Source organism: Aythya ferina, assembly GCF_964211825.1.
Source record: "Aythya ferina genome assembly, chromosome: 3".
Taxonomy (NCBI): domain Eukaryota; kingdom Metazoa; phylum Chordata; class Aves; order Anseriformes; family Anatidae; genus Aythya; species Aythya ferina.
Genome location: NC_140298.1, coordinates 31,346,884 through 31,635,241, shown reverse-complemented (window position 1 = coordinate 31,635,241; position 288,358 = coordinate 31,346,884). Strand labels below are relative to the sequence as shown.

The window sequence follows — 288,358 nt, the reverse complement described above, 5'->3', positions numbered from 1 at the left end:
ATGCAGAAGCTTTGCTCTAAATGCCTTGTCAAGCAGGAGCCTAGGTTGCTTTGAGTTAAATGCTGAAGTGTCAACAACTGGGCTAGCTGCAAGAGAGCTGAAGAGAAGCAGAGCCTGCAGCTGTGCTTTCCAACATGAGTGTGAGCTATGACATGAAGCTAAGGAAAAACAAACAAACAAACAAAAAAAAACCAGTAAGAACTATTGTGAAGAGATAGAGCTAGATTCTCTGATGGCTCACATGGAGGGGAAGAAAAGCTTGTTACCTACAAAGAGCAAAGTACTCTCTGGTGGATACCAGAGAAGGAAAGAAGGGGAGAAGGAAAGCAATGTGCAAGGCTGCCTCCAAAAAATCAAATCCCTATCAACTCAGTCTTGTTTTCTTCGTTTAGATTAAATGTCTAAAATACCTTGCAAAACACAAGTCCAAGTCCCATAATACTCTGCAGATGCACTTCTGATTCAAGTAAGAAAAGAAAAAAGGATATAAAGCAGATAATAAGAGGTAAATATAGATAAGAAAAAATGCTATAAGCATCCTTTTATCACTATGGAAAAAAAAATCAACCAAAACAAGAAACCACTTTGTTATTGTTTTCCTGTAAAACCAAGATTAAATGACTCTGGAAAGTGCAATTTTAGACTAACTCACTAGTAAATCTTCTCTATGGTATATGTGGATTGAACTGATCAGTGCTGGTCTCCTCAAGTGACCACAAGAACATAGAATAAAACTGTAAACACACTATAGCAAAGGACATCTTTTGTGCAATAATTGTGAAACTTTCATTATACAAACCTTCTCTAAGGTTTCTAGACCCTCTTCTACAAAGCAAATTATGAATTTCAAGCATACAGAATCCTCCTGTAGGAAGGACAGCATTTAAATGTAGCATCAGTCAGCGTGTTGGATATGTTTATTTTTTGTGGTAGGAAAAATCACTGAAAATATGTCAAAAGCTGATCAATCACATGGATTTATGGATGTAGCAAAAGAGACAACTGTCCTTTTGGAAGGTTAGTCAGTACTTCTTTTCACCTTTTTGGTCCTGCTTTGTTATTTATACACAGTATGTACACAAATAGCTACACTTATTTTGTCTAATTGAGTATAATCCAGTCTTACCTGGCAAGTCCATATTGATGTGATAATGAATCCATCATCTCTGAAAACATTGAAGATTTCAATGATCCCCCGTGAATAACCAAACACAGAGATGCCAGCATCTGATATTGCCAAGTTAAATGTGAGGTAGTCAGTGGGCTGCAGAAGATGTCTTTGTTTATACAGGACAAAAATCACAATGCTATTTCCAAACCAAGACAGCCAACCTGAAAAAAAAAATAAATTAATGAAATCTAAAACCAAACAAAGCAAGCAGCAGTTCAATCTGTAAATGTGTGATGTCACTTCTAATGCTACCCTTTTGTTCCATTAGAAATTAATTGAAACTGTATTTTAGCCACTGGACAGCTTATGCATGAAACCTTTATAAGTAACTAGGTGTATTTCAGAATTAGGAACAAGTGAATAACTGGCAATAAAACAGAATGAACACAAAGAGTTGCTGCTGTGTTTCCCGAAGATCCACCATTTGAAGGCCTAGAGTAAATTTATTTATTTTTTCCTAAATAGATGGATGAAACTCATGAAACAACTCCTGGGGAAAAAATAGAAAGAGTGGTAGAGTGGAGCAGAGACTACATAAAATCTGCCAGAAGCTGCAGCTGTTTAGATATGTTGTATACAGTAATGGATCCTGAATGATCACGCAAATAGTCACAGAGATGCTTCAGCAGTCTTTTCTGGAGTACTGCCCTTTTCAGCTAATACAATTAAGTTTATTCTCTTAGAACAGTCGAGGATCTCCTTTCAGCAAAGTCTGTTCCAGCTGGAAATGGCTTAATCTGTATAAAAAGAACATTTAGAAAAGGACATTCACAGAAGCACTAAAGGAAAAAAAAAAAAAAAAAGAAAAAGTTGTGTCTTCTCTTACAGTCTTGTATGTCTAGCTACACAAAGAAAACATGAGGAAGGGAGATGATTCTGAATCTGGTAATAATCAGTCACCTACTCATTTAGAGAGATCCAGAGTATCACACAAATATGTGTGGCTATTGCTCTACCTGTCCATGCAAGACCTGGGTTGTTTGCATCCCACTTTCTGAAGTGATACAGACATGTAGAAAGGAATTAGGTTTAACAAGACGCTTGCTTGTAAGTATCAGGCTCATTGTTGAGAATGGGACTTAGCTGGTAAAGGGGACAGCTCCAGGACAGCTTCAGGAGTGATGAGCACTCCTGATGAGCACCAGGTTAGGTAGCACCCAGCTCCCATCAACTCACACCTCCACCCCAAAACCTGCTTCATGACTGCACACACCTCACCTTGTTAATGCAGAGCAAAACACCACCTCTTCTGGGTGTCTGCTGCTTAGAACAACTTTGTAGGAGCCTAGGAGCTGGTGGATTTGTTTCCCACAGCTGGTGCCAAGGTGCAACCTTAACTAACAACCAGGTCAGAGAAAAACATTAATCTTCCATCGGGACACAAGAAGTAGTTATCCCGGAGTATGGATGCTGAATATGGACACAACAAGATGCAAATACATGTACTAAAGAAGGATGTGATGTGACGGCATTGCACAGCACCTCTAGATATTCAGAGAAGTTCACAAGATGAAGAACAGCTGACAGGTTTATTATCACAGCAATGGGGCAGCTGCCTTCCTTTGGGAAACATAATAACCCCAAATGATGGGAACCCGGTGTTTCTCGGTCAGACTGTGGCTCACAAGGCAGGGACTTAGCAGGAAATTTCCTCTATATGTCCAAGCCAGCTGGGAATATCACTAGCTGAAACACCAGTGAGCAATGTGCTTGTTCTCCAAGTAGCGAGGTTACATATTTACAGCCCAGCAGGGTGCAGTGGCTAGTCTGGAGCGGGAGGTGCTTGGTAGTACAGTCTCGGTACTGCAATGCAAACAGCTTTTTCTGCAGACTAATTTCCTTTCTAATAACTTCTTTGTAAAACTGCCAAGAAGCTGCCGTTCTGGCTCGCATAGCAAACACACATGAGTTGCTGAAGTGCTTTCAAACTGGGAAGAGCTGATGTGTCAACATATGGCGTTAACCAGAAATAGACATGGGTGTAATGATATGTTGAGATCCATACGTGTAGATATATATATATATACACACACATACATATTTATACAGATATATGTCCTTATAAGATCAACAACAATAAGTGTATCTTATTCTGGCCACTAGGTGACAATGTTTCTTAACGGAGTCTTATTACCAGACTGTGCGTTCTTCTAGACAGAAATTGTTTTCAACTTTTCTCTGGGTCTCGGCATTATAAATAGGTACAGCAGGGCATGGGAGGACTGACTGCTTTGGGAGTACATTAGGACAGTTTGCAGTGCAATCATGAGAGCTGTAGTGTTTACATGCGTCAACTCTACCTCCTCTAAGGTAAGATAACTTTCAAGGCAGTAGGTGTGGAAGTATTTTCCCTATCAATATTAAGAGACTGTGCTAAAATGGCAAACATAATAAAATTTCACTTCTATAAACAGTAACCTTTTGTCAATGCAATGCAGTGTAATACATAGGAGGATTACAATGTCATACATGTGCACTTGCTTGGAATACACAGAACAAATTCCCTTGAGCCTGGAGAGTAAGGGAGTTTTCAGTCAAAGTGTCTTAGGGGAAAAGAAAAAAAAAAAAAAACTGAGGAAAAAGGTCATGCAAAAGAACAATACAGCTATTTTAGATGAAGATGACAGACACCCCGTATTTGTGATCACTTTCAAAACTACTTTCAGACACCGAGGAATGGGAGTGGGGGAAGCAATGAGATAAAATCAGAGAGAGAGTGCATGCATAACACTTCTGAAGACAGGGGCAATGCTCTCAACCACTGCAGGTGGGTAACCTTCACTGGCATATGCAGTCCCTAAAACACCTGATGTGTCTTGGAGGTATGCCTGATTAGTACTCTGATCAAAAGTAAAATAAAAAAGAAAGAACTTGGTTCTAAGAAAACAAGTGAGTTTTGTTTTGAGTAACAAAAACAATGGTGACATAAAAGTACTATCAACCAGAGCAGTGACTGTGGGACACTGGATCTCTGCACCCTCAGATAGGCATGCTGCTTTGGGGTTGCTGACTTTGGACTTTGCCAAACCCAACCAAACAAAAACACCTCTTCCCCAGCCCTGAGAATACAATGAGGGAAAAAAGGTTTAAAAATGTAATGCCAAGCAAATGCAGCAATAGTTCTGACACTTGGTGAGGGCAGGAATTTCCTCAATTGCTTTGCAGGCATGCGTGCCTCAGGGCAGATCACAGGCCAATCCAGAGGCCAGAAAGAAACCTCTGAACTTTGAAGTGCTATAAGGCATTGGTGTCACCAGGTGACCTCTCAATGAAACAAGGGGTAGAAGAGATGGAGCTGAGGAAACCAGTTCTGCTTTCTGCAGTCTGTCTGCAATGTTCTACAGGAAGATATGGAAAAACAAAACAAAAACAAACCCCCCTAACCCAATCTCGGGATCCTCAGGAAATTCTGGTGAGAAAGGACAGACAGGTTCCAATTGAGATCTCTAAGTGGCTGAGAGAGAAAAATAACAGACAGGGTGAAACTGAGAACTTCCACTCAACATAAGGTTCAGAGTAGAGCCATCGCAGCTCCCCTACAAGCTGTAATGCTGTCTGATATGGTCTCATTGACGAGGGATGCTGGCAGTTAAATGGCAGGTGACAAAATTGCTGATGTTCATTAACAGAGGACAGGACTGAGAGCAGCTGTTGTGAGACTGCCAGTATCAGAGCAGAATAGGCTAAATGAGCGTTGATAATCGCTACATACTGAAAAACTAAAGAGTCACCCATACTCCTCAGGAACCTGCTTTTATCTGTGGACAGTGCTGTGAAGACCTTTTCTACTTACAGAAACATAGTTGGTACCACATTTGCAAACACTGGGAGGTAGGAGGAACAGGATGGAAAGCAATATTAAAAACCATTGTATTGCCCTTATATAACTCAGTAGTAATCCTTCCCCTGAAGTAATACCTCCTAATGGAGCATTTTAATCCTCGGATTTCAAAAATGCTCCACAAAGTAGGTTGGTGCAGTTATCCATGACTTGCAGGGGAGGAACGGGAAGGCTGCCAAGCAAGCTGGTAGAAGTCAGGAACCGAAATGCAAAGTCCTGTATCAGCATGCTGTCCACCAGCCAGTGCAAAACAAGCATCCAAAAAGTAGACAACAAGAATGAATAAAGACAGTGAAAACGTCTCTGCTGAAAGCATCTGAGAAGAGTGAATTGCCAGGAACAGGGAACAGCTAATGTGGAATGCAACAATTTTACAAAGATTTCTGCCAGATCACCCAAGCCTGAGCATGTAGGCATATCCTCTTTTCTCTCATCTGTTTGAGAAGGGCTATGAACAAGGGATGAACACCAGAGCCTGTGTGCAATTTCATTGTTTGCATTAGATTTTTTTTTTTTTTCCCCAGAGTTTAGTTTGGTATAGGGAAACTAATAGCTTATTTTCAATATTCCCATATTTTCAATAGATGCGAGCATCCATGCTCAGCTAGGACAGGTAATTGTCCTTTTTACATACTTAGGCTTCTTCATACTACACATACACTGTTGTGTGTGCCTTACTTTTAAAAACTTATAAGAATTAATTAAAAAAAGGGGTGGGTTATACCTCACCCATCTACAGTTTAAAACATACAGTCTTAAGTGGAAGGATTCAAGTAATGAAGTAATGAAGAACAAAAGGTGAAGGCTCAGTGTCATAGGGCAAACTATGTTTTTCCCTTGGCTTCACCTCTAGGAATGAAATTGGATTGAGTATCTAGATATAGAGCAGGCATGAATGGAGTTGAACACTGACTCCACCGCCTGTACTACGTAAGCGTAAATCCCTATCTGAAGGAGTCTGCTGTCAAGTTTTATCATCTGAAAATCTTTTATCTAAAACAGTGAGAAAATATAAAGGTTGCAAATCTGTCATTAACTACTGCAGCTGTGAAGTGACCCTGTTCTGTTTTCAGTCTTCACCGCTAATTATACATACACAATATCCTATCTAGGCCATATTGCCAATTTTGGCAGAAAGAAAAGTCATCATGTTTTAGACTTCACAAAGCGTGGAGAGATTATTTGTTCGGTAAATACAATCATTTTGTGGATGGATACTTTGTGAATAGTTTGTTTTCTTTCCCACCTTCTCAGGTTTAGTTGTCAAATAACTGTCCAAAATAACACTCATTCTGTCACTTGTCAAGTATCTTACTGACACCATTCAGAAATGAGTGCCATTTAAAGGCAAGTTTGGGTCTTGTGGTCCGTTCCCATTTTCAGATCAGGCTGGTAATGCTCTCAGCATGCCTTTCTGATGTGAGCACTCACAGAGAGTCAGAATTTGTTTTCTATCAAATATTCTGTCATGCTCAAAATTTTCTTTTATGCCAAACTTTCATTCTAACAGTCCCAGTTAAATATGAATCTAGGGAACTAGGAAAATGAGCACAGAGCAAACTGTGTCTAAACACAGAAAATAACAATTACTTCAGGATTACAATTAATATTTATGGGGGGAAAAATGTCATCCCACCCCACCAGTCTGGATTTGACTTAGGTAGCAGTTTTGAATCTGGTGGTAAGTTTCAATAGCAGCTGTGACATTCCAAGCATTTACAAGCTTGTCAGAAGGATCTGGAGCACTTAAAAACCAATGAACGTGCAACCTTTAGCAGCTGTATGACGTTATCACAGTAGGACTTCAGCTTTACAGATACATGGGGCAGATGAAGTTGATTACAAATAGACTTCAGAAAGTAAACTCAGATGAAGCTTAGACTAGTTACAAAGTTTGAAACATTTTGGTAATAACTTGTTGGTTCATGTGTTTGTCCATTTTCAAAAACAGGTAATGTTTGGCTGAATGCATTGGCCCCTTGATATATAAAACTTCAATTATAATGAAGTGTATAGATGTGTTTTTTATGTAGCTGCTAACAGTGGAATTGTATTGCTGTCTCTATATTTAAAATAATTAAATAAATAAAAAGCATATCCAAATATTTCTTAAAAGAGATCCGGAAGAAATACATATTGAATTCTAACATCATAAGCTGGAAGAAAAAAAAAAAAAAAAAAAGCAACCCACCAAACACAACATTCCTGCTGAAAATTGTTATTTTCTTGTTGTCTACATTTTAGCTGTCAAACTCTGAAAAACATTCTTTTAGAAAGATCATAAAGGAAATTCTCCCCCCTAATATTTTTATACTTACAGCTTATTTTCACCAGTCCCCTCAAAGAAAGATTCTCCTTGACAGCAGTACTAAAGAGTGCTTTGGAAGATATTGTGGCGACTCATAAAACACACACAATTGGAAAGTTCCAATTTTTTCTCACTGATTTTGAGACCTTATTTACAGTCTTTCAGTCATCCTGCAGCAGCAGGTCCTTAAGCCAAATTTTAAAGGGAGGATAAAGAGATGGTTATAAAATGAAAAATAGATTCTTTGGTAATAAGGGCTTCTGAAAACTAGCTTATGCCCTACTAGTATTTTTCCAAAGAAATTGGTGTAGAAGTACTAAACTATCTTTAATAAATACATGTATTCTGTTAGCATATAGGAAATTGTTTATTCACACAGGTGAGGAATAGAAACAATTGCAGTGATGTGGACCTGAGCGTGAATGTTATGTGCAGGGAGATTAGTAATGAGTTTCCTCCATGATCGGCTTCAGAACAGGTTTTAGGTTCATGAGAGGTTTGGCATAACCAGAAGGAGCTACAGCAGCTATGAAATTGCTGGTGAAAGCTGACAATCAGTGATAGAAGATGACTGGATAGCATATAAAAATTACTTGGTGACTTTGAAGACTGCAGTAATTAGGAATGAATGAAATTTAACAGAACAGTGTAAAAGCTTGGGTGCTTAAGTACTTGAAGGTGTATTTGCTAATAAGAGGTGAGGTCAGCATTAGGAAGCAGTAAAGGAAAACACCTTCAGTGGAAGAAGCACATGCTACCTGTCTGTGATGCACAGGCACCACTAGGAGGGATTAGCAGAGCTACAGAAGTGTAAATATGAATGAATGGTGATGGTGAGATCTTGTTTGGATTCTGTATGTAGTTCTGGTTCAAAAAATGAGTCAAAGTTGGAACTGCAAAAAGCTGCTATGATGACGGGCTAAAATGACAGAGGAAACACCTATGACAGGAGATAAAGAAAACCCTCATTTGCTTAATATAGGAATACAAAGTTTGACAACAGGATATTAATGTTACTCTAGGGATACAGAGAGGCTGTGGGAGATTAATTGCAGGCAACAAAAATTATTTAAATTAAAAGGAGTGACAAAAAGGACAAAGTTCATATGATCAATTTAGCTAAGAATTTAGGAAAACGGTCCTACCCAACACAGAAATGAAGTCAGGAACAGGCTGTCAATTGGAAGAAGGGCAGCAACAACAAAAATCCCTAACCATTTGTAAAAGGAAGCATGATAGCTTTGTAAAAGGGATTATATATTGTCGCAGCAGGGGACTGGCCTTGCTGACCCACAAGGTTTTTCTAGTCCTAAATGCAACTGATTAATTCATTAGCCGATGGTGCAGCCTGTTCCCAGCCATTTGTGCTGGGGTGTGCACATGCGAACAGATTGGGAATGAATTTGAGATAACTCCACTTTATCTTGCAGGCACTCTTCTAATTAAGTTTCTTAATAAGATAAAAGTCATGCTTTTTTATTTACTTTTTTTTTTTTTCTTTTGGCTAGAATCTCTCTTTTTATTCCAAACCAACTTCTTTTTCCCCTACTTTTTACAGATAAAACAGAAAATCTCATATAAACAAAGTACTTATTGTTTTACATTATAATTTTCACAGTGTTTTTTTCAAGCATTAGCTGATGGTGAGTGAGCTACTTGCAATATATGGCAAGCTTAGAAAAAGAAAAAAAATGCTTAGGTCAAACATTTAAAAATAAACATTTTTGTATGGGCTGCTTAGAATAACTGATGTAGAAGTTATCTTTTCTTGAACTTTAATGTGAAACTATACAGATGGAAATTTTGATTACTTACCAAACCTGCATTCTTTAATATGAAGTTTAATATGAGGTTTGCTCATATCCTTCAGTGAGCCTGCCTCAAGTAGACAATATTTAAACAAATGACACCAACAAAGTTGCACTGTGATCCAGCTGAGTTCATATTAGGTTCCATTTTCAGCTACTATACACTTATAATAGCTGTCACACAGGAGAACGTAAATGAACGTGAAGTATTGGAACTGCTAACACAGGATAATGCTCTAGTCCTTAGATCTCTCATAGGCCCTGTTTAAAGAAGTTTTTTTTGTTTGTTTGTTTGTTTTTCAGTGAACAATTAAAGCAAAAGTAGTACAAATAGTTTAATTTAGGGAAAAAAACAAATGATAGAACTGTATTTTCTGTCTCTGCAGGAGGTAATTGTAAGATGCCAACTGACCAGCAGTAGTCAAAACTCTGGAAATCACAGAACATTAATTCAGTGCTACTGAGACATAAGAAGATAGAGAAGTATTATATGTACTTCTGATAAGGTGTTTCTTAATATGTGCTCTTTCCACATATTAAATTCAGTGAACAGTAATTAAGAGTTTGCAGGATTGAGTGTTTTTTTTCTTTCTTTTCAAAATTTTTGCATTGATTATTAATCACCTCTTAGCAAAAGAAAGCTTAATCCTGTAATAGCTGAAGAAAAAAGTTGCATTTTATAACATCTTATTCTGTTATGGGTAAAAACCAAGTGCAGTCACTCTGAGCTTTATACCAAACTCTACTAGGAGCTTCATTTTACAAGCCAAGTCAAAACAAAGTACATACCTAAAGCCAGTAGGTAGAAGCCTATAATAGTCTCTCCTTGTTCCGTGACAGCAGCCTCTCTGCTCAGGAAACTGATGTTGTTGTTCCTCCAGGGTGCCTGTGGAGACTGGAGAGACATTTTCAACAAAGCCTATGACCCAGAACTTGCCTTTACCCCAGTATATCTCAAATGCCAGGCAAAATAAAATAAATCCAGCCTTTTCTTCTGCTTCTGCTCCCGCTATTCGGAGAAGCTCTTCAATGAGACTAATAACCTAAAGAAGGAAGTCTCAAGGGACAGGAGCTTTACAGCCTTCAGACCTGTGCTTATTCACTAATCCTATCTATTAATACAGCCTGTGAACCTGTGACAGCCAAACGTAGCAGATTTCCTCACATCCTTGTAACTGCTACATGAAGAAATCTTGAATGAAGAATGTGTATCTGACAAAAAGACAACCTCCTCTAAAATGGAGTGATACTACATAGCCTACAGGTTCACAAGCACACCCACAAGCATAGTGCATGTTGATATATTGATGAAATACTATTAATTCCATGTTTTTGTCATCACTAAAGTGTGTTAGGGTTTTAGTTTTAAATACATTTTGAGGAAAAATATCTCAGAGAGATTAAAGAAGAAGGTGCATCTGAGAATGTGACTTTAATACAGCACAAGTAGTAAACTATGAAGTTACTTTACTAGCAGCACAAGTTGTTAATTTTAAATAAAGGGAAAATTTGTTTTCCACCTGTACTGAAAATTGTCTTAAGAACTGTGAATATTATTTTAACACTGCTAAGCACCTGCCAATCTTACACGTTCCAATTAAGTTGGATTATCCCACACTGTTGAAAAATGAGATCTTGTAGAAACATTACATGTGCTTTCAGTGAGTCAGTTTGGAGTAGTTTCAGTCTTTACTGAGGTATCAATGATTGCATTTCAAATATAGTCTGTCTTACCAACCTGCCTGTAGTCATAATTCAAAACTGGAGTCTGAATTAGTTCCTCTGAAGCAGCAAACATTATAACCGCCTCACCTCGAGAGGGGAGGCTAAAGGAAGTGTGATGAATAATAATGGAGGGCAACCCTTTGCAGCAAGAAGAAATAGCCACATCGTGCTCAAAGGCAAATCGTTGGCTGTGAAAGTAGACTGGGATGAACCCTGAACACTCCCCATGACCAGCTGAAATCCAACAAGCTTACTGAGGCAACTGAAAGCAGAATTTGGACTTTAAGACCATCAGCAAGCCATGGTTTCAAGACTAGCAGAAGCTGACTGCTTCTACGCTATGTATAAAACAACTGACCGTCAGGACTCTTACCTTCTGTTTTAAGCACTTTTGTTGCTTCATGGCTGGAGCATATATGACCTTAGGGGAAATTTTGCCATTTCTACACTTCTAGAAATGCTGTCCCTCAGCTGTCTTTGTGCAAGGCTCTCTGAGATCCTTACAGGATAAAATACACTACTGGGGGAAGTAAAACCTACCTAATATAATCAGTACCTATTGTTTCATTTTCCAGGTGAATACAAGGAAATTCTTTACTCCAAGGGTGGTGATGCACTGGCACAGGTTGCCCAGAGAAGCTGTGGATGCCCCATCCCTGGAGGTGTTCAAGGCCAGGTTGGACGAGGCCCTGGACAACCTGGACTAGTGAGTGGCATCATTACCCACAGCAGGGGGGTTGGAGCCAAATGATCTTTTTAAGGTCCCTTCCAGCCCAAGCCATTCCGTGATTCCATGAATATAAGAAATGAATATTGATGTCTGTACTTGAAGGTTTAATGAAGCCATTCCTGGAACATTAAGGAAGGAAAAAACCTTCTCAAACCACAGATGCCTGAGGACACCTGATTAAAATGACTGGGTGAAGACATGACAGGTTAACAAAGCCCATGGTACAGACACACTGAACCAACCAATAATCTCTGAGGTGGAACACAAAGCCAATTTAGAATGGATATAAGCCAGCAGGTAGCTCTTATTTGGGCTGCTAAAATGTGTGACAGCCTTTTAATCCCTAGTCCCTAACCTCTTTAAGTGGGACATATATACCACCACAGCAAGGCACGTAACACAGCAATACTGACTGGCTTGAGAGAGACAGTCTAGTTACATGACAGTTCAGTTTACCAAGAATTCCCAGTACATCATAAAAAAAAGTAAGATTTTAAATGTGTGTGTGACAGGAAATTTATGATGTCATATGTTTCTAACAAGCATCTGTTTTCCCTGGGGGGCACCAAAAAGTTAGGATGTTGCCAAAGGAATGATTTTGTCAAAAAGCTAGCATGAGATCTGACAGCACTGCTTTTGCATGATACCTGTTACACGGGGATTAAAGAGTTTGGACTAGGGGCAAAAGAGGAGAAAGTGAGACATGAAAAATATGCAAAAGGTTTAACACCATATACCAATAAGCAGATAAAAATAGATGCTGGAGGGCATTTTGAAGGCATAATATTTTGTGAAATTTTTGAAAAGTATGAATCAAGGGGATTTCAAACTAATCCAATGGTATATTACTAGGCAAATCTCTACATTGATTTTTTTTCATAAATTACTTTGGTTTCAACTTCACATTTTTCATTATAATCAATATCAAATAAAAAATCCAATCAATTTCCAACAAGATAGTACTTAGTCTTGGAAAGAATAATCTTGTGATGATGAGTTATGCCTATGAACTTCACTGAGGTAGCCAGAAAATGCAATTCATATCAGTAAGAGATTATTTTCCAAAATAAGACTATATATTTGTTCACCACTTCCAATAAAATACACTTGTTGAAATAATTTGTGCATGTTCCCAATGACAAATGAACTCAAAACTCCTATAAACATTAGATCAGGGTATTAATGTTTAAAACATACCAATTGTAGAATGGAAATGACTGTGCTTGCTGCATGCTACATGGAACATCTACCTGTAAGAAAGCAGACCTGAATCTGTTCTTTAATTGCTGAGATTCAGCTGGTGGCATTGTGGTGACCTCTGATCATATAGCAGAAAAAACACATCATTTTTTTTTTTTTTAATAGAAGAATGATCATAATATGAAATATGCTGCGCCATTTATGATATGTATGTCCATCTAATCTTAGACTATTCCCTTCCCCTGTGACACTTACCATAAGTACAATGCACTTCATGCACTCTGTAGATGTATGCTGGAACCACATTTCAGTTCTGTGTTATGTTACTTGGCAAATTCAGTTAAGAATATGATTATATCATGTAATTAATATATTGTAAAATACATGCTTCTTCCATGATGTTAATTGGGTTTAGCCAGCTCTACTTCACACTTTACTCTTATTCTCTATCTTGAAAGCTGTCAGAAAAAAATGCTTCATTAGAGCTCATTACTGCAATATACAATTTGAAATTAACAATTTCTCAGGGAACACAGTGTTTCAATTGATGCTAGTATGAAAACAGACCTTCTCCCAGCTTCAAACATATGTTGCTTTTATATTGGATGAAGATGATTTAGCAGAAGCAAATATGTGTTGTGCAGATCAGGTGGCTGAGGCTTTTGTACTATTTTATTGCCCTGCTCTGAGCTGAACTTACACTGAGCAGGTTAGGTGATGCTAAAGAAAACTAAACCCTGTAGGCAGCTGAATGAGTTCACAAGACATCACATTTAGGAGCAGGAAGTCAGGCTTCTGAGATGACAAAAAGAGTATCCTAGGGAAGTGAGATCACTAAGAAAAAGTGGAAATTCAGATGGAAGGCAGGAGCCTCTCTGTGGGACACAGGCCAGTGGAATACAAGATTTAAGCTTTTATATTTCCAACCTGCTATCATAAATTGCACAGATTTTTCTGTATTAAAAGTAATTTGTAGTGCCTGTTCTAATAACACTGGTCTTTTTGGCCTTAAAAGCCGTCCAGTCATCCTTAGTGAGCTTGTTATAATGGCAGCTTTAGACAAACCTGCTTCAAAATGGTGGCTGCCTTGGTGTCCTGTCACTGGGGCATGTCTCATTGTGGCAGTTCAGTGCTGCATGTCAGAGAGGAGAGCACCTAGAATATTGCTTTTCTTCAAATACAAGTTTGTGTCATAACATATGACTGCAGAGTTTATGGACACTGCAAATATCGTGAACCATGAAAAATGAAGATACTACCACTTACAAACAGGATCAAAACAGAAACTATTCTTCACAATTAATGATCAATACAAAGCTTGCTTGCTGTCTGCTAAAAGTAAATGACATTTTCACATACAAATTTTTGTACACAAACATTTTTTTCTTGAGGTGAAATCAATTCCTTACTTGTTGGTTCAAATGTCCTGGTTCATTTCTGCTTACCAAACTCTGAAGTATGCTGTGAGAGGGAGGTGCATCAAATGAACTGTCACTGACTCGTGAAGAAATCACTCTCTGTAGGAAAGGCAAAAATTTAGAATCAATAAGAAAACAACACATAGCAAAAGGACTTTAATGCCAGGAGAACCTTAAAGTTATATTCTATGGACTAAGTAAGTCCTGCCAGGAGGAACATGATGTTGAAGCTGCTGTTTTCCTCCTTCTCATTCTAACGTCCTCTTTGGAGCATTTGTACACATTTTCCTTCATGCTTTACACCTTGCTCTTTATCTTTGGTCTGTAACTCCACATTGCAACTGAGTTTACTATATAGAATATATCTTACATACATTGCATACTTCTTTTCTATTTTCTTTTCTATGTCTATGCCAGTTTTGCCTTCCTTCCAGGTTCGCACTTAACTGTTGGCTGTGGAGCTGCTCAAAGCCCTGAAGCCTCCCCTGATGTCCTGTGCCAACTTCTCCTACCACCCTACATCGTCATGCCTCTCCACTGCCTCCTGTATCACCACCAGTGGGACCCCTGCTGCCAGGCTTGGCCTGTGCTCTCCTACACTGTAACGCTGTGCCAGGGCCACAAGCATATCATTCTACACAGAATGACCACCCGCTACTCCTATCTCTGCAAAACTTCTGGTTATATCATGTCTGTAAAAACAAGTAAAACTAATCAGGAAATAGTCACCTGATCATTGAAAAAAAACCCTGCTGTCACACTGAAACCGGCTAAAAATCATTCCAGGCAGGCACAGGAGATTTGAAAAGCAAGCCTGACATGCTATACTACCGCAGTGTTAGTGCATAACTATCAATGGTGATAACTGTACTTATAAGGCTACAGGTTACATAGAGCAGGCAGCAGCATGATAGAGCTGCATTGGCTTCAGTGAAGTTTTGTTCCTTCATATCAAAGATTTATTACCAAAATTGCAGAAAAAACAAACCTCCTGCTTAACTGCATCTACGTTTTTTTGCCCTGTGTGAAACTATGCAGATTTATTTTGACTGCTTTGAGGAAAGTGTGAGTTTCGTTTTAGACAATGCTTTTTCTTTTCACGCTCAGCTCCAACATCCACACTATGAAAGAAGAAACACAGACTTTTATCTTAATATGTTCATATGAGATTACATAAGGCAGCACAAATGAGTGTAAAACCCAAGGCACTGTACTTTCATTCATTGTCTATCATCACATTCAAGAAATGGATTCTCTCTTTGTTCCATTTATTTAATTTTTGCTTGCTTTGCACAAAACCTCCAGAAGTTACAAGCTAGTAAGAATCATACCCCATAACTTCCCATTCAAGCCTCAGAAATGTTGGCTTCCTAAAACTTCCATTCAAATTGATGAGCTTCCTGAGTACTTAGCCACAATTAGAATTTAATCCTGGATTAAAAGAATACAAAACAGCAGGAGGAAATCACTGAAAACATAAATAATCTTAACCTAGCTTTGTGCTTCCTTCAGCTGATACTGCATAGTTGTTTACTGGTGTAAGTTGCTATTATAAAATATATACTATTAGATATTATGAAGTCTTTAATACTACATTCCAACAGATGCATCAGCAGATGTGTGAGCAGATAACAGAAGCCTCTTATAACAATCAGTCTGGGAGACTCGCAAAGAAGCCCTGGACAAGCTGGTTTCTTCTGCTCTCACTTTTTCTGAAGTAAACCAGAAAGAATGCATCCCCTCAGGATGCTGAAAAGGAAAGACATTTTTTGCAGCTGATGCTTGGGTACCTGCCACCGGGGGATGCGCAGACCCCAGACCAGGCTGCCCACTGGCTCTCACCTGGGCACTAACAAGGGGATGCAGAAGAAAGTCATGAATGGATGCTGTGAGGGGGAAAGACAACATGGTGGAAAAGAGTGCAGAAACAGGTTTCTGTGCCTGGAAGCTGATTTTATTACATCTAGTAAATAACACCCATGGACCAAAACCAGAAATAGTGGTAGAGGAAATTGTACAAAAACAATTTCTCCTATTTGCAGTAGCATCTCTGGTCATCCTTCCCCCTGTGAGGAAACAAGGGAAAAGTGATCAGCACACAGAGATCTGTGAGGCAGCGAGTCCCAAGGCCAGCTGTAGGAACTTCTGTAGCTTGCCACTAAAGAAAAGACGCAGATAACACACAGCTCCTGGGACTCTGCTGTGCATGGGAGAAACTTGCAGGCTGCTCCTCCCCCTTTCTAGCCAGCATGGCTACCCCAGTGTCAAGATTTGTGGCTTTTTTGCCTCTCCTTATACCATTAAGGTCAAAATTTGCCCTTCCTGGCAATTCAGGTGGATAAACATGTTGATTAAATTCATCTTGAATAAACTCAGGCTAAGCACACCCGTCTCTCTGACCACAATAATAAACATTGTTCAGCACCTCAGGTCACTGCTGTTGATTACAAACATGATTTCAGCAAACACATTTATGAGTTGCTTCAAAGGAGCTACTTTTGGCCTGGTGGGATAACTGTGACTTGTGTAGGGATGCAAGATCACAAAATGTTATTTGAGAGAGAGAAAAAAAAAACAAACACACAATAAACAAACAGAAAAGCTTAGCCACATCTCTGGCTGCAGATAGCCGGCAGTGTTCAATTAGCAAGGTCTCAAAAACAAACAAACAAACAAACAAACAAAAAACCACCAACAAACACAGAGGGCACCTAGAGCCACATGCATTAGAACATATGGTAACCTTTAACTTCTGTAGCCCACCACAGCTAGGCCATTTCTAGTTTTGGCTGCTGGACGCTGTGCTACATGGGACAGTCACAGTGCAGAGTAAGACATAGTGGGTGGAGAGGTTATTGCAAGTGAACACGAAGGCCCTGCTTCCAGCTGTCAGCAATACACTGCCACTGACTGCGAGAAATGGGCATGCAGATGGGCTTGCAAAGTGCTGGTGCCTGAGAAGATTAAAAAAGACACCTGCCCTGACCACCACACCACTGCAGAAATTTAGACACAAGCAATTACCCATTCATTTAAGACTATTTGAAGCAAAGCAGGACTGGCAACAGCCTCTACCTTTTTTCTTCATGAGAAAGGGGGAATATAGGCAGAGTGCATCCAGAGTCATTCTAGCAGGAAGATGTGCTTTGGAGAAATCACTGTGGTGGCAACTCTGACTGCAATGCTCTTTCACAACTTTGTTTATCTTTCCCCAGACAGCGCATCTCATAAGAGATGAAGAGAAACTTTGTTTAAATATGACTAAGATACTTTAAGATTTGAGATGTTTAATGAAGTACCACAGCCAAGTATATATATATTTTTTCTTAAAATAGACTTTTTTTGATACATAAGAAGACATTGAACTGAAAAGCTACTTTTTTTCTCCACATAAGAACGTCATTGGGAATCTTCTAATAACTCCTGTCATAACTCATCACATTGTAACTGATAAAAAAGTAAGCTACTATTCAGCAAGTCCAAGGTCAGCATTAAAAACAAGCCAATTTTTCCCCAGCTCTGTAGAAAAAGCTTTCTCAGCATCTAATAATGCCAAGTGAGAGTTAGTAACATGTTTTCCTAACCTCTTTGTTAACAGTACACAAAGGCAGGGCTATAATTGTATCTGGCTGTGTCCTTCACCACAAGGTTGGGTCAACAGCTTTTACAGAAGACAGATGCCATCATCTCAGCGATCTTCAAGATGTCATCACTGTATGAAAAAAGTGTAGATGCCAGCCTTTCTCAAGGTAAATACTGACGCAAGGCATATCTAAAACCAAAAATATTCATAAGATATATATATGTATATTTAACTTTCAAGTATTTTCCATTTATGTTGATCTACTTAACAAAAGGATATTTTCACTGCAGCTTTGAATGAAAAGACCAACAACAATACCACCTGAGAATTACTCACAGTACTTTGCCAGGGTCTTATTTAGGGTAGGTCATAGGTATCAGTAGCTTGTGCTGAAGAGCCATATAGGGCTATAAACAGCTCTTGAATGCATCTGTCTGCCAAAATAAAGTTAGCATTGCTAAAAGAGAGAAATACTCAGCACAAGACAAGCCCTACAGAAGAGAAAACATTGTCTCTTCTTACTCTGGATGGTTCTAAAACACCAGTACTGTTTGCAGGCACTCTGCTTGGACAGCACTTTAGGGAAAAAGAAGGAAGCAACTGACTTCTCAGAGAAGAAGCAAGATGAAACAGCTCCAACAGAAATTTCAGAGTGGCTCTCCTGAAAAATACAGCCTGATCTTGCAAATGAATGGCAAAGTTCTTCAGTACTTCAAAAGAAGCAGCATCAGCTTCTCAGAGATGTTTGCTTGGCGTATAAGTAAACAGGCCGCTTATTTGGGTGAGGGCACATGCTGCCAAGCAAGGTCAGAGGAGGTGAGGAGTTTACTCACATCGCAAATGCACAGCCTGACACAAAGCCGAGAGGTCGGGCGCTGCACTGCATTGCCCACTTGTGTTCATAATCCTCCAAGGAGGTCAGCCAGGGCTGTGTCTGCTGAGAGGGAAAACAGAGCCCGTCCCTGTTTGCAGATGCACAGAAAGTGAGCTTTCAAAATGCTGTCAGCCGATCCTCAGGTCACTTTACTGATGTAAACTGGAAAAATAAAGCCTAAGATTTGAACAGCACTTTTCACCATTAGAGTGCCAAGGCATTCCACAAAGGGTATTTTATTTGCCCAGGAAAACCTAGCAGATCCCTGCCAAGTTCAGGGCTTGGTCACACATCACCCGAATGTCCTGAGCCTCCTTGGCACATATGGTGAGTTTGAGAGAGATCTTTCTGGATACTAGTCCAGAGATCAAATGTATTTGCTTCCTCATAATGTTTTCAATCATATTCTGTCATTGGAAAAGGAGAGAGGCTCAGGGATGCTGAGGATTTTCTCTAAAAGCCTACCAATTAATGACCCTTTAACAGCCTGGCTGGAAGGAGAACCTAGTAAAACTGTGTTAATGATACTCCTTTTCTTCTCCCAAACATCAACTGAAAGCTTTTATTCCTCAAGTAAAAGATATGCACCCCACCCCATCTTTCCATGTGCACTGAAAGGGTGAGCAGCTGCCTCTGTGCATGTTACAGGCACTGATCTGCAAAGGGGGTGCAGGGCTCTGAGGGCATTCTGAGACACCAAATTCCTCCTATTTGGATTGGAAGAGACTGCACTGTGAAGCTGGGGCATGCACCTGCAGTGGTGGAGATGGAGATCCCTGGCTGGAGGCAGCAGAAAAGGCTGTCTCTGCTGGGGTGGAGAGCTTGCTGCTTGGAAATCCTGTCACACCGCTGCACTTTGTTTTCATTTTTAAAATTGTATTTTCTAACAAAAAGGCTCATCCTTTTTGTACATCAAAATCCTACATATAGTAGGACTATATATCCTACATACAGTAGGACTTTCAAAAACCTGTTTCATTTCACTAAAGTCCTCAAGAGGTGCAAGGCTATAAATCCCCTTCAGCTTTCACGTAGTCTTACTGAACACAGAGCTATCAGTGTGCAGTGCTGGGGCAGGTCATTGTGATCACAGCTGATCAATTACATTGACCACACAATCAACCAGGGACCAGTAGAAGCAACTTAAGAATCCTTGATGTAAAAATTTACAGCATTGTTACAGGTGAGATGACACCAAACTAGCTATAAGCAAATGTATGTAAATTTTAATATGCTGACTGGCTACAGGCACTGAATTCTAGGGAAATCCAAGGTATATCATGGCAGGGCATTGCACTGTAGTGACGAGATCATTTAAATGATCCTAAGGCACTGGAAATCCAAGTCTAAAGGTAGTAAGAATGAAATAGGTATTTACTGGGGAGCATTAAAATGAGATTACATACTTCACTCTTAGTATTTAATCCCCCTTCTCCCCAAAATGAACTCCTATACAAAGAACTATATATATTTCTCAGAACTCACTCCCTGGGCAAGCTTTTGTGGCTCAGTGGTTTTAAGTAGCAAATTATCATATTGTAATACATTATGTAAAGCACTATTTTCATTAATAATGGATAAAAATACACAAAGGCTTTCCTGTATTTGTCGTATCGTCAGAGTGATCTAGCTTGGCCTTTCTTTCATCATGGAATGTAATCCTAGAACCGAGAGAGGATGCTTCAAACGTGTCCCCTTGCTGCCATCCTGTGGCAGGCACATGCATTTCAGCTCGACACCAGAGAAAATGCTCTTCTAAGGGTGTTATTTTACAAAGATCTGTTATCAACTCCTACTACTAAATGCCACAGAAGGAACGATAGTCACCTGCAAACGGTAGTTTTCAAATCTTAGAAAGCCACGGGCCATTGCAGCAATTCAAGCAGAGGTGACTCTCCTTAGCAGAAAATAAGGATTAGATGTCAGGGGGCTCATGTTTCTTAAACTGAGAGGCACTTCAGCATTCAGTGGTCTAATCCAGAAAGGTTGCTAATGCTATCTCATCTCTAACCTTAACCATGCCAGAAAGACAATTCCAGAATAAACAGGAGGATACCCCCTGTTCCTCACAGAAACTCTTGTAGTGCCTTCAATTGGAAAAGCCAACAGATGGCTACATCAAATACTAACACGGTAGTACTGGTCCCAAGTCTGCATACAGAATCCTGCCTAAGCCACACAACACTCACCATAGAGAAGATTTGAGAGGCACATAGGTGGGATCACACAGGGCCATCTTTCCCCCAGAAGGATCAGGGTGGGTGAGAACTTCCTTCGGTGCCCTCTGGTGCCCCATTATGCCCTCTGGGGAGGGAGCAGGCATCCCTCAGAGACTGCCAGAGCACCACCTGTGGCTGCTCTAGCACAGCACACGCAAGCATGGTCTGCGTTGCCTAGAATCTCACTGCCAGGCCCTTACCAGCGATCAAGCCTTCGGCTTCAGGCCAACAGGAGAGCTGTCAGCAGGATTTTGGTGGAGCTTGCAATACCACTGCCCAGTTTATCTACTCACAAACTGTTCACTTTGGCAGCATTGAAGAAGCCATGAAGCAATGCACAATTTAGCAACCTTCGCAGGACTCCTGCTCTCGTAACACAGCCCTCAGATACCACCAGGAACAACTCACAGGCACCAAGGTCTGTACCAGTCCTGCCTTTGATGCCAGTCTGAATGCCCCAACTTCCAAGAGCAAGGCCAGAGTCTCTTCCATTCTGAAGATAACAGGTTCTGAGGGAGTCCAAGTGCCAATTCACAGCAGAGTAAATACCACTTTACCATGCTGCCCAAATCCTCAGTGGAAAAGGTATTCAGCCAGATCATTAAACATAAGGCAGAGGTAGGCACTAGGAAGGCTGATATGGCATGTGTCATCTCTGTACTGTGAAGTCTGCACAAAGATGATGAGAAGCCATTCTAGACCACGGCAGTACCATGCCCACATATACATGTGCAGCCCAGACTTATTTTCCTCTTAGCATGTGACGACAGAGAAGGCAGAAAAACACCCAAGTCCCTCTGTACTCAGCTGAGAACTAGATAACAGCCTCCACAAACCAACCAACTTACTCCAACACAAATCAAGAATTTCAGTCCCCCAGCACCCGCAATCCTACTCTCTGAATCATGCATGACCGCCTCTTTAATGCTGCTCTCTTCAATAGACCCTTCCCCTCTTCTGTGCTTTGTACTCAACAGCCTGAGCAGCTGCGCAGACCACATGTCCTCCCTTCAGCCTCCCACCTGCTCTGCCAGCTCTCCTCAGAGCTAGCAGCTCACCTCAGCCTTGCTTGCCCTCAGGGCCAGCAACCCCAACACGCGCTCGCTGAGTCTGAGCCTTCCTTGCTTATTCATCAAGTTTACCTAACATCCAGCTCCCTCATGCTTTTCCCTTCTTCAAAGACATGAGTCTTAGCTACTTATGTTCTATAGGATATTTAAAAGACAAGGGGCTTACAGCTTGTTAATAACTGAAAAGCCACCTGGGCAGGTTTGGAAGAGCAATGGAAGCTGAGTGGACCTGCCATGTTGTCCTTACTGAGGCACTGAGCAAGCATGAGCCACTGAGGTAGCCTCAGGCACAGGGGCACGAGCAGGCATAGGAAGGAGCATAGGCAAGGAAAGGGGCATGAAGGGCCACGCAGAAAGAAACATGGGTGAGGGAGGGAAAGCAGGCTACTGTGGGACTTAGTCCTGCCCAGGAAATACAGGCTGAAAAGAGGTATAGGCCCAAACAAACAAAAATGCCTTTTTGTCTGTCCTGCCACTTCATCTTCTGAATACTGCTGTGTGTAGCACTGGGGATTTAATCTTACCTTCTATCCATCCACAGCTGATCTCCACAAGGTCCTGGCTGGGCACATTCATAGTGGCAAAGAACATGTCTATCTTCTGACATGCTGTGATGCCCAGGCTCTCAGCTGTGAGAAGGGGACTGCTTCTCATTTCCAGAGAATGAAGTTTTTACAAGAGAACAAGTGCCTATCCCAGAGTGGCGTGCTCTTATCTCAAGTTCCTGAGTTCCTGATACTGCTCTGACTACCACATTGTATAAGGAGAATATGGGTGCTAAAGGCAACTGTAGTGCCACAGGGACTTCTGGTGCTGGATCTTCTTTAATCTCAGATATGTAATTAGAGGGAGCAATTGCACAATTTTAAGTGGTTCTGGTGACAACGAGGTTTAGATCAGGCTGATAGAACTGTTCCCTTCACACATCAACTGTAGCAGTCAGATGTACGTAGAAGGAAGCAGCTCTATACTCAATGGTTTTCATGCTGTCAGTGGCAGACAACAATAACTTCTTCTAGAACTGAAAGTGACAGAGGTTCTGCATTTGTTTTTCTCAAATTTATCTCAAAGACAATTCTTATTCCTCAGGTTATAAGGAAGTGAATGTAGGTAATACTGTGGAGATGTTTTCTGATGACGAAATAGCTGTAAGGTGTTTTAAAGGACTTCCATGCTAATTTAGGTATCTTCCAGCCCCAGTTTCCGAAACACACACATAAGCAGCATGATCTACACGGGGTCTACTTCACACAGTTTTTCTTATGAATGTAATACAAACAGAAGGAGAAACATCCCTGAGAGCAGTCAATGATTTGTCTATGGAGAAAAATATGAACTGACATTTTAACAGCACTAACACCATTCCACCCTACAGACTTGCTGTACTCCAGCCTACTTGAGCTGTGCAATGGAATATTCTTGAATGTCAAAAAGGCAGTCACTGGGAAAATCTGGATTGTTTTCTTTGACTTGGTTAGTGCCCAGATTACTGTCAAGCCCTAGAATTGTGCATGTCTGCCTATCAGGGGAAATGTATACAGGATCAGAATTTGTTTTCCCTATTTTTGAAAAAATGTGGGCATTCTCCAGACATACTCCCAATTAAGAAAACCTAAATGTTTTACCTCCTTTGCAGAGTTTTTCACCCTGTTGTGTTAAATTATAACATACTGTTTCCAAGAAATACATACTTGAATTTAGAAATTTGCATGCAAGACTAGGGAAAATTAGAATTCATGTTTTATTCCATAACGTTAACATAAAACCCAAATACTGGTTTAAAATAAACAACAAAATAACTATGAGGTCTGTTTCAATTAGCATCTAGTGCAATGAGAGGATTCTATTCAACATCTGAAGAGTATAAGGGGAAGAAAAACAAACAGACAAAATTCAGTAGCTAAATCTCCCAATTCATAAAGTTTCTTCACCAACTATTGTTAGGACTGCATGCTGATCAGCTGATAGAATTGTCACTGATCAATACATAAAACCAAAAGGAAGTCCTGAATTAGATCTTGGTTAAAGGAATGCAAGCAAAGGAACAATATACTTCATTTCACCATCAAGGACAAAGCACTTAAAAAAAACACAAACCCCATCCCCGACCCCACCTCCCTCAAACAAAACAAAAACATAACAACAAAAAAACAAAGCATTCCTTCTAATTCTTCAGTGATAAGAAACTCTCCACAAGGAACATTACTAATGCTTCTCCATCATTAGACATGCCCTACGTAACCTTCCTAAAAGTCACTGCTACCTGCAAAATTGTAGACACCTTGAAAATAAATTGCATTATCTTAGTATTACAACAGGTAGATTTCCTTTATAACAATTGGAACTTAACTTTAGGCTTAAAGTAAACAACACTGTGCCCCCAAGAGATGCAGGAAGCAAAATTCATCTGACGTGATTCCAGATCCACATTATCCATGTTGTACTGAGATTTCATTTTCTACGTGATCAATTTCTGGTTTCTTCATATGTTATGGTGACTTCATATCAAGGTATAACTTGGAGTTAAGTGTGAAAACATCAAGGATTAATATTGCTATCAAAATGAGAAAATGGTACCAACCAGGCCCACAAAGATTGTTTTTATTACAATACAGCCCCATCACCCAAAATAAAGGACACACTTTATAGAATGACAGGACAAGTCAATAAATTGAGGTTGTGGTGCATCAGAGCTAAGAGTACTTCACTAGAAAGCTTTGTTTACAGGTCCTTCCTGACTGAACTGGGTAGATGCTGTTTTAAGTGAAGCTGCTGACCTCCACCGCCCATTACTGCCACAGCTGGAGAACCAGGCTGTATAGCGCAAAGACTCTGTACCCCTAAGAATTTCAGGAATTAAACCCCACATCTTAAAACGTCCCTTTGGAAATGAGGGGGCTGTGCAGAAGTATCAACACACTTACCAACACTGTTGGAAGCACGCACAGTGCCATTTTCTGCGCTAGCTGTAGTTTCTAAGCAACACGCATGCAGAAAAAATATCCAAGATAATCTGGTCTGAAAGCAAGAAAGATGTGTGCTACTGCTATAAAATGACCAATCCAAAATTAAGGATACAATTACCTGGCATGGTCAACAGCAGATATTCTTTACCACCAGTTTCCTATACCAGCTAGGTCCTTATCTTCTACTATAAAGGAATCAGTATTGTCAAGTTCCTTTCCTTAGTCAAGAAAACATACTTAAGGATTCTTCACTACCTTTGACATGCTTTCCAGGTAGCCCTTCACTCAAAATTTCATTCTATCAGTAAGCAAATGATCTTATCAAATGCAATAGCTGAATTGCTAAAAGAAAAATGAAAAAGGTTGGATTTAAAAAAGGCTATTAAATTATACAAATACCTATCTTTAAGTAACTTATAATTCACTGATGTTGAGCAAACATTGCTTCTAGGACTCTTCATATTAAAAATTGAACACACTTCGGTACAAATGCATTTTTTCCAAATCTCAGGTATTTGCCAGCAAATACTCTTGTGTGACCATCTTCCAGCTATCACACACAAACTAAAAGGAATGAAGTCATCCAGCTCACTGAAAGAATGCAAGATTCAACAGAGGATCTCAAAAAAGTATGCATTACAGAGAATCTGAAGTACATAGCACTCAGCAGAAAAGCAGGCTTGCTCGGTTCTTTTTACTCTTATGTGTTGAGATTTAATTTTATATAGATATATATATATATGTATATATAAAATATTTGCCATGTAAAACATGGCTTTGGCAACTGTTGTTTAATGCCAAGATTTTATACACAAGGAAAATGGGTCTTTTTCATAAAAAGTACCTGTTCAGATTATAAGTCTGATGAACGGCGTAATATACCCAAGCAGATGTTTGGCGCACTGAAGCTGGTGTTGGTTTTTAGCATTTAGTTTTCTTTCAAGTTTTATTATGTATTTTGTGACTAAATCACAAAATGTGTCTCGCTGCAACTAACACCACAAAATTTGTCCATACTTTTTCCAATTATTTTTTTCTCCCTCATTCCATTTAAAGATGCTTCAGGCCTCAGAAGCACATTAAAAAAAATCTCTGACGATATCTCATTTGGAGACAAAATGTGTTTCATAACATACACACCATTTTAAAAAAAGGTGAAAAAAAATAGGGTCATCTCCCTTAGTCAATTTTCAGGTATTGATAGTAAAAAGCAAGCATTTCTGTATAAAAACATGCCATAATGAGCTTCTAACACATGAGCTACAGAAAAAAATGGCTTCTTTCTTGCTACAGAAACCACTAAGGAAAGAGAATGAAGGAACGATACAACGTTCCTCATGTATGACACACTTACGTAGAAGACCCATTATTGCCGATTAGGCTGGCAAGATGGCCATCAAGGAAGAGGAGATGGAGGGAGGATGAAAATTTTAATTTGGTAACAGAAAGAGGGACAAAAGAAAAATGCCAAGATTTTTAGGAAAAAACCCAAAGCATTATGAAACTATTTACAAACGGACTGTGCTTTACTGACCAAAATGAATCAGCTTAAAGAAAGACAAACGATGATTTTAAACAACTGTTTGAAGAAAAGACATTTATCTCTTTATAATCTTACCTGCCAGTGTTTTCACATATACAGTACTAAAATCTGGTATAGAATTAATAGGAATTCAGACTAGAAAATAGCTCTTTTTTTTTTTTTTTTTTTCCAGTAGTAGTCCTTATATTTCAATCTAATCTTTAAGACTGGCAAAATGGATTTGTGACAAATATTTAATATTGAGATTCCGGGGTATGTTTCTTTTACAGGATTTGCAAAATACATTCCCATCTGTTTGAACGCAGATACATCATCATAGAGGAGACAGTGCATACAATTTGTAGTAAAGTTTGAAGATACACAATGACCAAGTCTCAAGATAATACTAACTTGGAATCCAGGTGCAAGTTTTTTTTTTTTTTTTTTCCAAACTGTACATGTATTTTTAAAAAGATACAGCCTTTCAAAATGTTTATATATTGAAGCATATTCATTAAGATCAAACACCTATTAAAAACAGTAAAATAATAGCAGCAATATGGGAGAATATCTGAGCCACATGAACATTAATAAAATAAAAACAATTAAATATGACATATTACATTACACTGATGTTTTTGTTAGGTAACAATGATACAATTACTTATGCCAAATCATTAAAGAATGCTGTTCATAAGTTCAGTATGAGAGCAATAATGGTGCATACTTCAATTTAAGTTACTGTTTAAAAAGAAGTGTCAAAAATGAACTTCCACCAACACTGTTCTGGAGTGCTTCCTGAAGAACACATCTGAATCTTTTTTTCAGGTTTGGACTGCGATCATTTTTGCCATAGGAACTGAGGATGGTTTTAAATATTAATTCCTTAAAACTAGTCTTATATTTTATTTACATTATTCAAAGTTTTCTTTTCCTTCCAACAACAAAATGTGCAGGAGGATTTACTACATGCTATACAATGTAAAAATAGACTTTAAAAAGCCAGAACAATGTGAGTAAAACTGTACAGTGTTTGTTCCCTGCTCCAGTTCATTGCACTATTAAGTTAAAATGGATGAGTTGTCATGCCCAGAGGATGTACTGCAGGATCAGAAAATCCACACACACACAGAGGAGGTAAATGCCTACTGGTTTAGGTATAGTACCAAATGGAAAAACAAAACAAAACAAAAACTATGAGTTATATCCATGGAAAGCTTCTCATCATAGAAAGGAGCACGGTTAATTCTGAAAGGCAGCCCTCTTCATGTAGGACACAGAACTGCAAAAGACCACAAATACATTTGGGTAAATATCAGTGAAGTTACTCTGTAAAAGAAGTATATTGCTTATACTAAAAACAATTAAGTGTTGAATCCTACCCTACCAGTAACACAATAAAATCTAGAAATTAGTTGAAATTCACAATTAAGATACCATCTTCTTCTTAGAAGGGAATTAAATGACACAACCCACTATTTTTAACTAATATTATCCAGAAATGAGTTAACTAAAGGTCATGTCTTAAACAGTGCTTTTTGTGGCATCCTATTAGAGAATGGAACATTAAATACAAGGTGACACATGCATTTATGTTTTAAAATATGCACTGACAATTTGGGATTCTAACTCTAGTTTCTAAATCTGGTGCATGTACTTGAATCACACACAGTGGGAAGACAAGACATGTCCTTCACGTGCTTCTCATTCCTGTTTCACATACATGACAAACCTCAGAGCAATCCAGCTTTCAAACCAATGCTAGCACAACACAAAAGCAAATAAAGAAGTCAGGTGTAACAAACAGAAACTTCAAAAACAAGAAAATAAATATTCCTGTTATATGACATACTTGAGTACTTTATGAATAGAGCAAGGGTTAAGTTCTTGTTTTATTAATTTAAAACAATAAACCTCTATGTTTGTTTGCTTGTTTGTTTTGCCCTTACTAGAAGCCTAAAAGATCAGACAAGTAATAGGAAAACAAGCTGCAAGATGAAAACTGATTCTACTTTCAAGACATCTACATTCAGAAGAAAAACCTAACAGAAAATAATATTAAACATTTCATTTATGTTATTCACTGGCAACATATAGCATATTTTTTTTTAGCACTATATTTTTACATTGCAATTAAGGACAACTGGACAAGAACACAGAGCTTAGTAATAGATCTATCTTAAAGCAGTTTACTGTCAAGATACATCTGATTTCAAAAGCATTTATTTTAGTTATCGGTATGTGCATACATATACATATACACACACACTAATTATGCTTTAAGACTGTTACAGTTATTTACACTTCACATTTCCACTTGAATCGAGGAAAAACAACTTTGCAGGGATACAGTGAATGATTTACTCACAGTTTGTGTACTGTACTGGTAACAAGTTCTATCCCCACATAATCCCACTTTATTAAGTTAAAGCTGCAAATGTTGAAAAATGAAGTGAAAACTAATAATCCTGAAATAATATGTCTAGACGTGATACCAGACAACTTATCCCTAAAATTTTGATCATGTATATGATATGTACTGATCTGCTTCTTTAGTTCAATTTAGGTACCGTGGCTTTCTGCAGATTTCCTCAGATATCCCTCCTTACCTCTGTAAAAATAAAATTAGCTAATTCCCATTCCCACTATGCCTTCTTCAGCTTCTATTTTAAATCTGTTGTGAACCCCAGCAGGTTATCCCCATATTGTTCGTTCTTCTCATCATGCCCCCCATATCGATAGGAGCTACTGTGTGTATACTTACTGGTATGCAAATACTTAAAAGCTAAGTGGCCAGCTGGATGTTGGATTTGAAATGCCAGTAGCCTTTAGCCCAGTAGAAACAGTGATTTCGGTCTTTCTTTTACATATATGCAATTCCATAAAGTATACTTGTGAAATGAATTTTTTATTTATTCCTGCATCCCTTCTCCTTGTCACATGAGGATGAAATTGGCAAATATTAATCATGAAGCCAAAGAGACATACAACACAACTGCATTAAGGAATTTTCTTCAGAAAACAACCTGAACTTGGATACTCCGAGGAGTATAATAATAGTGGCCCGAGGAGTATAATAATAGTGGCAATAATGTTACTATTTGTTGCATTATTGTTCTTGACAGATAAATCTTAACAAACAAAGGGATTACACTATATAGGTAAGAAGACCAAAAGCTTCTGGAAAAAAAAGAAAATCAATGGATATAGTCAATAAAAACATTCTTTCATGTAAGGAGCTAGCACATTCTTGTTGCGACTCCTAAAAAAACAACAATGCAACTACAAGATATGACAAGAATATCTCCATCTGTGCTCCCCATTCTACAGTTAATTTGTGCACAAGTAAGTTTGCTTGCACAGGCCTTTTAATAGAAACAGATGCAATGTTTTCAAAGCACATTGCATTTGCTAAACTATCAAAAAAGATCAGTCGAAAGACGAGGATAATCAACATTTAAATGCAGTCAGCTATCTAAGCTGCCAGCTTCAATCTGAAAGCAAGCTTTCTAAGATCAAGAATTGAACAGTGCTGGTTTGACTTCATTGTCAGCAAATGCACCCCCACCCTCTTTCAAATCTCAGTTTCTACTTCACAATCCCTAGTGATAAAATATAGTAATAATATTAATGTATTAAAGGAATCATATTCAGAAAAATGCAAGGACAATTACAATTGCTGATCAATTCCACATTAACATCTATTTCCATTCTAAATCTGTAAAATGTAGTATGAACAACACACTGTTGGGAGAACTACTACATACTTGCAAAGCAAAGCAAATCACTATTCTACACTGAATGTGTACATTGGCCAGCTTTCAGAAACGTACCTCTGAAGAGGTACTCCGTATGGAATAGATCCAGGGGAGAGCTAATTGATCACTGGAAAAAAGGGACTTACATATAAGGACAAAATTAAGTGGAATACATACATATAAATATATTTATTTTTAACATTTTGGGGGACACAAGGGGGCAGCAGAAATTGGGAAAATATGCTTAAAAATTAAAAAAAAAATAAAAAAGCAGACACCTGAAATCATTTGAGAACTAGTTAACCTGTTCAGAAATGCATATGAAGTTTTCTTCCTTCCTAACATAAAAAGGGTAATGCCTCAGCATAAAGAGATCTGAGTTGCGTTGGCTTTTTTCTTTTCTTTGTTATACCTCATTTGCACAGCCAATGTTCTGCGTATTTCTCCTTTCAGTGTTTCAGATGCATTAGGTGCCACTTCTGCATATCTCAAGTTATGAAAAAGAAAAAAATCCACGGTAACACGGAAAGTCAAGAGCAGATCTAGTTGCAGATCTCTCTTTCAGTTTGCAAGCCCATGCCCCAGCTCTTGACCAAAATGCCTTGCCAAAACAAAGTTACTCAATCATCATTAAATGAAGATAAAAAGCATTAGATGACACATATGGTGGGGTTGGTGTGTCCTCCTACATGATGCAAATTTAGTCTTTCACAAACGTTATAATTATTTTTACATTTAGTTCAAAATATTCAAGATAACACTTCTATAGAACGCTTAAGAAATTATGAAAAAAGAAGCAAAAAGAAATTGAAGCAAATTTATATCAGAACAGCAGCACAAAGATTCCTTGTAAAATTAACACTTACAGCTCGATCTTATGATTCCATTCACCTTCCAGGTTCACAGCATTCTTCTTTTATTAGTCCCATTATATTATGCCAACAATACTACAGAAATTGTTAGAATCACTTTTTCACTGATACTTGTTCTTCAGCTCGTGATTCTAAACAATCAAAGTAACTTTTCAGGGGTAATTGACAATATCTGGGTGTTTATTATTATTTCTGCAGACAGATACAACACCCACATAAGACTAGCATGTTCTAATTTTTTTTTTAAGAAACATAAAATAAATTAAGAGTGCCACTTTAGGAAAATCATTAAGGGTCTTTAAAATATTTATTTGCTGTGTAAAATGTAATATAGAGCTGGAAAGCTCATAACTATGCAGACAAATTCCACTCTAAATTTCCCATAAAGCTACACAATTCCTATTGTCACATATAATTTACTGCCTGCTTTTTGTTAGAAGATTGGGGAAAATAATACTCAAATTAAAAAAAAAAAAGTTAACAGATTTTAACTACACATCTTTGGTGATATAACTCACAAGCTTCAAAAATTCATTTCTTGATTAAAACTTAATAAAAAGAGATGAAATCCATTCAGTGTAAGACAATAGCTGGCTCACAGAGTAAACAAAGGCAAAATGGATATAATTATCACTACACCATACAGGCGATTACTGGGTCCAGAACTTGTTATCCTCCAATTTCTTTTGGAAAACAAGTTTAAACCCCTAAATCCTTATAATCATTTTCACCTTGCCTAATACATTTTTAATCCTTCCAGTGAAGGAAACAGACTCTTGAAAAAGCAGAGATCCTTTTAAAGATAAAATCCTTTTATCTTTAAATTCCGGGGATAGGCTGGAATTTCAGATACAAAAGCTGAGCTGAAAGTTCTTTCAAATGATTATTTAGAATATCTGATCTCCTTTTAATAAGCTCTAAACATAACTTTTGGACAAAAGGCAGGTATCTGGAAGTACTCTTCCATGTATGAAGTCTCAGTGAGGCTTCAGGCCAGAAGCATTAGCAGCAGAAAAAGAAGAGAAACAGATCCCAATTATTTCTGAAGTTATAAGATTTTGCCAGTTCTACAGGATACATCTACATCATAATACAATGCTGCCAGGTGAACTAGAAATATTTAACAATCTAAACATAGCAATACAAAGCTCAGTTAAGGCTACAGTCACAGAAAGAAAGATTCTGTGCTGAGTAGCTCTGCTGGCCACTCTGCAACCAGACCCCCAGAAGAGTGAGAAAGCCTTAGCTCCTGATTACTTATAATTCAGTAATCATGGTAGCCAAGGGGAAATCATCTCCTCCTTTCAGTATGAGTAATGTGAGCATGAGATTACTCTTCAAACTCCCGTCGTTTGTGTTCTACAATTTAGAGATAACAATGTTTCCTTGAAAGTATACAAAGACCTGTTTGATCCAACACATTTAATGTGAGCATGATATTTTTTGTTTTTGGTGCAACTAGCTGGTACGACACTCCTGATGACTTTGAAGTCACAAGCATGCAGAAGTAGGAATGAACCTCAACATCAAGCTTCTTAGATCATCCTGCCCTATGTCCAGCTAATCTGTTTTTACAAGTCTTCTATGCAGAAGATTCCTGTTTCCCAAGGCATCCATTTCCTTCTCAGTATCCAAGTAGTTAAAAAGCTTTTCTAGACAGCTATTCTTTAAAAAGAGGAGATGCTGTAATGAACACTATCCATTCAGTTTCTACCAGATGTATTATGATGAAAAGCAAACAGCTTTAATTACTGCCAATGGGTCATCATCTTGGGTCAAAAATTCTGCCTCACAGAACTAAAGCTTAGTGCCATCACTGTTAAAAAAAAATCTTCAGCCTAAGTGGCGCTCAGCTCATAAGCAAATACGTGTCTAACACAAGAAAGATTTTTAGAAAGGCTAAGTAAACAACGGAGAAATCAAAGGAATCAACTGAAAGGACCTCAGCGTTCTTTCCATATGTGGTAGTTCTGCAATGCTACACAGAAATTAGTAATGAGCCTTTTTCAACACAAAGTCTGTGGAAGCTTCTAGAATACTGTGTGGCTCTCCTTTCAGTTTTTCTGAAGCAACAGCACACTAAATTTCATCCATAACTTTAACCTGAAAGTATTTTCAAATCTCTTTGAGATGTGTGGTTACCATCTTTGTAAGAAATAGAAAAACCTTTTAAAAGACACATGGGAGAAATCAAGTCAAATTTTTATATTTGAAAAAAATAGCAAGACTTGGAAAGCATGACACCAAAAGAGAAGAAAAACTTTGCAATGTATGAACTTGAAGTAAAACATTATATATGCTTGGGTGGCAAATAAAATGGCATCCATCATTCCTTCAGTACAGCTGTTTGTTTAGATCTTGGGAGTTTGATGCATATTTAAACACTAAAGAAGATGGGACCACGTACATGCCAATGATTAAATAATAACGTAAACATTTTTAAGATCTTGGCAAAAAATCTCAGAAGAAAAGCGTTTAACGACCTGGAAACTACCTGGAACAACTCCTTAGAGCTAAAGCAAGCAATGATTTTCAATGTCTGGTATTCCGTTAATAAAAACAATGCACTGGAGGCTGTAAAATAATCCATTACTACACAAACTTTAAATAAACGTTAAATAAAAGGTGAAGAAGTATAAACACATAACTGTAAGAAATAAAATAATATTGATCAGAAGGTAACACTTTTTTAAACAAAGCTATAAGCACTTAATTTAGCAAATGCATTATGATACATAGTTTGAGTTCACATTCTGTATCACACAGGTTTTTAACTACACCCATTTAAGTTTCTAAGCCATACTACTCTGCTCTTGCTGACGTCATTCAGCTATTGAACATACATCACATGCTTTGCTATACTGTATTATCATGAACAAAAGAAACACTTTTTATTTATGAACTCACCAGCCCCTGACATAATGAGAGCCTTGTGTGATAAAGGAGCAACATAATTCACGATTGCTGCACAACTGTTCTTTTCAACTGCACCTTGTATGTTGAGTAAGTTCATTTAAAAAAAAAAAAAAACAAACTTTGCTAGGAAGCGTACTCACCCTTTAAAATATAGTCTGTTAACAAGCCTGGCACTTTCTCACTATCCTCTTTCATGGCATGAAGGACTGAAGAATGAAAATAAAACAAACAAAGAACATTTCAGATATTTAGTCATAAATTAAAGACAACACTCCTCAAAAAAACAGTGAAGATGTTTCTACTACTCTAACAGGTATTACATATTACACTAGGAAGAAAACCCTCCACCTTTCACTTGTGTAATTCTCACTGAACTCCACAATAAATGAATACTAGAGACCCATTTTACATGGTTAATTAATTACAATGTCATCAGTCATAACAACAAAAAAGCACACCCCCATGAAAAATGTTGCCTAAATAAAATCACCATATTCAAAACCGAAATATACTAACAATACTGGAGGGCTGGAGATCTTAGGTTAAAAAAGCATGCTTCATTACTTAATTTCTCCTTTTATTCTTCACCCGGAATCATGCAGTAATGCCATTATTCTGGAGAAACACTGCTGTAAATGACTGGCTGAAAATGCTCCCCCTCCAAAACAGTGAACATTAACAGCTGAAACCTTGAAAAATCATAAATAAGACTGAATTTGAAGATTTTTGAGATTGATAACAAATTTAAATTATACATCCTTGCGTATTTCTGAAGAAATAAAAGTGTTTGTAGTAAATCACAGGGAAGGGCACAGTCTCTAATCAAAATGTTCCACAAAGAATCAAATCTCAAAGAACCTGTTGGAATGATAATCTAAAGGATGAAAAGAAGGAACAAGTTTTATGACAGGTGTATATTTGTGCTAAGTCATATAATACTCACATGTAGTTAGGTATCTAATATGTTTAGCCTAAGCTGCCTTCTTAAAACCCTCATCTCCTCCAAAATAGCAAGAAGGAAACTGTTTTCTAAGCTTTCACTCTGAATTGCAGCTGAGTTAGATATCTGAAGCAGATTACACAAATATTCTCCTAGATGACGAGGAGTTCGTTCCACAGACCTTTCCTGATCTTTTCAAAGACTTAAAAGAATCTAATTCTGAATGTGAGCTTCCTGCCCAAGGTTGTATCTGCGTAACATGAGGAAAATCAGAATATTTAGGGCTATGTGTGTTAGAGTGACTCATGGCTTTGCCTACTTTTTAGAGCTGTTCTTTTTTTCCAGGAATTTAGTAGATGTGCACTGCAAACAAACACTGTCTTAGTTAAGTAATAAAAATGTTTAGAAGACATTGAGTTCTTTTTTACCAAAAAGGATGCTGCATTTACCTCAGAGAATTCCCAATACCCTCAAAGTATTCTTATTCTGAAGCTTTTAAAGCTCTTGCCCACTCAAAGTTTACAAATACTTTCTCCAATAGCTGCTTATTAGCTACAAACAGTAACTTTCAGAAAATTACTGCAAAGACTACGCTGAAGACTTAAGTAGCCCTCAGATATTTAGGCATCAAGAGACTCTTAAAGACTACACTAAACATCTTCCTGGTAGACAACAGAAATTTAGCTGCCTGTTACAGGTTTGAAGGCTCAGGGAAGGATCTCATCAGTGTATTTAAAACCCTGAAGGGAGCATGCAAATTGGATGCAGCTGGGCTCTTTTCAGTGGTGCCCACGGACAGGACAAGAGGCAATGGGCACACAATGGAGCACAGGAAGTGCCACCTAAATGTCAGGAAATGCTTCTCTACTGTGCCAGTAACAGAGCAATGGCATGGGTTGCCCAGGGAGGTTGCAGGGTCTCCCTCTTTGGGGATCTTCAAAAGCCACCTGGATGTGGTTCTAGGCAACCTGCTGTAGGTGGCCCTGCTTGAGCAGGGGGTCCCGAGCTCTCCTCCAACCTCAGCCATTCAGTAATTTCTCTCATTTAAGTTTAATACCAATCACTGTATTCAATTAGAAGATTCAATTTTTATGTACTACATCTCTATGTAGTATGTAAGTATGTAAGAATGTCAGGAATTTTTTTTACTGCTGGCTTATGGTACAAAATTTAAAAATTAAAACGGCACAAAATTAAGCAACTTGACACTTCTAAGCTTATCTGCTACTCCATAATCAAAAGCAATGACAATTCTTTAAGTGCTCTTCACACGATTGAAAGAACCAGAGCACAGAATTATCCTGAATAGCAGAATTTCATAAGCTCCAAATTCTTCGTGTGAGACTGAACTCCAAATATAACGAGTGTTTTATTCCAACTTTTATGATGAAGCAAAACATGATTGTTTATAACTACAGAATAAGACAAAGCTTTGGTCAACGCTTTCCAATATTTATTCTCTCTTTCCAGGAAATGAACAACCAGTTTCTCACTATTCTTCATCCACCTATGCAGCTGAAAAGTAGCTTGAGAAGTCATTAGATTCAAAGCCCTGCAGTGTGATATGCTCAACCTTTGGGCAACCTGACTTTGTGAAATAAGTCCCTGCCTACAGACAGGTGGTTGGACTAGCTGATCCTAGTCCTTTCCAACCCAAACCATCCTGTGCTTCTATCAAATATATCAGGACATTTTACCATCTGTTTTTAAACTGTTCCTATAAACTTTAAATGAAGTAGATGCCATTGATTCCCAGAGAAGGTCTGCTGCATTTCATCATTTTAATAATACATATATATATTTAAAGAAACAAACTTAATTTTCATTTAAATTAGAGTAAAACACAGATGATTTAGAACTGATAATTAAATTTGAGAATATGGCCTAAAAAAGATGGGAAGAGAGGTCTACTTAGAACACTGTTAACTCAGGCTTGGTTTACACTTCCTAATTACTAATGTTTATTAACCAATCTTCACTCCCCCCTCAAATCACCAACAGAGAGTAGCAGGCTATCTTGAAGGCAATCAATTACAATTAAACTATTAATCGTAAGTGTTCCAGCATTCAAATTTTTCTTTAAAATTCACTACAGTAACCTCAGCAAGTTGAAACAAAAAGGGGTATTTCAGATTCTATATGGTAGCAGAAAGACATCACTGTTAATTCCATGACATATGGTGAAGTATTTCCATAAGGCTCCATCTGTGGAAATAATATGCAAACCTTTCCTTTCTGATACATGCAAGTTTTTAAGCCTTCAGGGTTTCAGAAAATTGCTAGAAAAGCAATATTCTATGAAGGCTCAGAAGACCTCAGAAGATGAGGAAAAACTGGCCAAAATGCATGGTTAAAAATCATGCAAATTTACATAAACGCCATAGGGAGAGAGGGAAAGAAATAACTGATTCACTGGTTGAAGTAACCACGGTTCGAAATAAAAGGAAGATAACATCAGTGAGGGGAATTTCATATGCTCACTTTTGGTTAATGTTTGAAGATCTTCAACAGATGGGGGTCCATTCTTCTTCTCATATGGAATGACGGTCGTTAAATACTGTCAAATGAAAAACAGAGTTACTTGAAAGTCCTTTAATGCTATTTCTGTTACTTGACTTTTGTGAATGCTGTAGCTATTAAAATTGCTAGCCGCAAATAAAAGCTTTTCAAAAGATCATATTTCACAAATGATTCTACCTCTCATACCCCAAAGCTATTATCACAGAAGCCAAACTTTTTTTTCCAAATTACATAAACATCGCTTTAAAACCCCTGCAGCTAAACACTAAACAAGCAAAAAAAAAAAAAAATCCAACAAACAAAAAAGCTGTATATAATATCCACTGGGTTTCTTCCTCTGAACCTAGAGCACAGCAATAGTGAAACATAATAGCAAACATCTCTCCTCTCTGCTTTCAAGAAGTCAACCCCATGTCCTTCATATATTTAAAGCACTTCTTACATTGAAACAAAAGCTGGAAGAACAACTACCTCAGCCCTTCCCCTCAAACAACACTACAAAATGCAGATGGATAATTTTCACAAACCATTGTATAATATAAGCAAGTAACACCAGTCATATCAAAAATCAGAAAGTAGTTCTTCCCAGTAACTACATTTAAAAACAATTAAAACAAAAATAAATATTTCCAGGTAAATATTTATGTTGCCTTCAAATCACTTGCAAAACTGATAGCCATCAGCTTTCCATCAGCTTTTTAAAGGATTCCAGAGCACAACTGATGGAGGCTGCAGGGGATACATGAAATAAGGTGTTCAGGTTTGTTCAAGCGTGTTAACAAGTATTTGAAAAACTCTTCAAACTCAGCATATGCTGTGTTTGAATAGTCTCAGAAGAGCCAAGGGATTTTCCCAGTGACCGTTTAAATCTAAGTACATGAAACACTCCCCGGATCTTGAACGTTCCCAGCTCTGAGGTTGATCTGTCCTCTGCACAAAGTAAAATAGTCTACACTACAGTTAGGTGAAAATGAACAGACACTTTTCACCTTCAGACCTTATATACTTCCAACCAAAAGGAATAGAGCAAGCCTAATTAAACACGAGAGCCTGTAATTTGGATTTTTATTTCAACTCTCAGTTTTACTAGTAAAGTATGTTAGCAGATAATATTAACCCAACTCCACATTTCTTCTGTTTACTCTTTATTGAAATCTTTCATTCTCATCAGCTTTTCAACAAATATAATTCATATTTTTTTCAGGAATTTTGTATCTGGAGTACAATCAAGACTTCCTTTGAAATCCTTGAAGTAACCCTGTTGCTCTAAGACTTTTATTAACTGAATTTAGAATACATCCTACTATGTAGCCTATATGAATGTATATTCTTGAAGAGGTCTGCATTTTAAGAGTAGTGAAAGCACTGGAATTTTTCCTAATGAAAAAGCTTCCTGAAATCTCCCTCAGATCAATTTTTAAGAATTTAATTGGAAGCTTTTTCTGGGTTAACAGATACATCATAGTGGATATAACAAGCTTTAATTTCATTCAGTTTGAGAGATGTGATTCTCCATGTAACAGTAACAAAATACATTGTATACCAGGTCTCCTGTAGCAGCAGCAGCACTTCAGCAAGAGTTGAATGTAACTCGGACTTTGGAGAAGAGGTTTACTTTGCAGAAGGACCGTTTATGTTGCCAAACCCAGCTACAACCATTGCTATTTTTACAGTGAGATCAGGCACCTCATGTCCAAGCATATCCTTTGCCTAAAAGCTGGACAGACTCACTCCTGTGTAACACTGTATGGGCTGTGCTGACACCTCACCAAAAACTTCATGCAAACACAGAGCACTTTACTCCTTCCCTACTACTTTAGCATTTTCTCACATCCACCTTGCACAACAGAGGAAAGTATGCAATGTTTCCAAAGTAACCATCCAAGAGACAATTTTCAGTTTTTATTCCATCAGATGTAAACAGGTATCATTAGAGACCTGCATTATTCCTAAAAGTAAGAAAATCAATAGCTAAATATCAGGCTGTTAAATCTGCATACGACAGAGATGAAAGTAGATACATCAACTCAGAAATCAGATCTCAGGCTGTCATTTCCAGCCTTCAGAATAAAGCAGTGTTCTACCCTTTACCTACACAGCAAATTACTGCAACATGTTTCACTGGACCAAATACACAGCCCGTTCTCCTTCCCCTGTAAACTCTACCTACCAATTTTCCTTTACAATGAAGAAATCAATGATTACATAATTTGTTTCCTATTTTCCCCAAATCACCTTGTTTTTCTCACCAGTACTTTCCTGCTGTCTTTATGACAGCACTATTAAAATCCATTCATTGAATTGCTGTGTGAAGGATGACATGTTTTGAAAAGGAAAAAACAATGTCTCAAGTATAGCTTACTGACATGCCCAAGTGTTAAATCTACTGTGACCTGTACATTTTTGACACAGATTTGACAATATGATAAGCAGCAATCCCCACTGTAATCCGTAACCACACATAAAAAAATGTTCAAAATGCCTAAAAAATGAAATGAAGATGACTAGCCTGAAATTCCTCCTGGAGATATGATCACAGAAAGAACTGCCAACATTTTGATGCTTTTTATGCAGTATTTTTTTCCTTCTCCAACTGCACTATCAGATGGGAACTGGTGGTTCTCACTGGAAGTTTCTCTTTAAACTCTACCATCGGTAAAGACGCTGAAAAATTCTAAGTCATTTTTTCTCAGGTCTCAAAAACAAAAAGAAGAAAATATTAAAGTTTTTAAAAAGGAAAGTACCTGCCTTACCTGCCTACCTGTCAGAGTAGTACTACCCAGAAAATACTAAAGGTGGCAAAATGACTGAAGAGAGCTCTGAAATAACTGAACATGTCAGGAGCTTTACGCTGTGATTGAATGGGTAGGAACTTCTACCTTGTAAGGTGTACAAGAAATTTTCTGTCCTTATGTTTTTCATTCAACACAACTCCAGATAACTCCTCCCAGCTGGCAGAAAACACCTGAACTTGAGTTTATAATGAAAACCATGAAAAACCACTCAAATGTTCTGAGATCTGCACTAAACAGAATTAGATTAAACTCAGCCATTATTGGGCATATGATAATACTTTTTCTTCTTTCTAATTTGCTGCAGTAAGAAAAAGACACCAGCATTTTAAAAGCAGGGCTGCAGTTTGGTAAAATGACAAAGGAAAAACAAACAAGTGAAAAAACGGTAGGTATTACAAGCACAGGAGCTGCAGGCAAAGTTTCATAGCATTACCTAGAAAGCATTTACAGAAAAAGCTCTCTCAATTAACAGACTTTAAACAAATGCCATAATAAAAATGGGCTTCCAGGACTAAATCAGGGAAGAGCTAGTATCACACTTTCCTACCATTCTCCACTGTTTTTCATTTTAAGCTCTTGTTATTTCCATGATTGGCTTTAGGATGAGGGAAATGAAAACAAAATATATCCCAGCTAACAAGGCTATAGTATAAGATAAATCAGGGGAAAAGCACAATCATTGTGATGAACATTATTAGTAAGTTAACTGGAAGTGTTAACCCATTAGTGACATTGTAAATAAATGAGTAAGATACTTATGCTTAGAAAGTTAGGAGGCAGTCAAAGAGAAAAAGGTGAAGAAGTCTGAGAATCAAGAGAGGGACTAGCACAGCTGCATATGTTCACTTTAGGAAAATATATTATATTTAAATAGCTAAAATTCTGCTCTTCACCTGTATCTTTATTAGTAATGGTAAAGACAGCAATAATAGCAAAAAATAAAAATAAAACCAGCACAGCTATAATGTGACCAGAATTGAGATAATGTAAAGTGACAAAAATTCTATTGGGTTAGTCCTATGCATGTGTTCAAGATACTCAAAGCAGATGATAAATAGCTCCATCTATGTATGCATTCATGATCTCTTATATATATACACCTTGCTAGAGAAAGAGGTTAAATCCATGATTTAATCTCATGATTCAGGAATGACTTTAGAGCTGTCTAACCTCCTGAACCTATCTGCAAGATACGCCAGCCTTCCAGACAAAGGCTTAATCAGCCACAACTCCTAAGCTACTGGTCAGTTTGTTGCCTGAATGGACTTTGGACTTCTCATGAAGAAGAAAAAAAAAAAAAAAAAAAAATCTCACTTACCCCTCTTACACAATTACACAAACTGTAACAAGTAGGGTATGCATTAAATAACGCAAAATATCAGCATTTCATAACTTGTGCTAAATACAAAAATGTTATGGTTTTGTAATATAGTTAAGTATTATTACGGAATAAATAATAAAAATCTTAGTATTTAGGTGTATGTAACATCTACAGTGATGCCCACTGAAGCTGGGTTGCTGTGCTGTACACTTCAACATTGAAATAGTCATTGAAAATTTGCCTTTGGCTTATGTGCTTTTATATCAGTAATCTGCATTGCATACATTTAACATCATGCAGTGAAAAGCATGCTGCTTTTAACATCATGCAGTTTGCAATGGCAAAAGGACATACAATATAGTTTGTGCATTTTGCAGATGTTACTCTGTTTTTAAACATACCAACTCTGAACATTAGAAGAAAAAACCAATTTTTATTCCATTGTAGACGTTACCAAAGTCCTTAATGCTTAAGGCTGAAATGGTGTTTCTAACTTGGTATATATTCTTTTACTGGATATTAGAATTTTACAGACATGCAATAAATCTGAAATACGTGTTATGCCAAAACAGACTTTTTGTCTGGTGTAACAAATATGGGTTAATATTTCAGTGCATCAGGACTGAACTGTCTCAAACTGTTGAGGAAAGGAGAGACTGTTGGCTGATCAGAGTCCTTAGGCAGGGAAAGACTACGATGCCAACGTTTTTACCCTATTTCCTCTGTCTTGGCTTTCATCTTCAACTACTGGCAATTTTCAAGATCTCTGCTCCTACCAAAAGTGCAGGCAAAGAATAAGGAAATAGAGGATAGCCCAGCACCTGTTTCTCTCCACCCGAGTTTCCAAACGTGTGGCGGAAGCCATTCTGTATGACATTTGAGATCCCTTCCATGCTGAAGCGCTAAAGGTAGTGAAAACATGGCAGAGAGAAAAAAAAAAAAAAAAAAAAAAAAAAAGGGACAGAGAAAAGTTCAGAAGACTATTAATCAGCATTTATCAAGACTGTAACAGTAAGACAAATGACAAAGACAAGCTCTAAGGTGTATTTCAGCACATTTTTGATTTTTCATTCATCCACTAAGTTTTTATTAATAAAAAGCAAACCTTACAGTATCAGCTATAATGTACATCCACATAAAAACATTAATTACATTTAAACAAATCCTCACACTGCAGACTTTTTCTTTAGATTTGAGACTTGTGTTTTAAGGTTCGTTGTTTCGTTTTTAAATGTACAAAGCAATATTTTTTCAACTTCAGTTCATGGCACAATCTCCTTTATTTTTGTGTTTGAGCGATATACTTCTAAAACTACTGATACCATGATACCTTTTTTTTTTTTTTTTTTTTTGAGATTTTAAGCACCTATCAGAAATATTGTTCAGAGGCAATCATTTCAGTTTCTACCTCTTTAAAACATTTTATGCCTTCATGCTTCCTTTTCCACAACTGAAGCAACAATTATTTGTCAATTGTATTCCCCATTTTTTGTCATATGATAAAATGTACACAATTGGTTCAGAAAAAATATTAATTTCGAGCTCCATTACATAGAATCCAATTGAAGGAAAATTGATATTCAATCCAACCACATTTTTCCTCTTGCACTTTGTGATTCTTTTTCCTTGAAGAAGAAAAGCAAAAAAAGAACAACTTTAATGTTTGAAGTTAAATATAACATTCAGCAACTGGCAAGAATATAAAAAGAAGAAACTGCCAAGCTGTTGACAGAGAGCAGTATGATGTGCACACTTCAGCACACTGAATGTGTATCTTTATAAAGAGGGGGAATAAAATGTGCTGGAATACCATATTCATTTGCTTTCTAAAGCACAATGAGGTCAGTAAATAAAGACACAGATGTTACCAAACCTATCTTAACTCTTCCAAGATATCCTGCTTAAAGTAATTGGTATCTTCAAGACCTGAGTATTTTTAATTACTCCCAAGCTTGCCCTTGTGAAATAAGCCAAAGTTTTGGAAGTAGAGATTGGAAATTGAGAAAGCAATTTACCCAAATCCTGTATCAAAAATAACAAACTTTAACCTGTATTTATTAAAATCTAACTAGAGTATCTACAGAAGAACTGATTTTCTCAGAAAATAGTAATTTAATCCTATTCCCAAGTACTGTATTTAAATGAGACTTTATTATAGTTTTAGTGAATATATTATTTTATTCACCAAAACTCTTCTTCGCAAGGTCATCTGAACATACAATTACTTGTACGTGTATTCTTTGCACTTTAAAAAAATGTTGAAGGAAAGAACCTTGCACCTTTGCTTCTGGATGAAGGTTCCCAAATCTACTTAATAATAGTGGAAGCTGCTTTCAAAAGAACCACACATGCTAAGCCTTATTACAGTCTTATTTGGCAGCTAGTTTGTTCAACCCATCTCAGGAAGCAATTGGACACGTACATCTTGAAGCAGCTAAACTTGAGAGTGTCTTGTATTGGGACCACAGGCATTTATATTTGAAAGCATCATTCAAGACTCTAAACTTGAAACTAAGGTAATAAATCACTTGACTCAAGTTTCAAAACCAAGTACTTTTCTTTCTAGTTAGAATAACTTCGCTGTATACACAAAGGATATGAGTTTGGATTAGAGTCGGTAGATTTTTCAAATTTACATAAAATGCTCCTAATAGAAGTGATAAAGATTAGCAGAATTCCACCTGCAGATACGAGTGTATCAACTAAATATTTTAATTTAGTAAACATTGCCTAGATCTTAATATATTGTTTAATAAAGTCTGTCCACATTATCTTTCCCTTTCCACAATTTAAAAAAAATAAATACAAAGAGATCTTCCAGCTCAAGACCAGAATGAACATCAGGACTGTTTTCTGTCAGGACCCGTCTTTCAGACAAGATCAGAATTATCTTTGGGTTACATTGCAGTTATCTTATTCTCATAAGTTTAGAAATGAATTCTGAAGAAGAATGTTTCATTACAGATGTTTATCACTTAAGTTTGGAAAAGAAAATTCTGAAGCAAAACTGAAGCATTCTTTCTGGGATTAAGCCAAGATCCCCAAAACATTAAGCATGCTTTCCATATCCTATAGGAGATGCTTAGAAATTCTAACAACATCATCCCATGTAAAATTACACTGGACAGATAAGACAGACAAAATTGCATTGACAAGATAATGACCTAATTTCTCATTCTCTACCTCCTATTACTCAAACTCAGTTTGAAAGACGTTTTTGCTTTTGTTGCTATGTTCTGCAAAGAACAAACCAAATTACTTCCTCCATGTACATCTGCATTAAATGTTGGCCTCACGCTGTCTCTCATTGGAGACAACTTTACCACGGGGTTCAGAGGTACAGGGTAAGACTTATTTTTCTAGCCCCAAATTAACATGATTAATAAATATCTGAGCAGCTACAATAACAATACTGATTGTCCTACAAGCCTAATAGTGGTACACGTCTTAAAATTTACCCTAAACCCAAACAGATTAATAAATTTACTTAGTCTGATAATAGAACACAAAGCAGAACATCAAAAGACAATATTTTTTACAAGAAGTGCATTTTGATTCCAGGTGAATTTGCAAACATCAAAATTCCTTTTCTGAGTATGAGAAGAGTATAGTATATTAATGCCTCATACAAACTTGAGGAAAAAAATATCTGTCTGTGAATGAATGAAAGGAAGGTATACCAGCTACCTTGTTCTAATCTAGGACTATTACTTTTCCATAAGGAAAAACAAAAGTTATTTTGAATGTACAAGCAGTTATAAAAATATTCTTACTGTTCCAGGCATATGACCTCTTTCTTGTTTCCCATTCTGGGGGCTACCATTTTTCAGCTTCTTTTTCTTCTTTGCCGTCTCTTTGTGCTCTCTCTGTTTATTTTGTACTTCGATGAGGACAGAAATGAAGCTGTTTTTCACTTCTTTCTCAAACTCCAGCTCATCTCGTAGTGCCAACTGCTGTACCAGTTCCTCAGAATAATCCTTAATAGCAGTCTCAATTTCTTCTAGCAGTTCGTTTAACTCAGCAACAGACAATCTTTTTACTCCTATAAATAGTTCGTATAAAAAGCAATCTGTCAAGATTTTAAGCATATGAATATATTCAGGAATTGCATGAAAAAAGCACTCTGAAATTTTTCTAAACAAAAAATTCAGTTCTAAAGCTACATAGAATAAAACAATATTCCTAAGGGAATAAACTTATCACACAGGAAACTGGATTAGCAATAAGGTTTTTTTAAACTTTCTGTGTATTTCTGAGAAATTAGAGACAATCTGCAAATAGAAAGGGAATGCCATAGTTAAGGAAGCTGAAGTAAGCACTAAACTTACAATACTAATATCTTTGTTATTATTTTCCATTGGCACTCACTGTTCAAAATAAAAGATCTCCATATTTTCCTACAAAACAATCAACAGTTTGACACTGCTGGAATCCTTGGATACAATAATACAGAAACTGTGAACACTCCGTGAGGGAATCTTCTTAGAAATATTGGTAAGGTGTGCAAGCATATTAATATAAGATCAAACTTTTACAGTAAGCTCTTTAAATGCCTTTAGCATTAAAAAACAAAACAAGAAACCTCCAAGTTTCCTTTGTCTGGGGATTGTAATCAAAAGCATGGCCTCTTATCACCTGAAACAGGGGGCCTAGAGGCTGATAAGCTCATTTCAAGCAAAAATAAGTACTCGTAGTTCTGAGAAAGCATGGGTCTGCATTGATCAAAGATATACCAGAAGCCTGTAAAATGATGGTTTAGAAACAAAACAAACCCTCCGGATTTGCATTTTAAAGATACCATTTAGTAACACACTATAGACAGTGAATTAGGACCATGAAGAATCTTCTGAGGCTTGCTTGGGTACTCGCTCCTTCAATTACATATGGTGTACATAGGGAACTGTTAAGTTCCAGATGCTATGTCAAAGGACATCATTGGCATTTGAACAACAGATAGTCCTGGTTACACTGGAGAGTACAATCTAAAGATACTGCGTAAGTGTTTGTGATTATTTTGGTTATGTTCAAATTTTATGTTCAAAAAAACTGTTGTAAGGAAAAGTGCTCATGGGCAAGTATTAAAAAATACAGATAAGCCCAGGGAACTACAATAAAATAGAGCTCTCAGAGAAAAAACAAAACAAAACAAAAAAACACACATTAAAAAAGGTAGTAGGTGAAGTGTTTCTCTCTTAAATTACAGTGGGGAAAACTAATTGGAGAAAGACCTCCTTTTCCCTTACCAGAGAAGCGACGAAACCTGTTAGGGCAATTCTCCGGCAATGAGACATTTTTTGGGGGGGGTAGCTTAAGGCCTTAAACTCTATAAACTAGAATACTGTGACAGTACAGTATGCTAAAGGCTCTAAGTTTCAAGTAGTTTGAACTGTCCACCACCTACACTGTTGCTTAAACCATTCTAAGCATGCAGTGTGCGGGTGATAAGTCTCTGTGCCAAACAGCATCTCAGCTGTGTTCACAGTCATTGCATACCACAGTAGGTCTTAGCACAGCGCTAACTTTTTGCAAAGTCAACTATGCTTGTCAGGACTTGCAAATAACATCAACTCAAACGTAAGGAGGAGAAAAGGTAAATACAGGATTATCTGGTGTATGGGGGTGCAAGGGACATAATAGGCCCTACAGCATGCGAAACAGAAAAAAAAAAAACATAACTAAATGTAATATGCATTCCAGACAGAGGACAGACTTAAAAAAATATTGGTTGCACCACTGTTTTATTTTATGAAAAAAGAACAGTGAGAGCACCAGTGAGTCCCAACACTTAAGAACCAGCTTCACAGCCAGAAAACAATTGTTCAAAACCCAAAAGAGAGGGACATTTTACTCAACCGCAATCTTGACTTAAATTGATCAGTTGTCATGATCAAAGGCTACAGAGGTGCTACACAGAAACTAGTCACCTGATACGGGTGAGTGAAAACAGAGTAATTCAAATTCAGTAGACCACCTGGATTAAATCTTAGATTTGTAAACTAGGGGACTAATCTGTGTAACCAGAATCATTACATTCTATTTTTGGACTATCTTAATACAAGTATTTCCCCAAAAAAAGAGCAAATACAAACTTTGATTTCTTTCTTTTTGTCCTAAAGAATAACACCTCTGACTTGTCCTACAAAGGACATACTCAGTTTCCAGGAAAAACCTGCAAGAAATTTGGAGATATGCAGACTAATTCTAAAGTGGCTTTGCACATAAAAAAAGGTAGCAAGAGCTTTCCATAAAACAATGATCTGAGAGATGTGTAAGCAGATTCTGAGAAATTGGTGAAGCAAAGTTAAATTATCTGCCAAAGTAACTCAAGGAATTATTTGGTCAAGGCTGACCTTTAATCCATAAAGATGCAACAGAGAAGATGAGCTCCTGAGGCAAAGCAAAATAAATACAATATGGAATACAAAGCAAGCTTGATTAACTCCAAACCTAAGGACATATGGAACTGTCAGAAGAGCAGGAAGCCCTGCTGAGCAAGATACACTTTGCTTTCACATTCGTGAAATTTATGTGTTAAGACAGCTAAGAGACCAACCATGAAAATGGAATCTCCTCCATAAATCTGAAATGTAGCAGAAACTGTAAGTCATGTCACAGAAGGTCAGCCAGTTTTCTGAATCATCTGTAGAATTTATACTGCTGACCCAGACTACAGGAAAGAAAGCAGCAAACTTGTAAAAGGTCACAAAGTAGTAGGACGTGCTAGCAGATGCGTTCCTATCACCTTCTAAAATAGATTTTGACAAATAAGCAGATGAAACAAATTTCCATCATGAAATTGATTAATCACAGGTTTCTTTTGCAAACAAATACAAATTTTACACTTAAGCTACATATGTAATTACTTCTTTTATAAAAGGAAGAGCAGATTATTTCCTCTGTGTAGAAGATGACACAAAGTTTTTTAATTCTTAAGTTTTCTGAAGGGGAATGGAAAGGGTGGAGAGAGAAATGGTCATGGCTTTAGGTAGGAAGAAAACTAGGGTTTCTTCATTTCAGTGTTACTGTGTATCAAGGTAAGTTGCAGTGACTGAAACAGTACCAAAGAAATACCATTTTCTTTTACCTACCACATAGCTTTCAGGAGCTTTAGCTTATCTCCTTAAACACCAATAGCACAGTGGCTTCAAGAAAGCATTTCGCTTTAGAATATAATTTATTAAAGTTTAATAAAAATAATAGGCTTCTCACATTATCTATGAAAGGCCCTCACCACAGTGAATCAAGCTTCAGTCCATTATAGATGTTAAAGTTTTATTTTTATTCTAAATTATGAGAAGTCTTCTGTTTACGTTCTAATTCTAGTTTCTCCTTTTAGAAGAATTTAAACATTTTGAAAACATTGTTGGATGCAGAAATTTCATAAGAATGAGTCACTATAGATCAAGTACATAGCAATCTTACCCATTAAAGTATTTTCAATAGACAAAATACTAAATAAATATCACTTACTCTCTTCATAGCTGTTGTTTGTACTGGATCTTTTGAGTGTCTGAATTTCCTGGGAAAGTAAGGAGAGACGATCAGATTGAGTGGGCGTTTCATCATCTTCTGGATCTGGTGATTCCTGCATCATTTCCTCTATTTCTTCAATGACCTTCAAAAAAGAAAATTCTTATGAAAATCTTCACTGCAAGAAGAGAAACAGCCTGCAATTTGAAGCAAATCTATTAAGAGCTTAAGTGTTTTTTTACTTTCAATTAGTATAGATGTTGCTGGACGAAACTCATACTGAGACTGGATTCAGAAGAACAAACAAAATTATACTGATATTTCCTCCTCATTCTCCAAGGATATCTTTTCCCGGTGTGTTGGTGATCTCACTACAAGCAGTGTGTTGAAACCATACAACTATTTCCATATGAAGGTATACAGAGTTCTGCTTAAGAGAACTGAACTGGAATATGCAAGCTGGACTATCTCTCCAGAGCATTCAGTTGAAGGGAAAACAAAACAAAGTCAACTACATTTTTTTTCTCATACCCCCAAATTTCACTATACTTCTCTAAGCAAAAAACGGTTGTGTACTTCTATAGATACCTCTGTTACAGAAAATTCAGTACAAATGGAACAAAGATGACATTAAAAAACATCAAACAAAGCCATCTATTGCAAATGGAATTCTCTGTTCTCAGTTCTTTAAAGTCCGAATATTTTTCTCTCTATTTTTTCCAACATGACAAAATCTTCCTGTTAATCTGGTACTTAGATCAGAATGGAAGAGTTCCAAGATATGGCTATCAGAAGAAATAGTACTAATATTTCCTCAGGGCCATAAAAACTACATCCTCTTTATTATTTTTTTTCTTTATACTATATGGCATATTATTTGTTCATTCAGATCTGTATTAGTTTATTGTTCTCATAATTGTTTTACCATTAATACGAAATTGCTTCCAGACAAAAAGAAAATGTCAGCCAGAACAAGTTCTGAATAACCTGATAATCTGCTGTGCTTATGTGAAGTTTTATGAACTGATCCATCATAACCTGAAGCTGATTCCCTTCCCTAGGGATAAGATCTGAGCCAGATAGAAAGTACAAGAACAGAAATCCTGCACATAAAGAACCTATGTTCATTTTTATACTGAAAAGTATGTCTACAGGCTAAATTATTAGCTGAGAATAACAGATCAAATTCTGCAAGTTTAATGGCTGTAGACATTGTTCAGATGCACTCTGCAGTAAAAGGGCAAAGACAGCTCAAGCAATCCCAGCTCTTGTACTCTGAGTATCCATGCTCACGAGAATTCAAAGATAACCACTAACAAGAACATACACTCTTGCATTTGCTTACTTAAGCAGGATCTTAGTGGACAGACATTAACCTCACTCAAAAGAGCAATTCTCTAGAGGGCTTAAATCTGTGGATTTGTAACAGAAGCCTTCAGTCACCAAATGCTTAGTAGGAAAAGTGTTGATCTGCTCTCACATTAGCCAAAAGCTTCAGAGAATTCTCAGTAACCGCAAAGCCATACGAGGATATGAATGTCCATGCTGTCAGGCTGGAAAACTACAAGCATTGCAACAATGCCACCATTCTGAAAATATTTTGTCTTCTTAATCCATAAATTTAATTTAGTAGTATTTCTGACTAATTAGTGATAAGAAGGGTATAAACACTTCAAAGACTCTGACTATCAACCTCACCTGAAGAACCAGAAGTTTTTCAAATCTGAATGATGTTAATGCTATCTCACACATTAGTACAACTCTAATAAAAGAACAATTAAGAAACTTAGCTATTGTAAACAGCAAGGAAGAAGAAAAAAAGATAACTACAGATGAAAAGAAAGTACTACACGAACAACAGTGTCTTGCTGAACACTTTACCTGTTCTGCTGTGAATAGTGGTTCATCATTGATGCAGGAAACAATGATGGAATGCATATCCAACTGTTCCCTCAGCTCTTCGTCATCTGACAGATCAAGGTTTAAGTTATCATTTACCTAGAAAGCATGAAAATTTGTATTGTTATATAACCTAACACACACGTTTATATACGTTTATATGTATAAATATGTGTATACAAATTAAAAAAAGGGAATCTAATACTGAGTTTCACACAAACGGTACATATTCCCTGCCCATAGTAATGAAATCAACAATTCTTGCTGTCAAGTACCTGGAAACTGAAGTGCCTTAATAACTGAAATCAAAACTGTAAATGTAGAAAGTTAAAATAGCTGTCACTTTTGAAAGATTTAAAAAAAAAAAAAAAAAAAAAAAAACACTCTCAGCATTTAAAGATCTTGTACATGGTGACACACTTATATTTCCAGGGAAAGCTGTCAATCCAATGTAGGTATTTAAATCAGGCAGTTGTCTTAAATGAAGACACAGGTTTCAGTGTGGGGGAGGAAAGCTACATATAATATCTAATATTATACAAATCTGTTATTTTATGTGCTTTTATAGTTCTACTTTTCCACATAACGAAATACACTTTGTTGTTGTTTTAAAAATAGAACATGTTTATTTAAGTCTGTGCCTTAATCAGTCAGGTATATTTTACTCTCCCACTGACATATTACAGCTTATTTACTAAGTGGTTTGCTTTTTCTGCACTTTATCTGTTACTGGATTCCAGCCAAACCAGCCTAGAAAAGCTAAAGTCATCTGAAAACACAAACTTTGTATTCCTTCAGATATCAGAAGGAAGTCAGATGTCCCAGATTCTGGACAAAATTGAAGAACAATGCAGTAACAGGGCTCCTCTAAGAATCTTTGTTCACCTAGCACGTGGATACATTTAAGTTTTGTCATTCTTTAACGTCTGCAGTGCTGACATGGTTAACAACTATGAGATAGTCAGCAAGGATAACAGCATAGCTAGAAGGAGGTCAGTTCCTCCTTCCTGCCTTCTCCAAAACAATACGGTGAGAGACTACCAGAATATATTCTGATAATATAGGCTAATAAACCTAAACCAGCCCAAGCTACAGCTGATACCCAAAGGACCATCCAGCCACTCTCTGTGCCTGTTTCTGCCCTCACGCTCCTACTCATTGTGCTGGCAGTAACATTTTTTGCAATCCAGGGGAAGATCTGCCTAAAAGTAATCTAACAGAAATATACCAAACAAGCAATTGCGCAATCCTGTTCCTTGTACTGCTGTACAAGACTTCCACCCAGCTGCTCCTTTCACTGTCAGAGCCATACAAAAATATTCACAGGTCTGTGATGTGAACCAACAAAGATCTGATGAATCAGCCTCATTCACCTGACATTTTTCTTCCTAGAACAGGAAGAGAAATACCTCAAGCACAAGTCCAATGGCATATTATTAGTTTCAAATGCATCAAGGAAACGTTGCTTAGCTGTTAGCATTCATTGTAAGGAAGTTAAAACAAGCTACTAGCTGGTCCATATGTGCTGTCATATATCCAGAAATACTGCTGAAGCAGACAAGTAGAAAAAAAAAAAGTGTGCTGAATGCTTCCAAACAGATGGGCTTTACACATCAAAAGACATGCCAGGTGGAGTGAAAGCTGAAAGAACTTGAGCTATATTTAATTCATAAACTAAAATTTCCTCTACTGGCAGCATACCTAAGATTCTTTCTAATTCATCAAACCAACTTTACATTCATGTAGTTCCATCATAATTTCCCACAAAACTTACAAGAAATATATTAAATATTTTATATTGTAACTAGTTTCTTATCAAGAAAGCCATGCAGTCTTTCAGTCACATAATACAATTACAGCACATGGGACTGCAGTTGTTTTTACTTCAAATGTAAGGATCTAATTATTCCGAAACCATTTAGACAATCTGAGCACTCTATTAATAAAAATTAGAACCACGAGTCGAAATCAAGGGATGATCATCAGACTCAGAGAAAGACAAAATGAGTTCCACATTGCCATCTTCCCCTGAAAAACCCCTAAGAGTCAGTTTTCTTCTGATATCCTTTTCACCAAAACAGCAACTACTGTGGATTTCTAACGGATTTCATAACTGTGGATTTCTAACGGATGGCAGAAATCAAAGCATTAATCTATTCTCACGTTAGACACCAAGGTATTTTTACAACATAATTCAGCTTCACCACTTTTAAAGATAAACAACTAATTTCCTCAGAAGACCTGAGATGAGAACTTTTCCTAGCTTTTCTTACCGAAGTGTTTTAATCCACTTTTAAGAAGATCAGAGGACAAACCCTTCTGTAAACATTGCTCTAGCTCTTCCTTCTCTAGAAAACTATTTCACTTGTTAAATTAAAAAATACAAAACAAAGCATTACACTTCAGTGACCCCTGGGTTATCTTTTCTGTTAAAGAATCTACTTCAGTCTCCACCTGACTGCAGAATGAGATCAGCTTTGAAAAAGTCCACAATGGATTTACTAAATCAGAATACTCCCTTTTTCTCCTCTCTTACACAGAACATTGTTCAAGATAAAACAGATAGGAAAAAGATTTGTACAATGAGAAAGCATTTCACATAAATGTTACCTCTAATGCTCTAATCTAATTAACATTGGCCTCTAATAAACGTCCATCTAACCCTGTATTACTACAAGCCAAACAGAAGCAAACATATACCAATGACTATCTTTTTATTATTTTTTAAAATCTCATGTCTAATGTCAAGCAAAATATTTTAAGCTATTTAATAGCAACACTCCCTAATACAAACGCTAATTGCTTTATTTTCCTGCTGAGTATAAAAGATCCAAGAAGTGGTATTTTTTACTGGTATCAGAACTTACCCCTTTTTCTGAAAGATTCAGTGTTGGCAAGTGCAAAGCTCTGGTGTGGGAAGATTTCCAGTCAACTGGCATTACGTTACCATAATTATCAGTCAAGGCATTCCAGATCCTGGAAAGAAGAATAAAAATGAAGATGCAGAACTTAAACAATAACTGATCAGCAGTAAGTGCATCTGTAATGATAATATATTTCAAGTAATGACTACTAAACATTAATCTGCAAGTTACTATTTTTTATCAAGCTCTGAAGTCAAGTGACAATGGTTTTCAATAAACCTCATTTATTTCTCATTTTAAATGCAAAATTTAAGCACAGGAGTAATATAAAGCAAGGTAACAAAGAGACGACCTCACTGCTAATTATATAACTATACTCAAAATCTTCCTAGGGAGTGGGCAAGCCCTCCCCTAATGAAATTTGATCTCAGCTATAAATTCTTTTTCTAGTATTGCTCTTGTTTTCCTCGCATTTTGCAATTTAAAATTAGGAACTAGCAGAGTAGCAACTAGCTGAATAGCAACATCTGAGCCAAACTTCTATTTTTATGGCCTGCTTTAGCTACTTTTATCATACTTTTTTTCCTCTCTCTGTTTATCACTGAATAATAAATATGCACAACTTATGCTAAAATTTTACAGTAATTTTATTTTATCTAGAAGTACTCTTGCTGTTCCCAGTCCATCACTCTTGTTCACAGTTGATCTTAATAATGTCTACAGTATACAATGGACTCTAGGCTTGCAAATGCAGTCCTGTTCTGGTACACCAGTTCAGATTCTGAAACTGAGCAGCCCCGTCAGGTCGTCTCAAGTCAACTAACAAGCCCAGCCTCTAACCCTGGCAACAGCAACTTGCTGTTGATGCTTGTTTGGTGTGGTTGCCTAGCTAGGATCACAGGAGGTCAGAGGAATGCCTGAGCCAGAGACAGAAGGGCAGACAGAGCCTCCCGCTGTACCACATCTCTGATTCACAGCTCTGTGTACTTACCTCACTGTTTATACCAGACACCCAGTCATTTGCTGAGTGGCTTTTCCTTTTCTTGGAATGAGACATATAATTTAGTTACCTCAAAGTAACAGAAAAGCTGCAGTGTGACTGTATAATGAAGGCAAACAGCGTTCCTAATGATTCTATGATTGTATAATGAAGACAAGCTAACAGTGAAGTTTACTGTACGAGAGAATACAAATACTAGTAAAATAAAAACAGGAAGGCAGCAGAGGTCAGAAGTGGTCTATTGCTGAGGGGACACAGTAGTTATCACCGCCGCAACTCGGCGATCCCCTTCTCCATCAGCTTTCCATCCCTCCCCGGTTCATCCCCCAGTGGTGAAGCAGCGCAGCAGGCAGCCGAAGGCACAGCACCGCCAGCCACCCCGCCAGCAGGAGCGGTCCCCTCTGGGTCGAGGGGCACCCACCCAGGCGGCTGCAGGCCCCAAGGCCGGGCCCCGAGGCCAGGACGAGCCGCAGAGCGCCCTGCCCCGCCCCGCCCTGCCCCGCCGGCCCCACGTCCCCGCTGTCCCCTCAGGCCTCCCCGGGCACCGCGGCTCCCCTCTGTCCGTCCCCCCGCCCGCACTCACTCGTCGTCCTGCAGGGCGCTCTGCTCCGTGAGGGGCCGCAGCGGAACGCGGCTCTCGCCGCCGCCTCCGCCGCCTCCGCGGGCCTGCGGGGGCTGGAAGCAGAGGGACAGCCTCGCCCCCAGGTCCCCCCCGGCCCAGCCGCCTTTGTCGCGGCCGGCCTCGGCGGCGCCGCCAGCCTGCGGGGGCTGGAAGCCGGAGAAGTCCTGCCAGTCGCCCGGGTCCCGCTGCGAGGCCGCCGCCGCCGCCATCGCGGCACCTGGAAGCGTCCCCCTCGCCGGCTGCGCGCTCCCGGCGCCTCCCGCAGCTCCGGGGGCGGGAGGGGGAAGGAGGAGGAGGAGGCGCGTGACGGGACGGGGCTGCCCAACGGCCGCTCCCAGCGGCCGCGGGGGGCGGAGCGCGGCGCGCGCGAGGCGTTGGCGGCGGGAGGCGGTGTCGCGGGGCGGCGCTGGGGCCGCCCGTCAGCTCCGGCGCGGTGTCCGGGCTGCAGGCGAGGACCTTCGCCCCTGGCAGCCCGCCCTGAGGCGGTGTGGGGAGAGGGATCCGCCTCCAGGGCAGGTGGCGGCTCCTGCCGGTGCCAGTCTACGGGAGCGGAGGTGTTTTAAGGGACGCTGCCCTAATTTTGTGATAAAATAAAAATGGCCAGTCGCTGCGTAATTTCATCCTTGGGCTTTGGCTGTGTAGAATCACAGAGTCATTAAGGTTGGAAAAGAGCTCTAAGATCATCTGGTCCAACCATTGCCCTACTGCCACTATCACCCACTAAACTATGTCCCTAAGCACCAGGTCCAGCCTTTCCTTGAACACCCCCACCGCCAGGGACGGTGACACCACCACCTCCCTGGGCAACCCATTCCAATGCTTAACCATTCTTTCTGAGAAGAAATGTCTCCTCATTTCCAATCTGAACCTCCCCTGGTGCAGCTTGAGGCCATTGCCTCTAGTTCTATCGCTGGTTATCTTCAAGAGGCCAACCCCCTGTTCTCCACAACTAAGTGAGCATCTTTGACTTGCGCAAGCAAAGAGACAGCCACAGGAAAGCCCTGAGGCTGCAATAGGTCCTCATGAGGCAGCAAGTAGTGGCTGAGCACTGGGAACAGTGGGACCTAGTAACTGAGGCACAGGGTTGGTTTTTTTGTTTGTTTGTTTGTTTTTGTTTAAGCCTACTACTTTTATTTATTTATTTATTTATTTATTTATTTATTTATTTATTTATTTATTTATTTAAGTCTACTACTTTTATATTCCTCTGTAAGCTTTTGGTATCCCAAAATGTATTGTATTCAGTTCCAGGTTCCAGATCCCTCCCTACCAGATGGGTATTGAGTGGCTCAAACATATGCAGAGAAGACCAGTGAAGCTGGTGAAGGGAGAAGAAAGCAAGACTTGTGAGGAAGGAGCAGCTGAGGGAACTGGGGCTGTTTAGTCTGGAGAGGAGAAGGCTGAGAGGAGACCTCATCACACTCTGGAACTGCCTGAAAGGAGCTTGCACAGAGGAGGGTGTTGGTGTCTTCTCCTAGGTGACAAGGGATGGGATGCGAGGAAGCAGCCTCCAGTCATGCCAGGGGAGGTTTAGATTGGATTTTGTGAAGAATTTATTCACAGAAAGGGTAGGATAGGCATCTGAACAGGCTCTCCAGTGACATGGTGATGTCCCAGCCCTGGAGGTATTCAAGAGCCATGGGGACATGACAGGATTTGGTGATAGGACATGGTAGGTCCTATGGTTGGGCTAGATCTTGAAGGTCTTTTCCAACCTGGATGATTCAATGATTCTAAGTTTCTCTGCTAACCTTCCTTTGTTTTGAGCCTTAAGTTTTTCATTCTTCCCACCTGATGTTTGAAAAGAGACACAGCAGACAAAAAAAAATAATTCCCTGTTAAGCATTTTTGTGTCATTCAGGTAAAGACCTTTGTCTTATCCTGCTCATTTACAGCTTTTTCAACCTGTCAAGCCCTAGTCTGTATGGGCATTCCAAACAGAATCCTTTCTGATGCTGGTAGTAGGGCAAAGGAGGTCAGGACTACTTAGAGTGTTCAAATGTGGCTGCACCATCATTTTACACATTAGCATACAGTTGTTTCCTGTTCTGTTCACATGAAAAACCCAAATGTTTGTCAGTGACAGTCTTCCATAGACATAGCAGGAAGGAACAAAAATGCTGGAACAGTTAACTAGAAAGGGAAATTACTGGAAATTTAGCAGATAGAAATGTAAAGCAATGCCCCAAAATAACAATCTGTCCTAGTCAAAATCATTTTGCAATAACTACTATTGCTTGGGCATTTGAGATTATTAAAGCTAGCTTTCTAAGAACATGGACTCATTTTCAAGTAGCAATCAAAACAGTAAATATGATGCTAGTTCTAGGGTGTACCACATTTAAACAATGAGGATTTTTTTCTGTTCTTTTGGCCTTGACATCAAAAAGGTAGAGTAAGAACTACAAACAATGGCAAGATTGGCCAAAAAGTCTGGAACAGCTCTTGGGCTTTTTAGAAAAAAAATGAAGATGCAGGTCGCTAAATTAATGGGTGGTATGTAAATGATGATCCACTGCTTCTTTGAATGCAGAAAGTAAAGGGTATGAAATAAAACCCTCAAGGGGGTAGGATCAAAGAAAGAAAAGGAGGCCATTCTTTCCACACAGGAAGTAGTTAAGCTGAAAAACTCCTTCTCTCAGAAAGATACATACCAGAACTTTACATCAGTTCTATTAACTTACAAATTAATTGAAGAAAAATAGAACAGAACAAAAAAACACAACATTATAGGCTAATAAGTAAATGAATAATATGTGAACCAGGAAGTCCTTGAAGTGCCAATTATGATTCCTGAGACCTTTTAATGACAGGACAAGGGGGAAATGGTTTTAAACTAAAAGAGGGAAGATTTAGATTGTGGGGTTAGGAGGAAATTCTTCACTCAGAGTGTGGTGAGGCTTTGGAACAAGTTGCCCAGAGCGGTTGTGGATCCCCCACCCCTGGAGCTTTCCACCAATCATAGAATCATTCAGGTTGGAAAAGAGCTCCAAGATCATCTGTCCAACCATCCCCCTACCACCACTATCACCCACTAACCCATGCCCCTAAGCACCAGGTCCAACCTTTCCTTAAACACCCTCAGGGACAGTCACTCTACCACCTCCCTGAGCAACCCGACCCAATGCCTGACTGCTCTTTCTGAGAAGACATGTCTCCTCATTTCCAACCTGAACCTTCCCTGGCGCAACTTGAGGCCATTCCCTCTAGTCCTACGAGAGTTATCTACGAGAAGAGGCCGACCCCCAGCTCCCCACACCTTCCTTTCAGGTAGTTGTAGAGAGCAATAAGGTCTCCCCTGAGCTCCTCTCTTCTCCAGACTAAACAACCCCAGTTCCCTCAGCTGCTCCTCATAGCACTTGTGTTTAAGACCCTTCACCAGCTTCGTAGCCCTTCTCTGGACACTCTCCAGAAGGCCTTGATGTCCTTCTCATGCTGAGGAGCCCAAAACTGAACACAGTACTTGAGGTGCAGCCTCACCAGAGCAGAGTACAAGGGGACAATCACCTCCCTAGTCCTGCAGACTACACTATTATTCAAGGCCGGGTTAGATGAGGCCTTGGGCAACCTGATCTAGTGGGAGGTGTCCCTGCCCATGGCAGGGAGGTTAGAACCAGAGGATGTTTAAGGTCCCTTCCAAGCACAGTCATTCTATGATTCTATAGGACAAGAATTAGGATTCTTGTCACAGCACTGTAGGATTGCCTGTGGCTGTCTGTTACAGGTATGACTAGAACAGATGGATTCAATGTTAGGGCAGAGGCCTAACTGTGTGCTTGATGGATTGTGCTTTATGGAATGCTGAAACTATTTGGAATTCCACGAACCCCTCCAATGCAAAAATTCTTCAGTGCAAACCCCAGAACATTCGGTAACCGCAAACTGCCCTTTACCCACAGTATTTTCTGAACTGTTCTGATATAAGTTCAGCATGACAAGCGTATGACTTTGTACTCAAAGGGGAAAAAAACACCTCACCATAATATAAAGATATAAACTGTCTCAAATAAATATGAAGATTTAAAAACACTCACATCAATAGGTTTAAAATTTTTTATTGTGCTGCCAAGAGCCAAATTACAAGAAACCGCCTTACAGTTAAAAAAGTAAACAAGCAATCTGCTGAACCGCAGTGCACTCCGAGTGCCACATATGCATCTATTTTTTCAGAAAATTATATCTGCATTTCTCTTACAAGAGCACAACAGGAACCAAAGTAAAAGAGTGTAATGGATACAGCACATAGGATAAATCATATCTTTAAAATAATAATAATAAAATAATAATAATAAAAAACATTTTACACCATGTCCTATATCCTGCTAATATTTTCAGAATATGGCCTTGATTGTAAAACAAAAGCAAGCATTTACAATTTCTGGATAAAGACTGCTTACTCTTATGCAAGGAATGGATGTCTTGTCTTGACAAAATCTTTGTAGTAACTGGACAGAAACATCTCTGTTTCAATATCAGATTGAGTATAAAACACTGGGGAGACTACATTTTTTCTTATTGGTGGTTGGAAACTGAAGTTATATAAGCAGAAAAAATGTTGACCCTTAATGATACACCTATTTTTTTCTTTGATGCAAACAGCTAGAACACCTTTTTGATATTCTAAAACAAAAAATTGTTAATCTTCAGATTAATAAATTAGGTCATTATAATAATAAATTAGTTTTTTTTTTTTTTCAGTTTTAAAGTTCAGCAACCTCTGACCAAGTATTTACAACAATACTTGAGAGTTCCTTTACAAAAAATACATTTTCTTTTCACATTAAGCATACTGGGTATCTGTGTCTCTTATGACAAGCATTTGTAAAAGAAAAAAGGCAATGCACAAATGGGTAATTAGTATAAAAGTGCCAAGACCTGTTTGGAAAGTTAACATTGTATTATACAGTCAGAGCTATAAATGAGGCAAGCTACAACAAAATTCCAGCTTAATGTGGACAATATTCCAGTAGTTGTTTCAAACAATTGTTTGAAAAAAAAAAAGAAAAGAGAAAAAAAAAAAGAAAGAAAGAAAAAAAAAGAAAATCCAGGAGCTGATGGTGTTATTCTATGGAGCTGATTAGTGCTGCATGTATATTGTCATCAGTGTCTCTAGCCAATGCATTCATTAAAAAGCCTTTTTAAGGCTAAGCAGGAAAAGAAAAATAAGAAACACCCTGAAATGTAGCAAGTAGCAAGAGCAACGCTTACTGCTATAATCGTGCACGTACTGTACACACGCAAACACAAGAGTGCACACACACACACGCGCACACAAACACTTTCAAATCAAATCAAACTGTAGGTAGAATGAGATGCTCTTTTCTTGTCTTTTCTAAACTCACAAGCGATTAAGCACTGATATGGAATGCCTGTTTATCTGTTTCTGCTCTGGGTAAAATCTCTCTCAGATAAAAATACATTCAACAAGAAAAAAAATAGAAAAAATATATACTGTATACATAGTATTTTATATATACAGTATATATATGTATAGTGCATATACACATGCATGTATATATACGTATGTATACCTACATGCATTTGTATATACATATATATACACAAACATACAAATACTTTTTGTTGTTTTTAGCATAATTATATTTACATAAATATTCCTATAATGCTAAAGTTTAAAGAAGCATGATCTCCTTTTTTTTTCTGAGCTTCAAAAAAGGTGCTTGAGTAATATACAATTAAAATTAAGCAGCTTCCTAGCATGGAAGTAGTTTCTAAATCTGCATACCAGTAAATAAGAACATCAACAGGAAAAAAAAAAAAAAACAACCTTAAAACAGTCTCTTTTTTTACTCTCTTTTAAGCAAGAGCTTTGTCCAACAAAAAATATTTTTCCTTCTCCTGTATGAACAACCAGAGATTGATATAAAATAACAAAACAAAACCACAACAGACAAAACAAACAAACAAAAGCCCCTGGAACTGCATGGTGTTCTTGACTTTTCCTTCCTTCAATACTGCTGTCAAAAGATCCAGTGCTCATATCAGGAATTACTTAGGCCTCAGTCATTTGCTAACTCTGCCAAAGTCTGGCTAATCTAGCCAATCAGCTTTGAAGAAAACAAAACTAAAACAAAAACAAAAAGCAGCACAAGGTATAATTTTATACATCCTTAATAAACCCACCCTTTATTTTCTGCTATAACCTTTTCCTTGCTATTTCATTAACTACTGCAGCTTCTCATCATATAGAAAAATATTTGCAGCTACACCACACCTGTGATGTGACAAATTCTGTTCTATGAGTATATTATTGTAGCAACAGCTGGAAAAAAAAAGACCTTTTCATATTTTTTCACCTGGGGTTAGGATTTGCTGCAACAGATGCAATTTCAGAGCAACAAGAAAAGCCACTATCCTGCTGCTCGGCAGTATTCTTTATTCATTTTCTCCACCAGCCAAGCATGACCAGCTTTTCTTCTCTGAAGCTTCCTTTTACTTTATTGCCTACCCCTAGCCCCTGATTCCCCCTCCCAAAAAACCTCTATAGCTATGTTACAAGCAAATACACCTTAACAAGTTTTAAAACTTTGGTTCTAAGAAAACACTTGGTCAGTTATCTCAAGGAAAAGTGGGAATGCTTTTTCTGGCACATTGCAGGAGTCAGAGCTCATCCCAGTAAGGTCTTAGAGCTGTACATGTAGTCACAAATCCAATACAATCCACTAAGCAAGTGCACAATTCTAGTTTTATTTTAATAGCAGACTTAGTCTCTCTCTTTCTTAAATCCTCGGTAAGGGTGCAATTCTTCAAACTGTTTGATAGAAATTATCTGCCTGTAGGTTGTTCTGTTTTTGCATGCTGTAAAATCCACTGTATCTTGAATCTGGGTCTGCAATTCTTAGCATCCTCTGCGAACTGTCCACCTGGACCATGGTACCTTTCTTGCAGTCCACATATACCAGTTGATTGTTTAGACAGGAAGGCTGTTAAAACAGAAAGAGAACACTGAATCAGTCAAAAAAATGTTTGTATTCAACCCATAACTAACAAATGTTTGTTGTCCATAAACACAAAGGGAAATCGAATTGGGAATGAAAGCCTGGACTCTTGCTAAGCTTGGTAAAGGTTTATGTCTGGCACAATAATATACCAACATGCTCTTACAAACCACCATTTTTCTTCTTCTCAGTGAAGTTCTGGTATTCTCTTATCCCACATGGACTGGTTAAACCATTATCTATCAGTCTACCAACACACAAGGGCTTCAATTTGTTGCCTTGGATGCGCAAGAGGTTGTTTCCAAGACTTTAACAGCGTCTTTATTGCTGATCATATTCAAGAATGTTTTGTTCCAGTTTACAAATCCACTAAGATAATGGGAGAGATTTTTTTTATTTTTATTTTTTATTCATGCAACTGAAATCAGGTAGTCTCCCATGTTAAATGTGAGATTGTGATAGGAGCAATTGTATGGAAACCAGTTGACTCAGAGGCGAGAAAACAGTTTACAACAAAACCAGGAATAAGAACACAAAATGAGGCCTCCTTTTTACAATATGAAAGGGATATTTTATGTGAAATGAAGGAGCAATAGACAAGATCTCCCATTGCTAGGCTAAATTTGAGAATGTATAGCAGAAATGCAAAATCTCTCAGATAAATGTGGAAAAAACTGTCATTCTTGGTAGAAAAGACTGGGCTTCAGCAGTATGTTCTCTTCAACAATGTACCTGTCTTCGAGTGTATCTTATGCATCATCCTTTAAAGACCACTTCTTCTAAAGCTCTTCAATACAAATTACCCAATCCTGTAGACTAGCTATTACGTATTTTAGTATCTATATGTTTACTTTTAGATTAACATTAAATGTCTTTCTTTCCTTCCTTCTTTCTTTCCTTATTTCCTTCTTTCTTTCCTTCTCTCTTTCTTTCTTTCTGAGAAAGCAGAAAGAAACTCTGATGACAAGAGTCAGCTATGGAAGAGAACATGCAGCTATAAGGGCACAATGCAGCATGCTCCCTTCTGAAGAAATGTAGCTCCAATCCGAAAAGTCCTAGGAACCACTGAATGTGGGAATATATTTGCTCAAAAAACTAACTTATTTAATTCCATTAGCATCAGGGAGGATGAGAGAAATGAAAAGCTACATAATAGTGGTTGATGATTTCTCTGTTATTTCTGGAAAAAGTGAAAGGTATCATCTGAAATACTATGTCTGGCAAAAAAGGGACAGCTTTGTGGGACTGTGTTATTATTGGATAGGCTGAACAACAGTGTTCAGTCTGTGGTATTTCTAGTATAAATAAATAACTGTAATAAAAACCTTTATTGGTTTGAAATTTATTGAACTTTTTGTAAATGGTGAACATTACATTAAAATTATCCTTCCTTGAGGACTGAGGACTTGGGTATTTCTGCCCAGTGTAAGGAATTGAAGTTTTCATCTTTTTTTTCCTTTTTTTTTTTTTTTCTTCATTTTCCTATAGGAAGTACGTATAAAAGTTTCTCTCAGTGTCATTCCAGTCAAGCGAATCACTTCTTTTATTCACATGCTGATGTAACAAGTGGAAACATCGGCCAAATGTAGAATTACTGATTATAGTTCCTCAGTTAATAAGTTGTGATTTTCACTTCAGCTTCAGACACTTTGTCACATAACACACTTGGGTGGAGAGCAGCCTTTCTGAGAGTAAATCCATTAGAGTTAGAAATGAATTTTAAATGGATTCCTTAAACTCAGAAACTAGCATCATTTACTTGGCTTGAAAGACTGGAAATGGAATAAAGTTGATTTTTCATGCTTTCTGTTTAACTAAAATTGAATTCAACTATATGGTCTGACTGTATTTGCCATCTTTTCAAAAATGATTTTTTTTTAAGAATGTTCCTCAGCAGTGAAAGAAGAATATGGACAATCCGTTTTTAAAACTACTGTATTATTCTTCTACCTGAAACCGAAGAAAAGATGCTTTCAAGAAAGACACTTCTCTCAAATGTGTTCTAAATTAGAAATATTAATATATTAGATGTATGGACAAAGCCTGTCTGATTAAAACTATGAAGTGTGAGAGAGATAAACTGGGGAACAGATATAAAGGGAATTTGAATATAGAGTGAGGCCTTTGTCTGCTGATGGAACTATTACTCAAAACAATACAATGCTTTTTTCAGTGTTCATTTCCAAGCTTCCTGCTTCTTCCCTTTTTTAAATTATAATTTTAGAACACTTAGTAGCTAGTTTTTTCCCCCAAATCTCTTCAAATATCAATCCCAGAACCTTATGATGCAATTATTAGAAAATGTGATAAACACTACTAGTACATACAATATCTGATGTTGGGTAGTTGCACAATATCTGATGTTGGACAATTGCTTTCTGAACTTTTATCCACTTTAAAAGTAAAATGTTCTCTCAAGAGATTGACTGCAGATGGGAGTTGCATGCATTTATGTATGCACACACACACAGGGTTTTTTTTTTTTTGAGTAGTTTTTTGGGGGGTGAACTTTATTTCTATGTAGTGACCACTCATTACTGTGTAGTGCAACAAATTACTGCTTTTCATTTGACAGTGAAAATAATCCTTCAGGAGACTAAATAAATACTAACAGCCTGATGGGTATGACATGGTTTCAGGCATAAGGAAAAAATAATTTAAGAGAGTGATGTGAATTAAATTGCATCTCACAGAATATAGGAGTTAATCTTGTTTTTCAGAAAGGTGAGAACCTGGAAATAGGCATGAACACGACACCTTTGTTGGAGCTTTGTAGCAGGACACTGGAATCCACTGCTTTTTCTGATTGACGAGCAGAAGGACAATGATCAGTAACAGTGCTATCGTGATTGGAATTGTCACCAAGGCAACAGAGCTGACTGATGCATCTTCACTGGGGTGCGGTCCACTTCCACTTCTGTACTCTCCCTGGAGATGATTCATGTCTGCAAGGCAAACGTGAGCATTTGTTAGTAATGATAAATAGGCCATGACCATAAAGAGGAATCTAATTATAAAAGTTCCAGTCACAAATCCTGTCATTCACATGAATTTGGACTTTTTCTCCTTTAATGTGATCTTATTTGGAACAACTGAAATTGGAACAACTGAAAGCTAGTACTTAGTATAATATATTAGCCTGGAAAAAGTAATCAAAAAGAGAGGAAACTGGATGAAATCTAAAGAAGGAATAAAAAGCAACTCCGACTTAGTTGCATTCACTTCATTTTATCTGATCACAACTGAATTCCCATTCATACAAAAATCAGGCTGTGTTTCTATGCTGTGGAAAAGCTGGAAGTCTTACAATGATTTATTTTTTTTTTAAAGCTGATAAGACAGTGCAGACATGTATTCTCATTTGCTGAGAACATATCACAATACTTGCACCACTCAGCCTGTGAAAACAGACTACTGGCAGTCTACTAGACTCTGTTTTTTCATGTAATTATAGAGCATTCCCACATAGTTTTCAGTGTGCGTTTACAAGTTCTCAGCCAGGATAGATGCAAACCAGCTACCAATGCCTATGAGAAATGGAAATGTTGCTGTTGAAAAGTGTAGCCTTCCTCCTAGCCATCAAACAGCAGTATGCTATGAGATGATCCTTGGTTATAGCAAAATAAATACAAGTTTTGGTATTGCTTCAATTAGAAAGAGTTAACAAAGACTGTGACATAGAGTGTTTTCCCCTATCCCAGAATAATGATTCCAGTATAGTTGTAAACAAGAGATGGTTTTACATTATTAGTTGTGCCATTATACCTAAAAGTTTTTTTTTTTTTTTTTTTTTTTTTTTTTTTTTGTCCCCATTCATTTTTCTGTGATATATATTAACTTGTGGTACATTTTCCTGTTTTTATTTTTCAATACAAGAATGGCATATGGACCAAATCAAGGCTTATCAACTCAAATGGCATGGTAACAGCCTGCTTCCTACTTTTTGTATAAAAAAGACACTGCAGAATCACTCCTCTTTCATCGTTTTATCATATCCTTAATTTTATAGAACTCCATCACACCAACACAGATGTCTCTTCCAAGCTGAAGATGTAATGATAATGAGATCAAATTGCATAAATACAGTTCAGTAGACTGACTCATTCTAACTCAAAACAAACTCATGTAACAGTTACTGCACTAAGGAGTATTCTGTATTTTTCAAAGCATTACACAGATGGTACCAGAATTGAAAAAGTGCGTTAAAACATGGGGAATAAACACAGACCTGAGTTAGCCCTGTTTATCTTAGATCTTACCTCTGTGAATGTGGATGATGTCATTTTCACTTGGTGTTGGCCAGTTTGGTACTTCTTCAGTGTCTCCTCGATGATTTGTCTTCTCAATAGGGATGTTAGTAGGTTCAGGTACATACATCTCTGTGAAATCAGATAAATATCTTTCACAGGCTTCATAACTTTCTAGTGCTGCTCTTAATTCAGAAGATATGCCTGGCCATCTGCTTTGTCCTATGAACCTTTTCATTTGTTTTATAATTTTCACAACTATGGGATTTTGTTTTGTTTTGATTTGACATAACATCGTTATTTTGTGTTACAAATTTTCCTCTGTTTCATCCTGTATACAGAATACATGCCTGCTGCCATAATCATTATCCTAATGTTCAGCTACTGCTGAATCTCCCTGGGTGTTCTGCCAGTAGTAGTTACCTGCAGATTTAAGGGCAAAGACCTGTAGAAATATGTCAGGGCTAGCATTAAAAAGCAGTTGCAATTCTTATGTCCCCTGTGTCAACAGCTAAGAAAATTACATATATACCAAGGTAAGATGATAAATTAGGAATGTAATATTTGAAAGGTAGTGAGAGACTTAGAATGGACAGAAATGTTAATCACTGACAGAAATTGCAGAGGTGTAAAAATATTAATTTCCCTACATCACTGTTGTATTTTCATAAACGTGTAAACCAACAGAAAGCAGGGTCAAACAACTACTTTTTCAGTCTGTATTTCTTAGAATAAGTAAAATTCAAACTCAACATTTGCATAATATGTATATCTGTCATTTGCTTTCCCTGAAGTCTAAATGTTTGTAGTCTCCTGTACACCATTCAGTATGGACTGATGTTCAAAGACCAATTAAAAAAAACCTGATTATCAGTGCTGGAAAGCAGCACTACAATAATCTGGGTGGTCACATCACATTACCTGGACACATGGGACAGCAGCTTCCCTCCACATTGATGGGTTCAGCACAAGGGAGGGGTGGGCAGCTGACAGTGGAGCAGAGCGTCTGACCCTGCAGGCAGTAGCAGTGTGTGCAGCTGTCGATGTCCCAGCGTTCCTCATCTGCATATGTTTTTCCATTGAAGTGGCAGACCACTTTCTTTGGTACTGTATCTTCTGTTGAAAGAGAAGAGTAGTGTGATGGTGTGGTGATGGCCAATTGCACACAGATCTGATCTTTTCCCCAAATACAAAAGTGAAGCAATAGCTATGAAGAAATCCCAGCTAAAATTAAAAGATGCTCTCCACATCTTTCAACAAAGATTTTTCAGAAGCAGTATAATTTCTGCTTCTTTATGAAGTACTGGAGAACAAGTCCTACGAGGAGCGGCTGAGGGAGCTGGGCTTGTTCAGCCTGGAGAAGAGGAGGCTCAGGGGTGACCTTATTGCTCTTTTTAGGTACCTCAAGGGAGGCTGTAGCGAGGTGGGGGTTGGCCTGTTCTCCCACGTGCCTGGTGACAGGACGAGGGGGAATGGGCTTAGGTTGAGCCAGGGGACTTTTAGGTTAGATGTTAGGAAGAACTTCTTTACTGAAAGGGTTGTGAGGCACTGGAACAGGCTGCCCAGGGAAGTGGTGGAGTCACCATCCCTGGAAGTCTTCAAAAGACGTTTAGATGTAGAGCTTAGGGATATGGTTTAGTGGGGACTGCTAGCGTTAGGTCAGAGGTTGGACTTGATGATCTTGAGGTCTCTTCCAACCTAGAAATTCTGTGATTCTGTGATTCTGTGATACTTAATTTGCCCAAGCTGCTGCTTCTCATTTTCCTCATGCAAAAGGCTAGAAGATGGATGACTGGGATATGATGATATCAAAAGCACTGTGAAAATTAAGAGAAACTTTTTTGTTGATGTTGTCTGATTAAGACTCCCAACTCCTACACTTCCTTCTCTTTTCCTAGTAAATCCTATCTAAATAACAACAACCACCAAACAAACAAACCGCTACCTACAGTTCTAATTACCAAGGTTCAAGACAGACAAACTCTGGAATACTTGAAGAAAAGACTTGGCAGGATGCTGAAGAGGTTGAAGCAACTCTCAGGTGACATAACTAGAAGAGCTCAGACTATTTATTATGATAAAACAGTTAACAAGTGTATTTGATTATTCTCTGTAACCACATCAATGGAAACCCCCAAGAAATTGCACTCAGTATATTTTCTCATGGTTTGTATTATATAAATTGGAAATTGGTGAGATTTTAATCCTAAAAAGCAAGGTTCCAGGACACCATTTCCAATGACTTTTTAGATAGATTTTGACATGTTGTGTAATAGAGACCCAGACATGATGAAGCAAGCAGGTCTTTGAGGTGGTCTCAAAGATGCAAGTCTTTCAGGTGGTCTACAGTGTATCTTCTGTTTCACCGAGAAGACAGTCATGAACTGTGTAGCCTCAGACATTTTTTTTTGCTGCTACAGCATTTTATACATTATCAGAAAACCCCAAAAGACAACAGCAAAGCAAACGAAAAACAAAAGCCTCACAATGCACAGCAGAACCCCCAAAAGACAAACAGCACCTCATTTTCATCTTAGCTTCTGTCTTTTTCTGCTAGAGGCAGAAATTATGAAGAAGAGATATGGTGATGATATTGAATTTGCAGATTAAGCAGATGCATGAGATAGCAGAACCAAATCACACAATAACTTATTAAGCTCTCAGAGAAGTGCTGATATAAGTTTAATGTTCATACAGATTGTCTATATAAATAGGTCAGCCAGAATTACCTCCCAAATATAAATATAAAGCCTTATTAAACATTTTGGCCATCGTTACATATTTTAATTAGTGACAACATAAGACACTGACATCCAGAATAACAAGGTTAGCAGTCAGCAGACCAGTGTCACAGATCTTAACACAGTAAATTCAAATGCAAAAGTAGATCAGTAAGAAGAGTAGTACTGAGAAAATACTAATGAAAGTATCCAAACATCTTAAATGTTCCAGAGGGCCTTGGTACAGGCATCCAGTGGCTTCCATGGGTTTAAGCATGGGTCTCAACCAGTGGAGACCTGTGTAGGTTAGAATGTAGGCTGGGATGAGGGTGAGGAGCACAGCCTGAGCAGTCCTCTACTTCCTACTATGTATGCAGAACTAAAGCTGAGCGTTTCCTGTGTGACTTCTTCAAGTCAGCAGCCTCGATGGCTGGAAAAGTCCTCTGAGTTGGTCAGGTTTTGGTGAGTTTAAAAAGAATGCATGACAATTTAATACATACAGTCAGTGGTTTTTTTTAGAAAAATGAACAAAGATAAACTCAGAGCAACAGTATTGCACCTGTGAACCTTGAAAGGAGAGTCCTTTAATTCCTAAGAAAGCATTATCTTGTGCATCTCTCCTGACTGGTGTCCACCTCTATGAGGATTTATCACTACACAGGATTTATCTCTAACACAGGCTAGACCACCAGCAAGGTGCTCAAGGACAATGAAAACAAAGGAGAAAAACTGTAAGAAACCCACATACAAAAATGCAGTTCAAAAGACAGCAAAGCTCTACCTGTCTTCTCAAATTTCCTCTAACTTCACTAGGAAATCAAACACATCTGGTAAGCACACAGTCAGTGCTGTTTTCTGCATAAGACTAATCTTCTCTTTAATCAAACGGATATCCCTTTATCCTTTCTAAAGTAGAAGGTTATCTTTCCAAATTAATCTTCCTTTGCACAAGAAAGAAGAATGTTGAACATACAGGAGGAATTTGAGGATTCAGAAAAGCAACAAAGCATCCAAGGCCTGCATGATTTTGAATTTAAATCTATACTAACTAGTTTGACATAAACAAGATCTGGACCCCAAAAGAAGAAAAACAAAACACAGTGCTAAAGCCAACATCAATCTGAAATTCCAAAAAATGAAGGCCTGTTACTATAGTTTGCCTACTTAATACTTGATCAGCTACTAATGAAAAGAGAAAGGAAGAATATCTACCAAGAAGTGCTTCAAGAAATGATGAGCAGAACAGTGAGAAACAGTACTAAGGCTCACGTTCTGACTACTGGTTTCATTGCCACACACTTGTATACACTCTATACCTTTCTATATTAAAACATATTCTGGATTAAAATGAGCTTTATGGTTGCAAAGTCTATATCTGGAAGGAAAGCCTGCAGAGAGTCAGTTGTCAAAGGAATTTTAAATCCTCCCACTTTTGTATGCAAGCCATAATGAAAAGAGTAGTAATAGGGTAAAATAATGCTTTCTCCTCAAAATGCCTTCATCAGGAATCCAAGCAGGGTTGCATGGGCAACTGAAATGTTGATACTTCCCATCTTTTCCAAGCATTTCTCTGATGGAAGTCCTTACATATGCTATAGAATTGTATTACCTATTGTTAAAGATATATATATATATATATATTATATATATATATATATATATATTTTGCTGCAGCAAATTAAAGATTTTGAGAGCTGTATCAATGGTACATATCTGAAAGAACTTCACCACCTTTCTGACACCTTTCTAATGAAGAATTGTATTGTTAATAGACGGCCAAGTTGGGTCACATGTTCCATTAACAAAACTCACAGCCCATTAATTTTAAGATATACTTCTTTACTGAATTATTATCCGCTTTTCCACCCCCATTACTATTGGAAATGTAGGCTATGGTAAATTCTGAATGCATTCCAGCAATGCTACAGAAATTTAACTTCAGAAAGTTCATTATAGAATTCTTCTCTATTGGCACCTTTCATCCTTCCATTCTACAGCCACTGTACTTACTGCAATAACACTTAAAAGTCATCTGTAAATAAATACTCTTATTCAAAATACAACGAAAAAGTAATCAGTAATTTCAAACTATGCTAGCTTAAAAAATGCCTGGCTATTTTCACCATCTACAGCATCTACCATTTACTTCAACTTCTAATTCAAAACCAGTGTGTGGCCCCTATATTTTTTTACACATTTTTAGTATTTCAAAATCTTATTTCCCTTATTTTTTCTTAAATATTTGTTTTTGCCTCTTATATAACTCTCATTAATAAGATAGAGAAAAAAACAAGACATTCAATTTCAATGCCTTAACACTTCTGCATTCTGTGACATTTCATAATGCTTCAGCTTATCATTTTATGCAGTTACAATTAATCTTTTAATAATGGTATTGAATATCTTGTATAATATATATGTTATCTGGTAGATATTCCTTTAAATTAAATAATTTTTGTGTAATGTTGTCATGCAGTAAGATAAAATTACCAACTAATTTTTCAGGAGGATTTTCTCTCATTTGTATGTGAATTATGTTTTTATCTTCCTGCATGTGCACCTCAAAACTGCAAGTAATGATCCTCAAAGCTCCCTATGTAGATTTTATACTTTTCAGTTCAAAAGAAGGCACAAACTGCCAAAATAGGTGGAATTTCAATTCAGAAATAAATCTTCTTTCTTATTCCCAAGAAGGGTATAGCAAGTGATCAACTATTTTTATTTGCTCACCAATACAGTAAGGACAACACTGTCCCTTTCTCAAAACAGGTCTCTCACAGGATACTGGTGGGCAAGACTCAGAGTAGCATCTAATCACACCATCCATGCAAATGCAGCTAGTGCAGACGTTGGGCTTCCAGGACTCAGCTGTCAAAAAGATATCTCCTTCATCATTTTTGCAGTAACTGGGCATGCTCTCATTGCTTGATGAAGAGGGTTGAAGAGGCTCATCTATAAATATAAACAGATTAAGTTATTTAACTTGCAGTAACTAACTTCTCTGATATTTCTTCTACATAGGGTTCAATCTTCACATGCATGCCTATTCATTCTCTGCACTTCTCATGCTAAGGTCTAGAATAAAGTTGATGTAGACCTTTATTGAGTTTACTAAAAAAAAAGGGGGGGGAGGGCAAAGTTATCATCATATCGGGAGCAACCTCTCAGAAAGGGACTTTAAATGTTCTAAACTGAATGGCATACAGGAATTCACCCTTAAATTAGAGAGTAATTTAAAATTACTTAATTGTAATTTAAAATTACATTTCAAATCTAAAACTTGAATCCCAGATGTGCCATGTCAGTTCAAGGCCTTGAATGATGCAAAGTCAAAAGCTGTTATGCTGATGTCATCTTCAGCAGACATATAGGAGCTGATTATAAGCTGTGGAGAAACAGATGGAGCTTGACCAGGCTTCATCTTAATGCCAATGGGTGTGCTTTAATTCTCATGCACTCAGATGGGGGGCTATTTCTCCAATTAATCTGTATTTAACAGACATTATAAATCAAGAAATATGACTGTAGGTGCAGAGAACATGCAAGAAAGAAGAAAAAAAGATTCATAAGGATTCTCAATCTAACTATGCAAGATAGGGGACTAAGCTTCTCATGTAGCCAACGAAGAAAGATCTACTTCTCCAAACTGTATTTTGAAGGTAAGCAAAATGAATGTTCACCATTAATAATAAGAAAACAATAGAAGTCACGAGAACTTTTTCACTGAAAACACATAACCAGGAAAAGATTATCTCCCAAACTAACAAAAACCCCGAGGAAGAAATAGCAAAACCTAACTTTTTAATTTAAAATTAGATGCTTAGATTTGTTTTATATAAAGACAAATATTTTCTGAGCAAGTTCACATACAGATCCTGGTTTTGCACTGCATTTCCACTGCAATAAACTCCCTCATTTGCTATGTAAAATAGGAACTCACATTTACTTATAATTGTATCTCTTTCCTCAGGGAAAAGCAAATCCTGTTACCTTCTAGACACTATGAGGCAGTCTACTGCTGGGCTGGAATGCTTTGATGTTAGTCAGTTGCCTTCAAGTCACTCTCAAATCACATCAGGTTAAGATAAAAGCAAACACAAGTACTTTTGTAACCAAATCCCACATGTCTAACCCTTAAATTATTGGATTGTGCCCTCAGAGATGATGTCCAAACTTCAGGAACATGAATAAAATATTAGGTAACTCTTGCATATAGTCAAATTTTGCAGCTGAAATGGTGACTGCGGACTTGCACTCCAAAATTCTAAAGACATGACAACACAACTGCGTACAACAACCATGTATGCACTGATACATTTAATATTCGTATCATAAATTCTAAGATCAAGAAATGACTCTGATGAAAGCTGGTTGGTAATACATACCCGGACACTGAGGACAGCAGGAGTCCTGTGTGCGGGTGGGGTTTTGACACAGAAGAGGAGGACAGACTTCAGTCTCACACAGGACTCGTCCACTGTGGCATGTACATTGTGTGCAAGAATCAATATTCCACGTCTCTCCTTCTACAAAGTATTCCCCACCAGGAGCATGACAGATTGAAGGACTGGTGAGCTCTGGCTTCTGCACAATTATTTCATCTGGAAAAAACAGAATTGGAAGATAAGCAAAAACAATCAAGACTCAAATGATTAAAAAATATAACCAACCTTTATTTGATTCTGTTATTATTGAAAATATTAGGATTAACAAAACTGGCTATTAATACATTCTTAATGAAGCTCTTTTGACTTTGTGTTACTTACCTGTATCTTACAGAAAATGTAAAAAAAGAACAAGAAACAATTTGGGAATCAATCTGAATAAATGCAAGTTAATATAAATCAGAGATAAGCAAGTATTCTTGACATTTCAAAAATAAATCAAACTAATCTGTAACATAGGAATGCCAAGAAACAATTGTCATTTTCTGAAAATGTATACCAACTGGACAATTTCTAAACTGCTATATATTGCATAACTGCAATCCCTGAAAGGATGGATAAGTATGCAATCAGTCTGGGATCTGGGAAGATTCAACTGTGTGCCTTAAAAATCCTAATTGATTTGTGTCTGTAACATTTGGTGCCAGATTAAAAGCAAGAATAAAGAAATCCTGGCCCTTAAAAACTTAAAAGCACTTAACACTGGTAGAAATGCATCATGAAAGAGGATTGTTCCATAAAAACAAACAAACAAACCAAAACAATGACAAAAAAAAAAAGTCTGCAGTGATAACTTCATAAAAATTGAGCCCAAGGTGAGCGAAGTGTATAGACTTTTATCTTCAATGACTATGTCACCAAATTAATCTTAATTCCTTTCCACACAATTAATTACATTAAGTCTACAACCCTAGCTAAAGACTCATCCAGCATCTAATGCAGGCAGTTAGAGGCCATAAATTTTGGCCATGGACAACATCTGCACAGCCTGATTAAGAAGTTTCTCTTCCACATAAGGTATGAGCTTCAAAACAACAACACAACTTTGCAATCTACTTTTTTAATAAAAGAGTCCCATATCCTTTTGAGGACTATGCTCTTACCACAGGGTGAAAATTGGATTAGAGATTGACATTTGTTGATGCAATCTAAGAACATACATCATCTTACAGCCTAAGGAGGATATACTCTTGTGTCATATTCAGAAAGAGTATTTGGGTACTTATTTTGTCTCAAGGATTTCCTGTTCTTTCCAAAAAAATTAAAACTGTTCATAATTGCTTGAATCCTGATAGTGCTTTTTTACTATTGTTCATATCAGCATCACAAGCCTCGCTGGTCCTACCTGTAACATAACTTCCAATGAAGCCAGAGACAATATCATTATATTACAAACAAATCTATTCAGCACATAAAATATTGTAGGAATCAATCTGAAGTCAGGCGATATTACTCTTTTACTCTTTCCACACTGTAATAAAGGAAAGTTCTTTCATAGATGTTTTCCATATTATCACTTCGTATTACAATTATACTGGAATGCAACATTTATTGTACTTGGCTGTCCCACCTAAAGAATAAAAATAATTTCCTCCTGCTGGTGGCATAGGAACATTCCCTCAGAACACACAATCATGATATTTAAGTGCTTAAGACGTCTCTTTAAATGTATACTTCATTTATACTTAAACTGAATGAATTTTAATGTATCATAAAACACCACACACACATGAAATGAAGCCCAATTACAAAGAATACAGAAGAGGTCACATTACCTGGACATGATGGGCAACACTGCCCTGGATGTATGGTGGGGTTGCCACAATTAGGAACAGGGCAGGTGATCAAGGCACACATTTCCCTTCCGTTGTGACAGTAACATTCCCTGCAGCCATCATGCCAGCTCTCCTCATTTTCATGTCGGCGCCCATCCATTGACAGGCAAGAGCCTGTTTTAACTGGAGGCATAAGAGAAGCGGTTGCCTCTGCAGGACAAAAGGAAAATGTTATTTCCTAAAAAGCTTAGAAAAACATATACTGTATACCTGGTTTGCATTTATTTTTAAAGCACATATAAGATCAAGTGATTAATAATTCTATCATTTACACTTAGAAATAAAGTAAACTTTAGACAATGCAAAGGTATACTGAAGGGGATGGTAAGCCATAGTAGAACTTATTTCCTTGAAAAATTTGGTACTGGCTAAATAATGTAAGGGGAAAAAATGAAAGGTAGCAGAAGGAAATGGTTGAAAGCACAGTGCATATTTAAAATGAAACAGAATATTTTTGTATCTTACAGTGTATTATATTATCTATAATGTGAATACCTGATAGGTGGTAGAATATGGAAGTATTTAGAAGAGCTAAGAATGGTCCCATACATACACACATAGTGAATGTAAAAAGAAAATTACAATCAGGTTCTAATGGGATCAAGCCAAATACTAGAAATATTTCATAAAACACTACCCGCAAGAAATTATGTGTTTTAGTTACTTATAAGTGATGTTTGGAAGATGACTGCTCTGACAATTTTATCCCTCATTCCTGGGTTTTACTGCAATGAGAATGCAGCAGTTGGAATGCTGTGGTACTTGCACGCAGCAAGAACAGGCAAGCTTTCGGTCTAGGGAGGATAAAGTCTCATTTGTATCCTAAGGGGGTATTTAAGTGCTGAAAGACTCAGCCTCAGTATATTCTTTGTTAATCAGCAGAGTGAATTTAGAGCCTAATAATCCCTCACCCACATCATTATTATGATGAAGGATTTTGGATCACTTTGTCAGTGAGCTCTTTTTCAGTGGTACATCAACACTTATATATGTAAGGTTATTTGTAATAAAGATGCTTATGCATCTTTCTGTTTAAAAAAATGATGCAATATGAAAAGTAGTAGTGTTAAAGTGCATTTTTTATTAGTTTTCTTTTCTCTCTTTTTATTTATTAACATATAGGTGAGCACTTTATCTGTGATGGATCTATCAATGGTGGCCTAAGAACAACAAGCCGATGTTATGAAATGGTTTGATACACATTATCAGAATAAAAACCCGATAAACAGAAATTACATCAATACACTATTTTGTGAATTAAAAAAACAAAACAAAAACAAAAACCAAACAAAAAAAAAAACAGAAAAAAATTAAAAAATCAAAATGGTATTGAGTAAAATACTTCTAAAAACAATTTTAATCTTATTTAGTGAACAGAAACACTATGAAAAAGTTACATATAGTTACTACACATTTATACGGTATAATACTGAATTGTATCACTGGAATACTGTCTTACATTAAAATCATTATTGATACATGTAGATCATGGATGAGAATACTCTTCCTTAATAAATATTTTAAATTTTCTGATGAACCCATCTCTTGGTTTTAATATATTCTTATGTATACTCCTAAATTTGGAAAAGCAAACCATGCATATAGGCAGATACTCAAGATTAACTCAATAAATTGAGATTTACTTAAAAATTGAAAAGTTAAAACAAAGTTGCACAAAGGAACACTTAAAGTGGAAACCAGATGTCCAAATACAGAATAGGAATAACTGCGTGGTGAGCTATGGCTGGAAATAATCTTGGAATTGTAGTAGTTTACAATTAAAATTCAGGTCAGGAATGTGACACTACTGAAAGAAAGGGAAGTTCAGCTTTAGATATCATACAGGGGTGTCATACATTTAAATGTAGCACTACTATCTCTACTATTTGGGAGGTTATGCTGATGCGAAAGTGAAATATCTAGCTCTAGAACTGCAATGAAAGATCACAAGAACTGGACTTATTTAACTGAAAATAATATATTTAGGAGGCTCTAATTGCAAAAGCATTAAGTAATTAAGTATTGCAAAAATTCTAAAGGGAATGGTGATAATCCCTGAATCTGCTGATTTTAGCACAAGAAGTAACCAGTTTAATTCTTTAAAAGGGAGACAGAAATATTTTTAAAAATCATTTAAAAATGCCACATATTTGTAGCCACTGAAAAGCACAATTTAGAGTTTGGTGTAGATTTTTTTTTTTTCTTTTGAGATTGGAAGTTCTTAAGATATGAAACTTTAGATAAACATCTGTCAAGGATTATCCAGATGCACTTGACATTATGCAAGGGCAGAGAAATGGACTCTTGGTTTTCCAGGAGACTATCTCAGCACTGTGTTTCTATGCTTCTACTTTTTTTTAACCTTAGCATAAGTTATTTCCAGGAGCAATTACCTAAAAAGTGAAGCTATTTCACAGGCAGATAATTTACCCATCTGTACCTCCATTCAGCAGTTATCCTTTCTTACTTTTTTTTTTTTTAATTTCCAATTAAAAATTAATAATTGGAAATTAAAAAAGAAGTCATATTTCAGCTTATAACAGTGAAATCTCTGCTCTGCATTGATGCAAGGCATACTTCATTTTTTTTCATTATTTATTTGTTGATGGAGGTCCTAAGATATACCTTCTTAAAAAGTTAAGAATGGAGTCATTACACAAAGCAGTAGGAGGATATTCAAACTTACTTGTCTATAGCCAGAAATCAAAACACACAAGCAAGAATCAAAGAAAGCAAGCATGAAAGAGCAGTTAGGATGAGAGAGAGCCTGAGTACAAACAAGAAGTTATTAAATGCGACACATGGAGCTGAGTAATGAAGGAAGTCTAAAACTAACACAAATCAAGTCAAAAATGATTGAATGTTAGATCACTGAAATGAAAAAGACATAAAACAAAAAAGAGTAGTTGTTACTTTAATAGCTAGCAATGGCAAATATTTCACAGAAAAATTAATTGATTTGTTGCATGAAAAACAAAATGTTCCTATGGCTATTTGAGACAAAGGGGAAAAACAGATGCTTTCTTCTACTTATAAAAAGAACATTAAACAGAAGTTGCTATTACTTTGATTACAAGCTATTTAATAATAGTAACTTTAAAAAAAATGATCTCCATTATATTTAAAATCAACCACATAGATTTTTAATGGCAACTATTTTGATTTATGCATGTAGAATTCCTCTAGTAAAAAATTAAAACAAATAATAATGCTTTATGACAGCTATCATGACACTTTTTTTTGCTAGTATGAAATCAAGGAAAATATGAGAGCAACACAGATTAACTTTATGTGCAAAAGACACATAAAGAGACACATAAGAGACACTAATTTGAGTTTTAGGATACTGAGTACATAAGCTAGAAGAATTGCTACCTCATACCTTAGTCTACCTCATTTGAGTCCTCTGTAATTTGATACAGAGCAGGTAGGAACCTTAATAATCAATGAAATATAAAATCTATTAGGATTTAAAAATGAAAATATTTTAGGACATACTGTTTTGCAGTACTTTATCCTTCTAAAAGATTCAATGCTGTAAGATGATACACAGAAAATACAGCATTTGCTGCCTGTAATGAACTATTTTGCCATTACATATGAGTAAGTTAAAAAAGAATATTAATAACTTCACTGAAAATGGCTTGAGACAGTAAAAGACGTATTGACTACATCGATATTGGTGCCTGCTTCACTGCTTATACAGAGGTGGAAAGAGCTAATGGCCATGGCAAAAAACAAGAAAAGCTAATCTGCTCACTTTTATGACTTCACCATTAACAAAAAAAAAACAACTTTAAGATAAGTTAAAATATCCAAATTTCATTAAAAAAAAACATATCAGTGTATATATAGTGCATTTCCATATATTATATATTAATATATTACTATTTATATATATATATAATGTACCTTTATACAGAGCTTATATGTTCTTTAAGTAGTCAAACCACTCACAATTAATGACAGAAGCATTCTGAGACACCTTCCCAGCAGTAAAGTACTCTGGGGTGATCCAGAAGATAACTCCTTTAAAGCTCAGGGGTCAAAACAGTTTCAGAGAACATCTGTGTAAACTGATGATTCTGATGCCCCTCATAATCTAGGTGAATCTATATTGATATCCTTCCAGCCTGGCCACTGCAGACACCTGACTCTCTGTTTTACAGAGGGTAAAGAAGAAATCACACATAATCTGAAGAATATCTCCAACTTGTTGGTCTTACAGTAGAATGGACCTATCTCTGTGACTGGAATATGCAACAGTGTATTTTGTGCAGACAAACACAAACTATTTCACTGGTAAACTTCTCCCAGTAGCTGTTCAAACCACTTTTGGCACTGCATTTCACAGAGAATGTGTTACTGAACTGCTTTGCTTTATGCTATAGACCCTGGAGTTCCCCCTAGCACACTTTCTATTATTTTTATAGTAAACCTATTAGATCTATTTTATTGTTAAGAGAACAAGGCATGCATACATTTTTGTTTTTACACATAAACAGAATACCTCCTAGGGACACCATGATTATTATTTTTTTTAAACAAAGGAGCAGCACATGCAATTATCTCCACTAAAGACAGAAACTGCAAGAACAGAAACCAGAGGAAAAGCACTTTTGGGAAAATTTCAGAATTTTCAGAAGTTCTTAAATTAGACTGTTAGAATTTTACATGGATTTATGGTACATATCTTTTATTAGGATAACCTCCCAGACAATGAGCAAAGCAACTTTCAGACTTGCTTATCCTTGAGCAGACTGACCAACACATACTACTTTGAGCAGTGGCTCCTTTGAAGAAAGTTGAATAATCTCCTCCACCAGTTACCATATTTCAATTCTTACAAATTCTGTGGAGTATTCCTTTTCTTTTGCTCTGGCTTCCAACAGCTTTGAAAACAAGTTGTAATTATAGATGGCAATGCATTCACACCTACCTCTGCACTTGCAGATAACACACCCATGGTTGTTCTGCTGGAAGCCCATTGGGCAGATTTTACCACAAGGCATTTCTGGGCATTTCTTACACCGACAGATTTCACAGCCATGCTTGTTCTTCCTAGACGGTGGAATTAATTTGTAAAAGGTCAGCAGGACATTTTACATGTCTAAATGTCATGATTAAAATAAAAGCAAACTCTAAAGAATTGTCTGAACAAGAAAAGAAAATTGTCTTTAACATTCACATTTATGTTCAGTGAGGTATGCAGGTCTCCATTCCCTGCATGTTCCCCATTCCCCATGCAGGTGGCAAAAGATCTGCATTTTGTATTTTCAAGCCATGGCAGATAATGAAGATGTATGTGCTTATGACTGCTACTGATGATCTTTTTTTTTTTTTTCTTCCCCATGGGAAAAGTAGAAATAATTTCTAAAAATGTGAAGAAGTTGGAGAGGCAAGTGGGATTACGTTAAATCACTATGTTTTTATAAAACAAATTATTGGTAACTTTTTCTCCATCAGTAGGTAACATATAGTAGATTTCCACTCCTGCATCTTAAAACTGAAGATAATTCTGAAAAGGTTAACATTTAATGCTAGAAAAATAAACATGACTACTTCTGATTTTCCACCCCCAGTACAGTTTAAAAAAGAAAAAAAAATCAACACACTTTTTTATTTAGTCTTGAATTAGAGACCAAAGATTTAAATTCAATTAGAGACTTGTCTTCTATTAAGACCCATGCTTTCGATGGTTAGAACAAGCCTGGAAGTTAAATAAGGCTTGCTATTTTAGAAAAGAAATTGGCATGGTAGCAATAAAGAACAGAATGAATGTATTATATAACTGCAAGTCTAAATCATTTTAGCACTGAAGTGAGATTTGAAGTGAAATGATCTTAAAATACAATTTTTACACAATTTTAGCTCTTTATGCTACAAAATATTACATACATGGTTTTCTTTAAATATTACTCATTTCATTAACATCAGTGCCATTATTCATATATTTTGTAGACAATGACAAGTTTAGGGTGGCCGTATCCTTTCTTTTTTTTTTTCCTTTTCTTTTTAATAAAAAAGTACAATAGTATTACTAAAAACTTAACGTTTAAACATAGCAACCAAGCATTGTGTATAATTAAATTGCATTTTCTATCTAAAACCAGAATTTCAATTGAAGAGGATTTTCAAATTAACTTCAGAAAACTTTGAGTTCAGTTTCTTTCATGCGTACAAAAATGCAGGTGAAAAACCATCCTCAAAACAGGATTTTGAAATCACTAGCATCAGCTTGAAAACAGTTTACTTTTAAGGCCTCTTTGTCTTACTCCTAGCTTCCATTCTGTGCCTATTAATATTTGCAGTGCCCTCTAAAATTATTTTGCCAGATAGTTCAGAGAGATTTACTAATATAACCATTTTATGTATATTTTAGTTAAAAAACGAGGAAAGAAGTATGCATTTCAGATTACTGAAGTACAGAAAGCACACAGAAATTTTCCTCTGCAGGTCAATATATTAAGTCAGTAATAAAAACACAGTAAAAATTACTGCTCTTTATTGCAAGTAGCATAATTCTGTGAGACACATAACATTATTTTTATGATGCCTTTTATTTGAAGCTGAACCATGTAGTGCCAGTCCCTGGAGCAGTCATGAAGGGCATGACATTTGTTTCTGATCTCAAACAAAGCTTGCAGTTGCAGACACCTTCTCTAACCAGCCAAATAATATCATATATAGCACAGTATCAATATCTTAAAATTGAGGGCCTTGTGCAGTATCAGGATCATATATCATTCTCTGCTTGCTAGTATAGATCACAGTTCAACACAGATCATTAAGGTTTCCAGTATGTTCCATTTAAAGTTATAAAAATACTGTCCAGTTTGCTTTAAACAAAAAATACAGTTTATATAACGAAACCAGACAAACTTACTCAGTATGTAAAAGTATTTCTTCTCAAATTAATTTTACTGGGAAAAGTATTCTACAATAAAATTGAAGAATACAACAGTAAACTTAATACCTTCACGTAAACACAATACATTAATCGTAAATAACTCTGATAAGTATAGTTCAGAACAATACTTATCAGCAGTAGAAAATCATTTTTAACACTTCAATGTGACTTCTGGGTTGAGGCTTCCAGTGAGGAACATAGTTGGAAGGAAAGAACATTTAGACCTTGGTTCATGAATATATTCAAACTGTTTGTGTATGAGCCTAAAAAGCAAATGGCAATAGACACTAAAGAGACCTTATCTAATGGTTGTCTCATATTATATTTTTTGAATAGACTAAAGTAAATGGCCTTGAAAATAATAATTTATTCATACACTTGCACTACTAAAATTAAAAAAAAAGCTTTTCCTGTTCCAAGCTGAATGTTATTCAATTGCAGTGAGTAAAAAGTTTTAAAATACAAATATAAAAGAGAAATAAATGTTAAGATATCCATTCTTTTCAAAATAAAGGCATTATCAAATCAATCAGACTATCAATATTAGCCTCATCACTCTTAAGACGGTTTGCAAAAAAAAAAAAGTTCTATTACTGAAGCAGGGGCAAGCCTGATTCTGTATCTCAGGTAACAGATATAGGATTCTGCTAAATGGTATTTATTTTCTTTGTTTTACTACACTGCTATTCTGAAGATATTTTCAAATTATGCTAGGGATGCCTCAAGGATACATTTGAGCATCCTTTCTAATGTAGTTTCCTCTGAACTTCATTAAAGCTGTGTACTAAGAGGAGGACACAGCACATTATAGATTACCATTACAAATAAAAAATCTATAGCTTTTATGAATGAATGTCAAACATAACTCTGAAGTGAATTATAAATTCATAAAAATGCATAAATTCACATAGTAGTATGTGAATAACACTTTGAGTTACTATGTTAGGAAACTTCAATACAAAGCTTAAGACAACAAATTATATATGAATATACTTTGAAGCTCAGCTATTATGAGTTAGAAATTAAACTTATGAAAAAGCATGCAGTAACATGGAACTGATCCGTCAAAAATAAAGTATTTTGGTAAAATATATATAGAAGCCACCAAGCTGATTTCAAATATATTTCTGTGACAAAAAATTTGCCCCATTTTTGTCACCTGTTCCAGAAGTAAAGAAATACAGGAAACACTCCCTTTTCTGGATAAAGAACTCTAGCAGCCATATGGGTTTTGAGTTCATTTACAAAAACTTAGATAAGAGATACACTACTGTTCTTCACAAATCCTGTGAAGTAACTATCAGAAAAGAAACAACAATAAAACTAGTCCACCGTTAACATTAAAAAAACACCTTGAAACATTGTAAAATCAAGTGAAGAAAATCAATGTGATATAAAATGAAAGGCTGTCACAACAAAACATACCAACAGAATTTCAAAAAGCTGCATGCAGGAGACGTCTCTTTTAAGTAGCTTTTTCATCTTGTTCAACAAACATTCTTCAAACAAATTTAAGCACTGTTTTGCTTCCATAATCTGATCCTGTTTGTAATCTAGTTGCTATTAATTTGTTGATCAAAATCTATTTCCATAAATTCAGTGCTAACATTTCACATCAAGTACTGACATTTCTACTTTCACACATTTTCCTCAATTTTGGATGAAGTAAACACAACTCCATATTCCTAGATTTTGCATACTTTCAATATGCATGGAGATTATTAAATATGCATTCAAAATAAGAATACGTACAAGTATCCAAAGGGACAGTACTTGTCACATACAATGGGTTTGCATTTCTTAGGCCGTGGGCGGCACTGACAGATCTCACAGTTGTGGGCATCAGTCTGGAACCCAAAGGAACAGTCCAGGGAGCAGCCTGATATGAGGCCAGTACACAGCTCCTCTCCTGTGGAGAACACAGAGATGATCACAAAATGAATGCCGTTTATACCAGACAAATGCATCTTTGGCAGGCTAAACCTTCTGTTCCTCTTTTCTCATAACTTTTTATTACTGCTAATCATTACCTTCTGACTGACCTAAAATATTTGACTGAGTTCTACAGTACCAACCCAAAGCATGTGAGCAGATATATTGAGATGTCTTCAGTCCCAGTCAAGAACTTGGAAAGTATAATCTGATGCCTTATTCTAATTTGATTTTGTGAATTTATGCACATCCAACCAATACCTGTGACCATAAGCTTTTAATAAAGCATTTAAAATAACATATACTTTTGACACATTATATGAATTTAATAGGTTTCTTTTCAATATAGAACATCTTTTATTTCTACTCTCCTTATTTTAACTAGAATTGAAAGCCTGGAATATCTTAACCATTATTCCGTACTTAGAATGTTTGCTGTCACCTGTTTTGTGACTAATACTTTTTTTATTTTTTTTGAAAATATAACTTCAATACCAGTTATAAAAGAGGTGATCTAAGCTTAGAGATGTTAGTCTGAAAGACCTGCTTCCTGAAATCCACCACCATGTTTTGTTAGCTTGTATGGCAGGGAGGGAGATGCTGGATTTTCATTTTATCCATTACAGAGATACATAATGGTCATTATGTTCACTTTCACTGGTGTTTAGTTTAGTCTTACTGAGAATTGTTAGTTTCTTTTTGTTCTTTGTGAAAGAAAAAGTTCTGGAAAAATCACTCAACACACTTAGTTGTCAGACTTAACCAAATGTAGCCAAGTGTTTCATAATTTGTTCTACCAGGTTAATGTTCATTTGGTAAAGAAGGCATGGAATATATCAAAAAATAAAAAAATAAACTCGGTTATAACATCTGATCTGGTATAAATTATCACATCATCTACTAATGCTCAGAACTGACCAGTGAATAATTCTGGAACTGCACAGGTTGCATTGATTCATTTTCTTAAGTGTACTTTGCCACAGATGAAGTGTTTAGGTGGCTGTGTATATCATCAGGCTCATGGAATATAGGTCAAGGAACAATAAGGTACAAATGCAAAGGGATTGGAGAAATGGGTAGGCTTCTCAAAAAGAAAAAAAAAAAAAAAAAGGAAGAGCTAGAAATAGAAAAATAAATTCAAAGAAGTAGAAACAACAAGAACATTTTTTTTTTTAATATTCCTTTATTTTGTGTCCAGATTTGTGTTAAGTGCGGTTCACTATCAAAGTGTGGTTCCCAGGTTTGAGTATGAAGTAAAGATAGCAAAATTATGAATGTTGTGAAAATCATAAATGTTGTGAAAATCATAAAGTAGATTCTGGTCTGCTTTCTGACTTCACATCTAACCATTTACATTTCTTTTACTGACACATTTTTAAAAACATGAAAATTACATGCAGTCTCAAACTGAAGTACCATCTGGTACACATACACACTATGTCTGATGCATAGGTCTCCTGAAAACCCTAGTCCACAGCTTTAAACATGTTATTTTTCCAGAAAACAGAGCAAACCTGTCAATTTTACAGAAGTAAAGTTTAGCTGTAAAGGAAAGAAAGAAAAAAAAAAAAAAAAGAGGAAAAAAAGATGCCAGGCATAAAAATCCAAATGTAAATAAAATTCAGTGCATGTAACTGTCACCCTGACAATATCTCTATAGCCTTAGCTATATATTTAAATTCATTGTTAATAAAATAATCACACGTTCATTAAGAAGACAAGTAAAAACAGATTTCCTACCAAGATTTTGCATTTCAAACAAGAAATACTAAAGAATAAAAAGAACTGTTTCATGAATGTCAATTGCAATCATCTAAGGACACTTATTATTGAAATATATTAGGAGGTTATTTGTTAGGGAAGCTTTTTCCAACTTTGCTTAAATAAATTTCATCTGGAATCTGAATCCCAAATTATGGAACATATTTGCAGAAAAAAGATCTAGCCCTAAATGGGCTAATAACTGCTTCAAGAGCATATCCGAAGCAAGCAGTCTGAAGGAGAGGAAACACTTCAAAGAAGCTAATGCAGAAGGAAGACTGCCTTGCAGAGTTCCGGAAAGCTGCATTATGTGCTTACATGTTACTGTAACTCCACCAGCATAGACAAGCTTCTTGATTACAGAATAAGCCATCCTTCTTTCTCTGAATGATTAGTTATGAAAACATCACCTAGGAAACTAAACTAATGGTTAGACTGGGGGTGGAAGACTAGAACAGAAATGAAATGATGAGTAGGAAACTGATTAAAGAGAAGGCACCTCTCATTATGCTGCTTAGAGAAATATGTGACTGCAGAGTAGAGCTCTGCTTTAGAAGTAGAAACACAGTCATTGATTTTTCTTAGGAAATGTGAAATGCCAGTGGGGTAATATCTCTACAGAAAACAATCCTACACAACGCAATAGGGGGGCTAAGGGTGATAAAATAATAATAGCAGGATGAAAGGTAATACTGAAAACGTATACAGTTACTCTCCCCACTGAACAAGAACTAAAGCACTAAACAAGAATTTGTGCTGTAAGCTGAGAGTTCAGACACTGGAGATTGGTTGATCTCAGAAGGATGCTGACATGATGTGACCTTAGAGAGAGATGAATGTATTCCTGAACATCTCAGACTAAATATGACTGTAATGTAACTAATATATAACTATATATAACTATAACATAATGGTACTTTTAACATAAATATACACACACACATATAATGTGAGGACTGGCTTTAGCTGAAATATAAAAAAAAATATGAAAAAAAAATTCAAAAATTCTGAGAAAATGTCAACTGAATCACTTACAGCAAAGGCTAGCACAATAGAAAAGGTATCCTCATCAAACAATATCAAAATAACCTGCTGCTAGGAATGAACATGCACTTGAGGACACACATGCACTGAATGCTTATAGTAGTGAATCCAGCCAATAAAAGTCCATGCAATGATTGCAAAAACAGCAGCAAAGTCAATTGCCTATGTTCTATGTTTCTAGTCAGTTTTAACTAGACCTCACAGTATATTGTCAAAAGGTATTGCTTATAGACTTTGACCCTTTCAAACACTGCAATTCTAACAAAAACTCTCATTTGTAAATAATGTAATATTTGTAGATAGTTAAATGTATTATATGCTGACATGGATATGGGAATTTCAAATTACTAGATTCATTTGGATCAATTTAAGATGCTGCTAGAAAAAAATAGGAAGGGAAAGAATAGCTGAAGATGAACCAATCTTCCAGAAAGATCTGAGGATTATTAATGAAGAAACAGAAATACTAGCACCAGTTTCTAGGTCCAGTCACTACTGCCAATAAACTCCTTTTAATGTATTAGTTTCTTCCCCTTTTCTTCACCCACTACCAAACATGGTTTCATACACACAGACAGTAATAAAACAAATATTAGAGTTTCAGAAGAGCATGATGCTGTTTAAGGAGAATCTGATTGGGATCTGTGGGATGGGACAAGACTGTCAGAAGAAGAAAATCTTGTCTTAGAAACAGGTGATGAGACTCTTCACAGTGTACTGCATGCAAAAGAAATGGTCTTTTCTTCTAAGTATCTTATTCTCAATACTAAAAACAACTCGTCTAAAATGTTTGTCCAACACTGTAAGACCTAGTCACATGCTGCCAAAGGAAAGACAGGTAGGTATGAAAATCAAAGCGTAAGAGAGGTTGATATACCGTTGTCACATACAGCTAACACTCTGCAAACAAGATAACAAAAATTCTGTACCAGGATATGTAATGCTATCAATCTTTGTATTTGTGAAGATTCACTCAGAACCCAGATATTTCAGATACACCGCAATCTCTCCTTCTCGGATATGAGACCTCAGAAGCAGCATATCTCAAAATGAATCACAATTCTTTGGCCTAATTTCAAACCATCTGATGCATGATGTATTCCTGAGTTCATAGTACTCACATCCCCACTTTGCATGAGCCTAAGAATATTTGGAATATTATAAAAAACTTCTCAAAAATCAAACTGTTATGTAGACCAAATTTAATTTCATGAATTACATGTTTGGGTCTAAAAATGGTCTTTCATTTGAACGTCTAACAGCTTGACTGTAATTCCAGCTAATTCTTATCTCAAAACAGACTTCTCAGTTTCTTTCTTCTAACATATAAGTGGCACATAAAAAAATCTAAGCTCTAAAACTAAGATATTAATTTTTCTCCAATTTATTATTTCACATATGGACACTGAAAATCTTACTCTGAAGACTGAAAGTCACCTTAGTCTAAAACTTTTGAAAATGCATTCCAGAGATGCATAGCCTTTTGAAATACTTTTAGTTTTTAACCCCCTAGTTCACAGAGAAGAGAAAATAACTGCTGGGAAATATTAATAGATATTTGACAGAAATTATGTCAGTATTTCAACTTGCCTTAGGTCAGTGTCCTTTTTTTTTTTTTTTTTTTGTAGCATGGCTACAGAAAGCTATCTACATACCTTTACCATCATTATTTTCTTGACGCTGAGGCTAGATCATACCAGGAGAACTGTTTCACAGTACCTTTATAATTAAGCACTCCTCAGCCGTCCTCTTGGTGTGGATTGCTACTGCTGGTTAATCTTCAGGGGTGGGGATCTGGGGAGGCAAATTTATGAAGGAGAAAACTAGGTTACTTATCAGTAACTGGAATTCTCTGAATATATTGCCTCCACAGATCCACACTAACCCTCCCTCCTTTCTTTAGAATTAAATCATGATTCACAATAGCTGGATAAAAATGAAGGGACTGGGCACTGTGATGCTAGAAAAAAAATACCTCATGAGTCCACTGAGGCAAATTACCCACTTGGATACCTACTCTAAACAAGTCTAGGATTCACACACAACACATGAATTCATGAAAATGGATTTGTAGCAGTGACATCTCAAAGGTGGAATTACTGGAAAATGATTAAGCTTCCACAACCCTTTGAGCAGCATGTTTTTTTTCCTTCCACAAGTCAAGAGAATTTCTTATCTGCTTTTATTGCATTAAATATATTGTACACATTACTAAAACCAATACATTGTTGTAATCTCTAGAGATCCCCAGCAAAGTCTTTTATACTAGCGAGAAGACAGTAATATTTATTTGGCATAAGTTGTTCATCATAATTGCACCTTCTTCAGGGAGTACTTCCACTATCTTTCACATGTGCACTCACAGTTAGGATTTCAATACTAACTATTTCAATACTAACTAAAGGACTATGTGCCTTTTTTCTGATTTAAGTGGTAATTATTATTATTATTTTTTTTTTTAAGAAACATGCTCTGTCCCTGATTTTCTTTGGCTGTATTTCACTAACTGATGTCTAATAGATATTCGCTTTCATGTCATTACAGGAGGGTAATCGAACAACCTTTTTCTGCCAGGTCAACTCTATTATTCAAAAATCCAACATACTCTCTCCTTGCACTAAGGAAGTCTAATGGACTTCCCCCCCCACCCCACCCCCCCCCCCCAGAATTTGTTGTTAAATGTGACAATGGGAGAACATTCTTACTAAAATAGAAGAATGTTACTTCATTTATATTTTACTTTTCTATTTTCAAGAACTTTACATTGTCTGAAGCTTTCATTTGTGTGACTGATGTGTGACTACTTGTCTCACCTTATGTCAATATCCAAATAAATATAAATTATATATCCATTATTTAAATGGACAAAATTAACACTGAGAGAGCTTCAAAGTGCTCAGAATGCGTCTCTGAATAAGGTGAATAAGGTGTTTTGTTGTTGTTTTTATTTTTATTTTTATTTTTATTTTTATTTTTTTACATAAACAGATTAAAGGAAGCAAATATTCAAATTTTGGCTAGGAAGAGTGGGTTAAGAAAAATTATCCAAAATTCTGTAACTACTGAATGGTGAACACAGAAGAGACAAATTGAGATATATTCTCCCATTGTAGCCCCTGCAAAAATTTCCTATTTTTTTCCCTCATCAGCACACCATACATTTTTTAAAAGCTTTAACACTGCTGTTTAGAGACAGGTAGGTGCACCCACCTAACTTTTCTCAAACCTTCTAATTGTGTGCTCCAGTTTTCCACAATTGCTTCTAAAAGTCTCACACCAATTCCCAATTCGCTGTTAAACCCAAATTCTGCACTAAAATTCCACTCCTCTCCATCAGCTATGAAAGGAAATGTTATGACCCAACAAAATACTGATGTTCATGCTGCAGATGCCTGCTAGTAACAACTTTTTCACTCCATGATAGGATATGTTCTACACATTTAAGGTATCAGAAATTCTTCAAAGATATTTCTGTATTTATACGGAATGTATTTGGATGGGATGGCTTGTTTTATGTCTATAGAACTGTGCAACCATATAACTTAAAAAGAATTCTAATTTTTGAATACTGATTTCACCGATTGTGTTGACAGACAAAACAGACCACAACACAATGTGGATGATGATGATACACTATAATGTGCATGGAAAACAACTTATCTCTACAGCCTTCTAATTGCATTTGTCCAAAAGCAATTTGCAATTAATGAAATTACATGACTACTGCATCCTGTAACTGCAAAGGTAAGCCCTTCTGTATGAAGCCAACTAATTTTAAAATTTACAAAAATACTCTAATTTTAGTAAGACCTGAAGGGTTTAAACATACTAAAGCCAAGCATGTTTTCATTTATACCCTGAATAGTACTTCACATTTGACTCATTTGGGGGTAAAAGATTGTAGTCTATCACAGAAATCACAGGAAAGACTTTAGAGGGCTTTTTTACTTTCCATGAATACATTATAGGGAATAGACAAGAGAAGATAAACTACCAGCCCTCACTGCAGGCTCTCAGTGACAAATGACAACAACTCAGTGACAAATGCTCAACAACAACTTCCAGGTTTTAAATCTTAAATTACTGCAATTAGCACATATTATTCAATGTGCTGGTTAGTACTCCTTGGAGCAACAGGAGTCATGCCTTGAAAACATCTGATTACTGGCTTTGTTTTATTCTCCTAAATTATTCTCCTAGCCTCCTTCCAAAGACATTGCAATCCACTCCAGTCCTCTCTATGAAAGCACAGGCCTAGACACTCCAAACACAATGGCAACTGCTGCACCTATGATGCACTATGATTATTTTTTCTTGCTTACTTACTTTTTTTCTACTTATTTCTTATTCTCATATCATTTTTTTCCCTAATGCTGGAATACTCTTTTGGTTTCAGTGATGGTGTTCTGCAGCAGTGTTTCCTATTAACAGGATTATTTTTTTCCCCTTTTATATCATGTAGTGCTTCTGTACATTCCCACTTAGTGTTATCATTCCTTTTCCTCAATCATTTTTGGTTTCATCTCTACTCACTACAAGTTTTTTTTTCCTTATTAATCTGTGCTCACTCTTGGCTCAGTGGTCGTTTTTGTTCCCCCTCCCTTCTCTAACAACCGTGGTCTGCCTCTGCTTTTTGTATTTTACCTTGAATGTTTTCATTGCATGCTTTCACAGCATGTTTTTGCATTCACTGCAAAAACAAGAAAGAAGGGTAAATTACAAAGTAAACTTGTATTAAAATCATTGTGTTCTAGAAATGTTACCATTTTCTTCTTTCTTCCTTCTCTCATTCTATAATTACGGTATGAGAGAAGGAAGAAAGAAGAATGGTAACGTTTCTAGTTCACTTGAGTCAAGCTAGATAAACTTGAATCTAAATTGCAATAAAGCACCAAAAAAGTTTTGTGATATCATACTTACATAATTATTTCAAATAAATCTGCTGTACTGATTTCTGGCTCTAGGAACATAAATGAAGGTAACAGTGAGGAACAATTTATAGATTTGCTGCATGTTCTTCCTTTTTTCTTTGTCATTTTGGTTTTATTTTGACTGAAATAGCTTGAAGCATGTATATTGCAGAGGAAATAACTAAAGAGAAATTGGCAAGAACAGAAACTTAATTGGAAGGAGATTAGTGGAACTAGGAGAAGGTGACTTCAAACGGTAATGAGAGGTACCTTCTTTACTCAGACACTTTAAATCTGACTCATTTGAACAGCTCAGACCAGCAAGGAAGATGTGGGTGCAGTGTTAAGATACTGATGTTCCCAATTTAAAAGTAAGTCCACATGCATCTACATGAACTTCCACATAATTCTTACATTTTTAGAGAGCCAAGATGCAACTAAACTAGTTTGGACTTGAAAGTACAGAGAACTACCGCAGTACGTTTTCAGCATATTTGACCTAATACTGTTTTCCTCTCACTCCTCACTCACATTTGTCCAGAGCCTTGCAAGCGAGAAACATTACTTGACAGAAAAATTCTATTCCTGTCATTTTGACTGATATCCCCCAAGTGATGAAGATTTCCAAGCTGTTATTTTTCTTCATTTCTTTAGAAAATAAAGGTTTCCCTTCTCTGAATAACTTGGGAGAATTTTAAGCAATCTATAATTCAAGTTTTTTAACCGAGAAAAAGGATGACAGACAAATGATACTATTAGGTTTGCTCCTGACAGTTTGCTATTGCAAAATGAAAATAATTGCAAGCAAATCCAGCACAAGAAAAATTCCCTTGAATAGGTTCTTAGGCAGTATTTAATCAGAAACACTTCAAGCAAGAATAGAGGTGTCCTGGGATGTGGTAAGCGTACACGTGTGATCTGGTAATCTAGGACAAAAGAAACAATCCTTTGGAGCGACGGTCCTCCTGTGCAACAAACTGGAAGGTAGGACTGCATGCATAGGTGTACATGTTGACATTTACTGAGTATGTCCATATTCTTTTTTTGTGTCAAACTCCTGTTAGCAAATGTTCCCTGTGACCCCGGTTAATATATCAGCAATGAAAAAATAAAGGAAATTCAAATTACCATGGTAAAAGTAGAACTTTCTAAATTCTGACTAAATTCTGATTTTGTAAGTAAAGGCATTTATGTGATAGTCTGGATGCAATAAAGTATGTGCCTTATCTTATCTTGCAGAAGATATTTTCTTTTCTCTTAACCTCTGGTATTTTTGATGGATCAACTTACGATTTCGTTTCAAGGCACCATTTTTGTGTTGTATGAACATTTTTAGTTCCTGTGCCTGAGACTGATCATTGATCCCAATGATCCTTAGACAAATTTTTTTACCCTTCTCTAGGGAGGATGTGCAAGGTGTAGCATAACTGCTATTCCATTTAGTCAAGATGCAACACACTGGCAAGAAGCTGGCTAAATGGCATAGTGGAGAAATCAGAGTAAAAAGGATGTGTGACAGCTATTTTCCAAAGGCTTCAAGTATCACAAATCCACCTGATCTAAAAGCTGTTTTATTCATTTTTAAGACCATAGCTTGTTAGCAATGAAAACCAAGGAGAAATGAAGTGAAGAAAAAGTTGTTCTGTAAAAATCCAAATCTCAGCTGGGCTGGACTGATGTCTCTTAAAAACAGGCAATTTATTCACCAATCTCTTTATCAGCCTTCCTTTCCACATCTACTGATGAGGGATTTGCATATCCTTTTTCTTAATTATAGGATGTACATTCAGCTTTTTTTTTTTTCTTTTTCTGTTCTGATTTGTTTAAAACACATTCACTTCTTTAGATCAAAAGCTAAAAACACATTTATCAAAATCATTATTCTCAATAATTTTTGTTAATTTACTTAATAAAATAAGACATAACTAATAAATCTGAAACTAATGGCATAAACAGCACTGCGTGTTTTATAAACAGGGGAAACTCCTATCCATATTTCAAAAGGTAGGAAGTAGTTCCTCTGGAAAACTATGAAAAGTCACCCTTACCACAAATACAACTCATCATTATGGTAATATGGAAATAATATCTTTGATTACTTTATTGCTTACCATCTGTTTATTTGTTATTGAGATGTCCTGTCCTTTACCTTATTGAAATGGAAAAAAAACGCACATCTTCCCAGAAACAAGTTAAAAGTGCCAGGACAAAACCTTTTATTGCTCCTTAAGCAAAACACCAAGCCAATCTTAAAACTCACTCGCTCAGATCAACTAATAGTGTTACTTTGATTGTTTCTTCTGTGGATTCCTAGAATGGTCACACAGGTTTAGAAAGTGACTGAGAACAAATGGACTGAAATAAGAAGAAGTGAAATGGTGTAACACTTGAACTGTGGAATCCTCAGAGGTTACAAGGAAGCTGCAGAGCTACAATAAAATTACACAGGAAGTTTGAACCAACACCTAGGCTGGGCTGGTGAGCACAGCAATATGTCCTCCAGCTGAGATGTCCTCCAGTTCTCTGTTTGGCAATTTCAAGAACAAACCTGACCTTGCGTTATAGTTCCTGTATAAACATTGAATTCCTAAAGAAACACATTGAGAAAATAGTTTTTTGCTACTTTACTATGAAGATGCATCATTGATACATGCAAAGTTCTCACAATCTCCAATGATTTTCATTGGGGAAAAAATAGATGTTGAATTAAAATTTGCATAAATCTTAATTCAAGCATACTTAAATAAGTTCCAGAAATAAAATTATATATGTATATGTTTGTATATATACAAACACCCCCTAAAAGTATCATTTTCAAATACTTTTGATCCTCAAAACCAATAAGCTTAATATAAGTTAAAACAATAAGTTAAAAAAAGGCTGTTTGGCAATAAGGAGTTTTTGAAGTGCACAGGCTTGGGACAGAGTGGCTGGAAATCTGTGCAGAGGGAAAGGATCTTGGGGTATTGGTCAATGCTTGCCTGAACATGAGCCAGCAGTGGGCGCAGGTGGCCAAGAAAGCCAACGGCATCCTGGCTTGTATCAGGAATAGTGCAGCCAGCAGGAGCAGGGAGGTGATCGTCCCTCTGTACTCAGCCCTGGTGAGGCCACATCTCGAGTACTGCGTTCAGTTTTGGGCCCTTCAGTACAAGAAGGGTATCAAGGCCCTGGAGCATGGAGTCCAGAAAAGGGGTATAAAGCTGGTGAAGGGCCTGGAATGCAAGTCCTATGGGGGAACTGTTTTGTTTTTTTTTTTTTTGTCTGAAGAGAAGGAAGCACAGGAGAGACCTTATTGCTCTCTACAACTACCTGAAAGGAAGTTGTGGGGAACTGGGGCTCATCCTCTTCTCACAGGTAACTAGCGACAGGACAAGAAGGAATGGTTTCAAGTTGCGCTTGGGGAGGTTCAGGTTGGAAATTAGGAGACATTTCTTCTCAGAAAGAGTAGTCAGGCATTGGGACAGGTTGTCAAGGGAGGTGGTGGTGTAACTGTTCCTGGGGTGTTCAGGAAAAGGTAGGATGTGGTACTTAGGGACATGGTTTATTGGTTTATATTTGGTGGTAGGGGGATGGTTGGACCAGATGATCTTGGAGGGCTTTTCCAACCTTAATAATTCTATGGTTCTATGATACCTAGATGCTCTTGAACTCTTTACAAACACAGAGGAAAATGGAACATAGAAGTCTAATAAGACTTCACAAAGGGACACTATCATGAATGTTAAGTCCCAAATTATTACTTTTTTTTTTTTTAGTTTAGCTGTTATTTTTGCCTGATTTCAGACATTTGCATTTTTCCTCCAAACACATTCCTAGCAAGCAAACAAGTAGTGTCAGAAATCAGCAACCTGTCTTCGCAAGATGAACAACTAGAAAGCACATGTATACTACTATTACAACACTCTAAAATTATGAATGAAGAAAACACCAGAATATTAACATTTTCACATACAGCTGGATATAAAATGTATAAGTCATTTTATTTTTGCATACTCACTAGTTTTGCACTGACAAATGCGGCAACCATTTTGATCCAGTTTGAAATTATAGATACAGTCTTTTTCAGTCAAAGTGCAGTTCACCAAAATCTCACAGGTGGGTGGACCTATTGTGATGTACGTTGGTTCTAAATGTAAGAAAAATAAAACAAATTTGAGATCACTTCAGCATTTTTTTTAGTTCATAAAAAGCAGACATGGTGCAACAGAAAGACAATCACTTTTAACCAATTTTGCTTCTGAATCATGAGTATTCTTGGCACTTAAAAAATTCAAGAAACAGGCTTTGTTTTGAAGTGATATATGCATTACAAACTATAAATCTGCATAAAATAGAAAATAGGAGACAACCAACACAATGTTTCTGTTCACTATGAAATCAGCATTCTTGCATGTGCAGTTTAAAACTGAATGCAAAATACCTATTCTGCCCATTATTTTGCCAGAAGTATTTCACCAAAACTCCATGTAAATTCTTAGGAACTAAGTAACTGGAGCTTTCCACAGTGCTCAGTTGATTGATACTACCAAGATGCAAATCAAAGCATTTGACTCAATAGCTCATAGCTTTCCTTATGTGAATAAGATCACTTTTACTTAAATTTAAAGCACAAGAGACTGAATACCAAATGGGAATGAAAGATACACAGTGTATGAAAGGTATCTTGAAGCCATATACCATGACCATTCATTGAAAACATCACTTCTTACACAGCATAATTTGCAGTACCAAATTGCATTTTTTTTAAATTGGGGATACTATTGTCAATTATTAGATATTTATGTACAGTCTAATGCTTTATTTTGTACACCATTTAAACATTTTGGCGTATGAAATTGTTTTTGGTACATACAGTAGCCAGAAATATTTGTGCATTTTATTATACAATGTTACTATAATAAAACAAAACCCAAATATATGAAAATAGCAAGCAAGCTCAATACTACCATTAGAAAACAGGATACAGAAAGAATGAAAAATCTGGTTTCTGAAATTTCTTCTTGCTGTATGAGACTGATTTTGTCTATCTTTTGCTTTTTATAAAACTCATGTGTTAAAGAAGCAAAGAATTTAGTTATGAACATTATTAATATTGTACTAAGCATTAGGAAACACAAAATACACAACTTTTAAATAAACAAATGTGAGCTTTCAATTCACTGTTTCAATTGTTTGGGTTTTTCTTGTTCTTCCATCTCAAGAGAAAAAGTCTTTAAAGCAATTAAGTTTTAAATAAATTCAAATAGATAAAGTGATCAATTGTGAAAATATGGAGAAGTAGTATACAAATTATCAGGACAATAAAATACTGTTTTATATAGATTTTCATGGACTGAAGATTGCCATATCTTACCACCTGCCATCCCCAAATCAAATACATTGAAAGGCAAATTTTGCTATCCTTAGAGGCTGATAGTCCTTACTCTCAGATTGAGAGTGAAACAATACTCAACGTTTATGAAGTTGCTAGAGTTGCTACACAACCAAAATACAAAATTCCCTGCTTATTGGTTCAGCATCCAGCAGGCAGCTTTTGCACCCGTGCTTTCCAGTGAAGTGAAAATTACCCCATTACAAGAATGTGCCTTTCTCTTTTCATTGTCTTATACAATTTTCTGCTTTCATAGCTTTCCCCCATCCCTTCTCTTCCCTTCACAACAGTTTATGCAGTGGCTGAACATTTTTAATCCTTTTAAAATTAGGTCAGCTAAGTACAGAGTTTGGAAGAAAAAACTGCATGATAGGCACTAGGGGGAAGTTGGAAGACTTCAGTCTTCTCTCTCAGAGATCATAGTTCAGGTTCCTCACTTTTCTGAAAGTTTTGAAATACCATTCAAATTCTGATCCTTGGGCAATTTTTGCAGGAGAATAAACATACACGACACATATCACGTGTATAAACACCAACAGCTCTGTTTAAATACAGGCTGGGAATTTGCATAAGGGCTTCTATGTGCTTTTTGACTCTATTCACTTCTAATTTAAATTATTTTTTTCAGATTTTTTTTTTTTTAATTTTTATTTTTTCCATTGTATGGCTCTTTGCATGTACTGCATGGAAGAGAAACCATAATGAGCATTTTATTTTAGAATAAGTGAATTCCCAAACTAAACTTCTTTTAATCTCAGTGGACTCTGTTTTAAAGCTCATTCAATAATCTAAAGCACATTCATGCCTAATATCTAATATTCACAACTTCAAAAAAACATTAGTTTAGGAATGAAGAACATACCAATATACAGCAATAGCATGATATACTGCAGAAATTCCATTAATTAATCCAGTCTGTTTAGAGCAGAATATATAAACTACCTTTGCAAATAAACTAATTCTTAGCATCTGGTGCCTATTTTGAAAATCTTCTTTCCTACCTCACTGTTTTCTTTAACTAAAATATCCTAAACAAGCAAAAGACCAGAACAGATTCCCTGAAGCTACACTGGTTAATGGCCAGACGGCCCAAACCCTATACTTAAATGACAAAAATGCCACAGCACTGCTTATAATCAATGGTAGTTAAAAACACTACCAATCATTGGAGCACTAATGCTATCCAAAGCAAAATTTGTGGATGTAAGCTGGAAAAGTGAAGCAAACAGTAGCCTTACTATTTGAGTTTTTTTTTTTTTTGGTAATTTTTTGAAGTTCTGTTTTGTGTTTTGATGCTCTTATGTCTTGGTTACCAGTACACCAATTTTGAAATTTTGCTACAAGCAGCAATATAGTATTTCTTAGCATGGACAAAAATAAACTGTTGCTATTAATTTTAAAGATTTTTGTTAGTCTTGTATTTGTTGGAGTTTATTTTGCTGTTACCTCTCACTTTTGTTTCTGCTTTCAGCATCCTGAGAGCTTCCAGGCAAGCTTACAAATCTGTTTTTGCCTTCTGCCCCTAAAGGTAAGCCCTGAGATACAGTAATTTTATATGCATGCCTGCTTCTCAATGAGCTGCAAGTACAGGACAAAAGAAATAATTTAATTCCCTACCCCCACATGTGCAAAAATGCAGTCAGAAAAAAAACTATCAAACCTTTTCACTTCGCTAGACAAGACTCAACAAATAAAGCCAGCTCTGCTGCTGCCAGGCTGCTGGCTATTTGAATAAGCAAGCAGTAGTTAGGCTTGAAAAAGCATGTATGGCCACATGATCCGATTTAGGCTTTCACTGCTGCTCTCAGTAGAAAGTGCAGAAAAAAAAGATCTAGTGCACAAATGAACAGACAATGGTGGGAAAAATGTGTGCTGTTTCTGTCTGTGTGTTTTTACAACAATAAAGCTATATTGTAGAAAGAGTGAAGAAGAAAATAAAGAGAAAGGGATTGAAGAGAGTCTGGATGATTCTTTTTTTTTTTAATAAAACAGATTTTGCTGATGTGAAGTATCAGATTAAATGCAGATTTCTATTAGAACATCTTGTTGCCATATATACTATCTCTGAGCATGAAACTTTCTATGCTGAATTTAAGTGCAGGGGATTATTAATTTGCTTGCTATAAACTTGATCAACATTTTGAACATTTATTTTTTTTTATACTTTTCACTTTGCTATAAATACTTTTCAGCTAATAACTGAAATTATAAAATTGTAAATCAAGGAGGAAAAACAAAATCATGGTCTGCATGTCCCATCCCAGAGAAAATTTTCATTACATTAGGTTTGAGAGGAGTAAATAGACAAGACAATTTTATTGTCACACAATCTGTTAACATTTAATCATACAATAGTTGAGTTTGCTATGTGACATCACTGCACATTCTCTTCCTCCTCATTTCAAGATGAGAAGTGATGCTGCTCTCAGGCTGAAGGCAGATTTAAAACATTATTTGAAATCCAGACTTATCTGAGGCACCAAACAGAGCAAAAACAAGGATACAAGGATCTGCCATTTTATTTACAAGTCACTTCAAAATTTTTGAAATCCATAGTAGATATTTCAGCTGCTGTTTGTCTATCAGTCTGCCCCACTGAACCAACTCTACAGTATGTGATCAAACCCCTGAAGGGGTTGAAATCAAAGTGCATATTTACAGGGAGAGAAGGGAAGACAGTGACATTCAAACAATACCTGGAACTGGCTTTATCAGTGCCTACATTAGCAATACTGTCACAAAACCTGGCCATCAGAAAAAAAGGGAAGTTGTCAAGGTGGAATAAGACCACTTTCATTGACATTTTTCTACCCAGGATATTTTGCAAGAGAAAGAAAAACAGTCCTCAAACCTCTCTTTTCTGCTATTTTCTGATGTTTGAGACCATCCACTTCTCCCATGAGTGATGTGACATACCTTTTGTCACAAAGAGCAGTTTCTTCTGTTGAAAACGTGAAATAATATGTATATACAGACACACAGAAGAGCATGGGATGGTGCATCTAGTCTAGAACTGTGGCTCTGACAGTGGCAACAGCCACTGTCATATGTATATGTTGTTACACTTGGATGAGTACTGGTATGCTAGGATAATGCTCTGCTGAAGTATTCAGAAATTGAGAAAAACTGATGTATCCATGTTTCAATGACACGGGGGGGGAGGAGGGGGGAGAAGTTTCTAAAGATTAGAATTTTATTATACACACAGTTTGAGCATTTAAAATTATCAGAAAATAAAGAAGTATACTAAAATACACTGTTGATTGTTGAAGTCTTGGAAAAAAAAAATCCAAGACCATTTACTGCAATCTTCTTGAATTCTATTTTTTATCTGAATGGCAAAGTGAACAATTCATTAAAGATTTCAATTTTCCCTCTAATTTTGGAGATTCTCTTTACAAAATTGTTTAGTTAGTTTTAGGAGAATTAAAACAAAAACAAACAAACAAGCAAAAAAACCAACAACCTCTACAGCTGATATTGGATTGAAAATTATACAAATTTTCCTATCATCCCCTTAAATTATATAAAATTTGAACTTAGGACATTGAATTCATATCAGCGAAAGGATTCCACTGATATGCCATGTGTATTACAAGAGAGCACCAACTGTTCAGTTTTGGTTTGTGTGAAGGACAAGACGTACCTGCAGAGCTTGGCAAGTACATTCGGAGAAGTAATGCTTCCCTTCTATTTAGGACTTGTTCCACATCTGGAACAAAAGAGAGGCTGACATACCAGAGCGAGTCCACCACAGGGCCACCAAACTGGTCAGAGGCTGGAACAGGTGGCATAAGAGGACAGGATAGGAGACTGTGGTTGTTTGGCACGGAGGAGGAGGAGGACAAATGGGGGATTCTTCTGCTGTCTTGTAACTTCCTGATAGGCCAAGCTCATCTTGAGAGTGGTCAAAGGTATGATGAGAGGCAAAAAATACAAGTGTGAACATGAGAAATTACAACTTGAAACAAATTTGTTTGATCCTCTTCGACACCCATGTGGGTGGTCAAAGTCTAGCGTACTGAGGTTGTGGGATCTTCATCCTTGAAATTCCTTGGAACAAGGCCCAGAACAGCCTGCTATAAGTGGACCTGCTTTGAGCAGGAGGTAGATAATCCCTGGTCCTTCCAACCCGCATAATTCTAAGAATTTCAATTTCACACAAATTCAGGACATCTCCAGTGAAAGCAGAAATATCCTTGATGGATCGTAATCAGGGAAATACATACAATCCATGGATTAACAATTCAGTTTCTGATTGTTTTTGTATTGCTTTTACCAAATACTGATTACCTTTCTAACTCCATAAAAATATATGCTTGTCTAGTATCATCTCTCTGAAATTTACACAATGACTTAAGGAGTAGCTCTCTATTCAAGAAGCAAGATTTCTTCCAGGCAGTTAAAACAGAGCAATTCTCTCTGAAATGTTATTTGCTGACAGCAGCAACCGGCTTTAATTGGTGCCTTTTTTTTTTTTTTTTGTTCTCTTTTATGTTAATACCTTAAAAACATCTTATTTAGCCTATTATTATTATTATTATGACACAAAGAATACTTAGAACAAGCTTTTTTGCTTTGTTTAATTTGGAATGTAGCATTTAAAATCAAAACATGCTTTGTTTCAGACTTTGAGTCAGGGAAATTTCCCTGTGTCAAGGAAATATCTACTCCTGGCTTTTTCAAAATCGGTTTAAAGTACAGAAGTAATTGCTGTGTTCTTTTTTTTTTTTTTTTTTTTTTTTTTTTCCCTTCTGCATGTTGTGAAATTTTCAAATTCGCCAATTCAATTGCTAGATTTACATTATTAAATATGAATGAATTTAAAAGCAAATACAGAACTTTTACTGCTGCTTCTAATTGACCATTAGACTGGACTGCTGTGTATCTTAACCTCAAGAAACTAGACATGTTAGGACAGGTGTTTGACACTACTGAATCAGTCCAGATTTTAATTCCACTTGCAACAGTTCTCCTCTCAAAAGAGAAGGGAAAAAAGCTGCTATTATGATAAAACTATATTTCCTTCACAAAGAAGTACAACAAAAATATAAATCAAACATGTTCATTCAATTACTTTGTTTGATTCAAGCACAATGGTTATCCCAATTAAACAGACACAGAGGGGTCTGATTTCTTCTCTTAATCATCTTCATCCATGCTCCCTGTGCAGCTCAACTCAGTATTGCTCTAAGCACACATACGCTTGAAAGCTACCAAAGTTTGGTGTAAACAGTCCCAAACATATCAGAGTATTATTTACATATGCCTATATGTAAATATTATGTTGTTTATATAATAAACTACAACACAGAGTATGGTTTGATATCAGTCAATAAATATATATCAAATAAAATATGGCAAAGAGAGGATACTTTAGACCCTGAAACTGCAAACATTTTATTTATATATGTATCTATATGTATCTTTTTTTTTTTTTTTTCTGGTTACATTTTATACGTACATTTATCTATACAAAACCAGCATTTTCTGCTAACTTCACATTAACAAAGACATTTAAATCTGCATCATAGAAACATGCTCCATCAAAACATAAAATTATAAGCTCTATAGATACATTATTACAGAGCTTTAAAATTATCTCCTTTGAATACCCCAAACACAAAAATTTAAATGCGATAATTGTAGCATGAGAAGTGGGATTGTATGCTTCAACACTCTACGCTAGAACTCCACAGCCCCATTTTTCATATTCCCATCTTGTTAATGTGAACCGGTTTATAGTATAGCTAAAGGCAATCAGATAAAATAGATTAACTTATTGTGTGTATTATTAAAAAGGCTAGAACATGGAAACACATTTTCAGGGTATTGCACAGAGAAACTTTGTATCTACTGGTGAGCTCTACAGTATATTCCCCCCCTCTCCCCCCTTTTGGACCACAAAAATATTTATCGATCACAAAAAATAAAAAAAAAGATCACAAAATCCTTTGAGTATAAATGGGAAAACAAATTAATTAATTCCATAAATGAATACTGCCCACTGATTCTTCCAGTACTTCTAGCAATAATTAACTATTAAGATATATATATATTTTTTTTCTTCATTACGAAGGATAACAAGAAACTTTGCATAAAGGCCTTATTGTGATCAGCCACAAACTCAGAACATAACTCTGAAGTGTATGCATTTAATTTACAATGACTTTTAACCCCAGAGAGACGACTCATAAAATAGCAGTGCGTTCAGATTTGGCAGTGACCAGCCCTGCAACACTTGGAGAAAGTGTTAGCTATACATGAAGAGCAGTCAGCTCAGCATCTTATAGTGAGTATGAAATGAAAGCATTTTCTGGGGAAGGAAGGGAGGGAGGAAAAAATGAGTCAAAATCACATTCTATACGTGAAGAAAGACCTCTAACACCAATAATAAAGGGCATGCTTGTATTTGGGGAAAGTGAAATAGCTCCCTCTTCTGTAGTATTTTATAACACAAACTGTCTCTAGAAGGATTAATCCTGGAAAACCAGCATCAACTGATTTACAGAAATATAGTGCATTCAAATATTTACTACAAAAATTAAGAAAAAAAATTGCAAGTGAACAGCAGTCTAACTCATTACTGAACGTTTTTACCTGTTAACTGGCTAAAAACTGTTCCTGAAGGGTGTGCTGCTCAACAGCCTTTCATTGGAGTGTATATACTTGTTTAAATTTTGTCTGCTGTCCAAAAAAGTTAACTGCAGCCTACTAAGCAGCAGCATGTGTGTTTACTTAAGCTTCCTGTAAAAACATTCATATCATTCCAAGAGTGACTAAATGTTTTCCATCCTCATAGTTAGAATTCCAGGCTTCCCCGCCCCTTCAGTCCATTACATGAAAAGTATCAGTCCCAAGTCCAGAGCAAGAGAATTTCCTTCCTGGGTTTGAAATCCTTAATGCCTTGAAGGATTTTTTTTTTTTTTTTTTCCCCTCCCAATGTTTAGTTGTATTCAGTGCTCAACAACTCAGCGTTGAACATTACATTACATAACATAAAAAGTATTCAAGGACTTAATAAGATATGAAAATTTTCTAATGTCACAAAGAAGTAGTAACTTTTAAAATATATTCATTGATGCTTCCAAACATGGTTTGATTCATCAGAAAGACTACTAATTTCAAATTTTATTAATACAGTTAACCTGTGTGTAAAACAATTTTTTCCCCTCAAAAGTAACTATTATAGTCCTAGATTATTTTTATTGTTGCAACTTGAAGAGGCCTCCCATGAATCTATGCTGCATGTGTGTGAAAGGGTCTTTTTTTGCAGGAATGTAACCAAAATATTCACAAGCCTTCTATTCCCAAGATGATAACTTAAAAACTTTTGACTGTTGTAATCAGTTTTTCCAGTTTTCAGTTTAGTAGACAAGTATTACCTTCAGATATATTTTGATAACAGTTTTTTGGACAACTTTAGGTGGATTGAAACTGAGAAATAACCACAGTGATCAAAGCAGAATAAATTAAGCTTATTTGCTAAGAAACAATCATGAAGGTAAAAAAGCCATTCAATTATCATTACTAGGTGGGCTTACAAACACTAAATTAGTGTGCATCTGGGCCAAGTCTATGAATGCTACAGGCACTGAAAAGAATTAGATGATCCGCAAGGTTCTTTAAAAGTAAGACATCCTTAGCTGCATTGATACATACATATATATATATTCACTAGCATTCCTTGATTGTTCGTCCTTTCAACTGTCTTCAGAAACAGTTCTTTCAACGGTGATGATATATCACTGAAAACTAGAAGATTTTTGTATACCAGTCTAGTGCTCTTGACTTTCTTAAACTCAGAAAGACTTTTATTGGCAGTAGGTTTCATTGCACCCCGGGCTGTGTGATTTGACAGTCTCAGCTGTCTTGCCTAAAAAAGCTACGCTAAAACATGATCTGGCAAACGTAAGCTCAATTCTCTTTAGCACTGTGTTTGTGTCTCTTAATTGATTTTGATTACAAGATGGGTCCAGACCTACAGTGCTGATTCTGAACAATAACTTACACTTCACGTTCTAAGTAGATGCCTGGGCCCAAATCTTACACCGGTGAACACTGTTCTTTACCGCTGACTTCATCATGAATGAATCAAATTTCTTTTCACGGGACTGTGCTGCCTGTTTTTACTTAATGAAGTGTTGGACACGCTAAAGGAACTGAACTGAATTACGTCTCAGCTAGAGTTTGAAGCCCTTTATTGATGAAAATGTTAATTTCTTTTTGTGAAGATAAAGTGTCAGCCATAATGACAGCGAAGTAATGCAGGCCTTATTCATGAAAATCCTCTGAGAGGACCTTGTCTAACACTTAATTTCTCATTCACAGTTTATGCTGGAACACTTCCACCTGTACCTGAGGGCTCTCATGCAGAACAACTCACTGGGAGATGGCCAGCTACTGTACATCAACCAACTTTGCTGCAACTTTCCATATCTATAGCGTTAGTCTGGGGGAGAAGCAAGGAAATGTAATTGACCTTAGTCTTTCCTAGGGGACGTTTTTGGCATCAATGGCAGTACTGAGCACTTGGATTTATTATTTTTGTTTCAAAGAACCAAGCATTTTCCTACTACCCTACCCACTATTTATTTCCTGTGAACAGGACTGCTACTCCTATTTGCAGATGACTGCAGATGCAGATGCAGATGGCCTGAGGGAGACGTTTTTTTCTATCTTTGTAGCTTGTTTGGTGTTATTCATATGCTATTACACATTGACACTTAATATCTATTTGAAGTTCCAGTATCCAATTTTTCTTTTTTTAATTCATTAAAAATGGAATTGCTACTAGCATCCACATCCATTTTATTTAGGAAATGAAGCAATTTTTAACCCAACAGAGAAGCAAACGGTTCTGTGATCATTAGCACTAACTAAAAACTGATTTTCTATGGATCCATTTCATATAGTAGCACAGATAACCAGACTGGCTACTGTGAAGAACCTGAAGAGAAATGAAGTACAAATGCATACTAAAGCTTGGCAGTCCCTTGTGGCACTGAAGAATCACTTTGTCCCCTCTACCTATCTGCCTGTTTTCATTAAATCTTAGAAATGGGTTATCTTTGAGACTACTGTGTGTTGCAAGAAGCTATTGGCTGTACTGTGGGGAGAACACAAAGGGCCAGTATGATTACCTAAGGCTTGGTTTTTATGAAGACAGTCTAGAAAACAAAGAAAGAAAAAACAGACTAAGTATGTAATAGATTAAGTAAACAAGGGCAAATCCCAAAGGACCAATATCATTACAGCAGCTATAGAAGCTCTATAGAAGCATCCATCAGAAGCTTAAAACTAATTCTTTGTGCTTTTCCCATCCCTCACCAGTGAAGGGAGGTGCCTGCCTTGAAAAACAATATAAGACTGAAGGGCTCAAGAATGGGGGTTGGCTGACGAAAGGAAGAAATGGCACAGAAAACCTCTGGGGTTTGTCTAGAACTACCACTTTTCTGCAAGGGAAGAGAGTTCCCTTTGCCAGAAGGAGAAGAATGCTGTTCAAAGCATTTTAGCAAGCTTATGGGCTTTTTCTTTAAGAGCATTCTGATTAAACCAGCTTTGCAGCTTCTTATCCTCTGGTCTCAGTGTCTGACATTGCCTTATCTTGCACCCCATCCTTTCCCCCCCCATCCACATGCCTTATTCCACGGCCCTCACTTTCTGCCTCTCCCCCTGCCCAGACATGCTCTCCTCTAGCCACCCTCTGCTCCCATCCTGGGCTTTTATCTGTACACATCTTGCACAATCACAACCCATGTGCATTGCTGTGTCAGAAAACTGGCAAGAAGTGACACACGTGGACCTACTCTAACCAGAGGTCTTGCCAAAAGCCCTTTGATCACTTTGATGTTTACTTCAAGAAAAGACAACAACTGCATATTGTTGAGCAACAGTCGTCACCTGCATAAACACTGAAAACTGCACACAAATTATTATTACTCTGTTCAGTTATGTATGCAATTTCCTGAGAGCATCTTCTCTCACTGAGGCTGAAAATACAAGCTGTGATTCCCTGAATGAATCAAAATGACAATCTCAGTCAAAACATTCCACAGAAGGAATTTTGTTTTCCTCAACTTTCTGCCTTCCTCTAATACACATCTTCCCTTTTGCAACAAAAATTATTTTTTTCTTGTCTTATCTTCAGAGGATACTGCAAAATATACTGCTTCATTTCTTTTTGCACCAACCTTTTAGGTACTTTGAAGACTGCTGTCTTCTCATTCCAACTTCATCATTTCCTCTTTATGCTAAACCAACACAACTCAATCTGTCATCCTAGGACATGTTTTTCAGAGCTTGTACTGTCCTTATAGCTCCCCTTCAGAGTTGTCACCTTGCTTGAATGCTTTTCAGAGGAACAATATCCAGAAAAGGACCAAGGGCTAGAATATCACACTTACCCATAGCAAAGAGAGCAATACAATTACTTCATGTCTTGCAAACTGTACTTGTGACCATAATTTCAGCTTGTCATTTGCCCTCTCAAGGCTCTAGTTCAACTTCTGCCCCTTTTATCACCAAACGTCTCAGGGAAAATGTTAAATGGGGTTTTCAGGAGTCAGGACTCATGAAGAACTTCCTCCAAACACAGCCCAGCTGATTTTTCCCTGGTTGAATTCATTCAATATTTTTCCACCTAGTTTCTGCTTTAAAACAAACAAATTCATACTCCGCTCTCCAAGATACTGGCTGCCATTTCTAGCTTTGTTGTCTGGAGATTACATAAATTCAGCTTCTATTCAATTCCTGAGTTTGTAGGTTTGCTAGTGAAAACATCAAGCAGACCTGGTCCCAGCACAGGTGCTAGCAGATGCTAACCACAGTGCAACTCAAGAAAGGCTGTCCAGGGACTTGAAGACTAAAGCCATGCATGCACAGCCGGAGCACTGAACTCCTCCCCTACAGAACCCTACGTTCCTGCCATTCCTCCCAGCTGGTCTCTGCTGGCAGCTCCAGTGTAAAGGATTTGCAGCCCCTCACTCAGCCACCCGCTCCTGCATCAGCATAGAAGATGCAAATACAGGAGGGGCTGGGGGCAGCCGAGTGATTACCACCTTTTGCAAGCCCAGCGAAGCCCAGACAAGCTTTTGGAAAGTTACACATTTCTAACTGCTTGGAATGCTATGTCCAAGCAACACTGAAAAATGTATCATGTGCATAGATAGCCCATGCTATGGAAATGTATGCAGTCTATGAAGACTAATTAAAAAGGGTTTATTGCAGAAAACTGAAAAAAACCTGGAAAAGAGACTCTCCATTCTAATAATTTGTATTAAAATTGCCATTCCCTTAGATCTTTAAATTGGAAACCTGTATATATATCTGTATGTCTTCAGTGTCTCCCATCATTGAACTCCAGTTTTCTCAGTTCTCATAATTCACCATAATTTTCTTCATGAAGTAGTGTGAATGTTCTAACAGTCTGGATTTATTGCGTTCAAAGGACTGAATACATTCATGTGCTGACATTTCTCGGGATACTTATGAAAGCAGGTATCTAACATTTTGTGATTAAACATTTTCAAAATATGAACTTATCTCCAGCCAAACCAGGACACACTCTGATAAAACACTTCAAGAACCTACGTTCACAGAACTTCTATGACATTGTACTTGATCTCAACTACAAATTTTATATGAAAGTATAATTCAGGAACTTCATCCTTATGCAGTTGCAGGAACGTAAACTTCTCTATAGGAACAGATATCTCTTTTCATTTAAACCGATTATAGAGCAGCCAGCAAGTAACTGAACTGGCAAAATTGTTGGTGCAGCAGTATTTGCATGAAAGACAGGGGAAAAGTCACGAGTGGCTGATACTAATAAAGATTTGCTCTAGATGACCTGTAACCAGGCCAGATCCACAGGCAGCTTTGATTTGAATTTGTCAGTCAGTTCTATGGCCAACAAGCCATTCTATCCCTCAACACTCAAAATAAAATAAATGATAGAAACATCTTTGACTAAATATTTTGGTTCACATGCTAAAGAGCTAATATCTGGCATACTTAAAGTAAGCTCACACAATTGAAGTCAGCTGCTGGCATGCTCGATTTGTTTCACTTGTAAACAAAAGCCTGATGAGAAATAAACGCATACTTAAAAAACAGTGGTAAGCATATTAAGTCTCTGACTTATTATTCTTGATACGATGGCTATTTAAAAAAAATGGAAATATGGGCTTTAATCAGTCCATCATCAACTAAACTGACAAAAATAATAGAAAGTTTTCAATAGGCATCATTCTTTCTTCCTGCTTTAGAGATGAAGCATAATTAAGATTCTAGCAGAAAAATATTTGTTTCCTACAACCTGTACAAGTCCTCAGAAAGTGAACTAGTTCATGTAAAATGAGCTGTAAATATAAGAGAAGAAAAATAAAGTAAATTTATGATGAATTTGCAAAATACAACTTAACAATTATTACATATGGTCATTTTAAATCGACACATAAAAAGAACATTATTTCACTATGGTGTACTTTTGTTGACCAAACATTTTACACTGTGTGTGGAATGTGAGTGAGAACTTGGAGGCAATAAAAGGGAGGTCTAAAAGGAGGTATGTTTACCCTTACAATGACTGGTAAACTGCTGTCTCAAAATCACTTGCTAACTTTACATTCATTTTATCCATTTATTGAATATAAGTTATGCTGCATTATGCCTTGCACCCCTATCTCAAATAACTTGCAAATATGATACTGAATAGCATCAGTGATCCCAGAAATTAGCCCGTATGAGATATGGATTTTGGTTTTCTACACTGAACAGTAGGAGATAAGAGATGTAAATGGATGGAAAAACAAAATAAAACAATAAACAACAGAATGGGGAACACAGGACAATGGGTTTAAGCTATTAGTGCAACATTTGATGCTTGAGTTTCTATTCAGTAAACATTTCTGCTCATATACTACACTGCAAAACTAAGGTTAAGCTATAGTTATGCAGATTTAATGGGGTATTATGCAGAGAAGCATCATGGCTGACACATAGGGGATTTAATTCGGAATATGCTTTCAGAGAAAAAATTTAACAAATTAAGACAGATATTCAATCTTACCCCTTGACTGTTTATGTGGGACTATGTGCTATCAAAGTAACAAGTAAAATGTGGTGCCTTTAAGCTAAAAATTGCTGAAAATACCATTCAGTATTACTCGCCTCCAGATGATGCACTCAAAACCAGATGACTGCAATTAGGCATACAGCACAGAACAACTAGCATGACATTATAAATAGTGAAACTCAGATTTTCTGAGACAAAAAAAATAATTGACACAATAATCTAATTTAAATATTGATTCCATTACACTGTTGTAATATGTCAGTTAGATTAGTTCAGCTGGAAGGGACCTTCAAAGATCACCTGACCATTCCAGAGCTATCCAAAAGTTAAAGCATATTACTGAGGGCATTATCCAAACGTCTTTTGAACACAGACAGGCACGGTGCATCAACCACATCTCAAGGAAGCCTGTTCCAGTGTTTGACCACATTTGTGGCAACAAAATGTTTACTAAAGCCTAGTCTGAACCTCCCCCGGCTGAGCTCTGTGCTGATCCCACACATCCTGCCATCAGTGACCAGGGGGCAGAGCCCAGCACCTCCATCTGCACCTCCCCTCCTCAGGGAGCTGCAGGGAGCAGTGAGGCCACCCCTTGGCCTCCTTCTGTCCAGACTGGACAACTGGTAGAGTGAACCTGTTTACCTCACAGTTGGACAGTTAGGCCAAAGGATGCCGTGAAGGACAGCATCAAAGGCCTTACTGAAACCCAGAAAGATTATGTCCATAGTCATCCCTTCATCTACCAAGTGGGTGACCTTATCACAGAAGGGCATCAAATTACTAAGGTAGGACTTTCCCTTGATGAACCCATATTGACTAGGTGTGATAATAGCTTTGTTCTTTAAATGCCTTTCAGTATCCCCCAGGATAATTTTCTCCATAAATTTTCCAGGGACTGATGTTAGACTAATAGGGCTGCAGCTTCCTGGGTCTTCTCTCATGCCCTTTCTGTAGATGGATGTAACGTTGGCTAGCTTCCAGGCAGCGGGGACCTCCCTGGGCTCCCATGAACTCGCACAGATGCCACTTCTTCCCTGTTTTCACAACCTTCATTGGCCACACCCAGAGCCTCATACCTATTCTGCAGTGGAAACTGAGCAGGCAGACATGGTCTCCTCTTGCAGCTCTATGCAGTAACTTGCATCCACTCCTCCATGTCCCTCAAGTTGCTGCCTTTATCCTGACAGAGAGCAGGTACTGGGCCTGTCTCAGTAGTAGCCACACCAGGTTGGTATGTGCATATTTAAGGCATAGCACAGCTCCATTGATTTATCAAGTTTTTGGGCTCCCAGATGCTTCTCAGTCTCCCCACCTCTTCCTGAAGCTTGGCCACCAGACAGAGCAGTTCAACTGCCTCACGCTGGTGTGCTTCCTCTTGCCCTCCATCTCAAGGAGCAGTACCAGGCACAGCCCAAGAGCTGGGTGGTTGCATGAGCTGCTTGGAGCTCCATCTGGTTGGTGGCATTAGTTCTAATGGGTGATGGAGGAACAGAACTAGAAGACATGGCTTCTGCCGAGTGGTCACCATGTGTTTAATGTGTTGCTGTCAGCCAAGAAGGCTGTCAGGGCTGCAGCCCACACCTGCTGTGCACAGCACACACAGCCCAAGATTGTCAGGACTCAGAAACTCCCTCAGATACCCCCTGGGACCTCATGAACCTTATGTTCTTCTCAGAGTCCTGAGAAACCTGCCGTTATAAATGATGGCAAACAAACTTTTACAGACTAAAGTAGACACTACATTTGCTTCTAGGAGGAAAAACTTGTCATAGTACAGAATTACCTAACCAAGTCCAGACGAGCTACCTTGCATACTCTAAAAGCACTAGTGGCACTAGTGTGGTACATTAATGAAGTGTCCGCTTGGCTGCATTGGGACATCATAATTATCTCAGTCTGCTGTAGATATGCTTTTAATCCAATTGTCCCTCATCCATTTTCTCCAATCTGGAACGGGAAAAAAGATATTTGTCCATTCTCACTGGAGAAAAAAACTCAACGTATTGAAAATACTTCCAAAAATCTACCTCTCCATGCTACCTTCCTAAGCTTGCACTACTCATAAACACTAAATAAGGAGTGGTGACAGCACGTAGTCTTTGATACCCATCTGGAGAGGATCACTGGGGATTAAAATCTGTTAAACCGCTTCCTCATCATAAAATTAATTCAGTGTGAAAGTAGTAACTCTTTACACTTCACATGCAGATTTTATACATTATCAGACACCTTCTTCATATCCTGTGATGTGAATTTTGGCATGAAAAAGCACCAATAAGAAAGCTTTAAGTTCCTCAGATTTCTCCTAAAGAGCAACTACTCAATGAACTTGGATGGATACTGCAAACCAAGAAAGGCCACAAGAAGTTATACAAAATTAATTTCATTCTATCAGAGATGGAACAGGAAAAATAAGTGGCAGCTTACTAAGCCTGCACACCTGAAAGTATTTGTACACTACGAATACAGCTATGAAGACAGATCTAGAATTCTGATTTAGAAACTGAATGATCTGGTATTTTTCACAATGAGCAACTACCACAGAAAATGCAACTCTGAACATATATGTATTTTAAATATATAAGTTTGAAACCTCTCACATTTTCATGGCCAGGCTGGGCAAGTGTTTGCAATATAGTTAAAATCTCAGTCTGTTATATCAGGCGCATCTATTTCCGCAAAATGTAATTACGTTTTAAACTCTAAAAATTAAAATCTATCTCCCAGTTAACAATCATCCTTTGTAAGCTTCAATGAAATAACGATGCTTTAATTTGTACTATAATTATGCCCAATGTCCAACTATATTGTGCAAAGATCTTGAATCGTCACTACATGATACTGATGAATACGAAATGAGGAATAACTCAATTATCAGTAATACCATTTGATGAACATTTTGATCCACTAATTCCTCCTATATTTATTATTAAGCTGTAAGCATAACTAAGTAAAATTAGTTAACAATGCTGAACTTAAATGACCTCTTACTATGCCTTATTGCACCCAAGGCGTATTGAGCATGGGCACATGCCATTGTGGTTAAACCACACTGTAGTCACAATTTAAAAATTAGCTACCTTCCCTCTAGCCCCTGTATCATTAGTTTATTAGGTCACGGGAAATGCTGTACCAAAACTATAAAGTAAATTAGGAACTAGTAGGTAAAAAGTAGCCATGGCAGAATAAAGCATAATAGGGAAATACAGATCTCACCTTCACATACTGGGCAGCACTCTCCAGGGACTTTGACGGGATTCAAGCAGCTCTGTCCACAGGCTGTTGCAACACAGTGAGCATCTCCATTGATACACTGGCAGAAAGTACAGTCATCCTCTCTCCAGCGGTCTCCATGAGCTTGGATCTGACCATTGGCATAACAGCCAGCAGGGTTATTTACAGGGTAAACTGGGTCTGAAATGAGAAGTTGCAATAGAACAAGAAGTTTTCACACATTTTTATGCCTAAATTTTACATGCGAATAACTGCAATGACAGGATATTAGTTAAAGAAGATATGTGAAGCCACTATCAAACACTAAGAACCACACTGTGGCACACAGAGATTAAATAATATAGGTAACAATTTAGATATTTTAATATTGATATTTACTGTTGAAAATGTTAAGTTAGCTTATACTGAGCATTCATAAATTCAGTGTTCTATTTTTAAACATTTCAACTCAAATTTTGAATTTAACAAGAAGATCTGGAAATGAAAATGCATGTACAGATGGCTGGGTTTTATTTTTTAAAAGGCTCAGTTTTTGATTTTTCTGCTTTTGTTTTTCAAAACTTTTTTTTTTTTTTTTTTAAACTGACTCCACAGATTCAAAATGAAAACTGGAAGCATCTCAATGAACTACTGCAATGACTCATGTCAACATGTCACTGAATGTTAACATTGCATTTTTCCTACATGAAAAAAAAAATTCAACGAAACCTGGGATAATACTCTGAAGTTTAGTCAACCATCTCTGAAACAAAGGCAAAATGAACAGCAGTTGCTAATAGCTTTTGTCTTATTATAAACCATTGTTTCAGTTTATGACACTAACAAACTCTGAAAATTCAGAGTGAATCTGCACACAATTTCTATCTGGCACTCACTCTTACACTGAATTTTAGTGACAATCCCCATTTTATCAAAAAGGGTTAAGTTATTTCAAAAGCAGGTAGCTTGGGTAACATAAGACTTTAAAAACTAAGATGTTTCTTAATCACGTAACTTCCCAACTTACATGTTTTGAGATTTCCTTGAATCTATAATTAATTATTTTGACCTAACCAGAAATGAAATCATATGCAATCAAATGAAGTGAACTTTGTCATACAATTCATGTGTGGGATTCTGATTAAGATGTCACTTATTAAGATGTCTTAATAACATGAGGTATTAAGAAAGAGATCAGAGCGTTTTTTTTTTGTTTGTTTGTTTTTTTCCCCCTTTTTAATTGCTTAAAGGAACCAGGAAAATTACAATACATTAAAAGGGAGCCAGTTGACTAGACTTACTTAAGAGAACGCATGTAAATCAAATAGGATTTATAGTAGAATACAACAAATTTTACCATTCAATCATTCAGAAGTGAGAAATCAGACTCCTTGATTTAGTGCTACAAGCCCTAGCACAAAATCATGCACCAGAAATGTCATGATTTGACAAAAAACCCTGCAATTTGGCCTTTTAATCACCTCAGCAGAAATTACATCACAGCTATTACCTGAAAAAGGAAGTTGTACTAAATAACTGTAAATTATCATCATTATTTTATCTACCTGTCTTAAAAAAAAAAAAAAAAAAAAAGCTTTAATTGCAGGTACAATACACAGTAACTCATCAAACCCAAATGAAGTGAAAGCAGGTTTTCTTGATAGTCTTATTCAAAGGTCAAAAGATATGGAAAAGTTGACTTTAAATACTGTATGATACAGCAGAACAATGTAATGACAAATAGTAAGATTGTTGACTATTTAAATCACGAAACTAAGAGGATGAAGGATATACCTAGAACCAAAGTCCAAATCTAGACAAAAATTTGAGTATATCAGAGTGCCCAGATACAGCACATATATAGATATATTGTTTATTCATTTTACTGTCATGACGCCCAATCTCAGAAGATTTACATAAGTGAATTACAGGAAATAAAAACAGATTTTATATATATTATAAGCTCGGCACCTTATAGAGCAATTCAGCAGTGAATCTGCACTTACTCAGAAAAGGTTTTACTACATCAGACATGCCATTGCTAGACTTTTAAAATCTTTCATTAAATAATGGTATAGCACTGAATCTTCATCATCCTGGTATTTCATTATCCAGATGTTTTTTGATCTCTGGAGTGTTCTGTTAGGCAGTAACAATCTAAGCTGCCAAAACTTCCAATAGCATCTTTCAAAAGTATCCTTTCAAGAGCCCCCAAAAGTATCATTTACTATATGCTGTGCTTGTTGAAAAGATCTAGCTCCTGTAGCTGCCTCTTTTAGACTTTATTTATTTTTATTTTAACACAAAGTTCTTAATTTTTATCGTTATCTATGTGGAATTAAGCACAACTACAATGGATATTTTGGCTTATTTGCTCCACAAGGAACTACAGAAACACTGAAATTAAATTCATAGAAAAGTGTTTGAAAGTGACATTAGCAGCTAGATTCTTCTATTAGATTTCAGATTTCCAACTTTTTTTTTTTTTTTCACTTTTTTTTTTTTTTTTTCTCTCGCAACTTATTTTTGGGACACCATTCCTAAGTTTACATTTAACCACACAGACCAGGCGTGCTTCACAGGCCATTGTCTACATTGTGGCCATACCCAAACCCACGATGGGGCAAGATCCAAGTGCACAGCAACAGCCCTTCATCTTCCTACCGTGGATTCCTGTTTGAATTCTGGCAGAAGATGTGTCAAATACTTTCTAGTGTAAGCAAGAGGGTCAATGTGAAATTTCCCACATGATCTTTTTTTAGGAGGACTGCAGTCCTAACATGCAGAAGAGCTGGCTGTCAACAAGGTGAAGGAGGAAGAGAAAAACACTGAAGCCAGATTACTGCCTTGGTTCTTTGCTATAATTGTATACATTTCTGTAGCTAAACAGAAGAACAATGACTGGAAGAAGCAGGCTGCAAAATGATAGATACAGTCTTAGACACACTGCTGCTGTTTTGGAGGGGTCTAAATATCTCGTGCAGAAATTAGCAACAGCTTCTGATGGCCTTTGGGAAAAAGGCCCCCAAAAAGTACAGCACATGTGGCCATGTCTAAGAATGTTTTAATCCAGAAGGGAAAAGAAACAGCTCTATAGGAAAAGGACAGAGTGTCAACATCAGAGAAACCGCAAAAATATAAGATATTGTACTTAGACACAACAATCAAGAAAAGTAAAAATAAATTGAATTAAGAAACAATTGGAAAATTTTACAACAACAACATGAAGCACTTGCTGGCTTATTTTCCTTGAAAGGACAAAATAAAAAAAAGCAGCAGAATTAATAAATAAAAAGTATTGAAAAGATAGTGTACCTTCACACACTGGACAGCACTCTCCTTCTGGCACATAATACCTGTCACAGTGTAGCTCGCCACACTGGGCAGAGAAGCAAATAGAGACTCCACCTTGACACCGACAGAAACGACAAGCATCCATTCGAAACATGTCTCCATCGTAATATTCCATGCTGTTAAATATGCAAGTTGGCTTCACTTCTGAAAGAAGAAGAGAAAATAAGCAATGTCTTTTATGGATATTGATAAAGAAGAAAGTTAAATTCAGTTTGCTACCAACAAAACCAGAGAAGGAGAGAGATGATTTTTTCCTTAAAAAAAAAAAAAAAAAAAAAAAAAAAGGCACACAGTATATTTTATTGTCTGTTTAAACAATGGAAAATATAAAATGACGGAGCATTAATGGAGCATTGGAACAGGCTGCCTAGGGAGGTTGAGGAGTCTTCTTCTCTGGAGATATTCAAGGCCTGTCTGTACGCCTACCTGGGCAGCCTGATCTGAGGAACCTGCTTTGGCAGGGGGGTTGGACCCGATGATCTTTTGAGGTCCCTTCCAACCCCTACAGTTCTGTGATTCTGTGAAAATGCTTTTCAAAATTATTTTCAAAGTTATTAGTTGTTTACAGTTAAAATTCTGAATTTTTAAAATTAAAATAATGAGGGAAAGTTAAGGCACTTGTTTTCTACATCGGTGCTAATTTTTTTTCATTCTGGATGAGCCAAAAGTTATTTCAGCACAGCTTTTTTCATATTTTAAAAAGCAAGTTTCTGATGTTTCTTAAGTGTAACTACCCTGTCTACAGGACTTTGGTACACACATGGATTAATTGAATTAGAACTGTCCAATACATAGTTATTATTATTATTTTTCTTTTATGATTATGTTCCAGATTTTGAAACTGATCATGGACACCTCACAAAGCCTCCTTAGTGCTCTTGGACTTTGCAGCTATCTGCACACATACAAACATTCCTACACCTTCATCACCCATTGCCATCAGAGCATGTTCGGTTCAACCAGCTATGGATGCACACACAATGTTGTACAGCTCCACAGCCTATCACTAAGTCACTGAATTGTGGTGACTCAAGACACTGTAGAACAACTATTCCACGTTAGTCATTAAGAAATCATTGTGTTACAGTTTCATCATTATATTATTCATTGAAGCCTCCTCGCTCTTTCCTACTATGGAATAACTACTAATTTTTTGGCCTACTCTGAAACTAGCCCAAGACACTTGAAAAACAGTACCTGAAGTAAATTAGTACCTATTAAACAGATGTATTTGTACAGAAGCTATAAATCTATCAGCTTCAAAAGCCAAAAGTTCCTAGAACAGGCAGTTACTTTTTTCAGCAACAAAATAAAAATTAAAAACAAACAAACAAACAAACAAACAATCAAACTGTTGATAAAAACATTAAATTTCATTACATCTGAACTAAACATAGCAAGGGAAAGAAAGGAAGAAAGATGTATAGTATATAAAGAATGATGAAGAGGAAAGATGGAAGTGATGAAAATAAGTCACACAGGAAGGTGAAAGTAGATACCTATGATTTTTATTATTTCCTGAGAAGTGCCAAATTTCTGTAGAGAACAAACCATCACTAAAAGCCTGAACAACAAATGTCAAAACCGTACTGAAAAATCCCTCTTCAATATGTTAATTTATAGTTTTACATACGAATATCCAAACCAGAGCATACTTAAAGCCATTCCACATTTCAAAAAAAAAAAAAAAAAAAAGCAGGCAATTAGGCAATTGCATATTATTAGGCAATTGTTGATTCCCATAGAATACACAGAAACCTTACATGTGTAATATCTAGCCACATAGGGCTCAAAATTATGCCCACTTTGAGTTCAGGTGTTTGTTTTTTTGTTTTTTTTTTTTTTTTTATTAGTACTCAAATCTCACATGGGATATGAAAAAATATTCCAAATTCTAAATTTGCAGAATCCCTTTGAATCCTCTTAATTCTGAGGGCTGCAGACTCTTCAGCTAAGTTGCTCTTGACATTACTATAGATTTTCTTTATAATTCTAAAGCGGTTCAGTTACTCTAGCATTTTTTCCTCACACACCTATGTTGAGCTCAAGTCTCAAGTCGTTTAATGATTGTAAAATGTTAGGGTTGAAATTTAAAAGTACCCTGAGCAATGTTTGATTTTATATGCCTGTTCTGCCTTTAAGGCATAATGTAGAAAGCAGTGTTAAAAAAAAAAAAAAAAAAAAAAAAAAGAGTAAAAAGAGGAAATACCACTGTGTCCAGGAAAACAGCTATGACCTCATTAGAAAGCTATTCACATAAACAAACACTTGAGAAATATTTCAAGTTTATGTAGCTCAAGCTGCTAGTCTAAAAACCTTCTCAAAAAAGGAAAAAGTGCCAAGAACTCAAAAGGCATTTAATCCATTTACTCCTGACTTAACTCTTTTGATTGCAGCTTTCCAGATTTTTACTTCTCCCCTCCTCCAAAGAGTAGATCTGAATTCCTGCATAGTTAGGAAAGTAGAATTATCATTTTCCATTAATTAACATTAATTTTTAAAATGACCAAACAAGACCAAACAAGTAATCGTAAATCCTGAAAAGATACAATATATTTACTCCTATGACAAAAAATGCCATAGAATGTCACTACGTGTGTATTTTTACAAATGATACTTATGCTAGTATATACGCACACTTATTAAATGACTGAGCTACCCATATGCATCCAGCTATGAGACAAGGATTACCGTTGTTAGATCTGCACGGTCTAAGGACTCAGTCAAGCCAAAACAAGCACAGTAAGAACTCTAGCTTTAAATATTCATAAAGTAAAAGCTTAATAAAAGAGCTAGCATCTTGCTGTGTAATTTGTACCAACACATTTCTTTTAGCAAGATATACTGAATGATACTCTCAGTTCTCTCTTGCTTGTTTTTGCTCTAAACGGCACTACTTTTATTGCTTTACTGACCTACATATGGCAGCCACGAAGGAGAGAAAGAATATAAAGCCATCATTAAACAAATGCATCTTTTCCTGAAAGGCTAGCAACCACGAATTCATTATTCTATTAATAAAGAAAATGCTGCAGGTAGAATTCTTCAAGTACCAAAGTTTCCCCACGTGACAAAGTGATTGCAATCATATTGCACAACACCAAGACCAAGCAGTTAAAGCTGCCTGAAAAGCCAAGTCCCTCTTCTGATGCCAGCTAATACAATGACAGAGTAGGCATGAGACAGCCAGCCAGGCCATGGATTCGTGAACACAACCTCAGTGTTTGCCAGCTATCACATAACCCATGGCAGAAGACTGACCCTGAACAAGCATGGGTCAACCTGTGACAGGAGCTAGAGCAGAGCGGATGTGACCCAGCATGATGAAGAGTTCATGCTGCCTTTTTGCTGGTTGTGATAGGACAGATGATACCAGATCTCTGCTCTGATGTAAAGTTAAACATGACTAAGAGAGCATACTTGATTTGGCATTGAAATTCCTGTCCCAGAGTTAAATCAGGAAGAATTCTGGCACAAATTTAGCTCTAGAGATTGCCTCAGTTAGCCACAGCTGTTTTGTTCAGGAGCAAGAGCCCTGAAATCAGACTTGCACTGAGCCATGCAGCCTCACGCTACACAGACACAAACAGTGCTCATTTCTGAAGACTTTTATCTCCAAACTGAACTGCAGACAGAAAGAAGTTGTTTGATCAGATCAGTGTTCTATGGCATTTTACCTTTTACTTTTAAATTTAATAACGTTCCATAGGCTGAACTAATCCAAAATAAAACTTCTGTTATTGAGACTTGTGTAGCTTTCTGGTACTGGTAATTTTGACTACAATCAGAGGGCAGCTCAGAATCATGTGCGAATTTTGCAACCCACTCTTTGCTAGACAGTAGCTCTGCACACAGTGAGTGCATGAGATTCTCAGGCATCAGCTGTCTCTAGGCAAGTTCAGGCATTTTCTTCTGTAGGGGCAGAAATTCCAGCCTGTCCGAAGCGGAAGAGAGATTCAAAACAATCTTCTGTTGTTTGAAGGATGAGAAGGTTTGTGATTCCAGCACTTTGGAGATTTCTTTAGTACACAGAAGGATTTGTACCAGACTCCTGAAGGGAACTGGTGCAAGTGCTGTGAACTTTCCATTAAATGAAAGGGAAGGAAACTGACAAACTTTATTCCTGTCAGTATAAACAAAATACAGAGAAGCTTTCAGTTTTTCAAAAGCTGTGCTGATAAGGAGCTTAGAAAAGAAAAGGATACAGTTCATTTGAATTTGCCCATAACAATGTTAAAGGACAACACATTGTACGCTTTTGTTTGCCTGCAAATATATTTAAACAAGTTAGGTGGAAAAAATATTTGGCTTCTTACTCTTCGGACTGTATTACTTTGTTAAACTTCCCATTAAACACAACTGCAGGACCACTCTGGAAGTCCTTTGGTCCTGCATATAGGAACAGTGATTAGGACTAAAACAAATCTGTAACTATTATTATAAGTCAGTGCAATTATTTATACATGATTTTATGTGGTTATATATATACAATTGCACAGTTTGAAGGAAAGAAACACTATTTTGTGGCACCTGTGGTCTGTAAAAGATATTAAAAACCATAGGAAACTGATGTATAGTAATCACAGAAAAACAGATTTACATAGTGAGGTATCTAGTAGAGAAAGTCCATAGCATCACATTAGAAACCACTTCTGTGTTCAGATTCCACAAGTTACACACAGTGGCTATATTCAGCAAGATTTGTTTTCTCTGTCTACCTCACCAGCCTATCCCAACCCATTAATCTTTAGACAACTTCAGAGGAAAGACAGTTATGCAGGTTGATACCGCTGTCTTTTTATCATTATTTAAAACACAGTAGACAAGACCTTAAGGTATAACCCTGAGAGACAGAAGGCTTATTTCCAAGTCACCACATAGGGTGGAGGTGAAATCATGGAAAATAGCATGGAAAGATATCCCAACAGAAGCAGCTCTACCTAAAACATGCCCAGCTTAATATTTTCTTTAAAAACATCAGTAATGGAGGAACTGCAACCAACTAAACAATTCTACAGTTCAAATACTGTAACTAAACTCAAATTACATCATGGGTAATTCAGGTTAGACAGAAACAGGAAACAAAAGGGAGCGTCCTAGGTTTTATTACTTTTCCCATCTGTAGGGTATATGTGGGTATATGTAATACAGTTTATTACCTTCCTCTAACCTGCAAATTTGTTGCTAAGAGGACCAATTCTGGGTGTCCCTGCCACCATCTTCTCCTGCAGACTAAATACACTCATTCCTGTCAGATTTTATTTTTCTTGATAAGTTCATGCCATTAAATGTCTCATTGTTTCTGTGACTTTCCTCTATGCTATCCCCCTTTTGCCCATACAACCTTCTAGAAAAGGAACTTTTTAACACTCAGCATTAAGTTACAGCCCTAGCACAGAAAACCACCTGGATGGCCAAAGGAGGAGCTGGGGCCACCAAACACTGTGTCTGTGCTCTAAACACCCTGCTACGGTGCGAGATTTTCTAGATAAAATGCCAAGAAATTCCTGGAAGCAAGCCATGTTCTTTGTAAGGGAGGAATACATTTAAATCCCAGTAGTCTCCGTCAATCTATCACAGAGAAAATACATGCTGTGATCAGTTTAGCCCTAGGCATGTTAATAGGACACAAACATCTGCAAAAATCTCAGCACCATTAAAAGTACTGGCATAGCTCATCATTCATCACAAGTCCATCTGTGTGATATGCCTCCAGTGTATGAGAAAAGCTTAATATTTCAGGAAAAAAGACCTAAATATGTTAGCACAAGGCCCTGATTTGGCATTATTGCTAAATGATGATGCTCAGCAGTAGGATTCTAGCACAGGTCTAACCATCTCCTCCTGTCTTAAAAAAAAAAAAAATTAAAAAATTAATTCTAACCTTGTCCTCTAAAGTGTTGGTGACTTTGTTGAGGTTTAAGTGTGTACTGAGAGTCAGAACATAACTGGAGACATTAGCTTACCAATAGAATTCCCTTTGGCAAAAACAAACAAACAAAAAAAATGACTTCACCAAAATAAATACTAGAAGTTACTTTACTGTAGTTTTAAAACCATACCAAACTGCACCATCTAGCATTTAATATTCTTTGTACATGACATACCATCAGTTCCACAGAATATAAGTAGTATCTTGGTTTTCATTAATAAATGAAGTAAGTTAGACTTGGTATTTGACTGGCCTCCAGTTTTCTTCACCTTCTTTTTTCCTTCAATTTTAAATGTAACTGGTAACGGCACATATTGTTTCAGACACTTTTCCCAATTTGGCTACAGCGAGTATAATCCAGGTTCAGAGGATCTAAAACATTTGACATAGCTTGGTAGACTAGCCTGCTTTTTCAGTATACTAGACCAAATTCTCACATGACCGTGGCTGGTGATTAACCTTGATTTGCAAACACTGCTAAAATGTTCTGAGTCAAAACAAGCAAACGTGAAAAAACAATAACCCGCCCCACAAACACTAATTCTTCATTTCTTTTTGGAATGATGTTATCTTCTTTTTATATTAATCTTCCATTTATTATTTACTTCTCCATTTGTTTTCTTTTGCTCCTTGAAAGCGATGTTTTGTGTCTTGATTTTTCTTACAGATTATCAATTCTGTGCTACCTGTACTCCCATTTTAGCAAGGTTTGTATTCAACTACTGTTTTTGAAGAAAAGCACAATTCTCATTAATACCATTTTTTCATTCTTTGCTTTACATACAAACCTTCCAACTCTTTGACAGCTTAACCAAATAAAAACCTGAACTTCAAGAGAGCAACTTGATTATCTCTCCTGCTCTACAAAAACAAACAAACAAACAAACAAACTGCACCATTTCACAGTTATGTTCTATCTTTGCATTCTCACGTAATCCCCTCTAGTCCCACTGGTATCGAGTCTAGAACAGTCCTTCTCGATTTGATGTCAAAAATATCCTGAACATATCCCAGTAACTAGCTGGACAATCTCCATGGTTTTTATTTTAAAGTAGGTCTCTATTTAAAATAAAAAAACAAAAACAAAAAACAAAAAACCAGCTCCTATGTTTTTAGATGCCTAGAAAGAAATATGCAGCAATGTTTAATTAGGCTCAGGATTATATTTAGTTCTTTGCTCTAGGACAGACTCTTGCCCTGGTCGAATCCTTATTTCTTAAGAGTAAAAGGCAAATAATATTTTTCTTTGTCACGTAAGTTTTGTAAAGATTAGTGCAATGAATAATGAATGGGATCCTGACAACTGATGCCTGTGGGGTGTTCCACTTGGACTCGAGTCCTTCCTCTATAGTGGAGATTTTCCTTGCTGACACAGTATTCCCCATGTAAGATTCCTTTTAGTATTCATAGATGCTCCCTTTAGAAATAGGTGATTCATATTTCCCTTTAGAAATGACGGCATCACCTTTAACCTTTTCCACACTGTGAGCTTAATAACAGAATAACAACTGCTGTGAGGAGTAATTGCATCAACAGGTGACAAGAAGTGCAATTAGAGAGGGATTTAATTTCTCCTGCAACACAGTATCAGTACCATACAGACTCAAGAAAGCCAAGAGGTTAAGAGAAAAGAAAAATGGCTTATGTCACTGGTATTTTCTCAAATGTGAAAAAAAAATAAAGAAGTGGCTATGGAACAGAGGTTGTGTGTCACATCAGGTGAGCGAGCATGATGATTTAGGAGCTCACTTCCATAACACCATATGATCAAGGGTATAGCCTGAAACAGCAGTATACATGTAGAAATGGTCACAGTTTCAAGTCCCAGTGGAAGTTGTCATCCTTTTTTCCCCATATCAATGCCTGTTACTGTTGGGCATGCACAAGGTACTCCCACTCTCAATGTACAGGGCAATGGAAGTCCGGAGCTCACATCCTGAGGCAATGGAGCAGCAGTGGCTCCACAGCCACTCCTGGCAAGGTCAGATGCTGAAATCATTGCTCCTACATGGCTGTGGCAGAAAGCAGTCACCTTGGACCAGTTGGATGCAGTGACTACCAGGACCACTCTCACACATGCAATTTGTTGTCTTTCATAAGATCAACCGAGACCCTTTTAAACTAGCTGCTGCATTCAAGGAAACTTACACAAAAGTGGAAGCCCTGACTGACAGAAGCAAGCAGCTGCAGGATGCTCTAGCAATATGCTCTCAAATTTCTAAGGCACAGCTCAGTCACTATGTGCTTTAGCACAACCTACATTCAAGAGGCCCATGCGTCAATAGCTAATTAGAGAACAGGCAGTTTGGATGCTCTCTTGTTTCCAAACATTTCCACTCTCGCTGCACATGCAGCTTTCAATCTCTTTAGACTCATTTGTTGATGCTTGTAATTGAATGCCGAATCATTTTTTTTTCCTTACAACCTCTCCCATGAGAAAAAGCAGCACACCACGATTAGCAGACAAAAATAAATGAGTAATAAATGTTGAGTGGATCAGGAGAAACCTTGAATTCATTTCAATATAATGCAGGCTTTGAGGAAAGGCTGCATCTTGGGAATCTCTTCCTCAGTTTTCCCCCATATTTGTAAAATATCCTATCCAGGATCCTCTAGAAGGAAAGCAGATTCCAATACCCATGCATTAATTGTAATGGTGCATTACTGTAACCCACAGCAGTGTTTTAAAAAGCATAAAATTATGTCTCCAGCTAGTATATCAGCTTAATGTAAAATATTCTGTTTTCTGCATATATTCATAATGCTTAGAATCTAACACAGAATTACTAAGAAGCATCCTCTTTCTGTAGTGTATTTTTTGCTTATCACCAATGAGAAAGTTTTCTAAGCATTTTCTAAATGCTGAACAGCCAGTAGGTAAAACTTATCTCAATAACAAACTCCAGTTCCAATAAATTGAAACATTAGAACTGTTTCCAAGCAGGAGTAAGCATTATTTTGGTGATAAATAATATATACACAATTTTGTGACAAACTACAAGAAACAGAAGATTACACAGGATGGGGAGCACAAGGACATACACAATATAAACTGGAAGCAAGAAAACAATGATGAGCGTATTGATTGACTGCTGTTCTTATAATGAGGAATAGGGTCATAGGCCAACACTTCCAGGTTGCCCAAAGCCCCATCCAACTTGACCTTGAACACTTCCAGGGATGAGGCATCCACAGCTTCTCTGGGCAACCTGTGCCAGTGCCTCACCACCCTCATAGTGAAGGATTTCTTCCTAATATCCAATCTAAACCTACCTTCTTTTAGTTTTAAGTTAAAGTAAAGATGTCCTATTAACAACACTCCCTGACAAAGAGTCTCTCCCCAACTTTCCTGTAGGCCCCGTTTAGGTACTGGATGGCCTAAGGTCTCCCCAGAGCCTTCTCTTTTTCCAGGCTGAATAACCTCTGGTTTTGTCTGTATTTGTGTTTGGGATTGCCTCAGTGCAGGTGCAGGGCCTTGCTGAACCTCATGAGGTTTGCACAGGCCCAACCTCTCAAGACTGTCCAGGTCCCTCTGGGTGGCATCCCTTCCCTCCATTGTGTTGCCCATGACACACACACAGCTCTGTGTCATCAGTAAATAACAGCTCCAAGATCTACAAAGAATGACTGCTGCTGAGGTTTCTGTCACCACCAAACAACATGCTTTTCTAAGACAAACTGACCTACCGTTAGTTTGAGACAGACTGGTTACAAGGAGAACCACGCAGAACCTACAAATCTTTCACGGAGCTTCCAAAGAAGTTTTATATTAAATTCAGGAAAAAAATGTTTGTGAAACAAAGACTGATCTATCCACCAAATGCTAACAACAAAGTCAACCTACTGCTAATGGGGTCTCTATGCTATATGTGTTTTGCTGCCCTTACACAAGATCTACCCCCTCAATACCAGCCAGCTGCTCTGCAACAGCAGGCTCTTCTCTACCCTTTCCAGGCTGCCTTCCCAACCTCTCTCTGCCATACCACCCCATTCACACACACTTGTAGTAAGTGGTACAGAAGGCTGGCCTGCTTCAACGCAGCACATCATTAGGCTTACTTAAAAACACAATGTAGTTACCCTACAATACACAAACTGGATTATTTTTTTTTATTATATATATATATTTTTTATTCCCCCCACCTCCCTAATTCTATCATTAAATAGATACTATAACAGCAGGAAAACTATATGAATGTCACTGCACATGTCCTATTTTATTAAACCCTCTTGCCTGTTTACAGAGGTCTTCAAACCCAAGAATTAATTGAATTAGTTGGTAACACTGATTATTTAATGTATACCTATAAATCTATAAATCCATTAACTTGGATTTGATTAAAATGCGCTCTTTAAAAAGGCAGCAAAACTTAATTGGAAAGGATGAAGATAAGGAATTCAGTATCTCCCTGAGTTTGTGCCAACAGCTAGCCACCCTCACCGCTGAGAACAGTCTGTCCTAGATCTTACTGATTTGGCTCTCATTACATTGTTTAAAAAAAAAAAAAAAAAAAAAAAAAAAAGCCATCAAAGTGAAGAAATTGATTTAAGCCTATCATTGTAAAGCATTTTCTCCATGTTGTATTAACAGTACACCTCTTCTGCACTTGTTTGCATTTCAAGACCCTTCTGAAAGCCATGAATCAGATTTTAACATTTAAATGTCAGTCTCATGAACAAAATTCCTGCCTCCTTTTCTTTTTAAACTAAGAAAAGTAAGGGTAGGGATATACATATAAAAATATATTTATCTTTATATAGAAATACATTAATAATGTTATTATTATGTATTATTTAATATTATATTATATATTTATAACATATAAAAATGAACCTGACCACTCTAAAATGCACTTGCAAATCCCCAAACTATAAAGCAGTGCAAATTAAGTTTTATGACCATTTTGTCTTTTTCACCAAGCATCTGCCACACAGCTCAAATGTGGCACAGAGAACTCTCCTAAGTAGGAGTTTTAGAGTTATTCTCATCTTGTTGACATATATATATGTCAACAATATATATATATATGAACATATATATATATATATAAAGGTGAAAAAAAAATGAAGGTTTAATATATATATATATATATATTTAAACCTTCAGGCCTACAACTATCCTCTTTCCATAAAAAAGCATCATTGATAACTGCACATTGAAGATTCTCAGATCTAAATATACTTAAAGCACTCTCAGGTCACATCATACAGCGTTATTTTTAAAGATCTGATTGTAACACTAGGAACCATAAAGAAAAATACCCCTTAAAAACAAACAAACATATTTAACTGACCAGGTTTCTCAGAAAAAAAAACAAAAAAAACAAAAAAAACACAAACAAACATACAAAAAAAGAGGATTTTTTTTTTTTAATAGTTTTCATACTTTCCCATAATATTTTAACACTGATGATTTAAGGACATAAACAAGACAAAAGATTATCCTTTTCTACAAACTCTGGTTTCCTTCTGTTTCACCTTTCTGCTTCCTTCTCCTCTTTGGCATCAGCTTTTTTTTTTTTTTTTTTTTTTTCTCCTTTCAATTTACACTGTCCTCATAGGCTAATCAAGCCTATGAGTCCTTGGAGTGAGCTACAGGAAGGAGAAAGGCAGTGATACACAGGGCAAGTGTGCCAGGACAGTATAAATGAGTTTAATCAATTTCTCCTCAGAAATAGGGTATGGTAATGATCAAGGACAAAGAAAAGCGGGCAACCGAAACAGCTCCATCTAACACCTGATAACGAGGTATCCTGCAAGAACTGTGACAGCTGTACCCCAAATAACTTGCTACCTGAAGAGAAACAGCAATGCTAGCAAGGCAGTTGGTACCTCAGAGACTGTTTAATGCCGGTAAAGACATCAGAAACTGGCTTAGCATTGCTCAGAATACCAAGTGCTACCTTGCAGTGTGCCACACAGTAAATCAAGTGCTAAAAACCTCAGAAATTAAAATGTTTTTAATAGAATGCCAAGAAAATGGAACAAAGGAAAATTAGTATTATTTTAGTATGACAGACAATATATAAACAAGCAAATTAGGTAAATTGCATTTATTTCTATAGTATCTACAGTCCTAACCCAAGCTGATTAAAAATTAGTCTGGGAGCTAAAGAATTTGTGATTCTTTCTGATGTAAATTATTTTATTCGTATGGAAAACATTTATTTTTATATATATAATGTTGCTTACAACTACACGAACAAGGTAGGTATTGTATGTGCTAAGTATTATTTTAAAACTAGTACTTAAGTGTTTATAATAAAACTACATGCAAATATTACTTTCTCCTGGAGAACTAATACGAATGTTTTTGTGCATATGCAGCGAAGAATGCAAAAATAAAAGTTTCAAGCATATGATACATGCATTACTCAACAATATTAAATATTACTTAATAAATATTAATTAGTAAATACTGAACCAGCATGTAATTTCTTATGCTCAGAAATTATCTGAGCATGCAACATTTCAGAATGGTTTTTCTCCTTCCACTGATCAATAGCAAAATACCTAAGTCTTTACCCAACTCATCACATACACCACGGAGCCATCCTGAGATACAGTCATTAGCATGACAAATTAACTAAAAAAAATATATTTTTCTAAAAATTTACATCTGTAAGCAAAAAAAAAGAATCTGTCTATTCCTACACTTATTTACAATTTCAAAAAGTTTTACATCTAAAAATTATTTTGCAAGTGCCTTTTTTTTTTTCTTTTAGGCAAGCCCAACTGTCTAAATAGTATGCACACGTTTACAGTTCTGCAAAAAGCACTTCCAGTGTTTAGCAAATAAATAAATAAATAAATAAAAATGTCACTTCTAAAAGAACTCCAGTGTTTGCTACTGGCAAAAGAGCACTTGGAAAACAAGCAGAAAGGGAGACTTTCACTAAATTTCAAATTCCCTGAGGTTATAGGGAAAAATGCTTTAGAAATTAAAGGAACATGACGACTTACAAATGATACATTTTCCCACTTAAATATCTTCAATAAAACTTCAAATTCCTTCTTACTGAATGAACTTCAAGGAAATTATCTCTCTCTTATATCTTGACAACATAATAAAAATAACCAAATACCCAGCATCTCCCACAGACATAAAATCCTCCTCTCCAGGTACAAGAGAAAACTTCACGTACCATTGACACATTCAAAGACATCACAGCACTTGCCAGGTGTTCCATCTCCACGTGAGACTATTTGGGGAACGGAGCCTGCCTCGCACATGGGGAAACCACATAAACCAGAGAGACACTCGCATCTGAAACCAAAGAAAAGTAAGGAAAAACCCATAAGTAAATGAAGCCACACATAAAGGAAAAGAATAAGCAAATGGAAAACGGAAAGCTATAGCATAAGTTCCAATATTTATATTTTAGAATCATCTCTTTTCAATCTAATGACCAAGATCATTTATCAACCTAATTTTTTATTTTTATTTTTTAAATAATTATTTTAATCATTGGAACTCTGCTGGGTCAAGCAAAAAAAGGTTGTATTATACTACTTCAATACTCCAGTAGCACAGGTAAAAATTCAGGAAAATATTGTTTCAAGATTGTTTGAAAATAATGATATTCTTCAGATTTGTAAAAGCAGGCTTCTCCTCCTTCATTTATTCCATGAATAATCAAACCTGATGAAATACTAATAGCAGTAACTACACCTATTCAGAAGAAATAGCATCCTCACATTAGGAAACTGTATTATGCCCAGTTTTACATACGGAATAATTAAAGACATCCTGCAGAATCATTACATTTAAGCCAAATGAAAATAACTGCAGGTGTCTTCTCCGTGCAAGTAAAATTTAGTTATTTAAGAAAATAGCCTAAAGAATTAGAAGACAAAATGTAGATAAACAGCAGTTGCATTTATTTCCAGATTCTTTGCTTTATGATTACCATAATTGTTTAGAAGTCAAACACTTTAAATTTTCAATGAGTTTACATTTAACACAGTCCTTGCCCCAAACATTGGGCATACTAATGGAATAAAACAGCAATGTTTCCATAAAAATGAACACAGTGAACAAAAAGAAATATTCAAATATCATAGCCAAGAATATCATGGTATAGCACTTAAATTTTCAATTGAAGTTGACAGGATTTTTATTTTAAAAAAAAAGTAGGTTAATTTAGCTTCCTACAAATACATACAAACTTCAAAAGGAAACAAAAAAACTGAGCAGATCTTTTAATTACAAGTTAAAGAAATGAAAATAAGAACTCTAGCTGTTAATAACTACTGCAAATATATTTACACGTTCCAAGACAACCCCCAAATTAAACCATCCATAAGAAACACCATCAGTAATTATTGGGCTGTCTTATTCTTTTTTTTAAAAAAAGTAAGAAGATTGATTCTCCTCTACTTTGACTGTCTTGCAAATTGCCCAACAGCCATTGAATCTTAGACCACGGCTCAATGAATGACAAAGGTTCTCTCAACGAAGGCTCTCCCTTTAAGTCTCATCAGCATTGGAAAAATGTAAAATTCTACATTGAAAAGTATTACTTAAAAGGAAATTTGCATGGAGTACAAGTAATCTCAGAGGACCTTTAACATACTATCATAAAAGTATTTTTTAAATATTTTATTAGAGCACTATGTTTTAGAAAGGCAAAAATAGCTTTATACCTTTATATACCTATAGCTTTTATACCTATATACCTATATCTCTTATACCTATCATACCTTTACTTTTGACATTTTTCCCCAGAACTTATTTGTAAATTTAAAAAAAAAAGTGGGAAACTTTTATTTTCTGTATGTCTTTGTCTTTGTCTTCGGAGATGTAGAGGGAAAAAAAAAAAAAAAAAAAAAGAAGCAACATTGCTTCTGCTGTATGGGATCAAAAAAAAACCAAAGGATTTGTGACAGTGGCTTCCCTTTAAGATAACTCAGTCCCTCCTCTCCTCCAGCATGACAATGAAGGTTTAGGGTTGGGATGGTACAAAGCACAAATGAAGAAAAAGATGTGGGATGCACACCTGTCAGAAATGTTTCTTCAAATAAAATTACAAGAAAACATTTATCCCTCCTTTGTTTTCCCTTTTCCTTATCCTACAAAACCCAGCAGATATTAGTGGAAAATATTTTCAAGAGTACCAGCAGAGGAAGGCTGGCACCCTTCCTCTTGGTGCCCTTCCTCTATGGCACCCTTTGGCCAAAAGAAAGGAAAAAGCCAAGAGTACGCTAAGACATGCAAGTAATCTTACAGAAATCCATACTATCTAACCTTTTTCTGCCCCAGTAAGAAGAATATAGTTATTGAGGAAAAACAAAACAAAACAACAACAACAACAACAAAAACACCCCTCTGCACCAACAAAACAAAACAAACAAACAACAACAACAACAACAAACAACAAACAAAGCAAAAGAAGCAAAAAACTCAGAAATCAGCCAATTAGCACTGTCAGGCTCAAGAAATTGGTATCTTGACCCATCCAACAGTCATTGCTTTGGAAGCTGCTTTTCACTTCCAACAATAAAACCCTGAAATAAGTGCCTACATATTCCTGATGAAGAAAAAAGTGTTTTAAAATACATATAACAAAACATGTACAGACAAAATCAAAGTAATTTTATAAACCTTGATAAAAAAAATAGGTTGCACTTCAACCACCCTATGTTGAATACACAAATAACCACTGGGAAAATACACAGATCAAACTTCATATAAGTCCACGCTTTTTTTTTTTTTTTTTTTTTTTTCCCACAGAGAAAATGGCATACATCTTGTGAGCTGAAAGTACCGCTCAGTCATATCACCTTCACAATAACCTTTTCCAGACATGACTGTGTCCTCTCTATTGCTTGCCTCACAAACTATCATGAATGACTTTTGTTCCAGGATAATAGAAATGGTTAGATTATTAACTTATATCATTTTTGTTCTCAGTCAACTGCTTTTAAAAATTATCAGCCAAAAGTAAACCCATAAAACTAACTTATGATTGACAATCTTCTAAAACATGTGCTGAAAAAGAAGTTTAGAAGATTGTTGGGAGCCAATGTTTCTTTTTTGCAGAAACAAATCCCTTCCAATCAGAATAATCAAAACTTAGCATACTAATTCAGAAACAGCAAAACAAAACAAAAAGTGTAAGCAAAATGAAACCCCACCCTCCAAAGTTTTAATAAATTGACTTCCCATTTGGATTAAAAAAAAAAAAAAAAGTCCCTGCATGGGAGAATGTCAAAGCAGATGGACTTAAATAGTTTGCATTCTTTTCAGCCAGTTCTGCTAGGAAAATCTTTGACCATCTTCCAGGCTATTAGCACGGAAAACATTGTTTTGGAGACAGAAGTCTTTCAGTAAGAAACCCAAGGAATTCTGGTAGCTGAGCACAGCTGTAGCACTGCCAGAACAACAGCATCTGGAAATTCTGAATAAGTGATCCAGTTCTTAATAAGAGAGCAAAATCAGCTTTATAGTACTAGATTATTTCTGAAGTGCTTTTTGGAGAAGAGGGACGGAAGAGAAGTTGTATTCCAGCTTTGTGCATCATCACAGGCAGCTATCCATGTGCAGGGTGTATCTTAGCCTTGCTACTGAGCATTATGTTTGGAGAAAGGTTAGTAGGCTGGATTTGTTGTAAGTCTGTTGATAGTAACCATGCCCCCTCCCTAAATAATTTCTGTAAGATTCAGCAGTTCACAATGTTGCCTCTGAGCTGCTCTTTCTGTAACCATAACTTGTCTAGGGAAAGCATGCACAGCTTAAGTTACTATAAGAAAAGCTTCCAGGAGAGAAGGCAAATTTACATGTTGCCTAGTTTCTTTACAAAGGCTACATCTACACTACTGTAACATGAAATAGCACAGGTACATAGACAAACTGCAAGATTAAAGAGAGGTCAGTATTTGAGGTACTAAGAATCACTCAGTATCTCCCCCTCACATACCTTATTAGCAAAGACTGTAAAGCAAACTCATACATCAGAATACCAGCAAATACCCTAAAAGAAGTAAAGTCAGGACAGAGGAACATGTCCTTTTAGCAAGTAAGGAGGACAGTCCTGTAAGAGAATACAAAGCATCTTTATAAGGGCCCAGAAAGAAAAAGAAAGAGAATCAAAAAGTCATCCAAGAGATGCCACAGAGCACAACCTGAAAAGGTGGCAGGAGAGCCAGGAAGAAAGCAAGATGCCTAGCTAAGAAGTCAACTTTACCAAAGTTTGACAGAATTTTTGAAAAAACGGACTGAAACTGTCAGGCAAAAAGAAACTGTGTCCAGTTCTTCAGGTTAAAAAAACAAAAATAAATAAATCCTAGAAATTTCAAAAACAGCAAGAAGAGCTTCAGTATATAAAGGACCAGATGCAAAACTACTCTCAAAATCCAGCTGTGTCCATTAACCAATGCTTTACAGACTGAGAAACATAACAGCTTCAATAATACAAATGACCAAATGTTCCATTTGAATTTCCTGCAGTTTTTAAATTCTTCAAAGCAGAAATAATTTTATCACTTGTTTTTTGTTTTCATTTCTGACATAATTTTTCATTTTTTTCATTTATATCACCAAAAATGTAAAAATTAAAAGGATGAAGAAAAAAATAATCAAACAGAGCACTTCTAAATGACAATTTTTATTTAAAATCTAATTAATCTTGGTTCATTTACTTCTGTTATTGAATAGATGAAAAGAGAGAAGGGCTTAGTAGCCTCAGAAAAGCTGTTTTGATGGTTAAATCAAAATGGTTCTCCAGGCCCAAGGCATAATGGCTATGAAAATAAGAACAGGCACTCTAGAAAAAAAAACTTAGTACCAGTGTATGGGAAGGTTGGAGTGGGGGTTAGGTGGGGAGAGGGATATTTATTTTAAGGATCAAAACAAAATCAAGTCTGAAGCACTGAGACTGGAGAAATGCATTCCTGAAACATACGTCACATTCCTTTGCAGGTCTTATCACAGTCCTCTGTTTTTGGTCCTCGCAGGAATCTAATACAAGTTACATTACTTTTAGTAGCACTTGTGTTAGCTAAATGTAAGAGAGAAAACTCCCACGGATCTGTCAATAATACTAACAACTGAAAGATACTCTAAGAGAGGGAATATTCAGAAGAGAACATTCAGCATTATCAAAGGTTGGTGAAATGGTGGCAAGGAAAAAGATTAAATGCAAGAAAGATCCTCCCTACCATCAAGCATATGGTATAAGAAATGATGTTATAGCAAAATGAAATATTAACATGACAATCTCATGAAATCAACAAAGGATTCTGTCCATATTATCTGCACCTGAAGCCACAATGCCATTTAAGTAAGCAGTATGTTGAGTTTTAAGCTGGAGAAGTTACAGCTTAAGGAATCAACCAAATGCTAGCTTTAGAAAATGTTAACTCTAGTCCTAGACAAATGCATCACTGCAGACAAAGCCATTTGGACACCTCCATCCAATGTGTTCAGATAGATTTTTTTTTTTTTTTTAAATCTTCAGACATACAATTGGAGAGTTTTAGCCCACAAGTTCAGGGTCACTGCTTTATACATTTTGCATTTTCAGTTTTGAATATATGACTAAGTAATTAAAATATTCCTTCTTCTTGGATAGCTTTTAGTATTTTATTTTGGAGATCAATAATTAACCCGCAGAAGGAGATGACAGATGAACTGTGGAAGGTGAATATAAGAAGTATTATTTGACCATTTCCAAATGCTCAAAAATATTTCATTGCTTGTATATCAACTAAATGTCTCATATGGAAGTGCTTCCTATTCTAAGTCTCCAGGGGGGCTACTTACCTAGAAATCATACCTAGTATGCTCCCAAGTAAGAATTCTCTTCCAAAATTCTAGATATATGCATAGATACGAGTGTTATTACAAACATATACCCAATAAAATAGTGCATTTTTCCATTAGTATAGTGTATAGATATATATAGAAGTATATTTATTTATAGGAAACATTTAGATATTACAAAAGCTGATTATCTAGCTTTTAATTAAATATACTGCAAAAAAAAAAAAAAAAAAAAGGAACAGATTTCACGCATATTTTCTGTATTATTACTGTTAGGAACTAGGAAATGTGCTAAGGAGGGGAAGAGTTGTAAAATCATCATTCACATCAAGTAGATTATAATCTTTCCAGGGTTTACTAGAATGCAAACAGTTCATTTGACCAGATGACTTTATTTCATCATTTGACTAACATTAAATTGTCTGTTTTCCAGACAAATGAGAAGGGAAAAGAGAACGGTCACAAAAACGTCGTATCGTGAAACAAACAGACACACAACCACTGGCCAAGTACACTGATATATGTATAGACCTTTTAGAATTCATCAGTACATGAATAAAACAACATAAGCCAGTCCAACCCTGCATTTTTCTCGTATTTTACCATAACAGATTATATTTTTATCTTAGATTTTTTTTTTTTTAACCACAAGATTACTGTTTCAGTCACCGTTTTCTTAGGTTTATCAGCCTCACCTTTCATAATATCATAACATTTCAAACCCAACGATTGAGTATACCTAAAAATTGTTTCCATCTTCCACTTAAAAAAGATACAAATTATGAGGGTCTGGAACTGGATCAATTCACAGAAAGGACATTTGTATCAACTCCAAGCATTTATTGCTTTACCAAATTAATAATGTTTTGTTATGGTACAGTGCTCTTTCTGTAACATATTAGGAAATATAATTATATAATTCCAAACCCTCCTGGCCACTTCTTTTTCTCATTTAAATAGAGTTAAATAAATAAATAAATAAATAATATTCCTTGGTATGTTGCTGTCCTGAGATGATTTCTCCTCTTTGCTCTATGCTGCTTAGCAGAATAACTTTGAAAAATCATTCTCATATTTACGTCAAAAAGGAACAAAAATCACTCAAATATCTCTCAATTCTTTGTCAAGCTGAAATACAAATGAACACCTGTAACAAGGCAGGCTGAAGAGTCATCTAGCACAAATTCCTGCCTCAAAATATTTGAGCTCACTGGCTTGTACTAAGTAAAGAAAAAAGGTTTGGAAAAAGGAGTGGCAAGTACCACTACAACCATTTTTCCAGGACATCAATAAACTGCTTCATCAACATAGCATGAAACATAGCTCTGGGTTCCTTCTGAGAAGATCCGTGAGGGGCTGAAACAGTTCCAGCAGAACACATCCCAGAATACACTAGAATGACAGTTGTGATCTTTACAGACATGGTCTATGCTCTCAAATATCAGGATCTTGGTAAGTAAGTTAGTAATTTATTTCCTTCTCCCATAGACAGTGGTCTATTCAAGATACCCAGGAAAGAATATGTCTCCCTAAAACCAAGTAATATCTTGCTGACTCAAGATAAGCAAACAACCTCCACACCCTCAAAACAGGCAAACAAACAAAAAACAGAAACCAAAACACATATTATTTTTGAATTTATCTGATGATAATTTGAGGTCCCCCCTTTCTTCTTTGAAATAAAAAAATAAATAAATTATTCCACATTTAGCTTCTCCATGTCCTTTACAGTAACTTTTTCATATCCCTGAATGCAGCTCTGTACAAGTTTAGGAAGGATACATCAACTAAGACTCTATTTGGCAACTGTTCCATGCAGTGATCATGCCTACTGCCATTCTCTCCACTAACTTCACTGTAAGTTTTCATGTAAGATGGGCCAGAAAGCTAACTGTTCAGAAGGGGCAAAAGTAACCTTGGTAAACGTGGTAGTTTATCTTCCAAATGTATTCCATTAGGAACTTCATTTAAAATCTAGTCCAGAATATTGCTCCAGAATCCCAGCATTTCTGAAACCAAACTTCTCCATTCAATTAATCAGATCTTATTCATGTAGCAGGAGCCACGCATGCAAGAAACGTAACATTGTTCTAGTAATAAGTTTCTCGAAATTCCACAATTAAAATTTCAAGAAAGAGTAGTTATTTTAAAATGGTTCAGAAATCTTCAGTTTTGCTTCTCAAAAATTAAACAATTTAAGAAGGGAAAAAAGAAACAGTATTTTGGGGCTGCTGAAAATTGTCACAGTTCCCTGCTGTTTTCTAGAGAAAACAGAACTTCAAACTTTTTTGACACAATCTCAGTAACGTTAACATTATTTCCGGCTCTGAGTATTGTCAGAAAACTGCTGGGAAATTCTCATATCTATATCCCTTCTAAACTGCAAACATACAAGTGATAATTTTATTGCTTTTTTATGTATATGGGTCTCCCTGGGCATACAGTTGTGAGTTTGAGAACAACTGTCAAATACATTATTGATCTTTGTGTTACAAATACAAATTTGCCTGTTCGTGTCAGCAACTATTCTGAACTAAATCACATATTCAATTACCAAACAAATTAATCAGCTGAGTAAGTGGAGCCAACAGAGAAAAATGGTGTGGGAAGTGAGCAGAGGAGGGAGCAACATTTAGAGTGTTCAAGGTATACACTAATCCTTAGACTGACCAGTGAAAACTAAGATTTGTAACAGAAAAATGTCCACCACCTTGCTTATTGTAAGCTGTCTGAGTTCAATGACCAGCTTGCTTTGCCACAAAAGAACAAAACAACAGATTTTATAGACATCAAAATCTCATTCTGCTTCCAAGCATAAAAGCAAATTAAAGTAACTCTTAATTTTATCTACCTGGATTAAAATTTCTTTTTAAATTGAAATGTGAAGGAATAAATGTAACATTAACAGGAAATGGTCAGAAAAATTATTAGCTATACTTTTTCATAAAAACTGTTATATAGAAAAAAGCAAGATGCTTGTATATCTATTATCAACAATTCCTTCCCCTGTGCAAAAGCTGTCCCTCTCCACTCCCACCCACTTTAGGAGTAACAGGCACCTTCCTTTAGGCACCATTTTCTTGCAATTCAGTACTTTCTTGGAGTTGATAGAAAGAGTGTGGATGTATATTTATAACCTATAAAATACAGGTGCAAAATGCTGATCTTATAAAAGATGCATGCAGTGATCCTTATATTTACAATTTACAGCTTCTCCTGCAGATTTGCATATTTCTTCTGACAATATTCTCAAGTTTTACAGTTTTTGACACTCAGAAGTCAGCCATACTCATAAACACTCAGCCTCCATAAACATAATTTCATTGTCTCAAGAGCTTCTGTTCAAGTTTTACTGATGAGGCTTTAAATTTTATTTTATTTTATTTTATTTTATTTTATTTTATTTTATTTTATTTTATTTTATTTTATTTTATTTTATTTTATTTTATTTTATTTTATTTTATTTTATTTTATCATCTTTGTCTCATTTGTGGACTTTAGGAAAACATGGTTCCTTGCCAAAACAGCCCATATTGTGAAACTGGATGCCAGAGGTACAGTAACTACCATCACTCTGAGAACATCTAGGAACTGCTGAGACAGCTGTGATAAGTGAGGAAGAAGGGGATTGCTCCATCGTTGAATCCAGCAATTCACTACATCTTCTGAGAGGCCAAAATGGAGAAGATGGACCTTGACAATGGGCCTATATAGGTCACGCGTGCCCTGCTTTTATTTGCTCATTGTTTGTGGATATTCTGTATAGTGCACTTAGCAAATGGCACTGAATAACACTTTTTCACTTAACATTTGATTGAAGAAAAATGGTTTTCCTGGAAAAAGTATTTTCTGTCTCCTAACTTTTGAGGATTTCTCTTTAAAAAATAAAGTACATTAAATTGCCTAAACTCCTAATTCTGGATATTATGAAGCTTCACAAAACTGTAGTGCTACGTTAAGACTTTTCATCAACTCTGTTAAAATCCAATTGCAAGCCTGAGCTTGATGTAGGATGGCTTCCACTAGCATCAATGGAAGCCTTTCCTTTGACAAAAACTACCTCTTCAGTAAGGAATAATCTCCAAGTCAACACCACATATTACAACACCATAGTACTTCTATTAGTACTTCAGATGGAAAAACGGTCTGATAAATTTAAAGTACAGTAGGAACAACCTGAGCAAGATGGCCATGATAGCTAGGAAAACGAAGTTCCAACACACTGATGAAAGAACTGAAGGCATGGCAAAGCTTCTGCAGCACCTTAACATGCTTTTGTTAGACCTCAGGTCCAGCTACAAAGGTTATTCAGAAGTCAAATCCTGAACAGAAATCTCAGGAAGATACAGGTGCTTGGATTTTGTCTTACCAGTTCCAGCAGAACTTTCCTGTAACAAAAACTGGGATCCACAACCACTTTCTCTTGGATACCATTTCTTGATGGGTGGAGGAGAAGGATCTAAAAATTCTAAAACAAATACAAGGGAGACCTCTGTATCAGCAAAAAAATGCTTAAGAGAGGTGACTGGTACTTGGGGAAGAGAGAAAAATTACATCTCCTGAAAAATCATGACTGCTCTATAAAGAAGGTTGGTGAATCCTGTACTGAACACTCAAACAAATGATATTTCATAAAATTAAGGTCTTCCAACAGTAGGAAGACCAAAAAAAAAGAATACAGGCAAATATGAAAGAATCATGTTACAAACAGGAGCAAGGCTGAAAAATCTGGTCCAGACAAACAGTTGAGAAGAACTAACCACAACATCTCCTACAGAATGGGACAGATGCACAGATGATCGGGGACTCAGAGGCCACCTCTACAGTTGCTTTCAGAAGAATAACACTATCCAACCAGCCATGTCTCATACCCTCAAATATAATGCAAATAATAGCTCAAAAGAAAACTTACAACTATAGAACGCCCAGGTATGGCTCAGGTGGCCACCATAAAATAAGAAGAAAAGGACCATGCTGGTTTATGTCTAGCAGCTACTAGGATTCCCTAGACACTGGTATAACAAGAAACACAGAATACATACCAGTGGCTGGTAGATCTAATACAGTGACAGGTTGTGGACACAACAGATGTTACAAAACAGGATAAAGTACCTTAACAAGCAATTGCTTACTGGTTAAAGCAATCTAGAAAGATAACAAAATAATAAATTTATATCTAAATGGGTTCTGAAGAAATATTTTTTTTGTAGAAACAGTTGCCATAAGATCTGCTTCATTTCACTACAATGAAAGGACAGTCAAGTTGGCTTGACTGCTATCTACAAGTTTTCTAAAAAATAAAATCAAAAATGCTAATTATAAATTTCTCCAGTGGCATCCATGTTGTGCCCAAGACAGCTAAGTTCAATTAGAAACAAAAGGCTACAAATAATAAATCAGGTAATTTCTTCCTTTAGAATCAAAGTCAATCTAGTAAGGGTATACAAAACTTAGAGACTGATATACATGTAAATTACTACTATTCTTTAATGTTGCCTTCAGAATTGCTAAATAAAGCATATGATTATTTTTTTTTAAAATATATAGTACAATACAGATACAAAAGACTGTTTCTTTAATATTTTATTATTATTATACATATATTTTACTTTAGGTATGATAATAAATTCTGGTTTTGTACTGTTTTAAGTAGCATTCAATTTCCACGTAAAACATAGCTTAAAATAAACCTTGAGTAAATAAATGATTGGCTACCACATGCAAGTATCACTCATTTTCTTTAGCTGTAAAAACTGTAATTATCTGAGAATCTAAATGAACTGTTGTTTACTTCTCTTTACCAAGATATATCTTGATAAATTAAGTACATTACCTGGTACCAGCAGTAAAATTTACATTTATTTCCAAATCAACATTTTTTAATGTTTAAGCTTATAAATGAAATCAAAATTCTTCTGAAAAATTTATATGTGCAATTCAAAAAATGCAAATAAGAATGCTAAAAGTTTGCTTTAAGTTTTATCATTTGTTCAAGAAAAGGATCGAAGTAAATTTTTGAAAATCCTTGTGTTAATAACAAAAATGTAAAACATAGCAGCTTTCCTACTCATCAAGTATCTACAGGTTACTTTATTTTTTTCCTAGAACCATATATTTTAAATGGAAAAATCTCTCTTTATATTGGGAAATAAAACCCAACAAACAAATATTTACTGTTTGGGATATTAGATTCAACTTTAAATGCAGACATATTAACTGGTATCCCTTCTTATGCTATTTAACTTAATTACTCTCTAATATTTTTCTTCAATATGCAACTTGAGTGCAACTCAGATAATTTTATTGCTTTTAAAGAAATGTAAAAGTTTAAAGCACAGAGTTAAATACTTTGCAACGTAAGTAGACTGACTGAATTCATTTGTGGCTATAATTTACAAATTCTACACTACTGCATACAAAATAAAAGTGAAAATCTGTTTTCTTACACATTAACAGCTGAATCATTGACAAGTACTATATAAGAAAATGTATCTTGTTAAATTTTAGTGGGAGAGATCAAATTAATTGATCTCTTCATAAATACTGTAGAATATCATCATATTTTTATTAAATTGAGTATATTCGTGTTTTAAACACATACATTTTAGAATTGTGCTATGAAACAAAGTAGTATTTTCTTGGAAAATTAAACAGCTGTCCTCATACTATGCTTTTTATTTATTTATTTATTTTTAATGTGGCAGGGTGGGCTTTCCAGTTAAAGCTTTAGGAATGGGGAAAACAAAATACGCATGTGAATTGCCCCCCCAAAAGTAGTGAGTAACTTCTACATTGTAATCACTGGTATTTTATACTACCATCCAGAGAACTAACACTTTTGCTAGTTTTTTTGTTTTGTTTTGTTTTGTTTTTTTCTTCTGTTTTTGACACTGAAAACCAAACTCTGGCATTGCCATTCATAGCAGCCACAGATTGAGACATTTTAATTGCATATGAAGTAAAACTAACAGGGCAAAGACTATTCAAACATAGAAAAAAATCTATGACTAATTCATTGAAGAAACTTTTTCAGAGGTTTTCTTCTAAACAATAAGCCTATAGTCCTACTCCTCCACGCTACTCTATCCAATTGAAAGTTCTGCATTTGCTATGCTATCCAACCATCTGTAACTAAGCGATGGTGAATTGGTCTGAATCAAAAAAATCTTGATTCGCTCATCCCTCAAGCCTTGGAGTCTTTTGGACTCCAATTTTGCAAGAAAATAATGGAATCTGTCAAGAGGCCTTCTTCAGTTTTATCTGAAATATGAAGTGATTAATCATCATGACTTATATTCCTGTTTCATTTAGATAAATTTAACAGCTCACTCCTCTTAAAGTTTGTTTGCAATTTGTTATTTGTTTCTGCTGAGGTTCATTTGCATGTTCTTTCTCTTGTCCTTCCACTGCAACCTTGCAGCTTCTTTTCTGAAGCTAAGACTGAGACACATGACACATGACTTGAGATTTTGATAGACAAACACATACCAATTATTTCTGAGCCTTTTCTAATCTAGAACGTATTTGGGCTTTTGGTGTGATTTTTTAAATAAGTAGGTCAAGTGAACATCTTGCTGGGATTTAGTGAACATACTCCTAAATGTTTCTTTCTTCTCAGGAAAACATGTTATATTATCAGCAAGATGTTGACTCATTGTGACTGATTCCCTTCCAAAATCTGGGGAAGATGGGTGTGGGAAATATTTTTCTTCAATGTTAAGGAGTTTGGGAAAGTGGAAACATTTCTATTTTGTAAAAGTAAAGCTTGTAATACAATATTAATTAGACCCCTCTAACTCCCCCATCCCGCTTTTTTCTTTTTTAGCCAATACAAGGAAGAGGACTAGTGAGTACAGAGCACAGAAATTGAGGGGAATGAGCTCATATGGCCAGATTTTTAAAGCAAGTTTAATATCTTAAAGACAGCATCAAGTTTCACAAAACTGTAAGAGCAACACTGGCTGTATTTATCTATAATTGCATCCTTTAATCCTTATCAATTCAATTTTTTATAATTTTTTCCACCAGTTTTCTCAGAATTGATATCAAGATAACCAGGCTTTAACTAATTGTTTTTTCTTCTTTCAAACATTGGCACAGTACTAACACCTCTCTTGTTCTCTAGAATTTTCTTGGTTTACCTGTTTTTTATTCAAAGCTTGACCAAGAAGTGACAGGAAAAAAAAAAGATCTTAACATGGAGACAGAACGCAGTAGCAGGAATATAAAGCTAGAACAGGGAGAAAGGAAACCCACAAAAGAATCAGTTTACTAATGACTGTAATAAAGAGAGCAGTCAAAAGCATAATGAGGATGTAAAAATATTTAGTGTGATGTTACTTGATCGTACTATTTACTCTTCTGCATATAATTCCATGAAGAATGTATAAAAACACGGGAGCAATAGAGACAAAAGCCAGTAGCAATCAGAAGACAGGCCCTGTTACAGGCCATTCTTCCTAGATATAAAAAAAGAAATTTTGATAAAGAATTTTGCACTTACAAAAAATTCTCAGTGATCTGAAAGATTTGAAGAAAATTCATTCATGTCATAAAAAATGGATACATTAATAGGATATGAATTGTTTTCCAAGCATATTGCAAATAAGAAGTTAGACAGGAACAAGAAGCAGGACATACATTGATCTGCTCCTGTTGTATGTGAAGTTGTCAACTGTTAACTGAGTCAGTGACAGGCACTCATTCATCATTTACCACGATACTCACTGCTCTCCACTTCTGTTGTTAAGCTGTATTTTAGTAGTAGTAAACGAAAACTGTAACTTTTGAAAAAGTCCTAATAAAAAGTTTGATGAAGACTAAAAACTATGATTTTATGAATCACTCTTTCCTTTAAATTAATTACTCTTATATGTTTGCAAAAACATACAATGTCACTCCTTTTGAATTTAATTCTAATGATTAGAAAGAGCTATGATACGGATTTACGTGGTTCTGAACTGAATTACAGTCAATGCATTGCTAATATTCACTATGTTTATTAAGAAATTCCCAAATCAAGGAAAAATGCCTTCTTTTCTATGGGTAGAGTCATTTATCCATGAACATCCACTTCCACTTTTTCTATAGATTTGAAATGAAAGGTTCATTGGATATTAAGATCTTCACTTCAGATATAAAGGTCCAATGTTTCCTCAGATCCTATCAGTTTCTAACCGGAATTCAAAGAATTTGATTTTCATGTTCAAAAGTAACTGAACTTAGTTTCCCTTTCTGCTCTCTTTTCATACATATGCCTCTCTTTCTCTAATCTTCATCTGCTCTTTCTTTTTGGCTGTTCCTGTGTCCCCTGTGTTCCTTTATTCACCCACACTTCAACTACTGTTCTTACCACCAGCACATGAATGATCACTGCTGTGCTTCTGAAGGAAGACAGCTTCTTATAGAAGCTCATAGAGCTTCTAAATAATTAAATAAATTGCCAGCAGGTACACAACATGTAAAACATCTACATGGTCTTAATGCTGCTAGATTTGTCTGTCCTTCTTCCCTTCCCGCTATCTACTAACAAGTGTGTTATTGGTTATGCTGAATTAATACACTCCAAAAATCTAGAAACCTGCGTAACAGCTCTATCAAGTAACATAGGCTGAGACATAAAATTAAAAATAAGAGTACAAGACTCATGTAATTGTTTCAACCTGCCTGCAGACTAAGCTATGCTAATTATGTTTTTTTGCAGTTTTACACATCAAGGAGGACGAAAATTTTCACTCACACACACAACAAACAAACAAAAAGCACACACACAAAACACTCAGAAATTCTGACTTGATCATAAGATTTCAGGAGCTCAGAACTCATCTATCCCAGTCCTGATCCCCTGTTACGCTCTGATCCCAGTAATACACAACAATCAGATTTCCAAGTGGTTTCAGGGCAATTCAGAGTTATTTGATAATTCACACACTCTGAGCCTGCTTGTACAATTGCAGTTTTGGTGTTCAAGAGACTGTTTTTGTCACTTACATAACATACAAGCAAATGTTAGTCATCACATTTAACACATAGCAAAACAACTGGCTATATTTTTAAATATTATCAAAGAAAGAAAAAATGACTCTTTCAAGGACTTGTTTGCTCTAAGTGTTTTATGTAAGATCAGTTCTCAAGTGTGCCCTAGAAATTGAAAATATTTTCAAATGATCATTTTTCTGAAGTAAATGAAGTTTGATTTTCTTGGTATTGTGTTCATTAATAGAAGGAATGCTGATATTATTATCTACAAAGATGAAAGTGGATATTGTCCATTTCTCCCACCCAAGCAATAAAAAAGTAAACCACAACTTTTACCAATATATTACACTGCGGAAATATAAAACCCAATTTTATTTTTTGAAACAAAAACAATTTGACCTATCTACCAGCTTTTAACCCAGCAAGTTAAAAGAAAGTTGAAAGTACTAATTTAACATTAATGTAAATTTTAGATTGTGCAAAATCTGTGATTGTTAATCTAAACTAGAAACATAGGAAGTTTTGTTTCTTTGACTTTACAATCTACCTTTCTGAATACAGTCCTTACAAGCATTTAAGTCCAGTTTTAAACATGCTTAGTTGTATTGGTGTCAATACTGGCAAAAAATACCGGCTAGTTAAGATCTACATTCTCCTGTGCAATCTTGACTAGCCAGGTCAGCTCTGAACTAATACTGTAATTACAAATTACATGTAATGTACAAAACTACTGTAATTCCTAAGAAGTTTAATGAGAATATCTTAAACAATAAAGGGAGAATACTGAGAACTCATACCATGTTCTGGTCTAAAGTTAAGAAAACAAAGGAAAGAAAGTAACTCTGAATGAAAGAACATTAATAGTATTCAGTGAATAAAAATAATAATTATTTTGTAAATAACAAACTACTACGTATCTTATACAATTACAAATACAATTTATCAAATTTAGAAAAATATTTTCAAATATTTATAGACAGGATTACTGCATTACACAAAGTTCTTCAGATTTCTTCTCATGTCTTTTTTTTTTAAAATAAATGCGTTTTTAACTCTGCACATAGTATGAGACCCTCATAAAACAGTTGCCAAGAAATCACCATATTAAACATATACACAAAGGGTACCGAGTGGGGAAGATCTCTCATCCATTATACAACTTCTGCTGTTTTCTTCTTTCTGAATTCTTTACAAGTTTATCAGTTCTTTAAAATCTCACAGGTAGATAGGGATATGACAGATTATTATGGTGTGATTCTCATAAAAACAAACAAACAAACAAAAAACACTAGTTACACATCTACAATAAATATTTTCTGTTTTGTGCAAAAATATTTTCAGTAATGGTACTTTTTGCTTGAATTAATATTTATTGGGCATATTGCTGAATTAGATTTTGGGAAGTGTGTTCTAAACTCATAAACTGAAATTATGGTTCAGAAGTTTGCAACAAAACCAGTTCAAAATTGTCCAACTTTCCTGAATTTGTAGTAAATTACTCCTACTTAAACAACAGACTGAAGTATGATGGAAATGATTATTTGAGATTTATGTTTCGCTGTGGTTCCACTCAGCCATTGACTGTCAGCTTATTATAACAGTTTTCTACACACAAAAAATGTTTTATTTTCTTTAACTGAGAAATATTTTCTTTGGCAAATCTTCTTCCTTTTCCTTCATTTAATTCTTTAATGTCAAAGTCCTTCAGAAATTTCTCAGTACAATTTACTTCTGTAAAATGAATTGAATACACTGGAAATCCACTTAATCTAGAGGCACAAGCCCTTCAAAGTAATTTAGTAAAACTGTATGCATTTGCACCGAGAAGAATCTTCTGCTTCAGAAAGATGGATTTACTATTTCTATGAGCCCGATAAACCTTTAACCTACCTCATAGATCTTCTATTCTGTAGTGCCTCAGAGGTATGCCTTCTAGTGCCTCAGAGGTATGAAATGTTGTCCTATTTTTATAGTACTTACAAATTTTAAAAAATATACTCAGCCATCCAGACACAAACCTTGTGGGCAGGGTACAGCAGCCATCAGCCGTCAGCCTGACTTGGGTTTCATAGCTATCCAGTGGGCAAACCACTTGCTGAACAGGAGGGCATTCCACTGTGCTGCAATCCACACTGAACACTAAAGAGGAAGGGGAGAAGAAAGTTCCTTTTACTCATGCTTTCGAAGTTTTTGACAAATTAATTCACCTTAAGCAATGAGTTATGCATCAGACTTCTACCTCAAGTCAGAAAAAGCATCTGCTGAATGCATGTTTGGTAGGTGACATTACAAAATGACTTCCATTCTCTTTAAGACTCAGGAAGCAACTGAAGTATATTTCTTAATAATAATAATAAAAAAGTTATACAGGCAACCTTAAGCAATAATTAATGTAATGAATCATATTAGTTACTAGAAATATACTATGTTACCAAGAATGTATTCCTTCCCCCCCCCCCCCCAGTTTTTAAAGAAATCAATAATAATATTCTTTCATTTTTTTTTACTGATTAAAACCTGTTTAAAGAGTAAAATACCTAGGTTATAGAAAATGAGAGAGCAAGAGAATACACCGTGGATTTGTCTGTACATGTACACTACATTTTTACAGATTATTCTATTATGTTGTGTTGTTCAGGTATTTTTATATGATAAAACAGAGATGCCGACTACCAAATCTATCTTCATTGACAAGTTGAAGAATTCCACAGAACTAGTAAGACTAACCGACTATTTTTAGAAAGAAAGAAATGCTTAGAAATGCAAAAAAAAAAAAAAAAAAAAAAAATCACGTTGAATATACATTTAATCATGCTCAGGGAAGTTGTAACATGGCTTTATCCTATTTAGTCTTAAATCTCCCATGTTAAAGCAAACAATACTAGCTCAGGCACTATTTGATAGTCCTTATCATTATTATACTAAGAAAGTACAGAATAAAACAGGTTTTCATTTTTATAGAAATAAGCTACCTACAGACTGAGTAAGCAGGATGAGCTGAATGTTATCAGACTGAGTATGATGCAGTAAGATATTACTGATTAAACTTCATTTCAGTATTGACGTTAATGCAGTGATACAGCAGCTTGACAATGTCATGCCAAGCTTTTTGCAAGAGCTGATCATTTGCTAAGTGTCATTATCTGAGTTACAGTCCAATGTTTTTCAGGTTTGATTCTCAGAGGTACATAGCCGTAATAATTTAATTGATCTCAACAAAACGTCAGTCTCAGAATTACCCCTACTTCACATATTTTGATAAGGATCTAAATGAAAGCACAAATTCAATGAAACCAGGTTTTAGCTCATCAAGATTAGGGCCAACAGCCTTGTCCTCAAGACCATTAATTTTCAAAGCATGTGAGTATCTGTGCAAGTGGTATTCAGAATCTGCCTTTTTCCAGGTATTTGGGAAAAAGAGATCTGCTAAATCAGGGCAACCTGACAAGTTCAAGGAAGTTCTTTCTGATAAACACAAAACTGAATTCAACTCCATTTTGTGCAGCAATGCAGGAATTTACTAAATTTAAAGGGAAATATATTTGTTATCAATCTGCACTACTATGACTATCAAGTTAACTTTTCTCTCTCTTTGTAAACCTACAAGGGTACTTACTTTCTTTTATGACAGGAATACCTAACTTTAGAATGTTTTGCTTGAAAGTCAAGTTTCATGAATCTCAGCTAGCAACCTTTCCAATTCTCTGGATACAAGGCCGCTACTGCCTCATACCCACTTTGGGAAAAAAAAAAGCCAATGAGTTCTATCAATGTTCTGCTACTACAGAGCTATTTCTGTGTCCATCTTTCCATATTCCAATAACGTCAGTGAAAGGAAAACAAAACCAAAAAACACTAGAAAACTCTCTGGTCATGCCTTCAAGTCTCAACAAAGGTGCTGTTTCTTGCTAAGTATTTCATATTCTTCCCAGTGGTTACAGTGTGCTAGCACATGACTCATTGACACTGAAATATAGCAAAAACCATCCTTTAGTAAAAGAAGTACAAGCATAAGAGAAATTAAAAAACAGACAAAACCCCCCAGATCAAAATATTCAAATAGAAAATTCTCATGCAGTGAAGTGGCTCTAGTCACTCAGTGGTTTTTCTGTCTGGTTTGACTTACCCCACCCTGCAACTACATTTATTGCATCATCAGAATATAAAGAAATGTCCTACTGGGTCAAAACATTACTTTATCTAACCAGGAGTTTATCTCCAGCAGTGGCAAAAAGAGATGCTAGTTAGGGGCACATGAGTTTTGCCACTATTTATGACATTCCTTCTTATTCCAGCAGCCTCCAAAATCATTGAATTTGAGATGTTTTAAAGTATTTAAAGTAAATATAATAAAGTAAATATAGTAAAAATATTAAAGACTCAAACATTACATTCATGTACCTGTTGTACATTAACTTGTCTATTAAAAAAAAAAAAAAAAAAACAACAAAAAAAACTTCTGAAAAAGGTTGCTCTACCATCTCCTGCAGCAGCAAGATCCCACCATTTACTACCTGCTCTACTTGCAAGTATTTTATCTTACACTGACCTCTTGCACCAGAGTGCCCTCTAATTCTTGTAAGGATTAGTAGGATTTGGCGAACAAAGGGCCTACACTGAGTTTATCCACTACCCTAAGAATTTTATAATCCACACTCATACCTCATCTCAGCATTCTCTCCAGACTGAGAGATCTCTGCTACTACATTATTAGGTTAATCACAGAATGACTGAGGTTGGAAAGGACCAACAAAGGTCATCTGGTTCAACCATCCTGCTCTGACAGGCCAACATAGAGCAGGCTGCCCAGGACCATTTCTGTATATTGATGAGGTCTCCCCTGAGCCTTCTCTTCTCCAGGCTAAACAGTCCCAGCTCTGTCAGCCTTTCCTCATAAAACAAGTAAAGAGAGAGATTAGAAGCAGCAAAAAAATGCTCCTGCTTATTTCAGATTTAAATTGGTTTCTCAAACTTGAAAAAGTATTTAGCCTAACTTTCCAATAAGCAAAAATATTGTAATGTAACAGAACGATCTATATTCATATTCTTTATTACTTAAGATTTCCTTCACATCAGCTGTACTACCATTTTAAAAAATGATAGCAAATATTTGCCATTGATATACTAGTTTTGTTTTCACGTTGTTTGCTTTGTTTTCACTTTAGCTCCAATAATTACATAAAGTGTGCATTTCATGAACAGGTTTATTTCTAATAAATTTATAAAACTAAAAATCCAGTCTAAATTAAAATTATCTTTGTCGTTCCTAGAAACATTAAGCTTTAGATGTCTAGTTTGACTAATAAATCACTTAAAAACCTCATAAACGTGTTGGAATTTCCTATCACTGAAGATGTACTTGATCAACATTTGTTTATGAATCTTCAAGAGCTGTCTCATGCACTGAATTTGTAACTCTTAATTACTTTTTTTTTTTTTTTTTCCCTATGAGAATGTAGGGGAAAAACTAACATGTCTACAGACCATGCCCCAGCCGTAGTAGTATGCAGCCTCTTCTGTAGACTACTAAACCTAGGATCTCCAATCATGAAACCATTAATACTTACAAGAAAATAACTTTACAGTTATTTAAATATATTTATTTAATTATATTTTTATATATTTACATAGAATATATTAAAATAAACATATCAAGTTTCACCTTTATGTATAATGATTGCTTTTTAAAGAATAGCATATGCAGTTCAGGGACAAGATCCAAATAGCTGCCTATGGATATAAAGGCCCAGGATCAAGGCAGTATTTGCAACTATGGTGCAGCACATTGTCTCAGCACAGGAAAGACTTCCCCCCCCATCAAAAATCAAAACTTTCTGAATGTCTCATGCAAGTACATAAAGTAAGTTTCTACAGCAGCTAAGAAGCATCATATAACATCCTTTCAGTTCAAGATGCACTTCAGATGGTTATTCATTCATCATAGAATGCAAAGTGACTACATTAGGAAATATTAATTTCACGTTTTCCTTCAGGAGAAGGAGAAAAAAAGTAAAGCCCCCACCTCCTTCCTCTCCTCCACACTGTTCCTTGGAAAACAAACAAAAAAAACCAACAGGATCCTGGAATACTTTCAAATATATTTGTGATTTAATTTCTGTTTTCTTCTCTCTATGACAAACAATCATCTTTTTTACATTCCTTCACATTTTGGATCATACTAAACACAACAGAAAAGATAACATTCTCAGACTTTCAATGCAGTTGTATCACTGTCCAAATCATTTCATTACCTTTCCTATTACAGATGCTTCCCAATATGGACACTGATTTTACTTATTTTTTGTTGTAGTTTTGGCAGTTTTCTCCCTCACTGTCATTGTCAACTTATTGGCCACTGGCTTATTGGCCTCAGAAAAATATCCGAGAATTTTTTCTCATTTATTTTCTTGAGTCGTTTCCCAATCTCATCTCCTAAATCCTTGCAACATCAACTTCTAACAAAGTATCCAAAAAACCAAAAACAAACAAACAAACAAAAAACAAAAACAAAAACAATGCATGCACTATTTTTGTAAGCAACAGAAGAAAATAAATTTATATAACTGTACTTCTCTCAACTATATATATAAAAACTTGATTTTGTTGACCCTTGTCCTTAGCGCAAGAATGTAAAAATTGCAGGCCCAATATTCAGTGCTGAAGCAGTGCCATGGTAGAGCACAAGTTACTTCCCTGTGCTTCCATTGTCTAATACTACTTACTAAATTTAACCGCTGAGCTCAGACTTTCCATCAGGCCTTGACTGCATGGGCTACTCAACTCCCAATATACAAAAAAACGTTATCAATAAAGGAACGAGAAGTATCTGTTGAATAACTGCCAAAGTAAATTGTTTGCCTTTCTTTATTCAGAAGTGGCAGTCAGAGTTGCTATTGCAGCTTCAGCAAGATATATTTTGGATTAGATCTTGACTCTTTAAAAAAAAATGTTTAAAACAAAACAAAGAAATCATTAGTCAGTAATGTTTTAGCTTTCTTAGGAAGTAAGACAGATACTGCCTCAAACTTTTTGCAGGTTATTTTTAGTTTTACTGTTAGCATGTTATGCAAATCCATTTAAGACCATGATGCTGGGGAAAAAAAAAAAAAAAGTGACCTTTTGAGAATACTTTTTAAGGACCATAACATCCAACTTAAAACTGAATTCCATGCTCATTCACTGAATTAATTACTCATGAAAAACTTGTTATACACACCTTGTAGGAAGAAAGTAGGTTGCTCATGGCACCACACCAAACCAGTGTCAGTACTGAGGTTAGGAAGAGGATCAAAATAAAAGGAACTTTTGTACTGAGCGTACCTACACTCAGTAGGTACCACAACTGTCATGAGAGATTTGGAGCAACACTGGGTCAAAACATTTAAATCAAATTAATCTGTCTGTTAACAGACAGGTATTACTAAGCTACTACTTCATTTAAACTGTATAATAATGCTTTTCATCACTGTATTATTTCTAATGAAAAAGAGGTGGAAAAGTAGGTGGATTTCAAAATGCAAGATTTTATTTTTATATTAGTATTTAGTGTTAATGCAACCACTTCTTATTTTCCTTTCAGTAACTCAATGATTGATGAGCAATCATCAATCATAGTATTTTAACATGCAGTTCTCAGCAGAAGAGTCCAAACAAATGCCACTGTGAACTGGAAAGCAGTGACATCTTATTTAAGGAGCAGAAATAAACACACCAGATGCTTTAATTCCACAAACCCTTTCTATTGGCATAAAACAGCACTGCTGTCATACTAAGCAGTGCTCCCAGCCTCTGGCAATCTGTTTCCACCAGAACCCCTTTGCTGGTGCAAGACCCCTGTGGAGGCTGGTTATGGAGATACACATGTGAAGGAAGAGCGCCCTGATAGTACCACTTAAGAATAAGATCAACAGTACAGTATGGAGAACAGTTTTCTCTGTTCTGCATGTAAACTCCATAGATGTGCTGACACTATTCAGCAGAATGGGTGACATCAGTCCCATATGAAACTCTGCTGCAAACACTTACCTACGAAGCCTTACACAGTCCTTTGCCCCATTCATCTTCAGCAACATGGTATTAAAAACAGAGGAAAAATGAAACAGAGCACTGTTCATTCAGTTCCTCTCTAACTCTTTTTTTCCCTACAGTTCTTCAGGATACCAAGTCATTTCTAAAGGTTCAGTGTTTATTACCAGGCTTACTGTGCACTCTATAAATATTCCTGCCACTTGAGGAGCATTATTTGACTCACATTATGACCACTGTTTTAGCAAAAATACATATAGAGAACTGTTATATCCTACTACGTATATGGTAGTACATGTATATACTCATGTCCGTAAATGGCACAAAATGGTATAGGAGAGGAAGAATGGACTAGATAGTTTCCAGAGGTCCCCTACAACCTAAATTACTCTAGAAGTCTGTGAGCCTATGAATATACAACCCTAATAAAACAAGATATTTTACTGACTGTTTTCATGGATTTAAAAAAAGAAAATTAAAATAAAAACTATAACATCGAACATGACAGAACAGTTTAGAAACTCTGAAACTTGTTGTTTTTTCTGACTTTCAAAGTTAAAAATAAAAAAAATCTGAACTTTTCACAAAGAAACATTACAAAAAATATTTCAATATTTGTTCAGGCTATAATTTTCTTCATATACTCAGTACAAATTATGTTGTTTGTACAAGTGCAGTTTACACTCTTTGAAAACACGGTTCCTGTGAAAACTGAACAAAGGTTCAGATTTGCCATTAAAAAGAAAAGCAAAAAGCATTCTGTGGTAAGGAATCTGTAGTCTACTAACATTTGTCAGTATTAACCTACTCTTTTCTCCATCTTTCAGTCTTGTGTTGACTTGTTTTTCCTTTATGATCTTCCCACTACCCCAAATAGCCAACAGAATAAACATCTAGATCAAAGTTTTTTGTTGTTGTCATTGTCCTTTTTTCTTTTTTTTTTTTAAAAAAAAGTGAGTCAGACTCACTTCAGCCTCCAATACAGTCAACTGCTGAGATCCCCCTGTCACTCCACAAATATAGATGGGCTCTGGTCCTTTATATCTCGATGGCATTATAGTACATTGTGCACCGGTGTCTACTAAAGCCTTATACTTCTGTGCGTCTGACGTGCCAGGCCATCGAATCCACACAGTCCAATAAACTCGATTGTCCCTTTCCTCCCCCTGGCTGGAGGCAGGGCCCCCCTAATCCTGGTCAGAATCTTCTTCATTTCTGTGTTTGAAGGACTGTCTGCTGGAAGTTGGAGCAGCAAACTTTTCAGAGAATCCCTTTTTTTTTATAAAAAAAAAAAAAAGCAACTAAGATAGCTACTGAAGTCTAACTTGACAAAAATCAGGCTATGTAGTGACTAATAATTCCATCTGTAACAGTATTTTATTTTTTTTTTTTAATTACTAAAACCAAGGCACCATTAGCAAGTAGAGGCCCCACTACTGCAGTTTATAGCAAATTACATCTTTCATCACTCATCTTCACCCAGACACACAACAGTACTCACCTACACTCCTCAGCCTCTTACCCACACTCCAGTTCCAGCTGTCATCAGTCCTGCTGGCCTCCTTCCCTATCCCCCCAGCCTCAGGCTTGTGTATGCACCCAAGATACTACCCTTCTCTTTCACTCTTCCTTGATCCTTCAAGGATTGCTGCCTTCTCTAGCCTCCTACTGTACACCGCATAAATCACTCAACTCTGGGATACAAAGCAAGTGTTTTTTTTTGGTAGCCAAGGACTCAAACTCTCTGCTCTCCCTTAGCCTCTCAGTTTCTAATCCCCACTCTATACTTCCCTTAAATTCTATTAGTTTCCTTCTCCAATCTCTCCAAACGCAATCTCTCCTTTACCCTTCTAACATGCATCTTCCTACAATTAAAACTACAAAGTACTTCAGAAAACTAATATATAGTCATATAAACCCACTAAACTGAATTAAGCATCATATACTCAATCCTAAGATTGTAGAAAGCATGCTACAGAAAGATCTTGGGATCACATTTCACAAACTCAGAAGAGTTACCTCTTAGCATGTTGTATAAAATACCAAAAGTAATTACTCTACCGTATTTAGCTCTGATGAAGACTCACCCAAAATAATACTCTGCTTTAGGATATCACATTTTAAAGAAGTGTGGATAAACTTAGGAAAACTTAGAGAGGAACAGCATAACAGTAAGTCCAAGGAAAGTATGCCATAAAGAAAGTTTACTTGATAATTCTAGATGAAATGCAAGTTAGATTGATAAGATATTCTGGAGCAGACTTTTTATGAAGACTTGTTTGCCACATACTCAAGACAGAATATGAAAAAGTTCCCTTGAATTTTCACACAGGTAGATTTGCACTGAATTTTAGGAAAAATACAAAAAAGGGAAGCACTAGAAGAGACATAGACTGTACAACCTTCTTCTGAGGAGGATTTAAGAAAACATTTAGCAAGCATAGGAAAGGCATAACAAACTCAAACCTGTTTGCAGATGATATTTTAGATTATACTGTTTTATATCCCTACTTTTATTACTCATCTTTACCAAAGCCTGGATCAAAAAGCACACTAAATTATATCTTCCACTTCATCAAGAATAAGTCACAAGAAAGGGTTATTTGTGTTCCCATGAAATGGAAAATGGGTAAACACCAAAAATGCTGTAAAGTGTTTCACTATGCTTCTCCACAGTTGTTTAACTCTCAGATTTTTAAGGGTCATCACCTTGTAATCTAGAGAAATCTTAAGGTTTAAATTCTAATATTTATGCACAATATATTCCTACTGTGAAAAAAAAAAGTATACCCTAATCTTAACAAAGCGTGTCATTTTCACTAGTGTTGTGTTTTGAAATATAGCACTCTCACTAAAGATTAATTTTCCCTTGTTGCTCAGTTTAAATATTATCTGAAGAAAAAGAGAGAGTAAAATTTATTATTATATTTATCTTTTTTCTTTTTAAATGGGCATTGCTCACAAATATAATTTGAATTTTGAAGAAGAACTAATATACTATGTGGGCTTCATTATATGCAATTACACTAGTTGTGCATGTTAGATAGAAAAAAAAAAAAAAAACAAAAACGTGTCCACTTTTACCTGGTTTGCATTCATAGAGATCACAGCATTCTCCTGGCTTTCCTGATGCCTTAGAAACCAATATATTCAAATAGCCAGGCTGGCAAACCTTCCTCAAGCAGCCTGCAGGGTTACACACACAACGGCTTGGGAGAGGACAGCATTCCCCAGGAGGAGCATAACCTTCAATCAAGATGGAATCTTCTGGACAGCGAGGAGAAAACTGGACCTCACAGCGGGCCTTGGAGCAATCAGGTTTCTCTTCTGAAAGGGAGAGAAAAATCAGCATGCCACATATGTCAGTAAAACGCTGTTCTGAAGCTGTAAAGGTGGGCTCAGATAAAGATCCTTCTATTCTTCCTCCCCCAAGTCAATAAATAGAAAATTTCTGCTTCTGGACTGATTTTCAAAATTAATGGAATATGCTTCAGAACATCTTGGTATTTGCAAGATGGCAAATATGTTATAAAGTATCATACAAAAAAAAAATCTAATTTGTGCTATCTGCATGACTGCTGAACTCACACATCAGAAACAGCAAAGAAACTACACATTTGGCCATGACATTAGGAACCAACTTGTCTCATCATGCACAGCCCTGATGTTCATGCCTACACCTTCAGCTTCCTAAGGTTTTCCATAATGAGTAACTGGTGCTAGCTGATTGATTTATTAAATTAATTGACCTAAACCAAGACTTCACATACTCAAAAAGGTATTTAAAAGTTTAACAGCTAACATATTTGAAGAGTTCATACATTAGCAGATTTTTTTTCTGTACATGCTCCTTGTGCTCATATTCAAAGAGTTCCTACAGCTTTAGTGGCTTGAATATCAGAAGAGAAAAAAGGTTTGAGGCTCTGGCTGCAGACACAACAATAAAAGGAGTATTGAGAAACAAGTTCAACAAGTTGGTTGGAATAGTGACAGACTGGACAACACCAAAATTGGCAAAGAGAGAATGAAGATGGAAGGAAGTATTTGGAAAACTAGAGAACAGTCTTCCAAAATTATCCCATTATCAAAAACAATAACAACAACAAAAACTCAATTCTGGCAGAAAAGTTGTGTTGTACTCTCCAATTTCCCAAGCTACACTAGAAAAAATAAATAAAAAATCATTCCCATGACTGGTTTACTCCATAATGGACTATAAAAAAACACTTGTTCATATCCAAGAAGACACCACATTGCTCAATGCAACTGAGTGTTTTTAGAGAACAAGTGGATAAAACACACTCAGAAAAGCAGTATTTTTAGGTAAAGACAAGATAGTGACTTAGCATTTTAAGTATCTGTATATACTGCAGGCATCCTTTGTGGGCCTAACCAGAAAAAGAACAAAGCAGAAAACCAAGACCCAAAATTATAAACTGTTTATAACACTCCTTGGTTACCTGCAGGTTTATACACTAGATGGTTCTGCTACAAATGCCACCAATTACCCTTATAAATTAATCAGCTACTTTGATTGTTGTCATTAAAGTTAGATGCAGAATATTAGAAAGAATAAAAAGAACACTAACTTTATTAATCTGATTATTTTATGTCATTTTCAAAGTTAATCTCTAATGAAAATATCAATGATTGAATACGACATACCAAGTATGAGCATCCATAAAAAAAGTTAATAATATCTTCTCCAAGAATTTAGTAACTCACTGTTTTGGACTTTTATTTTATTTTATTTTAACTGAAATTAGTGGACATTGCAATTAAAAAAAAAGAAAGCAAAAGAGCAAATGTGAAATTCTGTTTCCAAATATACACTAATTGTCAATAATAGCTTTTTTTTTTTTTTTTTAAAGGATCATTTTTATACTTAATTTTAGTATATTCTTTGGACTTCAATTGATGATGAAGAATCAGAACAGTATTTCATATGTACATGGCTGATTGTTTTTTTAATCTAGTGTCACTATTACTTTTGTTCTTCATCATCTCCCCCCCCCCAAAAAAAAAAACAACAAAAAACAAAACCTTCCTTACTTCTACTCATATAAATCCCACTTTCATACAATATTCTCAACCTACATACAACGTAAAACATTACCATCCTAGTATACAAATGAAACTGAGCAACTGGAGTAACAAGTAAATTCACCCAAGTCAACAGACAATTTTCATCCAGGTTCCTAACTCCAGCCCACATCTGAGTCAAGGGCAGGAAGAGCCCTTTTTCCCAGACCATGACATGATTCAGTATTTCAAATATAATGTGCTTTTTCCTTTAGCAGAAAGGAGCAAATAGCCAAAACAATATGCAATTGGCAATATTTAAACTGTTTTCTTGTAGAGTCCCTACTTCAAACTTCTGGAAGCAGTCTGATCTAAAACGTGAAATTCAGCAGCTCCCGAATCAGTATCATTGTATTTTTGCTAAAACTTTATAATCAGTTAGCACTACACTTGCGTAACTGTCATGAGCCTACTGGCAATATTAATAGGTCACAGTTCTGTTTTACTACATTTCAGTAAAAGCTGATGAGGGCTCCTCATTTTGATACCAAGTCTGAATGGAAGACATTACCTTTCAGCAATCATTTAAAAAGTTTCAAGGTTTTTCTGCTTGTTATCTTAGTAACTTTAAGCTTGCAAATATACCTATCTTCCCTATTTACAGGAATAAAATTTTCTGCAAGGCATATCTTCAAAATTAATTGTACTCCATTAACTTAATAGCTTACCTTTTCATTACTTAATCTAAAGAGCAATCAAAATAATATTTGGCATTTATTTTGTAAACAAATTCAAAAACAGCCATAAATGCCACTGCTTTAACAGGATTCTTAATTTAATTCCATTATGTATGGTTACTTAAGATTCATCAAACCAGAGGAATCACTTAACAACTCTCTTCTCATTTATTACCAAAGGCTTCCGGCTCTTACAAAAAGGACACGTAAGAAAATATCTGTCAGAGAAGAAAAATTTAAAATATAACAGACTTTCTCAAAAGACTAAAAGCAGCATTCCACAGAAAACAACTGCGAAATATTTTGCTACATTACCCCTTTCATACACCAACCAGGGACTATTTCAAAGTGGCTTCTCAATAGACCACAACAAAAACCTGTTCCTTATCCCTCAGCATGTCCAGAAACAGAAGAACTTAATTTTTCAACATAGTGTATCAAACATAAAAAAAATCAGATTTTCAAGGAAATGAAGGACTATATTTTTGTGATTTTTGATTAAATAAATCAGCACAGCAAATACAGAAGATATATATTCCTCAATAAAGTAATGGCATGACACACAAATTACGTGGCAAGAAGATACATGTGGATCAAATTCTCCTAATCCATAACTCCCTCACAAGAACAATTTCATATAACCACAACTACACATAGAAAGAGAATACAATTCTATGTTAAAGCAGATGTCTCATTTTATAATTCAGAGTTTGTAGTCAGAACACTTATAACATTAATTAAAATATATATTCATAAAACATTGTTTGATCTCCACCCTTGAAGCAGCTGATAGGTATCCTTTAATAACTGGATGAATATGAGCCAGAAGTGTTCTCAGGTGGCCAAGAAGGCCAACAGCATCCTGGCTTGTATCAAAAATAGCATGGCCAGAAGGACGAGGGAAGAGATTGTTGCTTTGTACTCGGGCACTGGTGAGGCTGCAGCTGTATTCAGTTTTGGGCCCCTCACTAGAAGAAGGACTATGAAGTTCTCGAATGTATCCAAAGAAGGGTAACAAAGTTGCTGAAGGGTCTAGAGAACAAGTCTTAGGAGGTAGCTGAGGGAGCTGGGGTTGCTTAGCTTGGATGAAAGGAGGTTTGGGGGAGACTTTATCGCTCTCTACAACTACCTCAAAGAAGGCTGTAGCCAGGTGGGGGAGCGTCTCTTCTCCCAAGCAACAAGTAATAGGACAAGAGGAAATTGCCTCAAGTTGCACCAGGGAAGGTTTATGTCGGATATTGTGAAAAAAAAATCTTCACTGGAAGGGTTGTGAGGCATTGGAACAGGCTGTTCAAGGAGGTAGTTGAGTCACCATCCCTGGAGGTATTCCAAAGATGAGTAGATGCAGTGCTTTGGGACACGGTCTAGTGGCAGAGTTGGCAGTACTAGGTTAGTGATTGGACAGGATGATCTCAGAAGTCTTTTCCAGCATAAGAGGTTCTATGATTCTATAATAAGGTAACCATTTTAGTAAGAGCTCCTAGAACTCACAAATTAATTTAACAGAGTGAAGAGCTGTATACACTTTTACTGTTTGCTTTTCACAGAATCAGTTAATAGAAAAAGCATATACAACTTAACCACATTTCAGTCTCTCCTTTAAAATGAGGGGAAGAGGGGGGAATTAAAAAGGAGAACAATTAGTTACTTGTCAAGGATGCGTCCATCAAACTTCTCAGAATTTATGTCTGAACAGATAAGCCACAACCCAGTTAAAATAAATAAATAAATAAATAAATTAGTTGCCTGCAAATGTTGCTTTCATGTTCAACCAAGCAGCATTTCAAATGACTACACAAAGAAGAGACACTATCAGTTGGTTTGCTGATGAGCCCTCTCCATGGGACACATTCTCTTTATAGTCTTTCATCAAACACCACTGAAGCTAGAAGCATTCTGTAGTGCTCAAATCTCACCAGGCTGAGCCAACAAAAAATCTCTGCAGAGATAAAGGAAGAGTCTGGATCAATCAAACTCAAAGTTATACAAACTATCTATTCAGAGACAGTCAATCTTCCAAAGAAATTTGGAAATGTATCTGGAAAAATAACATTAAAAAAAAAAAAAAGACCAGAAAATCAGACAATCAGAAAAACTCACATTAAAAAGACCAATAAATATCCTATCCTTGGAAACAAAAATTCACTCAAAAAGGCAACCTTAAAGACCATTTAATAAAAAAAATAAAATACCAATAACAGTGCTATTTTAAGGTATAAATTAATTCATATTTCAAGACAAACATAGTTTTCTGTGGGTCTGAAGGTTCAGTCTTACTTCCTGTTACTTTGGATTACCCTGCAAAAAGATCCTGCCATTACTAAGTATAGCACAGAGGACAACCTAGAAATAACAAAATAACAAGAGAAACCAAACCACCTAAGTTACAACATGCTGTGTGCTTTTAAAATGAAAATTAAGAGGGATCATACATTAAAAAAAAAAAAAAAAAAAAAAAAAAATTCTCAAAAAACATTTTTCATTTTAATTTCAAAAACCACAGGAAAATTGTAACACTTCCCAACTCAAAGCATAGTAACATTCAGGCTGCCCTTTTGTTGCAGCCACAGTATATCTGTTGTAAAGTGCATGTAGCGGAAGGGGAGCAACCTTCAAAGAACAGAATGAAAAGAAGAAGTCAAGATAATAATAATTTTATTTTTTTTTAATTAATACTAGAAAGAGTCAGTCATAAAACAAGAGCTCTAAAGCTGGAAGCACACACCCAAATTTCTCAGTTTCTCTATATCAAAAGCACCTATATATTTTAATATGTTTCCCATGAACTTACGAAGTTGCTGTGGGGAAGTGAATGTACAATGGCAACTTACTGGAGTCTTTATTTCACAGTCAGCACTTAGACAGAAGGCCTTTACCTTCCTGAAAGGTTTATACAATACTGGGCATTCAAACCGGCCACTAGTTGGCAGTATTTTTATTAATACTGCCACTGAATACAGGAAGTATAGATCTCGGGAATTTTGTTTGTTTGTTTTGTTAAGTACAGCAGTTGTAACAATCCTCACAAGACACATAGTACATACACCCCCGGCTCCCAAACACATCTTGGCCAACACCAAAGTGTGGAAATCAAAACGGTTCCTGAAGGAGAATTAAAAACATAGCTTTCACCTCTGTATCAAATTCTTTTCCTTCATTATATTTGCATGCTCTGCTTTGACACGCAGAGAAAGTATATGCCAAGTTGAGTTAATGGGAAAAGCAGAGCAGTGAAAGCATTGGTCAGCACAGTGAAAGGATCTTACGGTACTACGTCATGTGGGAGAAATGGAGAAGAAAAGCCACCGCAGGGGCAGGAGGCTGCTCTCCTTATTCTTCAGGTGAAGTGAAACGGATCTGTGCTTTTCTGGAAACCTTTTCAGGGAGTGATTTTTATCATATTGTCAAAAATTCATGTGACCACAGATGCCTTTCTTCAGTCACCATAGAAACAAGGGCAGGGTGTTTTCATAGAAGTAGAAGGTTAAAAGAGAACTGTAGGAGACTTGGGTCCTAATGCTTCCACAGAGATACTTCAACTGTGCAGCTGGTCTCTAAAAAATAAGTTTTTAATATGTGCACACATGCATACAGATAAATATACACATAGAGAGATTAAAACTTACTTTTTCTGTTCATCCCTAAGATGCACATAGTATAAGAGTTTTGGAATAGTTAACTTCATATCTAATAGTTTCATCTTTCAGGGAAGTTCAGACCAGAAAGTGGTTCATTAAAATGAACACCTTGTATGAGTAAGCAAAGTGACGCAATAAGATCAGCGTACGTGCTTTGAAGACGCATGCTGTGCAGCTTTGCTTTTTTGTTTAGTTGTAAACTGGTTTTGTGAAATCTAGGCTAAAATACAGCCAATTTTACAGCATAGCCTTACAGCCGCCATTGAAACGCATCACAAACAATAGGCATACTGTACCGTTACACAGTGGCAGGAAGGAAATATTAAAAGGATTAGAGATAAACAAGAAAAATGATTACCCAGCTAAAGCAGTCAGACAGACAGGGATCGATATCGGAATGCAAAATACCCCAAAGGATTTTCGAGAATCAAAAGGACAGTTATAGTAGATTAAAAAATGAGATTACCTTACACATACAATATGCACAGTCCTGTATACGGATGAACTGCTACAAATAAAAAAAGGAACAAGTGCCTGACCTTTTACCTAATACTGAACTTTATTTAAAATCCATTCTGTTTTGTAAATGAGTTTTATTCTCTTTCGAGCATTCTGACACCCTGGATTTTACATACCACATGATTGAACAATCTGTCTGACCCATATTATACCCTAATCTCGTGATTTAACAGCAACAACCAGCATTAAACATGTGCTAAAAAATACAGAGACACAAATTTTACTAAATATACACTTTTCAATGTACATCTTTGCAACGTGCTATCCTCTATGGATTTTTCAAAGATGTTTCATTTCAAGGACCAAATAACCATAAACATGGCTCATACCTTTCAAGACAGACAGAACCAGTCAAGTAAGGCAATAATCCCATTTGGACAGCAAAGCTATAAGGATGTTATATTCCACTTCCTCATTTTATTTTCCTCTATTTCAATACTGAATATATATAGATAGTATATACATATAATATATATATAAATGTATACATAAATATATACGCATACTACATATATATTTATATATTTTTCATATATATATTATATTTTATAATATCATATTATATAAAAGTTTGTAACTCAAAAAAAAACAACCAACCAACCAAACAAACAAACAAAAGCCACCAGAATGGCAGTCAAGCTGTAACTCAAGGTGTTGTCTGCCAAGGAAAGGGCTTTACCAGAATCAGTGCAGATTTATCAGACATCAGACGTCCTTTCATCGAAACCCAACTGCAAGTTCAGTGAAACCAATCTTGCTTGTGGCATAATTCACACTTGGGTTCATACCTCCCAGTTCAAAGCACTTCTGTGTTAGACCAAGACCCACACAGGACCCAAGAACTATTTCTGCTGTTAGTCCATTTCATGTAAAACCTCTTTCAATGAATGCATGTTAACATTTTAAATTATATACAGGAACAACTTGACACTGGAAAGTGTGAATCAAAATATGTTGAGGGTAACATTAGCTATTTGACTCAGCTGTAACAAGCAATACATAAAGAGAAGGAAATGAGTCCAGTCTGCTCCACACCAGACAGGGAAGCATGCAATTCCAGGGATATGATCCATGCTACCAGCAATTGCACTGCTATTAATCAAGTCAAAGCGCTTTTGAACTTCAGTATTGAAAATCATTCTGATTTCAGATGGAGAGATGAGTGGATAGATACCTGTAGTCAGATTTACAGAAATGAAGCACAATGATGTGGTTACAGATTTGTCGAGGTACTCAGTAGACACTGAGCTGTTGGGTTACCTCTGCTGTTTAAAAAATAAAAAATCAACACCATCAGAACTGAAATAACATTGTACATTATTTCTTTATATAAGAGAACAATTTATGCTGGATGAATGATACTACTACTACTGGTCAACGTATTTAGTTGCAAATCAATGGAAATTTCAAAACACAGAAAGAATATGTAAACAGTAATTAGGTGGTCTCAACTACACAGCCAAGACTTTAAAGAATGCCAGAACACTTTGGAAGTTAGCCCAAAAAGAATATAATAAATTTTCAACCAGTATAAACCACATTCACTTCAATGACTTACAAAAATGTACACTATGAGTAAGTTTACCTAAAGGTAATTAATAAAGCAGTAAGTAGTCTTTATTACAATCATAAAAGCAGCTGCAAAACAGTTCTGTATGGGTACCAAATTGATGACAAAGCACAACTATTTGGAACAATTCCGCTTAGTATAGCTTAAAAAATTTATATATATATATAAGCTAGGTGACATCTGGAAAAATAATCACAAGTATTCACTGAAGGAGAAGGACTACTACATGCAACTTGATGTGACAAGAAGAAAGGGATTTAAAATTGAGCAGGCAACTTATACTCCACAAAGGGCAACAACCACTGGAGGTACTTCTGAACACAAAGAGAATAGAATTATGTGTTGTACCCACACTTGTAATTGCCCACACCGAAGGCACTATTCTCAAATCATCAAGTTTGCTTCCTAACCAAAGTCAGAAAATGTAAGCATAAGAATGACCCAGAAAACACTTACGCTTGTGATGTTATCTACAATTGAAATAAATAACTGAACTTATCAATAAATGAGAATTCACATGCATAAGAAGTTAGCAACCAAGATAAAACTCGTAACAGCAAGAATTAGACTCTCTAGAACTAGATTTGAAACAAAACAAAAAACAACTGAGATGTAAAGATTAACTTAGAAAAGAAAGTTCTGATATGAGAGGAACACAGCTTTCTGGTACTACTGAAATTGAATCAACTGCTATATTTTTCTTTCTTTCTTTTCTTTTTCTCTCTCTTTTTTTTTTTTTTTTTTTTTTTTTTTTTTTTTTTGAAGTTAATCATACTCAATAAATTTAGGATATGTGGTTTCTTCACATTCTCTGGTCTCTGCTACTATTCAAAAATAAACAAACAAAAAACCAACCCCCCACCTCAAAATAAGGACTTAAATGCCTTACAATACTTTTCACAAGGAAACTCCACTATACAAACTAGCTTTCCTAGCTATTATGTTCAAAGAACCTCTGTATGCTTATAACCAGCTTAACCACATATTTCTGAAATTCCTTTACAAAAACACTCAAGATACATAACACTGGAAAAATGAACTCTGTGCAGCATTTCATTCTTTTCTCCTCTTTAATATTCTAAGATGCTGTAATATCAGAAAGTAAGAAAAGAGGCATAGCATTCTTATTTTAGGCAAACAGAAGCTGCCTACTTTCAAGAGCGAAGGCCAATGCCCAAGTATTTCAAGACATTTTTGTTTCCCAGTTTCTGTGCTTCATGTCTTCTCTTAACTTCTCTAAGTTGGCTTTTAAGTTCTTCTAAATACTCTTCTAAATTATAGAATGTAGCATTTCTATTCTATACAATGCTCTATACTACCAGAGATCTTTCTGAATTCTTATTTTTTACTTTTTTTTTTTCATGAGTATTTTTGAAATGTTTGTCTCCTAGAATGAATTAAAATACTAACTACAATAACTATTACTTTGCAATTCATGAATTACCAAACTTCCAATAATTTACCAAACAAAATTTCTCTGTATTAGGACTACAGAAGAACTGCTCTATATACCTTAAGAAATGTGACAGCAAAGCAGAAGGAGCAATTACAATTTAGGGTAAAATCTATACTGGCACAATGAATTCTTATGCAAAAATCCTTGGTGCCTTGCAGTGAAAAAAGTCTCCAATATTTGTAGTTTGATTCCAATTACATAAAAAAAAAAAAAAAAAAAAAAAAGTTTGGCAACATGAAAGAATTTTCTAAACAGCTCGGTCCACCAGGAAAAGCACATCTGTGGGGTTTCCTTTCTAAAGAAATATAGATTTACTTTTGCAGAGAAATTACACTTAACAAAACTGTAGTTAAGATTATTTCACAGAATACAGAGATGGTAGATATTCCACACAAAACATTTGTCTCTAAAGATGAAATCTTCTAATAAATAACACATCTGAGACTTCAGATGTAAGAAGAACAATTAAGCAGTGTATTATAAGATTCAGTTGTAAGAGATGTTAAAACACTTTGGTTTTTGGGAGGCAATTTTTTATATTCAATGTAAAAAATAGGGAATATTTGAAATACAATATTCTATGCATATAAACTTTCTTGAATAAAAGGACCACATGAACTAGGAAAAATAATGTTAAGTGCTTAAATGTTACACAGCTAATTTTGTTAATTTCTAAACTACTGCCTGCAATACCTGTTTTAAGCACTAGGTTTTATGGGTTTATTTTTTCATACCTACCAATCACACAAATGCAAAAACAAACAAAAACCCTTCTTTATTACAAAAAAAAAAAAAAAAAAAAAAAAAAGAGAGAGAGAGAGAGAGAGAGAGAAAAAGAAGCACACAATTTTATTTATAGCCTAGGACCTACACAGTTTAAGGTTGAGAATACATCTGTCCTACTGCTGCACAAAAGTTTTTTAGAATCAATTGGAAAAATAAACAGGTAACTGCAAATTTGAGAATCATATTACTCTGCTTCCAAAATGCAGTAGCATCCAAACCGGAAATATATACGTATTTAGGTTTAAAAGAGTCACATGCACATGTGTATATATTTATAACCAGCCCTCAAACAGAATCAAGTCCACAAAGAATCATAGTATGGGAAGTCCAAACAAGTTTCTCCATTCTGCAATACTACCATACAAAACCCAATGTAAGAAGATTATTTTTAAAACAAACTGAAAAGCACGTAATAGCCACAGTTTTTATTCCACACATAAACATGTCCATAAACATGTGCCTGCAAAGGGCTGTTCAAGTACCTAAACCAAGTGCTCAGAACAGACAGTATGAATGAAATACAGCTTTGTGTCTACCCTGTATTATATACCCGCTACCAGATATCTCCAGCCTGTTGCAGCATCCCTTATTTTGCCTCAAAGTAGCGACATCACAGAGGGAATTAAGTGACAAAACTACAAAAAAGCAGAAAGTTAGAGCTTACGCAGCACTGAGCTTCTGTTAGCACCAGCACAAGAATTTTGCTGACTGATGTAGTCATTAAACTTGGACCCCTGTATTTCAAGCTGGATGAATGCCATCACCTTTTATTATGAACAAAAGACAGTGAGTCTGGAAAAAGATCAACAATACTACTCCAAATATATAAAAATATTCTCTCGGTTTTAGGATATTGTCGACTGCAATGTTCTTTAATTGGATTCAATTTCTGATCTCATTTAACGATACCGCTGAGAGCTAGAAAGCTCTCTTCCAAGAACTTAAAGGGGAATCATCTAGAAGACTACAGGTGTGGCAAATAGTTTTTTTTTTTTTTTTTTTTTTTTTTTTTAAGTGGGAATACCAAACTACAAGAATACCACAAATTATTATTTCATTTTGCTTCTTTTTCCCATGCTTTCCTTATGTTTTTCCTCCTCATTGTCCTTGCCTTTTAGGGTATTGATTTATTGTTCATGGTCTTGTTAAAGCAAATCCCCGAAACTATCTACTTCACATCTTTTCTAATTTTTTGCCTTACTTACTATACATCTTTAATAGCATAAAACAGTAACACACTTGGATCTGTACAAAATATACATACATACAATATATACATACTAAATGCTATTTGCTCTTAAACATCAAAGAAAAGCTTATTTGTGGCATTGTGCATAACAACTTCCACTATGCAACTAGAAAAATCAAAACTGAGAAATTCAGCTGCAGAAGTTTTCAGTTAACACAGTTTCCTAGGGCATTTTGAGCCTTTGAGTGTAGTGTTTACAAGAACTAAAATGGACATTACACACCTTTGTGAAACATGATGCATAGTGATGATGGTTATTGTTAGGAAACTGCAGATATGGGTATACTTCGTAAATGCAACGAATCAAGTTAGTATTATTTCTTGTAAGGTTCCCACGACTGTATTTCCTGCACAGGTTTGGGACTGTCACACCCAAAGTCATTTTTTAGACCAAACTTTGTGTAGTGCATGTTTCAGGAGCTGGGCAAAATCAGTGTACATTACTCCTACGCAGAAGTTTGCAGAGCATAATATTCAGTGATCAGAGAAAAGTCATACCAAAATGCACCTTGTGAGACACCAAGCTGGGAAAGTAGGATTTTCTGCTGAATTAAAGAACTATTCAGAAACTAGTCAGTATGAGACCCTGATCCATTAAAGTAATGCTAGCATCTCCAAAACAGAGGAAAGCAACCCATTATGTATCTGAATAATTGACAGACTCCTCACAGAAATCTGGAAAACCTCTACAAGAAGGAAATGACAAATGCAGTTTTGAATGAAAACTGCAGAGAACCCTGAGGAAGAGACTGCTTCTGCCAACTGTTATGTCATGATAGTGATTCTACCTGGTAAACACACGCTGGGAGGTAATGCAAGAAGGAAGGCCAGAGTTGTAGTTGATAGCTGTGATCAAAATCATTCTATCACCCAAACAAGACTAACGAAAAATGGGGAAGAAAAATATTTGAAGTTACTTGCGAACACTAGGAAATTATATCTCAAAAGATGTACTAACTGATACAGACACTGGACTACTCGTATAACTTGAGGCAATACATTTCTTTAAGAAACCCAAAAGGTTAAGAAAACATTCCTTTCTACAGGCCAAGCTAAGAACTGGTAACGCAGAAGTCAGCAAAACCTGAGCAGTACTAAAAAGAGAAGCCTGCTGACATCTAATGAGGCAACTGCTACCAAGCATCTCTTGCTAGAATATCAGACTTTGACGCATGCATCCCAGAGCAGAGTTATACTACTTTAAACAACACTATTTTCATTGTTTTTCCCGGTTTGTCTGGAAAGAGACATCAAAGATAATAAAATCTAGTATACATGATGAGGTATCTCACATGTCAAAGATACCTCCTCCACTGTACACCTCACTAAACAGCAGTCTTCATTGCTTTACAATAAACCAACAGACACTAAAGTAAAATAGGAAGAACAAAAAATCTTTCTGTATTAAATTGTTCCTACCTGGTGATATTGATTTAATAGTTCCCATTCAAATTTTTCCAAAGAAAAAAATTGATGTGAGGAAATAACAAACTTGAACTCAAAATGCTACACATCACCAAAAATAACTGAGAAAGTCAGCAACATTTCAAATCCATGATATAATGGGAGCAATAGCAGAAAAGCCATTGCAAAGTTTTGGATTAGTGCTGAACTTCCCATCTGAGCTTCATCCTGTTTGTTATAATTTCTTTTCTCAAACTAGACATCAGTCTAATTTTTACTGAAATGCTTGCCACTGTGTATTTTGCATTACTCAGACAACGATACATTATGCCTTTTAAACACCAGAAAGAATGGAACAAGTACCTAGAAGCTAGCAGACATTTTGTAAGAGTGGTGGTAAAACAAAAACACAAAATAAAACAACAACCAAATTACTTCTCCCCTCTCACCCCTCCCCTCCCCCCAAAACAGCACTTCCTAAAATGATTTATCATTAAAAAAATTCTAATGCTGCAAGTGGCTCATCTATTTCAATTCCTCCTAGCCAATACTAATTGAACAGTTTTAACATTCACGAACAGATCTTTAATTGAAATGATTGTAGGTGTTAATTTTTAATAAAGGTGGTATTAATTAGCTGAGTTTTAAACAAGATTTTTTGTAAGCACAATTTAAAACACATTTTCAAGGAAAATGATTTCATTTATTCTCTATTTCATTTATTAGTATTCATTTATTTAATTTATTATTATTCATTTCATTTATTCTTTTTCAAGAAAAAAAAAATATTTTTTTTTTCAAGAAAAAAAGAATAAATTCAAGAAAAAGAATAAATGACATAATGTACCATTTAAGTATTACTGCTGATGATCAAACGTTTATTTTCTAATCTTTCTCCCAGTCTATGCATTGAATGCGTTTTCTCAACACAGAATAAATATTTGCTTTCATGGAAGGCTGGATCAAGACTTACAAGATTTATCAGAGATCTCTGCAATATAACCACATAAGATAGATGATTAAGTAATGCTGGTATTTCAATAACACCAAAATAGGATGCAAATATTTCAACTCTGTCACCTGTGAAGCACACCTCCAGAATCTCACCAATGTAATGTAATAATGGTAATTTAATAGGAAAAGTTAGTTATTTTACTCTACCTTTCTTATACATGCATAACCCTCCCTCATCAATGTCATAGGTGAATACTTTAAAGGAAGCAAATGGAAATCACTTTAATTCCAGTGGGACTGAGAGCACACTCAGTAATTTTGCCAATGACACCAAGCTGTGTTGACATGCTGGAGGAAAGGGATGCCATCCAGAGGGACCTGGACAGGGTGAACATCAGGAAGTTCAACAAGGCCAAGTGCAAGGCCCTGTACTTGGGCTGGGGCAATCCCAAGCACAAATAAAGGCCAGGCCATTATTAACAGCAGCCCTGAGTAGAAGGACCTGGGGATGCTGGTTGATGAGAAGCTCAGAAGGGGCCAACAGCATGTGCTTGCAGCCCAGAAAGCCAACCGCATCCTGGGCTGCATCAAAAGAAGCATGGCTAACAGGTCAAGGGAGGTGATTCTCCCCCCTCAGCTCTGCTCTCATGAGACCCCACCTGGAGCCCCGTGTTCAGCTCTGGGACAACCAACATAAGAAGCACAGAATACAGAATTGAAGTGCTCCCCTGCCATCCCCCCGGCAAAAAATAAACAGATTATTGCCCTTCACAGTGACCTTCCACCTATTCTGTGGGGGCTCAGTAAGGCTTAGAACAGATTCTGTACAAGGCAAGCCCAAGCTAATAATAAGCAGTCTACAATTGCTCTCAAGAACTATAAATGTTGTTACGTAAAATTTCTGTGCATTTATCCTTAGGTGAGCTATTTTAGAATATGCAAGGTAAGTTTGAATCCCTCTGCTACCTTTTATGAGGATATATATGTAGTCCCAAAGCTGGGAAAAAATCCTTTCCAAGTTTTCCAGTTGCAGAGTAGTAATACCAGTCCAAAGGGACCTCTGGAGGTCACCTGGTCCCATCCCTTGCTCAGAGCAGAGCTGATGGTAGGTTAGCTCAGGTCGAAGGAATCTTGGACAGCCCCCAGGACAGTAGTCCCACCCTCACTGAGAAGCCTTATCCGCTGGTCTGACCACCCACCCACATCTAACTGGAGCTTTCCTTATTGCAGCTGCTGCTATCTGATGCTTCTCATCCTTCCTCTGCACACCTTTGAGAAGCACCTAGTTCCACCTTCTCTGTAACTTATTAGGCAGCTGAAGACAGCAAAGTCTCTTCTTCTCCAGCTTCCTTTCCTTAACACCTGTACACCACATGCCCCAGCCTCCTACTCAACCATCCTTCTTGTATTAGGGAATCCCAAACTGGGTACTGTTCTTGAGATAAGGTTTCTTGAGAGCTGGAGGGTATGAACGTCTCCCCTCCTGGCCCTGCAGTACAACCCAGCGTGCAGTTGGCCTTCTTCACCGCAAGGGCACACTGCTGACTAATGATCCCCTTGCTGCACTATCAGTCTAGGTCAGGCTTAAGTCATTATTCCTGTCTGTGACAGGTAAGATTTTTTACTCAAGTCGTCATGAGACTAGAAATGTCTACAGCCAGCAACATCTTGCCCCCAGCCCAGTGTGGCCTTTCTGTTGTTAAGAAGAATATCTAAGGTAGGTTTTTGTGTTCCATCATTGACATCTGCAATCCAGCAAGCAAATAGAAACTTCAAAAACTTGACCATTTATTTATTTATTTATTTATTTATTTATTGAGCTAGATGTTTAAGACTGACAGCTGTGGTAAGGCAAGTTTTAAAACATTTTTTTTTAAAATCTAGAATTTGTTTTTTAGCCTTCTTCCCTCCATCTTACATCTCTCAAAGCTGTTCAAACATTCTGAAGTAGCACTAGTTTATGCATTGAAAAAAAATTAATTTTGTCTTCCATCCACAAAATACTACTTCAGTAGGGAATTTACTTCCTCCTAATCATTGCCTAAGTTCAACCTTACCTGTAGTAGACATATTCTGATTAAACAAGAGAAAATTTTCAGAGAACTGTACTGCATTTATTACTCTATTAATATAGAATAATTTATTATTTTTATTAGGAATTTCAGCTTGCTTGAGCTATGCGGAAAAGAATTCTGCTTAGCACTTCATCATCAAGCCTGCTCAGTGTGCAATATAGTCTTCATACAGTCAGATCAGATACGCTGTTCCGATCTTGATCTAAATATTAACTCTAAACTTAGCTTAATTTGACATTTGTTAGCTAAGAGAGTACCATATAGACACTAATGTGCAAAAAAGCTTCTTTCTTGGGTGGACATATACTCTTGAATAATTTGCTGACATAATTTGATCTGGGAGTATACTGCCAGAAGAATTAGAGTGAGCTTCAATGACCATCCCTCTCATTTTGGTGTTTCTATTTCCAGTATTTGTGCATGGGGTGGAGAGCAGCTGTAGGGGGGAGTATCTGCATTGCATAACAGCTGAAGAGAAACACAAGCAACTCTTACCCCCAACTCCAATACAAATCTGTCACAAAATATTTAATTTAAATTTATTTGAACTTTATCTGCTTCTGAGCCAAAAAAAAATAGACATAAGAATTTGGCATTGTCTAAGCATTATCCTCTCCTCCATCTTCCTTCAGCCAGTTCAGACCCTCTTCAGATGCATGCTCTTGTCCAGACATGTCCAAGACCACCATAGCCTTGTTTATACAGGTCAAGCACAAGGCACATCCTAACATACCAAGCCTTGAAACAACAGGTTACATTCTTCCACGTAAACACACCCACCTATACGAACAACCCGGGTTGAATAATCAGAAACTTCTTTTTACACTGAATGACAACTTCACCACACATGTTGTTTACACATCAAACAAAAATGACCACACAGAATAATTAACAGATACATATTTATTTATACCTACATTGGGCTTGAAAATATACATAACAAGCCTATAGCATGTCACCCCCAACCCCTCAACAACTCAATATAAGTAAGACTTCCAGTATGAAAATATTTTCACTTCTGCTACAACACACTTGCCTTCAAAAAGACTTGGTTGTGATGGTCACTGAAATAGAACTAACATGCTGACATTCATGCTCAAGCTACCTGTTTGCCCTGTAATACCAGACGTATATATCAACTTTGCATACTGGTTCTCCAAGAGTGAATACAGTTGATCGTTATACAACATAGCAACGTAGTAATGATTTGATGAAAAAGAGAACAATGTATGTTGCACAGTAGCCAAGAGTAAGTAGGAAATAGCTGCTACACTCAGGTAGCTCTAATGTTATAGATATATCAGTTCTGTGCTTCAGGAACACTATCATATTACAATTAAATAAAACAAGTGACATTTTGTGCCAGTGGTGCAGAATGGAAGTTCTGCTTCGTAACTTTACAATGCAAAGCTGTTTCTTTTAAAGATATCAAATGCTGTTTGTGTGTGCATAGATGTAAATAAGATTCAGATGCAGACTGAGCACGACCAAGTGTGTAATGCACCAGACTTTCTTCCTCCTGAAGAACAAGAACACTGGAACCTTCTCTCCCCAGCTTTTTGAAATCAGAATTACTTGCAATATTTCTTAAAAGATAAAATACATATTTATTGCACTTTACAAGAAAATTTACTGAGGAGATATTGACAGGACAATAGAATCCTGTCCATTAGAAATAAATACTTTGCATATTAACCAATACTGAAACACCACCTTCCAACACCTATGTGGAGTGGAAAGATTGCAACTGTAGCAGGTTCTTTGCAGTCTCAAATTTACTAGAGTGATACAACTTCATGAGCAGTAGTACCAAAAGGATTTCTGTAGTATTTTAGATTCCAGAGCAAAAAGTCAAAGCAAAATGAAGAAGCAAAATGTAAAACCCAACATGCATACGGTGCAGTCTTAAACTAAGAAAGACAGGTTTTAAAGCATGCATGAAGGAAATAAATCAGAAAGTCAATGGCAGACACTGAAAGCCCATAAGAGTCTAGATAACTACCTCACCTTAACCTGAAATGTTCAGCAGACAAACTTTGCAAAGCTTTGTTTTGATGAACCTTCATAAATGAACTGTAGTTAATATCAGAACTCAGTTTGCAAGGCACATCATTCTGCTGAATGTTTATGTGGAGTACAGCTTTATCCACCCTGAAGTACACAGTTTTAATAGGTTAACCTTCCCTCATTATTCTGAGATATTAAAAAAAGGATTAGAGTTTATTTAAATACCATGTTTCCCTATTAGAGGAATGTTTTTGCTAATGTTGTCATACCAGCTCTATCCACACCACATTCTGGATATCAGCTTATACATTTCCAAACCTCACTACAGCTGACTAGTATAGGAGTAAATACAGAAACATTTAAATCTATGATAGAAGTAGGAAAACCTTTTAATATATATATATGTTATTTATTTACATGTCTTGCCTTAATGTTAACTTTACTTGTACCACATGTAATTCAAAGATTGTTGAGATGACACTTCTTTTAAAAAGCTGCATTTATTTTGAGCATAGAAAACAAATCTGATTCACTTTGAATTGAAATATTTAATGGTATTTATTAGATTAACTACAGATTTACAATGCTACAAATAACTTCTAACAGTAATATTTTGCAAGCTAGAGCAACTTAGAAATTTCCATCTGGACAAACATTGTAGTGAACCAAGACCAGCTTATTGGGTATTTGTTAACAAATAAGTGAAATTTGTTAACTATTCCTAGCTTGGATTTCATAGAGGGAAGGTGCAAACACCCAAACCTTCCAGAATCTTCCTCTTCCCACGTCCTCTACAAATGCGAACCCCTTATCACCCTTATTCCCATTCTTCCTTGGACTTCTTGCCACTGTTTCCTTTATCTTCAATCACATTTGTGTTCCTCATCATCTCCCTTTTCCATATTTTTTTTTTCCCTTCAGATCCCATTCCTGTTTTATTCTGTTCAAACAAGCTCTTTCGGCATGTTGTACGGGCATAAGTAGAGCAATGAGAGCACAGAAGTCTGCCCTTGCTTTCAATCCTTATACCTGACAGCAATGTGGAGCTACAAAACTGCATGAAATCCTCCTTAGCTTTCACATATCCAAAGCACATTGAATCCTCTGAGAACTAAAATGGGAGCCTTTTTCTTAAACCTGTAATTGGAAAACATTTTTCTTAAATCTCTGCTGAAGCTTTGTGAATATTTGTTCAAGGGTTTATAGCCCGTCCAACTACAGTGTCTCCTTCGACAGTTAATGTTTTATGAAAGAAAAAAAGGCAGTTGATAAGAAAAAGAGTATGACTATAATGAATACCGATTCTCTATCAATTATCTCCAAGTATGAAAATCATGAACGTCAAAGTTAAATCTGATTTACTGCATACTGGTGGCAGAATGTTTCAGTGAAAATACTGCAGGAAGTTTTTAACATGTGCATCGCAATGTATATAGAATAAACACAGTGGATTGGCCATCTTATAAATGATTTTAAGTGATAAACTTGCCTACATTTAAAGGCACAAAGCCCAGAACGCACTGTTAGCTGAAAGCATACTTGAAAGAAGCAGAAACCAGAGAGACAGCCAATACCCTGTGATAATGGGGGAAATTGCTTTAAACTAAAGAAGGAAGGGCTTTAAACTAAAAGAGGGGAGATTTAGATTAGAGGATAGGGGGAAACTCAGAGGGTGGTGAGGCACTGGCACAGGTTGCCGTCCAGAGAGGCTGTGGATGCCCCACCCCTGGAGGTGTTCAAGGCCAGGGTGGATGGGGCTTTGGGCAGCCTGGTCTGGTGGGAGGTGTCCCTGCCCATGGCAGGGGGGTTCAAACTAGGTGATCTTTAAGGTCCCTTCCAACCCAAGCCGTTCTATGATTCTATGTTTTATGATTATCTAATTTTTAGAGACAGTGCTATAACAGAGAGTTAGCAATAGCAAATATGCACCTGAAACATGATATAAAACAGAGATCTGACTGAATTTAAGGGAATAAAATACCCAGTGTATGTGCATATTTGTTCCACTCAGAATGTCTGTACCTCAAACTGAATGTAGCAGTGCTTTAATGGCCTAACACACCCAACTTCAAGTAGCTTTAACTGCCTCTGTTCTCTTAACTCCATCATTATCACACTATTAAAACTACCCATAGTACTCACACAACTAGACACTTTTTTTTTTCCCTGAGTCAAGTATACTCCAATATATAATCCTTGTAGTAAGTACTTTATAATTGCTGTATTGCTTCAGCAATAAACTTGAAAAGAAACAGGGCAAGTTTACACTGCACATCTTATCTCCTCAAAAGAGAAATGTAATTAAGAAAAACTTCTGTCAAATTATATTTTGAAAGACTATATATACATGCCATGCCTCAGTGTAATGAACTTGACAGTCTGATATCTAGCAGGGTTTTGGCTTTTTTTTTTTTTTTTTTTTTTTGCATATGCCCCAGAAGGAGTGCAAAAAATCTGGATGAGGAAAAAAGTATGACATGGTGATTCTCACAAGTGGCAAAGATCTTAATGAAGGACTTTGGCTCTCAAACTTACCCTGGAGATTTGCATCTAAGACTCACCGCAGAATTTCACAGGCAATTTTTCCATTTAAAAATTGAAAATATTCAAAATTTTTGCTATCCATTAGCCATTAAATGTTATCTGTAAGTACTCATTAAAGCCAAACATGGGTGCTTTAGAAATTGAAAAATGGATATGGCCAACTGGACATTGAAAGGAATGCACATAAATACATAGATTAAATGAAAAGAGAGAAGACTTTGGGTGCCACAAAGTAAGAGAAAGAATGGTTTGATAGACCTGAAATGCTGGAATACTACAGCTGGAACACTAAAACTGGTATGTCATTTTTCAGTGTAAACATTAAGGAAACTGTCATTGTATCTATTAATTACTAAATCAAAAACTCCAAGTATATTTATAAAGAGCAGAAGGAGACAACAGGGAGAATTTGATGCAGGATGAGACTGGATGAAATCACTTCCCTCTAACTTTAGTAGGAAGATGTATGGTTTAGGACATGTTTTTGGTTTCTTAGCTTCACATTCAACTTAAAAATAAATAAATAAAAAACAAAACAACACATGCACACCTATTTTGAAATGAAGACATATCTTACTTCTACCTACAGGGTAAAATAGAAAAAAATACAGTAGAAAAGCATGCTGTTAATAGACTAAATCAAATTTTAAATAATGAATGTCAAGTTTAAACTTTGCTGGTTGAAAATGTGAATTAGAAATGAAATCTTTTATTGCACAACATCAGCTAAATTATGATGAACATTAACTCAGGTTTCATACAAAGAAATTTTCACGGAATAGAAAAGGACAGGATTCAAAATCCTGATTAACTCCTTAGTGAAGAGCACAAAGCCATAACTATTATAAATAAAACTAAGGTTTTAGATTACTGTACACCTCAGATATCTCACCTGTCAAGAAACATACAGAGTACTCTTGAGAAAAAGTAAAGGCAGGTTAATTATAAGGAGTTTACGTCTCAAACAGCATAAGCTAGCCCACAGAGTGCCTATGACATGGGTACATACAGGTAGTCGCATTCTAGCCAGGATCCTCTAAGTAGAAATACAAATTTTCAAAGATAATCAGTTGGAAAAATATTTAGTATTTCAAGCTGTAATAAAAGACATGCAAAGAATGCTTGGCACCCTACTCTATAATTGAATCTGGGAGAAAGTAAAGAAATAGTTAAACGTTATTTTCATACAAACGTTAATGAGCAAAACTGTCACACCATTTACACAAACAGGAGGTTCAGACAACTGGAAAATATCAATAGCTCAAAACAAGTTTATTTAGTCCCTTCATAGTCACTACACATCAGAGTCATTCCACTTAAAGGATTCTTTCTTAACATTACAATAGAGTTAAAATATCACTGATTAAAGGGAAAGATTTAATTGCTACATTTTAAAACTGGTAGACAAACTTTGGAAGAAATCTGTTATAACAAAGTGCATTTTTTCTCAACAGAAAGCATAGTTTTGTTCCACGTATTTCTGACCATGATAATTATGCATAACAGTTGAGATGACACACACAGTTGTACTCTTGAAGCAATGCAGAAATAAAGCACTATTTGTTTTCTTTAAGAATTTACATAGTAGGAAGAAGATTTCAAATATAAATAAACTAAGAGACCAAAACAAAACACTATACTGCTTATTCTGAAAGAACTTTCCCCTGCCCTCTCAAACACAAACAAATCCTGCATTCTGCAGCCTATTATGTCCCTGAACTTCCCATTATAGGGAAGGCTTTCAGGAAGCAGCTGATACATCAGGGTTATGAACCAGTGCTACATCAGATGGCGAAATTTTAGTCTGACAGGTGTATATGCATAGTTTAGTTTATTATTATTATTTTAACATTGTGTCATCCTGGAAAATCCACTCACTAAAACAATCACTTAATTTGCTACTATATTATTTGTGTATCTTCTACTACTGAAAATATTTATAAAAGTTATTGGAGGATCTTAGTACTGTTTACTATTGTCGGTACTAAATCACAAGCATAAAACAATCTGGAAACAATGTAAAGAAAGAGCTAGGAGACCTTTAACTTCAAAAAATAAATAAAGAAATCACTGTGAAGTATATATTTATAGAGTAATCAAAGCTGTCCAGGCCTTCAATGTCATTCTAACTCTGTATCACCACAAATGTGAATGAGAAAGAAGCACACGTGCAGACTCATCTAGAAAGCATCATTGTGCTCAAAAGAAAAGGTGTTTCTTATTGCATTGTATGTAAAGAGGTAGACAAGAACACCTCTGTCAAGGGGTATTGCTGAAGCAAGCAACAAGTAAATAAACAAGGACAGGTGAAGTTCTATTTTTGTCTGAAGACAGACAAGTTACTCAGATGTAAAATGAATTTATGAAGAGTTAGTTAGCTTTGATACACAATGAGGAATGATACGACTACAAAACAGCAAAGACTAAGGACAATCCAGATCTTCAAACAAGAAATACTGCAGAGCAAGCAATGTTTGCAGTTACCACATCCACTCTCCTTGCTAATAGTGCTTTATCTCCTAACAGGGTCAATGGCATCATGGAAGTTACATGAAATCAAGCTAGAGTCATAAAAGCATTGTCATTTTAAGGAGACGGCTAAGTTCACTGAAGCACCAGATATCATCCCTGACGACGACGAAAAACAGGTATTGCGTTGATAAAACCACCAGAGCACCCGGTGCTGAGGAACAGGTTGTCAGCAGCTAACCTTGAGCACAATAAAATGGCAAAGGGGCTGAGGCCAGCCCAGCTCCCAGACCCACCACCTTTTGGCACTCCTGCTAAAGGTGCACTGTGTGTATTAAGTATTACTGATGGACTATGATGGACTCCTCCGTTTTGTCCATAGAAGGACGTACAGGAGGAAAATAATCCAAACCAAGTTTTGCTATTTTGTATGGTGCTGTTACAAAACATGCAAAAGTTACTGGAACAGTAAAGAGCCCAGGACACTAGTTTATTGAGTAACTGAAGAGACTGTTAAAACTCTGCACGCAGTTAGAATCAACCACAAAATTGGTGCTACCAACAAAATTTACCATCAGAAATGCAACAACTTAGCTTGGGAGAAGGCTAACAGAGTGGGGAAAGGGATAAAGTCAAGAAGGAATATCATGCTGTGTAAACAGGTTTATTCACTGGTGCAGTCCAAACAAAAATCCTTGCTTAATGCTATAAGAAGTACACAGAAAAGAGTGAACACTCCAGTGCAGATCTTGGACAGAGAGCAGGGACAGGCCACAGCAGGGGACAGCACAATGGGGACAGCAACCTGGCATGACCAATTGCTCTCTTATGTACCCCAACAATCTCAAGCTTGACATAGTCAACATCCTGGTCCTCAGCGGCATCTCAACAAGCCAAGAGGGCTTTGGCTACCTGTCTGCTATCATTCCCTGCAACAGGACTGGCTGCTGTCACAGCAGGTGAAGCACACACGGCAGACTGTCACGCAAATTTATGCATCTCATCACACTTGTCACACATAGGCTGCAAGCATCCCGCTGCGCTCAAAAACTTCTGCATAAAAGGTAACTCAAACAACATGTTCAGTCTCCAGTCTGTGAGTGAAAGTGACAGTGAAAAACATTTTCAAGATATCTTTGTGAGAAATGTGTAATATTTAGCTTCATGCTGCAAAGATTTTACTGCAGAGTAAAGGGACAAAACTATGTAGTGCCATTCCAAAAAATCTTCACATTGTACACTTAAGGTGGAGAGGGCTTCTTTCCTGGATATGAAGTAGCTAAATTATGTGGATGTGGTATTTGTGCATTGATCGTGTCAGTTATAGCAGACAGGCATTTTTCCCTTCAAATCTTGCGTCCATCTAAAGTTTAATTCAGCTACCCAGAATCAATAGTAATGTATACCTGATTATCAGGGTTTCCTTTAACTGATTTAGTAGGTATTATGCAATGCTTAAGATCTACAAAACAGACTTAGATGCTACATCTAAATGCATCTACTTTCAATTGGTATCTATTGTCAAATTAACAAAAGGTCTCTGCCTTAATAACAGACCAAGTACAGAGAGGAACAAATTGTAAACATCAACAAAACAACTGATGAAAAGGATGACAAAAAATCACTTGAATACAGATAACATTTAATTTCTTGCTCAAAAGATACGTACAACAAGCACAAAAATGTTAAAATATTAATCAGAGGGAGAGTGTCCCCACTCAGAAAATAACATCAGTTACTGTTAAACCAAAACAATGCTACTGCTATCTGCAGAAATTATTAAAAACCAAAACATTACAAAGAAAGACACAAGCATCTCTTATATCTCAAGATATCCTTTACTGATATCTCCAGTATCTGTTACGATTTACGACTTTAGATGTTATCAGAAACCATTTTTTAACCTACTGTATTTTCTAAAATATTAAAATGACAGCTATATATTTAACAATGGATGATACAGCAGTCTAAACAGCGCTTGTTCAACACATTTATCTGGAAGGATTTTTCATGTCAAAACTAAAGTAAAACAAAGCTAAAGTAAATTATAATAAGATGTAATGTAACAGAAGGTCAGGATAGAGATAGTGAGGAAGAAACATCAGGCACAAGAAGCTTCAAGAAATTGAGGAATAAATTTCAAAACTTTTCAAAGGAATTAAAACTTGATGTAAGAAAAACACCAAATTACCATAAAGCTAATATTTGTAAACAATTACATTAGTTTTTAATCTGAATTTAACATAACTTTACCTGCATTGCCCTGAGAAAGAATTCATAAGTCTAGTTAAACCAACCACAGACTTATCTGTAACGTGCAATATTATCATGTTCCCAACAACTGAGTAATATCTGATCATGCAGAAGTACAGATTTTAATAAGTAAACTACTCCTAAGAATACTAGGAGACTAAATCTTTGTATAAAGTAAAACAAAATACTTGTAACATGCAGAAACCCTGGAAGCATTCTCAACCTCAAAATATGTTTACTTCAGAAGCCTTCACTTGTTCTACTGGAACAGTAATGGTCCTTTTACCACCACTTTCTGCAGACTTTCATTTAGTCATCTTTTCAGTCCCCACAAATTACCACTGGTGCTAGACACATGGGCATGCCATCTCCACAAACTTAAGGACTCACTGATGGTTTTAACAGTAACAAGATTACTGTTACTAAATCACGAGTGTATGACTCTCTCAGACTCTCATTTAGTACTAGCCACTACTACGCAGATTTTGAACTGCATTGATCTATTTTAAAGATGGTGTTACGTAAATCCTAAATGGTGTTATTAACAAGCCAAATAACACCTGTTGTAACAGTGAGATCCAATATCACCATTTTAGGAAAGAGAAAAATTGTTTATTTGAAAAGTTTCAACCAACAAGAAAAGCTTGATGACCAATGATTAATTACCATGTTGAATTTCTTCAGAAAGAAGATAAGAATCACACAGAAACTGGGCTTAAAAAGGTTAGAACTAAATGTAGTGTTTCCAACCTGTGATTTTCTTTTGACTAACTTCACCTCCAAAAACATTCAGCTTATGGGAGTCCTACATACTGTTTTCTTAAAAAAAAAAAAAAAAAAAAAAAAAAAAAAAAAAAAGGTTTTGTTTGTTCTTCCCTCTCCCACTCTTAAGTAGCAGTTCTGCTGTAGCTTTCCAACAGTTTTTACTAACAAAGCTGAATGTCATCTGAGACAGATTCTCCAAAAAAGGAGGAAACGGAGGAAACAAAGTAAGTACAAGAATACATTCAAGCTACAATCTACAACAGTTTTTTAGGTCTGTGACCAAGATGGAAGGATGGAACCACAGAGACTGAAAGACACATGAGAATGGTAGCTTCTTTCTCAGTGCAAGGACAAGAAAGCAGTTAATGGATTAACCAGGAGATGCAGGAAGGTCTGATAGCCACATAACTGGGGGAGCTAATTCAGTTTTTTTCCAGATGAAAACGTATGTCAAAGGACCACTACTGCACCTGTAAACTGGACCGAAATACAAACGTTGTTGCACACCATACTGTTGGAGCTTGAAGGGAATTCATGTGCTTCCTGAGAAGAACAGAAGAGGAGGAGAGGCACTACTGTCCCAGCCTCTTTCCCAATGCCCTTTACTCACCCTCAGAACTGCTGAGGCTGCTCCTCCCACAAGGAATCCATCTGGGACATCAGCAGCAGAGTGGGAGAAGTCCCACTGTGCAACCAGGAAAGTGGAAAGGGGAGACCACCTACAAACAAAATGGAACAAAAAGTAAAATTAAAGGAAGCTGAAAACAGTCAAAGTCACCAGATCCTAAATCCTAAGAAATAGCTTGAAACTTTAAAGGAAATTAAATTATTTTTCCCAAGCTTGGAAACTGTCATCTAGTTTGTTTTTAATAAAATGGATGATTCTACCCCAAAGAAATGCCTGGAAACTTTCCAACTATAAACCATTGAATAAAGAATTTAGTTTAAATATGAACCAATCTCATGAACAACAGACAAATGAACTAGAAGATGTTGTAAGAAAGCCACACCCAATAAGTTAATATTTTATGAACTAACATTTCCATATGCATGTCAATCTACAGCAAAGCAATGATATCTATGGAATTACTCATGCCTTCTAGGGTTTTCAAAATAAAAATACAGATGCTACAAAAAAAAATCTGGAAAAAGACAGGACTTGGGGGGAAAAGCAAGTGACATTTGTTTACATGAAAACTTTCCTCTGTTTTCCAAGCTCCAATATGTCAGAAAAAAAATTATAGTCTTACACTGCAAAACAAAGTGACATCCATTATGTCATACTATCACAATCTGGGTCTTGAGAAATATCAACAGAAAGACAAAGATGCATGAAATTACCAGTTTAAGTTCTATGGTAAGGAACATTGGAATTTGTTTGCAACATTTGGCTTAAATGCAAAAACAACAACAACAACAACAACAACAAACACCAAACTCAACTACTAATCTTTTTTGTCTGTGTTACAGTATAAACCTTCAGTAGATCAATTACCAATGTCTACTATTAATTAAACAAGTGTACAAAGTGAGTATATTTACCTCCACACACACACACAAAATGACAGCTGGATAGCAACATCTTAATCAAATTCTATATTATGCATTGGGAAACATTAGAAGAAAAATGTTTTACTCACATTTCACAACTAATCTCACCATAGATTTTTAAAATAATTAATCATGTTGAAGACAGATGAGTTATTTAAATGCTGCAGTCATAAAACAGATAAGTTGTCATATTTATAGAGCTATTTAGAATTAACACAAAGGCATTTTTTGCATGAATAGTTCCTGCAATTTCAGAATCCTAGGAATGCAATTTCAGTTATGAGACCAATTAATCTGAAATTACTTAATTGTCTCTCTGATATACCAAACAGGCAGTTGTAAAATACAAAAGAAATGTGAGGCAAAAAAAGGGAATTTGTAACTACTACTTCTAATCTACTTCAGAAGAACAACTATTCTTATAAAGTGACAGTTATCACTGTAAGACAAGAAGCAAAACATCTGCAAGCACAGGCCACTCTAGCTGGTGTGCTTCTCAGGTGTCTGGGTATGGTCCATAAAAGATTTACATGTATTTTCATCTTAAAAGGTGAACGTGAAACACTGTTAATAGCAAGAAGCACCTTAGATTCAGATATCAATAGTCTCCTTTCAATTTTTCTGGAGCAGAAGGTTCATCTGTTTCTTCTGTTTTAAGGTAGACACAGTAATTTTTCCTTATGTACAAAAAATACATATATGTTCTTTAGGAACAAAATTTAGGTCTTTTTCTCCACTACAATTTATTAGATTTATTTTGATTTAGCACAGAACACTGCTGAGATAATTTTTCCCCATTTACTTGATTTTGCTCATTTCCTCATATTTTGTCTCAGTGTATTGAATCCTTTTCACCTGGAGAAGCTTTTCCCCCATCCATCACTGTTCTCAATGTTATGTGCATCTGCTTCATACTCTCAAAACCAGTGTACTCTACACACTCGCCTATTACAGGTTCCCTACCTTTTTGCTAGGCCTGCAAAGTCCACCTAAGTTACTTTCTTTTGCAAATGGGAACAGTGCATTATTCACTATTCACTTCTTCGAAACAATCTATGTCAAGATAATTACAACCTTTTTTTTTTTTTTTTTTTTTTTTAAGAAGCAGTGGTATATTCCCTTCAAGACAAAGTTTTAAAACAGTTTATTTTCTACTGCTTCCACCCAATCGCTAGTTCTAGAAGCCCACTCAGCATACTTCAACTCATGATTTCAGGCACATTTCAGATATATATGTTTGTGGTTTTCTTTGAAACCCAACCACAAGCGTCATAGATATTTCCCAGAGTTTTAAAACAAAAAGTACATTGTGTTGGAAGACTATATAGAAAAAAACAACACAACAACAACAAAAGCAAGATAGCATCAAGTCTCTGATTTGGTCATGATTTCTAATGATGAAATGTAATTAACACTGTTTACCCATTTCCCTTTGAAATCATATTTTCATTGCTTATAACTGAACAACTGAGCCCTTTAACCTGGAATTTTCTGCATTTCATCCTTAGTTTTCACTATTAAGGAGAAAAAACACCATGTTTCAGCAATATCAGCTTGGATTTCTTCAAGGGAATTAAGGAAGAAAAGCAATACTGGCATTTGTCACCAGGGTTGAAAGCAAGCTGATTTTTTTTTATTCTGGTTTCCCAAGATTACATCATCTGCCAGTACCTCTACGTAAGAACTTTTTAACTTGTTTTCAATCTCAGTCATATAAGGACAGTTTGAAATATAGAAAAAAAGCTCAAAAAAAAGTGAGGTGTAAGGAGGAAGGCATGGTAGAGACAGTATCAGATTATTGCCATTAACCTGACAGATTGAAAAGCAGTGTGCTTTTTTTTTTTATTAAAAAAAATATTCAATACTTTTTTGCCTTGTTAAAATAGTTAGCAGACAATTGTTATATGCATAGTTGTTGATTACATATGGGGCATCTTTCTTTGCCTAGTGCAGGTACCACAAAAACTGCAGAAAGAGATGGAAAGAGAAGTGTAATGATGAGCAGTAACTAGAAAGGGGACTTGCAAAATTTTACCACTTAGATGCATTCAACTTCAGGCATTCAGCTGAAGCATCTGACCTATGAACCCAATTTCTCTATGCTGACATAATGTAATGGACAGGCCTGAATATACGCAAAGGCAGTTCAAATCTTTACTGGCCTGGATCACCATCCCCAGCCTCCCCTCCTCCTCCCCTATTCACTGCAATGCAGAGTCCAGACTTTTGACAACTCGAAAAGGGGCAGAGTGTAACAAAATTCCACCTACCATAAACTGATCTGATCCAAATCATCAAGTAAAATCTCCAGCCCTTTCAAAGAGCAGGAGTACCACTGTATTTAACTATATATAGCAGTACTCTGTTACAGTATAAAATGAGAGGTAGGTCTTTCTGTCGGAAAAGAAGGAGACGTAGGAAAATAGAATGAGGTGCAAAGACAGAACACTCCAGAAAGATTAAAGATTAACCTGTTGCTTAGATTTTCAATATTATGAGTAATTTCTATACCAAGTCCATGTTTATATGCTAATAACTACACTAAGACTGAGAGTTAGCTGAAGTGTTGCTAGACACTGTACATAAACTGTGCTATGAAAATAGTCATGTTTTAAGCAGGCTAGAAGTAGGAAGAAAGAATATAGCCAAAACTATTATTTCTGAACTTTGCAGTGCCGTGATTGGGAAGAATACAGGATAAGGTAAAAGTTGCAGCATTAAGAGACATTGGTGGAGGGGTGGGGAGGTTAATCTGAATGAACAGTTCGAAGTCAGGGGTGAGAGGAGCTGAAGCCATTCAGCCAGCAGAGGGAAGAAACTCTCCAGAATGGAAGCACCTGGACTTAATTGTCAGATGGTTTAAACAGTTCCTACTCCTGGTTTGAAGGGTCAGCTTTGAGCTCTTTATGGCTCTTCTACAAAGCTGCTTTTTGAAGCCCTCTTGCTTCAGGGACAGAAGCTCAAGTGCCCTCATTAAATGAAGCAGCAGCTTTGTCAGTCTCCAAACACACTATAACACAGACAAGTGGCAGATGATTACTCATTTATATACACTAAAGTTATACTGTGAACAGCAAATGAAAGAAGTGAGCACAACACAATTTGCACACATTCTTCAGTGAGACTTTAGGGAGGCCAGTTAGAAAATGGCTTATTTTGTCCTGTTGAAGCAAACTAGTGGGACATGAAAAACATTAAAACAAAAACAACAACAACAACAACAAAACTGTATTTTTGTGAGATTTAATTAGCTTTCAATTAGCTCCATGAGTTAAGGGATTAAGCACTTCATGGGGCAATGGAGATCACTCTGGAAATACTTTACATAGTATCTTTCATCTTTTTACATTTAAAACTGCTACCATGATATTAAGAGAAAATTAAGGCTTAGTCTACTGTGCAACTCAGGATTTTCAGTGTCAAAATGATAAACTCTGTAGCATTTTCAGTGAACCAGAAAAACATCAAAAGATTGCTGAGGCAAACCAGGACACTCATGGAAGTCAGTGGGGAAAGAAGTACAAAACCCCAAAAGCAGGGAGGAAAAAAGCAAACAAACAAAAATACCCTTTTGCCTTAATTCCATATTTGTTTGCCAAACAAATACATGAGAAAAATAATATTGGATGACATTTGCTCAACTTTTTTCCTCCCCAAAATGTAAATATATGCAGAGATTAATAACAACAGCTTTAATCGGTATTTTCAAGTATTTTGTTTTAATAATAAAACTTTAACTACTGCATTTCTTCAAACAGCACTTCATGGCCACTTTGGTTCTGAACCAAGCCAAGTGTGTCTCAGTCAGACTTTAAAATGAAAACCTTACCAGTATGAATGGGGAACATATGTTAAAGAATGTTGCATATGAACTGAGAGACATCACCACCACTACTTTCTTCCAAACTGAAATGATAGAAGTGGAAAAATCCAGCCACACTGTAAGGTTTATTTCTCTTCTTCCTGGTGGAGACTAGAGGATGAAAGATTGCAATACCCATTAAAAATATATGAAAACTCTTTTGGAATATTGCAACTTTCCTCCAAAACTGTGATATGGTAGTATTGCTATTAAAACTTTATGCAGAATACATCACTGACTTTTATATAACAGAGTACTTCCAATTTAATGGAGACATACTAAGAAAATAAAAGAATAAAAGAAGAAATTCAAACATTTGATCATTTACTATCACAATTTCTGAATTGGATGCTATTTCTATCAGTCCACAATTCTTTGAAAGACGCAAAACCCTTGAGGCTTTATTTTAGAAGTCATACTGACAGCAACGATTAGTCTTTATGTTCAAAGAAGAGAACAGCATGATCCAGGCAGTGCCTTCCTGTCTTACATGCCATTATGACCACACCCTGGAAGATTTCTCCTACAGTAAACACTACATCTTTTTCAGCCAAGCAACAGATATTACACATCATCCTTATCGAAGATCTATACAGAAGTTCACTGTTGTGGAAGAAGGCATAAAAAACTGTATTTGATTGCAAGCAGGCTTTTTTTTTTTTTTTTTTTTAATAAAGGAAATTAACTTTTTTTCCCCATAAAACAAAGTCAACAATTGTTTGTCTAAGGCAGGGGTGTGCATTGCTGAAGTACTACCATATGAGCAGAAGTTTTGTTTGCAGCACACAACTTGCTTACTGACAAGCTGTGCTACTTTGCTTAAATCAGGAAAACAGAAATGCACAAGCTCCAATTACAAACCTTAAGGACTGAAACCCCAGAACTTTATCTAAGTATTACATGCATATAATAATATACAGAGAGCCTTCTCTTTTCTAGGCTGAACAGTCTGGAAATCTGGCCTCTCTCAGCTTTTCCCTACCTTGGAGAGTCAGCAGCCTGCTAGGCTTTGTGGCACTGATCACCACTCTCTGTGCCTGGCCCTTCAGCCAGTTTTCCACCCCCCTCACTGTCTGTTCATCTGTAACACTTCTTCATTCGCTTCTCTCTAAGGATCTTATTGGAGATAGCACCAAGAGCGTTACTGAAGTTAAAGCAGATAATACCCACTGCTCTCTGCTCATCTTCTGAACCTGTCATTTCATCATAGAAGGTTATCAACTTGGTCAAGCATGATTCCCCTTGGTGAATCCGTGCTGACTAGTCCTGATGACTTTCTTGTACTTTGCAATGTAGCTCACGCACATTATTCCAGCCTTTTACACTCTATTCAAATAAACTTTCAAATACTTCATGCATGTGCATCACTGAACTATTTTAATACCAAGAGGAAGAATTGGTATTATACAATCTGACCTGTACAGAACAAAAAATACCATACAGCAATTGTCTCCAGTTAATATTTTTTCTAGAAAGATACTCAAATATTGAGTAATTTGATACTCAAATATTTGAAAAAAATAGAAAGATACTCAATATTAGAATAATACTCAAATATTTGAGTATTTTCTGTGACTGGCAGAAAAACTACAGCTTAACCAACCTTATCATTAATGAGATTTATTTTTTTTTTTCCCTGAGCTTTAGCTTGCAGGTTCTAGATCTGTTACATCTTGATATTACAAATCCATGTGCCATATTTGATCTTAACTTCCCTGAAACATACTCGCGTTTCCCAGTTGGAAAGCAAAACTGAGAAAGGCCACAGTACTGAAAAAAGCTATGGATATACAGCAAGTCCAAAAAAAAGTCAAACAAAATGGAATGCATGTTAAGCAAAAACACTTAAGAAAACGAGGCTTAGATATGGTACTCTGAAAAAGCAATCTATGCCTCAAGCTGATCTGTAATTAGCCACTGCTTATCAATCAAATAGTAAACATTCAAGCAGCATATCTATCATCCAGATACATTAATTCTGTCCTACCATAACCATAATCTAAAGAAAATTTGAGAAAGTGAAGGTGATGGTTGAACAGCAAGGCTGAAGGACAAATGGAGCTTTTAGACTCTCCCTTCCAAAATTAAGTTCAACAGTCGTCCTCAGATTACTGGACTGTCTCACACTGTCATTATCTAGACACTTATTAAGTTCCTCACAAGACACCAAACACAAATCTTGAGAATACTAATGTCCAATGCTAGTCTCCATGACAGTCAACTTTTTGCTGATTCTTTGTACTTAGATATCTGGTGGCATCCATCATTTACTTTCTGTGTAAGTTGGACTGAAAGGTATTTTTGTTTTGCATTTGTATAACCATTAACACAACTTAATCCACTCAGCCAAGCACACCTTATGATTTCCCTCTAAAAACAAAGAAAACCTATCTATATTACTAATCACATTGATCAATCTATTTAACTGCTGCACTTGATTACTGCAACTCACAACAAAGAGTAAATATCTATTTTAATACATAATATAGAGGAAACAAAATGAAAGCTATTCATGAGCATGTGATTGCAGTATAAGACTATGTTGATGATGTATTGAATTTTGGAAGATAACATTTTTATGATTCATGCCTAGCTAAATTTCAATAAAAATTGAGCTGTCAACCCACTGCAATTGTAAGCGTGCATTTTGATACAGTCTGATGACAGGAGGGAGACCAGAATGGCTGGCCGTGAAAGTGAAAGGAAAACCTCAGTGGAAGACGCTGTCAAGTTGTGGTGGTGGTGTCTCATGTTTAATTGCCAGAAGAAAAATTCAAGTTTTGGCCAAAGAGGATGATTTCTTATGAAAGAAAAATTTCCTCCAGAAATTATTGGAAATAGAATATTTGGAATGCACAGCCATTACTAAGCTTCACAGAAAAGTCACAATGCAAAATCCTAAGTTTTAAATACTTGATTTTGAGATTTAATTTTGTTTTTCCCTTTCTGTGTTGTCTTTACCAGCTGCACCACTCTGCATTAGCTCCACTCCTCTGCCACCGTTTGAGCTGTACCAGCACTGAGAACAGCAGCTGATGACAGTCTCAAGCCAGACTTCCTCTGGTTCACCACAAAGTAACTACCCTGTGGTGAACCGTAAGTTAAAGTGCCGTGGGGCTACCACAGTAATGAAAGGCAGACCACTGGTTGCTGGGGAGTTTTCCTGCCAATTTCCCAGACGGACACATCATAGGAAAGGCAGAGACAACACCACAGATTAGCCTGTCAAGAGCTCACTAAGACAGCTACGCTCTTACAGTACCCACATTAGATAATTCAGAGCACACGAGGGTGTCCCCATAGCAATGTGCTGTACTCGTGGGCATACTGCTAGCACTCATGGCTGAGCATGTTGTTCTTAAGCTAGGAATGCACTGGTATGGCTGAGTAGTCATGAGAAAGGTTGCCAATCTACGTTGTCCAGACTTTTGAACTCTTTCAGGTAAAGTCTTAAAAAAGAAGGGAAAAATGCTCCTTTCCCTGGAACCAGCTAACCATACCGAACCAGGGAAACTGCTGTATGGCCAGGAAGACACGGCAGGCAGTCACAGACACAGAAAGTCAGGATCCTGATGCACAGGAGACCCCTGAGAAAGCAGAGAACAGGTCAACAGACAAGCCACAGATGTGAGAAAGATGACAGAATTTTCTGAGGCTCTAAGTGGGGATTTGGTAATATTTGCTCTGACTGAGGAAAACTGAAAACTGCCCAGCTGGAAAGCAAAACTGAGAAAGACCACTCTGCAAAGACGGAATCAGTTTTGATTTTAAACCAGTAACCTTGGTAAATCACCAAGCAGGTGTGAGTTTCTATCATACACAAGCTGACTTACCTAGGTTAGTATTTTATATTCTTATGTAACCTACCTTCAAAAGAGAAACAGTTAGGTATTTAGGGACACACACATTACCATGGAGCATGACACTTAATCAATAGGATCCGAATCAGCAAAGCCATCACAGCATGTACAAAAAAGATCTTTGGAATAATTTCCACATTTTGGAAAGAATTCTTTATCTAGCACACTAGTTTCATTTATACACTCAGAAAAAGCATTAGTTTGAAAGCTTATCTTGGTCTTCAAATAAGTTCTGAATTTTAATTCAAAGTTTCTGTTGCAAAGAACAAGAAAGAGTGCTATGGTTTAAGGTGTGTACATTTAAATATTTTCACTGGTTATTGCATCTTGCTATTAATCTTTTCAATGGAGTTTCACTGGCTAAAATTATATAGATCATTTTAAACTTACAGGTCAGATTGAATGGCATCTTTTCACAAATGACATGAACTTGCTGCTGTTTGGAAATGCTGTAGCCCCAAAGTACCCTGAATTCTACCTACTAAAATTACTTGTTAGATAAAGAGTAATATTTAAGCCTCTTGAAACAAATACTCCAAGGTTTAGAGCTTTTAGAATTCCCACTAATGTATTAATTCCCCTTTTCTACAAAAATATCCAGAAAACAGATGCCTCTCTTCCAGTAGTTTCTATTTCAGAGTTAAATCTGCTATCGCTAGTACCATGTTCTCCATACATTTGAACTGTACGTAGCTTAAGGTGAAAGCTGACATGATTATCAAAATAATCAAAAGCATTTTCTCTACTTCTTTTTGGCTCATCTTCTCAGAATAATTCCACTTAAATGAAAATACTTCTCCTTTCATTCCTGAATATTTTTCTAAAAAATTCAGAGAATAAAAATTGGAGTATGATTTAAAGATGACAAAATACCAATTAAACTCTGAAGAACTCCTACTAAGAAATAACAGAATTGAGAATTTATAATTAGCAAACAACAATGCTACCTGAAAAATAAATAAATAAATAAATAAAATTAAGGAGACAGTGAAAATAAAGTGTCAAATTTCCCTTAACGATGTGTTTCCCGGGATGTTCTTTCATTGTAAGTCACTGCTGGATCAGACTATGTTACAGCCTGAGTCAGAGTTTTAAGAGATAAAAACTGTTCTTTTTCACCCCAAAAATATGACTAATACCCAAAATTGAACACAGCCATTTTAAAAACACCAAGAAAGACATGGGGTTCTGAAATCTGCATATGCTTATCTGCACACAGAAATCACTACAAGAGATACTGATTATAAAAAGGAGTGAAATGAAGTTTCAGCAATTGTGTTACCAGACCTAAAATTCCCATTCATGAAATTTCAACAGGGGCACAAGTTATATATTTGAAGTAGAAAGATCTAGTAAAGGAAGGAAGGTGAAAAAGGTGATGATTCTCCTCAGAGCTTCAGGGAAGATTTCTTATTCCTGCTTCAGTATATGCAGTATACACTATTTAAGCAGCTCATCAAATGACCTAATTATATTCTTGCATCTGTGTCCCAATAGACTTTCATCCATTATATTGTTCATTACTGTGGTTATTAACTATATATTAACCATCAGCATGTTTGTTTTTTTTCCTTTTTCTTCCAATAATTATTTCAATTTTCTTTATCTTTTTTGCACCTACCTGAAATATAAACAGTATGGACAAAAAATTTCAGGGGAGAGCGTCTTACACATTTCTAGTTTCTCTGGATACACATAAGATACTTCTTGCAGTAATTCAATTCATTATCTTTGCTTTAATATATATACTTATTAACACTTCCACAGCATTGACAAACAATACAAAAACCTACTCTATCAACATGAAGCAATATCCCAATATACATCTGCTCTTATTTATAATATAGATTTTATAGCATTTAATATTGCCCTTCATTATACTTACGCTGCTGTCCAATGTTTGTATTTATATTCCAGCTTCAGATGCATCTGAAATACTGCTTTTGTTACCCACTTAAAATGCACTTACAAACTCCTCAAGTGTTCCTCAAATACAAGGTGAATTGATAACTATATAAAAACATTTAGGTTAGGGAACAAACTTCATATTCTTGTCACTCATTCTTTCCTATTTTGCTTGATATTATCCAATGAATAAACTACCTATACAACTCCCACCATTTACTTAATACAGTATGAAAGGTGTGACATTGTAATAAATTATGGCCAACAAAACAATGAGGAGGCTATCAATACATCGATAAGTCAATGAAGAATTAAAGGGCTGAGTAGCTAAGAAGCACAAAATCCTTTTTTGGGCATACAGTTAAGGTGGGAAATCTCCATGGGAGAAGCTTCAAAAAGACACTTCTGATCAGGACCTCCTGCAAAGTTACTGACTGTAGGAAAGATAGCTCTGGCCAGCAGTGGTTATTGGCCTCAGAACCAGACACAAGAAAACATTCTTGCTTGACTTTGTTGTCTACAGCACATGTTCTGTACCAAACATTTAATATTAAAACTCCTGAGTGTTAAAATTTACTAGGAATGTATGAAGATAGAGTTATAGACAATCATTATCATGATCTTGTAGATTTTTCATAGCCATACTGGAATAAAATTGATGTCTCCTCAGCACAAAAATAAACTAACAAACAAACACACACACACCAATTCAAAATAGCAGTGTTATTAGGCAATAACCCCCAATTTCTCATCATCTGGACTTCAGGCTTTACATAAAAACTTCATCAAATGCTGATTTTCTAAAAGTTTCTGTAATTCAACTATTGTTTTTCCCCATACACCTTCATCAAGGAAAGATTGTAACACTTAATACCTTGGGAACAAGGGCAGACAATGATGCTTTTCATTGAGTTTGTCATGCCAAATTTTGGAAAAACCCTCTTTCCTGATTCCTTTGTACCTGAAAAATAATTAATTTAAATGCTGCAAACTATTTCTTAAAATCTGTTTTCCTTGTAAAAAGGTTCGAGGTTTTCTTAGTCTGCAGAGTATACCATATATAATACAGAGCATTCAATATACAATAGCCCAAATCTGTGAACAGCTAAAATATACCCAACCTTTCCCAGATGCTTCCTGAATGAGAAATTCCTCACTGCGAATTCAAAATATAGTGTATGTGAGTGGAGTTCAGCTACTCTGGAGAAATACAGAGACATTGCCCAGGCACATGGGGATGAAATTCAGAAAGCAAAGCTTGGCAGGATTTGAAAATGATGACTGAAACTGGAGGGGAGAGCTCTCTTTCAGAAGGATCCTTACAGGCTGGAGAGATGGACTGACAAGTTCAGTGAACACAACAGCACTGCTGCAGGGATGAAACAACTCTGTGCAGGCTGGGGCTAAGTGTGTAGAAAGCAGCTTTGCACAAAATAACTTGGTGGGTCCTGTTGGATGACTTGCATGTAAGTCAGGAGGGTGGCCTTTTGGCAACACAGGCTACCACGTAGTAGCCTGAAGAAAATGTTTATTCCACTTCATCTGTGACTTTGCCAAAAGTCACAGATGAATACTTGGCAAACAGCTTGGGGAGCTGCACTACAAGGTACTGACACATTGGAGCAACTCCTAAAGATCCACCAAGATGAACTGGGCCTGAAGCACATGGCTTGCAGTGAGAAGCCAACTGAAGTGGTGTTGTTCAGCCTGCAGAAGGAAGCCGAAGCAGATCTCACTGCTGACTTCAGGTGCCTGATGAGCAGCTGCAAAGAAGGGAGGACCAGACTCATCTGAGAGGTGCCCACTGGAAGGGTGAGGGCAGTAGGGTCACAAAATGCAGTGTGGAACGTCCCGGTTGGATCAAAGGAACACATTCTTCATAGGAAGGGTGGTCAAATACTGGATCTGGCTGCCTGGAAAGCTGCCTGGAACTATTACACTTTAAAATGTATTACTTCATTTACTTTTACTTCTTAGCTCTAAACAATCCTTTTGGTTTGGTGCCATATTTCTCTTGAACAAAATGTTCTTTCAGCCCAATGTACAAATCACAGTGGGCATTTCTGGTTTCTTATGAAGTTGATTGTACAGTTCATTACAGATTTTTTTTTTTTTAATTCAAATTGCAGTACTACTTCTCATTGCATACCATTTACCAACTGTTTCATAGCTCCTTTTCCAAAATATCTGTTCATCTTTGATTCCAGAAGGTTTTTTTTTTTTTTTTTTTTTTTTTTTTTGATAATTGATCATTTGTCTTTTTCCCCACACTCACAGCATACTATACATCTAAAACAATTTCTGGTCTTGGAAGGTTTTTCTCTCTTTAAAGTATTTGAGTAATTTGTAACAACTGTCATTAGCTATAATGACCTAAAAACTATAAGTTAACAGGCTGTATTTTTCCCTGAACACAAGTGGAGTATCAGTAACTATGGTAGTTCACATCACATCATATACTATTTCATATTTGATGTCTTTTGATCATCTTCATATGGGACATTTCACACACAAGTAGAAGGCATTCATCAAATCCATATAGTTCCTCTGAGAAGAAAAATCACCTGTTGCCAGAGAGAGGAAATACAGCTTTTTCTGAAACAAGTGGGCACAAGTGGAATAGATAGGAAAAGCTGCACAGAAACCTGCAAGAACATTACCAGTACAATTCTGTTAAGGGGGAAAAAAAAAAAAAAAAGGCAGGAACAGGGAGGAAAGTGATTGAGCACACTAGGTGTTTTCTAAGCAAGAAAATGAGGACCTCTCACTGTCTTGCATTGATTCTGTTTGCTCCTTTTTCCAGGTGACAATCATGCCCTTTGCTTCCAATTAGAAGTGGTAAGATGATATATGTCATAACTAGATCTGTGAAAGCAAAGTCTTTTCCATGAATAACCACTACTGGATATCCTGACAGTAGCTTTACTGCAAGATACGGACTGTTTGTGAAAAGGACACTGTAGCTTGCAGCAAACTAAGGACTAAAGGCATATATGCCAGCCGTTAACACATATTTCAGTTGACATGTACAGCCAAAATGTTTCTCCTTCCAGGGATTTGAACTGTATACAAATTAATTGCTTATGACTCTGAATAGCTCCAACACAATGACAATAGTTTCTTAGTACTAATTTGCTATTTTCTATTCCTTGCAAAATGGGTCTACCCACTGAAATCAACTGTGAGATTACAGTTGAGTCTAGTAAACCTGGCCTTTTAACCTCATCTACTTCCATTATTGGAGATACTGTGAGCATCCTCTAAACTTCATCAAACTCCACTGAGATACATAGTGGTTTTCAGGTTAAAAAAAATAATAATAATAAAGAATCAAAGCCAAAAGAACATTTATTTTTTAACAAGCTCAGAAGGAAGTCTACAACATTTATGGAGAACTTGATGTTCTGACTTTCTATGCATGCTGAGCTTCTAAACTACACTACAAATATCCAGAGTTGAAGTAAATAAAGTCTGATTAACCATTAAAATGGTTTCAAGGCATTAAGGATAGAAATCCATGGTAACAGAATAATATCACCAAAATTAACTCCAGTTTGGAAATGACAATAAAAACAAGGGAAGTATTAAATTCTTAATTCATCAACTTATTTTCTTTTTATAGAGAAAGCATTATGAATGCAATGTTCCCATGTAGCTGAGGGTCAATAAAAAGTTTGATACATGCAAAAATTATAAGATTAGTTTATATTCATGCATACAAAAAAAAATTAACAAAAGCAAGCATCCTCCAGTTTTTCTGATGCTTGATAAAACACTCTTGAATGATACAAGGGATAACAGTTTGATTTCATAACAAGCCTTTCTTTTTTAGTTATCCTGTACAAAGGAATAATTTATCCTTGATACCCTAGGCCCTAAGATCGATATAGGTGTTAAATCTATACCCCTGCTTGTTCATAGTCTTTTTGATTATCATGCAGATTTCAGCGAATAATGTAAAATTTACCTCTCCTAGTAAAATTTCTTCTCAACATAGATCGTCTTACCAACTGTTCAAGGGCCTCTGGAGGCTTCCGTACTGCTTACGCAAATTTATCCCAACTTATGGCTACTCAGAACAATGACAAACACCATTAGATGAATGAACATTCTGCAACATGTTTTAGTGATTACACTTGCAAAACTATTTTTTCCTATGAACTATTTGCACCCTCTAATACCTTATGGAAGGTATAAGAGAGCCGGGGCAACGTAGAACCACATGATCAAGATATTCTTGAAGCCTTTCCAGTGATTTTTGTGTGTGTGTGTGTGTGTGTGTCTGTCTGTGTGTGCGTGTGCATGTGCACTGGCTCTAACACAGTAACAACAGTCATGTACTTTCCTTTGAAAATAAACACTTAGAAAGATCTGTAATGTTGATGCTGGGTGTAAAGCTAATAGTCTTTATTGCACAGCATCAATATTTCATTACAAAGTTCCCTATTCTTCAAGGCCACAAAAAGTGACAGAGAATGAATATAAGTATCATTACTTATTTTTCTCATGAACAGATGGACAAGATAAGTAGCTGTCATTGTTTTCTCTTCCACAGGCTGCAAACAAATTGGCTATGGCTTTCACAGATGCCAATATGTGAACATGAATATCTCTTCCTTCCTCAGGCCTACCATACTATCACACAGAAATCTTCAAGATTTTAAAAGAGTATTGGAATGAAACACATAATCCCAAATGTGTATGAAAAGCAATTCAAATAGCAATAATAAGTTTGGCTAATACTTTAAAATGCTATATAGCCACACACCAAATAACGTTCCACAGCCTTTGTGCCTTTTAAAGAGAAATCATGTTCTTTCATCTGATTTTGTCACAGAATTTTTGCTAAGGGGAGCTTTGTATTCTACGACACTTCTTAAGACTGAATTTGAGTTTTTCTGATCCAAAGAATGCCTGGAAATGAAAATCATCAGATTACAAAGCCTTGCATACTCCAAGTGCCCTTAGCACCACCACTAACAATTTGGAACAACTTATTCTTAGCTTCTCTGACCCCCTGTCATCTTAGGATGTGACACTAAGTAATGCATTACGTTTCCCAGGAAGCTAGAGAAACAGTCATTTTCCTCTAGAATAAATCACTTTTCCAGAACAACCACCATATCCCTCTGAGGATTTTTATGGGATGGCAGGAAGTATTACTTACCAGTAGTTCTGTTTATTGCAGTCTTCCTCTTCCTCCAGCCTACAACAGAGTCCTTACACTAAGCGTTACGGCTCCCACCTACCAGGAAGCAAAATAATTGTCAATCAGGGTCATTACAGAAGTACCACTCTGTCCACTTCCATCTCAGTTACATTTCCATAGCATGGAGACCTAAACTACAAGTAAGAATTTACAAAAACTTTATCGCCATACTGTAATGAAGAAGAAATTTAAGGAAAGTAGTTGCTTGAGGCATTAGCAGGCTGGTGAGAAGTCATGGTTTGTTGATGATTTTTCTCCCCTGCCACACATTTCTTAAATATGAGCCACTGTTAAAAAAAAAAAAAAAATCAGAAAGAAAAGAAAGGCTGCTATAAACACTGGAGGTGAAATGCACGCTGAAGGCATGCATCCAAATCTGTGCAGTCTAAACACAAGGAGAACCATCTAAAACCTATCAGGGCATAGCAAGTTACACAAGAATAGAAATTCATTGCTATTATGGACACTTACTGTTTCTACTCTGCTGATAAGAGGATATGGTACTAGGCCAAAATACTACAGATACTTGAAGATTTTAAATATGTTTGCTACTGTGCTTTGAAGACAAGAGCTATGAAAGGACTTATGTTTCTTTTTTAATACAACTTCCACACAAAAGACTGTTCTAAGGATAGATGCACATAATGCTCCACCTTAAATTACTCTGTACCTCTGTGTAAGTTTAGTTGCATTATATGCACATAACTTTAAAAAGTTGTGGACAAGCATTTTATACTTACCTATTACTTTGAAAAGAAGGCTCAGGGGAGACCTTACTGTACTTTGCAATTACATTAAATTAAGCTGTAGTGAGGTGGGGATTGGGCTCTTCTCCCAAGCTTCAAGTGATAAAACATAGGGAAACAGCCTCAAGTTGCATGAGGGATGGTTTAGGTTTGATATTAGTTGAAATTTCCTTATGGAAAGGGTTGTGTGGCACTTCATTAAGCTGCTCAGGCAAGTGGTTGAGTCACCACCCCTGGAGGTCTTCAAGAAATATGTAGACATAGAGCTTAGTAGTATGGTTGAGTGGTGGACTTGTCAATACTAGGTTAAAGCTTGGACTAGATGATCTTAGAGGTCTTTTCTAACCTGAATGATACTATGATTCTATTCCTTTTGTTGAAATTTATGAAAAATATCCAGTAAATTAATCTTTGTACAGAGGAGAAAAAATTACTTATCTTGAAATTCTGAAAAGGAGGAATGTGAAATGTACTGACTAGAGCAGAACAGTGTTGTTAGGAACTGTGTGAGCTGATGTAAGACAATTTACCTGTATAAAATAAGGATGCATGGCAAAGCTGTTATAAGATTTCATGCCTTTGACATGTTTTTCCCAAGTATTACAACTGTTTTAGCAAAAACAAATAAAAATTAATTTAGATGTAAAAGAGGCATCTCAGCTGCCAGACTTATTGGCATTATCACATTTGAAACTCAGTCTCTGTGGAACTCAAAGTTATAAAAAGCTTATCTACAGACAAAAGGTTGATGTGATCTCATCAGATAGTGAGATAAAGTAAGAATGCAACTTTGTTTCTAGTTGAGGTTCACCATTCCCTAGTACTAAAAGGTAATTATTATTTAAAAAAAAAAAGTTTCTCTATATGAAATTTTTGAAATTGCAACTTTTAGGAGCTGAGAAACGAAAATAACTCACTGATCTCATAAATGATATGTTTTCAAAGATAGTCACATATTAGTACCATTTACAGAAACTATTTTATAAAGCTAGAAAACAACAGAAGCTTTTTTTTTTTTTTTCCTATTTTTCCTCTGACAACATTACATGTACTTGTGAACATCCAGTAACTACAACTACTTAAGAAAGGTGAAATGAGAAATATTAGTAAATGACAAAAAGTGTCATTATGGACAAAATAAATCAAACCACAGAAAGTGGCCTGTCTATCAAACAAGGAATCCAGATATAAAGTTAGCACATCAGTGAAGCAGTATCTGTATGAATTATTCATTGTAGGTCACCCAGCAAGCTCACTACACTTATGGTGAGTATGACTTATACACCGACTTATTAAGTTGTGAATCTTGAAGGAATGGCATCTGTTCCTTACGGACTGTCAAGGACTATTAGAGAGTATTCTCAAGGAAATAACTCAAAATGATACAATCTAATTTCTCTACAAGAATGGAGTCAGATGTTGAGATCTGAGTATCTGTTTCTCTTTTGATGGTGTTTTAAAAAGTTACTATGAAAATAGAAGCATTTTCTTAAAAATAGTAGGGAACATTAAGTAGCATATTAAATGAGATGGAAACAAGCATTTAGCTTGTATAAGAGCAGAATTACAGAAGCAGTATCCATTCTTCCTACAATTAAAAACAAAACAAAACAAAAAACCAACAAACCAATACCTCCAAGAAAGGTGAGAACTTTTGAAAGTGGAATTATCAAGGACAACTGAACAGGACTCAAAAGTTCCCAGTCTGAAGCTAGAAGTAATATACCTCCCCAACTTCAAATTAAGATATTTCTGATTAAACATGAGGCCCACAGCTTAAACAAACAAACAAAACCAACTCCACTAGAGCAGGCAGTAAATGAGAATCACTGGATAATTGCATAAGAACACCCTCATGGAAGTATTCCCCGCCCATACAATTATTTACAATAACTGAATAAGTGTTTGTTCACACAGATGTGTTGACCCAGGAAGACAAGCTAGTAAGTGGGAAATGCCATGGTTCTTCACTCTGACAAATGGCACCTTGCCACTTCTTAGTATCTATCTTATCAAATGCTTTCTGAACGCATTTGTAAACCATCAGGCTGCCAAAAGCCCTTCAACAGGTATTTAACACTACAATGATTTTCCAGGATGGTGATATCACTTGCTTCTACTGCATGTCATGTCTCTGTCACAATCAAAAGAAAAAATAGCCCTTAAATTGCCAATCCACAGCTGATCTTTCTGTCTCAGAGAATTAAGACTCTTTACATGCCTCAATCATATCTTCTGTACTTTCTCTGACAGATTCATCTCAGCATCCAGAAAGGCAATATTCTCTTTAAAAAAAAATGCTTTTTTATTCCACACGCAGGGGCAGGCACTCCTAAACTTCTCCTAAGCAGGGCGCAGCCTGTTCTGGGGTGCTGGGTTCTCACCTAGCACCACAGACAGCTGGAGGAGGCCAGGCCTCCTTCAACACAGTTGCCTATTCTCTGACCTCCACATAACTTCCGTGTCTGTTCTCCATCACCCTCCTCAGTCACTTTATCAAAGACTCTTGTTACTTCTACTCCTACACCTTTCTATGTGCCATACCAATCTCATCTTATATTTCAACCTTCCCACCTTCATTGCTCAGGCTGTGAGCCTTCAACTTGTTTACTTAGCTCCCCTCCTGTTTCCAAATTAAGAAAAAAAATCCAACATTTGGCAATGTCACATTTTCTTTCTTTAATCAAATATCCTCTGTTAGCAGGCATCACAACATTTCTAACTTGCCCATTTCGGTTTTCATCCCCTTTACACAATATTAACTAAAAAGCACATAAACACACTGACAGTTGTGTGCAATGTCACTCTACATCTTGAAGGAAAGCTTTTCTGTACAGATGTTTTCAGACAGAAGCAGTGAATAAAAATGAAGTTCTATGAAGTAACTCTCCCTATATTTAAACAGCAGCTCTTAATTTTTCTGCTCTTTGAATTTTGCCTTCTTGTGGCTAAATTTGGGGTTTAAAATTAATGTGGAGTGAAGGAATCCCTTTAAAGCCCTAACCTCCAAAATACTATCGCGAGACAGAATCTCATTTACTTCAGTCCTTAGAATTAACACAGATCCCCATCCATTTATTTAATAAAAAGTTGCCTAGAAAAGCTTGCTGGCTTCTCAGGATTCATTATAACTACATCAGTAACTGTAACGTGGAGGAGTTGTACCAGGAATGACAACACCAGAAAGTTTGAACTGAATAAAATGTCATTGAGAATGTTGAATAGCTCTGAAGCAGTATGGACAACTAGCACTTAGCATATTTGCATTTCTTATTGCAAGCAAACTCTATGACACAAATAAGCAGCAATCTGCTTAAAATTCAGGCACTCAAACCATCAATATTTGTGTTTGAAACTGATGAAAGAAAATAATGATTCCAGCTCTACTGACAGAAAGTCCACAATATGCAGTTCTCAAGGGGAAAAAAAAAATAAATAAAAAAAAAATAAGAAAAGACCTTAAACACACAAAAGTTCTATGTTTTGCCAGTTTAGTCATTCTGGGTCTAAGCAAAACTTTTCAGCCCATGAAAATGAAAATATAATACCTAAACGTACTCAGAGTTAAGCATTTGAATGAATTTGGAGTCAACAAAATTAATGAAAATGTGTTAGGATCTTCAGGGGAAAAAAAAACAAAAAAATAAAGATGAACTCAGACTCCAATGAAATAACAAACAAAACCCCAAGCATTTGAAAATATCAATGTAATTTTTTTTTTTTTGTGAAATTACAAAGAGAATTTATTTAAAAGTTTCAAATATCTGTTTGATTGTTTAAATGACTCTTTTTTCCCCCTTTTTTGTTTATAGCAGTATTGTACTGAACTACAGAACAAAGCTGAAATCAAAGATGGATAATACTAGTCAAATTTCAAAGTTGGAATACTTCCATTGATGTTAAGTTTGTGAATACAGTGTCTGAACTATATTAATATTTCCTTGTATTAAGAAGCTAGTGCTTATGAGCTAAGCTGTGACAAGAAATAACAGGGTGCTTACTCTGTCCCAAATGCAAATTCTAACTAGATTAAACTAATGAATTTAAATTTGCATTTGTAGCAAGCTAAGCATATGGACAAGAGCATTAGTTCAACTCACTCAGCTGACACTCAGCTACCATTAGAGATTGCATCCCCACATCTTAGATGAAATAAATCTGATTACAGGATTCAAAATTCGTTAACAAATAATCAGTAAGATTTAAGTGCAGATCTAAGACTCTTTCATATATACTTTCATGGATGCTTCATGAAACAACTGCCCCCCTCCTCTAGAAGAGCTGTACTTGAAGATAACATGTGGGTAAGTAAAGCTGATGAGAAATATTCATACTGTAAAAGAAACAGGAGAATATGCTGTAACAAAGAAAGCCAGATAAGAAAGGCAGCAGCCTAGGGTAAGTAATTTATTGGATTATCTGAAAGGAATGGACAACTGTAGATCCAAGACAAGAAAAGGGAAGAATTAGAGACAGGATGATTAACTCAACACCATTCAACTTGAAAAGCAAATATACATTTTCGTCTAAACACTGTAGTCCTATTACAGGACTGCTAATATTAAAAGATCATAGACAATTTTTTTTTTTTTTCAGTTCATTTAGTACACTTACCAGCATTTGCTGTATAGAGAATTTCATTGATGGGTCAGCTGTACTTCCTCTCTAAAGTGCTTTGAGGGGAGCTCAAGTGCATCCTCTTCCTCAATCTTTGAAGTGTTTACCTGTACCACCAGCTTTGAAAGTAAAAGGCAACAGGCAGGCAATGCAGAGACAGGAATGAGGCTAAGTACAATATTATATTCCAGAAATGTTTAGAGTTGCTCTTCAAATCTTACAGGGACAAAGTCCATATATATATTATTTTTTTTTCTTAATCAAGACTTAAGATACGATTTAAAAGTGCTTAAAGAATTGACATTTTGGAATTAAGTCAGCAATATATCAGTTGACAAGAATATAAGAACAGATAATCTGAAATCATATACATTATATACACATATACATAAAACAAAAAGGATTCTTAACAAATAAAATTATCCGTGTGCTATAATAAAAAGCAATTGGAAGAATCTCAATATTAAGTAACACAATCACTACTGGAAACTAAAAACTAACAGGAGAACCTTACATTAGGAATGTTGATGACTGTGGAATTATGAAACATACTTCTGTTTGTATAAATGCATCAGACATAAAAGAATTCAAACAGTGGTGGAAATACTACTAGAGGTGAAGGCCAGAACTGGCAAAGATTTGTTCTCAATGCAGGGGGGGAAAAAAAAAGAAAGAAAGAAAAAAAAAAAAAGAGTATTTAAAGGATAAAAATTGCAATACCTTTATTCAACATTCACATCAAATATTGTTATTTCAAAAGTGACTAGCAAAGATGTTGTAACTCTGCAGTGTCAAAATTAAGTTTAATTTATTTCCAACCCCCCAAAAATAAGTTTATAGGATGAAATGGTTTACACAGGAATTTAAAAGAACTGACAAGGAGCCAATTTAGACTATTTCTCTTTATGTTACTCATGTTCACAGACAAGAAAAAGCATTCTGCAGAAGTATCTGAAGGAGTTTGCCTCTGAGCAGCTAAGAAAATTTCCACCACCCTGAAAGGTTAGGAAGCTCTCTGATCACTTGATTTTCATATTATAACTCTGCTGACATAGCAAGATTAACCTGCTTCTTATATAACTTGGAATTTAGAGAAAAAATATGAACAATTGACTTTCATTAAAAAAATAAATCTAATTGGCAGAGTGGCTGCCTAACACTCAAGGATCTAAATATGACTATTCACAAGCAAAATGCTAAGAATTAGTTCAGTTCAAGCTCTATCTCTTTACGCAGAAGAACTTGGCAATCATACAGAAAAAGGTAGTGGTTTTTGCTTCTCCTACCTTCTCCAACTGTTGTTGTTGCTTTTTTTTTTTTTTTTTTTTTAATACTTTTCTTCTTTTAATATTCATAAGTAAACTAAAAATAGTTTAAGATATATTTTTTTTCCTCTTGATCTTTTAAGGGTAGAAACAGAAGCATTATAAACACTGGTAAACTTCTTATTCTTTACTTCCACTTGCAATTAGCAAGGAGTAATTCTGGCATAATATTAAAGTAAGAAAAGTTCACATTTTTCAGGGGGAACACAGCACAGGATAAAGATCTTGACTGTAGTGGAGGAAGAATTTTATTATTGAGAACAGTGATCTCCTCCCTAAAATGTTAACCATAAGGGTGAATTAAGTGAAAGGTAAGAAAATAGAGCTTCCTCTACAAGCCGAGAATAGGTCAACACAAATGTTAGTATGTAAAAGAAAGGGACTACTGGCAGAAAATGGTAACAAATGAACAAGAAAACTAAAGGAGATTCCTAGTTTCCATCATGTTTGTTGACTAGCCAAGAGGAATTTTCCAAGTGAAACTACCAACAATAAAACATTGATTTTAATAATCCTGTATTTACTACAACAGAAACTTCAGAAATGAAGACCATAGTGCACCATTAGCAAAATTTGCACTGAACAACTGCACCGAGACAAGATTCATCACCGGTCTTCCACACAAAAAAAGACAGAAATATGAAAAGACAAAAATTCAGTATCCTCTGCAAAGATGCTTCAAGACTGTGCACACCAGAAACCTCAAATCTCTCATTACAAATGCCTAGAAAGCAAGTTAGTGATAGTTTTCAACACATAACTGCCTTCCCTGATTCTTAAGTTTATCATCCGTCATAATTTTATTAAGGCTTTAACCTGGTTTTTAACTGTTATTTCCCATTTTATAGATTAGGAATTTAAAAAATTAGTGTCTAAGGTGAGAGTAGGTGAGTGAGCTCATTTAGACACTGGTCATCTTTGCTTCTACTTGTACATGAGGTTTACTGCAGCATAAGAAGAACTGAAGAACTACAAATATCCAAATATCTTCTTAAGCCACAGAAAGTCAAAGTCTTTACCATTTCATCTGGTTTTAAATATTACAAACCACAGTGCATTTCTTTTTGAACTTTTAAACATGAATAGTGAGGAAAATGTATGACATGACTTTAAAGGAGACACTTGAAGTTTTCACAGATAAAACATCTGCACTTTTAGCATTCCTTTCACCAACTCTAAATGGGGCGGGGAAGGCGGCAACCACTTATTACGCATGAACGAAAAGAATTCCACCATCACCCTCAGGGAACGAGGTCAACGGCTCCGTACGCACCAGCACCATTTCTGAAAACTTTAAGTATGATTCCCTTTTGCCTCATTTGTTCATGCACATTTCTTTGTATGAGCTGCAGTTCCACTACGGTGGACCTAGAGGAGCAGCTGTAGGCCTATCCCCCTCCAAGGAGAGGAACAGTTGTTGGCAGTTTCTGCAAATGCTTGGGGACAGTTACAGCAGGCTGTTCATCTTCCACCCTGGCAAGACTCAGCAAAGCAGGGCTGCAGGAGGAAGAGCCACAGTGTTGCTCTTCAGTACTTTGAGATCCCCTTGGAGGCCAACCAAAACTTTGCGAGCCTCGAAAAGCCACGCTGAGAAACACTTCATTGCAAGAGTTACGATCACAGCATGATCTCTTAGCATGTGCAGCATAAGTGATGGACCTTTAATAGAAAGTGGATTACAGGCAGCCTTCTCAGGAAGGAAACTCATTCATAAAGGACTGAATACACAACACAAAACTTTCATAGTCACTTCCTCAAAAACTGGCTGAAAGTGATGCTTTTTTTAAAAAAAAAAAAATATATTTTTTTTTATTCCAAAGAAAATTCCCTTATAAGGGACTTACCTTCTCCTGTGCCAACGAATCCACAGGCTCAAGACTGATGGAAGCGAGGAACTGCAGAGCTGATAGACATAATCCACCTGCTAAAAAGGATCATGCTGGAGCTGGTAAGAACCACTGACTGCACAGTCCAAATCTAATTCACTTAACCCAGCATGAAGTCCCTACAAAACTTTATTCTTTAGCTTCTTGACCATGCAGGGTCACAGAACAGATTAGAAACCAACAGCCCAGGGTGGCACCAGTCCCTAAGGGGGACAAAGGGCGAGACCAAAGTATTGCTCCCCAAAGGCACTCTTGTAAACAAGCAGAAAAAGAACATTCCATAAGCTACATTGTGGAATTAAAACAAGTACAGCCCAGCTGGTGATTACATCTACTGTGAACTAGAAGAAGAATTGCAAGGCTGAAACTAAAATTTTTCATATGGAAGTTGACTTGAAACTCCAAAGGCTGACAAGACTACAGACGCAATCTAGATATACAAGAGCACAGTATCAGTCTTCTGTCTCCAGTTTCAGAATGACTGAAGGATCATCATCATTTCAGGAATTCAGAAACACCATTTCTAAATAAAGCCCATTGCACTAGTACAGTATCAGTACAATCCTGTGTGTTTGGACAAAACAGTGTTTTAAAGCAAATGTGTGTCAGTATTTCATAGGCACTGTATTACATTTCAGTCTCCAAAACAAGGAGGTAGATCTTGATAAAGCCCAATACATTTCCCTTCAGTGTGGATTCCCAACTCCCCTCTCTATATAGCCAAAAACCCATTGGGATCCCACGTAAGCCATCTGCTGCAAAAGAGGACTTCTCAGCGTTTGCCACTCCCTCATCAACAGAAGAGAAATACACCTCCAACTCTAATGCTTTTTCTCTGAATGTATAATTGACAACAATCTTTTGCATTGTACTTGCATTGGGACGTTATCAGTAGAATTTCCACATCTTTACATGCCCACAACATTTTTTTCCAGTAATTGCCCTTGCCAACACTATATACCGTGGGATTCTGAACTCCTCATCACCTTGGGCCTGGCAAGGCTTGCTGTGCCTCCTTAAGTTGTTCTCTCTCTGTATCTCCACTATAGCTTCATCTGAATTAACCACCACACTACAGAAGAGTCATCAACATTGGGATGTTACACCCACCCATCACTCTTGCACACAGTTTATTGGCTTCTTACATACTTGCTTTCAACACCAGATCAGTATGCCAGGTTGTGTACTGACTGAAACGACCATACGAAAATCACCAGGCATCACATACACCTCACATATCGAAGCTTTTAAAAAAACAAGGTCCACCATCAGCTACTCTCAATGATGGCACCAGGAAGCAGAGTCAACATCTATAAACACATTTCTTTCTGAAACTAAGGATTCTTCTGCACAAAAAGCAGTCTTCAAGAAGCATCAAGTTCTAAGAATCAAAGTTTTGCGATTCAAATAGCTGTCAGTGTAACAACCAACCTCATCACAAACCTTTAAGAAACATCAACTTAAAAATGTTACATGAAGTAGGAAAGTGATAACTTCAAGTTAGAAACTTGAAGGCATACATTACAGCTATGTAACCTTCAAAAACAAGTCTATATTTTATATATATACACACATACGCACTTACAGTTCTTATACCACAAATAAAACCTGCTGAATGACCTCTTATTAGTTTATATGCAGCCATTATACTGAGTTGGATGACATGAACAGGATAGAAGACTGAAACCATGCACAAAATCCTGAACACCCACATACTTCAGGCATTTCTGTCAGCATATGAATATATATTTAAAAATGGTATCTTATTAAAAACAGCTGACAAATAAAACCCCAAAAGATGACATCTGATGATGATAAGCAAACCTACACCCAAAGTAGGTTCCTATAAGCAGACCAAACTGTTGGCTGAATTTCTTTCTTCCACAGTACTTCCTTTGACACTCCCTTATACATTTCATAAAGACTCTTCAGTCAAACACTGATGACTTTAAAGGAATGGTAGAGATAAACCAGCTTCAGATATTCATCCATACAGAGCTTTCCAAGGTAGGCCACACTGCCTGCATTTGGAAGCCTCTGATTTCCTTTAAAAAAGAAAAAAAAACAAAACACACACACAGAAAAGAAATCCACCACACTGTCTAGATTAGAACACAAGTTAATACAAGTTATTCCTAACGCTAACTAGAGCAGAATGTCCCAAGTATTGATAATACATCCTGAAAGTGGTACTGCAGAGCTGGATGGTAGCTGCAGTAGCACTTGCATTTACTGATTGGCTGGTCAGAGCAGATCCCGAGGTGATGACGTGAGGAGCAAGGTACGATGAGGTGTGGGCATGCCCAAGATCATCATCAGAAAAGAAGACTGATTTGATGTAAGGGAGCTGGAGAAAAGATAGTTAGGAGTAGGCAGAGCAGATGTGTTTCAGAGGGGAAGCAGTAAGAAGGCTGTGCGCAGCTGACTGTAGCACTAGAAGAAAATCTTTTGCATAAAGCAAAAACTCTTGTTTGGACTTACTGAGAGATAAGAGACTTGTACAATTCCTCCAAATGCTACACATTCTCATTCGTATAATTATTCCAGAACTGCAAAATTAAGTAGTAAACTAACAATCAGGATCCCATTAAACAGAAAAACTGACATCCCTTCATATTTCTTCATAGATGAACAGAAATATCTATATTAACAAACTGTCCTGTTGTATTGGAGTGTCAACTGCAACAATATTCAGAGTAGATATCACATTCTGGTAAGTAAGTAACCCTTTTGAAAATCTTCATTAAATCACCGAAATCTGACAATTCCATATTAATGAGTATTAATACTTTAAGTTGAAATAACTAAAATATGTCTCTAAATTACAGCCTCTTTAAAAAAAAAAAAAAAAAAAAAAACATACTACTCCTTTGGATATATTATTCAGTATTTATCAGATTCATTACTAGGCATCCAACCACTGAGGTCCTTATTAAACAAAAAACAGTAAACTTCTGAAGTAGATCAGAAGGATGTGAATTTTCCAGTGTATCTCCAAATGCAAGATAAGGACTACACCCCAAGTATTACAATATGAAGACATAGAAGTACATGTATAGTTGCAGAATTTATTGTCTCTACACCTAGGACCTAAATGGACTGCTACCAGTAAGTGCAGGCAAGCAATAACCCTGTTCTCAGCTTTCTCCCCAGCTCCTTCATGAGTCAAAAGAACAATAAAAAGAAGTTAAGATAGTCTGACACTGGGTGGATGACAACCACACTGCAACCGCAGACTAGCACTAAGAGAAGAACCCCAATAAAGACTGTCAAAAGAGGAATGAAAACTATTGCTTTGAATTGCATTAGTTTTCAAGATGTAGCTTCATTCAGCTACAAACATCTCACCAATAGGGGTGAGTTACTTCACAGTACTTTAGGATTCCAATATTCAAAAACTGTGCTTTCCACTGTAGGTTAAACCCAGATTCACCATCTTCATACCCCTGCCACTTCGGCTGGTCCTTAAAACACATTTCTTTTAAATATCACTTTGTCATTTCTTCATTTCTGATCTATTAACCATATGAAAAAAATAGAGCAGGGGAGAAAAAAAAGTCATGAGGACAACTTAGGGCAATTAAATGCAAGCTACTGCTTTGAGTAACAGGGCATAAAGTTTGAACAACAAAGAAAGTATGTTGAGAGCATTGCCAGCGACAAGAACCAATCTGAGCCCTATTAAGATAGCATCTAAGCACACCACTGATGTTTGTTCTCATTACACTACAGATGAACAGCATCATTGATACACTCACGCATGGAAAATAAAGACACTGAAAGAGACACAACAGACAACAGAATAGATGCAAGGGTTCTGCCACCTAGTGGCATTTAGAGCCTCAAATTATTGTTTCTATTATTGCTTCATTATTACTATTTTAATCCAGAAGCATTTAACAGCACAAAACAGAATACAGAGCATTGAAACTGCCAATCCTGAAACAAAGCCACAAGGATCCAGAATTGGATTGTGTAGCACCTAAGACGACAAGTTTCAAATGAAGCTTTTCTAGCTGTCTGGATATTCACAATGTCTTTTCATCCCACTTGCAGCTCATGTAGATTCTCTTCTGCCTAGTACTAAAGTTGATTTCATTTCTTATGGTCTCTCTCATAGTCAATTGTCAATTTCAATGGCTGCGGTATTATATCATCTTTGAGATCCCTACCAATTGTCATAACCAGTAGAATCTGATAAATCTCAAAAATTATCATGGCCAGGAAAAAGGTAAAGGCAGAGGCTGAGAGCAAAAGCAGCAGTCATTAAAGCCTCATTTCCTCATGATACCACCTGAATTATAGTTTGTCAATAAAGAGTTTGTCAGTACTATCAGCGTAAGGAATTCCCCTGCTTGGTTTACAGCATGGACCCACGGACAGTTATGCCAAGGCAGCAGAGGCAGGGCCACTGGAGCACAGAGGCACAAACTCCATAAGGCAACAGGCTAGCAAAAGTTCCTCTTTTCATCAGGCCAGGAACTCAAAAGCCCCCTTTCCCCTTTGGGATTCAAAGCCAGAAGCATTTTAATGCCTAAACTAGGTCAGTCTTTGTTTACACAAAACAGATGAGAAAGGAAGGATCACTCATTCAACTTATTCAGGATCAGACCAAAACACCAGACTACAAAGCACAGAGTAGTATACCATACCTTTCTTTGGGTTTGTTTGTCTTAAAACAAACCAAAAATCTTATCAAAGGTATTCAGAGAACACGCTTCACACAGACATAGCCAGGTAGCAAACAACTCCATTCCTTATCAAACAGATACATTTCTTCCGTGGGAGTTTTGAGAGAGTACTTTGAAATGACCTCAATCTTACTAGGCTATATCCCTCAGAGATACTTTAGGTTCCACCCCGACTTTATCAACTTCCTTAATCCTAGTAATCCATTAGCATTTCTGGGCTACATCTGCTATAGATGCATAGTAAATAACACTGAGGTTTGAGCCCCGGAGAGGACACAAAAACAAAACAAGCAAACAAAAAACACACACCAAAGCAATATCATTAACACAGCTCAAAGTCTTATCCTTTGATGTTCTTCATTTACCTTCAAAGTTTTTTTTTCCCCTCAAAGTCCATAAAGATCCCTTCACTCTTCCTGTAGATGCTTAGCTGAAACCTCTATTACAATTATCCCACTTGACAGTAAGGGGAAAAAAGTTTAAAAAAATAAAAAAAAATCTGCCACAGGAGACCACAAATAAATTAAGACTGCAAAACTAGCTGTAACTTACAGATCTGTGATGGACTTTAATCCAAAAAACTGAAAAGAAAAGGTTTAAGCAAGTTTCACTTCTTGCTCTGTATTCCACAGATTTGAATTCAGCTGTGTAAGGTCTAGCTGTAAAACAAGCATGTAAAAACTACCACGGTGATGAAAAGCAGTGCATGTGTAACCGTGATGTGAAACCACGTTTGATCACTCAGCGATGAGTTTTGTGGACTGCAGCTGTAAAGACATGCTAGGTTTCTGCTAGAAAGCAAAGCTCGCTCTCCCTTGTCAACAAGCTAGCAGCTTTCACAGCAATATTCCCTAGGATCGAGAAGGAAAACAGAGATTGTTGGAATAAATGTGTTGGCAAAGCAATGCCTCACAAGTGAGTAAAAGCCAGACAAAGATTCTTCTGTCTGCAGCTGCCTAAACCAAACCAATTTTAGCTCAGCACATTTAGGCTTTCTTACAGTGAGTGTTCATGCTGCAGTCTACGTGCAGAAAGCTACTGACATTATTGAAACATCAGGGTATCATTGAAAAGAAGCTGGGGATAAGGTATAGTGAAGGTACATCTTTGTCGTAGCTTTCACTTAATCTCCTTGCACATGTTAGCACTGAACAGCTCTGACCAAATTCAGCTGTAGTATAAGGAACTTCCAGAGCACAGTAGTAAGGTAAAGTCCCTAACACAAGGACAATCTCATATGGGACTTAATTAGTTGACAATATTATTTCTTCCCATTTCAGCACCACCCCCTTCCCAAACACACATGCTCCAGTTCAGCCTTTCTTCCGTTCACTTGATATTTTCAGGTACTAGGGAAGACAGGATAAGTTTTTCCTTACTCAGATCTTATTCCAGATTTCTAGTGGCTGCAAATACCATGTTCAGTGACAGTTGCAGTTCAAAGTGACAGCATTTATCTCCTAGTACCTTTGTAGCTTTGGCAGGTGAGTTCCAGGCTCAAGGTGTTTGCCCATCTACCAAGTGTGCCTACTTTGCAACAAGACAAAGCCCTAGCAGCAGGTAGCAAGTTATTCAGGCTGGAAGCTGAAGGCAACGGCTTACACGCAGAGGGTGGGTAAGGACTGGGCACTCAGAGCAGTGACCCAGACTAAAATATATGCTGTAATGCTACAGCAGATGCTGGAGCAGAGTTCAAATCTTTTGAAAAGAAGCAGCATTCAGATCATGATTTTATTTTTATGTCAGATGTGATCTTCCTAGGTAAGGTATACCCACATGCTATAATAGCAAAATAATTTAAAAAACTGTTTAACAATAGTTACTTTATTCTACACTTTGATAAATCATACTAGAACTCTGGATAAGAAACCAGTCACAAGTTTATTTATTTTTAAAGTGTTTGAAGTAGTTTTCTTCAGAAGCATCCAAATCTGCTTTTCAAAATGCATTATTTTTATTTAATTTGTAGAGTCTTGATTCTCATCTTCTAGCCACGCTTCTAAGAAGCATACAAGGGATTGGGATCTCATGTTCCCAACTCTCATAAAACAATTAATACATATTACAGAAAGGCAAAACAGGTTGCTTTTAGCATTACTTTGTCCCCTATTCCTTTCTGCAATGACAACTGAAGAGGGAAAAAAAAACAACTCAGACCTATACACGTAAGTGTGCCAAAGAGCTGGAAGCCCCAGCTCAGATGGCTAGAATGTCAGGCATTTCCTCCACTACAGTATGTGACTGTATCTACTAGCCAAAGGTCAAAAGCACATTTAAGTTTCCAGTATATTTTATTTTTCTATTTATTTATTAAATCAAGAATGTGTTTTCTTTGCCCTTCTAAAATTTCATGCCAGTACCAAACATGTTTAACATTTAAAATATTAATTCATTCATTTATAGAAGCTGAGATTCTGGCATATGTATCTGACAAGTCATTTAAATTCCAGCACCTTAAATTATGTAGATTGGTTTGTCACTATGACAACAATTTTTACATGTCTCTAGAACAAAGTTGATCATACAAAAGTACTATATGTTCTTTTCCCAACAGAAGTTAAAAGTTACTGAAAGCTTTGCTTCATCTGGATAGAAGGGCAGAATTTACTTCTGTTAGCATAAGTTGATATAATATCTATTTCTAGATGAGCCATTTAATGCATGTCATGCACGTTACTTTATGAATGAAGGAGGAAGACTTTGTGGATTTAAATAAGCTTTTTTTTTAAAACAAACAAACAAACAAACAAAAAAACTCAAGGGAACCTAGAACAAAATGTAAGAGCATGCACTGGGATTCAGGAGGGGGCAGAGCTATTAATTGTCTACACTGTGGCTAAAAATGCCTGCTTTTTTTTTTTTTTTTTTTTTTAATTATTTGTTTGTTTGTTTTTTGAGATCACTCAACCTCAAGGTCAGTGCTTCACCCCAACTACTTGGGTAGAATAATCCATCAGTGACCAGGAGTACAGAAGTGCCAAAAATATATTTGGAGTGAATATACACCCCAGTATTCAGAGTGCAAATATTTTATTTTTAAGTATCCATAGAGGGCACACATGTACCATCTACACTCAAGTTCAGCTTATAAGGATACCAGCTAGAGTACCATTTCATTGCAATGTCACAGGGGAAAGGTATTGAATCGTAAAGAGCCCATTACAATTAGGTAATTTCCTAAACACACATTTGGACTTAGCTTACACTGGGAGATGTACCCCTGCTAATACTCAAGGGTACAGTGAGAAATTTGTAACAGGAACTTATTAAAAAAAACTGCTTTTTTTTTTTTTTTTGGAGGGGGGGGAGAGAGAGAGAAGGGCAATCAAGCAGCTCTTGCTTACAGTTTTTTTTTTTTTAAATGGGATTTCAGACAGACAGAGACAGATTGAGGCGGTCATAGCTACAAAAAAAAAAAAAAAAAAGATATTTTTTTTCCCCACACCCCTTTATGAAAGGAGAGGACATAGCATCAAGTAATAAACCAGAGAAGAAAGGTTAGCAGTGGGGAAAAAAAAAAACAAAACATCATTCCACCCATCCCAATGGGCAGATGAGAGAAGTAGCTAGCCACACATCTGTAGGGATTCTGACGTGAATTTTAATTGTTATAATAGCAGAGCCCTTCTCTGAGGGTATACCTCTATCAGAGAAATTATTACACCCAGGAACATAATGACAGGGCAGTTTCCTGGAAATGTGCTCACAGACAGACCCGATGCACTATTCAGTTGACATAGAAAGAAATGTAGCCTTTTCAGCAGGATGAAAGAAGAGGAAAAGAAGAAGTCTAAGTCTCCAGTTTGAAATGAGTCACAATGTATAACCAAAATCGACTAACCAACTGAGCAAGTGGTACAAGTATGAAGCACGTCCCCAACACTTCCACTGAATCTTGAAACAAGCTAAAGCTTCTTCCCCCGCAGATCAGCACTGCTGCTGATGGCAGTGCTGAGAGGAACCTTAGCTTGAAGATTGTTAAGGAGGCAGCCAGCTATATCCCAAAAGTGTGATCAGCAATAAAAATTTTGGTAGATTGCATTTACCAACATAAAAATAACAGTGAGGAAAGCAAACCAAGTCCCATGTTAAATAAGTTAATGCACAGAACACTTTAAATATTATTACAACTTTTGGAAAAACAATATTTTTAGTAGGGAAATAGTTTTGTTTTTCTTATTAGACTAATATTAGTTCTATTGCAAATATTAATCATTTGCTTCCTTTCAGAGCAAGATGTTCACATTTGCAAGTTATTTGGTAGAGACACCTATTACTGCATTAATTAGCAAATGCTTTTGTATGGAGGAGGGGGAAGAAGTGCTTCATCTTCGAGCGGTGAATACAGATTAAAAACAAACTCACATTTTTGGAATGTTTAAGTTGAAAAGCATTCACTGAGTTAAACTCTCAAGCATCTTGAAAAGTGCAGCTGGGACAGCTACATGAGTATCCTTGCTCTGCTTAACGTCTGCTGGGGCAAAAAGCAAGCTTACTAAGCATCCTATCTGCAGGATGTTCTGATGTAGAGCCAATGGCAGTTTTCTGGAAACACTACTCTTACTTGTCTCCTTTCCTCTCCTACCGTCCATCCTCTACAAAGGATCATTCACCTTTCCTAAAGTTTTTTCCAGAAATAAACCGGTTCTTAGGACCTTGCTTAAACTCTTGTTTGTATCCCTACATCTTGTCACAGACAAGCAGTTTTGCAGGTAACTTTAATCTATTGCACATACTTTGTTTCACACCGTCGAAACTGCACAGTGTGCGTGTGGGGGGAGAGGTTGTGTCGTCATCCCCGTCCCCCCTTCTTCTTTAAAAAGAATAACCTTCACAAAATAACTCAAGGCTTAAGATTGGAAATTGGGAACTGAAATGGCTTGTCACCTTGATATGCAGCTATTCAGAACTTACAAGGGTTCTGAGACAGATCTTTAAGAAAGAAAGAAAAAAAGGAAAGGGACAACTATGAAGTCTACTGAAGTGATCAAACAAAAAAGCTGTTATTTCCCTCCAAAGTGTTTCCTTCTATTTATAGTGACATAACCATTGTATTAAAATTGTCTTAATGACCAGTCACTGATAGCGCAATCACTGGCTGTGTTCATCTAACACTCACTCATCTCTACTGGCATCAACACCACACATAAGCAAACAAGCCTTGCCCTGTCAGATCAAGACCTGTGACCCAGCACAAGCACCACAGGAATATAGCTTCCTGCTGGCATGCAACGTTAGCCTGATGTTTACACACAGTTTAATTCCAGATCTTTGCTCAGGTCTCTGTCACGTGTAGATAACTTCCGATCATTAGAATCAACACTGTACCTGGAAGTTTGTGTTTCTGTACTGTGTCACTGTACCTGTTTGTGCTAAGAGTCACCTGCTCCATTTGCACCCTTCCCCAACTTAAACAGGGATTAAGGTTTCATTAAAACCTGTAACTTGCCACTGCAGTAAAGATGGATGTCGTTCAGCACAGCCTACATGCCAACAGGGGAAAGAACATTTAGAAGGCACTGAAAGCAAGATCCTACCAGCTACAAGACACCTGTCCTGTTCTTTTTCTTAGAGAGGGTCCAGGTACAATCTATTACTTTGTATTCAGTTTCAGATGAAAGCAGTAAGCATCTGAAGCAGAAAAAGGTAAGACAAAGAAGTATTTGTCTCCAGGAACAGTGCTTTGACCATCAACAACTGATTGCTAGCTTTGTAGGATGCTGTTATCACACAGACCTAACTCAGGGCCTACAGTTAATGTTACACTTTGTTCACAGTAATCATGGGAGCTGCAAGTCTGAAGGAAACTTAAGTGTTAGAAAATGATGATCCAGTATCTTTTCCATAAATGTTATATACTCAAGGGATTTGGATGTGCAAGAAGGAAAGGCAAGAGTGGCATCTGCACAATAACCCAGACAAACAAGTGTAGCACAAGGAAAATAAGTTCAGTTCCTACACAGCAGAAACACTTACAAAAAGTGGAAAAGAAAAAAAAAGAAATTTAAAGTTACAGCATACAATAAGACATATCCACAGTGATAGCACTCCTCTTTTTTCTTCCCTTTTTTTTTTTTTTCTTCAATCTTCCCTCCTAACAGTCTCTGCAATACACTGTTTCCCCATTAATATGAACAGCATTATTTAAAATTAGGCTTAGTTAGAATATAAGTATCCAGACATCAATACGGAAATATGAAAGCCAGTTTCTGCTTTTGGTATGTTTCTCAATCTTCTGTAAAGTTTTCTTAATGTTAGCTTGAAATTTTGTGGAACAGATGTTGTGTCACAACTCATTAAAAATAGGCCAAGGTTAAAAAAAAAAATTCAATATATTAGGAAAAGATTATAATTCCTTGATCAGGGAGCAGTTATGAGGAGTTAGAGTCGAGAAAAGTGAGAAGTCCTGCAAATTTAAACTGTTCAGTTATGCTGTTAAGTCAGCTGCACTGCCAGATGTCCCGCTTTCACGAGACCCCTCATGAGTTCATTTAGTTCTCCCCCCCTTTTGTTCTTTTTTGTGTGGAGAGGGAGGGGTTTTTGTTTGTTTTTTAAATATTCACTTTTTTAATCAGCATTCCCAATCTGTATCATTTCCACATCAAATGATTTTTTCCTCCTGTATCTGTGCATTCAGAAAGAAATGTATGGTGCTATTTTCCTCCATATTTTATGAGAAATTTTGCCTTCAGATGCATTTACTTGGCTCTCAAGCACATTCAAGGGTAAAATCTGGACCTCTGCCACAATCACATTCCTTATTGCAAATACATGCCAATCTTCAAAGTTCAGTTATTTGAGCGAAAACATACGTTAATTGTTATGTGAGGGGAGTGGAAAGTGCATCTGATTAAGCACATTTGAAAGTATTTTGCTCCCCTCCTTGCCTGATAATTCAGCATAAAGCTGGATTTACTGTTCTAGTTTTTCAACGCAGCATCAGACATTAAGACCACACAAGTGAAGTTTAACACAAAATCAGATTTAACAAGCAAACAAGCATCTAGAACGAAATTACCTTCTCATATTTGGTATTCCAAGACTGGTCTGACAGGTACTGCAACATTTGCCAGTATAAAGTTATTCAGTTACATGTAAAAAAATAATGGAATGCAAGGAGTATGTTGCAATAAAACAGCTTAAAAGACACCAGCAACTTTAAAGCCTTTTCCTTTCACCTATGAAGGACAGCAGTGAATGGCTTGGGAAGGTGCAAGCCAAGTAACTAAGAAGCAACTGTCTTAAAGTATGAGTTTCAATGCCAATATCAGCAGATTTTACATGCACAGATGCAAATGGTGTTCTTTTACTGAAAGTGTTAACCACATCTTCCATCAAAAAACTGCACAATTTTTATTCTCTACATATTCTGAGAAGAGACTGGGTTTAACTCTTCATGTAAAATAAGTAAGTGGTAGAGTACAAAATGATAAAGAAAGTCAATTTGTCTCCCCTCTTTGAGGGGAACTTTACATTAACGTAACTTAAAAAAATACTTTTCCTATCACAGGTGGCTGTTATGCTCTCTGTAGTACTCAACAACACCTCTGACTTTGGCTAATATCAGGTAGTGATGTGACACAAACACATACTGCCGTCAAACAGTTTTGAAGAAAAAGGCTAATACCAGGAAATTTCTCCTCTTTGAAGCAATGGGCAGTCTGACATTTTCAGTCAATCCAGTTGAAGAGATCCAAACCTAAAGCACCACCCAACTATTGCAAGACTAGATGCCTTTGACCTGTGACTTCCCCACACACACACTTCTCAGAGGAAGAGAAAGCCGCTGCTTCAGTAGCGAACATTCTTTAGAGAGCAAATTATCACTCCCAAAGAATTGCCACTTCCTTTGAGTGGGAAAAAGGGCAAGGCACGTTCCCTTTCCATGGGCAGTACACAGGAACACAGATTCTGAACTGCTCTGGCAGAAGAGAAGGAACAGGTTCAAGAACATCCTCAAGTTCCTGGACTATCTAAACTTCTGCCATAGCCTGGCAGAGAGGGAGAAAAAGATCCTATACAGTCTTTGAAACTGCTGAGACTAAATCACTTCAGACTGACTTCCTAGTGGCTCTTTGTATGTTCTATGCAAGATTTCAAGACAACTGGTCTGACACTACACAGCAAGCTTTCAATGCTACTATACCTACCAATGCTCTACAAAAGTATACTGAATAAAATTACCTCTTTTTCTCCCCATCCCTACTCCCGATCACACAGAAAAACCCAAAAGAACTGCCTCTTCTACACTACCTACAGTTAACTCTTAGCAGACTCTTAACCACTCTTGGGGCTGCACGAGCCAGTCGATGCAGCTTATTGGACTTCTGCCTGTGCCTCAGCAGACAGATGGCATTCTCTGTACTTTTTGTCTGCTGGTCATATTTTCCACAATCCACTCCAGTGGTCTAAGCTCAACTAAGCTGCCGTCATTATTAGTCCCTTGAATAAAAACAAGCTTTCTAAGCTCAAGAACACAGGATTTCCTTAACTATATCAGAGCAGGCACTCATCAGGACAATAACCAACCACAAAAGCATTTTAAACCAGCCACAACAAACAACATGAATCTATTATTTAATTATGTGATAGCTTTTCCAGAAGTTTCTTTCTAACACAAAGTGTGTGCATTTCCTCATAACGGGATGATTCATGACCTCTATCAAACCTTTCATACAAGAAGTCCATGCAGAGAAGGCACCCTGGTAATGGGATTGGGAGACATCTATGGCATAAATGGGCTTTCTGCTATATGATACTGTATTCGAGTAGAAAGCCTTTGAACAGTTGCAGTATATCTACACTAAGGGATCAGTTGTCAGTAACTAAGTTCAATAACAGAACCTGTTATTTCACATGTATTCAATCCTACCTTTCTTAGGAAAACAAGGGCATGGAGTGGGTATAAAATCTTTCTTCAGTACCTGCATTATTGAGAACCTATATTATCCTCTCAGGACTTCCTTGCAAATGACTATCAGGACTCTTAGGGAAGTTACATGCATACACTAGAGATTAAAAAGACTCTCCCTATTTATAGGTTCCTCCAGTTCAGGACAGAGCAAGTCTTTGGGAGACAGAACAAAGATCATGTTTTTTTGGTCTTGTCAGTGACATTTAAAAAACATGAGGTTAGAGCCCATACAGTCTAATTTGGGGAAGGAAGGACAGATGCACAAACCACACCAGGCACGTGAGACAACTTCAAGTGAGTTGAAGGTGCAGAGTATGAAATAGGTAGGCAAAGAGAGCAAGAAAAGAAGGCAGGGCAAGATGAATAGAGAAAGTAATATGAGGAGCCCAGGAAGGCAGGCAAACACGAGCTGATAGGGAAAAAAAATATTCTGTGTAAAGCAAACGGGAAAACTTTGTGTTAGCTGAGTAAGCAAGCTACAACTGACAGCAAGCCCAGAAGGGAAGACCACACACAGGCTGAAAAGCTTAAGTAAGAGACAAACTAGATTAAAAGAAAAAGACAACTATAGGAGGCATTTGAAAAGGAGAGTGCAAGTACAGAAGATACAAGAAACCAAAGTACATGAAGGAGAACCGACTCTTTAGCACATACCCTTTCATATCTGGAAATAGAACTCCTGATTTTGGCTCACTGCTTGTTAGTTGCCAGAAAGTATTTATGGTCAGATTCCACATATGCAGGCAAAGTAAGCTTTAGTTAGCTGGACAGGTTGATAGAACTGGCAACTGCACGTGAGCCCCTGCGTCTCCTGTGCATGAACCTGCACACGTTTAGTGCCACTGAAACAGCTTAACTACAACCTTTTTTTCCTTCAAAAAAAAAAAAAAAAAAAAAAAAAAGGCCTCCCTCCCCAAAAGCCACAGAACTAAACTTTAGTTGGAACAAACAAGTCACATTGACTGAGCACTTGCCTCTGTGATGCCATTACGTCAACTGTGTAGAAAGATGAAAAAAAGGTCCTCCATTAAATGAATTCATACAGCCCAAGATTAAAGTTGCACAACAATGAGAGAGTTAATGAAGTTACTTGATGCAGAGTTTATCTACGTCATTATATACTTCTTATTTCCTTGGTTTGAATTTGTTGAATATTCTGTAAAATTCTAGATGTTTTTCAACTGTTTTGAAGAGCAGTACTACCAATAAAATAAGTTCACTTGATAGGACCTTCTTCTTTTCTTGCCCACCCTGATCATCTTCAGAATTGGAAAAATTACTATAACAGTTCTCTGCTCAGCAGGAAGGGGTTAAGAATCTACCCTTGCTTCAGCAGTGTTATGGATGCTTATCAACATTTGTTATAAGCTTGGGTAGCACATTAAAAACCTTGCAGAATGATGTATGTCACTGAACAACACAAACCATTCTTAGCTGCTTAGTAAGTATCCAGAATCCGCATGGAAGGAAGTAGCTGCTTAGCTGGTACTTTTCTTCTGTAAGATCTTTTTCAGAAACTGTATGGTGTATCATTCAGGTCCTCAACTTTTATCTTCTTAATCACACCATATCTTTAATTATCCAAACAAAGTGTGGTGAAGAGAGGGAAGTTAGACTTCAAATACTTAGTCTCAGTTTGTGGCAGACTATTAATTATGGTATTTCAACACTTAAGTGACCGGTTTCATATCCTCCTGCTGTTATCTTTAGCAGAGAAGCCAGAGGAGTGAAGTATACATCAGAATATTGGATTCCAAGAAAATCTTAGACATACTTCGGCAATTTTATGAATCCCTTTTTGCATGGCCCTACAGTTTAAAGCTCGGTTTGCCTTGAAGGAACTTAGATAAGATTGCTCCATTTTCAAATGCTCAGAGTGCTCTCTGGTTTGTACACTACCTAAGCCATATTTCAAGTTGACTTTCCCAATAGCCAAATTCAACTTCTAGACTATGAACTTGAAAAGCCTGAAAGCCTGAAGCACTCAAACAGCAGATACCACCTCAAGTATTCTGCTTACCAAAAATACCTGAGGCACATACAAGGGGAAAAAAAAATAATTCCTCTTTTCCATTAGCTTAGGTGTAGGACAAAGAATACATTTTAAACACAAAGACTAGAAGATACACCAGAAGAAACACACTCCATAAGCAGCTAGCATTCATTTCTTAATCCTAGCATAAGAACCATGCTGTCATGTTCCCCAGTTAGTATCTTTGTGTGCATATTTGCAGAAAAAAATTTACACACAGTAGGCAAGAAAGAAACAAGAGGTTCCTGAGGGCAAGCCCCTCAAGAAATCAACCTGCTCTATTTATGACATTCCACGAACTAAATCAATTTCTTCAGTATCTGCAAAAAAAAAAAAAAAAAAAAAAAAAAAGACCAAAGACACCTGCAGCAGACTCTATTGGCAAGTTAAACACTCAATGAATTGTCACAACAATAAATATTCAGCAATAAATATTCAACAATAAATATTCTGAACTGCTACAGAATTAATCACACACTCACAAGTAAGAAGGGAACTGGTTAGTAGGGTTATTTAAGAACCCATATATGCTGCTGCCCTCTACTTCAGCAACAACAGAAGGCCAACATTATCTCTTGTTCCTTTTCAAACACAAGTCACACCGAACAAAAACAACACAAAAAGCATTTGGACCCCTTTAGGGATCAACATCATGAATTATGACAAATGACTATACTTCTGCCAGCTACATTTTCTTACAAGTGCTCCTTATCAAAAAAAGGAACCTTGATAAATGACATCAGATCACACTCCCTTAACTCAGAGAAGATAGCAACTTTAAATATGGCTAGTATCCTTAGAAATATGTTACTTTTGCATATGACTTTCAACGTTGATTTAGAGTAGACTAATTAAGTGGGTTCAAACTACTAATCAACTTTTGCATGTTTCCAGACACATTGGGAAATAAGCAGTAATTACAGTATCACAAAAAGGACGTGAGATCAGACCTTTGACAGCTGCTCAAAATCCTAAAAGTACACCACGTGAATTTCATTACAACTGGATATGTTTGAGCCACTTCATTTTCAGTTCAGCCATAAGCAACAATCAGACATGTACATGTGCAGAAGCATAGATATACATGACCTAATACAAATCAAAGGAACAAGGAAACTGAGAAGTACTAGCAATAAATACTATACTAGGTAAACCTAAATAAAATAGCAACTCATGCCTTCAAGTAAGAAAAGATACAAGTATAATGAACAACTTCTACTCCTCTTTTTACTCCTTTGCTATTAAAACCCCTTGCACTTTTCCATGCTTCAATTGGTTGTATCAATACTTCCAAAGAGAGTTCTCCCACACTACCTTACAGCTCAAGATCCACAAAGATAGCTACCACAAACTGTACACTCACGTACAGAATGGCTTCAGACTTAAAACTGAAGTTCTCTCTTTCTTTAAAACATATAATTGCTTTCTGAAATGTAGAAGGCCACAGATACCTGAAACTAACCGAGTCATTTTAAAAAATATTAACCTGATTCTAACTTTTAATAAAAGGCACAGAAAAATTAACTTGGAATTACTGAAGACAAGTGCTTACCTTCAATCCTTTTTAAGGCTGACAGGCAAGTATCCCGGCTTGGAAATTCAAATGGATTATTACAGGTCCGAATGGTGTCACATTCACATTTCCCATTGATTATGTTACAACCTGTTATAAGGTTTTCGTTGCATGGTTCAAATCCAAGGAGCTGATCATCATCCCAGTTTTCATCTAAAATAAACAAGCAAATAAATTCAGTATTGATTTCAGTTACAGTATAAAAATTCAGCTGCTTTCGGGTTGGGTACAATTTACTTCAAATTCAACATTGAGCTAAACAAGATAGGTTCAAAAATAAGAGATTAATCTAAACTATGGGATTTGCCAAATATCTTGCTTTGCAGCTGTTCTATTGCCCATTTTGCTATAGTTACTGGCATTGTTTACTTCCATCTGTATGAAAAACTATCATGTCTTGGGGAAAAGCATAGCTGTAGTACAAATGAGTGCTATTCGAACCAAAATAACTTCTGCAGATACTCGAAGTTATATTTATCATGGAAGTGAGAACACTGGAGAGAACCTGCAGCTGTTACACAAGTCAAAACTGAGTCAGAAAGAGGGCATAATTAAACACAGTTTAAAAATGCACCACAGAATTCACTCTAGAGAGAAAACTTTTCACTACACAAGTGCTGCAAGATGCCAGGCCTTTGATACTGTAATATGACCAAAAGTGAGTTTCCCAGCACTCCTGGAAGAGCATTATCACTCTAGGAGATCTGCTCAATCACATCATGCTCCTTGCTGTCAAGTTGCAGGGGGGTAGCTAGGCTAGAATGAGTCTGTTCAAACAATTCTGCTACTTTTGATTCAGTCCAGTAAACATGTGCAACTCCCATGTTCCCACTGTGCAATGTTCTCTGGTTAGAGGGATACATGCAACGAGATTTTTTCCCCCCTTTCCAGAAGGGAGAAGTCTCTCTTCTGAGAAAGAGAGAACCCTATCTAGGGTTCCACCGCAAGTGCAAGTTCCACAAAGTCTCAGCTTCCTTAGATCAATTGCACAGACAGCAACATCCCACAGACTCCAACATTTAAGCAAGATACACGCTTTTATGCAGGATTGAATAAAATAAGCCAGACATTACGTATTTTTTGCTATGGAGTGCCAGATCATTTTCCAACCTGGCCAGTCCACCAAATCAAATGCTACAAAACAGAGATGCTCTGAAACTTTTACTAATGACAAAAGGAACAAAACTACTTTCCATCTTTACATTAATCTATATTCCCCTGCAGCTTTCATCTTGTGAAAACATCTAATAGTTCACCCCAGTTTTATATATCCTCAACATACAAGTTTTCAATATGCATTCTGCTAAAAAGCAAGCAAACAAAAAGACTTTCAAAAGGTTAAAACATCTTCCAACTACAAAGTTTTGTTACTGTTGCTCAGGTTTGTTTAAAAAAAAAAAAAAAAAAAAAAGATAGCGACTGAAGCAGACAGTCTACAAACATTCCCTGCTCATAACATGCGGGGTTTCTAATGCTGAAATGGAGTTTGGAGAAGTAAATGAGGGAACAAAACCCTACAAGCACTGATAAGACAACCCTTATAGAGACCCCCTCCATCTTAGGAGAGGAGGGGCAAACACCCCATCCATTGCTTAAGTGAGCGAGCTGCGTGGTACCAAGTGCGCTCACAGACAGATGGGCTGCCACGTTTCCAGGCAGAACACATCAGATCTCAACCACTGGTGTGCATGGAAAGCAGATACCCAAATGTACTCGAGCCACCCCACCCACAGGCACACTGACTAGGCTGGCCATTTGATTGACCCCAGGGCACAGCGGCTACCTCTGGACCAGGTGCTGAACCCCAGGCACACAATCAGCCACACAATACTGACCCTGCCAGCAATAACAGGGAAGGAGGCATTAATTCTTGTCATATCTGCATTTAGGTATTGTTCAAAAGGAACACAGGTCCTCGGTTGACTCATGTCCCCTTCCCAGTCAGTCCTACTGACAGGAAGAAAAGAAGAAAGAAGAGTTATGATGTTAACAGATCATGAAGCAGCTCTTAGTCTGAGATATTCAACAAGCCTCACCTTGGAGAGAGCGTCAGAAGCTGCTCTCCAATACAGGAGGTCACAGCCAAACACAAACTGCTTTGTCACCTGTCTGACACTGAATGCAGCCTAAAAATTGACAGCAAATAAAATGTGCACGCTGATGCTGATGTGCAAATCCTTTCCACTCATGGAAACATGCAGTATATCAGTTAATCTGCAGTTTTCCCTGTTTGGGTGAAGAAAAAAACAGCACCTGGAAAGAGCTTACCAGTTAAGGTAAGCCCAGTTTGTGACCTGGAGAGGCCATCTCTCACAGGTATGTTTCTTCCCCTGCAACCAGCTGCTTGTTTTCTGTCAGCAGAGCACCTTGCTGACAAGAACACCGAATAAACAACAAAAGCAATTTTAGATATGAAGAAGGGAGCCTCCATGGGAACCTTATGGCCGTTTTACTCCATAAAAATAGCAGAGGAAGAATAGTCATTAACCCCAGGAAGTAATTTATTTATTAAGTTGACCCATCATCCCATAGAGCAACTGTACCAATAAGAGTCAAAGGAAGTGGAGAAGTTCCTGAAGAGAAACTATTAACATTCTTTCAAGGGAAGATGAAGCTTCAGTAATTTTTGGGACACTTTCATGGTTAGGAGGCCATGCAAGCACAGTGAAAAAAATTCCCTGAGAATTCTGAGAACAATAATACATCCTGTTTTTGAGAAGCCGGAATACAGCCTGGACACTGTGTATGTTACAAATCACGGCAGTAACCCACGTAACAACAAGAACAAAAGTGGCAATAGCTGCGCTCTAAGACTCAGCATGCCAAATTCCATAGCCACAGGAACCACGGCTTGATCCTTAGCAGTCTTAAGAAACAGACGGGCTCCATTTGTTTGCAGAATCATTCCTTGTTTCTGATGCACAGGATCTCTGCCCCTGTCTGCAGCCCAGACCCAAAGAAGAGAACAGCCACCCTCACCTGTGTGGCTGGGCAATAGCCCTCAGCTCCTGGAGCTGTGCTCTCCCATCAGGCTCTGGAAACAAGCTCAGTGCAGATGGACGGGGCACACAGACCGTGATGACAGCACACTTTTTTTTTTTTTTCCTCCAGAGCTCCAATTGACAGCATTTGTGGTTTTTTTTTGTTTGTTTGTTTGTTTTTTTACCCTGCAGCATTTCGGCACTGGACTTTTGAGGTTGACAGATCAGCAGAAGCTGCAAGCAGCAGGGCTTCTCTCAAATAAGAGCTGCTTGTCCCATGTGAGGTTGAGGTGGGACCCACCTAGAGTGGAAAGCAGAGCCCTGCCTTACTCACAGATGAATACTTTGACACAGACATACCACACACCCCATTACTATCCACAGTAGTGCCTGCTTTCCATTGCAAGACATCGTTTGACATCTTATCTGCCACCTCTCACCATCATTTTCAGATGGGAGTGGAAAAGGACACACAGTGTTTGGCCCAGTACTCGGGTGTACCTAAGTCAATATCACACCCCTCAAAAGCAATCTCAACAGTAATTAAGATGATGGAAGAGAAGAGAAATCCCTCGGGAATACTTGCAGACAGCTTGTCTGATATAATGAATCTTGAACCAAGGTATTTTTTGGTACTGCAAGTAAATATTAAAAAGTTGCTTTCAAATAGGATTAATGCAAAACCAGCTCTAGCCCAGAGATCTTTTGCCAAACTGCTTTTCACACATTTCAGAAACATGATTCCCATCAATGAAGCAGCAAACATGTAAGGAAAAGAAAGAAGAAAGATAGTTTTTGTTTAGTAAATCTAGTGTGATTTTTAACACAGGTTTAAAGACTCCTTTTCCTAATTGATTTTTAAAGGTTCCGTTGCATGATTCCTTGTTTACCAGTTAAAGTAAACTCTCACAAGTCACGCTAATACAGGCAGAACAAAACTTAGAATAAAAACGTGTAACCATATGAAAACACTTGAATAAGCTAGAAGGGATGAATCCAGTGTCTCACTTTGATTCAAACCTTTAGTTACTGATGTGAAAGTATCTGATACTGTTTGATGCAGACATATGGTGGTCCATCACAGAATGCTTCTTCCTTCACATGTCACCAGTATTTCAACTGATACAAAAATACATCTTGAATAGTCTACCCACCATGATTCACATAACCTAGGCCCTATTTCCAAAGTCATTGTGTCCTGCAGGCTATTCAAAGAAACCAAACCTGTACATGCTGATGATTTTAAATCCTGGGACAATTCATGAACAATCCTAGACTGCTGCATGCATTTTCCTGAGTTCTGTTTAATCTCCTCTGCAAATTCCTTTTCATGCATACCTCTCAAAAATCTGGATTATATGAAAGAAGAAACTAAGATACAACCATTTGTGAATGCTTTACTTCTCCACTTGGTTTAAGTCTCTAGCAGGGTTAACAAAACCCAAGAGTTTCTCAAGCCTTGGTATGTATATCCAGTCCACTAGCTGACTTCTAAGACACATAACAATAAAAAATAATAATAATAAAAAAAATAAAACAAGTGTTTAACATTCTTGAGTCTTTAGAAACAATCCAGCTGAAAAGCAGCCCAAAAGTAAATGGTTGTTTTTCATCCAGACTGATCTTAGTTTAGCTGCAATTTCCACCACCTCATTGTGCTGGCATGGTCAGGTAGGGGCAGGAAAAAAAAAAAAAAAAAAAAAAAAAAAAAAAGGAAGTGGGCCAGTCTTTTTAGCAATTAAGTTTACACTGGACTGCTGCTATACAGTCACTCATCCATCTTTTACACACATGCCTAAAGGCAGTTCAAAGGCCTGAAGCAGTCTGATAACCACAGCTTGAAAGTCACTCTTTCAGGTCATTTCCATCTACATGTTCCTCATGCTTTCCAACTCATTCAGGCAAACTCTTTTCAGACATTGTAGTTCTGTGTTTACTCAGACCAGAGTAAGTCTTGGACATAACACATCTTGAATTCTTCCAAGAGTGCTCTCATAACATAAGGAAGCCATAGGAGGGGAGGAATCATTAATTCCAAACCTTTTTTATTTTCTTCCATCATTCTTATATTTGCTTCCTGCAAAGCAAACAACCTAAGTGCAGCTCTGGGTCGCTGAACTCCCAAGTCCTGTCTTGTGTGCTTCTATGGTAGCGAGGAGAATTAAGGCATTAACAAGTTGAGTAAGAATAAGCAAGCAGTATTCCGTGACTTCTTCCATGCCAAACCCTCCATACAGGGGCTCACAGCACTGCAACATAGCACCTGTTTGCAGAATACAGGTTTATTCATATTTTCCCCCACAAGACTGCCCTCATTCTTGAGGAGCTTGTAGACCTTAGGACAAGGAGCTGTTATCAGACAAATGTGGTATGAATCATGGTGCACGATACAGATACAGGGCTCACATCTTGGCGTTGGTAGAATTAGAAGATTCAGAAGGAAATCTGTGAAAAAAAAACACTTGAAAAAAATTAATCAACTGTAAGATCATAAAGTTCAAGTGAGTCAGTAGCTAGAATATACTGCTCAGACTAACATCTGTTTCCAGAAATATGCAGCTACTAACTTGGAGCCTTGTTTCTAAGGTACACAGTAGCTCACTATAGCTGCATTCATTGTCCACATGTGAGGAAGAACATCTTGAAACTGCTGCAATTAGAAATATAAGGAAAGACCCTTTTAGAGGCTTCTTCTCCATTCCCTTAACATTTGATTTCCCTCCCTTCAAGTTTCAGTTACTTCTGGCTGTTACAGGATCTTCTCTTTCATTCCTCCTCTTCCTTTCTGGACATTTACTGAATGTTAGCAATTATTTGGAAAGCCATATACTGTTCTCCTTTACAGCTTATAAAGATAACACACCACCTCAGAACAGCAATCTACACACTAGAATTGTCACTAAAGCAACACTGTTGAGAACTCACGAAAACATTATATTTGTAATAATCCTAAATTACAATCAGGGAGGGGTAGGGCACTACACATACCGAGTGAACTCACATTCTTTACATTTAACCATAGCATGTTACTTAACTATTTCTGCCTTTTTGAAGCACAATGGGTAAGTTCTTAAAACACTGAAAGAAGAAGGAGACCATCAGACACATTGCCAATCTGAAAAAGTAAGTCTGAGTCACATCTTACAGACTTCTTGTATCCTTTTAAGACCTGCATTTGAAAGAGAGCGAACACATTTCATAGAGACACAGATGTGATCCTTCCTGAGACATCGACTGTCCCCTGGGAAAAGGAGGGGGAACATGCCAAAAGCTTCTCTTTCAAATCTGATCCAAGTTCTGAGCCCCCATCACTCCAGCACACTGTTACACAGAAGTATTTGCAAGCAGTGGTATTCATTAGGATGGTATGAGGCTCTGAAAGCATTCTACAGATTTTCTAAAATAAAATAAAAAAAGGAAATACTTCTTGCCAGTAGGCTTTGGCTTCACTTTGAACAGGAAAAAAGAACGATGGAAAGGAAATTCATGTTTTGGAGGAGCTGAACAATAGAAGTGACTAATCACCACTAAAGAATGCTTGAAACCCAGCCCCAAACCTTGAAAAGCAGAAGGAAAGGCTAGCCTTGAAGTGAATTTGTGCTTATGTACTGGCGGCAGTCCTCTCCCATCTCGCAGCTTGTTCCTTCAATGAAATCATGAGTCAGGGACCACAGCCGACACCATTCTGTGGTAAGACACAGCTAACAGTTTTATGATAAAGCAGTTTTTCCACCTTTTAGAAGGGCCTACTTTTCAAGATCAAATCTTCCTGTGGAATGTGTGTTAGCACAAAAGGGCTTTGTAGGTTCCCGATAAAACTTCTGGCCAAACCTAGAGAAAGAAACCATACGACAACATTCAGACAGTTCAGGAACACAATACACATAAGGCTTGTCCCAAGTGTGAGTGCCTGCTTTATCCTGTTCGAACTAGAACTTGTATCTCAAGTGATCAAATCCCCAGTACAGTGAAAAAGATTTTCACTGCAGCAGCTCTCCACGTGTCTCAAGGCAGTTATTTCATCCTGAAGAATGCAGAAAGTATTTACGCAAACCAGCTTTCCACTCAGTTATCAGAAACTCCACAGAAGCCATGAGGAAAGGAAATAAATAAATGGAAGTGTTAAGTAAAGCATACAATTTGTCCAATTATTTTAGTTTTTAAGTTTTTCCCTTGTCTGTAGTGCCTACAATGTTTCAGACCTCCAGGTACCCTGTGCTTTAAAAAGCAAAGAAAAAAAAAAAAAAAGAACCACAGACCTTCACTATTTGTGCTCCCCCTCCAAAAAAAATAAAAAAAAAAAAGATTGAATTTTGATATTTCCATCAGCTTCTGCCCCAAAGACGGCCTGAAATGATGAAGAATTAAAGCTGTGAGATTTGACTCCTAGACATTTATGTACCTGAGAAAGAGACCTGCAAATTATTTATTTTAGTCTTATGGACAGAACTACAACTTGTTTGTAAACAGTTGACTGAAAACACTACAGTGTACTAGGGCTTAATCTATCAGACAGAGCCTCTGCCAGTACTCCTCTGATTAGGGTGAGCATGGATAGCAATGTTTCAGCTGTCCTAGCAGATTTTTCCTTCAGCTCTAGAAAACGACTGAAAAAATAATGTATTGGTAAAGCCACAGGAAAGGGCCAAACCTTTATGTCCATTTTCCAAAGGAGGTTGAAGTTCCAATGTTTTTCAAGTTGCACACCTTGCCCATAAACCTCGAAAGCCGGCATGCGCAGCCATATGCTGTGACTTCATTGCAAACAAGCAGCTAACTGGCAGCTTGCTGACATTGCTCTTCAAAAGCAAAGACAAAACTTTTTCTCCAGTTGTCTGCTAAGACAAATTCTGGATCAATGCTATGAATAAAGCAGCCTGTGCTCAGAAGAGTCCACGCTATTAGAAACGAGCTGATATTCCAAGCCTTTTGTCACTTTTGCCCCCAGTTATTAACACAGCATCACTGAACACCAGAATTACATAATGTTTCACGGGAATTACAAAAGTGAGAAGCTTGCATCCAATTACTTAGTCAGAGAAGACTACAAAAGAACTCTGAATATCCTGAATTTAGAGTTAGCATCAAAAGGGTTTTTTTCTTTTTCTAAATACCAATTTAGAGATAAGACATCAGCTTGGCACTTCATACTATCAAAGCAGCACATTTTACGTTAGCACATGTAACACCACCAGGATAATTACTAGGACAGCAGGTTGACCACGAGCCAGCAACATGCCCTTGTGGCAAGGAAGGGCAACGGTATCCTGAGTTGCATGAGGAGGAGAGCTGCCAGCAGGCTGAGGGAGGGGATCCTTCCCTTTTGCTCAGCACTTTTGAGGCAGCACCGGGACTACTCTGCTCGCTCAAGTAGCCAGGCTCTTTTCAGTAGTGCTCAGGGACAGTATGAGAGGCAATGGGCACACACTGGAGCACAGGAGGTACCATCTAAACACCAGGAAACACTTCTCTCCTGTGCAGGTGACAAAGCGATGGGTTGCCCAAGGAGGCTGTGGAACCTCCCTCTTTGGGGATCTTCAAAAGCCACCTGGACGTGGTCCTTGACAACCTGCTCCAGGTGGCCCTGCTTGAGCAGGGGGTCCCAAGCTCCCTTCTAACTTCAGCCATTCAGTGACACCCAGCTCTTTATCAACAGCTTATCAGAGAGGGAAAAAACACCTCTATGCACATACATCCATCCTTCCTGGAAGGAGATGCAGACAAAAACGAAAGCCTGAAGAGAAGACAGCATATGCTGTAGCACAACTTCTAAGTTTAATTAGTTGCAAGAACAAGTGATCCAACAGATCAGGCATTTCCAGATTCAGAAGCATTACATTTGGTAATTAAAAAAACTATTAGAAATTCTATCAGTGCCAAGGTAGCCAGTAATACAAAGACACAAAATTTCAGAAGTTAGTAACAACATGGGAATGGGTGCATGCCTATGAGTCAGTGCTTTTCTTCCTGTCCTCAACCCTATGCTTTCCTGTTTGCTTTCTGACTATAAGATCAACACCCTCATGACCTACACAGAGTTAACATGATCTGCAGATTCACAAGTACCCAGCATAACCAGTGAAAGCTGCTGGAGACTGAATATTGCCTCTGGTAAAGGCGTGAACTGCTTCCATTCATCTTAATCCATTGCTAAAGGCTTGCATCCTCCAAACATGGCAAAACTAGTCTGTTTAGATAATTCCCTCAGGGACCATCTTTTAATCATCCGTATGCTTATGTGGAATTTAATCTAGATAGCCTTTATACAAAGTTATCTTTACATCTTAGTTTATATTGGTAAGTTTCTCCATACATACAAGCTTTCTGTCAGTATTAGTCATCTTCCAGATTATATATACATATATACCAAAAGACAGAGTTAAAATGTAATTCAGCCAGGCTGTACAATTGCTGTCACATGACATCTCGGGCAAAACTGTGAACTCACCATTACCATGTTTATGTTTTCTGTGGATTAAACGGATTCTCAAATGAAAGCAGTTTGCAAGTCATGAGACATTTAATAGGTCATTTCTACAATGCATTTAATCCATTAAAACAGAGAAACATGTGGTCCTTCCTGCAAGACGCTATAAACTTTATTCATGGAGATTAAGAATACTTGGGGGAGGGAGGGGGTGGCGGGCAAGGAAAGGATGGGAAGAGGCAGGCATTTTGGAACCATATTAATGGAGTAATTATTGCAAAATATGCCTGTCAGTCAAATGGCATTTTGGTTGACTAAACGCTATGTGAGAAGTTAAATTATGAGAGTGTTCTTGCATCAGCTACAGGGTACTTAAAGAAGCAAACATGCCTGGGGTTACAGAAATTACAAGTAATCATTCTACTAGCTCCGGCCAAACTATCTAGTGAATTTGAAGTTTTTTTTTTTTTTTTTTTTTTTTTTTTAAATAATCTTTATAAGAAGAATGATTTGGGGGAAGCTGAAGAAACAACCATCTTCTAAAGGACAAAAAACATTAATCACCAGAGGATGCTTGAAGTAGGGTCAAATGTTTTAATTTTTTGAAGCCATTTCATCTCAAACAAACAAGAAAAAAAAAAAAAAAAAACAAAAAAACAATAAAAAGAACATTCCTCCCAGCAGAAGTTAAGAGATTTAGCCATTCAGTCTATCCACTGAAAGATTTCTAGTTTTAAACTAACTGTGCTGATACAAAACAGCAGAAGTCTGCCAATTCCTGTATCAATATCCTTCCACATATCAGTTGGGCTTCTCCGTTTCATTTTTGTTGAAATACAGAAACCAAGCAATTCCTAAAATTGAAACAATGCTCAGAAACAGAGAGGAAATGATTTCCAAGTCAAAAAAGCACCTGACCTGATTCAAATTCCATGACACACTCAGCATTACGTGTTCTTACTGATGTTGAGATTTCAGTATGGACACAAACCAGAGTACAAACAGCTTGTAAGTTACCCAGTCTTTATATAAGAAGTCAGTATGTGCCTACATAAGCATTTTCTGGGGACTGAGGAGAGGGGACTGTTAAGTATGGCTAAGACTGGCACATCAGAAACTGATATCAGGGAACTACCACTAATTCCAGCCACATATGTTCAATAATTTTTATTAAATTATTCATGGTATCGAAGAAATTATAAGTGTCATTCTCCCCCCAACCAGAGCCTGGGTTACTGACAGCCTTTGAACCTTGTGTTTTGTCTGTCTTCATGCCAACAATCATCCCGTGCACCACTTAAGTCCCCAATTAGATCTGTTTTGACATGAAGTTAGTGGAAGAAGTTCTCTGCAGGCACACAAGCATCAGGGACTATATGGGTATTTCCCCAGCCATTCATTGTGTAACAAAGTTAAACAACAACAAAAAGAGGTAAGAAACCTGGGCAACACTGTTTCAATCAAATGTATATAAACAACCAGGGTACTCATATACAGCTTCTAAATATCCCAAACTTAAGTAACTTGTACTCAAAGCAAACAGTCAGGTGATGTTTAGGGGTCTGGACTGCAACACAAGAAGCCAAGCATGTTGTATGGAAGTCATATGGAAACAGAGTATTATGTTCCTGGCTGTGTTCACTGCCCCCATTAGATACGGAGCACAGGACTGAAAACAAGGTTCTTCCAAGGGTACCAGCTACACAAGTTACAAGTAACAGCCCTCCTGGTGTTAGACAAATATTAGCAAGCCACTCTTACTGGACAAAAACAGAGGCAGAACTCCATTTGCATTTGTGAAATTAATGCTCAAATAAAAGAAGCTTAGCTCCCCTTCTCCCCGTTTTGGGATAAAACAAAACCACCAACACAAGAAGAAACATTTTCAAGACTATCTTCTCATCAGCTTCTCATTACCTATAAAATTCTCTATCACAGGTTTCTAGGGGAGGAAACTGTAGTCCACTGTAAGCTCAAATGTGAGGGGTGCCCAAGACACCAAAGCTTCCCTCTTCTCCCAGAAAGGGATCAAATGGACAATAATGCTCCCAAAGAGCTGTAGATATGTGAAACAGACCAGGACAAGGCACAGGAGGGAAAATGTCTACCATCTTCCTACGGGAAGAACTTGCATATGTCTCAATGCTTGCCTAAAATCAGTGACAGCAGCTTCTGAACCCCTGCTCAGAAGCTATGCACTAGGCAGCCAAGCCTCAAGTATTTGCGACAAGCCTTAAATTGCCTACAGTAGCAAAAAGAAAACAGCAGTAACTGTACACACCCCCAAAATAAAACAAACAAGCCCTCTCTGCTCCATGCTATCAGTAAGCTACTGGAGCAAATATGTTTTACAGCAGATACCTAGGGGCTAGCTCGTATGGAAGTATGGTCTTAAAGGGAACGTAAGACCACAGTAAAACTAGCAGTTTTGTTAACTTCTCATTTCAAGTGTATCATAAAAACTTAAGCCATGCTTTTATTACACAGTTAAAAATAAAGTAATTCCAGCTCATTTTCAGTGTTATTTCATATGCTGCTGTTATGCCTTAGAGCAGCTTAGCAAAGCAATCAAGGCCTCTTCTTCCAAGAGCACCAGAAATTGTGGAAGTGTCAAAACTTAGATGAGAGAAGAGTCATCACAAGAAATGCCTTCAAAACCAAACTCCTACATCAGAGATTTCCCAAAGCTTTCTTATTCCCCAGAAAGAAGGAGCTCTGCACAGCCAGACAACTGCTGAAGCCAAGGCCAAGGCCCTCCCAGGGAACTCTCGGCTAATTAGGAGGTGGCTCCAGGTCCACCCCCAAAGGCAGACAGCAAGAGTGGTCCCTGCTTTGAGCTCACAGTTTCTCAACGCTAAGAGCATTTGGCTCTTAGCCAGCTCTATGCTCTCGACACCTCATCGATCCAATCCAACAGCTCCCCTGCAAAGTCAAAAGAGGCTGGAGGTGTTCAAAGTCTCTCAAGGTTGCTTTCAGAAGAAGTACGCAGCTGTGCCTGGAAAAACTGACCTAAGAAAACTTTACCAAGAATACAACTACAGAAGTGTAAAATAAATGCAGGAAGGGCATCTGTAGACATCACGATAATGCCACAAATTAAGCCTTAGAACCGCATGAAGGCCTGAACAGTTAACATGGGAAGGTGACTAGGGAATTTCTTCAGGCCTTAAATGGGTGAAGAAAAGAACCTAGAAATAGTAACAAATTTCATCAGTAAGTGACGATTTTAAAAAAATAAAAATCAATTACTTCTAGTTTCAGAAACAGTGGCCATCAGTGGCAGGTTCCATGGAAACTTCTCCATCAGACATCACACAGCTCACTTAAGAATGTTAATGCACTCGCCATATTTAATACTAATACCAAATTAACATGCAAATATTTTTACCGGGTGTAATTACAGCTTTGAGTTTTCTGTAGCGAAATATGCATTGATATGCTAAACTACGCTAGAGCATCACACCCAAGATTAAAAATTAAGAAAAAATAATGCTTATAACTGTAGCCAGTAGGGGTCATTTCAGTGTAAAAAATTGCATTGAAATAGAAGGCTAGAGACGGGAAGGAGAGTAAAACCCATCAGTTTCTACTCACACAGTTCCGCAAATCACTTTAATTTCTTCCTCCCTGAACTGGGGTAGGTACCATAGGGCTTACACTCCCAAAAGACAGGATTAAGAGAAAAGCAGTCTTCGTTTTTTTTTTTTTTTTTTTTTTTTTTTTTTTTTTAAGAGATAAAGGAAAAACACTGCTTAGTATTACTGATACCTCACATATCACCATCCCATTCTGTTTCACACGTGCATGTAAACTGCACAACTGTCAATTGGTCACAGCAATTAAAAACACAGGGATAGTCAGCCTTATTTCAGCGAAGGGAGGTAGTACATTAAGTCCTCCCCTCGCTGTGAAGCCTCATACACAATACACGCCATAAAGAACAACACAGTTGTTTTTGTTGCTTGGAAAGAGGCAGTTTCCTGACTATTCACTAATAGGTATTCCAGTACTATTTATTAGGCTGACAGTTCAGCTCAGTTGCTTTTCATTTACGAGAATGAAAATTAAATAGATAAGTTATCTCCCCGACTATTCCTATAGGGACAGCTGGAACTAGTTTCTAACCACAACACTAATTGAAACGCGGTCTTGCCAACAAATGCTTCATACTATTTTCAACAGTAGATGGGACGTGTTACGAGTTGAACTACAGCAACGTACAGATTGCATCACTTCAAAGGAATGAAATACTCCTAAACTGCCAGAGACGTCCGTACTGCGATACAGTAAGGGAGCTGGAACATTGAGACAGTTAATGACTGTAGGCTTTTATTTCCTTTAACCAAGGGAGGGGAAAAAAAACACAACCCATTTAAGACAGTCTTTTGCTTAAAAACATGTGAAAAGAGAAATTCATCCAAAACAAGGTAGGTTTTTTGAAGAACCTTTTCTCTATATACCTGAACTTTTCATTTAAATATAACTTTACCAACACGTCAAAAAAAAAAAGAAAAAAAAAGTCTACAGCAACATACACAATCAGCCTCACAGACTCAACGAAGGTCTTCAAAGCAGTTCAGAGCCATATTTAATTCTTTAACGGAGCTTTTAACCCTGAAGCCAGCCCTATCCAAGTGACAGCTACAGATAGGATACCCTGGCTTGATACAATTCACTTGTGAGCAAGGTGAACGGAGCTTCAGATAATAACCTGTACCAGAATAAAGGTCAGATGATCACTAAAAAGGATCAGTTTTAGTTCTCTCAAAACAGTATATCATTTTAAATGCAAGTTTTTGGACAGATGCTGTCTCAACAGCTTTCTGGACTTTCTACTGCCCTCTACCCGCCGAGAGGAGCAAGCCTTGCTCTTATTTTCCAGAATTGTCGAAGCTTGCACTCTAAGTCTCACATACATTTATACATATCCCAAACTACTGGTTATTTGTAATCTCTTTACAGCGCCATGTTTTCCTTCGACTTGGGGGAAGAGAGAGCTGGAGGGACAGGGCAAAACAAGGGAGACTAAAAGACTTCTCCATGGCCTTTTGTAAAATAGCAGAGAAGAAATTTTAAGTACTCCAATAGACGCACAATTTGAAGAGGGGGTGTGAACAAACTTCTCTCGCACTCCGTGCTCGCTCATCACCTCGCAAGCAGCGGGAGAGCAGCCGGGGAGACTTGGGGAAGAGCCGGGCCCTAGGGATCCTTCTTGCTGTGAGAGCAGGGAAAAGCCAGCCTGCCTTATCGTGCATCCAGCGTGTGCGGGCGGGCAGATATTAAGTGACAGGAACAGGAAGGAAAACTTCACAACAGATGATCAGCCTTTGTGTTTCCTTACAGAGGAGGAATCCGGAACAGACATCATGCGTGCAGCACTGACCTCCCCTGATCTCAATCTGGCAAGCCGCTGCCAGGTCCTCTCTTATCGAGCAACCCGAGCAGGGGATCAGTAGCTGGCCGGCTTGACGCAAGCTACCGAGGAGCCAGCGAGCTACTAAGGAGGGGATAAAACTGGGAGCACTCGACGTTAGCTTAAGCTACTAAACTAAAGGGTAAAAAAAACTTTTCAGCAGTCTGTCGGGCAGAAGGGCCCGAAAGCCGCACTGGCGGCGGCGGGCGGGCAGAGCAAAGCAAAGCAGGAGCGGAGCAGGAGCCGAGAGGGGCGACCCCGGGCTCCCCACCTCGGGCGGAGCGGGGCGGCCCCGCCTCGGGTCCCGCCGCCGGGGGTCGGGGTCTCGGAGGAGCCGGGGACCGGGGGGAGGAGGGCCGGGGAAGGGGGTCTCCGTCCGCCTCTCACCTTCGCAGACGCCCACTTCGTACTCGGTGATGGAGTCGCCGTTGAGCGGCGGGCGAATGACACAGCGCAGCCCCCGGTCGCAGGCGCCGTGCAGCCCGTAGACGCCCCCGCAGCTCTCGTTGCGCTGCCGGGCGCACATGAAGCAGCAGCCGCAGATGCCCAGGACGATGCTGCCGGGGCAGCTCTTGGGCTCCTCGCACTTGGACTCGTCGCAGGGCAGGCAGACGAGCGCCCGCGTCCCCGACTCGCCCAGCAGCAGCGCCAGCAGCAGCAGCCACCCCGCCGCCGCCAGGTGCCAGCCGCCGCCACCTCCGCCGTCTCCGCCCGGGCGCCTCCTCCCCGCCGAGACCGCTGCCAGGTACATCCCGGCGCCGGGGGGAGCCCCGCCGGAGCCCCCGCGCCGGGCGGCGGACCCGAGCGTGCCGCGGCTCCTTCCCGCCGCCCCCGCCTGCGGCCCCCCGAGGAAAGTTTCCTCGCTCGGCGGCGGCCGCTTCAGCCAAACTTCTGCGCCGGGCGGCGGCGGCTCCGCCCGCTGCCCCCTTCGGGAAGCGGCGTCCGTCGGTTCGGCCGTCCCGCGGCTCCCGGCCCCGGCGGTCCCGTCTAAGGCCGGTGAGCGGCAGGCGCCCGCGAGCCCCTGGGCGCTGCTGCTGCTGGTGCTGCTGCTAGTGGTGGTGTTGCGCTGCGCTGTGCCGTGCTCCGCCGCGCTCCCCGCGCTGCGCCCCGCTCGCCGCCCGAGCCCCGACTCGCCTCCTGCCTGCGACTCGCCCCGCTCCGAGTGCGCCCTCTGCCCTTCCCCCATTGGGCGGTGATCGCCCTCTCCCCGCCCCCGATGCCCCTCCGCGCCTTCCTATTGGCTAGCTGCCCGGCGGGCCCCGCCCTCCTCCTCCTCCTCCTCCTCCTCCTCCTCCTCCTCCTCCTCCTCCTCTCCCTCTCCCTCTCCCCCCAGCTCCCGGGGCCGGGGAGCGACGCAGCCGAGGCGGGCGGCGGCAGCAGCCTGGGCCCCACGGCGGCCGCCGCCTCCCCCCGTCCCGCCCCTCCCCTCCCTTCCCCTCCCCCGCCCGGGACTCCGAGCGGGGCGAGGCGGGCGGGCAGGACCCCGGGGGGACCCCGTGGGCGGAGAGGGGCCCCGCACCCCCCCCCTTTCTCCTCCTCCTCCTCCTCCTCCTCCTCCTCCTCCTCCTCCTCCTCCTCCTCCTCCTCCTCCTTCTCCTCCCCCAAGTGAGTGGTGCGGGACGGGGAGCCCCCCGCGCACCGCCCCGTCCCGTCCCGTCCCTTCCCTTCCCGTTCCGTCAGCGCCGGGGCTCTGCGGACCGCTCCCCGCCGCCCCTCGCACGGCGGCCGCGTCCCGCGCTCCCCGCGGCCGGCGGCGCCCCCGCAGGGCCGGCAGGCGGAGGCGCTCCGTGCCCCGCCGCACGCAGGGAGCCGCCGCTGCTTCTGCCCAGAGGCTGCCCCCGCCGCAGCCCCGCCGGCGGCTCCGGGAGGGAAGGGCAGGCTCTCCGCGGCGGCCCGGGGGGCCTGAGGGCTGTGCGGGAGGCTTGCTCCGCCGCCAGAGAGTGACGGAGTTGTGGGGATGGAGGGGACGAAGCGGCTCGCTCGGCAGGTGGGGCGAGGGCGGCTGCGCAGCGCCGAGCCCGGGGAGCCGTCGGTTGCCCGCACGGGTGCCAGCGATGAGGGAGATTTTAGGAGGGAGGCTCTGGAAACTTAATCTAGGTGATTCAGGAGGGTGCCAAGGCATGGCTCGCACGGTTCCCCCAAACGCCCACTCTCTGAGAAAGGGCCACTTGTGGTGTCCATGGGAGATCTGCTCCGTGGGGGCAAGGTAAAAGGCAACTTGCTGCCAGCAACAGGAGCGCTACAGTAAAGCTTTGTCAGCAACGGTGTATCTTTTTTGCTGCGGAAAAAGCCCTGTAAATCACCCTCATGCATTCCAGCCGAAGTGTCTCTTTGTAGCAAAGGTTCCTCATCACCATCATAGGCCCTTTTCTAATGGAAACAGTGCAGCTGTGTAACCCGACGGTGAAAAATAAAGCGTTTTCTCTATTAAAAATAATGACGTCTTCATCATATCAGAATGGCTGACTGTATTCGGATCCATTCAGAATTTAAACTAAGTTTCAAAAGTTTATTTTTCAAGAGCTACAAATGTTTAAATTCGCCCCAGTAGCTTGCAAGGCACTTGTCTTGGTCTGTGTTTTTCAGTACAACATTATTGTGATGAAATGCCGCCCATACAGCATGCACTACATGGATTAGGGCCATTTAGCTGACATATCTCAAAAAGTAATGGACAATGAGAAGCAACCATCTACCAGGCATCAGCATTTGAACTAATACAATACAATATTTTCAAACAGAGTTGGAAAGCAAATGATAAGGTGATCTCATTAAAGGCCCCATGTTTTGGTATAAACAAATCCAGCGAATCCATTTGAGAGGAAACAAAACACAACACGGTTCATTGCTGTGTTCTGTAAAGCAGTAAGACAGGAGAGCACTGGAGGTCGTATTAGCAAGCCAAGCACTCAGGCTCTGAACATCATGGCAAACTGGTGATACTCCTGGGCATATCAATGCACCGAGCAAGACGTTTTGTAAAATGTTTCTTCAAAAATTCTGGTCTGTCAGCCTCAGGACACTCACATCAATCTCCCAAAGCACCTGCAGGGGTCAGAGTACTTTTGATTCACCAGAAGTTTCCACCAAAAAAAAAAAAAAAAAAAAAAAAAAAAAAAAAAAAAACAAACAAACAAAAACCAACCCTCTGTGATTTGGGTAAGAGCAGTATGTAAAAACATACCTTCAGTATGTAGCTTTGCTGAGATTGGTTTTAGAATGAGGCATACATTTCCTGTGGCTATATTTTTTAAATACTATTCACGAATCTAAGTCTGTGCAGACAGGAGTTACAAAAATGATTTCAGTGCTGGAGAGGATGCACGATACAATAACTAACAAAGAATTTAATTCAAAGTTCTTAGTTTATCAAATGATGAAAAGTGATCTGATTACAGAATGGTAATACTTCTGTGTGGAAAAATCAACTGGCCTATGAAAAACATGTAGGTATTTTTTCCAGGACCTGTGTGCAATAGGTTCAATATTTCCCAGACATGCCTGACCTACCAGTCCTGTACTGTACTGATGTGTGTTATATTTGAGGCACAAAGAATTCATAGGACCTACTACATCTTTGCATGTGTGGGAACAAAGAAGTGCTAGAAGCAGTACAAAACCAGATGAAGAGGAAAGCTAGGAACAGCTCAGATAAGAAAGTTGTAGGGCCCTGAGAAAAAGAGAGCAAACTTTTGAGCTGAGTGCCAACAGAGAGAGGCTTCAGCTGTGAGCAAGATTAGAGCCCTGCGTCATAGGCTGTTTACCCCATAATAGCTTCATGTAAGGGAACAAAATGCAGAAATATTTATGCTACAAGTATAAAATGTAGGGTTCTTGTCTTCTCAGGCCTTGTCCTTTTGGTGCAAGTCATAAACTACTCATGCACATACTCGTATTTCCCTTTTCTGGCCCCACTAAATATTTCATTGCACAGTGGCACAGCTTCAGCAGGAAAGGTAGAGAAGGCTCTTGTCCCAAACCTGAGAGGAGTCCATAGGGACAATGAGGTACTCCTTGGAAATCAGCAAATCTGATATTTGATGACTTTACTGGGAAGGTGAATTTCACTGTTTTCCCCAGCAAGAAACAGTGAAGGATTTTTACAGGGAAATTGACTGGATTTACTGCCTCTTGATTTACTAAGGGATTTAGATCCTAAGATCCAAATCACTTAAGAGTAAGTAGATTCAGCTACTGAAGTGAGATCCAGCTCCTAATTTTCCCTAGAAACAGTTTAGTAAATACTGCAAAATTCAACTGTGGGAGGATGAAAAGCATTCTGATAAACAGGCTGTAGCAGCTAAATTTTCCTGGGCTTGTTTTCCTGTAATGTTAGTGTTGTATTGAAGCCACATCTAGGCTGGATGAAGTTGCAGCACTAATAGGAGCAGAACAGTAGAGCATGCTTGGTCGTCATGTAATTGGAGCTTTTACAAAACCAGGCACTGCTAATGAGAAAGCTACTACCTCCTTCACTAACTCCTCCGCCCCTCGCTCCTCTCACTACTGGTGAATATCCCTGTGTGAAATATAGATGTTTGGCATAAACCTCCTGATAGGTCTAATAGTCACAATAACCACAACTGAAATACACATTGCATTTTCTTGACACAGGAAAAAATAATATCTATAGTACCAAAAATTAAAACTTTTTTTTTTTTTTTTTTTTTTTCCTAACAAGAAGCAAAATATCAGAATGTCTTCATTCTGATTCCAAAGTTTGTTTTCAGTAAGTTGATATACACCAATAATTCCTTATGTATATTTGAATTCTGTAATAATGGTGATTTTCATTCTAAGGTTATAATTTATTTTTTTTTCTATGCTAACATTTTGTTTCTTTTCTGTGCTTCATGGTGTCTTTGTTGCACATTAAATTTCCTCTTTATTATTTAGTCAGTTAAGATCACTTGTGTCTCCTTTGCAGCAGTCTCTAGGTATAAACTTTTCGGTAAACAGGTTATACACATGAGCAATCTCTACTCGCAGAAAAAAAAAAGAATCAAGATGAAACCTGTCACTATTACAAGCAGTGCTGAATCAGTCTGAACCACATGAGAATAATTTCTCTCTTCTTCACAGAGATATCATAGACTTATTTTAGTAGTAGCTGCAAGGTGTTTCCAAACCTTTAAATGGAAAATACTGTGAAATTGGAAAACTGAATATGAGAATTCATTTTAATAGAAACAATCTTTTTAAGAATTGTTTTGAACCAGTTCCCAATAAATATATATCCCACCAGGTAGTCTCTGTTGTTTTTTCAGTCCCATAAATCTTTCCTTTCAGTTGAATTCCTAGCTTGGGACAGCTCAGTGGTTCAATATGTAAGTCCGGAATAACTGACAGACAGAAGCATTTGCAGATTTTTCTAATACATCTGGGACTGCTCATAGAGAACATACAAGTAAAAGGACCTGCTTTTTTAATGGACCCAAAATCAACCGCATAAGGAATTTGAAAATGCAATTGCATGACTAATTTATTTCTACATGTTTTTTTTAACAAGCAGAAGCTATAAATTAATAAAAATGGCAAACAAATAAGCTATAAATGAATAGGATTGGCCATCTGTGGATGCAGTTCTTCACGTTGCACTTAAATCACTGAAATCATTACACATTCAAGTTAAGGATTTGCTTGGATCTAAGCATTTTATAATATGTATCTTACAAATTGCAAGGTTAAAGAACTAGGAAGTCAATACCTGTTTAAGGCTTGCTACCAGGAGGCTTTCAGGAGAAATAACTGTTGTGTCTAAAAATGCAATTTTGTATTTAAATTGATCACCCTCAAGGTCATGTTGGTTCTAGCTTCTTTAGCATGAAGAAAATCTTTTTAACAAATAAGCACAGTTAGCACAGAAAGACAATTTGCTGTCAGTTTACGAAAGAAAAGTAGAAGTATTTTAAATGGGTATGTCAGTCTAGAAAATATGTACATTTTTGTTACCGAAAATCTGGCCACCAGAAAGGTAGGTGGATTAGATCATCATCTACATCCATTTTCATAATGCTGCATACTGATAACTGATAAGATTTTAAATGTTAAAATATAAAACTGAAAATTCTGTGTTTATTTCACTGCAATCTGCTTGGTATCGATATCTACAATATAAAATAGATAAAATCAGATAGCATAAGGGATACACTTGATGTATCTAGAAGCTATCATAGCTAATTCCCCAGCTCAATATGTCCAAAGGAAATTATCTTCACAGAGTCTCTAGGCAAGGTATTTTTTCTCAAACATGGTTTTGAGCTATTGAAGGAAAAGCATGAGAGGCTAAAGTTAGCAGGACTAAGCTGATGGGTAGCTGCTTATCAAGGTAAGTCAGGCCCCAGCAGTAATACTCTTTATTTCTGCTCAAATTCATCAAAACTTGACTGAGCTTCAAACTCTTCAAAATTTGACCTGGCATCTATAACCAATTCAAACAGGGACAAAATGGCTTGTCTTTTGTTTTGCTTAAGACAAATGCTACAAGGCAAAAATGTCAAATTATGAATGAATTACAGACTTATTCAGAGAACACTATATAAATTGATTTTTTTTTTTTTTTTTCCAGGAACAACTTTAAAATGTTTTTTAATAACACAATTAATGACAATCTCACATTTCTCTTTTCCTAAGAGGATTATATCTATAAAATATCTACAAATATATACCTTCTGTGTTAGAGAAATTTTACTTCATCAATACATTTATATGTGCGGGCCTAGTCAGCTCTTGATTATCAAGAGTATCCTGAAAAAAAAAAAAAAAGTACCCATAGGCAAAATGTATGCAAGTGGGAACACACAATGAGAACATAACGGAGAATAGAGTAGGTTGGTGACACAGCTGGCTGGAGAGGCAGGGACCCCTGAGCCAGCCCTACCCCAGTGGGTATGCTCCATCCAGGTCCCTATGCTCTTGCAACATGCTTAATCCATAACCCAGAGAAGTCATCAGCAGTTAATTGGGAGGCAACTCTAGCTGATCCTGCTGTATGGCAAGGGGGCCATATAAAGCCCTGTGAGTTTCCTGACATTATTTTCTATAACTCTTTCAGGCAGCATTTCATATTCTGGCTACGTTCTGACTGTCTGAACTCATGTAAGCCTGTGGTTATTAAGACAATCTCAACCTGGCCCTTTACGTATTTAGCAAATTAATACTATTTTTGATGTCTTTATTAAAGCTGGATAAAGCTTGCACTCCAAGAAATCACAGAGTATTTCCAGTGTTTTTCCTAACACTTTCTAGATTTTAATGCTGATAAATGTAACTGGCCATAAAACCACCAATCCCTACTGACTTGCTTCCATGCGTGTCTCTAATCACCTTCTCGGTTTCTTTGGATGATGATGTGGGTTAGCAAAAATGTTTAGGACAAAGTCAAAGGCTCTTCTGGTTATTACAACTTTATGTATAACAAATTAAGAAGTTTGGCTTCTGATATCTACCACGTGTGTTGACGAAATCAGATTTTCCTGGTTTGTCCATCTTGGGAAACTAGCATTGCTTATGAGAATAAAGCAGAGACATTTTCCCAAATTAAAACAGTATTTCTGTAAATTGTCTGAACTTCTTTATTTCTCTTCATGGATAGCAAATAGTCTAATTGTTCAGTTTCTTAACAGATCGGTTAGAACTACGCACAGCTTGGATACCATTTGCAAAGCCCATATGTCTAGAGTTACTGTGGTGTGCTTACAGTGAGAGAAAAAGATTAGTATAAATCAGCATTTATACAAATTGTTTGGTCTGCATTATTTTTTATAACATCTTTGGGCAAAAACTGGGTAAAGATATTATTTCAAGATCAACTAGACCTTACTCCTTCCATCCTTGTTTCCTTTTAGTATTTCCTTTTTTGTGTTGTGATAATAGTTAGCCTCCCTTGGCTGATTTCAATATATTAACAAGAATTATTCTCTAGCTTTTGTCATTATTCTTTAAATTATTAGAAATATGGTGACTTGTCTTTTAAATTGCTAACTAGACTGAGAGACTTTGCCAGTCTGAATTCTGTGTAGGCTTCAGCAAATGTTAGTGCACTCAGCCTATATCAGAAGATGCTCAATATCATGCAAGATCACATTCCCTTTCTTTCAGTATGCAGGAAGACATATTCAGTAGATTTCCTGGTCCAGGTTGCTTGAAAGAAGCAAATGGATGTTGATGCATGCCCAATGTTTCGAACACCATTCACCTTCTCAAGTTTGAACTGGGAATCATAATATAAGGGACACAGGTAGAGTTAAGGAAAAAAGCCAGAAGGTAAAATGACTTGCTTATAAAAAGGGCAGCAACATAGTTAGAAAAGGAACACAGCATCTCCTGCCTCTTAAAGCATTTCTGCCTCACAAACTCATCATTTCAGATAATGCTGAGAAAATAGTGGTGCAAGGAAACAAGCCCTGAACAGCAGAGAAGTCTTAGCAGTAAGAAGAAAGGAGGCTGGTTTGATTTGAATGGACCAATAGAGAGGAGCTGGACAGTGAAGTTTTCTCAGTCCAGGGAAAAGATGGGATGGATATAACTGTGTGGAACAGCTTCCTACCATCAGTAGGAACTTGTCAGATATTGGCAGTTTCCTAGACATTTTCAGTTCTCTCACTTCCTAGCAATAAGACACATGACATCATCAGTATTATTCTCCAGACCTTTGGTCTTTGCTAACAGGGGATTAAAGTCAACTGCCTAAATCACCCCCTTTAAGGTAAAAGAGTTGTCCTCCCATGAAATCTTCAGGTCATCATTGCTTTTCAGCTGAAGCACATCTCCCGTTCTAGGAAAATCTTTACTTATGGGTTTTTGTGAAAGAAATAACTACTCTCTTCTTTCCTTCACAGCTCATTTCAGCCTTTTGTAACCTGCCCCCCAGTTTAACTGGGCTCTAGGTTGAATAGACAGATTTTTAGCATACTTTAGCTGATGATGGTGAGTTTATCAAAAGTACTTTCTAAGGTTTCATATAATTATTGTGTTCTCTTGCGTGCTTCTTTGACTGACACGTTTTTGCCTTTTTGCATTTTTATTATAAAGATATTTTTTTTTCTTCAGAAAAAAGTAACAGAGTTTGGGTAACTAATTTGAGAAAAGGGCTGATCAAATCTTACAAGACAATCTTTACGATGAGAAACTCTGCTATTGGGCTCCTATTATTTCATGGCAGTGAAGCTGTTAGAATTCTCTTAGTAAGGAGAAAGTCTTACTAAGTAAGGAGAAATTCTTACTTATAAGGAGAAAGAAGCTCACCACTTCAAGCAATGCAGACTAGCAGCAAAAAAGGTATTTTTTACAAGGCAGTTAATCTGGCTCTATAGGTGATTTTTTATTGCTAGATTTCTAAACAGCAAATAGCTAACACTTGGGATATGGTACAAGGCATGTTCAGCCTTTTCACGTGCTGTTTTAGCTACAATCCTTCATCAGAAGGTGTAGCATTGTCACCATCTTGACTTGAGTTTTATAACTGCTATTCTCAGCGTTCAGATGGATCTCTTGATGAGGCTGAGACTAGAGTGCTGCTCCAGTTCTGTTGTCCTCCTACACTGTGTAGTATATTTTGGTAGGGTAAAACCACTGTTATTAATAGTTCCTCACTGATGCTCTCTCAAAAAGACAAACAGGTGAGCAGAAAGAGGACAATTGTTCACAGTTTCCCTGACATACTTGAGAGAGAGAGTTGAGAGAACAACTGGAAGCAGGATGTAATCAAACTTCAGGTCCTTCCTACACCTTCTGAATCATTTTTTATTTCAAGCAAGGGCAAAAGCACCTTGAGCCACCTTCCTATGTTGGTCATCCAACATAGGCTTTTGCAGATCAACCCCCCAGTGAATTCCTTTCTTAATAACATTTTCCTATCTCTTAACTCACAGCATTTTCATTTTCTTTCATACAAGAAAGGGTATTCCTTGATTCAGCTTAAGTCATGAAATTGGAATCATATCAGTTTTTAATTTAGTCTGGTGTTTTATAGAGAACCTATTAAAATGAATACAAAAATATACAGATGCACTCTTCCTTAATTCTTGAATTTCTATAGGTCTTCATTCTCAATATAATGATTTTAAGGCACAACCATTATTATTATTTTTAAGAGAATGTATTTTCAGTTCTGTAGCTGAAGCTAAAAAAATGACAATTATGCAGTATGCAGTATTTCAAGTCCAGCTGGTTATTTGCTACAATTTTTACCATAATATCCTTGATATTTTCAATTTGTTGTAAGAAAGGAAGGCCTTCACAGTCCTACACTGAAAGCTACACTCAAAGCTGTACTTAGTAACTGTTGCTGTTGAATCAGAAAACACCTTATCTGGAGAATCTAAAGAAATAAAATTAAGAGATTAAGAATAAAAAAGGCTTATGCATTCCTTTCTTCTTTATACTATCTACAGTGCTATGAATAATGAGCTGTAGTACTTCACAACATTTATACTTCCATTCACCACAGAAATTGAAAAAGAGTATAAACCCCAGCTTGAAGCTCCCACTGTGATTTATCTAACTTTGATAATGGTCAGGTATGCTTCTAATGTACAGTATCAACTAATCAACACATCCCCCTTCCATAAATTCACAAAGACATTTTTCCTGAGTTCTGCTGAGTTTTTCATTTTAGTTGAAGTTGTTGCAATTGTTATGCCTGCTAGTGACCTCCAGAGCTGACAGCCTGAATTTTTATAATGCCTGCTGAAAAGCCAGACTCTTCAGGTGAGGGCTGCCACAAACTGGAACTTCTCTGAGATGAAGGCAGTGGTACATGCATACGCATAGTGCTCAATTTGAAAGGAAAATGTGCAACAAATAACTGAGAAGTTTATCTGGTGGCTCTCACTATGGTTTGGTGGTGATGGGTGATCAACCTTGGCTGATGGGTGATCAGCTTTAAAGTACATTCTTAAAGTTTGGACAATGCAATCATTGTAAATTCTGTGGCAGAGTTAAATATTTACCTTCCAAATAATAATTTTAAATACCCACCCCTTCCTTCCCCCAGTGTTACATAGATTGTTGGGGTACTGCCAAGCTCATTGCAAAGCAGTTATAAAACTCTGTGATTTGGTAGAAAATTCTCTAGTGAGTTGTATATCTACTTAATACTTATCATTCGCAAACATATCAAAACATATCAGTAGACCTTTCCTAACTGTATCTAAATGGCAAGAGTTAGTCTTAAATAGCTCTTCAATACTGGAGTTTTTGTTTTTGTCATAAAAGGGTATGAGGTACATGGGTATTTTAGATAGCAGCTAGAAGTAGTGAAAGCTGGTATTTTTCCTCCTAGTGTAGAAAATCATCTCTCCAAGTTTCTAGGGTATTAGGAAAGTCTTTTTCTTTTGTTTTGCTTTTCTTTGTATTAATGGATAAGCCAGGGCAGATTTGTCACTGATATCTCTGGGTTCAGTAGAGATCTCTGGCTGAGTAGAGAAACATACAACAAAGAGAAAATGTGTTGGTTCAGGAAAGGACTTGAAGTAATTTAGATTTTTTTCCCCCCCCTTTTTACAAAATAGGCAAAGAAAAGTGAAAATTATCAAAAGGAATACTCCTTGGACATTTATTATTCTCTCTGTATCAATTATTTTTTCCACATCACCATGAATAATTCAAATACACATCTTAGTTTATATTCCGTACTTTGTCTTTTTGCTACTTCAATGCAATTTTTAATAAGTGAGATTTAAAGCTTGACAGTGACAAAAGCAGTATTGGTTTAACTACGGATTTCTGATGAACATGTTTTTAATAGAAAAATCCACATCTGGCTTTCTCATAGAATTGGCTTTTTCTAGTCACAGAAATACAAGGCTGTACTGCTTACTTTCATTCTAAATCTAACCAGTCTCAGAATTTTTGTACTTATGTATTGCTAATTTATCCAGACAGTAACCATGACAGTACTGATAACATTTTTAGAATAAATAGGACACAAGACCGTTTACCTAGGAAGAATCACCATTTAGAATATTGTCAAAATACTTGGAAGTCTTAGATGTAGACTAAGCTTTAGGCATTAATATTGCCTATTGTACTAAAAACTATTAGACCTGAACTTATTGTTACTGAGAGATACCGGTTGCTCAGAATTTTTTTCATCTTCAGAAAGGACTGAAGAGGCTCTAACGGATCCTTCTTTCCCTTGCTATGCCACAGACATGGTTGGCTGGCTGTCCATCTGATCTCCTGGGTCTCTTGGGTGGAGAGACCAGAGTTATGGTTGTAACTGCTGTTCTGCCACATGACCATAGCTGTATTTCTCCATTTTTGTTTACATTTTATTTTTTGTCTGTCTTGGTTAGATAGCTGGAGCATCCTCCACTACATGCATATGTGGTGTGTGGCAGGTTGGTCTTAAATAAATAGTTAATAAGAATAATTCGGTGACTTTTCTTGACATACACTAAGAAATCCTATAAAGAGAGGATTATAGAGGGGTTAATAAATATCTTCTCTTTTCTCCCATTTCAATCCAAGTTAATGATAATTTGAATGAACTAAAAGGAGGTTAATTTCTTCTTTGTTCTTTTCCTGTTGTATCTTTTTCTATCGATACTGTATCCTTATAATTATCATGACATGTATTGAAGGTTAAACCTGTCAGTTGTTCTTTAAATTGCATTCATTAATGTTTAAGTTATTTAATCCTTCTGCTGGGGAGAATATTCATTGGGGTGCTGTGCTGACTTGATCTCTGATACTTCTTAGGCTTTGTATTGAAGCCTGTGGAGAAATGTTATCATTCAGAGCAGCCAGGGTTGATTTTTCATAACCTGGGACCTCAGTGCAAAGCACTTCATTTGTGATATAGAAAAATTTGATTATATTGCTACCATACTATCTGAAATCATTGTTTGGAATTCAAATCAGAGCAATTAGATGCTCTGTCATTTGCAAAACTTCCCATTCATTCCAAAATACAATTTTATTTGTCTGTTTCCTGAAACACTTTCCTCTTCTATGTTTTATAGTTCAGAGCTTTGACTCAGTTCAGCCAATAAAAAGGTACAACAGGGCCATAAAATGAGCTCTGTTGACAATCTGGGGACAGTGCAGATGGCTACCATTGCTTGTTGTGGCATGTATTTTAGATGAGTCAGATCAGAGCTGAAGTTTGACAGTACACTGGCAATTTCTGTCAGGTAAAGCAGATTACTGATGATTTTTACTGCTGGATGAAACCTAAAGGAAACCAGAAGCTGTCAATATAATGTTCAATATAATGTTGAGAGAGGGCTGGCAGAAGCAAGATTCTTTGGTAGTCCTAGGTAGTCCATTTAGATGTTTTTTTCTACTTCTTCAACAGCTACAACAGAGTTTAGACTTCGTTTCTCTTTATTTCTATTGTTAGAACAACAATAACAAATGAAGTAGCCAGTGTCAATGTTAGTCAAACAGCTGTTTCTGAATCTTCCAATCATATTTGCAGATTTTCCTTCAGGATCTACAAGAGTCACTATTATACTGTCAAAGTATCCCAAATATCAAAGACTGAAAACTCTGCAAATACAAGGAAAAATCATCGTCAGCTAAAACATGAAACAGATCATTTCTCTGGGCTGCTAACAAATCCTGGGTTTCAGAAAACAAATAGCTATTTTCTGTCACAACTGCATGATAGGATTTACTTTGTGCCTCAAATAAAATTAGTCAATGCTGTATCTAACTGAATATGAAAGGGAGTGACAGCAAAGGAGAAGAGGAGGGCTGGTCATCATTATATCAGGTGAGCAAGAAGATGTAACAGGGAAGTTAGTGCCTGCTGATTCTGTACCCTAGCTATCTTTATACCTCCAAGTACCATTGGTCCCTAGTTTCAATTGTCAGGTACTGGGATCTTTGGGGGAAAACACTTACAGGTAATTTTCTAGTTAGTGGGAACTCCCCTGTGGTCTAAGAGAAACCTTGCCAAATACAGACAAATAATAATAATAAATATCATGAAGACCCAGGGAAGTATGATGTCTAAAGTAGTGGAAACTTGCACATTTAGAGGAGCTGTCTGTAAAGTGCCTTTGCAGCTCAAAGACACTTCTCACCTGCGTCAATATTCTCCCTGCAGCCTCTTCAACCTTCTTTAGTGTCTTGGCTTGAATTCTTTTCTCTGCTTCTCTCTCTCTCATTTGCTTCTTTGTTTTTAAGGTCAACAGTTATGTAGGGGTTTGTGATAGGCAAGCATATGATTTTTACAGGTTTCATAGATCTTGAGCTATGTCTGTTCACACAGTCCTATGAAACAGAAACTGAGTCTATATTAAACCCATGGAAAAAAAAATGCAAAATAGTACTGTAGTTTGGACATTTCAGAGAGCTCACTTCTTGCTCAAGTTAACTCTGCTATGTTATATGTAAATTCCCCCAAAGATTTGGGGAATTATTTGAAGCACTGGCTTTGTGCATTACCACACCAGCTATGACTGTCTCAGGAGCTTTAACTAACAGCCACAGGATAAATTCTCTAGGGCAGCAGAGTTCCTCCCACACCTTCATATCTTTGAAATTAATTTCCTTTACAATTTTGACAGATCACAAGTTTTGTTAGCTTCAGAAGGCAATGAAAAAAGCATTTAAGTGAACTTTTTTGATGCTGTACTTTCCATCTAGACATGGAAACCTAGCCCAGACTCTAAATGCAGTCTTTGCAAAGTACAAGGATTTTACTGTGCTTTCATAAAATAAATGTAACTTTAGTAGAGAAATTGAGGTAATACACAAAGGACATACATAGCAGCAAAGGAAGAAAATACACTAGCTCAGAACAGAGACTGAAAATGCAGTCTGGTATATGGCATTCTCTGCCACCAAAAAAATAACACATAAAAAGATGGAGAATTGATGTTGCTTGTTGATGAAAGTGGTTGATGAATAGGCCAAATCCTCTTTTAAGATGGATGTACCCATATGATATCAGTGACAGATAGCATATTCTCTCTGGGAAGAATAGACATTTTATGACATTCATTAAAATTTACTATTAATTAAAATAATTTGCTCAAATGTTGCTCTTGGTATGAAGCACATTTTGTAATAGATTATATAATTAAATCACCCAGACTCATGGAAATAAAAGCATTTGTGCTCAACAGATGACACTTTTAATTTAAGTCTTCTCCTTTGATACAATAGCAAACTGCAGCAAATGCAACAATAACATTCTTCTAAGATATGGGAGGTATGGCAGCAATGATAATATTGTGCCTCAGTGACCATTAACCTACATCAGCAAATGTCAGCTGGAAATCTAAAGGGTACTGAGACAATTTTTCACAGTCACAAAAATGCAGATGAGAAAACTGAACATATTTACATGTACCCAAATATGCATTATATGATCACGTGGATTCCTGACAAGTCAGAAGAACTACATTCAACCAACAGTTATGAAATTCAGTCAGAAAACAGATAACAAATTATTCAACAAAATCTGAAAGAGTTTTTCTTTGAAGGGCAATACTCATTTCTGTTGTATTACACAATGAACCTTGGTTTGGAGCAAAGATTCTGAGTTTTATTTTTTCTTTTTTTGGGCCAGCTGTCAAAGAAAATAAGTGGACAATAAAGCTATTAGGATATTTTTATTACCAAGATTAAAACACAGAAAATGAAATGGAACTCAATTCTTCCAAACTAGGGAAATCTTACTTATGAGCCTTCAAAGCTGAAATGTCTTGGAAGTATTGAGGTTAACTGTTTCCCATTTCCAAAGTATTTCAGTTTTCAGGCGCATACTGATAAAAGTCAGGGAAATGTAGGATTAAATTCCTGCTGGCATTACTGGCAAGATTTATACTCATATCAGAAAGCCCAGGAAGGAGGGGAAATGGTGAGGAGATCCTTTCTCTACCTAACAAGGCTTGAACCTGCACTATCCCCCTCCCTGAGCAGTGCTTCCACAGCATGTCACTGATTGCTCTGGGCAGCCCCTCAGTCTCCAGGTGATGTTCCATTTTGTATTAGACCACAGAGTTTGAGCCCAGGTATTTCATGTCTTTACCAGCCACCAACCACTCTCTGCTTTTTTTTTTTTTTTTTTTTTTTTTCTCCTCAATAGGCCATTCATAATGAACACTGGCAATTAAAGATAGTATATAGTCCATAGCATATTAGAGGATAGTGAGAGGTTAGTGCAACTCTTGGTAACACCAGTTCAAAACTTCTCAAGAAGCTGAAGTGGAACATGAGTCTCACATTTCTAATCTGAATGGTTTAACTACAGAGCCTAGGCCTTCTTTTCTTTGACTTTTAAGTTACACAAACATTGATATGTGAAACACTTCATTTTATATATGTTAAATGATGCTTTTTGATATTTTAAAAGCATTTCTTCTAAAATTACTTGACAGACTCAGACCAAACTGGTGAACATCTTTTATTCTCAAACTGTATATTTTTGGTGACATACTCCCGGAATGTTATTGATTACTTCATTGTTTCCTTCCCTCCTTCACAGGGAAGGAAAGAAATGATTGTAAATTCCTTTGCACTAAAGCTGCTATAGGAAGTCTAAATACATTCTGAATGATCTATAGTAAACAAAACTTTACAAAATGCAAGGTGAAAATATAAGGGGGTATCTACAAACAATAAGCTGTATAGAGTTACACTCTTATTATCCAGGTAAAGTCTTTCATTAAAGTACTTTCAGGTATTGTTGGGACCCTGCATAAATGAGGATTTCATAATGCTCCAGAGCTATTCCTGCCTCCCTCAGACAATTTGCATTCTGATAATCTTTCATGATAGTCTTTCATGATAAATAGATCTGTTGCTAGTTACTCACAGACATGGTTAACAAATAGCAGTCTGATTTCTTGCTGTTTTGCTAATAAATGTGATCCAGTTTCTTTATTTTCTTCTCTTGTAGAAGGCAAGAACTCCTCTGCAGTAGTCTTCTCTTTTCTTTCTGACCCATTTTGGATAATCCAAACTGTAAAGCAGCTGTCTATTTCCTAAGCACTGAGTGGCATGCTGTCCTCTTTAGTGATTTGCAGGACATGGTGATCCTCTTATAAAAACAATTTTTCTCAATATTACTACCAAAGCAGAAAAGTAAAATAGGAATCTTCTTATAAATATTGTAAATTAAATACTACTGCCATAGCTCTACAAAATCCCCTACTCTGAATTCTATTCTCCAAACTATTGGATCTCAAGCAAAATTAGCAATGAGTTGATGTTATTCTCTTAGATTAGACATCTCAAATGCCAGGTTTTAAGCAAAATATCGCACCATCTTTTATTATTATTATTATTATTATTATTATTATTATTATTATTATTATTATTATTATTATTATTAAATTATGTTATAAATGTCATTTAGTAAACCGAGATTGTCTGAATAATAATTAAAAAAAGAGTCGGGTTTCATTTTATTTCAAGACATACACTTAAGTATGAATATGTTTTCATTCCTTCTTCCAAACTTGGTACTACAGTAATCTAAAACAGTGCATGGAAAATATTTTAATGTTTAATTTCAAGGATAATGAAGTTAAACACTATATGTTGTGAACCTGGAAGGATTTCAAAGACATACTTTACTGGAGAAATCATCGTCCAAAAATACTTCATATAGCCAGTTGCCCTATATAAGAGGAAAACAGGTAAGAAAGAGGAAGCAATTTACTAATTTTAAAACAAAGTATGTCAAAAAGGAAATTTATTATCCAAGTTGGAAGCAGTCTCAGTCAGTACCTGAAAGTTTACGAAATTTTGGTTTATAGTTTAAGTTTATGAAGAAAAAAAGTTAGGGAATGTGAGTGCTAATTCATATTTAATTATGCTAGAATAGACTGTGTTCTGTTAAAATTGGCAATAGCATCTCTAGCTTTGAGAAACAATAGATCTCTTATCAATGATAAATCTTTGCAGAAGAAACAGCATTGCAACCATATGTTGTGGTCTGTTTTTGGTCTGCTTTTTTACTGCAGAGTCACCATTTTGCTGACAATATGCATTGCTCTTACTTGGCTTTAAGTTAACAAAAAAAATTAAATAAAATATATTGTCATTAATGCAAATGGATTTGGATCTCAAGACTGTCTTCTCTGAGAATTCATAGACTGTGGTTGTATCACAGGCAATTGAATCATAAATTCATTAACGGAAATGAATTCATTCATTTTCAGGGACTGCAAAAAGTATGCTAGCAGTGAAATATTATCTAAAAATTTCTAAAGTGCCCTGGTTAATTAAGGTGCTTATGTTCTATGTTCAGAAGTCATAATCCTATTGAACAGCCTACAACCCATGTGACTTGGAACAAGATACAGTTTAGACTTCTGTATGTATATAGGTGATTAAGGTCCTTTCAGGAAAATCCTAAATGCTTTTATTGATTTGAAATCAGGATTTCAAATAAATAAAAAATTCCAAGTCACTTTGGCTCTGTCAAGTCTTACTAGTGCTCTGCCATGTGCCCATAATTATCCTGTTCATCGGATGTGATGGAGAATGCTATTGTTTGGCCTATGCAAGTCCTTTCTTTGTTTTCTGTTCATGGAGGAAAAAGCAGAAATATGAGAGAGGAAGACTAACTTATACACTTGGCCTGCTATTTGTTCAGGATCCAAAAAGGGCATATTCCTGGACTGGAAACTATTCCTACAAGTATAGTTTATATTTAAGCCTCTTTTTTCCTCTCAAAAATTATTTGGTGAGCACACATACATATTGATACAATGATCAGCAGCATAATGTAGGCTTAAACAGGCCAAACAGTTTCCAGTAGCAGAAAAGCATAACCCCAAGATGATTTCTATAGATGGAAACAGTATTTCCTTTTCAGGAACATTCCTCCTATTTTTGGACACTGAGGATTTGCCATTAAGAGAACAAAACCCAGGGACACAGGTCAACAAGCAAAATGTCTTCATTGGTGTTAACTGCCCAGACCACATTTAAACCATATATTTTTCTATGACCTCCCAAATTTTGCTTCAGGGGCAGTAGTAACTAGTGAGGGAGTCCTTGATAGTAGAGTTCTTTGGGAAATGAGGACCCAAAATGAAATCTGAAGACACAGACATCATGTGTGCTTGATCCTAGATCCTGATGAAACCCACAAGAGTCACTTGGACTGCGACCATTGCTCATTCTGCGGGAATACAACCCTTCTTTTCTCTCTAAAAGAACAATACAGTGGAAACTCTTCTAGGAGCACATCATGGAATTTCCATTTCCCCGTGCAGGATTTTCCTGTAGAGGACTAATCTGAACATTTAATGGTTTCTTAGCTGAGCTTTAACGTAGGTTCAAAAGCATATGAATGCTCTCATGGGTGGAATAGCAGGCTACTGGAGGATATGAAATATTTCCTCAATGGAGGCATTTACCAAAGCTGCTGTAGGACTTCCATGATTCTATGAAAGCCAAGTCTGCTGAAAATTTTCATGGTAATTTATATAGATTTTTTAAAAAAGGAGTCATGGAATTCCATACCTCATATACATTAATTTTCCATCCAACAGAATAACTTTGGCCATCTTGTACTTCAGTGAAAACCACCTCTGTAAGCAGAGTGTGACTGAACAAGAACTAGCATAATGGAAAGTTTCATTTCCAAAATATAATAAAGTTGCAGTAGTAGCGAAGGAAGTGAACATTACTTGCACTTATGGTACACTCATTTATGCTTTTATGAATATGAATTTATGTTTTCCTTTTATGCTGCTGTTTGCATAACTGAAATCTATCATGGCATTTAAAACTGGATTAAAATGTTTCTTTCGTTTCTGCTTTTGAGCCTCTTACAGAATAACTTATATTTTAATATTGCTATTATAAATGTTTATGATGGGTAAAACTATGCATGGGCCTGGTCCAACTCCCACTTAAGTAAGTAGAAGGATTCCTTTGATGTTGATGGGGGCTGGATTAGGCGATCGATATATCTTGCTGTTTATATACAGTAGTGTACAAAAGTGTTAATGCTCTATAAATTAGCAAAGACATTATTACCATCTGAATTTCCAGTGCAGATATATTACCTAAAACAAGCAGTTCCATGAGCAGTGGAACTAATGAAGTCTAATTTTCTATGATTTGTATCTGAGGGTGAATTTCCATGTGGTTTCTCTGGAAGCCTTTCCTGTCATGAGAGCAATGAATGGATTTCCCTCCTCTCCCTGGCCACTTATTTTCATGAGATTTGTAGAAAATGAATACAGATGAGTCTTCTAGCTCTCTGTTGAATTTGGTTAAAAGTAGACAGGAGGTTTACTAGAGGCTGGCAGATAGGTGACATAAAAACTTACAAATGTTATAGTTACAAGCCACGTTCCTGAGGAAACTGGACTAAAAGAAGTAAAGGAATGTGCACACTGGACTTTGTATCATCAGACTTTGATAATATGCTAAAGGAACAGTTAATAAGAAACCACAAATGTAGATTTAAAAGGAGCCAGAAGTAATCTGAGTTTTAATAAGCAACAGAGAAATCTCAGTTATCCCCTTAAGCACAGCTATGCATTACATAACCTCATGACTTCCCAGGGGACAACAGAGGCATCTTGTTCCAATGAGACCCAATGCCTCCTGGAGCTTCCCAGCATGCAGACGGTATTTGAAATATTTATGGTACTGCTAAATGCCTTTGGGACCAGGTGACTCTCCCAAGAATTAAGAATTGCTTTGTAAGCCAGAGCATGAGAACATAACTTGCCTTGGTTCTTCACTCTGCCCTTTGGTAAATGAAGTAGGGAATAATCTTACTTCATTCCTGGGGAATGCACTCCAAAGAACCAGGGAAAAGTCCTTAAGTGAGTCAGAGGATGGAAAAGAAGAATTCACAACATCAGATTTTTTTTTTTTCCCCATTATTCTTTATTCTTTCCATCCTCTAAATCTGCATCCTTAACAAGTGTGTTGCAGAAGTAACAATACAAATTTAGCTGAAGCCATATGGATCATTAGAATTGACTTTGGTTAAGTTACTCCTGGATAAATTTTATCCTCATAATTGTTTTTGTTTGCTTTTTTGTTTTTATCTAATTACATTTATACTTAATAATTAAGAACAGATTATAAGGTACTACATAAATGTAACAATCTTCATACCTACATATTTACCCACTATGGAGCACACTAAATAATATAGAAATCAATGTATTTTAGGTGGAATCAGTAGCAGCATTCAAAGTTAACATTGCCTAGTTCTTTTGGTTACAATTGCCTATAGCTTTGCCAATGTCAACAACCTGAAATGAAAATTTCTACACTTATGCTGTATTCCAAACAGATTTTATATTTTAACTTAAATTAAAAATAAATCAAAATAATGAATCAAATGTAACAAAATATTTGTGCAAATGACAGTCATCTTTCCTTCTCAAAAATCAATGTTTTGTAAAGCTCTACCTGTCAAGAGTATTATACTCTGTCACGAGTATTCTGAAAGACAGAAAGAGCAGTCCTGAAACATGTGGATGTTGTGATCTGTGGAACATCCTGGCAGAACTTGCCAAATTGTAAACCTTTATGTTCATCATTTGTACATCCTCAGTGGAGTTTGTTGAAAGCTTACTGATAAATTCTCAAAACTTCATATTTGTACTTTCTGACTAAGATCTTTGAGTTACTGGCATTAATTTTATGTTCACCAAATGTTGTGCAACCTTTGTTAGGCTTTTTTTTTTTTTTTTTTTTTTTTCCTAATTTATGGTATATTCCTCTCCTTGCCTTTTAGGGTGTGAGATGGAGGATGGATGAAGCACAAGAGCCAGAAAGAAAGAAATGTTCTCTTTTATTTTCCTGTACCAAAGTGGGATCTGAAAAAGCTTTACTTTGCCAGGAACTTTTGTGCACTGTAGAACAAGACTGTTATAGTCCATATGTTCAAGTAAGTCAAATCAGAGATGTTTTCATTGTGGCATTTTATCATTTGTCTACTTTAGGATTTTCTAAGACCATTTTGATTTTGATTTTTATATGTTTTATGATCTAATACTTCAGTTAATAAAACATAGTTTACCTGTGACTAATACATTATTTGATAAATTAACTGCTGTTTAGTAAGGCATGTTCATTAAGCAGAGCTCAAGATGCTCTCAGGAAGTACCCTTCTGTATCCTGTTGGCTGCTCAAGAAGATATTTTTTCAAAAACTCTAAGTATGTCAGTATTTTTCTTGCAAATCTTTTGCTGGATATAAAATGTAATATATACAATGTTGTACGCTGAATATGGTGGTTTGTTGTTCATCTAGTGGTATGTATCATCTTATGAAATTAATCCCATATTTTTGTGAATGTTTATCCATCCTGTCGCAGACTATCCTCTCAAATCTATTTGTTGTATGTTGTTTCCACAACATGAATGTCTAAACAGTTTGAAATCAATCCTGCATGCTCTGTCATGTAGGTGGTATCCAAAAATCTCTTCCAAATTTGGCTATATGTTTCATAGCACCTGTTTCATGAGTTCTTAGCACCTGCTCTCCTCATGGGAGTATTAACACGTACTTCAACAGAAATAACATCCGGTCCCTTGTTTGTTGATATTCTTGTACAATATCATCAGCTACAATGCTAGAAGAAACAAACAGTGTGCACTTCCTTCATCAGAATAGATGAACAGGATATACTAGCCTACAGGTCTTTCTTTTCTTAATAATATAGCTATTTCTGCTGGATTCAAGAGTTGTCTACTACAGGTAGACACTGTAAACTACTAAAGACAGTGTAAAACTTGTACTTGCCTCTGTGTTCTGGTGAAAACAACATGAAATAGAGAAAGGGTTTACAAAGCATGTATTTCATAGATGCTTTATGCAGTTCTCAGCCTTGCTTTTTGTACCACAGCATGGCACTGATTTGGGAAAGGGCAGCGGGTGGACAGCAAATTTGTACACAGTCTGTCTACTTCTGGCACTCCACTGTAGAGTGCTTCATTAGCTATTAGTTGGTCAGGCTGTGCGTGATCCATTCCTAGGTCCTGATACCAAGTCACAGCATTTGACACTTAAGCAATTAACTGTGTTAATGAAGAATTGCAACACTTACCAGGGCACAGGCCTTCGCATATGAATGTTTGTGCTTTGCCACTGTGACCATTTATGTGATTAGAATAGTTTTATGTGGAAATTAGCAGTTGGATGTCTCTCTTCTGCATATAAAATGATTACAATGTGGTGAGGGCTACTAATTGTGCCTTCTAATTTTCTGCAGTATTTCGCAATTCATGTATATCATGTCCCTAGGCAGACCCTGATTTGGGAGATCTTTGAGGTTTAAATTTTCAGATTCTTCTCATTTATTGGAGCAGAATATAGTTTTTTAGCATAAATGAGAAACAGGGACAGAAAGTTGAAACTTTGCTGGTACATATTGGATAATCATTAAACGGATTGTCAGGCATTGCTATTTAAAAGCAAATGTGCACTAACCATTACCAGTGATCCTGCAATCGTTTTCTATCATTTCAATTAAAAATGAAGATAAACAACGCAGCATTTTTATCAAACATTTCAAAGCGCTTTACAGAAGAGGTCAAAATACTAATCCCTTTTGATTAATCAAGAAACCAAGGAAGAGCAAGAAACTGAGGAAGAGAAAGAAAACCCATAATTTTCCCAGTATTTCCAGGTAGGTAACACAGGCAGTACATGCAACTGCTGTGGGGCAAGAAGGGACAAAGAAGAGACAGGTACCTATTACCTTTACAGCCCAGTGCAACATTAAAAATTGGATAGCATGTCCTTAGGCTGTGGAAGAATGAAGCAGCATGTGCAATACCTCTTCCCGCCCCCCAACATCTCAGGATGGAAACCAGGAAAAAATGCTCTGTACTTGCATTTTAAAGGTATAGCCTAGTCTTGTGTGGCCTGACTTTGTTGAAGGTAATAGCTTATTCAAAAAACTTAGTTTATTTCTCTCTCTCTTTCTCTCTCTCTTTTTTTTTTTTTTTTTTACTCACATCTAAAAAAAAATCCGAATTCTTAGTGTTGCATGTACAATCACTATTTACTGTTAATATACCTGTATGCTTGAACTTGTAGTAATGTTAATTTTAAGTGAGTGGCAGATGACTACAATAGTTCTGCAGAGCAATTAAAAGGGAAGGCCCCTGTTTTGCTGAATAGCACATGCTGATTTTTATTCAGATAACACAGACCAGATTTATATTGTTGTATTAGAAATACGACATACAGTTTTGGCTAGAGTTTTTATGGGCCTTCCCATCCGATCCAGAGAGTCACTGATTTGGTATAAGCATTCATTATGAAAAAAAAAAAAAGAATAAATCTGAAGCTAGATGACCAGATAACTGGGAGCTATTCCATTCATTCTTTATCTTAAAGGCATTAAGGTAAGGATAGTACCATGTGTATCTTTAACTGTAATCCTGGCAAATATCTGAATTTCACTGGCACAAATTGACTGTACTCAATAAATATTCTGTTCTAGGTTCTCATTACCTTAGCTATTGAACTTTTGCTCTGATTCAAAAACAAACAAACAAACAAAAACAAACAAAAAACAAATGAGCGCAAAGGCAACTGTTTGTCAAGTGTTTGTCTGACAAAGCTGAAGAGAAGTTTTGTCAGAGTAAGAAATTCAGGATTTGACCCTCTGAGTAGATTTTATTTTCAAAGCAGGTTCCCAGAAGCCACACAGAAAAAGGAAACAAAGCTAAAATTGGGACAAGGTCAACTGGATATAGAAGTGACTGTAACAAACCTAAAATAGTTCTGTTATTTTTGTTTCAACTAAAGTTCACAGATTTTTTATTAAGAATCTAACCCAGATATTTAGACAGCAATCAGACAGAACAACTTTTTAATGGTTGCCCAGCGGGAAGGTTATATTCATAAAATAGTGTTAACTTCATACTTGGATGTTGACAAATTACAGTTATTGCTTTAAATATTCAAAGACAGCAATATCCCTATACCAAGAGTATAGCATGTTACAGAAAATCAGAGAAATCTTTTGAGCATATTTTGTAATTGTTCATTGCTTGAATAAAAATATACATTATACACATGTATAAACACAGAGAAACACAGGCATTTTATCAGGATAAGGTACAATTCTTTTCCACTTAAAGGGCTTTAAAACCAGTGTGTGTAGGAGAGGGATCAGGTCTTATTTAAACATGATAGAAATGCAGACTGCATATTTTCCAAGCAGAAATGCATGATTGCAAATCAATGGATAAAGTAATATTCATCTTAATTGAAAATGAAGGCAGTCTTTTTACTTTAGACATTCTTTTTCTAAAGCAAAGTTCTTGTATCAGAGATGGAGCATACTCAAGGTCTCCTCATGTGGGATCCACCACTACCACCACCACCCCTCTCCAAAAACCAAACAAACAGAAAACCTCTCAGAAACATTAGGAGTCAGATAACATAAGTCACCAAAGTACTCAACTTAGAATTCCCTCTGTTGCTACAACTATTTATGTTGTTATTATAAAGAATGATTTTGTGTTGCTAAGAATTTCTACTACTGTTAGAGGTTTCTCTGAAAAGGTGTCTGTGATGTGGAATTCATTTCATGTCAAATCATTTCATTAATTTGGATCTATTCTAGATTTTCCTGCTGGTGTGAATATTCAAAGAATATTTTGTCATTCTGACTTTCATTTTTTTGTGATGCTTTTATAGTCATTTCATTGGTTCAACATGCATATATTATTCTCTTTTATATACATTTATGTAAATATTAAGCAAGTATATAAAAGACAAATATAAGATATTGGAAAGATAGGACTCTTTATACTTATAATGAAGGCTGTTGTCCACTATTCTGAAAGATGACACATGAGAATTCGTATGACATGGAAAATACAGAGGCTTTAAATAGCTGTACAGCTAAAATGCAAAACTCAGCCAAGGGCAGCAATATCCCTTCTAAACCGTTTTTAACCGCCACAAACTACCAAATACTGTAGCAACAGAATTAAGTCTAACTGGCAGCTGAGGAAAAGTGAACCTGATTTTTAGAGATAAACACGTATCACTCTCAGTGTCATAAAAAGGTATGCTAGACCTAACCTTCAGCCTGCATAGAGAACGTCATGGTACAAAGGGAAATAGTTTTGTTCTTTGTCATTAGCAGGCTGGCTAAGCTAGGAACTAGCTCTATGACTTTCTTAAAAATAGCAGTTAAAAAAAAAAAAAAAAGTAATTTACTAACATCCTAATCACAAAAATGCCACGGTAATAAGCATATTTTGTGAACAGTCTTAATGCCTTCTAAAAGACAGATCATACAAAGAGTAGCCTCAGTGGGACTACTCTCATTGTTAAAATCATGGACCTGTAAAATATGTTAACAAATTATGGTCTTTATTGTATAATTAGAACTCCTTGCTTAACGTCTCAGTAATGTCAAGAGGTGGGCAAGAAGAGATGGGCTGTTTTCTTCATTTTACAGAGGGTAAACTTGGGTGAAAGAAGACTGAATGTCCTGTCAAAGGCCAGGTGGGGAATCCTTGGCAAAGCCCTGAATGCTTAAATTCCATCTGAGTACTTTAACCTCAAAGCTGTAATTTTTATCAGCCTTCGTTTTACTGAAAAAGCTATTGAAACAGTAATTGAAAAATAATGTCAGCTGACTGAAGGATAATCTTCAGGTAACTTGAGAGAAGAGGATTTTACTGCTTTCCACCTTAAAAGAGCATGGGTATATTAAACAATTAGAACTGTTAACAAAGGTAAGCTAAAAGCTAAACATAATAAGAACTGTTTTCAGCATTTCAAAAGAACTAAATACATCAGCAGCTTCAAAATCCTTTTGAACAAATGCACCCAGAAACAACTAACTAGCAAACAAAGCTATTATGAAGATGACAGTGTGGTCAGTGAACTTTCAGCGTGTCAACTCTGTAAAATGTAGGCCTCTAGAAAGATTTTCACTTTTGAGCAAGTAGAAAAGTGGCAGGTTTAACAACAGATACTGAGGACAGGGTATGATGATCTGCTGCTTTTTACAAGGTTTGATTGATGAGAATTGCCTTAAAAAGAGAAGTATATTCCTTATGTATTGTTGAAAGAATTTGGTTTTCCTTAAATGTTAAAGGATCAAGACCAATAAAATGATCAGAATCTCACACCAATGAGATAATGCTATCACATTACTTTACATTTAGCTGAACTTCTATTCTGCTTAAGCAACCTAGAAAAAGCTTAAAAGACTTCCACATGGAACAGTTATTCTATATGCTATCATATATCACAACTTACAGGTAATGAAGCTGATTTTATTGGACAGATAGATTAGCCTAGTCTAATAGTGCTTTTAATAGTGCTTTTTTTTTTTTTTTTTTTTTTTTTGGTACTGGTTAGATGGTTGGATGTAACTATGCACAAGAAGGTTTATAGTGGAAAAACTACTTCAACCTCAGCAACATGAAAAGTTATAAAAAACTAGTAGGTAAAGATGTCTCATCATCTTTGGGGAATGTCAGAGCAGAATTAATGTAGCTTCAGTGAACATACTGTGGGGCTGATCCTTTCTCACAGCTTTCAGAAGGACTGTTATTATTTCTTCACTAAGAAATCTTCGCTGTTTATGTAGGATTGTACAATGCTGGATCAGAATTTCAGTTATTAAAAAGGATAAAGGATCAGGGTGGTTTTTCTAACATGATAAACACTGCTTTGTCTAAAAAAAAAAACACACTATACGCTAACAAAATTGGTTTTCTAGGTTTGGATTCATGAAAGTGGTTAAACACATGCTTAAAGTTAACTTTCCTGAACAAGAAGCCTTTAGGAATTAATATGTGCCTCCGGAGATGGATACAGGATATTCTGAAGGATGTTAGACACCCAAATAAAACAGGGCAGAAGCTATGAACAGATCTCCAACATTCTCTTTGGTAATGCCAGATCCATGAACAGAGTTACAACAGTAAAGGTGAAGCAAGAGCTGCAGTTAGGCTGCGTTTAAGCTCATGACAAGTAAGATTTTTTTTTTTTTTTATATAATTATTTTTCACTGTTTTTGAATCTGCACAGGATTTTGGTTTTGTTTGGATTGTTTTGGCACTTCAATTTTATTGTATCTCTCTTCATAATTGCATACTTAAATAAGAGTTACACATGCTATTCATTTGATTCCTGGACATTTTTTTATTATTATTTTTTTTAACTTTTGTTGTATTCTTTAAACTGGAAAGATATTGTGTACACTTACAGCATTAGAACAGATCTGTTTAACATATTCCTTCATTACAAATGGATCTGTGGATCTGTTGCACAATTTTAAAGACAATCACTGCAATAGAAACTCTTGTTAGCTTTTCTCTCTCTCTTTTTTTTTTTTTTTTTTTTTTGCTTTTGAGTTCCTACTTCTTTAGAGAGCCTTTTTTATGATGTCATGATTCTCTTGAAACCTTTGTAGGGTTGAGATATGTTGGTATTAAATACAAACAAAATACAATGTTGATGTAAAATATGACATACTGGTACAAAATGCAAACTATGGACAACTACTTCAGGTTCCAATAGTTATAAAAAAGAGATGTAGCAATAAATGAGTAAAAAAAAAAAAAAATAGAAGGAAAAAGAATTAAGATAAGAGAACAAATAAAACCTAATAAAATAGGTTTAAAAAGGACAATCCTTTTTAACACTGGCATATATGGATCTAACCTAAATAACCTCAGTAGTCACTTTACTGGACATAAACATTTAATTCACAATAACAAACATAACTGGGTTTTCTGCTTGAGAGTTATCTGGAACAGACAATAGAGTCCTTCTAAAAGATCCACAATGGGGATGTATTTAACACACTTTTAAATTCACTTATGGGTAACAAATAATTTGGACAAATACCATTATTAGATATTTAAACTATGAGCTGATTCACTTACTTGAGTGAGCATGATAAATCACAAATATTCATGTTACTTGATTAGATGAGCATGCAAGCAGCTTTTAATATCTGATATCTAAAATCAATGTTCTGAAAGTCTATTTCTATGATCTCAAGCCTGCATTTTTTAAAATCAGCAAACAAGAATGCTACTAAATTTCAATAGCCAAATATGCACAGAAAATATGTACTGATATGCTTTTTTTTTTTTTTTTTTTTTTTTAACTTGCTGATGGAGTATTTGTGGACTGTTTCCACAATATCCTGCCAAGCTTTCATTCATTACATAATGTATATTTTTGCATGATCACTGTATTAGGCTCAAGCTCAAAAGTTACATGTATTTATGAGGAAAAAAAAACAACAAGGAAACAAAAAAGAAGATTGGAAAACACAACATACAAACAACTCAATGTATTTTATATGATACTTTGAAAAACAGAAAGCAAAATAAATTGTTTAGAGTAATCCTATATTTTCGCAAATCTTCAAATACATTAAGGGCAGAGAAATTCAGGAAAAGCAAAAGTTGCTAGAAGTGTTGAATAACCAACAATCTGAACTATGTAATTCTTGTAAAATATGTACACATTCTTGGGGATGTAAGGACTGACTTGAACAAAAAAAAAATATAGAGAGGGAAATCTGTGACTTTCTGTGTTTAATGAAAAAAAATGTCATTTCTGGAAGGCTTTGTATCATTGCTGTGCTATGTAGAAAATTATTTTTCTTTCACTGTAAAACTGTTAAAGAGTGGAGAGATATGTGTGGGAGACTTAGAGACTTCCTAAGCACTCAGAACATCTACATTTGATTCCACGTTTGACTCTAGTAGCACTGTTTCATGCCTGGCTTAAGCTGATCTCAAACTGCTGTCATGGAAAGGAGCAGTCCTGCCTTTCCCATCTCCTTCCCAACCAAAACTTCCCATTCCTGCCATCTCCCTTGCATGAGCTCTACTGACTTGTGTAGCCATAGGGAGATCAGGTTGTCCCACTGATGTTGCTGAAAACTAGTAATTGAAAACTAGTATTTTTTTCCCCCAAAGGTTAATGTGGTAATTGAAAAGAAGCAGCAGAATGTGATGAAAGCTGGTCCATGCCTCTCAGCAACAGGTTGTTTTAGGTCAGCTTAAATTCATCATGAAACTGAAACTTCAGCAAGATGCCTAAAAAGATTATATGAATAGCCAGCCGGTCTTTGGTTTCTCACTTTAATAAAAAGTGCTGATAATGACAAATTTCTTAGCCAACTCTGACTTGGGCTTTTATTCACTGTTCTTGCCTATTAATGTTTAATGTCAAAGAATATATAGATTTATTTGAACTGTAGTTTCTTTTACATCTGTTGAACATAAGTTCCAGAGTCATATTTACCTCTTACTTCCTGTACTGTTTTCCTTATTTTTCCCATCTTACCGTGCTGCTGCACATTATATCATCAGTAGATATTACTGTCAAGACTTACATTGATATATCTATATACTATTTGTATCAGAACACTGAATAGAAAAAGAGATTCTACTTATGATGTTCCCAATAAAGCCTCTTATAAACCTCCTCGTATTCAGGCTCAGACATAATTCTCCATTCTTATCCAGCATGTTTTTCCCAGACAACAAACAACACCATTTTCTTCAGTGTGACACAGACCTGTAATACCATTCAAGCATCTCCAGAGCTGTGCAGTAGTGCTGTGCCTAAATCTGGCAATTTTTTGCTTCATAGTGTCTCTGTAATATGCTGGTTCTCTTTATCCTCTATCTTGTCTTTACCTGTTATATCTCAAAGCCTTTTTTTTTTTTTTTTTTTTTTTTGCCTCTAAGCTTGACTAATGAAATCAGATCCATTCAAAACTCCACTGCAAAGATGGTTTTCTCATTCTTGTCTTCGACAGATTTATCCCTTCCTGTACACTAACACATGGGCTCCCTGTTCTTCATCGCCTGCAGCGCAGGGTCCCGCTCTTCCCACTCAGACTTCCTCCCACTTGTTAGTCCCACTCATCTCTTCAGATCAGTTTTAAGATCTTCCCTTCATTTCCTGTCATGTTAATATCTATCACACACCCATTAACATTTTGGAATATGCCTTTTTGAGCCTGCTTCTTACATTGTGTTGAGTTTTGAAGGCCTTCCCTGTGAACCTACGCAAAGTTACCATGTTAGCCTCCTGTAACCACTTCCTTAAAATTTCCATGTGTAAAATTTCCTGCAAATCTTTTGAGAACAGTTACACTCCAGACTGCTGCCAGTCCATCATATTGATCAAACTGGTTTTACAGTTCCTTTGTAGTTCCCTATACGTAACCACAGTACTACAAGATACTTGCTGTATATACCCTTAAATTTAAAGGTTTTGGCAAAAAGGCTATCTGTCTTTCCCTTTCCCTTTCCCTTTCCCTTTCCCTTTCCCTTTCCCTTTCCCTTTCCCTTTCCCTTTCCCTTTCCCTTTCCCTTTCCCTTTCCCTTTCCCCTTTCCCTTTCCCTTTCCCTTTCCCTTTCCCTTTCCCTTTCCCTTTCCCTTTCCCTTTCCCTTTCCCTTTCCCTTTCTCTTTCCCTTTCCCTTTCCCTTTCCCTTTCCCTTCCCTTCCCTTTCTCCTTCTCTCTCTATTTTTTATTTATTTATTTATTTATTTATTTATTTATTTATTTATTTATTTATTACTTAGTGCAGACTTAGTGCAGTGAAGTCTTAGCCTATGACAGAGTTTACGGGTGACAAAGTAAGAGGAATATATTATGATAAATCAATAATAGTAATTTACAAGTATAAGTTACCATAACTGAAACTCTGCTTTTATTGCTTTAGTATTAAATGTGGGACCAGAAAATTTTTAGTGCTTTTTAATTTAAAAATCTCCTTGTCCCTTTATAAAATTATTACAACAATACTACAATTCTGGCAAAGGTTCTGTACTTGAATGTTGTGAACAATGGAGAATACACACTGGGATAAAAGTCACTGGCAGGCATGTGAAGAAGTTTCCTTTTACGTCTCTTGGTACAGCCTTTGGTGACATAAAATGGTCATGAATGGAAGTGAAAGTTGCTGCGAGTATTATTATGGTGGGAATTCTATTCACTTTTCAGATTTATACTAAGGATAGGTTCAGTTATCTAATTACCTTAAAGCAAAAATAGAATTAATTTTAAATTTTAAGTGGATACGTTGATACAGAAGAAACACCAGTTTTCCAGGCTGGATTCATTTTTACTTCTGTCATGCCCCACCCTGAAACATACCCTTTAATGCATGTAGTCCTCTGGACGCGTACAAGCATCAGGCTGATTCTTTGCATGGAGGTCCTCAACCACCATTGTCTAGGAGAAGCTAGACACAGCAGGAGCAGCAACAGTCTAACAGGATGTTCCTTCCAACACCATCAGAAAGAGTTGCTGTGTGATTTAAACATTTGGGCAGTCTTGTCACTATGCATAGTATAAAGTATGAAATAATCTGTGTTTGTCTACAGCTCTTCTGTTTCCTTAGTTCAGGTAAGAAATTGTGACTGCTCCACAGAGAAAGCAAAAATAATGACTGGAAAAGATGCAGACATCCCATATCTTCATAGAATCATAATGGTTGGAAAAGACCTTCACGATCATCTGGTCCAACCATCACACTACCACCAATGTCACCCACTAAAGCATGACCCCAAGCACCACATCCAACCTTTCCTTGAACACCCCCAGGGACGGTGACACCACCACCTCCCTGGGCAACCCATTCCAATGCCTGACTGCTCTTTCTGAGAAGAAATGTCTCCTCGTTTCCAACCTGAACCTGCACGTGCAACTTGAGGCCATTCCCTCTATCACTCTATCTCTGTGAGAAGAGGCAGATCCCCTGCTCTGCACACCTTCCTTTCAGGTAGTTGTAGGGAGCAATAAGGTCTCTCAAGCCTCCTCTTCTCCAGAATAAACGGCCCTAGCTCCTTCAGCCGCTCCCACAGGACTTGTTTTCCAGGCCCTTCTTCAGCTTTGTAGCCCTCCTCTGGACACATTCCAGAAGGCCTTGATGTCCTTCTCGTACTGAGGGGCCCAAAGCTGAACACAGTACTCGAGGTGTGGCCTCACCATAGCAGAGTAGAGGGGGACGATCACCTCCCTGCTCCTGCTGGCTGCTCCATTCCTGATACAAGCCAGGATGCTGTTGGCCTTCTTGGCCACCTGGGCACACTGCCAGCTCACGTTCAGATAAACATCAATCAGCACCCCCAGATCTTCATTAGCCTCATTTTAGCAGAATAAAAATTTGCTGAGATTGAAGAGTAAATGAGCTAGATCCACTACCACATTTGTATTACTCATAGAGTTGGACCTGATTATGTCTTCTGGCATCAAAATCTAGTGATCCATGCAGACAGCCCTCACTCAAGGTAATCAGCCTTTTTAAGGGCCTTCTATTTTCCAGTGTCCTCTTCAATGCTAACATAGAGACACACCGCTTCAGGAGCCTGCTCAGAGCTCCCTCAGGGCTTCAGTCCCTTCATTCCGGGTAGGCCAGGTGCAGCCTATGACACAGAGACTTTTTGATGAAGCAGTCAACACCTACAACTTTAAATATTTGTTGAGGGGAAGCTTGGGGGAGTAATTTAACAGGTGTATTTGTGCCTGCAGAAACTTAGGGGCATGTTAATAATCTGTGCCAGGACTTGTGCTGCTTGCTAATATCCTTGCCAAAAGTCATGGAGCTCACATTTACACAGAGTATATTTGTCATTAGGGTTGGTATTCATCAAATGTAACCTTGATATCTTGTATTACTAAATGTTTTGATGTGAGTTGTTTTATTTTTTTCCAGAGATAACCCTGGATTTATCTTTAAAGCACTCAACATCCAACCCCCTCTTCTGTTTTCCCTTTGCTTAGCACCCAGCTCTCTGTGTTGAGTGTGATGGGTGACCTTTTTAAAGAAAGACATCATCAGAAAAAGTTTCCTGACAGCGTCCATGCTCTTATGTTTTGGAGGTAAGGGATTTTTTACCACCTAAAATACCATAAAAGTTTTGTATTCATACTGCTATAACACGATGTTTGCAACTTAAAGGGGTGGCCTTTCTATGAGTCTCCAGCATATGAGGTTTTATGTATTAAGGTCTGTAAAGGGGATACCACTTGTGAAGATTTACAGTGTTTCAGGACTGTGTGCCAGATGGTAAAAGCCATATGAGTTGTGAAGTCCTTAGAGATTTTTTTTTAGTTTGTTTTTGTTTATCATAGAGAATATGCTTCTGGGTTCATAAAGTTTCAGCATGTTCTGTCTACTGCGTCATGGAGAAAAATATTAACTCTATCCTGAATCCAGGCCACCAGGAGCTATAAAAATAGTATTTAAAAGAGGAGGTAGGCAGGCTATTTCCTGGGAGAAAAAAATAGTTGTTTTAAAATACATTCTTGCTATGTTGATGCTAAAATTAATAGGTTGTTATTGTTATTCTCTGAAAGATCTATTCAGAAAATAAAGCAAGTTTCTTTGAAACAATTATATTTAAATACTTTGTTTAGCCTGTTTGCCTGGAAATGCAGTATTGTTTTTACTACAAAGAATTGCTCATATTTGGATCTGAGCATACATTCAAATATCGTTCCACGTACATTCAAAAAAATACCAGAGTGGCTTTCCCAGTCAGAAAGACAAATAATTGGAGATATTCAGAAAGCCATTGCCATTTGAGGTCACAGGCCAGGCAAGTCTATGTAATTCATGGTGCACAATGGGCTTTAATGAGATTCCTAAGCGTACCCTGCAAGGGAGTAAGGCCCAGTGTATATGGTAGGAGGGTTATAAACCCTTGATTTTTAGTACAGCAGATCTCCTGCAATAAAAGACACGCCATCAAATTATCTAACTGGACTGTTGAATTTCCATTTTCTTCAAAGCCCACCAACTGCTATGCTTGTGGAAATTCTTTCCAATGAGGAGACTGTGGCTTGAGATGAAGGCACAGGCCAAACTAGAGTCCTGTAGAGATCCAGGACGGAGGGCACCCTGAAGGCAGCGAGGCCCAGCAGGATTCAGCCCACTGAACCGTGCTCGGACCACTGGCCGGCGCTGGGAGGGCTTAATCAGTTCGAGCATCGCTTCCAGCCTGCGATCTGAGAGCTTCTCCTGGTTTCAACCCCCGCCGCTGAGGGCTCGGCGGCGGCTGGGGCCAGCCAGAAAATGGCGGCGCCGCCAGGTGGCGCCCGCGCGCGCCCCCGTCGCCAACGGCCACCGGCCGGAGCACGCGGCGGCCGGCGGCGCGCGGGCGGCGTCCCCCTGGCAACTGCGCGGGGCTGGCGGGGCGGAGGCGGGCGCCGCCGCCATGTTTTCCTGTTTATTGTACCTCAAATAGCTGACCTTGGGAGAGGCACGGCCCCGCGCCGAGCTGCGGCTCGCTCAGCCCGGCTCAGTGTTATCAGCGGTTTGTTTTGCTGGGTTGGGAGGCTGGGAGCCACGGGCCCAGGCCTCTGCCAAGTTCGGGATTTTTCCACCAGCTACGTTGGGTTGTTTCCAGTCGCTTTTCGTAGCGGAGTCTCCTGACACATGGGTTAGGCCCTGGGTTTAAAGTTTATATCCTCAGGGGTTCCTCAGAGAGCACAGTGCTGTGAAAGCGATTGGAGCTGGCCGCTAACAACACCCAGAATGCTACAAGTTTATATGAAAATGAAGTAATCTTAGGTTCAGCATGAATATGAAAATCCCCCCTTTGTGCCTTGAGTCTGAGTCACTTCAGCTAGGCTACAGCTACCATTGACATACAGGCTATGGACGCGATCCAGGAAAACAAGATATTTTGAGACTGGTGAAGGGCACCTCAAGTTTGTGTTGTACACTGGTAAAATTACCCATTTTTATTGAAACCTGCAATTCCTGGGTGAACCATGCTGTGATAAATAGGGGTAAAATGTGGCTTGCTCGAGTATTAATAGTAAGCTGCGTATGGCTTTGTGTGAATGAGAGTTCAGTGCTGCTTGTGGGGGTGTTGAGTCTAATCCCAGACATAGACAAAATTGACAGCACATCTATATGATAGTCATGACAGATGAACTGCACAAATGCTTTATATTAGTAAATTCAAAGTGTCAATTGATAGCTGCAATTCTGTTGTAGATGAGGCTGAAGTTTTAGGGTGCTGTTGGCTATAAGTCGCTGAAACTCAATAAAAGTCTCCTTTGCTTCTTTACTTCTAAAACCTGGGAAATGAACTAACTTGCAGTTTATTTGCTATTTGAAAAGCCAGTGTTAGGTGTCACCTGCCAATGCAAATACTTTATTTTTCTCTATTTCATTTTATTCCTTGACTGGGTCCTGGGCACAGCCTACAACAAAGCCTGGCACCCTGACAGCATTTCATACAGTTCACCAAAGCACCAAAGAGCGAAATCCTTGTGAACAGCACCAGAAGTAACCATTCCTTGTGCTAGTTTTCCTCAGGTTTCCCGATATATCTTAGTTCCCCTCTTTAAGTCTACAGTAAAGCATTGAAGCCTTCTAATCACCCTCTCAACTACTTCAGTGACTTTTTATTTTTATTTTGTGTGATACACCAACTCTTGAGGCACCTTGAGACCTGGACCAAAGGCAGTTCAATGGCCATGAGTACTTATGCCGAGAATGCAGTGATCCCCATTATTTTACCTCTAGGAGAAAAAATTGCATCACCTCTTATTTAGAGCCAGTTTGCTGACTTAAATGCCCCATTTTACATACTTCAGTGATTTTTTTTTTTTTTTTTTCTGTTATTTGAAAACAAAGGTTTTATCAGCCAAAACCAACTATTTCACAAACATTAATTATTGTGGAAAGCACCTAGGCAACTCAGTCAGGTACTGCCTAAGAAAGTGCCTAAGAGCTTTGAAAGTGCTACATAAAGGAGGAGCTCCACACCTGCCTGTTGCAGTTTATCTGCATTTATCTTGAAATTAAAAGACACATTTAAAATTAATTGGGAGGCTTGAACCATTCTTGGCAGAGCTGAAAAAGAAGAATGATACCGACACAATAAAATAAAAATACTAAAATTAATGGGAACGATACAGAGCAAAAGCTTTGCAGAGGAACAGTGCCACACTTGTGGGGCCAGGAGAAACTGCTAGCTGTGTTACTTTAAACTTATTTCAGGATCATCTGAAGTAAATGTAAAGATTTGTACAAATACTCCATGATTTTGATCAAGAATTGGCAAATACGAGATTTATCAGTGAACAGAAGTCAGAATTGTACTTGAACAAGAAAATGGGAAGAAAACTATCCTGTTATAATACTGTATTTTGAAACACAAAGAGAAAGGCCAAAAGAAGTCAGAGATAGTAGTCCAGAAATTTACCTTCAAGGTAAATTAGGTGTCCAAGACAGTTCATATGTGGAATAGTCATATATATATAAATGAATCATCACAAAGTAGCCCTTTACAGCTGAGCAAGCAGGTGTATCCTATATTTCCTAAAGGGAACAGATCCATAAACTGAGAATCAGTGCAAATCTTACCAAACAAATGAGATTTTTTTTTCCTTTTTTTTTTTTTTTTTTTTTTAAAAAAAAAAAAGAAAAAAGAAAGAAAACACAACTTAGGAGCTATTTTTCAAAAGTTTATACAGCTGATAGTTTAGTTGGCTAAAAGGAGGTTTTGGCTTAAAGGTATAAGGTAAATATTTGCAAGGATCAAAGAGGTGGCAGATGAGGGTAGTTAAGAGCAGGTTTTAAATCTGCGAGTGGGCTATTATCCAAGCAGGTATTGTGTCAATGTTTTTGTCTACCACACAACTAATGCCCCACCAATAAACGAAAATACACGTTCACTTATGCTTTGGACAAAATGAATAAAACACACAGAGAGACCAAAACTTAGAAGTTCATGTTTTCCTGAGCTGCTTTCTCCTCTAGACTTCAAGAAGTTCTAGCCTTCCGTTTTGGCACGTCTTTCTCCAATGACAGAAATGCTTTGAGCTTCGTTTGGAGGCATTCAGGTTAAGAGGTTAAGAAATTCTTCGCTTATGCAAAGATGAGCTCTCAGTCAGATCATTCTCATTCAACTAACTGCTGCACCTGGAGGTTTGTCTTAAGAGCAAGTAGAAGGAACTGTACGAGAGGGCTTTTATTAGCCTTGTTTGCGAAAAGGACTTTCAGACCTAAGTTGCCTCCCTGCAGCCCTGACAGCACTTGTCTCCCCAAAAGGGATGGGATTCCATCCCGTCCCATCCTGTGTCACCCACACTGCTGTTTTGGCAAGCTGCACATCTCTCAGGTTGCCGTGTTGCCTTTTTTAAAAAAGTATTTGAACTGCCTTTCTCTGTGAGTTGTATCAGGATAGGTTCCACTGTGGAAACAGTAAACTAACTCTTAGGTATTGTAGTACCTCTGGTTTTGACATCTAAGTGCTTCAGAGTTTCTGGCCACAGATGTTCTGCAGGACTGTTTTCTTCTCCATGCCCTTTCAGGGAACAGCAACAGCGGGCTGCTCCCTAAGAGCAGGCAGATTGGGAGCTGCCTGCCTGCTGAAGGAAGTCAAGGCAATAAGGCAAGATCATGACCAGTGAGATGCACTATTAGGCACAAACGTGCAAAAAACACAGACACCTCTTGGGCAACAACCAAGAACAAGGGCCAAGATTGAATGCTTCTCAAGGCGAGGAGTGAAGGTCATCCCAGAGGCTTCACAATTCTTTCCCCACGGCCTACCACAAAGTGACACCACTGCACCATATGATAGCTGACCTTGAGTACAGGTAGCCAAGCTCCTAGCAATTGGGGCTGGATGGAGTTTGTAGAAAACCTGGGTACCTTCAGGACCTGACAGACTTCAGCCATCATCTCTCCTTCCCTGAATATAGGAAAAAAAAACAACTGCAAGTAAGATTTTTATGCTGTTCCTCCATGTTTTCTTTATATACAGCAAAGAGGAAGAATTGCAACTTGTCACTGGCACAGAAGAGGAAGAAAACATGACACTCTTGGTATGCCTAGAAAAGCCTCAGAGGACCTTCAGCCTGAAATCTTGACAGTTCACTCCCAATGGTGTTGCAACGACTACCTCGGCTTCCTGCCTGAACTAAATCCTTCATCTGGATCCCCATGTTTTATTGAGTCAATGTGCTGCTTTTTGTCCTATCTTTCAGGGTCTTTTAAGAGTTCCTAGGTCTTTTGTCTGTCATTGTAGCAGCTTTCTTCTCTTCACAAACATTTTGCATTTGTCATCCTCTGATATAAATGTTTCTGTGCTTCGTTCTGTGCTGCTCTGTGTTTGTGGAGAGCCTCCCCTGAAATGGAGAGCTACTCATGCTCTCCTCCTTCAGATCTTCTGCCTAAAGATTCTTCCTAAGGAGGGTGGATTTAGATAATCAGTCAATTGCACTAATGATGGCTAACCTGAGGGTTAGGTTAGGTAGGAAAAGTATTTTTTTTTTTTTTTTAATTGTAATATTTAAAATATAGTTTTGTAGTAACATGTCTTTTAAAAATGGTGTAAGCTTTATGTTCCCTTTTTTTGCCACCCACTTACTCTGTTTCTGAATTTCTATTGATATTTTAGGTACAGTCTTCATTTGATTTGGCCTTAAAAACATTTTTCTTAACTAAATGAAAGAGGTGCTTAAGAACATCTTAATTATGACTCTGATTTAGAAAAGCTAGCAATCATTTACTAACATGCTTAAAATTAAGCATGTCCTGAAGAGCTTTGCTGAACTGAACCTAAAATTTCTGATGCACTTTCAATATAATTTTTGCCACTATGATTTTGTTACCTTTTTCTTAATGTTAAAAAAGAAAAGGGAAGGGAAGGGAAGGGAAGGGAAGGGAAGGGAAGGGAAGGGAAGGGAAGGGAAGGGAAGGGAAGGGAAGGGAAGGGAAGGGAAGGAAAGGAAAGGAAAGGAAAGGAAAGGAAAGGAAAGGAAAGGAAAGGAAAGGAAAGGAAAGGAAAGGAAAGGAAAGGAAAGGAAAGGAAAGGAAAGGAAAGGAAAGGAAAGGAAAGGAAAGGAAAGGAAAGGAAAGGAAAGGAAAGGAAAGGAAAGGAAAGGAAAGGAAAGGAAAGGAAAGGAAAGGAAAGGAAAGGATTCCTTCTCTGCCCTTCTCTGCCAGAGATTTTAAAAATAAGAGCATTTGATTAATCAGATTAGGCTATGGGTCAGTTTTTTACCACTTGCATGGAAATTTTATTTCTCATTTGCCCTTATTTAAGCATTGTCACTAACTTGTCATGAGGAAGAAGACAGGTCTAAATCACTAACAAAGATGGCAATATTCAGCAAGTTCTGTAAAATGTTATCAGGTCCATTCAATGTGCTTCTGTTACTTAAGAACCCCCAGCAGCCTGGTGTTTCTTGAACTAGGCATGCCAGAGGAGTTGTGTTTGGAACTGGACCAACTCAAATACTACTAATGCATGGAAGAGAAGTCACTGAGAGTGTCATCAGTTAGTGTGCAGAATTGTTTTAAGCAGAGTTTTGAAAGAGCAGCCTTGGAAAATATGCTGCTTTCTGAGAATGCAGTTTTGTAACATTAATAATTGCTCTGAGTGGTAAATGACAGAAAATGAATTGGACTCAAATCCTTCACGTCTTCACAGGCTGCATAACTGAGACAGAGATTACATTTGGGTTTTGCAGAGATGATTAATCAATCATATAGTTAGCTGTAGCTGGTGCTTGTCCCAGGTGTTCAAAGCAGTACATAGTTTTTTTGACTGCTCAGAATATTAAAAATAAATAAATAAATATCAGAGTTAAATGGTTGTTTCTGGATTATCTGAAGAAATTGTTTGATAACAGTCCACAATTGTTTTGAAGCAATTTCAAATGTGTTCCATAAAGCACATTAGAACTGCTGCTTATCTCCCAGGATCAAATGGATAACCAGAAGGCTTTTGTACACACATTTGGACAGGTACTGGAGAAAATGAAATAGAACCTTATTTGTAAATACAAACCCTGTATCTGAGTCTACCATCCTGTTAAGTTTAAGTGAAGTATTTCTGGGCATTATTATTTATTATAGATGTGATTTATTTTGCACAGGAACTGGATGAGCACTGTAGAGGAAATAGAATCTACAATAAACGCCTCCTAGACATTCTGCATCCATCAGTAGGATATGCATGAAATTACAAGGGATGAAACAGTTAGGACAAAGGCGTTGTCAAGAAGGTATACTGCTGGGAGCATGGCATTGCTGCTTTCAAAAGAAGGGGTGTAATGAAGAAATATATTGACCAGCTGTTACCAGACAGAAAGGTTCAGGAAGAGAAAAGTGTGCTGAAATTAAAGCTGATGGCTTTGCAGTTACTGGGGAGGAAAATGATTATGCTTTTTATTGGCCTGAAGGGGGTGTAAATGAAAATGTTACAGTAGAATGTGAATCTTTTAATATAGATGAAGAGCTGAGAATGAGCAAATGCCAAATCCCCTCCTAACAAGCTACCTTCAGCCATGGGGCAAATACAAAAACCTTCAAAACTGATTTATAAATATTCAGGGGGAACCACATTAGGCATATGTGGTTTTATTTCTCATGAATCTGTTACAATGAACAGTGGTTAAATATGTATGTGGATATTTATAAATGCATGTGTATATAAAAATAACTCCGGATTTAGAAAGACTTTTAAATATGTGCTTAAACAAAGCCTGTATTTTAGTTCTGTTAAACTTAGACCCATGTTCAATTCCTTTCCTGATCTGGGACCCTAGGCAGTTACTTTCATTTTCTGAGCATCTTGACATTACTTGGAACTGGCTCTCCCAAAGACAGTTGCCATTTTGCAACACAAAGTCAATATGATATGTTACGGAAGAGTATATTCTCATGAAGACTTTCCTATTGTTCCCATTTTCTTTCTTTTATCTGAAATAGAAATAACTCATGCTGAAAATGCAGCCTATGTATACTGGCAATTAAAAACAAATCAGGAAATCACAGTGCTATATTAAATCATACGTGCCTAGTTATGATTTAACATGCTGGAGAATGAAAACAAATTCCACCCTATTTTGTGATAGTGATAACAGTGATTTATTTAGTGATTTATTTATTTATTTATTAAGATTGATTGGTATACATATTTAATGTCTTCAGAGCTCCAGATTTTACTTCCTGTAAAGGATTATCTTAGCTGAAGTGTCAAACACTGCTTTTGTAAACACTAGGCATCTTATTCAGAATAACATTTTTCTTTTTCCGTGCTTATACCATTCATGTATGCATCCAAAGATTCCGGTGGTGATTGAAATTATTGGGATCCCTGCTAACAAATATATAGTTCCTGTTTACAGCAATGTTCTAGGTAAGTTAAAACGAGAAGTCTTAGAGACCAGCCAGCTTTGCTTTTTTCAGATGCAAGCATGGTGTCTTGCAATTGGCTGTGCTTCTTCAGTAAAAAGGCAGTAAGAGGAGACATTGAAAATAGAGAGAATTTGAGAGAAAGGGCATGTGGTGACCTAACAGCACACTGGCTGCAAATTCTGCTTTTGGTTTACACTGAAGCAACCATGCTGAAGTCACTACTGCTGGAATTAAGCCTTGCTTATCCAGATGATCAATAAACAAAAAGTAATTGATGCTACAGAACCTCAAAGTGGAGGAAATAACCAAAAAATGCTTATGTGGGCTATTCAGACCAGTTTCTTGGCTGTTCACATCAAAGCAAGTTAATTCACTTGTTTTTTTACAGAACTGTTTCAGCTGTTGCTTCTCTCTCTAAGCAGTGAGATTATGTAAAATATTTTCTATGAATAAGCACAGAGTCATGAGGCTTGGATCCAAAGAACCATTATACATGTAGTCTTGTTGATGAAGTCTGTCAGGGGGAATTAATACTGGAAAGGATGGTGCTTATTATTAATACTAGCCTCTGAGGGGATATTGAAAAGGGCCTAAGTGTAGATGGCAAATTCATATGACTGCAATACAATATGGCAGCAGAAAAAGGACATTGTAACTTGATGCTGCTCACAGAGAAGCTGTATCAGAGAGGAAGGAGAGAGCTGCGGAAAAGCGCCAATGCAAACAGTACCTGGAATTCCATTTTTAGCTTGCTGGCCAGGATGTATTGCTGGGTAGGGGTCATGCATAGAGCAGCAAAGTATCTGGGAAATATTTAAGAGAAGGCCGAAGTCTTAGAATGTGTTGTTTTCCTGAGAATGGCTGAAGAGAAACATACTTCAAAAGTAAAGATTTAAATGCAAAAGAAATGCAGGGATAACAATTGAACAACATATGAAGGGTCTCAGTACAAGGGCAGCAATAAAAGCCTAGCCTCAAGGGCACCTCAGTGACTTTGGTGACTTAATATCCATTTTTCTCAGCTTTTATCATGTAGACTAGCTGCTAGGAATGAGCTGACTGCAGAAACTATCTCAGGTCAGTTGTGGTACGTGAAATTAACCTGGTCAAACTATTAGGAATACAGACTGCTGAGGATATGGCTTCATGCATAGGCTGATTGTAGCAGGAACCATTGGAGCCTGTCTCAGTGAAGCTGGTGAGGCAGCCTGTGAGCTCGTGCACCAGTGAAGCCCCTCGTTCTTTGGGTGGTATCGCTCAAGATGGACAGGGCCAACTTGCTGTGCAGGCAGAGCAGGCGGTAGCCAGCAGTAGCAGAGCCAGCAGCGTTGCCAAACTCAGTATCATTTTGTCAGGGCACAAGGGTTGTTTGTAAGAGGAGTGCATGCTGCATAAACAGCAAATTCCTGCCTCCTCCTCCTCCGCTCTGCTGCCAAGGAAGGGGGTGAGAGTTTGCCAAATGAAAGCAGTACTAATCCCTTTTTCACAGATACCTGAAGAAAGCTCCACTGACCCATCTTGTCTTGACCCTCATCTACCAGGACCTCTCCAGATTTGCCCAGCCCCACCATCCTGCCCCACTGCCCATTAACAGGTGTTAAGATTTTCACTTGGCTGGTGTGCTGAGTTGCTTCGGTCTTCTCCGATGACCAGCTTCCTTACAACAACTTCCCCAACACCTTTTACTTCTCCCTGTACATTAAGTCACTTTGTGGGATTTGATTTTACCCCCCGAAAGGGAGATTAGTCATATGAGATTAATTTTTACTGCCCTGAAGGGACATCCTAGTTTGTTAGAGCTGCATTTGTGTAGTAACTTTCACCTGGTAAAAGTGGGCCCAGGCTAGGTCTGTGCGAGCCAACAGTACAGCTCAGGGGAAGTGAGTCTGTAGACCAAAATGATACTGAGTGCCTCATAGACATGCTTCATGCATTTGCAGGCTTTTGTACTCAAATCTCTTCTGATACACTCTGGAAGTTAAATACCCAGTAGCAATTGAAGTGCGACAGGCCTGCACCTTCTGGTTTAGTTCTGTCTGGAAGGAAATCTGTTCGTGCATTTTGAAGTGGCTCCACAACAGAACCCAAAGCCGAGAAAGTGGGGGTGATTTGAATTAAAACTCTGATGTGGATGCACCCTCAGGCATCTATGTTTTCAAAATATTCTTAAGAGCCTCTTCTAGGAGATTTGGTTTTACAAATTCTTGGGAAAGAACAAATTGTATCTGACAGTTTGCTTTTATCTACCATTGTATTAATTCTTTCAAAGAATTTTAATAGGATAAAGAGATGCATTTACTATTACAGAAGCTGAATTGTTTATTTCTTATCATTTTATATTAATCTGTGGTGGTTTGCAGCACTCTATTCAATTATTGTTCTCAGTTGTTTTTCTTTGCACTGAAATAAGAAGACCATAAACAGAGTCCACAAACACACTTATAATAATATTTACTGTGTAAAGCATCTCATTTCAATCTATCAAATGAATAGAGTTTGTTTTATGATTGGAATTTGAAAGATCACTGTCAGCTTTTTTTGCCATCTGAATGTTTGTACCAGTTCGAACAGAGAGCACCTTGCAGAATAGATGGTGAATAAAATCTTCCCATTCAAAGGGACCAGGAAATTGGGTACAAGATCAGATTCCACATCTGGGAGATGTCTGTTTATCTTAGCAGCTTTTCTGAGTCTAAGTGTAATTGCCATGTTTAAGCACGACAACAGGGAGTGTAAGCACAGAAAAGAGTGGGTTTCCTGTGAAAATGTGTGAGGTGATGGTGGGCATTGATAAAACTCAATAGACTCAACAAGGATCTGCTACTGAGAAAGATAAAGTTTGAATGTCTCTTCTGTGGGCCAAAACTGCGGAGAATGGAGAAAGGGCTCAGGAGCTGAGCTGCAAGAAAAGAGCCTAGAACTCTGAAGCAAGGACTTCTCTTCAATTTTGGGTTCATGCAATGGGACCATCTTTGCATCTTGTTATTCTTTCACCCTTTCTTTGACCTCTAGTGATCATATTAAACTAAACAAAGCTGACTCTCAGAAAGTTGAGATTTACCAGCATTTATTCAGCAGCTAGAAGCTGACAGTGCAAGGGCCTTCTCTGTGTGCAACAAGACTCATTACAATGAAAGTCTATGAACTCTCACTCTCCTACTGTGTCTTATCCTCATTGTAGATCACCTCAATGGCAACTGCAGAAACAGTAGTTCCTAAATAAAGGAATTTATAATTGTGAATAGGAAAATAATAAGGGGAAATAAGTTGTTCTTTCGATGCAGGAGATGTCATACAACGCAACAAGGGAACACTGGCAGTGGGTTAAATTTAAACTGCGGAGCTCTAGTAGATGCTGAGGAAGAGACAGCACAAAATAGGCTGGAGTAAAAAGCATAGTTAATCCAATAGCACCATCTTCCACGTGTGTTTTACAAGGGGACAGATAATGAATTTTGATTTTTTTAGGTCTGACGAAGCCAAATTCTAGAAGAAGTCAAGGTTATTCCTAGTTTCTCTCCAGCAACAGGAATGTTCATCTGATATGATATGATCTCTCTTTCCCATCTACAATGCACGATGGAATCCTCTTTAGCCATATTTTAAAGGTATTAGTGAAAGCATGAAGACAACTGGAAAAATTGTGAAGAGAAAGTGCCAAACCAAATGAAGTAACTTCTTTAGAAACATTCTTAAGCAAAGCTTCAAGTGCAACTCAGGACATCATGTAGGGGAAATAAGATACTGGACAGAAGATATGTTTTCTTCTGAAACATCAAATGAGATGGTGAATCAGCAAGATACAGAAATGTACAAATATGTAAGGCAGGAGGTGCTGCAAAGTAGTCTCTGTGAAAATTATATAGCTATTTACTTTTATACTTTCTGAATGAAACTAACTTTAGGTCTTTTAATACAGATGCATAAATAATCTTCTGGTAATTGTATTTACCTATGAATAGTAGGTTCAGAGCATGTTCCATTGTTAAAGATAGGGATCAATTGCTGCTTACCAAGCAAGTTTTGATTTTTGAAATGTATATCTTATTTGTTTATAAAATTCTGGCTTGATTAGGATGTAAAAGGATTTTCTTTTTTCCCCCAGACAAAAATGTCAGAAAAGAAAAAATAAAATACAGCATTATTTATTTATTTATTTCAAAAGCATAAGTATTTTATTTTCCTGAGAGGTATTGCTCTGTGAGGTTGCAGTCAGAGGCATGACTGAAGAGAGATTAAATTCTGGATTGACTGAAGGATGTTGATAAAATGCAACCAGTTCTATGACATGAGGTCCAAATAGCTTTGTATCACTAGATGCCTGAAACAAGTAATAAAGACAAACTAAGAAAAGGATAGGAAGTGCATACAAAATAAGATTGACCAAAACCAAAGCAAGCTCCCTCTGGCCTCTGGATTACTGGAGTTTGTGTTGTTGTTGGTGGTGGTGGATTTTTTTTTCCTCCTTTTAAATTATTATTTATTTATTTATTTTATTTCTTGGCCTATGAAAAAATATATCAGTCTTCCGGCAATATTCCTTCCGAAGTATTCCATTGCCTTTCTGAGAAAAACAGCTCCAAACAACCTTGGACTGTATAAAACAATTTGAAATGAATCAGCTAACATTCATATTTTGGAACAGTTCACAGAAATGTTGACAAGCACTGAATTCTTTCAGCAGGTTTCTGATTTGACGGATTTGGGTCTCTACACAGAGTTGTGGGGTTACAGATAGAAGTCTCTTTCTCTTTCTGCAGCAATCCAAATTGGCTGTTGCCATTGTACCTGCAGCTCTCACATTTACAGAGAGAAGGATATAAAATAGAAGCCTGTGAATTGAGGAAAAAACAGACAAGCTAACTTCACTAGGCTGCAAAGGAATCTGTAGCCTGATAGCCTAAGCAGGAATCTAGTGTAATAATTCAGGCATTACAAATGCTCAGTAAAAGAATAGTCAAAATAAGATACATGATTGTGTGAAGGTTTTGGTAGAGAAAGTAGCAACAACAACAACAACAACAATAATAATAATAATAATAATAATAATAATAACAATAATAATATAAACTGGCTTGGAAGGTGTGGAGGTGCTCATATGGCCCACCTTTGGAAAACGGCCTGAATAAAAGCTCCTGTAAAGTATGGTAGTGACAATAAACAGTGTGTATGCATATGGAGTATCCATGGCTTGTAGGGTATCTGCCCCAACTATCTGCCCTAACCTGGTCACATTAAAAGGAAGGTGATCATTATCTGGATCAAACAGGATGAAAATCTGTAATGAAGGGAGAGACCATTGAGTAGAAACAGTGGCTGAAACTACCTGATTTGATGGGGCGAGATTCATCCTGTTGACACTGTGACCTCCGTCCAGGCCAGGCAGCCTGGCATCTAGGCTTTGGGCAGCCTGCACCCAGCTGGGGGCTGACGGCATGGGGTGCAACAAGCAGGGACTCACTCTCAGGGCTGTTTTTGCCCTCCTGGGTGCTTTCCCATCGGTATGTGCGATAGTGGGTTGTAGGCAGCAACCCATTATTGCACTGCAAGGGAGAGAACTGGGGTTCCCAGGAGAGGGGTGCTTGTAACCCAACCCCCAGATTGTGTGTGTAATGGGGAATGGGACATCTTGGCATTAGTCGAAGAAGGGTGTTTGGAAGCTTGCAGGTCTTTATTAGCATTTTGTAACTATATAGTATTGCTTTATCTCTTTTACTACTGATCCCAATCCTGAATATATAGTTCACTAATTACGAGTTATTTATCACATTAATAAATCAATAAAATTGGAAGGGAGGAGAAATCTTTTCCATTTCATCAGTAGGAGAGGATGTAGGTTTCCAAAGAGGAGTGGATAGGCAGTAGTAATGCAAGCAGAGCAGCAGAGGTGGATTCATAGCCTACACAGAAGCAAAAATCTAACCAATAAAGGTCATGTT

At 37.1% G+C, this 288,358-nt stretch overlaps 3 protein-coding genes across 5 annotated transcripts in view; all 3 read right to left on the bottom strand.

Annotated features, from left to right (window-relative positions):
* Window positions 1-10,035, bottom strand: part of LOC311435014 (visual pigment-like receptor peropsin) — a gene marked incomplete at its 5' end in the record, with an annotated part of 30,956 nt that extends 20,921 nt beyond the window's left edge. The window contains 2 exons of the mRNA XM_084515635.1: window positions 1,127-1,332; window positions 9,918-10,035. Of these exons, the coding sequence (XP_084371761.1) occupies window positions 1,127-1,332; window positions 9,918-10,035 (324 nt within the window). The remainder of the gene's footprint in view (window positions 1-1,126; window positions 1,333-9,917) is intronic.
* Window positions 10,036-26,671: 16,636 nt separating this feature from the next.
* FEZ2 (fasciculation and elongation protein zeta 2) lies at window positions 26,672-55,669 on the bottom strand. 2 transcript variants are annotated; one of them, XM_084512675.1, is made up of 9 exons: window positions 55,374-55,669; window positions 53,794-53,902; window positions 50,909-51,025; window positions 49,028-49,172; window positions 45,331-45,599; window positions 42,379-42,459; window positions 37,403-37,478; window positions 34,122-34,187; window positions 26,928-27,717 (listed from the first exon to the last, which is right to left on the bottom strand). In XM_084512675.1, exons 1-9 carry the CDS (start codon window positions 55,619-55,621, stop codon window positions 27,701-27,703), a joined length of 1,128 nt encoding a protein of 375 aa, XP_084368801.1. In that variant the 5' UTR covers window positions 55,622-55,669; the 3' UTR covers window positions 26,928-27,700. The 2 variants fall into 2 exon arrangements, with proteins under 2 accessions (XP_084368802.1, XP_084368801.1); XM_084512676.1 differs by lacking the exon at window positions 42,379-42,459 and having other exon boundaries at window positions 26,672-27,717.
* Window positions 55,670-59,451: 3,782 nt separating this feature from the next.
* CRIM1 (cysteine rich transmembrane BMP regulator 1) lies at window positions 59,452-241,454 on the bottom strand. Of its 2 annotated transcripts, XM_084513536.1 has the most exons (17): window positions 240,717-241,454; window positions 225,488-225,661; window positions 156,974-157,216; window positions 147,883-148,003; window positions 130,269-130,390; window positions 117,153-117,335; window positions 113,841-114,038; window positions 96,173-96,301; window positions 84,281-84,437; window positions 80,558-80,679; window positions 75,559-75,768; window positions 73,724-73,939; window positions 72,069-72,290; window positions 67,540-67,734; window positions 66,631-66,750; window positions 65,129-65,316; window positions 59,452-62,356 (listed from the first exon to the last, which is right to left on the bottom strand). In XM_084513536.1, exons 1-17 carry the CDS (start codon window positions 241,078-241,080, stop codon window positions 62,180-62,182), a joined length of 3,141 nt encoding a protein of 1,046 aa, XP_084369662.1. In that variant the 5' UTR covers window positions 241,081-241,454; the 3' UTR covers window positions 59,452-62,179. The 2 variants fall into 2 exon arrangements, with proteins under 2 accessions (XP_084369662.1, XP_084369663.1); XM_084513537.1 differs by lacking the exon at window positions 156,974-157,216.
* Window positions 241,455-288,358: the final 46,904 nt, after the last annotated feature.

Excerpts from the sequence above, each read along its gene's own strand:
- FEZ2 (XM_084512675.1), bottom strand. The coding sequence starts at position 55,621 with ATGGCGGCGGCGGCGGCCTCGCAGCGGGACCCGGGCGACTGGCAGGAC. Across the intron at positions 49,173-50,908 it reads CACTATTCACAGCAGAACAG|GTCATTGAAGAAATAGAGGA; the intron begins GTAAAGTGTTCA and ends TCTTTTTTGAAG. Across the intron at positions 34,188-37,402 it reads TCTTCAAACATTAACCAAAA|TCCTTCATGCCATGAAAGAG; the intron begins GTGAGCATATGA and ends TTCATTCTTCAG.
- CRIM1 (XM_084513536.1), bottom strand. The coding sequence starts at position 241,080 with ATGTACCTGGCAGCGGTCTCGGCGGGGAGGAGGCGCCCGGGCGGAGAC. Across the intron at positions 67,735-72,068 it reads GTGTTGTCCTTACTGTATTG|AAGATACAGTACCAAAGAAA; the intron begins GTGAGCAAATAA and ends CTCTTTCAACAG. Across the intron at positions 66,751-67,539 it reads CTGCTGTCCCATGTGTCCAG|AGATGTATGTACCTGAACCT; the intron begins GTAATGTGATGT and ends CTGATTTCACAG.